Here is a 280,947-nt window from a genome sequence, read left to right as displayed (position 1 = left end):
CTTCCGTAAGTGCAGGATTTATTCTCATGACGCTAGTCTGTATTGGCGCAGGGTTATACATGTTGAATGAGGTAATGTTTGTTTTAAAAGAAGATTACATTTTAAAGGTTTTAAGAGTTTTTTTTTGTTCTATTGCATATCAGGTTCTTGCCATTTTGAAGTGTTTATGAGCAAACAAAAGAAGGTGCTGATTGGTGCATTTTTTGTGTGTAAAATGGCTGTGTTGTGTCTAATCAAATTTATGATTGGTATGGTTAAAGCTGTGTTCACACTGTGTTAGGGTACAAACACACACGGCTTATACGCTGCGTCTTTACATTTCGGTGTACTGTTGCTATATATATGTTGCGCTATATATATATATATATATATATATATATATATATATGTCAAACAAAAATGTAGTGTATGCGCAGCGGTGAGATTGGTGCTAGCTGGTAATGCTAGGGACAGTGAATTGCGTGGCCTTGCGGCACAATCACTGTATAGGTCAGGCTGCCATTAACGCCCATTGTTATCGGCCACATGTCTTTTGTTTACAAAGGAGCTGTGCTGTCCACAACCATAAATTTTACTCTGGATCAAATGATCCAATTGGCTGACAAGCTGGCTTTTTTTTCCTGCTCCTTGACTGATAATTGGCACTGTTACACGGCCGGATGAGCATTTCTAGGAATGCTTGATGCCCATAATCGACCTTGTATAAAAAGACCTTCAGGCTAGATTCACACTGCATTTTTGTTTCAATTTAAAGGAGTTTTTCAGTGCTACAAAAACATGGTCACTTTCTTCCAGAGACAGCATGACTCTTTTTCTCCAGTTCAGGTATGGTTTGCAATTAAGCTCCATTCACTTCAATGGAATAGAGTTATGCTGCCTTTACAACGATTTATCATGCGAATTTGCGCAATAACGATCGAATTCGAACAATAATTGTACGTGTAAACGCGGCGAACGATCAAACGACGAACGAGAAATCGTTCATTTTGATCTTTCAACATGTTATCAAATCGTTGTTCGCAAAAAAAAAAAAACCGCTGATCGTTCCGTGTGAATAGTCGTGGCGCGATAGTCCGCCCGCCGCTCTGATTGCCCCCCACTCTGATTGGGCTGCGAGCGGGGGGCCGCGAACGCAAAACTATTTTTCCGTACGATATATCGTACCGTCTAAACGCTGATTGTTATGAGAAAAAATCGTTACTCCCGACATCGTTAATCGTACAATTGGGCCAATTATCGTTTCGTGTAAACGCAGCATTACAAAGCCTCACCCAAACTGGAGACAAGAGGGGCTGTCTTTGGAAGAAAGTGGCCATTTTTGTGTAGCTCTGGATAACCCCTTTAATATATGTTAAAGTGACTGTACCACCAGGCCCAGGCTGAAGCACTGGAGCCGGGCCGACCCACCCTTAGTGGGAAGAAACTCCAGCCCCTCCATGACGTGACTCCATTAGAATCAATGGAACCCTATGATAGAGGGGCAGGGGTTTCCTCCCACTAAGGGTGGGTCGGCCCGCCTCCAGTGCTTAAGCCTGGGCCTGGTGGTACAGTCACTTTAAAAAGGTGTGGGGTTTGGGGGTATAATGTAAAACTGCTACTGTTGCATACCATACTGCAGAAACTTGAATGGATCCTTTCTTTTACGTTAAAAATTAAATGTAGTGAAATCTGTAAAAAACAGGCTTAAGGCTAAAAGAAATTACATCTTTTTCCATTGAATTCAAAATATATTTTTAAGGCATGACATAATGTTTTTTTTTTTTTTTTCCCATATAGCTGTTGAATACATACATGTGGTAAATGCTACCTTCATTAACACTGGGGATGGGTTACCTCGGCCCTCCAGCTGTTGTAAAACTACAATTTCAATTCATGCGGGGCGGGGGAAAATGGTCCCTATCCTTAAATAAAGCCTATAAATCTGCTGGATCATACACTTCTGTATGTTGTGTTTATTTTTTTTTTTTGTTTGTTTTTTTTCTCTGTATTGCCAACAGATACCTGAAATGTGATTTGAGTCCAGCCTGCCTAAAGCAGATACTTTACACCTCAGAGTATACTCAACAGAAATACATGTGTGAACATAGCCTAAATCAGTATTGAACAATGAACGATGAGAAGAGGAGAACAATACAGTGAATGCTAAAGTGAGTTAAGTAAATGTAAAATAAATACAGGGTGAGTCTCAGAAAAACACTTTGTTTCAGAAACAAAAGAGGAAATGACTACCTGAATTCCCGCTATGTGAATACCCCAGCAGGTAATGTCTGAGAGGGGGGAGGTTCATTAAAGCTAACTGAAATATGGCTGCAATCTCTGATCAAGGGCAAGTTTTTCCAATAAGAAGGTGGCCATGTAGCATATCCAAGAAGACCACAATTGTCTCATATCAATTGCAGCAATCAGATTTGCAATATCTTTTATAGCAAGTGATACCAGTAAGTGAAGATGGAACTGACGAGAGAAAATAGGCTGGAGGTGATTCTGATGTTCAGAGAATGCAACTGTTATAGCTGCAGGTTTTAACAACTGATACTCATAAAGGCCACTGATTTCATACAGCACCGTTACATCCTTCATAGCCAAATTTTGAGAAAATTGGGATGGTGTTTGATAAGCCATGTAGTGGTCATCTGAAAGCCATTACTGGCTAAGAAACCTCAACAATGATATTGGCAGCTCTAAAGTATAGAGCTCGGGTGCACGGACATTATACACTGTTGATTTGTACAAAGCAGCATGCTGAGCTTTAGAATCCTGATGTCTGAATGCTCTGTGGAGAAGATGGGAGACAGCCAGAGAATCGCCTGTAAAACATGGATACAGTCTATGGCAGGTGATAGCCAGGTGATCCTTAGGCTGTCTCCACCTCCATGGAGCGCCCAGACATCGCAATTCAAAAGCAGAGCATGGTGCTTTGCGTAAATGTTAACCAAGCACGCTTCACTCATCTCCAGTTTCTATACCGAGGTCAAGAGTTTTGAAGTGAATGAAGAGAAGACATACACTACTGTAGTTTATCTGCATTGCTGTAGCTATAAAGTAGCTTAAGCAGCACATGTAACATGTTTTGAAGCTGCACCAGTATGAACACTGTTGCAGTGTCATAATATTCTGACTCAAATAGCTGCAATAAAACTTTTGCCTCAGCATTCTGACACGTGTCATTTTTCTCTGTGTATGTGTGTTGTTAAGATTATGGGGGAGATTTATCAAACTGGTGTAAAGTAGAATTGTCTTAGTTGCCCCTAGCAACCAATCAGAGTCCACCTTTCATTCCTCACAGATTCTTTGCAAAATGAAAGGTGGAATCTGATTGGTTGCTAGGGGCAACTAAGACAATTCTACTTTACACCAGTTTGATAAATCTCCCATATTGTGTTACACCTGTTTATTGGTAGGTTGGACAGATTGTAAGTAGTGTTGACAGACCTGCTAAACTGTTAAGTTCGACAATGTTTTCTGATCCTGAACGTTGGCATTTGCCTTATGACAGCTGGAGGAGTTAGATGCTGCCTTAGGGAGTCCTGGAAATCTGATCCCTAGGGCAGAATCCAGCTTCTACAGCCACAGAGTGTCAAAGGCTGAGAGGTTGGGATTGGAGAACATTTTCGAACCTGAACTGTTCGGCAAGTACGTGTGATACTAGTGGTAAGTAAGTGGTCCTTTTATGTGGACCAGAGGGAAAATTATGACAAATTTTGCTCCTCATTTAAAGGGGTTATGCAGAGTTAGAAAAACATGGTCACATTCCTCCAGAGATGGCCCGACTATTGTCTCCAGTTTGGGTGGGGTTGTGTAACTGTTCCATAGAAGTGAATGGAGCTTAATTACAAACCACACCTGAACTGGAGAGAAGAAAGATGTTGTCTGAAAGAAAGTGGCCATGTTTTTCTAATGCTGGATAACCCCTTTAATGAGGCTTCACGTGGCTCAAACATAATTGATGGATGGTTTGTGCATCCATTTAACTTCATTGTCATCTCCATATTGACATGTCCGGGTGAGGATGATAATTCAAATAGCCTCACAGAATGTGCGATCCACTGATGAATGAGCGTTTTCTTGTAGAAAAATCGTTGTACATTTGCTGCACATATTGTGTAAAAAAGAATAATTCTGCTAAAGGAGCTGCTTGATTCAGCAAGCCTTATGAAGGATGTAAAAGAGCGCCGATCACCTATGGCTCTTGCCAGAACTAAAGACTGGATAGAATTGTATTGCGTATTAAAATTTCTTTAGGTCATTGGTTCAGGGGTGATTGCGGCTTGCTTCAACTCACAGGAGGTGTGGTGTGATCCTCTCACTTACCTCTGCAGAATGCTATATGCACTGTTTTTATTGTCAGTCTGTCCTGTAACTGAGCCACTGTGGCTCGTAGTACATCAGTGTTGAAGTCTGGAAAAATTCAGATCTATTATTTCCATTACGCTCTTTTAGCAGATGAAAGTGGGGAAAAAAAGCAATAGCAGGTAATTATTAACCATGGATGGAAAATAATACTTATATGCACAACTGAACCTCTGCAATGATTTAGTGTATTGACAAGGTTTTGAAGCATTCTCAACAACTAGGTACTATCGCCTTCATCGTTGTGCTTGTAATGAATAAAAATAAAGCACGTATAGCAGTATACTTGAGAGACCTTAGCCAACATGGATGCAGTTCTAAGGCTGCCTGGAAAACAAGGATACAGTCTCGGGCTGCATCCAACTTCCTCAACCACCAGTAATCAAAGGCTGCACACTGGAGTTCGGACAAGCCAGAATATCTCTACTTATAACGAGGGTGTGATAGGTCTAATCTCAAAATACCACTTCAATTGGTTAACATACTTTGAAACCACTCACGTTACATAATGGGCTAATTGCCATCATAAGCACAAACTTATTCTAACAAAGCTGGTAACATATTTTTAGCAAGTCTTTTAATTTTGCAGGTGGCCATTCTTATAACCAAGAAGTTTATATAAGGTTATGATATGCCTTTGTCGCCATCTTATTGTTACTAGGGATGTCACGATACCAGAATTTTAAGTTCGATACCGATACCCGCTTTCTTATTTCGATACTCGATACTATTTCGATACTAAATAAAGTTTGAAAAAAAAAATGTAAAAATACTAATATACTGTAATTTCCCCCCGCCCAGACTGCGAATATGATGCCCCTATGTACAACATTTTTATTTATCTGACTTTTTGATCACTTTGATACATTTTATCGTTCTGACAATTATGCATGCAATGGTTGCCAAATACATGTATGTTCCTTTTTTTTTTTACTTATTTTGAAAAAAAAGGGAAAAGGGGGGATTATTGGAACCTTTATTATGATTTTTTTTTATTTTTAAAAACTTTTTATTTTCCCTCTACCTCGCAGCATACCTCCCTATGCACTACAATTCCCAGCATACCTTCTTGTGGGGAGTTGTGCACAAGAAGGTAAGCTGGGAGTTGTAGTGCACAAGGAGGTATGCTGGGTGTTGTAGTGCATTGGGAGGTATGCTGGGAGTTGTAGTGCACAAGGAGGTTTGTGCACTACAACTCCCAACCTACCTCCTTGTGCACTACAACTCCCCACAAAAGGTATGCTGGGGGTTGTAGTTGTGCATTAGCAACCTCCTGACACAACAACTCCCAGCATACCTTCGTATGCACTAAAACCCCCACATACCTTCTTGTGTACTGCAACTCCCCACAAGAAGGTATGCTGTGAGTTGTAGTGGACACTGAGGTATGCTGGAACATGTAGTGCACAAGGAGGCTGCTAATGCACAACTGCAACACCCAGCATACCTTCTTGTGGGGAGTTGTTGTGCACAAGGAGGTAGGTTGGGAGTTGTAGTGCACAAAGAGGTATGCTGGGAGTTGCAGTTGTGCATTAGCAACCTCCTGACACAACAACTCCCAGCATACCTTCGTATGCACTAAAACCCCCACATACCTCCTTGTGTATTGCAACTCCCCACAAGAAGGTATGCTGGGAGTTGTAGTGGACACTGAGGTATGCTGAAACTTGTAGTGTGCAAGGAGGCTGCTAATGCACAACTGCAACACCCAGCATACCTTCTTGTGGGGAGTTGTGCACAAGGAGGTATGGTGGGAGTTTCAGTTGTGCAGCAGCAACCTCCTGGCACAACTCCCAGCAGCATACCACCTTGTGCACTACAACTCCCAGCATACTTCCTTGTGCACAAAGAGGTATGCTGTGGGTTGTACTAGTGCACAACGAGGTATGCTGCTGGGAGTTGTAGTGCAGCAGCAGCCTCCTGACACAACTCCCAGCGTACCTCCTTGTGCACAACTCCCCACAAAAAGATATGCTGGGAGTTGTTCCACTATGCCAGTGGGCCCTGGGGGGATGGCGACAGGATTGTGGAGGGACCCCACTGCAGCGGCAGGTCCTGGTGGGAGAGATAAAGGGTGCAGGGAACCCCGCTGTATTAGTGGGTCCTGGAGTGTGCGGGGGACCCCCGCTGCACCGGTGGCTCCTGGAAGGTAGAGAACTGGAGGGTGCGGGGGACGCCGCTGCACCAGCCGGTCCCGGGGTGGGGAGACTGATAATGGCTAAATGACTGCCGCCCGAGGGATCGCGGGCTGCAGTCATTAGCAGTGGTGGCCACTCCATATGCAGCAGACCTCTGCTGCATACGGAGCGGCTTGGGAGTGATTAAATGCCGCTGTCAGTTGTTAACAGCGGCATGTACAAATAGCCGACACTAGCGATCGATATGTGCCGGCTATTTGAAATCTGCGCCGTTGGGAGCTGAGAGCGCGCGGGCGGAGGAGGGGACGGCAGGGGGCAGTACCCAGAGAACATAGCCGGCGCTCAGTTAGCCGCCGGCCATGTTCTCTGAACTATACTTATGTTAAGTTGCGCTATTACGCAACTTAACAAAGTTTCGATACCAGGAAATCCTGGTACCGAACCGTTTTTCTGCCCGAAATATCAATAGTAGTATCGATATTTCGGTGCATCGTGCATCACTAATTGTTACACACTTTGGCTGGGTTCACACTACGTATCAGTCAGTATTGTGGTCCTCATATTGCAACCAAAACCAGGAGTGGATTGAAAACATAGAAAGGATCTGTTCACACAATGTTGGAATTGAGTGGATGGCCGCCATTTAATGGCAAATATTTGCTGTTATTTTAAAACAATGGCTGTTATATTGAAATATTGGCCGTTATTTACTGTTATATGGCGGCCATCCACTCAATTTCAACATTGTGTGAACAGATCCTTTCTGTGTTTTTAATCCACTTCCGGTTTTGGTTGCAATATGAGGACCACAATACTGACTAAAATATACGTAGTGTGAACCCAGCCTCATGCTGCGTTTACACAGGCAGATTTATCTGACCAATTTTGGAAGCCAAAGTCAGGAATGGACTTGAAAAGATAGGGAATCTCAGTCTTTCCTTTATGACCTGCACCCTGTTTATAGTCTGTTCCTGGCTTTGGCTTAAAAAATCTGTCAGATAAATCTCTGTGTAAACGCACCATTAGAAATTCACAGTCAAAATGACAGCTGTTTTTCAATTGAACTGCAGTCATTTATCGTAAGATAATGGCTGTTATTTGCTGTTAAATGTCAGCCATTTAATAAAAATGGCCATTTTGACAGTGTGTGAACATGGCCAAATAGTGTAAACGTTATACAATACAAAAAATGCACCATTAATCTATAAAGTTCATAATTATGAAGATTTCATTCACGCCATCAAGATCAATAATAGATCTGGCAGAGCACTGTTGTATGATGTAGAAGTCATGACACAGATGTGAACGGACACTCATTCACAATTGCTTAACGGTGTGGTGGTTAATACACATAAATTTCCTTATGCAATGTGATGAAGAATTTTTCATGTCAGAAAATGTGCTGAAAGGTAAATACAGCCATTATGAATCCCTGGAAGAGCACAGGAAAGCTGTCTTAGACCTTTTAAGGCTACATTCACACATCCGCAATTTTGCAGACTTTACAGAAAGGGAAGGCAAGTAATGGATTGTTTCCCCGTCCGGCATGATGTGCTGAGCAGCTCTATCATTACAGTGCTACGGATATTCAACCGGTTTCCCTGCTGCCGGGCTGGGAAACAATCAATTATTTACCTTCCCTGTCCAAAGGTAAGTACAGTAGGTCCGCAAAATTGTGAACGTGTGAATACAGCCTAAGGGTAGCTTCACACGTACGAAATCCGCTGCATGTCCTGGTAGTGTGAAGTTCTATGAGGTTACATATCCGCATCAGAATTTTCATTTTGCTGCGGATTTGTAACCCGGGCCCTTTAACCCCACGCTGCCCCCGGCCTGGAGCATACATTACCTGCTCAGCGCTGCAGCTGAGAGAACGATCAGCCGATGATCGTGTCATCGGCTGATCATTCATTTAGGGCCAGACCTAAAGTCATTGTTCCCCCACCGCGCATCGCTACAGTGGAATAGCGGTGCGCGGCGGGCAACCGACGATTTGAGAAGCGCAGCATTCATTACCTGCAGTACTTCTCCTCCACTCTGTCTTCCTCCTCGGGTCCCGCGCGCTCTAGCTTCAGAATGGCCTGTCAGCTGACGGAGCGCTTAGCCAATCACAGGCCGGGACCGCCGTGGCCTGTGATTAGGTGAGTGGCCTGTCAGCTGACAGGCCATTCTGTAGCTAGAGCGCGAGGGACCCGGGGAGGAAGACAGAGCGGAGGAGAAGACCTGACAGGTAATATATGCTGCAAGGACATCGGTAACAATGTCCCTGCAGCGCTCGCTCAACGATCATTAGGCCATGGACTAGGCCCAGTAAACGAGCGGCAATCTAGCTGATCGGCGCTCGTTGATATCATTGATTGGGCCCTGCTCGGCCCGTGGAATAGGGCCCTTAGGGCTTTATCCAACTTCAGTAGCCACCGCTAATCAAATGCTGAATGGTTCGGATGGACTCTAGCATGCTCGAGGTTCGCTCATCTCTAATTGACAACTTACCCACTTGTCCACGTTGTTGCTAGCACCAGATTCAAACTTTTTATAAATGATCCCAGTTTTACAGCATGGCATCTGCTTGTGGAATTACATCTCCCGGAATGCATTGCACCTCAGAGCCAAATGCCGGGTACCTGCCACTGTCTTGTAGTATCTGCCCACCACTGAATATGATCTGCTTCTCCTTTGCACAGTATCTATGTATTAATCTACATAGATTAGAGAGAGAAAAGGTGCATTTACACAAAACGATAATTGGCCTGATTGTACGATTAACAATGTCGGAGTAACGATTTTTTTTTTTTTTTCCATAACGATCAGCGTTTAGATGGTACATTTTGTCGTACGGAAAATCGTTTTGCGATCGCTTAACCCTTTAAAGACTGGGCCAATTTTCGTTTTTGCCTTTTCGTTTTTTCCTCCTTGTGTTTAAAAGGCCATAGCACTTGCATTTTTCCACCTAGAAACCCACATGAGCCCTTATTTTTGGCGTCACTAATTGTACTTTGCAATGACAGGCTGAACTTTTGCATAAAGTACACTGCAAAACTACAAAAAAAATTCATAGTGTGGTGAAATTGAAAAAAAAACAAACGCATTTCTTTTATTTGGGGGGTATTTGTTTTTACGCCATTCGCCCTGGGGTACAACTGACTTGTTGTGCATGTTCCTCAAGTCGTTACGATTAAAACGATATATAACATGTTTAACTTTTCTTTTATCTGATGGCTTGTATAAAATTCACACCATTGTTAACAAATATACGTTCCTTAAAATCGCTCCATTCCCATGTTTATAATCTTTTATCCTTTGGTCTATGGGGCTGTGTGAGGTGTCATTTTTTGCGCCATTATGTTTACTTTCTATCAGTACCTTGATTGCGCATATACGACTTTTTGATCGCTTTTTATTACATTTTTTTTCTGGATTTGATGCGAGCAAAAATGCGCAATTTTGCACTTTGGGATTTTTTTGCACTGACGCCGTTTACCGAGCGAGATCAGTAATGTGATTAATTAATAGTGCGGGCGATTACACACGCGGCGATAGCAAACATGTTTTTTTTATTTATTTACTTTTATTTAAAACATTGGAAAAGGGGGGTGATTCTGACTTTTATTAGGGGAGGGTTTTTTTTTTTTTTTTTTTTACACACATACTAGAAGCCCCCCTGGGGGACTTCTAGTATATACACTTTGATCTCTCATTGAGATCTTTGCTGTATACTTATACAGCATAGATCAATGAGATCGGCACTCGTTTGCTTTCTGCTGCTGCAGCCGAAAACAAACTAGTGCCGAGCCGGGGTCGGCGCCATCTTGGAGCGGACCCCGGCTGGCACCACACGCAGAGATCGCTCCTCCGGGACAACTTTGATAGCTGCCTCCGATTACCTTATTAATGGGCACGGTGATTGGACTGAGCCCGCTAATAGCCGCGGTTCCGAGCTACACGCGGCACCCGCTCTGAACACCACCTGGGGATATATGACGTACGGATACGTCATATGTCCTTAAGAGATTAAGCCTATCTCACACATTGGTTAAATCGGCAAACGACTGTTTACACGGAACGATCTGCAAATTTTTTGTGAACGACCATTTGAGAACATGTTGAAAGATCAAAATAACGATTTCTCGTTCGTCGTTTGATCGTTCGCTGCGTTTACACGTACGATTATCGTTCAAATTCGATCTTTATCGCGCAAATTCACACGATAATCGTTATGTGTAAACGCACCGAGAGAGAGAGAGATGTAACAACAGTACCTCCCTTCCCCTAGACTATTCAGGAGAGGCCATTTCTCTATACTTGCCCAGGTGATCACTGTGTGATGTTTAATGGAAGGTGGGGTTAAAGATGAGGCGTTACAGCTTCCCTGGCAACAGATCATGTGACTTCTGTCTCAGAAGGGAGGAAAAAGACAGGAGTGGAGACAAGAAAGTGCAAATTTTCAGCAGTTTCATGGTGTGAGTCTCTGCTACAGACAAACAAGCTTAGATTATGGATGGAGAGCGAACAGGGTTAAATCTTAACCAGAGTTCCCCTTCAAACCTAGATATATGCATTACAGGACGTGAGAAATATTCCCTAATCCACACAATCATGACAACACCATAATTTTTGCATGCACGTGCAACGTGTAGAGGAAATATCTGCTGACAATTTTATATAAAATAATTTTTGAATTACCTAATCGACAATAATACTACCATTTGTTGTCTTTGTCTTGTCTATTTAGGGTATGTTAATACCCAGAGTTATTGCAGTAATGCTATGAAGGAAGGCTGGACAGCAGTTAAGTTATAATTACTGCATTGAAATAATGCAGTAATCAATGAAAATGCATGTGTGAACAAAGCCTCAGGCAGTTGTTACAATTATTGTCACTTGTAAATGAATATTTGTAAGTCATAAATGGGTGTACAGCTGTTGGCAATTCAACTGTAAATCAGATTTTGCTATCAGGGGCATTACTATCTCCAGACTGATGATGCAATCTACTGTAGGCTTGCTGGAAATTGCATCATGTGTTATTGTAAACAGCAGGATAGAGGTAAAAATATTTCAATATTTTTACCTTATTCTTCCATACTCACTATAAGGGTATAAACCCACACACCGTATACGCAGCGTATTTGTTGCGTATCTGCTGCGTATACGGTGTGTGGGTTTGTACCCTAAAGGGATATCTACAGAGCAGTATCTAAAGGTGTGGAGTAATTGCAGCACCCTATATTAGTTTTAAGATAAATCTATTGAATTACAAGACAGGTTGATCAAGAGGGGCTATCCACAAAAAGTTCTTAAGCTAGCGTATGTCAGAGCTATGAATGGCGATAGACAATCCCTAATGACACCCAAAATAAGGAGAGTGAGGAAGTGACTAGGATCATAAGGAACTATGAAAAGTCAGAAGAATTAAAAAATATCATAACAAAATATTGGGGCATACAAAAAGCAGGTAAGGAAATTCTACCCTATGTTCCTAAACGACCAACAATTACATTTAGAAAACGTAAGTATCTAAAGGTACATGGTTACAGGCACAAAAGGCGAGAATGTATAGATCTGGGTATTGTACAATGTGTGCTTATGTGAATCAGGGTAAGTCTCTTATACGCATCAGCAATAGATGCATCTACAATATCAGAGACTTTGCCAATTGCTCTGCTGGAGGAGTGATATATGTGGTGACCTGCCCAATGAATTATGTTGGAAAAGCTAAAAGTACCTGGTGAAACACAGTATGAACAGCATGAACACAGTAGGGGAATTACAAATTGTAGAAACAATCTGATAGCAAACCATGTAAGGGACAAACAGAGGAGAATCCAGATGTCTTTCATTTCAGGCAACTTAGGTAGTAAGAAAAACTTGAAGGTGGAGACTGGGATTAGTTTCTACACAGCAGAGAGGACTCTTAGGTTGGACACTGTGAGACCAAATGGTCTTAAAGGGGTATTCTCACCCAGCTGATTCAACTTGGCACCACCACATCCCATACTTCCTAGTTTGGCAGTGGGAGCGAGGACGGGTCGCAGCAATGCAGAGCTAAATCCAGTTCTGCCCTTTATACTGTTGGTGGGAATTCTCTGCCCAGGACCCAGACCAAATAGGCTTGGGTGCCTATTTGCATGTGAGTGGACCTGGCCTCTATACAGTCTGTTTCTGAGTTTGAGGCAAAGGTTGTACAAGTTCCCTTGGACATTTCTACAAACTGTTTTAGTTGGCTTCTGTCACAGCTTAGATAACCTATTCAGAAAGCTCCCCAGCTTAAACAGTGGAAAATGCTCAAGCCCCAATTGGGAAAAAACCTTATTACAGCCCTCAGCGTCCAACTTGTAGTGACACAGTTTGGTTTAAGGCAACCATATTTCCCTTTACGTCCTCAGCAGCAGCACAAATGGGGAAGATCCTATCTTCCTGCAATGGTAGGACAGATGGTACTAATAAAAGATTGATTAGGAGCCCTATAAGAAGGCCATACAGACCCCTCCTCCTTGTGTTTTTTTCTGTCCTCCTGTGGGACAGGTGGTAGGAGAGGGAAGCAGGCTCAGGCCTATGTTTGTGTCTGACTTTCCTTTCCAAAGATTCTTCCTTTCCACATGGTCGTGTGGAGAGGGGAAATTTATAAAAATGTTGTTTTTCCTGCTCTGCTGTATCAGAGAGGAGATTATTTACTTTTTAGTAGAGTTATCACTCAGCTTCTCTGCTGTATGGAGCCGCTGTGTGAGGAAAGCCAGGAAGCTGCTGCAGTAAGTATCATGGTGCTGCCAGACCTGTGTCCTCACCTGGGCGGCTGCTAATTTTCTTGATACTTCAGCAAGGTAAGATATGCTGCTTTTTCTTTTGAGCTGGAAGCCTGGCCTGTGTGTCAGGAGGATTATTTGATATATATGTTGTATTCGGCTTTTACGCCTCAAATGTTTTGTTTCAATGTCTTTCACTTTTTTTTAACATTGGTTGTGCAAGTCCTGTTAGACTGCTTCACTATATGAGTGACCTATGTGACTATAGTGTGTATACATGAACACAGCTTTAAAGCTGCTAGTTGGGTATTTAGTACACCTGCTGTCTCATTATTTTCTCCAGTACTGCTACAATGAAACTATGAAACTGTGTATGTGTGTGAACACAGCCCTAGAGCAGCTAATTGTGTACACCTGTTGCCTCATTACTTTCTATAGTGCTGCCATCAGATGATGCAGTGAAGCTATAAAACTGTGTGTGTGCACACAACCCTAGAGCTGCTAGTTGTGCAGTGTGCACACCTGCAGCCTGATTACTTTCTATAGTACTGCTACCAGATGATGCAGTGAAGCTCTGAAACTGTATGTGAACACAGCCCTAGAGATGCTAATTGTGTACACCTGTTGCCTCATTACTTTCCATAGTACTGCCATCGGATGATGTGGTGAGGCTATAAAACTGTGTGTTTGTGTGTGCACACAACCCTAGAGCTGCTATTTGTGCATTGTGAACACCTGCTGCCTAATTACTTTCTATAGTACTGCTACCACATGATGCAGTGAAATTGTGTGTGTGAACACAGCCTTAGAATTGTAGTTGTGTAATGTGTATACCTGCGGTCTGATTACTTTCCAGTATTTCTATCAGATGATACAATGAAGCTATAAAACTGTGTATGAACACAGCCTTAGAGTTATTGTGTAGTGGTAGATACACCTCCTGTGTAATAACTTTCACTAATACTGCTAACAGATGACGCAGTCACCCTATGGAGCGTCTGTGTGCTACTCCAGTGCTGCCATTTAAGAATGCAGTGAAGCTACTGTGTGTGAACACGGCCTTAGAATTGTTAGTTGTATACTATACACCTGCTGTCTATTTACTTTCACTATACTGCTATCAGATGATACAGTGATCATGTGGACCTTCTGTGTGCTAACATTTAAGAATGCAGTGAAGCTACTGTGTGTGAACACTGCCTTAGAATTTAGTTGTGTACTATGTACACCTGCTGGTTAATTACCTTCGCTAATACTGCTATCAGATGATGGTTATCATGTGGACCTTCTGTGTGCTGCTATTTAAGAATGCAGTGAAGTTATGAAGCCACTATGTGTGAACATTGCCTTAGAATTGTAGTGTACTGTGTAACACCTGCTGTCTGATTTCTTTCACTATACTGCTATCAGATGATGCAGTGCCCTGTGAAGCTGCTGTGTGTGAACACAGCCTTAGAGATGCTAGTTGTGTACTGGATACATCTATCTAATTACTTCCCTAATACTGCTATCAGATTATATAGTGACCGTATGGAGCTATGTGTGTGAGCAGATGCTAGAGCTGCTGGATGTGTACTGGATACACCTGCTATCTGATTACTTTCCATAATACAGCCATCAGATGATGCAGTGATTCTATGGAGTTTTTTTGCGCTGCTCCAGTGCTGCTATTTAAGAATGCAGTAAAGCTACTGTGTGTGAACATGGCCTTAGGATTGTAGACATGTACATCTGTGTACTATCTGATTAGTACTGTTATCAGATAATGCAGTGACCTATGAAGCTACATGCTTAGAGATGCTGGATGTGTACTGTGTATACCTGTAGTCTAATTACTCTGTAATACTGTGTACACCTGCTGTCTAGTTACACTCTGTAATACTGATATCAGATGATGCAGTGACCCTATGGAGCTTCTGTGTACTGAAGGATGCAGTAAAGCTATGAAGCTGCTATGTGTGAACACCGCCTTAGGATTGTTGGTTGCATATTCAGTGCACCTGTGTGTCTGATTCCAGGCACTCTGCACTAGTCTGTTAGTCGGCCGGTCAGTCTGGCACAACTTCCATCCTTGGATGTAGCAGGATTCTGGTAACAGAACTTCTGGAGGCGTACAGATCCTGCAAGATTCCACTTTCAGGTGGCAGGGAATTCATTTGTAGATTGCAACTTTTTCTCAGAGACAATGACTGCTTAAGATTTTACATCTGAATGATAATCTACAGGCTGAACTGGATGGAGTCCGAGGTCATGGCTCCTTCAGACGCACAAAGACCTTGTTCAGATAATAATAATAATAATAATAATAATAATTACTATAGCTGAGCAGTATACTTGGCTGCCCGATCCCCACGGTTTGGGGACTGGTCCTTTGTTGTAAGGGGGCAGATGTTCACTCCAATATAAAGAGAGTTGGATCTGTATTGGACATTCTCATGAAAGTTCTTTTTTTCTTATGATCAGGTCCATTATCTGCCCCAGTCTAATAAGAAGAGAAGGAACTTCTATTTTTGTTCCCCATTCCGTAGGAATTCTAGTACGGAAGGTAAAGGAAAGAATCCTGCACAAGAAGGACCAGATGTCTCGGAGGCCTTGGGGATGGGAACAAGAACTTGTGACTACGTCTTTTCTGATAATTTATTTCCATAATGAGAGAGGTCTGTACCAGTGTTATATGATAGGAAAGGCTACCATATTGAATTTTGATCTGTGGGTCCCTCCTAGAGCGATGTTATCTGACCGTGTATACCTGTATGCGGCCTCCTCTGAGGAAGGTGCTGTATGTAGGATCTATGATCTGTGAGTCCCTCCTAGAGGGATGTTATCTGACCGTGTATACCTGTATGCAGCCTCCTCTGAGGAAGGTGCTGTATGTGGGATCTATGATCTGTAGGTCCCTCCTAGAAGAAGGATGTTATGTGACCAGGTATACCTGCATGTACCTGTATACAGCCTTCTCTGAGGAGGCGGTTGTATGGAGGATTTATGCTCTAGTTCCCTCCTAGAAGAAGGACGTTATCTGGCCATGTATACCCACATGTACCTGTCTACAGACAAAAGCTGCATATTCCTTTACATCAAGACCCTTTGTACAAGGCAATTGGAATTCTTTTCAATTTACAGCCCTTCTGTCTGGAATCATCTTGGCTCCATCTACAGTCACCAAGGTGATGTCTATTGTACTTTGACTGTCTGAGAAAATTGAAGCTCATCATTGTTTCTGGCATGGAACAATTCCTAGGGAGGAGAATAGATCCCCAGTCTGTGACTCTCTCTTCCTCCAGAGAGATTACAGAAGTTGACACAAGTCTGGGTTCTCGGCACTCCCCAGTTGCTGTCACTTCATCTGATACCCTTGGGTCTTATGTCTACACTGGAAATAACACCCAGAGACAAGGATAGCTTTCCCTGCTCAATGGCAACAGTCTCCCAATAAAGTGGGTAGAGAAAACCATTGATGTATCAAGCACACAGTGGGGCGCTTGTATGCAGGAGCAACGAGCAAAGGAGCCTTAATCCCCATTAGAGATGTTGCTGGCATCCAACATATGAAGGGAATACTAGTCCACTCCAGCACATCAATCTATGGTAAGCTATCACTATAAGATCAAAACCGCATCTAGGATGGCGCATATCGATCTTTTTAGGGGCACTAAATCAGTAGCATTACCACTGGAGGCAGGGGCATTTTGTCTGCTGGCAATCTATGCTGCGATGTAATCCTGTCGGAAGAACGGTCTCTGGACCAGAAGCTTTCTGGTAAATCGCATGGAGAATAGACCTATTCCTATTGAAGGTTCAAATTGGAAAACCTTTTTTCCTCACTCCTATAAAGCCCAGAGTCTTGAAGAATCTCAGACAAGGTTGGGCCTTGGTCAGCCTCATTTGCCCCTATTGACCCAAGAGGGCATGGTTCACAATGGTGAGCCCCCTGCCTAAGAATCTTCTGGGAACTCTCCCAGTCTCCCCAGCTACTGACACAGAGTAGCAGAGATTACCCCCAGCGTCCCTGCCAGGTGTGGGCAGAGTCTAAAAATCTTGCAAGTAGCAAGTCTCGGGTTTCATGATGGCCTCTTATGGCGCTAATTCCATAGGAATAATCTGGAGGCTTCTGTATACCCTCAGTTAATAACTCAAGAGGGCAGGCTTGTCTGAAGCTTGACTGCCGTCAACAAGGTGGGAATTGATATGCTGTCAAAGTGGTGACCAATCTTCTGCAGTCCAGAGCCACAACTGCCTACAGAACCTACCTGAAGGTAAAGAAGATGTTTGAAGCCTGGTGGGGTGAGTCTCTTCCACATCTCCATTGTTACAATCCATTACTCCTGCCAACACGGGAGAGAAGGAGCTTCATCCCTTAGATGTGGGAAGGGCTTGGAGCATGTATATTGAACGGGCAAACTCCTTCAGGAAATCTAACCACTTATTTTTATCCTTTGCAGGGAAAAACAAAGGATGCGAGTCATCCAAAGCTTCTCTGTCCAGATGGATAAGGGAAGTCATCTCCATATGCTACCAAGAAGCTGGATTACAGGTACCTGGTGCAATCAAGGCATATTCAACGAGGGCAATATCATCCACATGGGCTGAAAAAAGATCTGTACCCTTGGAACAAATATGCAGGACTGCCTCATGGTCGTCCGTCATTACCTTTGTCAAGCACTATAGACTAGATATTCACGAGTCAACCAGTTTTTGGCTCAGCCATTCTGTCTTCTGTAATGTAATGGCCCTCCCTAGTCTGTTTTCATAGCTTGCTATATCCCCATTTGTGCTGCTGCTGAGGACGTAAAGGGAAAGGATAATTTTTTACTCACCGTAAATTTTCTTTCCTGTAGTCCGAAGCAGCAGCACAGACTTCCCGCCCTGATTTAAACAAACTATTTATGCAGCGTACCTTGATTGTTTTAATGCCTTATTAACTAAGATTTTATTATGAATTTTAAATTTTTTTGTCGTTAGAATTGACACAAGGAGGAGGGGTCTGTATGGCCTTCTTATAGGGCTCCTAATCAATCTTTTATTAGTACCATCTGTCCTACCATTGCAGGAAGATAGGATCTTCCCCATTTGTGCTGCTGCTTCGGACTACAGGAAAGAAAATTTACGGTGAGTAAAAAATTATCCTATATTCTCCACACAAGAACAGTAACCCATTCTAGGCCGCCAGCACTAAGAACTGCATATAACTGGACCATACAAGTGCCTTTGAGTGTCAGCTACTTCTCAGGAAATCTTCCCCTCCTTGTCTTCCTGGTATCTAGTTCATCGGCACCTCATGATCATTAGGGGTGTTTGCCATCTTACTAGACAGCGGTATCAAGGAATCCATGCCATCGACCACCAAAGACATTGGTGCAGCCTCCCAAAATCCTCTAAAGGGGCCTCAGAGGAGAGAAATGAAAAAGAAGCCATGACAAGTTAGTAAGAGGCTGCAACACACTACAGTACAAAGCCCAGCCAGCCTGTCGGAAATTATGCTGCTCTTACTCTGCAGCTCATGTATAATATAAATATATGAATATAAACTAAAATATAGGAATATAAACTAATGCTCAAATTTAAAACTTTGCAACATGGTCTCAATATCCATGCCAGCTTCATGTCGGCCTACTTGTGACCTGTTCTGTCTATGAAGACCATTAATTGCTATCAGGCCATTAATCTGACAACAATCAGATAGCAACAAGAGCTTACCATCCTCTTGTCACGCCTCACGAGCTTTATTGACCGGTTGTAAATAGCAGACTCTGTGTAGATTGCATTTTGTTATTTTTAAAGTTTCCAAAATCCTTTGATGAGATCTGTCTAGTGTGTATATAAGTCTGTGATTTTTTCAGTTTTGTATAACATCATGTCTGACGAAGGGAGCTAGACTCTCCAAAGCTTACAATCATATATACTCAGTTAGCCTCCAAAAGGTATCGCCTGATTTCTCCTCTATTCTGCACCTCATAAGCATTCCCTCATTCCAGAGCTACACACAGGACAGATAGGCCTAGCCACCTACAGCCTTCACTACTATGTTTATTTCTGCATGTGTCTGCAATAGTTTTAATTATTGTTTGAAAATGACTAAATGGCAGCAAACCTACACCCCCCTCCCTCTTCCTCTACAGACATTTGTATTTTTGTAAACTTTGATTCTTGATAGATTGTGATTAGAGAACCGGGTTCGGGTTCGAGTCGATCCGAACCCAAAGGTTCGGCATTTGATTAGCGGGGGCTGCTGAACTTGGATAAAGCTCTAAGGTTGTCTGAAAGACATGGATACAGCTAATGACTATATCCATGTTCTCCACATAACCTTAGGGCTTTATCCAAGTTCAGCAGCCACCGCTAATCAAATGCCGAATGTTCGGGTTCGGATCGACTCGAGCATGCTCGAGGTTCGCTCATCTCTAATTGTGATGGCTTGGGCTTATCCTTGACAGTAGTATATACTCCATGATCTTATTGGTGTGCCTTTCCATTGTCATTGTCTGTACTGTATTTGAAAAATCCTGATATCAAAGTATTTTAGGAGTGATACCTTTATTGGCCAACAAAAAATTGTTAGAGCTGTGAGCTCTAACAATTTTTTGTTGGCCAATAAAGGTATTACTCCTAAAATACTTTGATTTCAAGTAATTACCACGATATGGATTTTTTTGGCTAACACGGTACCATACTATACATTTAAAAAAAAAATCCTAATACAAATGTAAAAAAAAAAAATGTTTATGACAACAGATAGATGTTCATGAATGACAGTGTGAGTCATTTTGTTATTGCAGGTATACAGATATGTGCAATGTACCATGGGATACCTCATTAGACATTAATGCGCATTGAATGGTAATCAGTACATGTCCATTAACCCCTTCAGAACCGGGCTAATTTTCAGTTTTGCATTCATTTTTTCCACTCCATGTTTAAAAAGCCATATCGCTTGCATTTTTCCACCTACAGACCCATATGAGCCCTTTTTTTTTGCAACACTAATTGTACTTTGGAATGGCAGACTTAATTTTTCCATAAAGTATGCCATGAAACCAGAAAAAAATTATTTGCACAGTGAAAAAAAAAATTGTTTTCATTTTGGCGGGTTTCGTGTTTACGCCATTCGTCCTATATTAAAACTGACATGTTATCTATGTTCCTCAAGTCAGTATGATTACAACAATATGTTATTTATATAACTTTTATTTTATCTGACTGCTTTTAAAAACAAGATATGTTTATTATTGCGCTATTCTGATCATTATAATGCTTTTATCCTTTGGTCTATGGGGCTGTGTGGTGTAATTTCTTGCGCTATGATCTGTTCTTTTTATCGGTACCTTGCTTGCATATATGCGACTTTGATAAAAAAAATTTATTACAATTTTTCTGGATTTGATGTGTCAACAAAATCCTGAATTTTTAACTTTATGCTTATCATGTGAGATCAGGAATGTGATAATTTAATAGTTAGGGCAATTACGCATGCAGCGATACCAAATACGTTTGTTTTTTTATTCATAAAATTAAACTTTTATTAGGGGAGGGGATTTTTTTATTAATTAAAAAACTTTATTTTTAAGTCTTAAAGCGACTCTGTACCCACAATCTGTACCCCCCCCAAACCACTTGTACCTTCGGATAGCTGCTTTTAATCCAAGATCTGTCCTGCGGTCCGTTCGGCAGGTGATGCAGTTATTGTCCTAAAAAACAACTTTTAAACTTGAAGCCCGTGCCAAACGGGAGTATCTGTGCCCTAACTTTGCACCACCCCTCCGTCCCTCCTGCCCACCCTCCTCATCATTAGGAATGCTCCAGGCAGATTGCCTCCTATTCCTCACCTGTGGCAGCCCGGCTTGTTAAGGACCTGTGCAGTGTTCAGCATGGAGAAATTGTTTCAGTGGCATTCCTAATGTAATCACACTCTTAGTATACATTACTGGCATATCCCATGCAGCCCTAGCAGCATAGCTAATTATGCCTTTTTTCCTGAACAGCCCTTTTAAAGAGAACCAATCGCAACAAAAATTGCTATAACACTAAGGAAATGTGCTGGTACATGACCCAGCACACACATTTCTGAAGTCTGCATCCCTGCCCAGTGTTTTGAGGAAGCTTAGATTAATAAAGTCCCATGCTGTATTTAAATTACCCCCTAGTAGTCATCTGGGCGTCTGCTCACCATTAACTAGTCATGGTCTCCGGGGCGTTCCAGCGCTGTAATCACTCCCCTCTAGGCGTGATTGAAAGCAATGTCCTCTCCTTCCATCACAGAGGTGGGCCCAGGGGACCGTGATTAGTTGTTGAACAAACACCCAGATGACTACTTGGGGGTAATTTACATACAGCGCAGGACTTTATTATGTAAGTTTTCTCAAAACACCGGGCAGGGATGCAGGCTTCATATACACCATATGCCCAACCGCTCACCTGATTAGGGGGATACTCCTGGCAGCAGTGCGGGCTAGCTATATCTGCCGTACTTCATTTCCTTCATATATATATATATATATATACTGTATGTGTAGAGAGTGTGCTGGAACATGATTTTTGTTATGATTGGTTCCCTGTGTGAATGTGGGCTAAGACTGTAGATACAGCAATTTGTTGGAAAAGAAAAAAAAATAGCTTTCTTCTGGATCCACTCTGGCTTTGGCTCAAAAATTGCAGTGGTACCAGTTAATTGTTATGGTGCCTTTACACAGAGAGATTTATCTGACAGATTTGTGAAGCCAAAGCCAGGAATGGATTTGAGAAGAGGAGAAATCTCAGTCTTTCCTTTATGACCTGTTCTCTGTTTAGTCTGAGCCTCGCTTTGGCTTAAAAAATCTGTAAGATAAATCTCTCTGTGTGAAGGAACCCTTAGGTGTCTTATTTATTTGAAAGATTTTTGAATCCAAAGCCTGGAATAGATTTGAAAAGAGGAGAAATCTCTGTTTTTCCTTTTATTACTTGTTTTATAGTCTGTTCCTGGCTTTGGCTTCCAAAATCTGTCAGATAAATCTGTCTGTGTAAAGGCACCACTAGATGTGCACACTTAAGGCCCTATTAAGCGGAGCGATAATTTGCCCAATCAGGCCAATCATTGTCTTTCAACATATTAAAAAATCAGCCACCAAGCGTGAATTGCTACGTGTAATAGCGACTGGCAGCCGACAGCTGATGTGAATGTGTAAAAAAAAAATAATAAACTTTACACATAACTGTCCACGCTCCATGCTGTTCTCCTAGCTTCTGACCTCTTCCCACTCCGACACTGGCCTTGGCACTGTCCCGTCTCAGCCATTGATTGGCTGAGCAGCAGTAGCGTAATTTGGTGGGGGCAAAAGCTATTGTTTTTCAGGCAGCCTTAACAAATGTCTATTGACTGGCCAGAACCCAGTAAGGCTGCATTCACACTTACCGGGAAGTTGTCCGTGCTCACGGACAATTTTACAGCCCATTGCTTTCTATTGGGCTATTCAGATGTTCCGTGATTTCACGGATCCGTGATCCGTTCTGTTAAAAAATAGGGCATGTCATTACTCGGAACGGATGCACGGTAAGGATTCCCCATAGAAATCAATGAGATCCGTGTTTTTCACGGATGTGACATCCGTGTTCATCCGTGAAAAACACGGATGTGATGTAATCAATGTAATTTAAAATGCTTTAACACAGATCCATGAAAAAAACGGACACGGATACAAAACGGATGAAAAACAGACTGTTTTGCACGGATCACGGAGGTAGCTGCCGGACCACAATCACGGACCGGGAAAAACACTGAACGTGTGAATGCAGCCTAAGTGTAGGCCCCATGTACCTGGGGGGCCCACTCGGCTGCTGGGTGCTGGGCCCCACACTTGCTCCTGAGGAGCACATACAATTAAGGGAGGCAGGCTAATTGACAAAGCAACAAGAGCATTGACTCTTCCCGCTGCCAATCTCTGGGAGGCCCACTCCCTCCCTTAGGGCTGCTGCACACAAGTGACATCCGCTGTGCGCTCGCAGAGCAGGTAGAGAGGTGATTCCAGAAGACTTCAGTGTTGCAGCCGTGCAGGGACAATGCTGCCCTGCAAAAGATTACTGCTAGGGGAGGAGGGTGTCTGCTAGGGGGGATGCCTGCATGGGGAGTACATACTGGGGGGGGGGGGGGAATACCTACATTGGAGATGGTGCTGGACGGCGATGCCTAAATGGAGGATACTACCTTCTGGGGGTGGGGGAATTACCTGCTCAGAGAGGTCTAAATACTATATAGATGTACAGGGGCCACTAACTTTTATATGGGGGAACAGAGCGTCCTACTACATGGAAAAAGAGGGACATAATTATTATATTGTGGTACAGAAGGCCTAACTACTATATAGATGCACAGAGGGGACTGACTACTATATGGGGGGCACAGGGGGTCTATCTTCTGTATGGAGGGGGGGGCGCCAATCTACTATATGAGGGTAGATGGTGGCCTTTTTACTATATGGCAGACAAAATTAAAAAGAATTGGTACTCACAAGGTAGCGCTGTCTCAAAGTCAAAAATAGACCAAAAGATTAGATCAGGAAAAAGATTTATTGTAAAAGCACAAGGTTTACACGTTTCAGGAGGTTAACACATTCTCCCTTCATCAGAACAGTGCAACAGATCCTGTTCTGTTGGTACCTGTGGCTTGCAGTCCTCCAACCGGTCCTGACCTATTTGAACTACCCCATTGGGGTGATACGCATACAGCCCAAGGGGCTTAAAGGTGAGTGCAATTACCTCACTCACATACTTCTGGTTCCATCACGGTGAAACACAAGGCGCTGGCGCCCTTGTTTTTTCTTTTCCTTATCTAGTTTTTACTATATGAGGGCATAGGGGGAGCTTGCGTAATAAGACTAGGTCTAAATACTGCATGGGGGCCTAAAGTGGGCAACAGGAGCAATACATAGAGATGGTGCTTTAGCAAGGAGCCTAAAATATTTGTCTGTCAGAGTCGAGGCATCTTCAGGAGAAGTCTTCACGATGGCAGACAGCAGAAAAAAGAAAAGTAAACAACTTGGCAAAAATGTCAACGTCATATAGAGAAGACGCCCCCTTTGAGTCACTGGAAGTAACTGCACTATAATCACTTATAGGATATGCAGAACCTGTATACAGTTGGCTCTACCTCTATATGGTCACTGATTAGGAAAAATATTGGTCTTTATATAGTGGATTTTATTCAGTTACTGTATGGTGAGGGTAGTGGTCATGTATATATGGTATTATTAGTAATATTTTGTTTATATAGTGGACTTTATTCAATGGCTGTATAGAGCACAGGTGTTAAACTGCAGCCCTCCATCCTAGCTGTTGCAAAACTACAGTTACCTTCATGCCTAGACAGCTAAAGCTTTGTCTGTTCAGGCTTGATGGGAATTGTAGTTTTGAAACAGCTGGAGCTGGGAGTGTGACACCCCTGGTATAGTGGTATTAGTCATTATGTTGTGATGATGGTAGTAGTCATAGTGTTGAAGTATTGTTTGTATAATTGTATTTTGTTAACATTTTATATATATGAGTATTATTATACATCCTAAAATTTGCTGTAGCATTTAGCTAGTGTATGTGCCCCATGGTAGGCCCATCAGATAGGGTGTAGTCCTCATGCTGTCCGACAGATAGATATGTGATAAAGAGATTTCCAAGCAGTGGTCTGAAACATGTCTGATGGGTAAATAAATTCACTACTTTCACAAGTACATTCTGGAGTGTTGCAGCTTTTTGTTTTGTTTTCTAGGCATTTACGGATAACCTCTTTAATTTTTACACAGTTATATATGTGAACTGTAGAAAGTCTTTTACACCCTTCTCAATCCCTATTCATTATAAGTAAAATAGCAGAATATACCCTTTATAATTATTCAAAAAGCATTGTTGTCTGCTGCGGTTCCCAATAGGTAACAATTGGTTGGGGGCCTACTAAGACTCGCTTGCCCCCCTTAGGCTGAACTCCTAGCTACACCCCTGCTGAGCGGCCTGTTACTTCAGAGACCAGCTCAGAAGTTCCAGCTACTGGGAGTGTGATGTAATACGTCACTTAGTCATAGAAAGCACCAGATTTATCAAAGTGTTTTAGGATGATTGATAAATATGGCATATGTGAAGAATGTTTAAAGCTGTCCATACCCTTTTCATAACTGACAGCACAATGATTGTTCAGCTATCAGTTGCCTTTTCTGAGCAGCTCCTGTCCTCACACAGAAATGTTCAGCACAGCTCAGCTTTCCTGTATTCTCTATGTGGAGTAGTAAGCCGCAGTGAGAGAGCTCTGGTTGTGGCTTATTGCTCCAAAAGCAAAGGGGTCAGGCAGTGATTTTCCATTATGTCTGACCTCTATTGTCAGGATCAGTGGATGTGAGCCCACTGTGCCATTTGACCCTCCATCCCTAAGGGCATTGTCTAAGCATGCCCTCTGTTCTTTACTAGATACTCCTGATGGTGGAGGTATGCTTTCCTGGAGCACACACTAGGTCGCTACTCCTTGAAACAAACAGAACATGTGGCAGCTGGTCCGAGCAGACCATGTAGCAAAGTTGGTATCCACCAGAGTTGCTGTGATGCAAGAGACAGGCACAGATAGGTATGGGAATTACCTCAAGACAGGAACAGACTGACAGGCGGGATCCAGGAATCAACCAGGAGTGCAGGACCAGACAGCAGGAACACCAGGGAATGGGTACAGCACAGTGGGATATGGGGTACACAAAGAATGAATACACATGCTGCTCCATGCAGCTAGGCAGAAAGGCCTGAAGCACCCAGGCCACAGTGAAGAGCAGGTGACACAGTGCGCAGCAGATTGGAGAAGATGGCCATGGTGGTAAGAGAATGGTAACCGTGTTACACCTATCTCCACTAACATCATCTGTCTGTGGATGGTCGGGAGATCCCCATATGCCATTTATCGACAACCAAACTCTTAAAGTCCTTACTCTATGTGCAGTTCTTTGCACCATTTACATGCTTAAATGCTGCACATTTGATTTATATGAGGGGGTGCTGATAAGTCTTGGCTTTCCCCAGAAAGAAACAAGATAGGAAGATAGGAAGATGAAACTTTACATTTATTCCATATACTCTTCACTGATGTCAACACACTTCTTACATCGGTATTCCAAGTTCTTTAAGCCTTGCAAAAAAGGATTTGGGTTGCCCCAAACCAGTCATCAGCCATGGTATCAGAAATGGTCTGAAATTTTGTTCTCTTGAGATGTTTCTCAGGTTTGGAAACAGATGATAGTCGGAGGGAGCTAGATCTGGTGAATAAAGTGGGTGGTCAACCAGCTGGAAGCCTAGCTTCACCAGTTTTTCTGTGGTTGCTTGTACAGTGTGAGCGGAGGCGTTGACTTGCAGGAACAACATTCCTTCGTGCAGCTTGCAGTGTCTTTTGGCCTTCAGAGCTGCCTTCAATTGGTCCAAAAGTTCAATGTTATACCTTGCATTGATGATGGAACCATTTTGAGGGTAGTCCGCTAGCAGCACACCCTCCTTATCCCAGAACACAAACGCCATCACCTTAGTGGCTGATTTTTGCACCCTGAACTTATTTTGATCAGGAGAACCACTGTGCCTCTACTCTTCTTGACTGCTCCTTGGTTTCAGGATTATACAAGTAAATCCAGGTCTCATCCATAGTGACCAGTTGATCCAGGAAGTTCTTATCAGTCCAGAAACACTGACTAATTGCCCGGGAAGTTTTCACTCGCATGCTTTTCTGATCTGTTGTCAAACATTTAGGGACCCACTTTGCAGATAGCTTCTTCATCTTCAAATGTTCATGGATAATGACACAAACACATTAAGAAGAAACCCCCATGATGTCTGCCATTCTTTTAGCTGAAATTTGCTGATTCTCTAGTATGAGGTTGTGCACAGCATCGACTATCTCCGGGACAACAACCACTCTCTGTCATCCAGGACATTCCTCATCATTGGTGCTGAAGCAGCCCGTTTTAAATTTGGCAACCCAGTTCTTGGCTGTAAAAAATAAAGGGCATTGATCCCCCTATGTCTGCCACATTTATCACCATGATCATACTTCGTGGACTTTCCTTGCAGACGCAAGAATTTTATCACACCTTTGCTGTGAATATCGCCTTAGACTCCGCCATTTTGTTTTTCTGTGCTCCTAGATCACTGTTGCCATAAGCTACAAACACAATTTGGAAAACATATATTAGACACACAAGGCTTTAATGTGATGTAACATTTGTTACCATAGAAACAAAAAAAAAATTACAAAGCCAAAGACTTATCAGCAGCCCCTTGTACCTGTATAAAACTTGGTAGACGGTGTCAACTGGGTGGGGCTTTATGGCAGTTGGGCTCTCTTCCCAGCCAAGAGATGGAGCCCAATTACTGTGAAGCCCCGCCTAGGTGACACTGTTAACTGATTAAATGAAGCGAGAGAATCACTTAAAGGATACCTGTCACCCCCCGTGCCGGGTTGACAGGCTCCCGACCCCCGTTACAGCCCCCTATACTTACCTAATTGCGCCAGGTCCCGCTTCCTGATGTGGTCGGGTCACTGAGATATCAGCTCCTGAAGCCCGGCGTGCGCGCTCACAGGAGAGTCCGATGCCCATAGAGAATGATGGAGCATCGGACTCCCCATTCATTCTCTATGAGCGTAGGACTCTGCTGTGTGCGCGCGCGCGCGCGCGCCGGGCTTCAGGAGCTGATATCTCCGTGACCCGACCGCATCAGGATGCAGGACCCCGCGCGATTAGGTGAGTATAGGGGGATCTACCAGGGGGTCAGGAGCCTGTCACCCCGGCGCGGGGGGTGACAGGTCCTCTTTATAGCTCAGTCCAATTATTATTTGGCTTACTTGTAACCTCTTAGTGACTGGTCTATTTTAATGACCAAGCCCTTTTCATACCTTTTTCATTGCCGCCTGCCAAGAGTGGCACCGTTGTTATATTTTTGCCCACATAGCCATAATGGGTCTTTTTATTGTTACTTTTTATTGCCACCATTTTCAAATTCCTAAATCCTATTGATTAATTTTTGTTAACCCTTTATTGGAGGGATAATAGAAAAATGTCATTTATTTAGCGTTTGGTAAAAAATAACATAATAAATGTGTTCTGTGGCTCAGTACGGTTACGATGACCAAATTTGTATAGTGTTTTTTTTTAACTATTACCACTTAGAAACCTATCTTCCTGAAAAACCATCAAAAACTGTTGCCTTATTGAAAGATCCAAAGCGTTCTTATCTTTCACGTGACAGAGCTGGTTTTAGACTAATTTTTTGCAGGAAGGTGTGTAGTTTTTAATCAATACCAAGTTTTACGTATATATGACTTTTTGATCTCTTTTATGACGTATTTTCTAAAAAGGATTGATAAAATACAGCGATTCTTGTGCTTTAAAAAAATAAATAAAATGTTTACAGCATGTGTCGTGCAATATAATGGATGATATAGTTTTATAGATTGGGTCAATACAGACGTGGCAATACCAAACAAGTATAGGTTTTGTGTTTTACATAAGAGTTAATTTTATGTGGGGAATACAATGCATTTTGTTATTGAGAGAGGGTGGGGGGGATTTTTAATTTTTTTTTTTGTAATGTTTTATTTTACTTTTTTTTTTTTTTTTTTTTTTTTTACTTTTAACCCCTTAAAGTCAAAGCCAATTTTCGTTTTTGCGCTTTTGCTTTTTCCATTTTATGTTTAAAAGTCCATAGCGCTTGCATTTTTTCACCGAGAGACTTATATGAGCGCTTATTTTTTGCGAAACCAATTGTACTTTGCAATGACCGGCATTATTTTTCCATAAAATATGCTGTGAAACCGGAAAAAAATAATTTGTGCTGTCAAATTGAAAACAAAAACGAATTTGTTTTGATTTCGGAGAGTTTTGCATTTACGCCGTTCGCCCTATGGTAAAACTGACTTGTTATGCATGTTCCTCAAGTCGTTACGATTACAACGATATATAACATGTATAACTTTTATTGTATCTGATGGCTTTTAAAAAAATCAAAACATTGTTAACAAATACACGTTCCTTAAAATCGCTCCATATCCAGGCTTATAGCGCTTTTATCCTTTGGTCTATGGGGCTGTGTCAGGTGTCATTTTTTGCGCCATGATGTGTTCTTTCTATTGATACCTTGATTGCGCATATACGACTTTTTGATCACTTTTTATTAAATTTTTTCTGGATTTGATGCGACCAAAAATGCGCAATTTTGCACTTTGGAATTTTTTTGCGCTGACGCCGTTTACCGTGCGAGATCAGGAATGTGATTAATTAATAAAAAAACCTATATAGAAACAACTGAACCTCCAAAACTTGTAAACATATCAAAGAATACTTTGTTAGATAAAAAGCACATACATTTAAAATTCGTACAACACAGTGAACTGCGACTGAGAAAATACGTTAAAAACCAACAGAGAAAACATACAAATGAGGGGTGCTACCGTCAGGCAATGTTTGGAGACTTGATCAGGAACCCAGTACAATTCATAGGTATATTACCATAAATTCACCCTGAATCAACTCTATCAACACAAAAAAAATTATACAAAAATGAGTTGTCTTACCCAAATGGATATGATGTACCAGCCGGACAGTTGCCCCCACCCCAACGCACGTTTCGGTGAACAACCTTTATCAAGGGGTGACCCCTTGATAAAGGTTGTTCACCGAAACGTGCGTTGGGGTGGGGGCAACTGTCCGGCTGGTACATCATATCCATTTGGGTAAGACAACTCATTTTTGTATAATTTTTTTTGTGTTGATAGAGTTGATTCAGGGTGAATTTATGGTAATATACCTATGAATTGTACTGGGTTCCTGATCAAGTCTCCAAACATTGCCTGACGGTAGCACCCCTCATTTGTATGTTTTCTCTGTTGGTTTTTAACGTATTTTCTCAGTCGCAGTTCACTGTGTTGTACGAATTTTAAATGTATGTGCTTTTTATCTAATAAAGTATTCTTTGATATGTTTACAAGTTTTGGAGGTTCAGTTGTTTCTATATAGGTTTTGTGTTCGTAACTAGAACCCAGTATTATTACATTAACACCACATCCCCTTCTCAGTTCTTATAACACATATAGACTGCAGTGTAGGGGAGATCTGCTATATCTTTCTATATGTATGTGATTAATTAATAGTTCGGGCGATTACGTGTGCGGCGATACTAAATATGTTTATTTATTAATTTATATTTATAAAATGGGAAAAGGGGGGTGATTTGGACTTTTATTAGGGGAGGGGATTTTTTATTAATAAAAACACTTTTTTACTTTTTTTTTTACATGGACTAGAAGCCCCCCTGGGGGGCTTGTATATACATAGCACTGATCTCTCATAGAGATCAATGCTGTGTATATACACAGCAAAGATCGATTAGATCGGTCATAGATTGCTGTGGCCTGCTGCAGGCCATAGCAATCTATTGCCGAGCCGGGATCAGCGTCATTCCGACGCTGAGGCCCGGCACGGGCAGAAGAACGGATCTCCCCCCGCGCGATCGCATCGCGGGGGGGAGATCCGACCCGCTAGACACCAGGGATAGTGTGTATAAAGCACTTCAATGCAGCTGTCAGGTTTGACAGCTGCATTGAAGTGCTTAATTAGCCGGCGCGGCAACGGGACCCGCGCCGGCTAACAGAGGCACTGCCCGGCTGCACGTGTCAGCCGGGATCAGCGCCGTTCAGAGCGGGGTCCCGGCGGGACCCCGCTCTGAACACCCCCCGCGGCACCATGACGTATCAGATACGTCATGGGTCGCTAAGGGGTTAAACTAGTGTATACTAATCAGTGATCTGCTGATCACTGATACAATACACTGTACTACTACTGCAACAAGCTGACAGGCAATCTACACAGCCATGCCCTTGACATATACCTGGTAATCCCGGGGTTACCATGGAGACGATTGGAAGCCGGGACCTTGCCGCAGGATCTCACAATCACGTGTGTGTACGGACGCAGCCATCGGAACCCATTACATGTCGCTGTCATGATTTTACAACTACATTTAACAGGTTAAACTCCACTCCAGGTAGTTACATGGAGAGATCAGCTGTCAGAGCCTTCCAATACATACGCTGTAAAAAGGTGTATGTATCGGGAAAAACCGGCATTAGTGACCGCTGTGAAAAGCATATTGTCGTTACAGGTTAAACCAGATTCACGCACTAAAATGTTTGCACATATAGACAATGCCCCTTTTATTAAACTCAGGCCCCTTGTCAGACATGGAATACATTTTTCATGAGGAAAATTTCCTCTTCTTGAGTTGGTGTGGAAATCCACGTCTATTCCGCACAGAATGTGGTCGTAATGTGGGAGGAGATGTAGACAATGTCACAAAAGAAATTCATTAAGAATTTCCGTGCATATTCTGTGGTATACAGACACAGTGGAAATTCAAACCTCCATTGACTTGTATGGGATTTCTCTAGCGGAATCTGACCAAAGAATTCCACCGTGTGGATTTCACAGGAAATTCCTCGCCTATTGCTAAATGTGAACATATATTTTACGGCAAAATTCACACTGATTTTAAAGCAGAATCCATCTCTGTCTTTGTACAAGTAAATGGGACAAGCTGCAGTAGTAAACAAAGCAGAATATACGCATGGGCCACTTTGAACAAGGATGTGGCACTTACAGACCTCACTATTTTCAATATAATAATGCACTCCATTGAAGTCAATGGGAAATTGGCCGGCAGTGCACACACTGTGTAGGAAAACAGCTGTAATTGATTACGACCGTCCAAATAATGAATATGCTTTTTATTTACCACATGCTTTTGCAAAATATGGCCATTTTTTTAAATCTCTTTACACATTGTTTTATTATGACTCAAGATCGCAGTCGTATTTAACTTTTATTTTAGTGTGTGAGCCTAGCCTTATTATCTGCAGAGAAATAAACTTAAAAAAATTATTTAATCTTTTTTCTGCCTACTCTAGTCTCTTGTCTGCAATTTGAAAGAAAACAAGAACACTCTAAAAAAATGACCTGACAATGCTGGTGTGTAAAAAAAATGGCTTAATAATCAAAAAGTATTCAAATCTTTATTAGTAATATATATTGTTCATTAAAATCATCTAAAACCACGGGATGACAACAAAAATGAATAAACCAGAGGAGGTAATAAGATAGAAACTGATGCGGTTTAGTAAATAATATAATTAATTTAATAGCAAGAACAAATTGGTCTTATTTACAAAATAGATCAATATTGATGCAGTGAACAATACTAAAGAGAACCACAGCACCACCTAGTGGTCACAGTTGTATATGGCAGTAATGGTATTATTAACACTGGGTGGGAAATATGGTACAATAAATAAGTAACTAAAACACCACTATTAGTAACAGTGGTGCCTAAAGCAGTGTTCAAATATTTTCAGGAACCAGCTTAAAGCGCCCAATCACAGAGAAACTGACCCTATTATATAGATATGTAAACAGCCATATACATGCAGGTATACAGTGATCGCACAAAAAGACCCCACCGGTATCTTACCCTTCTCTGGACAGACGCAGCCCGATGCACGTTTCGCTCACTTCATCATCATATATTTATTCTTAACCTCATAATTTGATAAATTGATTACAGTGGTGTGTTGATACAGCATGGAGGGTGTGCATGCGTTACAACTAGGTGTACAACCTAATCCTATATAATATGAATATAATATATATATATAGTGAATTGTGTACATAAGTACTAAATAATGTGTCAGTCCATATGAGTGGCTAATGTATAGAGTGTATAGTAGATAGTGGTCAAGTCACATCTTCTCAAAATACTTCTGAAACTCCATGCACCTATATTATACAACCAATCATAGGTTACTATATGACAGATATTATGTGCTAAAGAACTATACACCACCTGTATATTTAATTATATATTTAATTTATATATTAAAATCTCTTCACACTTTGTTTTATTTTGACTCACGATCATATTTAACTTTTAATTCTACTGTGTGTGAACCTAGCCTTATTATCTGCAGAGAAATAAATTTAAAAAAAATTATATAATCTTTTTTTATGCCTATTTTAGTCTCTTGTCTGCAGTTTTAGTTTATAATATGCACAGGTTATAAAGGAGAAATCCCATAAAATTAAAATAAAAAAAGGGCAGGAAGATTACTTACTTATGTGCCCCGTAGCGTTGCTCCAGGCCCCGGAGACAGCTACCGGCCTCCTGCAGCTCTTCCAGCTGTAATATCACGTACCTGCATGATCAATGGCTCGCTCAGTCAATCAGTTACTGCAGCAATCAACCAGCCACCAGTCACTGGCAATCAACCAGCCAGGCTGTGACATTGCAGTTGGAGGATATGGGTACGTAATCTACCCAGATGCTGGCCAAAAATGCCGGCCAGTGGCTACCAGTGAGACTCTGGAGTGGCACTACAGAGGCACAAGGATTAGAAAGTATACTTTGTTTATTAAGCTTCCTGCCTGCCTTTTTTATTTCATGGGGCTTCTCTTTTAACTATGTTGCAATGTATCCTTTAAGTGCATTTTAATAATGTTCCACCAGATGGCGGTACGTCACCACTCATACAGTAATTGCTTTAATTTACTTGTCTCCTAGCAACTAGTCATGTTGTTTATTCAGACTTTACAGGGAATCAATCAGTAGGTTTATGATGTCTTGCTCTAAGGGTATGTGCACACTGAGCAATTCTCGCGGAATTCCGCCCGGATTCCATCACAAAATACACACTGAATTCCGACAGTTTAAATGCAACATTGCTCCTTTTTATAGAACAAAAAGGGAATTACTATTTTCTGTGCACACTGAGGAAACTTCCGTCCGGAATCAGCGTTCTGCCCGAAGAATGAACAGGTTCATTCTTCAGGCGGATTCTGCTAGAGAAATCCTATAGAAGTCAATGAGGCTTAAATTCTGCTCGAATTCCGCTTGCATTCTGCATAAATTCTGCTCCTATTCTGCCTGAGCTGTATAGACGAAGAATTTTAAGCAGAAAACTTTCCTCTTCAATTCCTCGAGAATTGCTCAGTGTGCACATACCCTATGGGAATCCATTATGAGGTTTATGCTGCCCTATCTAAGGATGGCATAAACCCCCTGCATATAGTGGTGTCACTTACTAGTCAGTAGGTGGTAGTTTTCATAAACATCATAGTTTGCTAAGTGCAGTCTAGGAGTTTATGACTCACACCCAGCAGCTGATTGACAGCTAAGAGACAGAAAGCTGTCAATCAGCAATGAGATGATAGGCAACAAATGTAGGAAAGCTAAAGCAGTATAGAGAAAAAAAAGTTTATAAATCAATAGATGTCAAAATGTTTAAAGCTTTGTAAATTTTATTTTAGATTCTCCAGCCTTCCAGTAATGCCTGGACTGGCCATAGGGCGGTTCTGGCAAATGCCAGAGGGGCCTCCCCCCTCCTTGGGTCGGTCCGGGCCCCCTCCATACCCGACTACTTCCTCCCCCAACTCCTGTAAACTCCTGATGCTGCCCAGCCAATCACACGGCCCTGCAGCATCAGGAGGTTACAGGCTGTCTTATTACTCACAGTGCAGTGCGACCTCCTCTTCTTCCTGTCCCGGGAAGCCCCGCCCCTGCCCGCCCTGTCACTGACATGCAGAATGAACAGGCATCGGCCGGGCCTGCTCATTTACATGTAAGTTCTGGGTCCTGCAGAGATCACATGACCTCCCCTGCAGAGATCACATGACCTCCCTCACTGAAGGCCCAGAGCCAGGGGCAGCGCCAGTGTGTGACTCTCCTCCTCCCTGTCAGCAGCAGTAGTCGGGACAGGGGAGGAATCCTCATCAGCAGCAGCAGAGTGTGTGAGTAATGGAGGCACTGGGGGAGGTATTATGTATGGGTTCTGACTAAATCACTACTGCACCCACAGACCACTACTACACCCACCATTATGCCCCCAGACCACTTCTGCACCCACCATTATGCCCCAGACCACTACTACACCCATCATTATGCCCCCAGGCCACTACTACACCCATCATTATGCCCCCAGACCACTACTACACCCGTCATTATGCTCCTTAGACCACTACTGCACCCACCATTATGCCCCCAGACCACTACTACACCCACCATTATGCCCCCAGACCACTACTACATCCATCATTATGCCCCCAGACCACTACTACACCCACCATTATGCCCCCAGACCACTACTACATCCATCATTATGCCCCCAGACCACTACTACACCCACCATTATGCCCCCAGACCACTACTACATCCATCATTATACTCCTTAGACCACTACTACACCCATCATTATGCCCCCAGACCACTACTACATTCATCATTATGCCCCCTACTACACCCATCATTATGCCCCCAGACCACTACTACATTCATCATTATGCCCCCTACTACACCCATCATTATGCCCCCAGACCACTACTACATTCATCATTATGCCCCCAGACCACTACTACATTCATCATTATGCCCCCAGACCACTACTACACCCACCATTATGCCCCAGACCACTACTATACCCACCATTATACTCCTTAGACCACTACTACACCCACCATTATGCCCCCAGACCACTACTAGCCCCACCATTATGCTCCTTAGACCACTACTACATAGCTCCCAACTGTCCCGGATTCCGCGGGACAGTCACGTTTTCGGGGTGCTGTCCCGCGGTCACGGAACGGCACCCAGTGTCCTGCATTATACGTGGCCCCACAGAAAAAAACAATAAACCAGTAACTCACCTGTCCGCTGGTCCCAGCAGCTCCTCTCCCGGCATAGCACGCATTCCCGTCATCCTCCGGGGTGGGCAGCGGGGTATACAGACACTGACTGTGCCGGAAGTGACCTGCAGCCTCTGTCATGAATTACTTCCGCCACAGTCAGTGTCTGTATACCCCGCTGCCAGCCCCGGAGGATGACGGGAGTGCGTGCTATGCCGGGAGAGGAGCTGCTGGGACTGGCGGACAGGTGAGTTACTGGTTTATTGTTTTTCTGGTCGGGCCACACAAAGGGGAGGATTGGCTACTATGTGGGGCGCTATATAGCGGATTGGCTACTATGTGGGCACTATATTAGGGTTTGGATACTATGTGGGGCGCTATATGGGGGCATTGGCTACTATGTGGGGCATATATGGGGGCATTGGCTACTATGTGGGGCATATATGGGGGCATTGGCTACTATGTGGGGCACTATATAGGGGCATTGGCTACTATGTGGGGCACTATATGGGGGATTGGATACTATGTGGGGCACTATTTGGGGGCATTGGCTACTATGTGGGGCACTATATGGGGGATTGGATACTATGTGTGGCAGTATATGGGGGCATTGAATACTATGTGGGGCACTATATGGGGCATTGGATACTATGTGGGGCACTATATGCGGGCATTGGATACTATGTGGGGCACTATATGCGGGCATTGGATACTATGTGGGGCACTATATGCCGGCATTGGATACTATGCGGGCACTATACGGGGGGATTGGCTACTATGTGGGGCACTATATGGGGGATTGGATACTATGTGGGGCACTATATGAGGGATTGGATACTATTTGTGGCACTATTGGGGGGATTGGATACTATGTGGGGCACTATAATGGGGGATTGGATACTATATAGGGCATTTTTTTGGGATTGGATACTGTATAGGGCACTATAATTAGGATTGGATACTATATGGGGCACAATTCAGTCAGCAGCATGTGGTGACTGTAGGGGCGTGGCTATGGAGGGTTTCTATGGAGGGTTGCTATGGGGCGTGGCTATGGAGGGTCGCTATGGGGGCATGGCTATGGGGACCGCGGCGCACATGTTCCTCTTTGTTTTTTGCAAAAGTTGGGAGGTATGCTACTACACCCATCATTATGCTCCTTAGACCACTACTACACCCATCATTTTGCTCCTTAGATCACTACTACACCCACCATTATGCCCTCAGACCACTACTACACCCACTATTATGCCCAATAAAACATTACCTGGAAGTGGCACAATTGCGCAGACAGAAGAAACCCCGTGGCAGCCGTGTAGCCGTGATATATGTTGTATATTGCTGAGTACAGAGCTGTGTGCGATGTATATGTCTGTATTTGTATATTTCTGTATATTTCATATACTATGTATTTTTGTGCTCTAGTATAGTTCCTATCAATACCATTATGGGGTAGAGAAGGTTTTCTGATCCCTTTTTATTTGATGTTTTGTATATGAGGGTCACAGGTGGCCTTTCTATTATATGAGGACATAGAGGGAACCTGGCTCTAAATACTACAAGAGGCATAAAGTGGGCACTGTAACAGCGTGGAACAATATAGATGGGGAGTTTGTATAGAGGTGATGATGGTGCTGGAGCTAAGAGCCTATAATGTTTGTCTGGTAGACTCTGCATAGATGATGCATAGACGACTCCGTACGGTAAGTGGGCATGTGTGCTTTGAAATGCCAGGGCCGATTTTCAGTCCCAGTTCGGCCCTGCTTCCAGTACTTACCAGCTGCGGTTTGCCCTACATGAAGTAGTGTATTCTTTTTAGTCTAACACAGTGTTTTATTCTGCCACCTCTGTCTGTGACAGGAACTGTCCAGAGTAGTAGCAAATCCCCATAGAAAACCTCACTGCTCTGGACAGTTCCTGACAGAGACAGAGTTTGAAGGGAATCTCTCAGCTCCCAGCCCAACCTGAGGCGCTGACTATGTGATGTAGTTGGCAGTCCCTAGTGAGCATGTTGCCTTTTAGTAATTTGTTCGTGCAGGGGATTATGCACAATCTCAGATCTCCTACTGTAATGAAGAGTCAAAGAGGAGTTGTGGCTCAGCGTTTGTGCCACACTCTAGCACTTCTCACCACTCCTTCCTTTTCTCTTCTTCATGAATAATTAATGCTTCCTGGCCTCCTGCTTGTTTAGCTGTTAGGATCTATCAACAGAGGACTGATCTTCAATGAGATATAGTTGAACCTTCTAGCTTGTGTAGGAGCTGTGGTCTAGGGGTAAATCACCTGTCTAGAGTTTTCTTTCGAATCCCTTGATGGAAATGAAATTTAGCTATTTATTTTTCTTTTTTTAATCACTATTGTATAATTTTTAAAAGTGCAAATAATTCCAAATCAGATCTAAATTAGTTTAGATTTTTAATACAATGATGAGAAAAATAAAAAAAATCAATAACACTATTTTGTTTCCATCAGGGGATTTGAACCAAAGAAAACAAACTGGTGCCGGTCTCTAGACAGGTGAGTTAAGCCCCTATTCCACGGGTCGTATAAAGGAGCAATATCGTTCGTATTCGGCCGATATCGGCCGCTACGAACGATATTCGTTCCGTGGAATAGAGTGCAACGATCAGCCGACATCGTTCATGTCGGCTGATCGTTGCAGTCGCTTGTTTTTCAACATGTTGAAAAACAAGCGACTGATATAGCAGCGATCTGCTGCCGTCGCTCCGTTGAATAGGAGCGTCGGCAGCAGATGCTGCTATATCCTATGGGCTGCCCGGACGATCAGCGATCCTCCGAGCAGCCCCTCCCGCACTCACCCGCTCGCTGCAGCCGCGTTGAATAGCGGCGGCAGCGAGCGGGGAACGAGGAGCAAACGAGCGCTAATAGCGCTCGTTTGCTCCTCCAAACGACTCGTGCAATAGGGGCATTACTCGTATACCACAGCTTCTACACAGATTAGAAGTTTTAACTATATCTGATTGCAGATCAGTCCTCTGTTGGCATATACTAACAACTGAGTGAGCAGGAGGAAGGGCAGCATTGATTATTAATGAAAAAGAGAGAGGGGGAAGGAGTGGTGAGGAGTGCTAGAGTGTGGCACAAACACTGAGCCACAAATCCTCTTTGACTCTTTATTACAGTAGGAGAGGTGACATGGTACATTATCCACTCCACGGACAAACTGCCAAAAGGCAACGTGCTCACTAAGGGCCAGCCAGCTACAGCACACTGTCAGCACCTCAGGTAGGGCTCATGTACTGACAGATTCTTTTTAAAGTAGAAGTAATTTACTTTCTCCCTTTAGTTAAATTCACATGGATCAGAACTGATGTAACGTTTGCCTGTAGCCACATTTGCAGCCACAGTATGCCAATTATGTTGTGGATTTGTGATCGGTTTCACTATTTGCTGTGTTTAGGGGTGAGATCCATAATGAATCTGCAAAAAAAGTGATGTATTTGTGTGCAAAAATGTCTGATGCTTTTATATCCCCCCTAATCGGGTATATTCAGTCGGAGTGCTCAGGGACAGCAAAAGCTGTAAATTGAGCCCTGGCAACATGTCTGATACCACCATACAAACTCCTCCTTTCCACTGTTATGTGCAGATGTACTATGTTAGATAAGCAAGTTAACAAGTTAATAGTGTTTATAACATAAACAATCCCTTTAATAAAGTGTCCATGTCATTTGAAAAAAATTACTTCTGACTGCCATAGAGACACATGGTCACATGCCATACTACTGGCATCACTACACAAGTGATTTACCCACTGACATGTAAATGAAGACAGTCTCTGCTCTTGGACCACTACTTTAACACCTGAATGGTAACAATGGAATAAATGCTACAGTTCATAGGGGGAACTTAGGTGAGCCAGAATTCAAATCCTTACATACGCCAAGTGGGCTTTATCTCCTAATTTGCATAAACGTTCTAAAGTTTATGTCTCAGCGCTGGAGTGAAGAATTAAAATAAGAGTTATATCTTCTAATTCAGGGTATATATCGTCACTCACAGACAATCAGAGGTCCCTAACCTAAGGTACACAATGTCCCAGTGGTCAATATTAGAACAAAATCACTGACTCTTTAGACCACAGTAGGTAAAAAAAATATTAAAAGTTAAACTTTATTAATTACCTCTAAAAATTGGTGATCCACAAGACAAGTAAACAAAAAGAAATGTAACCCAAATACACATAACCATCTGAGTGCACATTCCAGGTACCCCAATAGGGAATCAATTCCTGGGCCTTCTCAAGGAGGGGTATGTACGGTGTGATAAAAACATACCGCAGTGCATCCTTTAGTCCCTGCTACGGGTATTCTCAAACTGGATACTTAGGATATAATTCAGCCAAAATATCAAAAGGTGGTGTTGTGAAGATATAACCACCCCCCACAAATGCAGCACCCACTAATTCAGGGAAAGAAGCCCTGTTGTCCAATGCCTTTACTTTAGGCCTGGGAACTTAAGGGGCCAAGGATGATCCAATTTTCTGTGTTTGGTTTTAGACTGTGTTCACACACTTTGGAGTGTCATTACAGTACTGTTGCGGTACTGCAGCGTCTTCACAGAAATTATGCAGGTACTGCAATGAAACTGCAATGTGTAAATCCAGCCTTACAAATAGCAGGAGGTTTAGGAAGTCACAGGGGGACATTTACGAAGCGTCCGCTCAAGGTGTACGCCAGAGAGAAGGTGCAGATTTGCCCCTTCTCCTTGGCGTACGCTCCGCTTGCCCGATGGGCGGGCTAGGGGGGGCTTGGAAGGGTGTGACGAGGCAGGGAGGAGGCGTGGCCTCCTCCCGTGCCACATTTATGAAGATTTACGCCTGCGAGCAGCCGTAAATCATGGTCCAAATCTACACCTGCTGGAAGGACGTGTAGATTTAGGCTATGTTCACACTACGTATCTTTCCGGCCGTAGTGCGAACTGCGAATATACGCATGTAGTTTTGAGGTTGATGCGGTCACTTGAAAGTATACGATATACGGCCGCACAATGCACACTACGTATGAGCTTACGGCCGGATCGTATACGGCGCTGTGAAAAATGAACAAGACCATTGTTTGAGGACGGAAATGTTCCAACTCACGGTCGTCGATTTCCATGCGGTCCCGTACGGAGTACTTATTTTGGCCAAATTGAACGTGATTTTTAGATCCAAAAGGTTCTGTGTGGGCTGGGCAAAGATTTCCAAGTAAATGACCTGTTTCAGATCGCTTTGAAACAAGCTAGGGAAGCATAACTCTACTACGGGCGTATGTTCGTGGTTCGCCCGCATGTTCGCAATCCGGCCGCATGTCTATTTTTTCCCACGGTCTTACTTTCAGCCGCACATGTACGGCTGCGTACGAACTACGGCCGGACTCATACATAGTGTGAACATAGCCTTAGTATGCGAGGTGCAGGTTCGGGCGCCTGGCCTTTCTTTGCTTTGGTTGTTTTTTTTTAGCCATTTATACCTCAAAATGAGACTCAAAACGTAGTATGTGAACATAGCCTAAAACTTCAAAAAGTCTGTTTCCTCCCCTGTCTTCTCATCTCCCAACACCTCACTTTCACAACCCTCTTTCCCTCTTCATCCCCTTACTTTAACTCCTGGCCACTCTTATATGCACCTGTAGAAATCTGTTTCACTGGTATATTAGTTTACTGTCAAACTTCGTAGTACATTTCTGGATTTTTATTCAACCTGTAAAGAACAGTTGGTACAATGCAGGCAGAAGTTTGACAAAGTGAAATGTACCATAAAACATATGGTAATTCCTTTGTGTAAATGTTGGGGTTAGAATTTCTGCCTCTGATGACAAATATTTATTACAAGGAATTCCACCTGGTGACCCAATTTTATCATCACACTTTTTTTTTTTCATAATAGTGAAGATAGATTAGAACATTCTGTTCGACCAGTCCTTACCTTTCCTATGTTTATATTCTTACGCCAACAAGTAGAAACGCCCTTCCTTACTTTGCCTCTGCTTTTCCTTTAGAAATCCATTTACTTTCTAATCTTTGATTATTTGAAAGTGTAACCCCGTCAGTGCTGCTGAAGCCTATGGAACACTGCCAAAATTATTCCTCAGTTAGCAGTGTTGTTAATAACTAGTGGTACTCCAGAAATCTAAATATATAGATGAGTCATTCCAGAAATCTACTCAGTGCCAGAGACTCTACAAGTATTTTAAAGAAATCTCAAAATAAACAAGAAAGGACCAGAGCTACAGAAACCATAACATATATGCACTACAAAGATAAACACACAAAAGTAGGTGCTATTGAAAGGATCAGTTCATGACAGCACACAAGGTCCACCTGAAAAGTGCTGTTGTAGATCGAAAATGATGTAATGGAGAAGTATTTTCTTTATAGTCAATCTTTTACAGGTGCAAAATCCACATCACAAAGCTGCCACGTCTGATAAGTGGGTGTCCAGCGCTAAGACGCCCACCAATCACTAGAGCAAAGGGGCAGAAGCGCTGTCCACAGCAATGTATTCTTTATTTCTGCTTGGCTTTCCTTGAGTATGGACTGAGTGAAACCTTCACAGACTTTCACTGTCTGACATGTCAGAAGATTTATGAAAATTTAGGTAAACTTTGACATATTGGTCAATAATTATAACCAATTCAGCTATAAATGTTATTTTAATAAAAATGAAGAGAGTCTTTTCTAGTACTACATTTTGCTAGTGTTGTTGTCACTACTAGTAGTATTAGGAAGTACCTGCACTGCAGGTGGTCCAGCTCTTCCAGGATAGCATATCCATATGTGCTATCACAAGACGTTTACTGTGTCTCCCCCCCACAATCTCAAGAGCTGAGACCAGGATATGGCCTGTTACATAAACAGCAAGGCACAGACATAGAAGGGAATCAACCCAGCAACAGGACTATTATCTGCTCCCTTATGTACATAAGGGCCCTATGTCCTCTAGAGGGATTTGTGCTCACAGCCCAACATTGTGGAGCTCAACTGACATTTGCCAGAGAACACCAGAAATGGCAGTCCCATTGATGACATCATCCAGCATGACCAGACTGGTGGTGGGTTAGTAATGGTCTAGGGAAGCATGTTTTTGAATCAGCACAAAATCTTCGTGTCATAGTCAACTGTAGAGATGAGCATAACTCGAGCATGCTTATGTCCAAATGTTCAGCATTTGAATACAGGTGGCAGCAAAAATTGAAAGCAGCCCTAGGGTGTCCTGAAAAACATGGATACTGCCATAGGCTACATCCATGTTTTCACGGACTCCCTAGGGCCGCATCTAACTTCTTCAGCCACCAATATTTAAATGCTGAAGGTTGGAGTCAAAAGTACCCTCACTGCTGTTTGCCTCTAAGGATTTCATCCCAGGTCCTTTTATCAGATCTTGTAACTCTGTTACAGTTGGTACCGTGTTCATCTTGGCGTAGAACGATTTTCTGGTCTTTTTGCCAGAGGGTATGTAGCTGCCAAAGAGAAGAAAACTGCATTCGGCTTTGTTTGGCAGCTCCGTAGAGAATAAATTGGACGTTGGAGCCTCCGTAATGACTTATTTATTCCCTATCCTGTGCATAATAAAGTTTGGGCATAACTACTCCAGAATGGGAATACTCCTTTATATGCCAAAATCAGTATTGATTGTGGCATTTAAGTGGTTAAAATACTGGGAATAGTCTAAAGTCAAATCCTGGCCATTGCAGGTGAATGTCAGCAGTAAATTATAGCAAATATGGAGTGAGCTTAGCTAATGGGCCTGTTCCATATGCAGTGATTACCCAGCTGCCATTTAAAAGTGTATGGGCAGCCACTAAAGGGGAGACCAGTGGTAGTTGTAAGGGACCAGCGGTAGGTAAGCATAGGTTTGTCATGAACTTATCTTATAGCTAGTGGTTTGTCAGTGGTAATGTTCCATAAAGTCAGATGTTTAAATGACCTGCAACCCCACAATATTCATGTGACATAATTGATATAATACTATAAACTTCGGCCTAACATGAACACTAACTTGCAATATTATGAATCAATTGTTTTCTGGGAATAGGCTCAATGGCGGCAAATACATTTCAGCGCTACATTTCTTTTTTTGAGAATGCACCCCATAGCCTGTCTCCAGATCCCTGGCTCTTCAGTACTGTTCTGTGAAACCACAAGAGATGATTTACCAGTTGAATGTGATTTATTTTAGCTTCCAGAGTAACTTGAGGCCATTATGCAATATTTATATATGTATATATAACTTAAGAAAAATATACAGGACGCTGCGGTGGCCACATCTCTTTCAGACATTGGGTATTCTTTATGAACACATTTCTTCAACACATATTGTAAAGCTCAGCAAACCACAAATTATTCAACATATTAAAAACTATAAATAAATGTAAAAAAAAAAAATACAATATTGTTGATTGATGTGTGTTCCCAGTAACCAGCGGAATAATAATTTGTGTTTATCTGTTCTGTAGACGGCAGGGTCCATGGTGCCGGTAGCAGCAAATTTGTGAGTAGCTTGTGGTTCAACACTAACCATCAAACACTATTGCTTGCATTGTCCGGTGCCAGTACCCCAGCCAGGTAAAGGCACTTTGGTATCCAGACTTTCAAGAACAATTTGCCATAACCACAACCAGCACATCATTTCTCATAATAAACCATTTGTAAAATTGAAAACATATTAAATAACACATAATGGGCCTTGTTTACTAACAATGTGTCAATCTTAAGTCATTATGCTGTCATTTGTGTCTGTTTTTTTTCACGCCAAATTCATTGTTTAGTTTTTCACAGGAAAAAATTAAAGCCAGACCATCCCACCACACTAGAATGACAGTTTCCTTAGTAAATCTGTCGGTGTTAGCGGATTTTAAAGGACACACCCAAGACACTCTCACTTTGCAAGTTTGGGGACCAAAATGACGGGTTTGTCTGTTTTTTGGACAAATTGTGTCGCACACCTTTAGTAAATGTTGGTCCTCTAAAAGTGGCCAAAAAAAAATGGACAAAAACCCAACAATTTGCTTCTGGTAACACTTTAGTAAATCAGGCCCAATGTTTTTTTATGATTTTAAAGCCGTGAAGTAGTTCATGGCCTCTTCTGTATAGAAACCAACTTCAATAAAGTGAAAAAACATTTTCCACTTTGACAAATGGGCTACACATGAGCCAGCCCCGAGTCTGTTGGGATTTGTCTGAACCCCAACTCCCGGCATTTTATTACCAGTGGCTGAATCCATGTTTTCCAGGACTCCCTAGGGTTGCAACCAACTTCTTCAGTCACCAGTAATCAAATGCAGAGAGTTTGGGTTTCAACAAACCCAACCATGCTAGAGGTTTGCTCATGTCTAATATGGACAGATCATGGTCCAGCAAGTATATTTAAAGGGGTTATTTAGAATTGATGGCCTATTTCTATGCTGTCACATTCATAGCAGTTGTGCATGTATACACATAGTATAACATTAAATTTAATAGAGAATGTAATGCCATACACAGCTGCTATGAATGTAACTAGGTTATGCAGTATGACGCAGTTTAAACAATGATAGGGCATCAATTTTAAAAATAGGTTACTTTACATAATTAATAGGTTATCCTCAGGCTACATCATCAGTAGGAAATCATCAGGGATCAGACTCCAGGTAACTCCACCGATCAGCATCGCAACCCCTTTAAACTGATAGCAGTTGCCCTCAAGTGATCTGATATTGATGGCTTATCGCAAGGAATGCCCATACCTTCTGTAGAGCTAGATAACCTCTTTAAAGCCTGCTTCCAATTTTAACCTGAGCTATTAATTTTAGGTATTGCTGGCCATATAATAGTACAAGCATTGAAAAAATTATGGAATTGTGAAAATCACTTTTTTTTGTACTTTGCAGAAATACTAAATCACAAAGAATAGTCTTTGTTTAGTAGCTGATCAGTTTGGCTTCATGAAATGAACCTCAAAAAAATAAAAGGAAATTATTCTAATCAGTGGCATATGTTTTTCCACTTCAAGTAGAGCGTTTTTCTGACTTCATTAATGGTAAACAATATTCTACATCAAGATGATTTCAACTTCCAATTCCCTTTCAACTCTGGATTGTTTGAATGCCATGGGGGAAATGTATCATGTGCAGCTTTTTTTGTGCAGGTGGTAACTTTTATGGGTTGTGCAAAATCTTACAGTTGTTGCACAAAAATGATCATTAAGCACGAGTGCCTTGATAATTTTTGCCTAAAACAGTTTAGCGCTAGGCTAGCAGTGGAATACTGCTGCATGTTTTTAGTGAAAAAAGAAAAAAAAACGCATGATAAATCACACGAAAATGAAGCTAATCCTTTACCACGTCCATTCTTAACTGAAAAATGTCCAATGTGGCTTAAACTGGGGAAATCTAGCTTATTTGCTTTGATAAATTATGTGCTAAAAATACATCATATAGTCATATATAATATGACTTCATTAACACCTAACCTATTTTCTATCAATAAGGCATCTAAAATGTCTGTCCACCTGTTTGCTGACTATTAATTTCCATCTCCCTTACCTGACATGCATCCCCTGTATCATAAATCTTACTTTCCTCCAGATACTCCATGATCGCTTCTCCTGATCCGTGTTTTCTGTCCTGATGCTTTGATATCTTTCTTGGTCTACCTGTAGGCTTTCCTTTTTAGAAAATTCACATTTTATTATACTTACACCAAATTTCACATATAGCCGACTGGGAACAATCAACGACTGAACCCACAGCTTGGCAAGGTCTGTGAATAGTGTTGAGCGGACTTATCAAACTGTTCTAAGGGTGGTATTACACGGGCCGATGGGGGGGCCTGATAATACCTGTAAACGAGCAGCGATCTGGTAGATCGTTGCTTGTTTACTGGACCTACTACTCGGCCCGATAATCGTTAAACAAGGGCTGCAGGGACATAGTTACCGATGTCCTTGCAGCCCTTCCTTAACTATATACATTACCTATCCACATTCCAGGGCTGCTGCTGCGGTCTTCTTCTCCACGGGTCCCGCGCGCTCTAACTTCAGAGTGGCCTGTCAGCTGACAGGCCACTCAGCCAATCACAGGCCGGGACCGCCGTGGCCTGTGATTGGCCGAGCGGCCTGTCAGCTGACAGGCCACTCTGAAGCTAGAGCGCATAGGACCCAGGGAGAAGAAGACCTCAGGAGCAGCCCTGGAACGTGGATAGGTAATGTATATCGTCAGTCGCCGGCCACGCATCGCTATTACACGTAGCGGTGCGCAGTCGGCGCCCGACGAAAATAGGTCCAAACCTATATCAACGATCAGCCGATTTATTTACTACATGGATTATTTATTACATGGATCGATAATTGGCCGAATCGGGACGATTATTGTTCCGTGTAATAGTACCCTAATTTGGCAACATTGTCAGAACCCAAACACTTGTTATTTGATTCCCGGCATCTAAAGAAGTTGTATGCCACCCTAGGGAGTCCTAGAAAACCTACAGCTTGGGGCCACGTTTACACTGCGTATATTTTCAATAAAAAAACGGGTGTTGCAGATTGCAACAAACGCCAATTTATTGACAGTGTGGCTTAACATTAGATTCTATGGAACAACGTCTGTACTGTATACACACAGTACACACTAGGGCTGGTGTTCTATGCGGTCGCACAAAAAACTGATATGTCTATTTTGTGCAGCCGCTATTCAGTGAACAGGGGCCACACAAAATAGGCTTTGCACACAATGTAAAGTACAGCTCCCCAACGTACTTTACATTGTGTTCTATGGCTAATTGGAGTGCGGGCTGTGGCTTTTCTGTGACAGGGCTGTGTCACACAACTGTCGCTGTTTGTGCCATGTGTGAACATGGCCTATAGCTGTATCCATGTTTTCCTGGCAGCCTTAGGGTGGCATCCAACTTCTTCAGACGGCGGAAGTCAAATACCAAGCGTTCGGAGAACGTTGCTGAACCTGATTAGTTTGACAAGTCCGTTCAACACTGTCTGTAAGCACTTTCCCATTGACCTGCACACTAACGGTTTCAAGAAATGTGTCAACATTTTTTTTTACTAATCCAAATTACAAAGTGACTTCATATACCATCAATATTCAGCATATCAATCAGCGTATCAATTGGCCTGAAACCAAAACTGTCTGGTTTTGCCTATAGCAACCAATTACAGCTCAGCTAATGTAATGTTTTGGTTTTGGGCAGATTAATCAATCGGGGCCATTGTTATATGATTTTTGTTTGCGTGAACTCTTGGAAATACTAATACACAATGTTTTGTCTAGTACAAAACCTAATGGATGGAGGATAACAGCTCCTCAGCTCCTACCTTAACATCCCTTTTACATGGGCCAAGGGAGGTATGAAATGAGCGCTGATCGTCACTCATATGCTGAGGCTCAATCAATCATGCAGCCTATGGCTATGCTCCCATACAGTATTTTTGCTCAGTATTTTGCAACCAAAAACAGGAGTGGATTGAAAACACAGAAAGGCTAAGTACATACACAGTTGAAATTGAGTGGATGGCTGCCATTTAATGACAAATAACACCTATTATTTAAAAATAACAGCAACTATTTACCATTAAATGACGGCTATCCACTAAATTTCAACAGTGTGTGAACATGGCCTATCAAATTTCTGACTGCTGGATCACAGTAAGAATCTGATAACTCTGCAAATACTGGAATATTCCAAACATATAATATTATGGCATACGGCTAGTGTATGACATAACACTATGATGGGTGGAAGTATAATCTCTATGACCCTGCTAATCCTAAAAACGAATGGGTAGAAGACTCTATTCAAATGAACCGGGCAGATCCTGACAGTGGGTTAAATGGTAGTGCCGCTGTAAAGGTATTCTCATTGTGAGAATAAGTGGTGGACCAGCTGGCAGATTCCCATTGGTGAACAAATGATAGCCTATCCCAGTGACATTCTATCATATGTATAGGTAAACTTTGACTCCCATTAAGTCAGTGAACATATCATACTTTAGGTCCAATCACGATTTTCCTTAATTGAAACTCAGAATTGAGGCTTGTATTAAGACACAGTGTTAATTTGTAGAAAAAAATAGTAACATTTTTTTTTTCTTTTTACAGTAAACATATATTTTTGTATATGATACACATATAGACAGTAGTTTAAGAGACTCTTCTTGACAGCATGCCGGTGGAACTTTCTAGATAGATATAAACTATCAAAACGCACAGCTGATATAGAAGATGGGGGTAGGCGCAGGCCCAGCTCGCAGTTAAAGCTGGTTGCTACAGTACTGTTGTCCATGAATACTACAAGTCTTGGTGGTGCCTTCTGCAAGAATCTTATAAAAGTGCTTCTCCAACTGCTCCATACATGGAATGCAAATACTGTACAGGTAACAAGCAGGTAAACTCCAGGTTTTGTCAAACATCACTCTCGACCTGCTTGCTGTGTATGCTACAGTCCGTCTGTTCCATCTGTTCACAGTCCATGCTGACCTCACTTGTGTCCATACTGCAATCTGAGATACTATCTGAGTGGTCCATTTGTTCAAATCTTGTGGCCTGCTGAGGATCACTGCTTCCCTCTGCAGGTATTAACAAATGTCCTTCTGAAGGCAGCAGGTTGTCTCCCCCAGAACACAGGGCCGACCCTTTGGCCTGCCGGATACAATTCAGCCACTGTTGCTTGTTGAAAGTGTCATTTGCTTGAAAAGAATGAGACTGGGCTTGGGGACCATTCTTGTATCCTACTCTGAAAAAGTTTTTAACTGCAAAAAGGAACATAAAAGGGAAAATGATAAATATACGGTTTAACTATATTATATTTGTAGTCATGCATATGAATGAACGGAAAAGGAATCCTGGCTTCAGATAAAGGTGTTCTGTACAAGTAGTGATTGACAGCAGAGGCATATCCCAGTGGTCTGACCCACACCATTCAATGCTCTCAACTTTTAACAGATGCTTTATGCAGTGTGTTTGCAATTGCAGCCGCTGCAATATGAGACACAGCACACATGGACAAAGGCGGTTCTGTGTCTGGCAAAATCCAAAGAGTTTCCAATGCTACAAATGCTGCAAACCCTTTGTTCTTGCAATCAATGGAGGCCCCCGGTGGTTGAACCCACACTGATCACATACCGGCAGCATATCCCAAGTGATACAGAACACCTTAAAAGCTTGGCCATTTAAAACAACCTACTAGCAAAATGTTTTATAGTATTTCAATCATGTATCTTCTGACTGATTATTCTAAATACGAAATTCACCTTTATAAACTCCAGCTGGATGAAGTCCAACATTGAATTCTAGAAGGTTATGTCAATAACAGCAAAAGTGATTACAGGTCACACTTACTTCTCTCATTGTTGGTGAAGGCACCACGTAACGACCCAGCCACACGGACCTCCCCATCTTGTAAGTCTTCCACTACTAGATCCTTTACAGGAATCGGTTGCCGATAAAGCTGATAGTAAAGTTTGTCGTTCTGTGTTACAGTTCTTGTAATAACCAGGACTTCTTGGAAGAGGAACACATGAAATTTCTGTAACAGAAACAATAGTTGTGGTAAGTAACATCCTCATACTTGACTTTATTTTATTTGTTGGTAAAATAAGAACCATATTTTATGATACTACACAGTCAGCATCTGTGAAACTACTGGGAACTAGAATCCCCATGGTACAGCAATTCTACAAGTTCTGGCAAATTTGCTCAGCAGACAGCCTCCTCTCCTAGCTCTCCCCCATACACATGCATACTCAACCTGACTGAGTGTGCATGTGATTTCAATTAAGAGGGACTTAAACTGCAGCCAGAAACCTCTAGATGTTTCTTATCTCAACTGAGAACAAGTTCAACTAGCAGAAACTTTTCTCTCCTGGCAGATAAACACCATAAAAATTACATGGTCAGAAATCAGCCGCTTCAGGTTACAAAATGTCCAGCTTTAGAATCATCTGTTCAGTGTACACCAGCGATGTGGAACCTTCAGCTCCTTCAGTTGTTGCAAAACTACAATTCCCATCATGCCTGGGCAGCCAAAGCTTTAGCTTTGGCTGCCCAGGCATGATGGGAATTGTAGTTTTTCAGCAGCTGGAGGGCCGAAAATTCCCCATCCCTGGTCTAGGCTATAGCTATATAAATAGTATGGACAAGGTGTTTATTCTGTACATTGTCTGCTAATAAGGTAAGTACTAGCTGAGACATATTCAAACTATAAAGAAGAAAGTGTTTTCTATTGGAACCTGCCAGATATTTCATACGAGTATTTATGTACACTGAACTATGAGATTCAGCAGGAGTATGTCTGCAGCAGGAGATCCTTTCAATATCAAGTATACATCATCATGAGTGAAATTGGATCCTACAAGATGCATAGAGCTCTTTCATCTATGAATGACACATGGCACTGAAAATAATGGAAGGGTTACATAAAACAATGGCAGCTGGGGTGAAGGGAAAAGATGTAAGAACCTCACTCGCCAATAATCATGTAATCAGTACAAATAACAAAATGATCACATTTGAAGAGCTGCAGCTCCGAAGATCAAAGTGCTTCAGTTCTGGCTGATGTCAAATCCTTCACCGTTGTTGAAAGACTAAGAGGAGGGGACAGGGTGGGGGGTTATGAGGAGCTTAATGTGTGCCATGGAAGAACAGAAAGGATTTCACTTTACACCACTTGATCTGAGAGTCTCACATTAAAGTGTTAAAGAGTTAAAAAGAGCCCCATGACCTTCATCTGTCAATAATCTGTGAACTTGTTACAGCATATAATGTGATCATAAACCATCACAAGATAAAAAAAAAGGTTTACAATGGCACCCTCTTTCATGAAAAAAAGTAAAAGTTCTAACAACATTTAGGTTATGGATGATTTAGGTTCTTTTTACAAATTCATTCAAGGTCAACATTACTCTTTACAGTATAAAGGTATTCTTGCTGTCAAATATTATAACTCTACAGAAAAGTCTATAAGGTCCTTTACGATTTGCCATATTAGCTATAGTGGTCATGGCTAGTGTTGAACCGATTTGTCCGAACTCTTTGGGCTGGCAACGTTCTCCAAACCTCATGCTTAGTATTTGACTCCTGGTGGCTGGAGAAGTTGGATGCCGTCCTAGGGCTGCCAGGAAAACATGGATATAGCCGGGAGTCAAAGTCCGACCATTTACGTTGCCGATCCCGAAGACTTCGACAAGTCCACTCAACACTACTCATGGCTCCTTTAGCTATGTCAAATTGTTGTGTTTTTTTTTTAAACAATTTCTGACAAACCATACAGAGTTAAAATGGAGTCCTTTAGGTTTTCACTGGGGTTCCAGCATTTCTGATGGCAAAAGTAGCATTGCAGACCGGAATATGGTTGTCAGCATTAAGGCTGGGTTCATACTACGTATATTTCAGTCAGTATTGTGGTCCTCATATTGCAACCAAAACCAGGAGTGGATTAAAAACACAGAAAGGCTCTGTTCACACAATGTTGAAATTGAGTGGATGGCCGCCATTTAATGGCAAATATTTGCTGTTATTTTAAAACAACGGCTGTTATATTGAAATAATGGCAGTTATTTACTGTTATATGGCGGCCATCCACTCAATTTCAACATTGTGTGAACAGATCCTTTCTGTGTTTTTAATCCACTCCTGGTTTTGGTTGCAATATGAGGACCACAATACTGACTTAAATATACGTAGTGTGAACCTAGCCTAATACTGGAAACTGAAAACCTAGAAATACAAGTGTGAACAAAGCTGTACAGAATAATATAGGTACAGATTGTGTAGATAATGTCATACTGACTGAAATACTTACAGCTCCTCTGTTATTCTTCAGCTCCCCGTGACAGCACAGAGCCCTAGAGTTATCAATCAATGGATCCCTCTGACAATCTTCAAGATAAATCAGCCTCTCCTTGTAATAGTGACATTCAGACTCTCCTGTCTTCATGTTAATTTCCGCTACGATCCCCTGTACTATATTAATCTGTCAGGGATAAAGGGACAGCATTAGAATCGGGACTATCTCCCCCAGATTCTGCACATATAAAATTCATAGAAATCGTATGAACAATTACAGTGGTGTCATCTCAGTGTGAAATAACCATTGAAACTTTCCAAAAATAGTTAAGAACGAGCCATGGGTTGCTGAATTATTTAACCGCTCATTTATTTTCTCTGTATAATATTAAACTTTCCATGACAGTCCTACAAGATAAGTCATCAACAATCCTGACAGCAAAGGGTATGCAGAAATGGGCATGTGAGGCCTTTCTGGATGACTTCAGCTTTTTATATTAGGAGAACACACATTTAATACTGCTGATGGTGACATACTTGGCAAAGATTCTTTGCAGGTATAAATACACCCGGCGTGTTTAATAAACTCCTGTCCAGATACAACTTAGCAGTTTATTTATCTTAGCAGATTGTGCAGAGAGACGTCAAGACCTTATGCCATGCAGTGTTTCACATGAAGGGCACAAGATGACGGCCTGTATTTCTTGAGAACTGGTACGATCAGTTATGCTGCTTCTATTTTTATAATATATCTTCATTCTTTTAGGCATATGGGTAATATTTAAAGGGGACTTTGCTTAAATGGAGAAGTAAAATACAAACTTTATGGGCATCTCTGTAAGTCCTAAATTGGGGCTATGAGAATATGTGCATCATAAAGAGGTCCCATTATAGTATAATTAGTGCAATTACTTCATTTGAATGGGTGTGCTGTAATATTATGTGCCCCACAAGAGCGTCAATCAGCTGACTGCATGGGAAGATTTCTTTACATCAGTGCTTCTCAATTCATGTCCTCATGGCCCATCAACAGGTCAAGTCTCCTTAGTATCTCACATGTGATATAATACTCAATGCATCAGGGATTATCACAGGTGTTCTTTATATGGCATATATAAAAACATGACCTGTTGGTGGGCCATGAGGACTGGGATCAAAGGCACTGCTTTAGATAATGGGTTGTCCAGATGAGACAAATCCTTTAGCTATAAGGGGTACTCCGGCCTATGTGTATTTACAGTGTACGGCCGGGGAGGGGCCTTCCTGGTTCCAGCGCCCGGTCCCGGATTGCGCCGCCCTATTCTCCCGTCCGGATGCCGCTTCCTGGTCTGAGCTGCGGCTTGAGACATAAGGTCTCAGGGCAGCTCAGCCATTCAGCGTTCATAGCAGAGTCCCGCCTCGGCCGCTGAATGGCTGAGCTGCCTTGAGACCTCACGTCTCAAGCCGCAGCTCAGACCAGGAAACAGCAGCCGGACGGGACAATGGGGCGGCGCGATCCGGACCCGTCGCTGAAACCGGGGAGGTAAGTGACCGGCGGCTTCTATGTCCACCCCCTCCCCGGCCGTACACTGAAAATGCACATAGCCTGGAGTACCTCTTAAAGTAGGCTGTCAGTTATCTCTCCCGTGTTCCTCATACACCTGAATGTTCGGCATGGCCAACCATTCCTGTGTTCTCTATGGGGAGGGGTAATCTGCAGCCAAACAGACTTGGCGGCGGTTCACGTCTCTGAGAACAAAGAGGTTAGGCATTGAAATTCCATCACACCCAACCAACATCATCTGTCAGTGGAGTCTCGGGAGACCCCCCCCCCCCCCCATACACTTTATACTGACGGTCATTTCAGCCAACATAAGTATAAAGTGTATGGGGACTTTCCTAAACTATGTATACAACTGTACAACCAGATAACTTCATTAGAACAAAAACTGGACCTCTGTCCCTAGTGACGTATTTTCTGACTTTTTGCTGGACATCTACCCAATAAAAAAAACATGTTCACTTACAGCTTCTTCCAAATGCTGCTGGTCTGGATGATCATTTGGAGTGTGTCGGAGTATTTCCTTCAGCAGCAAGTGATATTTCACCAGCCGACTCCTGGGGATGTCTAAGAAATTCCATAAGTCTAATTTTCGGCTAAATGGTGACTCTAGACAGCGCTGTAGGAAGTCCTGCACTCGATGGTCCTGTTTCTTGTGGTCCAGGAGGGCTTTGGCTGCCACTTGATTACTGCAGTAGCTGTCATAGGAGTTTAGGCAGGGCAACTGCAAAGTGAGAAAAAATGTCCTCATGAGTAATTTAATATGCAGTAATGGGATTCATTATGAAGATGAATAATGGCTGGTCTGATAGAAATGTAAGTAAATAAACTATTGATCCTGAGTATTGGTTTGGGATAAACTCTACAGCTAAATTAAGAAAACGTGCTGCCGTCTGTAAGTGAGATAAGGTGTCCGGTGCTCTGGATGGGATTGACTTGTTATTAGCAGCTAACTTACCTCGGAAAATAAAGTGAATGAAAATAGTTAACTCGCACTAAGCACTTAAATACTCATAACCGCTTCCCATAAAGAACGTAGGATCTCATTTATAAACTTCAAGAAACCCTTTTAGATGTGATGAGGGTCATGAAGATCAAAGGGAAACTCTACCAGAGAGTCCTTCAAGAATAAGGTTAATGGTAATTTTCAGACTCTTTTGTCTTCCTTCCATCCAGATGATAATACCCCTGACATGTTTCATCAGTGACAGACTGTAAACACAATGTCAGAGCAACCGAATCAAAGGGTAGTCAGTCCCTCCCATCCTTTCAGAAACGCCACTAACGGGAGCCTAACAAAGCCGGCCTGACAGCCTATTGAGTCCTAACAAATGAGCTAAAATAACTCCTGGTAAGTCAGACACAGTTTTGTGCACACATTCATTGCAACACGCAGAATGTTGATAATCCTTTCTTAGAGGTCAACCTCGAGGTGTCTGTATGCGGGTTACTGATGCTTGGCTGAGGCTGCATCTAGCATAGTTTGTCAATTTTGGTCCCTGTTACCATTAGGGTTCACAATCTTAAATTTGCCTATATGTAGTTTCTGGGTTTGGGAAGAAACCGGAGTACCTGGTGGGAACTATCAGTTGGTGTCTTAGGCTGGGTTCACACTACGTATATTTCAGTCAGTATTGTGGTCCTCATATTGCCAACCAAAACCAGGAGTGGATTAAAAACACAGAAAGGCTCTGTCCACACAATGTTGAAATTGAGTGGATGGCCGCCATATAACAGTAAATAACGGCCATTATTTCAATATAACAGCCGTTGTTTTAAAATAACAGCAAATATTTGCCATTAAATGGCGGCCATCCACTCAATTTCAGCATTGTGTGAACAGAGCCTTTCTGTGTTTTTAATCCACTCCTGGTTTTGGTTGCAATATGAGGACCACAATACTGACTGACATATACGTAGTGTGAACCCAGCCTTAAACTGTAACAGCACTCACTCATAAATTATTATGTAGTGGGGTATAATTTCCTACACTGGGCTTCTTTGTTTATGGGAATATCCCAATCTACACCAAAAACAATAATTTGCTTAAGAATAGTTAAAATCAGATAAAGAACTGCACCTGCAATTCAGGTTGCCCATTGAAATGTTGATTTTAGTTGCCTTGAGGGATGATGAATAAATAAGACTTCCTGAGACCCGTAATAGCTACTACTCATTATAGAAGAACAAAAGATTGTCATGTAATGTAGAGATCCCGGTCTAGGAAAACCCTAACCTATGATTCTCCGCTTCACAGCTTTATCCTGCAACCTAGGGTGATAATGAAGTTCTCCCACGCAGGAGGCCGGGCAGGGTGTGTGGATTTCCTGATAAGCTGAATTACATTCTAGGGAATACAATGCATTCTCACCTCACTGAGCAAATTAAACCACCCTACACATGCAAAGCTGAGACGCAAATGACAACCATTTCCCTGTGCTACAATGGGAGGCCCAAGCATCAGCAACTAGGTTATAAAGGGTAGTATTACCTGAAATCACTATCATTAGCTGACAGGTAGTTTTGGAATATATTTTATGCATTCGTTTCCTCTGGATAAAATTTTCTTATTGTAAATCACTGAGTCAATGTCTATACATACAGGTTCGATAACAAATACGGCCATGTAAACTATGTATGGTTAGATTAAAAGCACACAAACCTATCAAAAACTTACAACTCTCAGAATGCTGGGAATGATAACTTCATTACTGGTGGACAGCCAAAGGTTGGAGACTAGCATGGGTTTGGATGGACAACCTGAGTCTACGGCACTCAATTACCAGAGGCTGAAGAAGTTGGATCCAGTTGTAGGGAGTCCTGAAACATGGATACAGCCTATGGCCTATAGCTGCATCCATGTTTTCTAGGCAACCTTAGGGCTGCATCCAACCTCTTTAGCCACCGGTAATCAAATTCCGCATAATAGGGTTTGGACAAACTTGAGCATGCTCAAGATTATCTCATCTCTATTGGTCTTCAGCACTGAATTAGTAGATTTTGTTTTCTGATACCCTCACTGCCTGTTCCTCTCTTTACATTTAACTCCCAATTATTAATGTTATTTTATTAATTTAAATAGTGCTAACATATTTATTGTTATTACAGACAGCAGCCTGATACTACAAGCAGTGCTTCAATAAAGCAACACATGAAGATGTCAATAAAAAATAGAAACAAATGTGGGTGTAATATGTATAGGAATGCTATAGATACAGACTCTCCTTATACAACCATGTGACAAACACGTGCGAATCCCTTTATGTTTCCATTACGTTATTTTAAGGATTACAAAAGTGTAATACAATCAATAGTTTTCTTAGTTCCGCATTTTACTATGTGAAGAAAATAAATAGTCAATTTTCACTTCCTAATGCATTTGTAGAAATTCCGTCTCCAAAGATTCCACTTCTATTAAGTATCGTTTTCTAGTAATAGTCTGTTGGTCTTTTTCTATTCTAAACATGCTGGAAATCACCCAGGAACCACGAGAATATATATCATGTTTCTTTCATGAGGCAGAAAGTTTAAGATTTTTTTTAAAGAAAATGAACTGTGATATTTACCTTCGGTAACTCAATAGAAAGTGTGAAACGGTGATCATCGCAATGAATGATTATTAACAGGGACTTGGTCACAATGGAGGTTACCATTCCTCCTGTCTACTTCTAAGAAACTAAGAAATTCCCTGACATGCAGCTGCTTTATTTCCATAGAATCAAATATAATTACAGCAGCTCCAAAGCAGCAGCTTCCTCAGTCACTGGTAAATTGAATAATAATGGCAGCCAACCACCGCTAAAATGAAAGCTCATTGACTAAAACTCATCTACAAAAGAGTCACGTCTTACCCAGCCTACTAAGATGTGGCCGACATGTTCTGTGGATCCATCTGGTTTTCTGACATCACGCAAGCGTCTGAGGAGATCTTTAGAAATTAAAGAAATATTATTAATATAAAAAAAACCCTTTTCATATATTATAAATGGTCAAGCATGGATCGCTGTGCAACATGTTTTACCTTCATGCAGCGGAATTAGAGAATCAAGTGTTCCAAAAATTTGCATTAATTCTTCTTCTGTCATTATAGATAGCTTCAACATTGGGTCATGATACGCCTGAATAAAAAGAACACGGATTAAACATAACTAAATAATTGTCGTGTTCTACTATAGAAACTGCACCACTCAACCCATGGACTGCTTCTTAGCCCCTTACAGTATTATGGCCATGTTAACACGATGTAAGACACTGGCCGTTCTGTGACCTGGCCGTGTCACAGAACGGCCGGTGTCAGTTAAGATCATCCCTGCAAGGACCAACCAAGCCTAGGAATGTCTCAAATTAGGGAAACCACCTAAGCAAGGTATCCATCCACAGACAGCTGTTTTGGGGTTTTTGCCTCTCATCAGTGTGGAGTAGGTTTCTGGCTAGTGGGAGCAATGACTAGTAAGTGCATGCAAAAGGACACTGGTTGACTTCAGGGAGATCAACCAAAACACCGCAGAGACACCATCACGTGTCTCAACTTCAGTGTATCCTAGAACATTGCCCCCAGGGAAATCAAATATGCAAAAGAACACTGCAGAGACACCATCACATGTCTAAACGTCAGTGAACTAGCCAGACCTTCCTCTGGGAAGGAACAACCAAGCCAAGGAATGTCTCCAATTAAAGAAACCACCTAAGCAAGGTATCCATCCATAGACAGCTGTTTCGGGGTTTTTGCCCCTCATCCACACTGATGGAAAACCCCAGAAACAGCTGTCTGTGGATGATACCTTGCTTAGGTGGTTTCCTTAATTGGAGACATTCCTTGGCTTGGTTGTTCCTTCCCGGAGGAAGGTCTGGCTAGTTCACTGACGTTGAGACACGTGATGGTGTTTCTGCAGTGTTCTTTTGCATATTTGATTTCCCAGGGGGCAATGTTCTAGAATACACTGACGTTGAGACACGTGATGGTGTCTCTGCGGTGTTTTGGTTGATCTCCCTGAGGTCAACCAGTGTCCTTTTGCTGTTAAGATCATCCCGGCTGGTACTGCATTGCTCTTTATTTCTGTTGAATTGTGATGCGGGCGCACCCGTGTGCGCCTGCATCCCAATTAACTGTTGCACACAATGGAGTGTGTGGACGGAGCCGCATGCTCCATTGGGTGAACTGACATGTCTGTGCAGCCGCTATTCAATGAATAGTGGCCACACAAAACTGCCATGTCAGTTTTTCGTGCAGCTGGATGGAATCCCAGCCGGAGCATATACTATGTGTATACGCTCTGGCCGGGATTCCATTCATTCACATACAACGTATCTTCTACATAAATCACGGCTGTTGTTGCAAATTGCAACAACGGCCGTGATTTATGCAAAAGATACATTGTGTGAACATGGCCTATACATGCATTTGCCAATGTCTGTTTACCTTTTTTGCCAACTTCAAGTCTTCTATTAGATCTTCCTCTCCTTGGGATAACTCAAAAATAGCCTGTGGAAATTGTACATACAAATATGTTTAATACATTGTATTTATCAGATAGATAGATGATTTAGGTTTCTGAACAGTAAAAGTGGTTGTTGCAGTCGCTATGCCACACTCACAAGGACTTGGATGTTGTGTAACTTAAACTCATCGATTTTTATTTTAGGTTTATAATCCAAACAAAGGAATCATCTCCTGACTTTTCCTCATAAACTGCCTCAGTTCCCCTTGTAAATGCCATGTTAAGAATGATCAAAAGTAAAGCACATCTTTAAAAGTGCAGAGCATGAAGATCAAAGTTGTGAGAAGAGCGAGACCTCTCACCTGCTCCCGGCAAATGCCAAACCCATTTCACATATAAAGTATTTCACACGTGTGGTGAGAACAGAGCCACTATTGGAAAGGAGGGAAAATGGTCACTTTCCTTGCCCCATCATGTCACTGTGCTCTATGGGGGGTGCCCTGCCAGTACGTAATTACTCAATAATGTCTATATTATCCCTCTGAAAGCTATGTGATCCCTCAACAATGGCCATGGTGCTTCAAACACACACCATGCTGGGATATAATGATGTTCATAATGATCACTAAACAGCTGCTGCATGGTATGTATCGCTACTTAGCAGAGGAAGGACACGTCCTGGACTGAATGGCAGAAGGCTATGAAAGTACCAATATTAAAATAAAAGGCTTGTCGGCCACTCTTATCTAAGGACTGCATCCTATACAGAACTGTGCCTTATTTATTTAAAGGCTATGTTCATACAACGTCAAAAATATTGAAAAGGCGGGCGATTTTCATATTTAAAAAAACGTCAGTTTTTGCCGAGATTTAACTGACTGCAATGGCAATTCATTGAAGTCAATGGGAAGACAGACGTCCAATGCACACATTGTATTGAATACTGGACGTTTTTGCCGTGGGCGTCAAAATAATGAACATGATGATTATTTTTAGACATCTTTTGCAAACAGCGGACGTTTTTTATTAGTTGTTCACACACAGTTTTTTGTTTGTCACCGTTCTTTCTCCATTTTTACTATTAAATTCAATGGACTTCTCAATTAAGGCACACCCAAAGGCCAATTAGCAACCCAAACTAAGGGCCCATTTACACAGAAAAATTATCTGACAAAGATTTGAAGCCAAAGCCAGGAACAGACTATAAACAGAGATCAGGTCATAAAGGAAAGCCTGAGATTTCTCCCCTTTTAAAATCCACTCCTGGCTTTGGCTTCAAATCTTTGGCAGATAATCTGTCAGATAATCTTTCTGTGTAAATGGACCCTTAAATAATGTGCAAACACCAGAGGAGGCCAGGCTGCTAAATGACGTCCGTTATTTTAGACTCAAAATAACAGACGTCATTTTAAACGGAGCTGAAAAAATATTGTGTGAACATGGCCAAATAGAGACAAGTTGTAATACCAGACACAGCACATGGACAAAAGTGTCACTCTTCAGTAAGAATATAAACAGTATAAGCTGTTATAGTTTTGTGGCAGTACAGACCTCTTGACGCTTGATCTCTTTGGATGTCAGCACTTGACTGACACAAACATCGAAGGTCTCGCTCCAGAGCTTGCTGTCCCTTCTTTTTGTGATGGGAGGTGGGGCATTTCTTGACCACGGTCTTGGGGTAAACAGATCTGGACGACTGTCACCTCGGAAACTAATAGAACGCTGGAACAAAGTAAATTAAAAATAAATTGAATCTTAAAGTTATATACACAGCAGTGTTGTGGTTAAGTGACCTACATTCAGAAAAAGCAGATGCTGAACATGTATGGCACGAGTGACATGAGGTCAGCCAGGTGGACAACCCAACATTCACAGGAAGTCATAAAGACTAATGTTAGACGCTAACATAAGACAACAGACGAGGGTCTACACTATTAGGGACTTTTAGTAATTTGGCGATGATTTCTATAAAGTCATATCAATATTAATGTTAACTGCAACTACAAATGGCAATTAGACTCAATACAAATACAAAGTAGATGAATATAGAAACATAACCAAAATAAGTAAAGAGATGTGATAATGCAAGTGAAGAAGATCAATCTGAAACTGTGCAGTAATTACAATGGATGATAAAAGATAAATACATAAGCAGCTTGTATAACTTAACTATAAGTATCATGGGCTCTGGATTTAAGAGACTTACTAAAGTCTGACCTGGGCTATCTGAATGTTATCAGGTTGTTTTAAGATTATAAAATCAAATGGAAAATTGCCAGTCAGTGCTATGCTACCCAAATATTACTTCAAACCTTCATATCTATACATATATGAACACATACTATACATATACATGGGTCACTACAAGGTGATTTGGCTGTTTTGCAGGATGATAAATTGTATATATGGCATAGAAACAACACACACAAAATCTTCTGAATGGGTAATCTCTCAAGAAATGAACTGTCCATATCTCAAATGAGCACAGAAGATAAATAAGTAACCATTGCTTTGTCACGAGTATAGTGTTGGACTATGCACATTATTGGCAACTTTCCAGATATTAATTTTGCTCTCTGTCTTATTTCTTTTACCATCTAGGCTTGAAGGTTTCAGCACTCCTTGGTCTACTCGCCCCTGTGCATTTAATGTAAATATATCCGCCAATATATTCTACATGATATCTATCTACACCCGTAACAAACAAGAGTGTGTGTAAGACGGAGGCCTTCCAGCAGGTCAAGTACAACTGCATACATTCATGGTGTGTGAAGGTGAGAACAGCTTTCCCCAAGGAGCTTTAAAGGGCAAGGATAATATTTTCTGAACACCACACAGCCACAGATGTCTCTGGCTATCCCAGTTATTTTATCTTTTAGCTCCCATGTTAAGGGGTTATCCAGGCTTAGAAAAACATGGGTGCTTTCTTTAAACAGCATGACTCTTGTCTCTAATTGGGTGTGGTTTTGCAATAAAGCTCCATTCACTCCAATGGAACTGAGTTGCCAAACCACACCAATAACTGGAGACAAGAGTGGTGCTGTTTTTGGAAAAAACAGCGGCCATGTCTTTCTAAGCCTGGACAACCCCTTTAACATATCAAAGTCCCTAAAGTCCTTCAGCTTCTAAAACTTTTCTGATAAACGAAAAATGCTCCTCAAACCAAATGGGATTCCGTGCACAATCCAAGGTCAAAATTTATTTAGTAACTATCCTATTTTCAGTAATGTTAAGTTATACATGACGAGTCCAAGTAAGTATTAGTGTAGTATTAATGGTCAAATAGCTGGGCTAGATCCACCAGAGAGGGTCCTATCCATTACGTTCATGTGACCTTACAGGGGTCTTCATAGGAAGCCAACACTGTGGTTTGTAAAGTTTTTTTAGGTCTTCTGGACCTCAGACAAGCCACCATCCCAGCCCAGGGAAATACTTTTTTTTTTCCTTTAGAAAATGCAGGCTAAAACATAAAATGGAATTAATGGACACCTGGAGCTCATTCTTGGATTGTCAGCATAAACTCTAGAAGCGAGATTTCATAAATTTTTCCACTATATTATTTATGATTCTCTTTATGAGTCTGGCTTTGTCGCTATTTGTTGGCTGCGGTCTTGTTTAGGTTAATGTATGTCTCTGTTACTTCTACCCCCTCCCCCCCTTACTCTAAAGGTCTCTGTCCTCAAATAACAGTGTCCTATGGATTACTCTGTTTTGATAATTCTTAATTCTGTGAACGTGTAGGAAGGGGGGTATTAAAAAAAAAAATCAAACAGATCGAGGGTAAAACAGTGGAAGCATTTACAGAAGGGAAACAGCTGTTTAAGCCACAAAAGTAAAGCTTTGGCCTCTGAGAAAAGTTTAGCCAAAACATAATTTACTTTCCACATTGGTGCTCACAACTGTAACTAATAAAGCCTTTCTTTCAGACCTAAGACATATTTTCCTTGACCTCTTCAGCACCGGCAAGCTTCTGCAAAGTATTAAACGTCTGTCCCCCGATGTTATACAAGGAGGCAGTAGGCTGCCAAGGTGGGATATTTCCAGACCAGTGACTGTACACTATTTTCTCTTCCAGTCACGCTATATGCTGCTCTCTGGATGAGATGCCGAAGCGACTTCAGTAGCTGTCTATAAATGCCGCCATTGTATGTAGCCCACAACCATATGGAAGACAGAAGGGTCCCTGTATGTACACAGCCCATAGTCTGTCACAGCTGAACTATACTGCAGAAAGCTATGGTCTCCTAATCTGCATTCATGCTTATGCTGATGTCTCACTTCTAAAACTGGTTGGAACTTGATGCAAAGTTTTAATCCCAAAATAATAGAGACACAATTTTTACATTTACAGCTTTTACTAAACGGCTTATACTCATTTATTCTTTTAAGTCTTCACACGATACCATTATTACACTTTTATAAGGGTGTTGTACCAGCCCAGTACTCAGTCACATATCTCCGTGCACTTTATAGAAAACTCCACTACAGATACTTTTCATTAAATCGATGTATGCTACATGTACAATTACAGTATATATAGAAACTTTACTGAATTTCAGGAGGATCAGCCAGGACACGGCACCCCCTGAAGTACCATCTAGTTGATGTTATGATATAGAAGAAAATTATACTTTAAACTGATGCGTCAATGGGCTAATACACGTAAGATAAGCAAAACCCACAGATTTCGGTAGGATCAGCTCACTATTTACTGTACTAGGGGCACCAGACTCTCTTTTTACGACAGATGTTGGGAGAACAAAAGGATAGGGCATCCAGGACATCAACATAACCGATTCTTTGTTCCTGCAGGTTAAAGCTTTCACGTACGGTGTCTCTCCTGGATGAGAGTGCATATTTACAAAAGTTGGTGGGAAAAGCCAGAGACTAAAAGCCCTATTCCACGGGTCGTCAGACCGGTCGTCAGAGGAGCAAACGAGCGCTCTCAGCGCTTGTTTGCTCCTCGTTCCCCGCTCGCTGCCGCCGCTATTCATCTTGGCTGCAGCGAGCGGGTGAGTGCGGGAGGGGCGGCGGGGAGGGCTGCTCGGAGGATCGCTGATCGTCCGGCCAGCCCATAGGATACAGCAGCGTCTGCTGCCGATGATCCTATTCAACGGAGCGACGGCAGCAGATCGTTGCTATATCAGTCGCTTGTTTTTCAACATGTTGAAAAACAAGCGACTGCAACGATCAGCTGACATGAACGATGTCGGCTGATCGTTGCACTCTATTCCACGGGACGATTATCGTCGGTAGCGGCCGATATCGGCCGAATACGGACGATAATCGTTCCGTGGAATAGGGCCTTAAGCTGACAGCCATCTATGATGTATGGGGAGACTAACACTCTGTAGGATTACATTACATGCAGTACTGTTCAACACTCCATAAAGCAGAAGACATAGAGCAACAAATCTCACTTACCTGTAGTGACTGGCTGAATCGCTTTAAGGGAGTTGCCCGCACTGGGGGAATGAGATTTGCAAGTGATGTGACCCTTGAAAGTGGTTTGACCCGTTTGGTACTTGGCTCCTATGAAGGCGGAGAAAGCCACATATTACTAACCATATTCGATGTGAACAAAATGTCATGGACAACATAGACAAATAATACAGTGCTGCAGGGTACGCCGCATTAACAAGGATGTGCATGTAGGTTTTTTTTTCATTAACTGTAATGGCTTTTGTTATTTTAAAGGGGGAGAAGGAAAGGACAAGGTGGAGGGGTAAAAGGCATGAAACAAGGAGAGAAAAGCAGTGAAGTGGAGAGGTAAGAAATGGGTTTATTATTTTTTGTGTTTAACTTAATTGTACAATACTCAGCCCTCCCACGCCAAATGAATCCTGATGCTAACAAACAGCAATAACAGCACATTGTAGAGTGTTTACCTATGCGTCTGGGTAGCTGTAAACAAATCTGACAGACCAAATCTCTAGTATACAGAGTCAACATAGGGCAGCCATTAAACTCAAGTCTATGGTCCCTACAGTGTACCTTGGACTTTAAACAGAGGCACACAATAGTTTTTTTCAGCCATTATACATTAACTGTTTTTAGCGTTCCATTGGAAAAAATTATATTTTGCAAGGTATTTGGACACGAGTATCAATATTTACATATTGCAAAGACTTTTGTTAGACTATTGTTCTGTTGCCATCACATCTGTTACGGAAGGCTACACCGATTTTCCATTGTTTAGCTGCATTGCAAATTATAAATTGTGTGATAAAAAAAAAAAAAAAAAAAAAAAAAAGGTAGAGCAATATACCATTGAAGAGTAATAAACCAATATACTGTAGAATGTACAGCAACAGGCAATATCTGCAATAATTCCAGATTAGTGTCTGGTATGACAATGATCTTCAAGGACATGTTCCCCTACTGGAAGATAACAATGGACTGGGAATGTGCAAATAAGGAAATGCACTTAAAAAAAAGTTGTTTTATATTCAAAACACAAACAAAACATTGTTTGATTTTCGGTTCGTTAGACAGGAAGTTCCTGAATCTCATCCAGACTCCATATATTGACCATTGCCTGAATCTTTAGAAGAATGTAGCCCCATGTCTCAGACTCTATTGTATCCATCAATTGCAGACGGTATTTTATCTTCAAAGGAACATGGTTTGTTCTGATATTTCCTCTGTTAAAAAGACTTAGGTTGCCCTCGCCAATGCCATAACAATGGTACATGAGTCACGTCAGAGCCCTCTCTGTCTTCTGTCAACTCATACCCAATACTAATTATGTACTCTACGGGGATGGGTCATTGTCCTGGAGCTTCCACAGTCTACAGGGACCTTACAAGACAGGAATAATTCAGGACACAACCCTAACTATGTATAGAGACTCCTATCTTCCTTCCATGTATTCTGTCCAGCGACTACAAGTCTGTTGAATTGTCACATAGATGCTACACCCATACCAGTGGTAATAAATCCCTTACGGGTGTAAACTGGACATGAGTGTCCTAATGATGAATAATTTCCTTGAAATTATCATTTTTACTTTAACATTAAATTTGAAATGTAAAAAGGGACATTTTTCCATGGGTGCTAAAAAAAATATGCCCAACTAGTAAAAAGCCTAAAATTATAAAATGCCCAGTTGTAATGAACTGAATGGGCATTTAATGTGCAAGCAATTTTTCAGGCCAAAAGGTAAAATGTATCAGAAGAGGCAAGAGGGTTCAGAAAATTCAGACTTGTTTGTTGCTTCCCTTGGGCTCCTATAGCAAACCAGGATGGTTCTTAAAGAAGTGATTTTGGCTATTTAAACAGACCATGCACTACAGAGGGCAGTATATTGGTCGTAGATATATCCATTAAGTAGACATTATGGGGGACAATTATTATCACTGCGCCCCTGCAGGGCTGGCCATCTTTACCAAGAGGTTTGCACCTCTTAGTAAATCTGGGGGTGGTCTTCGTAAATCCCCCCCTATGAGTCTACATGAGCGCAACTTGAGCATGCTCCAGTCAGTCAGATTGTTCAGCATTTGAATACTGATGGCTGAGATAGTTGGATGAAACCCTAGGGAGTCTGGGAAAACATGGATACAGCCTATGGCCATGGCAAGCTCCATTGCCCGCCCTGAAGGATCTACGGCACCAAATGGCAGCAAAAAATCTTAGTAAATGGAGCACCTGCATTATTAGCAAACAATTGTTCATTAATAGTGTTGAGCACAGAGGCCAAACTGTTCGGGGTCCAGCAGCAATCTCCGAAACCTGAACGCTCTGCATTTAACTCCCCACGGAAGTTGGATGCAGTTCAGCATTATTTTTTAACTGGAAAGGGATTTGTGAGTGTTTTATTCTTAGAGGGTTGTGGTGAGGACATGGCGGCCTACAGCTGTCAACCTGTTAGCCGCGACATGACGGTGGATTGTTGTGGATGCCGGTTTATTTGACGAACTGTTTACAAATAGGATGTCAAACTGAAGAACTTGTCAGAGTTACAAGGAAGGAAATTAGCTCAGTAAATAATCAAGATTAGGTACAAAGCGGCTGTTAATGTATGGCAGACACCTGAACCGGTATCACCAAAGCTAGGGTAGTCTTTAGACAAGTTAAGATTTGTATTCTGTGAGCACTGCATGCATTGTGTTCCCATGTGTATACAAACAGCAAGACAAAGGACCATCATACTGTGCAAACTCCACAGAGGTAATCACATCTGGAGGAGATTTAGCTTCTAAAGTACTAGAGGGTTTGGCAGGTGATAAAATATATTTAAAGAGGAAGGCATTTAGCTTCAGTTATTGCCAGGGAATAAGGATAAATAACATAATGGGGGTGTTGTGTAGTATTCTGAGTCGTGGGCACTTCTGTAGACCACTGAATAACAACAACTCTGGCATGTTAATGATTATATAGACCTAGTTTTGTAGTTTATTACAAAACATTCTGGACTCTTGTACCTAGTAAGACAAAACTCATACAGAACATTACCTGGCACCCATGTGCCCACTGAATAGATTTTTTTCAATGAGACATAGGATTGTCTTTCAAAATCAACTATAAACAAGACCTTACCAGTAGTGACCACCAATCTGCGGCCACCGTTGCTACACCTCTGTGACCTAAAGGCAACCACAGAAGTTAATAGATGACCGACTTAGACCATTTCCTGCCGTCAGCACCTCTTCTTGAAATAAACAAGTATGACAGAAGCCACCCAGTGGTGGAAAACTGTCAAAAAATCTCTTGCTGAATTTTTTGGCCCATTTTTTGGCCAAAACCATGGTAGAGAGGCCGTTTATCGTTGTAACTCATAGTTAGGTCATCCAAGATGACAACCTTCATAGAAAACACCATCTGACATCCCTAATGCATTGCCAGACAAGAAAATATATATGCTTTTCTTCCTGCTTTTGTGTTTTAGCTTCATACCGAACATATTTAGGTAAATTCACTTTGTATAAAACCAGAAAATAAGACCTATACCCCACTGTGCATTCTCTTAGCACTGTATATAGGTGCTATGGCAATATCATACAAAGCAAGGAGATTCTGACCGTACTACAACACTTAAAGCACTGGTTTGCAACCTGTGACTCTCCATCCCATTGGAGATCCACAGGTTGGAGATTACCGCCATAAGGACTGGAATGTGAAACCTACAGATCTCCAGCTGTTCTAGTATACCAATTTCAGCATGCTGGGTTTGTAGTTTCACAAGGCTAATAAAGCCACTGGTATCAGTTGTGTCTTCTTTTTTTTTTTTTTTTTAACCTTGGTTTGAATGAAAACATTAAGGATTAGGACATGCGTCTGCAGATCTGCTTCCAGCCGAGAAGAAGATCTGTCTATGAAGACAATGATCAGAGTAAACACATCTGTTGCTGCTGTAAGCCAGGATGTTCAACAGATGTAGCACGAGAAATAATATTCTTCGTGCCTTTTCTCGGGACAATGTCTTCTTCTAATTTCCTTGATTTTGATGTTGTTTTTGAATCGTCATTGACTTCCAGCCAGATTAGATATGATTAGAGGTTATATATCTTGACTGCAGATAATGACTGGACTTAAAGTGAAAACATGAACTCGGAAGAAAAGGTGGAAACTCTTATCAGATCCAATGTTTCTCTGAATCAAAGGGTGTTTGGCAAATACTTTGCTTATCAAGAAAAAGTAAAGCCAGACTTCCATACGTGACTTGATTATCTCTTAGCATGAATTCTATCACTGATTTAAGACTAGACGTCACTAGGAATTTTTAATTTTATTAACCATAGGTTGTTCACCACTCTTATTTTCTATCTGTGTGCAACTACACCCCCTAGTGTGCCTGTAGTTCTCAAGGTATGCTTGGACTCTCCCAAAAGATAGGCAGTCACAGGTTGCAAACTCCGTACATTGTACATGATCATTGATCTAGCAATATAAAACAGCCCATAAGACTTGCCATGTGGTTGCAGAATGTAAAAGAGCCACAAGCTGGATGCAACAAAACTTCCTTTACTTCAGAAGCAGTGCCACTCTTGTTCAGTGGCTGTGTCTGGTATTGCAATTCACTCCTATTCAAGTGAACAGCACAGCAACATACAAAACCATTGACCATTGTCTATTTACATTAGTGGAACAGTTTGGGTGGGGGAGCTGCTTTTTTTTTTTTTTTTTTTTTCTAAACCCGGACAATCCAATGCTCCTTTTCTATGTGTCTAAAGCATCTAAGTATACATCACTTCTATACACATATAAGAGCAGACAACATTCCTTCACTCTTTCATTACTGCAGTAGTGTTAGATCCGTAGGTCCTAATGGATTTGAATAAAAGGAATATTCCGGGCTGTCAGGTCATGTTAAATTGTTTTCTCACAGTATTGATTAGCGTTCTATTCAGTTCTTGGTGGCGGACCACCCACAGACCACCCGCAAACCTCTAATTACCACTCACTGCTGGAGAGCACACTCCACTGAAAGTCAAGTTTGATTTGGCTTTCTAAAGAAAGACAAGCTACACTCAAACCCACATCTATTGTACCCAGAATACAAGACCCAGTGACCTGGATAACATTACCAAGGAATCACTGTCTTGCTCCAGGTGCGATACAATAGTCCAGCTTTCTACTATATACTGTGTGCTCCACCAGCTGTCAAAATGGCAGAACAATTCATCGGCAGAGGTCAGAAGCTCATTTCTATTCCTAGAGAAAAAAGATCATTAAGAAATATCAAGGTCACCTCTTACTGCAGAGAAAAAGATGACGCAGGGTTTATTGAGCGCAGTCACTGCACAAAATGAATGTCAATGCACAAAGCATCTAGAACAAAGCTAAAGAACTGGACTCAACCTGTCCTATAATGAGGATTGAAGATTACCATGGTAGGGTAGCACAACCAGGTTGAACAAGAATCAAGGTAAAATAAAAATATGACTGTTCCCTATAAAGTTGAATTATGGATGCAATTTGTGCGATAATCACACGGTAGCTCATTCGCCAACCACAATTACATGTCACTGTGCTAGCCAGCTGTGTGCCAGCTCAGGCAGATCTTCTTAAAGGGATTTTGAGAGTTTAACAAAAATTGTGTTTAGGTGGGAAAATAGTGGGAAAAAAACCCTGATCCCTCCTGGTCCAGTGTTGCTACTGCTCTGAAGTCCCCGGAAGTGGCCTAGTGACCTCAGCTTACATTGTGCATGGGACACTACAGCGAAAGACTGGCTCAGCGGTCGCATGCAATTCCTGCCCCCCAGCAGTTTTTTTTAAGCCCAGAAAACCCATGTCAGGATCTCATAGCTGTAATATCTTTAGCTATAGTGCATGTATCATACTGCTAGACTAATGTCACTCTAAGGACAGGTGAGTTGTGACTGCCTTTACATAAACTTCTTTCTACCAACAGATCTAACTACAGAGAGTCCCCAAACTGTTGCAGTGTCTAATCTTCTAAAAGCTACCCTCAAGTCCCAGAAATAAGAACAGTGCAAGCTTTGAAGTGGGTTTAAGCGGTTGGTGAGTCAGTGTCTGTATGGAGAAGAAAGTCTTTATGCTCCTCGCCTGGGGCCACAGTCAGACTCTGACTTATGGGGGCAGTGATTAACTGTGTAGATATTTATAAGTGAGGATGATGATAGAACATATGGTACCCATAATGCATCCTTAGGAGAACTGACTGAAGACCTCTGATTCACATATTAGGAATAGCAATCCCTTTCTCAATGCGGTAAAGAGCACAGACAGCCATTCTACCCAAAAATACAATAGGCACCCGTGTAGGCTCCATGAATCTTCACTACTTCACAACCCAATATTTAGAGAGATTTCCTGGAGAAAACTAAGCCCATTAAAATGATATAGCTCAGTAATGTAGACCTTATCATGCCAACCAATGGATCATAAATCGAACAAAAAAATTGGATCATAAAATACTGCCCTACCCAACAGGGGTTGTATGATATTGCCACTCTTGTTTACAGATTTTGCACAGTATAGCTCAGTAACACTCTCTCTTGACTAGGCCTTGGACAAAAGTGCTGCTGTTTTTGGAAGACGGCAGCCATGTTTTTCTAATTTCAAACAATCTCTTTGTTTCCCCGTATTCACTACTAAACAACTCATAGCTTGGTGGTATTTGTGGATTTTGGAACGTATAACAGTTGCAGCAGGAACGTAGAAACTTCACACAAAGTGGGGGAAAACATGGCCCGATGCATTACATTTAAGCAAATTCTATATGTTTTTTTTTTTTTTTTCCAATCCTCAAGAACATTTGACTGGAATCTGAACTTCCTGCTGCCAGAAAACATACATTACCCATAATCTGACAAAACTATTACCCCCGAATCACACGAGGGTCAAAGAAATCAAACGGAACATTATTATTCACAGATGTTACATCTCGCCAGCATATTAGTTGGAGTCTAACCTACAAGATATCAAACGTATTCAGCATTCGGAGAGGTAAGTCAACATTTTCTATGGCTTCCTGCCAAAGGCCCTTTACTTTATTAGTCTGCTACTGGCAAAACTGGCCCCGAATCCACAGAATTCTAAGAGTGTAGTCTCATAACTTGTCAGAAATCCAAAACCACACAAAACAGCAAGAACAGGAGATAGCATCAATCAGAGTAGGGGTTATGAAACCCATCCATGTTACATATATATAACACAAGGTTGTTTAGATCAGGGATGGGGAACTTTTTTGGCCCTCCAGCTGTTGCAAAACTTCAATTCCCATCATGCCTGGACAGCCAAAGCTATCAAGCTATGGCTTTGGCTACCCAGGCATGATGGGAATTGTAGTTTTGCAACAGCTGGTGGGCCAAAGGTTCCCCATCCCTGGTATAGATGTATCTGAACTTAAAGTTGAGATATCTGTGGTTAATTCCTCATGGATCACATAAGGTAGGAGGAAGGTTTATCTTGTGTAAATGTGCAAGACAATGAATCGACCTTTGGAGTTTGATAAAAAGAATGCTAAGGTTTCCACGTAAACAGTTAGGTGTATTTAGCTGTATGGAAACAAGGACTGAAAGAGTGGGAAAGGGCCATCATGAAAAGCTTTTCCTATGTCTGCACCTGGTACATGGTGCAAGACCTGTACTGTGTAATGATGGGAATGACACAGCAATATATTCACCAAGACATTATAAGAGGGTGAAAAAGAATTATAACCTTTTATATGATGGCAATAAGTCTAATAAGCTATACATTAGCGTAACATCTAATCAAGTGCATATGTACCTAAGAAACAGCCTATGCAGTTGTTATGGGGCCTATGAGATAAGGGGCCCCCAGCTCTTACTTGATCCATCCACTTTTTCTTTCCTCCATGGCTAGGGAAAATTGGCCTATGGTTTATACTGTTCTTTTCACTTTTTATATAGCTTTAATGTATTCCACATCACTGACATATTTTTCATACAGATATTAGGAGATGCATGAAGTGTGGACATATAGGCTAGTATCGAGCAGGCTGCCCCATTTACATTTCACTATTGTAATGTTCCTGCATTATTATAAATGTGAGGTGCTGAATGTATACTCAAGACAAGAGGTGACTTACATATGTTCTCTATGTGCACACGCCTAATAGATACTATACTCAATTATAATTGCTCAATATACATTCTGTGTCTTGAAGTCACGCCGCTAAAGTACAGAATAGACAATGGCCCTAAGGCATAAGGAAAGGTTAGGGCGTGTAGGTGCATTATCTTCTAGATCTGGAGGCACAGCATGGGAACCATGCCCTCAGTATCAGGTCAACAATTCACTGGCCACAACAGAACTTACGCCACATCATCATGGTTTTCCACATCCTTGTCTAGTGATTTATGTGGATTAAACAAATAGATTGTTATGGCTCGATCTGCACAGTGTTCATACACCTACACATATGTGTGTGACATGGTGATGATGACATATACTACCATATATTATGTATATCCAAAACTTTTCCAGTGACCTACAGTCAACAGATTAAAAGCCTAGGGTGCTACACATATACAGTATAATGGCATTGTGCAATTAATGCTGGATGTACCATATACAGACTCTTTATTCAAGCACTGAATGTGGAAATGATGCATCTGTCTACATAAATTGGCTTTTAAAGCTTTTTTTCTCCAACTGAAATGATGAAGAACCTAATTTACTCCGAACGTAAGTAGCCTGCTATCCCGAGAGGCAATGCTGTCACATGTCAGGTGCTTGGGAATCCAGTGGATTTCCTAAGTATGTTTTCATATTGCAGAAGAAGCTCCGCACACCATGATTATTTATACAGTACCAGCATACTCTATTTCAACATGCAGGTAAGATAACATAACACGCACAAATAACACAATAAAGGAGCCGGCCCTTTAATGAGGGTAGGTATTGATACGTATTAAAGATTAGTCTCACAAAGTAAACAGAAGACGGATTAAGGCCTGACCTAACATCCAGTAGTTCCTGACCTATGGCTCTCCAATTACAAATCCCAGTGTACCCTAACAGATTGGGCTGCCAGGGAATCCTTGGTTTTGCAGCCTTGGAAAAGATAAAGAATGGACACTTCAGTAACCACAGGTCTATACTATGAAATAATATTTTAGCCTATAACCAACACAACATCATCTAATTTGTATTAAATCAGGACCGACGGTCATAAACAGATACAGAGCGTAAAACAGCTTACAAAACTGTCCAAATACTGGTGAAGTCTCACCCTTCATTGGTTTTATTAATTGTACAATCAGTGGTCCAGCTCCTAAAGGAAATCTGTGTTCCTCAGCAATGACACGGTTTGTTTCAATCCAATTAACATGGTTGAGATGACTGTTCTTTCGGGGTGGCCACTGTCCTCCTAGGGAGGTTACAGGGTTCATTTGGAGGGGCTGGGGCTTTATCAGCTGGACAGCCAGTTCTAGATGCTTTGCTGGTTCAAAAGCCGCTCTGCTCATCCGTAACCAGAAAGTCATTAGAAGAAAGTTGTTTGAAGTCTCAAGCAAATTAGGTCAGTCTTAATCAATTTGCCAAAGGACTCTGACCCCGGTCTCAACCATGTAGAGAAATTACAGGTTTACAATGTTCACCTGAAGCAGTCGACCATAAGTATGAAGATACTAATCATACATTATAGGTTACCGTGTGAGAAACTGACCAGTGTCAATATCCGCAAGTTGTAAATAGACGTGCACACCAATTTTATTTAATGCCTCAAGCACGTGGTAGAACTGTATGGCAGTACATGTAGGCCTTCTGCATAAGGGTACAATATACATCCCTAGACGTCTATGGATACTATATAATGGCTCCATACAGAATGTGCATGAGGCCCAAGGCTGTGTAAACGGGCAGACAAGTTACTGTAGGCTTTAGAAGCCAGTTAGACCACTCCAGGAACCAGTTTGATACTTTTACTAAGCTAAAAATAAAATAAAAAAATCAGTGCATCAGCAAATTTCTAGGCACTTGGTCTGCTCAGATCTCGGGATTTGTTCAGGCCTGGAGTAAACACATAAGGGGAATTCACCAGCCCAAGAAACATGCCACATACAGTAACACATAGACAGCAGATAAAAACCTCTGTGGGAAAAGCATCAAACGAAGGTATGGAAATCTCCATAGGATAACATCACTTTGGTATTACTGATCCATACTAGATGGAGCTGTAATACAGCCATGTTCTTGAGGTTTTAGTGCCAAGGCACAGCCTGACTATCTCCCCAACCACTGCACAGGCAAAAATTGAAGCCTGGGATATTACTACAAAGAATTTTTATATTGTTCTCGGCCATTAAAGCTTTGACAGCCATATGCAGGAATGAAATGAAGCATCCCTGACAAGTATCCATTATGTAGATGAATGGCCTAGGATCTGACGTCCAAGCATAGACAGCTGCTGGAGCGTCATCTCAAGAATAGGACATAATGTGTAAGTAATAATTATTAAGACATAAAAGAAGAACCCCCGAGGTAAGGAATGATGTGTTGTGTAACACCAGAGAGGCCTGTGATATGAGTAACACCAGCGAGCGCTTATGGCTCTATCATTACACTATTAATAGTATGGAGACTATGTAAGAGAAAATGCTAATCCTGACCTTTCTTTACTTTCTGTTCGGAGAAAAAAAGTTGAATGACACATCCTGAGTGTACATAGAAAAGCTTCATGGACAGTTTTGTGCTGGACACATGGAGGGAGGCCTTGAAAGATGCACAATATCTCTTATATTTAGCTCTTATCACACTGGAGTCCGAGAAATATTACAGCCAAGGTTGTTACGTTTGCCAATAGAGTTGTAATAAGCAGATAGAGACACTAGTAATAAATCCTGAAAGGAGACCTCTTGGAGGGGAAAGACAGTGCAAGATATATGCTACAACCCCAGCCTAAGCTATAATATTGCCCAGTTATAAAAGGAAGACATATCTCCTGTAAATGCTGGTTGGGAAGGTAGGGGGTAAGCATGTCATTCTCCTAATGCGGCCATTTAAGTTTGTTTTCTTTGTTTTAAACTACCTGTTCTATAGGAGATGCCAACAAATATAAGAGTAGAGTATGCAGCAGCATGTTCCTACAGGGATCCCCCTGCCTATGACCACAAGCCACTGTGATGAACCCTGCTGCCCTGGACCTGGAATGCTGCCTCTTTGGCTGTAAATGTCTCTTCAAAGATTAAGGAAACCTGTTGATCCCATAGAGATTCTGGCAGCTGCTGCATGTCTAGAAGTGCCTGAGAAAACAAAGGTCAGAGTTTTTCAAGACTCGTTTATCTGAGAAAACCCTCCCTCTCCTTCGGAAACTGCACATACAATCTGCATTGAAGCCAAATTCATAACAAACCATTGTTCCCGGCACAATGTACGCGGTGGACAAACATAACAACAAGGTGGAATGCTGGTTAAGACAACAAGTGACAAAATAAGCCAAAAAGAAGGCAAGCGAAAGAGAGCGAAGCCGTGTTTACTAACAGTCCACGATAAATATTTACACATTCGTGACTAAACAGGCCTTCTTTTTACATAGAGCCCAGACGGTACTGCCCGTGGCCCACCATTAGAGATGAGCGAACTGAACCGAATGTTCGGCAATGACTATATCCATGTTTTCCACATAGCCTTAGGGCTTTATCCAACTTCAGCAGCCACCGCTAATCAAATGCCGAACGTTCGGGTTCGGATGGACTCGAGCATGCTCGAGGTTCATTCATCTCTACCCACAATAGATGGCACACTTCATAAAAAATGGCTGAATCTGTCAACAGACACTAAAATCATATGATTTAGCGTAAAAACATTCAATATTTGTCTGACAGCAACTAATCCTCCTGATTCCCACATAGACGTGGATAAGCGTACATGTTTTTTTCAATAGGGACAGAATAGTAGACACCTCTGATGGTGGCTTTTCTCGATAGGCAAGAAACCAATCGCCAATGAAATTCACGTTCATGAATATGGTTCTATGTAATGGATGATGAAATTGCCAATATATCAGTGTTTCCACCATGGAGACAGTTTTGTCAATTGCAGATCTAGTAGATACTGAGCTGTCCTCAAGACCAGATTAGTAGGACAGTTTTTAACAGGTTTATGCAATCTCCATGCTGATGGCAATAAGTACTATTCTTCCGAGTCAGATAGTCCTATTCAGTTGAATGCATAAAGAAATCATCCAGATCCCATAAGGCTTACAATAGTTGGAGCATTTGCAAGTGATACAGGCAGTATAACCTGATTAAAGCTCACTATGGGCTTGTTCACATAAATGAGGCTGGGGATCGGTTCCCTCTGCCTTTAAACAACACCTGCTGGTTGGGTACAACAGACCCCTATGTGATGACTATCAGAGGAGATATTAAAAACAATAGTCACTGCCACATACAGTACAATAGTGTACAAAGAAGTCAATCATTAATGACGGCCATTTTTGTGGTAACAAAAGGCAAAGCGGATTCTAGCCTAAAACAATAAGGTTAAATACAATATCAGGTTCCCCATGACTTTTTTTGTGGAGAGACAGAAGGGACTGAGCTTTAGATATGTGAACGAGTCCTAAGAGGCTGTTTAGATTTAGACGAGCACAGATCCTGGATGGTATCATGTGCAGTTCTGTACAAGTCAGTGCCTGGTGGTGTCTCCAGCGCCGCTCCGTAAGGTGCCTGTATGAGCCATCCCCCAATGCATCGCCCAGACTGTAAAAATGCTGCACTGGGACCTGAATTCTCATCAAGATTTCCTAAGATCTTCTGCCCCTGAAGCTGATTTCCTGCCATGTTATCATATCAGTTGTTGCTTCCAGAAAACATAAATTACGGATAAGATCTTATCGTCTCACTTCAGATAAAACATGATACACATCTGAATGGAGTTTGCAGAAAACCAGACAAATGGTGCAGAAAAAAAGCCCATTCGGAGCTATGGAACAAAGCTACTGTATGTGACTATACTCTAACCTACAGTCAATGAAGGCACACAATGAGTTATTACTGAACCCAATATTCTTCACATTCCCACGTCAACAGTCAACATTTTCCTATCGATTCGGTTTGTTCACATTGATCGTTGTGCTACCAGGTCAGGATTATCATTACTAGTCACGTCATACAAAAGTGGAAAGTCGCCATTGTCATATCACATTTCTAATGTATATGGATGCACACATATATATGATTGAGGGGATAAGGAGGAGTAATGATTATTATACCCTACGTTAAGATTCCAGTCTCTAACTAGAAGATTACAGGATGAATTATACTAGGTTTGGCTCCGTGGCTCTGGGAGCCGACAGAGGTGGGAATTCTCTCTGTCTTGACAGGTAAAGCTTCATAACAGATGTGTCCAGACAGGTCTGATAGAAATTGTTCTGTTTTGCTGTCTCGCATGAGTGACACTTTACTGGTGTCCATTACCTTTCTTGCTAGTTTAACACTTTCACCGCTGAAAATGTGCACACATAGCCAACCCCTGTAGACTTTACGCAAGTTACCCATTTACTAGTTGTTATAGTTTGTTGATACTAAGCAGTTGTGGATTACTTTGTATCCATTGTAAAAACTTATTCACAGTAGACTAGGCAGACACAAACCAAGCGTGGCACGGGACAGACCGTGCACATCTGCACACCTAAGTGACTGCTACAAACCCTAACTTTGCCTTTGTCTGTAGCAAAGCAGCCTCAACACTGAAGTGACAGACAGTGGAGACCCCAGACACAGACTTACAACCCACAAAAGGAATCTGAATCTAAATACTAAAGAACATAAGCAGACAGGCTGGACAGCATCCAACATAGTATGGAGTGTGTAAGTCTCATTCATTTCCCTTCTCCAGGGGGAACTTTGCCTGGGTCATATTCTTAATATATGACTTCACGAGAACACAAAGACAAAGCACCAGAGTAGACCCTCATCATTCACCCATCCCATGTTACCTCAATGCTCTTGGTGGTTGCGCTCTTGACTTCCAGAGTTAAATTGACCCTTTTGACGGTGAGATAGAATGGATAATCCTTCGCCACCATTGTGGCTTCGGGGTCAGACGTTTGGGTGGTCACAGTGGATCCTGAGCGTAGAACTGATTTGTAAAAGTGCAGCCTCTTAGCTCCAGAGTGCAGCCGGTAGAGAGTGCAAAATCCACTTGTGATCTTTGGTTGAGTGCATTACACTGGCTGACTGACTGCTCTGCCTGACTAACACAGGGGAGGGAGAGAAAGCTTATGGTGTCAGCGCTGGAAACTCTACACCACAGTCATTACAGAGATCCCTCCTCTCTGCTGTACTGGGGGAGGAAGTGGCTGCACACATCAGAGGGAAGCAGCACATTACCAGAACCTGCCACACTGCCTGCTGCTGCTGACTAGTCTACAGGAAATCTTACAGGGGCACCCACAGACTGATCACTGATAGCCCCCATTTCCTCTCACGCTTCTCTGCACCTTTACTGCCACTTCATCCGCTCCCAAACAATGATTCCCTCTTTGCTGTATATGTTATATTCTTCTATCGCCTCTCCCTCTTTCCATTCCTCTGTTCTTCTGTCTTATCACTCTATATACTTTTTTCTCCCGTTTTACTTTCTCTCTGCGTCTTTCATTGCTTTCTATACACTGTCTCTACCCCATCTCATTGGTCTATACTTCTGTCTCATGACTCTATATACTTTGTTCTCCCACTATGTTTTCTCTCTACGTCTCTCATTGCTTTCTATACACTGTCTCTACCCCCATCTCATTGCTCTATACTTCTGTCTCATAACTCTATATACTTTTCTCTCCACCTTTTGTTATCCGTCCCTCCCCATTCATTTCTCTCTATACAGCTATCTGTCTGCCAGTGCCACTCCTTATTGTGCTCTATGTCCTGACTGTCTCCCCCCCTCTCTTTGCATTCAGTACCACCCTATTTGTCTCTCATTACTTTCATTATACCTGTCTCTTTCACGCTCTCCCTTCTTTATCATCTTTTGTTCTCCGTCCCTCCCTAAGTCATTTTCTCCCATTGCTCTCTAAATACCTGTCTGTCTCTACCTCTCTCTCATTGCATCTCTCTACACTTCCCTCTCTGCCCCTCTCAGGGTTTCTCCTCACTCTCTATATACCTCAGTTTCTCTCTCAGTCTCTTCCTCTCTCATCACTGCTGCTCTCTATATACTTCTCTACCTCTCCCTTTTTTTCCTGTGGACTCCTCTCTCATCTCTCTCCCACTTTCTATCTCATCCTATTTACCTGTCTCTTCTTGCCTTTCTTAATTTTCACTACTTTCCTCTCTCTACACCTCTCTCCCTCTCTTCTAATGTGTTTCCCTGTTTCCCCCTCTTATTTCTCTTCTTTTCATACATATGAATGCAGCCATTATTTCTCACTATACAGCAATTCTATCCAACATTAAAGGTAATACAGAACTACAATGCCATTAGCTGAGAGCGTCAATGAAACATTTCCTAGCTGGGCAGGTTTTCCACTTCCCCTTTTGATTCCCACATGGAAAATGGGTGACACTTACAGGGAAAACCCACGCAGTTCCACCACTATATGTTTCTATGTAACATTAAGAGATTGTCAAACTCAGAGGATCATGAGTCACAGGCAGCACTTAAGAGTGTGTGCCCTACATGTATTCAGTTTAACCCTTTATCGGAAGTGCCATTGTTTCAAGCTCTGTGTCTGGTCTGATCAGTTTCACATGTACTACATAACTACAAGGTTATGTTCACAGTGTACAGATTTTGCACTTAATTCTAGACACACACACACACACATATATATATATATATATATATATATATATATATATATATATATATATATACAGTGGTACCTTGGTTTAAGAGTAACTTGGTTTAAGAGCGTTTTGGTTTAAGAGCTCACAGTTTTTCAAAATTGTGACTTGGTTTAAGAGCATTGTTTTTGTTTAAGAGCTCCCTGCACTGGGCGGGAGGGCGAGTGGGTGAGGGGCTTGGCATGCATAATGGGGTCTACAGCCCTGTACTCTGACCCAGGAAGTCTCCCTCACCTTCCAAATCATAGCAGACCCACTTCAGGCTGGGGCTTCCATCAGGGGACAGGACTGTGGAGGTGATCTCTTCATAGCTGTAACCCCTCTCTCCCCGGACAGAGAGCGCTGCATGTATGTGCCCACATCTGCCCTGCTCATTCCTTCATGCTCCCTGCAGTCTCTGTCAGCTCTGATTGGTCCATGCTGAAAATACCCCCTTTCCCATTGCTGTCATGTAACCACACAGACCTCTGACAGCAGCCCTGCTTCTCTATTGGAGCCTGTTGTACTACGCTCCTGCATTATGGGCATCTGCAGTTCCATTCTGTGCGGCCGTTTTTCAGGTTTCTGCACTTACTCTATAATATATTATACACCACATGCTGATTTCCATACTGTACAGTAACTTATAATGGGACATATTCAGCTGTTTTTAAATGTTTGTTTCATTTGTTTTACATGTTATTCAGAATATAAATTCACTATTTTTGGGGTGTGGAACCAATTGCCTGCATTTCAGTAATTTCTTATGGGAAAACTTGCTTTGGTTTAAGAGTAGATTTGGATTACAAGCACAGTCCCGGAACGAATTATGCTCGTAATCCAAGGCACCACTACATACACAGTATATATCACATATAAAATGTGTGCAGAACAATATGTAATTTCTTATTTACAGCCTAATTCTTTATTCTAAACATGATACATTAACATAGAAAGTAGGTGAATAATTTTACATACATCTTTTTGGTACAGAATAAACACATTTTAAAGTCGCAGTTTAGAGTGTTACAGTCGCAACTCTCGCACCTTCCTTGGTTCCAATGAACAGAACTTACTTCACCATAGATCCTTACAAGTCTCCTCCCTTTGAGGGATGATTTGTGCCCAATTACAAAAGTATTCCTAGACCTGATTATGGGAAACCATGATAGTTTACTGCATATTGCTGGGTTCACACTACGTATATTTCAGTCAGTATTGTTGTCCTCATATTGCAACCAAAACCAGGAGTGGATTGAAAACACAGAAAGGCTCTGTCCACACAATGTTGAAATTGAGTGGATGGCCGCCATTTAATGGCAAATATTTGCTGTTATTTTAAAACAACGGCTGTTATATTTAAATAATGGCAGTTATTTACCGTTATATGGCGGCCATCCACTCAATTTCAACATTGTGTGAACAGAGCCTTTCTGTGTTTTTAATCCACCCCTGGTTTTGGTTGCAATATGAAGACCACACGACTGACCACTGACTGAAATATACGTAGTGTGAACCCAGCCTATAAATGTGTTGTTCAGCCACTGAAGTTTAATGGGAAAATTCAATATTGTAAGCAACATATTCATATAGCACTGTAAAACCCATAGAACAGCTAATATGCTGATAAGCTCTAATGGTGCAAAAATAAACAATCATTTTCTCCCATTGCCTCACAGATAAAAAATGTTGCTTACTTTTGCTTCTACAGCCTCTATAGTGTCTTGCATGAGCTCTATTTTCTCTCTCTACTACCTTTTATGTTCTTTCCTCTATCTACAGCTTTTGAGAGCTGTCCTTTTAAATTCCTCTTCCCCTTGTCCACTATCTAAGTTTGTGTGTAACCTCCTCCCCTTTCCCTGCGGCTATCTCAAATAATACAAAAATAGAAAGTCCATCTGATGGATTTATCATTCTCTGGGTCGCAGCTAAATGGTAGGAAATTATTAATAAGGATAATGTAAAAAAGTGCTACTCTTTGCAGTTAGCAATTTAAAAAGAATATCCATAGCCTTATTTTAGTAGTGTATTGTAAAACTAGAGTACTCTTTTAATATAATGCATGTGTTTATTATCAATGAAATCAAGCATCTTGCTTAAGCCACTTGCATTTCAGTGTCTGTTTGGCTGAACATTCGGGAACGTGTGATCTAATCACTTTTTTGTGCCCTACCTGTGTAAATATACCGGTATACACAAGAGAAAACACATACAGGACTTAGTCATGTTAATGAGATAAGGGACTGATCCTGCAATGGGGGTCGCACTGACATTATACCATTAACTGGTGTCACAAATCCACAATGTCCCCTCAGCTAGAGACCAATAGATATGCAAATAACACCCAGGCCTGATCACTGGGAAGGAGGTTCCATAGTAATTGGAGTTTTTTGTAATACACAGACTCCATTAACAAAGCTTTTAAGGCTATGGATCTGAGCGTTGGGCATAACAAATCTGTATTTTGGAAATATCTGTAATTCGCAGGGACTTTACTGATGATGTGTTTACTCTTGAGATGTTGGATTCCCAGTAGTGCTCCAGGGGCCTAAGTTCTTCTACAGAGAGGGGCTTTTAGCATATTTGAAAAACAGACCAACTCTTTCTGAAGAATGTGCCTTTTTATTGCCATTTTTTGGCCTTTTTTTAATTTCCTCTATGCTACAGAATATGGAGTCTAAATAACTGATAAATTATATCATCGTAAATGAAGAGCTTAGTTTTAGAGGTGCAGTACCGGCACTACTCACTAGGCACGGTTTCTATATGTATGCAGACCAGCGGTGTAGCATCCGGGGTGCTCCCCGGGAAAACCAAACATTCTTGCAACAAATCCACTTATGTAGAAAAAAGAAGTTTGGGGGCACTCACCGTTAGTGATGTGTTGTCTTTATTTCATGTGCACAATAAAATACAGCAGGTACATCTGTAGCGGGCAAGATGCCAAACACTCTAACCACGAGCTATGACAGCCGTTTCACACGCATGCGCGATGTACCTGCTGTGTTTTATTGTGCACATAAAATAAAGACGACGCATCACTAACGGTGAGTGCCCCCGAACTTCTTTTTTCTACATAAGTTGATAAATTATATCACTAACTGGTCTAAGGGCCCTATTACATGGAGCGATAATAGTCCGATTCAGATGACTATCACTCAGTGTAACAGAGACAACAATCAGCCGATTAAACTATCATCGGCTGATCGTTGCTTTAGGTTCAAACCTAAAATCATTGTTTGCCGACAGTGCATTGCTACGTGTAACAGCAATGCGCGGACGGCAGCTGACTATTCTGCAAACAGTAGACATTACTTATCCACTCTCCAGGGCTCCTCCTGCGGTCTGCTTCTTCCCATGCTCCGTGCGCTGCAGCCCTGGAGCATGGATAGGTAATGTACACTGTTTAAGCAAGGGCTGCAAGGACATTAGTAACGATGTCCATGCAGCCCTTGCTAAACGATTATCGAGCCATGTAATAGGCCCAGTAAATGAGCGCCGATCTACCAGATTGGTGCTCGTTTACAGTATTCATTGGGCCCCCATTGACCCATGTAATAGCACCCGAAGACTCAGTTTAAACAGCAGACTCTTGCCAAATACTAGCACCAATCTAGCAGATCTGCGCTCCTTTAGGCTCGGTTCACACTACGTATATTTGAGGCTGTATTTTTGAGGCTGTATAGCAACTAAAACAAGGAGTGGATTGAAAACACAGAAAGGCTATGTTCACATAATGTTGAAATTGAGTGGATGGCCATCATTTAATGGCAAATATTTGCTGTTATTTTAAAACAACGGCTGTTGTATTGAAATAATGGAAGTTATTTACCGTTATATGGCGGCCATCCACTCAATTACAACATTATGTGAACAGATCCTTTCTGTGTTTTCAATCCACTCCTGGTTTTGGTTGCTATGAGGACCTGACATGAGGACCAAATACAGCCTCAAATATACATAGTGTGAACCCAGCCTTAAGGAGCCTTGAAAGTGTGTTCACAAGTTCTGTTTTTAATTGCAATTGTCATAAATGGAGGACATGTATAAAAGGAATACTGAGACGTCTCTTTTTAGATCCATTCCTGGCTTTGTTATCATTAATTGCAATTAAAAAGCATGTGACCACACCCTAACACTGCTGAATTATTGTGCAATCACTGGATCACTCACTTATCTGTCAGACATACATCCCTTGTTTGCACGGGTAAATGTGTGGCCAATGATTTTTAGGCCTGTAAAACTATGCAGTCACATAGAGAACAGGCATTTTCTTGTTCTTTGGCTTGCTGCTGGGTATATTACGCAATATTGTCCAATCTCTTGTAATCGGACCCTAAATGTATTTACCCTAGAGAGGACATAATGGCCCGGATTTACTAACGTGTTGCTCTTGTCAAATTGCCTGTTTTACTTATTTTTTTCCCTGTTGGTTTCTTGTTTCACCATAACGTTGTGCATACCTAAAGACAACAAATCCATCATTCTGTGCTTTTAAACCGAAAAAAGGGTGTGCTAGGGGTGTGTCCCTATAAAACCCGCCATAACCGACAAATTTATTAGCCCTAGCATTTATTACTCCTAGTCTGGCGGGATGGTGGGGTTTTAGTTTTGCTATGTGAAAAATCCACTAGATTTATTAAGGGGGGTAAAATAAATCTGTTTGGGAGCGTAGGGTTCATGAAAAACAGACAGACAATCTTAGTAAATTAGGGCCAATATCTTTATATAAATAAAAACATAAATGGACACCAAATATGTGACAAATTATTATTTTAACATATCCAGCAGAAAATATGTGGTCATTGCATACAGGTAAAAGAACGTTCAGTCCAATCAAAAAAGTTGAACAGTGTAGTTATGGAACATGCTGCCACGGGAATTGGAAAATAAAGGTAGCCATATACCTTCCGTATGGAACTCTCTCAACCGTCCACCGACAGAAGATATTGGTAGAGAAGGGAGTCGATTGTGATGGAAAATCTCACCTGATCCCTTTGTGAGAAATCTGACTGTGGCCTACCCCCCAAAGGGGAGAACACAGGGTCTCTCGGCCATGTCAAAAGTTCCTGTGTATGGGGAGAGGACAGGATATGGGGAGAGGACAAGGATAACAGACTGCCGAACGGGTGTTGTTATTGAAGGTGTGCGGCTACCTTTAAGGAGGTGTAACACATATTCATGAACATGGCTACTGGTATCAATGAAGAATCTTTATCCAGGGAGCTCTCCAATTTTCAGCAGAGGCCAGGAGGGAAATGGTGAATTGGTTCTGCCATTTAAGAAACAATTTTTTCCTTCTGGATCAACTGGAGTTTGTAAGGGTAAAAACACTACAGCTGTATTGCACTTTCGTTTCTTCCATTTCTATTCTATTCCTTACAATTGGAAATTGACGTTTTTCAGTTACAAACCGCGACGCAACTGTAATGCAACCTGATAATGTGCTTTCACCCAAAGTATGAAAAAAGAGAAACTAGATGGGCTCACACATTATTTGGTCCGTATTTTGATCATTTTAGTTAAAGTGGCATCGACATAGAGAAAAACTATAATGGAGAGATTTACACCTTTTTCTGGGTTTTGGACGTTCTCCTGGTTCTAGCTAAAAAAAAAAACTAACATATTACTATAAGTAAACCCAGCTTAACTATGTTAAAGTTTCCCAGTATTTTGGGGCTGTTCTTTACCACCTTCTATTCCCTTAACCCACTTCATAACACTGACACGTGACTGTATTTATACAGTGTCAGGTTACGTTGCTATATGGCATCAACATGTACTCACTCACATCAGTCATCGCATTAAAACAAGCCATTTGTGTGAATTTTGGATAGTGACTGACATACAACTTGCTATTACAGCAAAAGTCAACATTGCATTTGCAAGTGTAAGTATAAGCACTGTAGCCAAAGTTTTACCAGTACAAATTGGCACACATACTTGTGATAAGCAAACACAGCAGCAATTAATGGCACAGAGGTCAGCAACTCCACAGCTCAGGGTGTCTTGCTACAAAAAGTGACCTACTTAAACTAGTCGCACACTTTCGACTATTACTAACAAATAATCTCCCCCCATACACACGCATGCTGTGCAGAGCGTGCATGTGTGTGCACCACCAGACAGCTCTGCTAAAGGTTTATCTCCAATCAGAACAAAAGGATCATGCATGCTAAATATCACTATGCCCACTCCTTAGGGCCCTAATAAACGGACAGAATATAATGCGGAAAATCGTTTGAATTTAAGCGATGATCTTTCAGTGTGTATGCAGGCAATGATCAAACAACTGACAAAAATTTGTATGTCGTTGATCACATCTTTTTAGCTGACCATAAAATCATTGTTAATCGTTTGTAAATCTTTCCGTGTATGTACACATCGTTCGTTCATAATTATGATTGTTCGCATACTAGAGTATACAAGCGATCGCTTTTGCGATCATAACTAACGACTATCTTTCTGTGTATTATGGTGAATGTATATGACAACCTTTACACTAGTTGAGCAGGCTGCATTTCCCTCCATACTTACCCAGAATACCTTGCTGTAGTGTAATCATTTCATTTAAAGGGGTACTCCAGTAAAAAGCTTTTTCACAGTAATTGAAAGACATTAAAAAGGTATATAACTGTAATATACTTCAATCATTTGCCCCCCTTCCCTACCTTTCCCTCAATCCCCCACCAGAAAGTGAATTAAACTCTTCTTACCTAATGACTGTTGACCCCAGGAAGCCATTTTGTGACAATGACATCATCAAGAGGGAGGCGGGTCTAAGCCCTGTTAAGCCAGCCTCCCTTTGTCAGATGACACAGGTTGCTCAGCTCTGATTGGCTGAACAAGATGTAAGCCATCTAACAGTTTTACAGAGTCAGTTAGACATCGCAGGAGACAAAGTGCATAATGGGAAAGCCCAAACCAGGAAGTGAAGAAAAAATGAAGACATAAACTGGAGGGTCAGGGACCTGCAAACAGCGGGAAATTCAAATGGAGATAGACTCAGGAGGGATGGTAAATGTAAAAACTATGATTGATTGATTGTTTTTTTTTTATCAGCACTGGAGTACTCCTTTAACTTTAACTACGAGTTTATCTATGTTCATTAATATGGGAATACCCATTTAGAGACATACCGCATTTCCCCAAAAATAAGACGTTGTCTTATATAAATTTTTGCTCCCAAAGAGACACTAGGGAGGAGATTTATCAAACTGATGTAAAGTAGAACTGGCTCAGTTGCCCCTAGCAACCAATCAGATTTCACTTTTCATTCATCACAGCTTCTTTGGAAACTGATCTCTATGGAAGAGCGCGCGCTCCTCTGCTCAAAGAAGTAACATGGCACTTCTTTGAGAGGAGAGCGGCGGCAGCGGAGGAGCGTGCTCTCTCCCATAGAGATGAGGAATTCCACTTATTTTACTCCCCCATTGATAAGTCTCCCCCATCGTCCTATTTTTGGGGAGGTCTTACTTCTCCCTCCCCTTATTTTCGGGGAAACACAGTAAATGTATGAAGAAAGCAGCTGCAGAAAGCAACATTTGCTTCTAGAGAACTCAACACCTATCTGAATTAAACAGGTAGCTTACTGATTTCAATAAGAACCATGCAATGCCTTATTTCTCTAGTCATGGCACAACAAGGAAACTGAACCCAGTGCCTATACTGCTTCAATAACTGTCTGCCAAATGATCGCTCAGCCGACGGTTATCTCTCCCGTCCTTCCCATACTACCGAACATGCCGCAGCCAGACTGTTCTCTCCACTAACATCACCTGTCGGCCAAACTCATCACCAGTGGCAGATTTCTGACGACTTTACGAGCAGTGATTTTCTGCCTTTTCTGCCAATTATAACCGATTACTCGGGGTCACAGCAGTAGCAATTAGCTTATCAGGTGACCCTTCTAAAAAATTTTCAAAGTGGAAAACCCCTTTAATTTGAATCTACTGCCAGAATCTGTCAGTTTATGAACAGGATTTGGTTGGCCTGGCTCTGTTTATAGCAGCCTACATTTTGTCTATGGTGCAGCACACACAAGCAGGGCTGTGGAGTCGGTAAGCCGCAGCTCCGACTCCAACTCCTGAATTTTATTAGAACCGACTCAGACTCCCGACTCCTGCTCCTTCATAAATGGCCGGTCATATACCAGGGGAGTTATTTATCACACTGGCTCAGCAGCTTCTCCCTAATGTCCTACATGATCCTGGGGCGACTTCTGAGGGAATAAGGAAACATATAAAGCAGCTTCTCCTGTGTGTGCAATGGATGCAGTCAGTCTCCAGCCTCCATGTCCTGAACAACTCAGAACTAGACTAGATGGAGCAGGTGATCTTTTCCTGCTGACAATCTTCTATGTTTCTAACTAAATATTTACCATACTTAAAGAAACACTGCTAACACTGCCAGATCCCTGTGATATAGAGGTCAGCCATAGTGATATAGAGAGGGGTCACACATAGTGATATAGAGAGGGGTCATACATAGTGATATAGAGGTCACACAGTGATATAGAAGGTCACTGTGGGGCACGCAATAGCACACACACACACACACACACAGCCTGATGCAGCCATAGCATACACACCCACCCACACAGCCTGCTGCAGCCATAGCACACACACAGCTTGCTGCAGCCATAGCACACACACACACACACAGCTTGCTGCAGCCATAGCGCACACCTCACACACACACACCCTGCTGTGGCCATAGCATACATACACACAGCCTGATGCAGCCATAGTGTGCACACACACACACAGCCTGCTGCAGCCATAGCACACATACACACAGCCTGCTGCAGCCATAGCACACACAGCCTGCTGTAGTCATAGCGCACACACAGCCTACTGCAGCCATAGCGCGCGCACACACAACACAGCCTGCTGCAGCCATAGCATACACACACACACACACACACACACAGCCTGCTGCAGCCATAGCACACACACACAGCTTGCTGCAGCCATAGCGCACACCTCACACACACACACAGCCTGCTGCAGCCATAGTGTGCACACACACAGCCTGCTGCAGCCATAGCACACATACACACAGCCTGCTGCAGCCATAGCACACACAGCCTGCTGTAGTCATAGCACACACACAGCCTACTGCAGCCATAGCGCGCGTACACATGCACACACACACAGTTGCAGCCATTGAACACTGAAGAAAAACACACAATCTTCTCCCAGAGAGAAAACACCACACTGAGGATGGAGGTTACAGCTACACTACTTATGTCTTCTCCTCCTCCTCCTCCTCCTCTATATTACACAGGGTATCTTCATATTACACTGCTGCTCATATACAGTCATCCAGCATCCAGGAAGAGAACAGCACAGATCTCCCCCCACACAATGGACTCTTCCATGGCTCAGAAACAAATGTCAAATAGTGACTGACAACTTTTCCCCGACCACTTTTATCTAATAGGGCGAGTGTCCTATTATTACTGATATATTCCCTTATCTAATAGGGCCAGTGTCCAATACTGATATATATTCATGAGCAAAACTTGTAAAATTCATATCAAAATTCAATTCTACATTTCTTAAAGATTTTTTTAAAGCTGGAGTCGGAGTCGGTACATTTTTTTCCGACTCCAACTCAGACTCCAGCCAAAGCTAGCTCTGACTCCGACTCCAGCCAAAACTACCTCCAACTCAGACTCCGACTCCACGACTCAGACTCCACAGCCCTGGACACAAGCTGTCATAAAACATCATATGCCTAATGAAAACATTTTCCATAGGCTTCCTTGCTCTATTATGAAAATCGCTACTGGTCATAATGCCACTAGACAAGTAATTACTGTAAATGCAATTCTCTAAAATAATAGCTATACTATAGAGCTATACTATAGAGCGACCACAATTCCAGGGACTCTTACTATAGTTACCTGAAGATCAGTAGTTGTATAGGTTTCTCTTTTTAGGAAACACTGCAAAAATAACTTAGTTTTACAATGAACTTGATCTGGATGATCCAGAACAGAATGTTTTTCCACCATGCGATGCTAAACTGTACATAATAAGGATTTACTGAAATGTGATTTGCAAGATCTGGGACAGTCATTTGTTTACTGCTCTTCCATTGCCAATGGTAGCATTCATTAATTAAATTGAATTATTTTTTTCATTGCAGCAGATCTGCTCCAGGCAGAGACTTTTCATGTGATGCCTCATAGAATACATCATAATAGCTCAACACTGAAAGTATTGATCAACTAAACCAATGCTGCTAGCATCTATATGGAATGGTAAATGAGATGTTGTCCTGCATATGTATAACCACTGATACTTACAATAAAGCAAACATGTCAGGTGATTTTTGCTGCCCTATTGGAAACTCGATGGGGAAAATTTATTAAAAAGCTAACATGACTTTTTTAGGCGGAGATGGGCCGATCGGCGTAAACATTATTCGCAAATGGTCTATTTGCAAATATTTTATTCGCATCTGGCATATCTGCGCCTCCTGTGCCAGTGGGGTGGAGAGGGGGCATTACGGGGGTGCGGTTGCATGCAGAGGGGGCGTGGCATTTAGCATTTTTTCTGGGGGAAAAATTATAGTGAAACCTACGCCAGCTCAGAGCTGGCGAAGGTTTCAATTTATTTGCACGGACAAGCTTAGTGCGCACGGGATTTATGTAGAGGTGCACGGCCTCTCAGCTCCGGAGCTGGAGGGGGGGGGGGCATCTGTAAGCCCAGTGTAAAAAACGCCGGACCTAATAAATGTTCCCCAATATGTTGGTAGAATTAATTTGGAGCAGGATTTCATAGCATTTTCATTAGCATATGTAGGGTAAAGGCCCTATTACAAGGGCCGACCAGGAGGAGCAAGCGAGTGCAGACCTTTCAGGCCAGTGCTTGCTTGCTCCACATTCCCTGCTTGCTGCCGGCGCTATTTCACGCAAGAGGGTAAGAGTGAGGGGAGGGGCGTGGGGAGCGGCGGGGGCGGCTCTCCTTTAGATCGTCCAGGGAGCCCATTCCAGCGGTCTACTGCCACCACTCCTATTACATGGAGCGACAGCAGCAGATCCTTGCTATACTAATTGTCTAAACACAACAATCAGCCGACATTGTGCATTTCGGCTGATCGTCGCCTTTTATAATATGAAGCGATTATTGCCTGTTAAGGTCGTTAATCGGCCAAATCCGGCCGATAATCACTTTGTGTAATAAGGCTTTAAGCCAGACTCTCCAGGCCCAAGATACATTGTAAATGGGAACTGATCTAGATCGGCGCTCATTTACATGGAAAAATAATCACGCAGCCAACACAAGATTATTTGTGCGACCCATTGCTTTAAATCAGCCATCTGCCACATATTTCCTATTACACGGGGAGATGTGTGGCCAAGAGATTACTTTTTGACATGTCGACAGAGTGATCAGCTGACGAGTGAGCGTTTACTTTTCTGACGGCTGATCACTGGCTCTATTACACGTGATGATAGCTGTCTGATTTGAAAAACAATCATCCTGCGTAATAGGGCCTTCACTCGCTCTCATTTTGATAACCGTTTTCAGAGATGAACAAATCTTAAAGATTAAGGTTATCCCAACATTAAAAGTTATCCTCTTCAATTATCATTATCATCAGAGAACACAAAAAATTGCTTTGTCTAATAGGACCCTAACTGATTGGTGGGAGCCTCAGTGGTTGGCTGTCTGCGCCATTCATTCAGAGGAGACAGGTGCTGACTATTCTCAAGGCTGGGTTCTCCCAGTAAATAAATATTTGTGAGACCACCCCTTTAAATGACACCTTGTTTAGTCAATGCCAGCCTTAGGGCTTCGATTTTTAACGATTAATGATCGCAAACGAGAGCTACTTAAAATTGTTCACCATATTACACAGAACAATGGTCGTTAGTTACTATCGTTATTACGATTGTTTACTCCATCTGAAAAAGAGTGAATGGTGAAATTACACTGAACGATTAGCAAACGAGTAACTATGATTTTGATGTAAGTCAACGATCAACGACACATAAATGATTTCTTGTTGGTCATTTGATTGTTGTCTGCATTTACACAAAACGATTATCATATTTTACGCACAATAATTGTCCTATGCAATAGGTCTCTTAGGGGCCTATTCCACTGAGCGATTATCAACCGAATCGGCCCGATTCGGCTGATTATTGCTCTGTGGAATAGAGAGAACGATCAGTTGATGATCGTTGTCATCGGCTGATCGTTCATTTAGGTTCAAACCTAAAATCACTGGTCACCACCCGTGCATTGCCACGGTGAATAGCGGTGTGCGGCGGGCGACTGACCATTTGAAAATATCATACTTTACCCTACCAGGCTGCGGCAGCATCAGCTTCGGAGTGGCCTGTCTGAGCTGACAGACCACTCAGCCAATCACTGTCCGGGACCGGCGAGGCCAGTGATTGGCTGAGCGGTCTGTCAGTTCAGACAGGCCGCTCCGAAGCTGTTGTAGCGCGGGACACGGGGAGAAGGAGAAGACCTGCAGCCTGGTGAGGTAAAGTATGAAACAAGGGCTGCAAGGACATCGGTAACGATGTCCCTGCAGCCCTCGCTAAACGATTGTCGGGCCGTGGAATAGGCCCAGTAAACAAGCACCGAAGTAGCAGTTCGGCGCTCGTTAACATCGTTTATTGGGCCCCCATTGGCCCGTGGAATACCACCCTTACATTCTAGTTCCCGAAATAGCCTAGGCCTTGAATATGCTAATGCTTACAGATGTGCAGCGTCAGGCTTTGTTGGCTGTAGGTTCTCCTTATCTCCCTTATGGTTACTGGCCTGTTTATTTACCTCTATGATAAGCACCACTGCATTAAGCAGCAACCAGTTAACAACTTATAATTTGCTATGTAAACACAGAGCGAGCTATAAACCATAAACATTATGGAGCGATCCCTGGGATTTAGAACTGGCACGCACAATAGGAGGAAAATCCTTTCAGTTATGAAAGCAATGAAAATTCCAGAGGAAAGTATGGACTTTAAAGCAGAAATGAATTTTGCCTCTGGGGAAAGCAGTAGAAAGCAGAGGTTCACTTATACAGCTTCACTTTTCTTTATAAGTTGTCAGCCAAGACATTTTACATTGGCCCTGGGCAATAATAAAGAACCTGCGATTTAACTGAAACATTTTCAGACGTGATTAAAACTCCAGGTCAGAAAACGGGTAAAGCTTAGATCATGGTGGAATAAAGATGTAAACGTTTTCCGAACCAGTCTCTATGATGTTAAATGTTCCATTCCAGCTCCTGCACTTCTGAGTTTAACATACAAAGCGTATTTGGCGCCAGAACTTTTTATTTTTTACATAAAAGTGCAAGTGCAGGGAAGTGGATAGATTCAGAAGGTTAAACGTCCTCCTTAAAGGAACACTGCTTGTAAAGTGGATCTACCATTGTGGGTAAAACGGATCCACTGTGTTATGCTTAGTGCAGGGAGGGCCTGAAGGGGCAGGGCATGACTTCTGGTTGGTGTTCTTTGCATTCCTGTGTCATCCATTGTCCCCTCAGGCCCTGCACTAGGCATAGCACAGTGGATCAGATTGCCTGGTATGTTCCTTTAAGGAGGACTTTTCACATTGATGAGTCGTTCTTAAAACAACTGTCCTAGGACAGCCCCCAGCTCCATTTCCGAGACATTGATATCTAATAGCACAATCTAAGTGCTTTCAGCTAGATGCTTATGATAAGGACTATATATATATATATATATATATATATATATATATATATTTATTTTTAGCTTGCTTATGTTATTTTTAGGCCTGAAACCTGCAAATACACTAAGTATTCCTATATGTATGTGTAATACTGGACCTTAAAGCCACACCTCTGGGACCACGTGGAAACACCCTAAAAACACCTAAGAACACATCCAGTTCCCTTTTTATGGGAAGGATTTGCATAAACCCTGCACTAATTGATGTCCAACGAAAGTTGGAACTGTTGGCAAGTCTATTCATGTGCTGGGGATCGGTTTAGAGCAAGGATGACCTACATAGGGAAAGTGCACTTAAGAAAGACCTCTGTGTAGGACATTAGAGATGAGTGAACTTGCCGAAAGTCTGGGTTCTCACGAACCTGAACGATCAACCCTTGTATCCCGCTGCCTAAAGGAGGTGGATGCAGCCCGAGAAAAGCCTATGGTCAAACCTTGTAATAGGCTCATTAAATGAGTGCCAATCTACAAGAGTCCATATACAGTCCATGTAATAGGGCTCTTAGGGCCCTTACGGTCCCACATTGAATCAACTGCATGTGGATGAAACCACATGTGATAGCAAATGGCTGCAGGATTTTGCTGTTAAAACACCTATATTCCTATGTGGCCTTCGGCCACTACATGTACCTGTCAGTTTGTCCACATGCATTAGCTACCACCCGGGACCCTGTCCTCAAAACATTCTGAATATCCTTTATAATGAAGGTCTTCTAGTTGTAGAAGGACATGAGCACTAGCACTAGGAAAATTAAAACTAATTTTGCCTGCTATAGGTTGCTGGTAGTAAACAATGTAATCACTTTAACAACATATAATCAGGCACCACACATGGAATAAAGCAATGATTATCACCTCCTAGAGACCACACATGCTGATATATGAGATGCTGGTTTCTAATATTATCACAGCTTTTGCAGTGTCTGCCTGAGTTGCAAAACCCAGTGGTGCTGTCTCTGGAAGAAAGTGGCCATCTTTCTCTAACACTGGGTAACCCCTTTAAGGAGAGTCCGTTATAAAGACGTGTGGAGACTTACAGGCCATTCCTGCTCCACTTGAAACTCTGGGAAAAAAGGATATGCAAAATAGTCCTCACACCACTTGGGCAAAGAGATGTCCCCTTAACTCTCTTCTCATCCTATCAAGGAGTCTTCGAACATCGACTGGGGATTTTATGCCACGCCAAACAATCTCTTTAAAAGGAAAGAGTTCCTATCTGCAGAAAGCAAGAGGTGTGAGAGCTATTTTGCATATCCTTTCTTCTCAGCATTCCCAGTGGAGCAGGAATGGCCTGTAAGTCTCCACATGTCTTCATAACGGACTCTCCTTAAGGACAATTAGTATCCCTTAAACTAACATATGAAATGACAGGGAATGAAAGAAATCCTCCTCTTTGCTGATACCATATTACTGTATACCCTTACTGCACTCCCAATTGATTCCACACTCCCTTTGTTTTCTTTTAGTTCCATCATAACGTTATAAATATATTGATAATCTACTGTACCTACAATATATGTTGGTATGCCTTATGTTAGTACGATAAACCTATAGAGTTCAGTGGTAATGTGCTTAAGACTAAGGTAAAGGCTGTATATAGTCATGGTGCATTATTGCATTTTTTTTTTTGGAAAGGAAATGTCCCAAAGGTGGAGATTTCCTTTAAATATAAACAGAAAATCATATCTTGGCCTTCACTTCTGTTCTGCTTCAGGCAGTAAGCACTGAAGAAATCAGTGCCACCGCCACTGCCTCTCCCATGTACACACCCTAGTAGTCCTCTATGTCATGCTAATTACTGACTATGGTGGTCTTGTCTTGGTGTGTCATTATGGCGTACACACCCTGATTACAGCTCAGGATGGCTTAAGAAGTTTTAAGTACTACAAACAGTCAGGATTTTATTAGCTGCAGGATATATTCATGTATTAAAAGATGTACTACAATATACTGTATAATATGTCTAAAGCACAATGCCTGCAGTAATCTCCATCTGTCATACTTTACCTTATATTTAACTATAAACTATCCAGAACTAAACATATGTGCCCCCCCCCCCAAAAAAAAAAACACTACAAAAGAGTCCTCCATAGAGCCAGATGAAACAAATGTGTCTGTATATAGTAGCAAAGAAATTTTAAAGTTGTGTTGTCTATTTGGGACAAATAAAACAGAAAGCTACTGTGCCTACATTGTTACCTGTAGGGGCCAAAGTTGGATTGGTAAAGTGTAACTATAAAGTTAGTTGATAAATGATTATAGTGCAGCACTGTGCACAATAATCATTTCTCTAAATTACTTATGTCCAATTCGGCTTGTAAATACTTGACCACAGCAGCTGTTGTCTGGACACTTATAACTATACATTAGGAGATGGATTCACCTAATCGGTGTCCATAGCCAGCACGAGAACCAGCATTATAGGATTGATGATCAGCCATGTCTAAAATTTTTGCATGATAGTTGCTAGTCCTTGACTGTGTATGGTGGAGTTGGCTTTTACATGAACAATGCTTTTACAAAGCTTGTACTTACCAGTCTCCAGTCCCCATGCCCCCATCTATACTTACCAATCCTCATGTCCCTGCAGCGCATCATCACCAGCTCACTGACCACCACTGTCCTCTTGCAGTTCCTGCTCCTGCCCCGTCATATCTCGGCTGTGAAATGCTCACTCAGCCAGTCAGTGACTGGGACAGGAGCTGGTACTTGCCACTGGGGCCTGGTGTTGATCAGTGAGCTGGCGACACTACACTGCGGGAGCATGGAGACAGGTAAGTATAGATTCTTTATTATGTTCCCCCCTGGATTTTTAGATTTGTCCAGAGTTCCCCTTTAGAGATGATTCATTATTTGCCCACTGTTATAGTCAGCTTCGTCAACTTTACGACATAAATATGTATGGCTAGGTCTAAAATACAAGCGTTCCCCTGAAGATGGTTCATTTAACAGTTGTTCATCACCCTACTTCCATCTAATCCGTTTGCCCATCTTTAGGAAGTTAAAGGAGAAGTCTGGTGAAACTTTTTATTAAAGTATTGTATTGCCCCCCAAAAACTATACAAATTACCATTATACACTTATTACGGGAAATGCACATAAAGTGCATCCATCGCACAGCTCTGGGAGTCGGGTCGTGACATCACCATGTTATCCAGGACGTGACATCACCATGTTATCCAGAAAGTGAAGCCTCGATGCAATAGTAAGTGCAGGGAAAAAAGCACTTTATGGGCATTTCCCGTAATAAGTGTATATTGGTGATTTGTATAACTTTTGGGTGACAATACAATACAATACTTTAATACCATGCCATTCTGTTTAGTGCAATTGTATTAATAAACATGCCCCTTTGAATGGAGATGCCCCCATGGGGTTAGTGGGTGTGATGTACGGCTGTAGAAGCCTCAGGGATCTGTAGACTGTGGCAATATCGCACCTTCCAATTCTGCAGGAGCAATATACTTCAAGGCAAAGCTGAATGTTGCAGTAGCCTGTCTGGTTGTTTTGATAGTACAACTGTTTAGAAGAGCGCACTAGTTCACACTATAACTAAAAGAATATTATAGAGCCAATATAACACGATTCAATCTATACAGACAAAGCAGAACAGTTTAACTGGGCTTCCCTGACACCCCTGCATTTTGTCCTTACTAGTTTGTGTGTCCTCATCGGTAAAACACCATTTAGACAAGATAAACAAAGAGTCCTGTTTTCGAGGACCTCTCCATGTGAGAATACATCTAGAGAATCCAAATCCATCTTTATACATCTTTATAGTCTTAAACTGACCTGAAAAGGTCACTTTAATCCCCCAGTGCAGAATGTATATAATAAAAATCATATCATAATCCAAGCTGCCATTTACTATCTCTTCCAAGGGGAATTTACAGTAAACCTTTAAATACCAAATCAAGCAAATAAACCATGGCAGACACTTTTATCTGCCACTTTCATTAATACCCGGTTTACTCTGACTTATGTCTCTGTTACATTACATAAACTGGCGCCAAGTGAATTATCACAAAATCTGCCTATATATTCCAGGCTGTTTGCATACATCCAGCAGAAGCGCAAGTGGTTGGTACACAGCTATACAGAATAATAGATAGAGCCAATAATACATCAGCTTAGTGGGAGCCACTCATAAAGAGTCGGGTGCTTCACTCCCTCCATATTTGTAAATGGAATAAAGGTCACATGTACGGCAGGCAGACTTACAGCTACTTAACATTCTAATACTGCTTATCACCTGGGGATTTCAACTAAGCTGCAATCCCACTTAACCAAGAAAAAAGTCAAATTTACACCCATAACATAATAAAGCAAAATAGAAAACACTGATAGGGAGCTAGCCAAATCCAAACATTTCAGTCTAGTGTCCCTTTAAGTATGGTGAGCCAGTTGTTATCTTTATGTAAAAATACTTTGCAGGTATGGCGCTCTAATTTCAAATTCATGAGATGGCTACAGAGCTAACAACCTATAGGTGATGGGACAATCCCGCTGGCTGTCCTGTAGATCTGATAGAGGCTGCTGTCCTTTCGCCGATGGATGCCAGTTTATTCGCCGTCATAAGTGGGCCTGGATAACAATGGGAGATTTTACCACTCTATAAATACATTATAATTTAGTATCATTTATATTATCATTTATAAATTATCATTTATAATTTAAGTTTTATTCTGAGATGAAGAATCAATGACACCCCCTCCTATACACCCCCCTATATACATAATAAAAAGTGGAGTATTGAAAATAGAGATGAGCACAACTTAAGCATGCTCGAATCCGATCGTTCGGCATTTGAATACTGGTGGCTGAAGAAGTTGGATGCAGCCCTAAGGCTGTCTGGAAAACATGGACAAAGCCATAAGCCAAAGGCTGTATACATGTTTTACCGGACTCCTGAACATTCAGACTCAAGCATACAAAACAACTGAACTTGAGCATGCTTAAGAGTCCTATCCCACGGGCCGACGGGGGCCCGATCAATAATGTAAACGAGCGCTGATCTGTTAGATCGGCGCTTGTTTACTGAGCCTATTACACCGCCCAAAAATCGTTTAGAGAGAGCTGCAGGGACATCGTTAATGGTGTCCTTGCAGCCCTTGCCATACTTTACCTAAACATGTTGCAGGTCTTCTCCTGCGCTCCTTCTTTTTCCCGGTCCAGCGCGCAGCAGCTTCGGTGCGACCTGTCTGAGCTGACAGACCGCTCGCCCAATCACTGGCCGTGGTGGTCCTGGCCAGTGATTGGCTGAGTGGTCTGCCAGCTAAGACAGGCCGCATCGAAGCTGCTGCTGCGCGTGGAACCGGGAGGAAGAAGGAGCGCAGGAGAAGACCTGCAACATGTTTAGGTAAAGTATTGTGCTTGTTGTATTGTGGTTGCCTGCAGCGCATCGCTATTCCACGCAGCGATGCGCGGTCGGTGCCCGATGATTTTAGGTTGAACCTCTATATATACGATCAGCCGATGACACAATCATCGGCTGATCGTTGTCTATTCAATGGAGTGATAATCGGCCAAGTCGGGCTGATTCGGCCTATTATCGCTCCGTGGAATAGGCCCCTAAGGCTACAACACCATCTGCGTAACAAATACTGTATATCATGTGCTCTTGATGCATCCGGGAAACACATGGCATAACAGGCTATAGCTGATTGGTGACACTGTATGGCATCTGTCGCAGACATCCATCACCCAAAGTCTATAATGGCATCCAATTATTAGATACATCATGAAACACTCGTGTTGTTTACATCTAATGGATACCTGGGACATATGCCAGTGGCGTACATTACACAAGGCCTACTTTGCTATCTAGTGTACAAGCTAAATAGATTTTTTTTTTAAATGGGATGTAATTGGGGTAAGTGCTGTTTTTTAGAACTATCAAAAAAAAATATGAAAAATTTGAAAAGAAATGGTAGCAGTAGTCAGCATGCTCCCAAAAAGTCCATCAGACAGATAGCTTGAAGAAAACGGTAAAAATTATTGTAGAACTAGTCAGTTAAGACGCATGTCGGTTTCTGCCTGTAAATGAGTGCAATCTAGTCAATTATCGTGAAGAAGCATTCATGAACGCTCCCCTGATAATCGGCTACATTCAGGTTTTAATTATTGTATGTAATTACTAAGAACAAAGAAAAAAAATTGTCTTTCATTTAGACCGGTCCTCCATGAATAATGTGTTCCTTGTAGGGATGGTCCGAACCTGCTTCGGTTCGGGTTCGTACGAACCCAAACTCTCGGAAATGATTCCCGCTGTCTGCCCGCTCCGTGGAGAGGGTGGATACAGCGGGAGGACCGCCTGGAAAACTGGGATACAGCCATAGCCATAGGCTGTATCCCAGTTTTACAGGCGGCCCTCCCGCTGTATCCACCCGCTGCACGGGGCGGGCAGACAGCGGGAATCTGATGCCGAGCGTTTGGGTTCGTACGAACCCGAACCTCGGTAGTTTCGGACCATCCCTAGTTCCTTGCTTTGACTTCAATAATTGTAATTTAAAACTTTATAGTGTGAAGACAACCTCACAGGGCCTTTACATTGTTTCCTTCACACGTACCACATTTGCGGCAGATTTCATGCTGCCAGTTTCGCAGTAAAATCTGTTGAGATACTTGGTACAGTTACAGTTTATGTCCTGCATTCTCACAATGGATTTTTATTTCACTGCAAGAATGTAGTGAAAGCCAGATTTAACTTATTACTTCCAGGCTGGTAAAAATAATAAACAGCAAAGGCTTACCTGTCCACACTCCTGCTTCAGTCTTCTGGTCTCAGCTCACTGACGGCCGTTTCTGGAAGAAATCCACCATGTTTTTCTAAGCCTAGACAGACCCTTTAAACATTTAATCATTTAAGGTTATTTAGCAGCTAATTGCTGGTTAGTTCCTTAGTTCCCTTAGATTTTTCTTCTGTAGACAATGAGTCTTGAGTGAGCCAAGTTGCTATGCTGCCCCATGCCTCGGAGCGGTAAATTTTTTTGGGTGTGTTGAATTACCATATATTTTACTAAACAATCTAGAAGCAGAATCCCAGCATCTATAAGCCCTTCATTGCTGGCACTCCAATGAGTACAATCCTGGCTCCGCTCTCCGAAATGTCAATGTCCTGACTGACCTTTGTGTACAGACCAAGCTCTGTACCAGGGAGGAAAACCCTGCCCAGATATCAAGGTGGAATTATACAGTCAGGAAACCAGAGGAAAATGAGGTGGCAAGAGTGATGAATAAGCCATTAGAGTGGCCAAGAACAATGGTAGGAGGGTAACCAAATCTGCTGAATGGTAAAAATAATAGGGAAATGTATACACAGCAATGTTCTGTTTTATCTTCTTCCATATGTAAGTACATGCGTAGCTGTAGCAGGATGTAGTGGTGTAAGGACAGGGAAGAGGCCACCACCTCAACACTGCCCCGACCACTACACAGAGCGGCAACATGCGATTTCATTATGGGGCAATGTAATGATAAAAACCTAGTTGTGACACCTGTGCAATCTATGCTGTAAATATGATGACCTGATATGCCATCTGACGTTCTTATATCTTCTGAAATATGGGGAATGAACATCCCCTATTGTTGACAGCTCGTTGTCTAGGGTACCAGTCACTGCTCTGCTCTAAAAGCAGTGGTCTGGCTGGTATATACAGAGCTATGGCAAACATATTTACATATATATATATATATATATATATATATATATATACACACACACTATATATCTATATCTCTTCACTATAATAATATGTATCTCAGCCACTGCTTTTACAGCAGAGTAGTATTTGGTAACCTAAACAACTAGCTGTCAACAGTAGGAGGGAAAGAATGGGCATAGCAGGAGAAGTTTGCTAACTTAAAGGGGCACTCCAGTTAAAAAAAATGTTTTCAAATCAACAGGTGTCAGAAAGTTATACATAATTGTAAATTCCTTCTATTAAAAATCTCAAGCCTTCCAGTACTTATCAGCTGCTGTATGCCCTGTAGGAAGGTGTTTTATTTCCAGTCTGACACTGTGCTCTCTGCTGCCATCTCTGTCCGTGACAGGAACTGTCCAGAGCAGGTTTTCTATGGGGATTTTGCTACTGCTCTGGAAAGTCCCTGTGGCAGATGTCAGACTAGAAAACACCACTTCCTGCAGAACAAACAGCAGCTGATAAGTACTAGAAGGCTTGAAGTAATTTACAATTCTGGATAACTTTGTGACACTTTAATGTATTTTCTAAATTGTTTAACTTGACGAGCCCTATATGTTTAACTTAGTGGAGATTGGAATACCCCTTTTAATTGCATAGGAACCATTATTAAATTACTTTGCCTCATCATAAAGTCATATCATGGTGCCTCTCCATCATTACTTTGTTCTCTATGTGGAGGGGTTCTCTCTCCATCATGCCCAACCCCTATCTCCATCTGACATCTGTTGTCGGAGACTCGGGAGGCCCCCATACACTTTATAATCACGGCCGAACCCGCTACCAGTGGCGAGTTTGGTCGACATCAGTATAAAGTGTATGGGGGGGGCTGTCGGACTATCGTTTGTTCAACCAGCAGCCTACTTTTATAGTAATCCATATGAACAGTGAAGAAAAAGGGCAGAAGGGCATCATGATCCTTGGATATGTGGCTGAACTTTTATGCAATTTATCTAGTCTATTTAATCCTATTACACGTGGTCTTGAACAGTAATAACAAATAAAATTTCTATTTTAGAAAATGATCCGATCGTGAGTCATAGGGTCGTACATTAAACAATGGGGAAACCAAACCCCACTGTATTTGACAAGTCACTTGAATTGAAATGACAGGAAATAAGGATGAGGAGAACATCCTATGCGCTTTTCAATTATTGTGGACATAAAAAACTCACTGTTGTTCTCGGTGATGAGACATTTGTTTCCTAAAATAGCACTATTCATATATTTCATGAATATTTGGAATACTGGTTACTTTCAAAAAGCATAAAACAAAGAACCAATTTGACTCTAAATTCTATCATCTCATTTTTTTTTCCGTAAAAAGTTACACATTTAAAAGTTCATCTATAAATATCTTCTGATATGTCACTGAGATATGTCAGGAAATGTCACTGGTCAGTCATTACAATGAAAGGGCCACTGCCCTCCTCTAAGGGCCCTATTCCACAGGCCGAGCAGGGTCCGATCAACAATGTAAACGAGCGCCGATCTGCTAGATCTCCGCTCGTTTACTGGGCCTATTTCACGGCCTGATGATCGTTAAGCGAGGTCTGCAGGGACATCATTACTGATGTCCTTGCAGCCCTTGCAGCATACATTACCTGTCAGGTCTTCTCCTCCACTCTGTCTTCCTCCCCGAGGCCACTCAGCCAATCACAGGCCACGGCGGTCCCGGCCTGTGATTGGCCTGTCAGCTGTCGGAGCGCTCAGCCATTCTGAAGCTAGAGCGCGCGGGACTCGGGGAGGAAGACAGAGCGGAGGAGAAGACCTGACAGGTAATGTATGCTGTGCTTCTCAAATCGTCGGTCGCCTGCCTGGGGGAACGATGATTTTAGGTCTGGACCTAAATGAACGATCAGCCGATGACACTATCATCGGCTGATCGTTCTCTCTATTCCACCAGCGATAATCGGCCGAGTGGGGCCATGTGGAATAGGGCCCTAAGTCTTGTAAGTCTATAGTCAGAATAGTTCACTCATTGCAATAGTATTGAGAGCACATGAAACCTACTGATGTTCTAGTGATCAGTCAGGTTCAGAGGACACAGATCCCCACCAATCTTCTGATATGTCTCGTAACTTGTAAGAATATTTTTAGGCTATGTTCACACAGTGTATTCTTTTTTTTACAAGAAAGGCAGTCGTTGGCAATTATAACAAAGGCCGTTCTTTTAAAAAAAAAAATAATAATTGTGTTGAATCCTATGGTGAACAGCCGCCACTGTGCACACAATGTATTGCACAACTTGCCAATTATTTCTGTCCGGCAGACTGTGAACAGCGGCTGTTGTTCACAGTCTCTTCTCACAATGTATGGCCATATATTGTATTGAGGCCAATGGTTATTTGAATTGCAGACACACCCATAGGTGCCTGAAATTCAAATAACAATTCAGTAATATTCCTGGGGCCGATATAGCAGTATCAGCCGCAGGAACATGTAAAAATGCGTCCGGTGCTGCGCTGTAATACAACAGCCGTTGTATTACAGTACGTGATCATAGCCATAAAAGGTGAACTTCTGTGACATTTGAGGCTATGTTCACACAACGATTTTCAATGGCCGTTATTTGATACTCAAAAAAACGACCATTATTTTGAGTACCAAACAACGGCTGTGGTTTAGCATGTTCCAACGGCTGTTGTGTGGCAAAAATCCTATTCTTCTGCATATTAGGAGAACAGCTGAACATAATGATGTAAGTAATACACCGATCTGTTCAGCATTTCTGTCACTAGTTTATGCTGCCGTCACTTAATGTGGAATAAACCTAGTGACAGATTATCTTTAAACTTTATTGGGCAGATGGGTAAAAACATGCATGTGAGTTGTTCTGTGTTCACTTGTGACAGAGACCACACTTTTACCACGTTAAATAATTCAATTAGTATATTATCTATAGATCCTGCTTTGCAATAGAAAAACACTCACCTAAAACCCCTGATACACGCGTAACATCAATAAATAGATAGAAGGGTTAACATAGCTGCAATGAAATAAAACATCCCTCAGATGTCTACCACCTCTCCAGCCCCCGCATTAAAAATATGTGTCTGAGAGGAGAAAGAGACAAAGCATCTATCATCAAAGAGCACCATGGGCTCTCCCACCAAATCTTTTGTCTATTTTAGAGTCAGGTACTTTCTAATATCTTGTGGTTTAATTTTGGAACTGGACATGATCCCAGAAAATCAGCTACTGCATTCCGAGACGGCATTTTTCACATTATTGTATCTTCCTCCCAGATTGTACAGGAGCCTGAAAAAGAGCATGAAATACCAGGAGACCACCTTACATAGCAGCTAGTATTGTAATCTATTGCTACCACTACTGGATAGTCTCATAGGCCTTATATAGTTTATTCAAGTGTTGCAGTCATGGTGAACATGTTCCATATTAAATATGAATCTGGAATTAAGCGAGAACAAAGTGCGGTATAGTCCTTTTGAAACTGCATTTCTACAGGCTGAATCAACATACAATGAATGAATATCTAAGGATTAAAAAAAATATGAGGAGAAAAAAAATATTTGCCTTTTGGCCACCCAGCAGCCCACGTGAGGAATTATATAGCAACTGACCTTTCAACAAACATTGGATAAACCAAGTACTGTGTTACCCCAAAAATAAGACAGTGTCTTTGCTGCCGAAGATGCACTTGGTCTTATTTTTCCATGAAGAAGAATTTACACATCACATGCACATCAGTAACAGAGCATACAGTATTGCAGGTTCTGGCCACCAGGGGGAGCTTACCAGAGCAAACTAGTACAGCACAGCAGGGACCGCATGGCGGCAGACGACGGGATAACTGTGCACATTTCTACATCTGGTGGTAGGGGACAATGGGGATGGCGTCAGGCAACTGGCCCCTTGATACCTTGCAAGAGATGGCTGCAGAAGGGAACATTCGGGTTGGCGACAGGTGGTGGTCTTCATGTCCTGCATGCTGCATGCCCTGGTGTTCTGTTCAGTGGGCATGCTTCTAAACAATAACTTTGCTAGGTCTTACTTTCAGGGGAGGCCTTATATTTAGCAATTCAATAAACCTTTACTAGGTACTATTTTCAGTCTTATTTTCGAGTGAACATCTTTATAACTTTATAATGTATCCTAATTGAAGAAAATCTTATCAGGCTCTGTTCTCCCCTTTTTCTTTCTAAACTCATTCACTCTGAAAAACTAAAATTCATCCTGCTGAGGTATCAGTTTACATGCTGCCCATAGAAGTCTATGGACAAGAGAGGAAGAGGGAGTTGAAAAATGAGACAGAGACCAAAAGAGATAACTGATTCTAGTTTTTTTTTTTCACAGTTCATACTACTGAGGACTGCTCAAGAATGTCCTCTGCTGTCTCTGATGGTGTTCTATAGTGATATAGGGGAGCAGGGTCTCCTCTTTAGCGAGTGTGCTTTGTACAGGGCATATAGACATCACAGCAGTTAGTCTCTACCTGCTAGCTCAGAGACCACCTAAAACTGGAGATTGCAGACGTACTGTATAAACTATAAAAAAATTTGAAGTAAAATTTATATAATGAGCAGAATACTATTCGACATGTACACACACAACCGCTTACTCTGAAAAGTTACCCAAAACAACAGGTAGGCTTTATAACTAATCATTTAAACAGTATGTAAGATTTGTAGACATGTAGAAACACTTAAATTCCCCCTAAAATAGCACAGTTCAAAAAGATAAAAATGATAAATCAGCACTGAATGGGTGGCTACCAGGGGATAATGATATGTGGATAATCATACATAATAAAGACTGGAATATATCGAGTCACATGAAAACTTTTAAGATGAACTTTTTTATCCCTACAATGAATCCCTGGTATGACCTAACTGCTGTAACATGGGACTATGCTGACAGCTCATCATCCATCCCCAGTCATCGCTTGCACTAATGGGGAGAAAGTGTCATCTATCCACAGCTCGGAGCTACACGCAGGGGCTGACATGCTGCAGCATTACTAAGGTCATTTGAGCCCTTGTTGGAGACAGGAAAGACTTCCACATCCAGGAAATGTTCTGTTTGATTAGCAAGTAAATAAATGGTTTCACAAAAGCAAGAAAAAAAAAACACAGAGCCACCCAGTGACGGGCAACAAGTCTTTACATCTATATACTGGTAGCTCTAACATGTACAATTTTAGGTATGTGTTTTTGCTATCATGTTACATAATTTTTAACTAGACTTCACAGTGACAGCACAATGGTTGGGTCCTGGGTTTAATTCTGCATGGGTTTGTATGTTCTTCCATTGGATTTTTTTTTTTCAAGTTTCATCCTGACTCTAAGCACATACCACCAGAAATAGCTTCCTCTGACATGTGTCTGATAGAAAGAACAACTTAGTAATTTGAGATTTAGAAAATGTAGAATTAAAGGGGTTATCCAGCACTACAAAAACATGGCCACTTTTCCCCCTCTCTTGTCTCCAGTTCAGGTGTGGTTTGCAATTAAGCTCCATTTACTTCAATGGAACTGAGTTTGAAACTCCACCCAATCTGGAGACAAGACAGGGGGAAAAGTGGCCATGTTTTTGTAGCACTGAATAACCCCTTTAAAAGGGGCATTTACCATATCAATAGCATATTAACGCTATTCCACTGCTGAACCCCCTAGTGATCCTGAGAATAATGGGGGTACAGTGCTGGTTTATGGCTGCAGTCTTCTCAGTCTTTCCCTGCACAGCAGCGCTCCTCACTAGGATCTACAACAAAGCCCTATTGTAGTGAATGAGGCTATGCTGCAGCTCAGCACTTACAGCCAATAACTGTGCTGGGAAGAACTCTAAAGTGGCTACATTCTCAGGATAGCGGGGGTCCCAGGACAGTCAGACCCCACTAAACAGAACATGATGGCATATTACATCTTTTAAAGAGACACATAAGTTTACATAATAGTCCTATCCATTTTCCCTTTAACTGCGAGGTTAACGCTAGTTCACGGATATTGGCCACAGCAGGAAGATCAAGTTCAGCCATCAGTCTTTGGTATATTTACACTTCTGTACCTGTCAGATTTATGTAAGAGACAAATCAATCTCTTGGCTAGAAATTACAACTGTAAAACTGGTGCCAGCTGATTTTAGTCTATGGTCTGTGTAACCTATCTAATATAGCTGAACAGCTCCAGCAGCTGCAATGCTAAGCCCTGTGCAAATCTATCTGTTCCTATGAAACCAGATCACATCAGTAACTCTACTGACACATATGGAAACTATATGATTAGTCAACTTGAAATCCCTCTGTCTTACGGTTTCTTGTCATCTGAGAACTGCGCATTTTCTGATTTTGTGTTTCTAAAGAATATAATCTGATTAGTGAGCATTAATTATATATATATATATATATATATATATATATATATATATATACATTTTTAATAGATACAGTTTAAAGTGAACTTGATATGATCAAACACTGTAATATACTCAATTCTGATCATTAGGGCTATATGGGTAAGTATATATACACTTATTCAAAAGGAAAGGCCTGACCCCCGGGATAAGCGAGTGCCGATCTAGCCTATTGCTCCGCTTGATAATAATGCGGACAGGGCTGCACATAGAAACATCACTAGTAGAGATGAGCGAACCTCGAACCTTAGTTTTGCTCAGTGGGAACGGGGCCTTAGAGCTTTATCCAAGTTCAGCAGCCCCCGCTAATCAAATACCGAACGTTTGGGTTCGGATAGACTCGAACCTGAACCCGGTTCGCTCATCTCTAATCACTAGTGATGGTCTCACAGCCATTGCTTACCCCAGCCATCAGCCATGCATCTCCTATTACTCCTATTATTGGCCATTGGAGGACTATTTATTTCACATTAAAAAAGACTGTGATCAGCCGGCGAGGGACTGTTTGCCATTTCGTTCATACCTAATGGAAAGAAAAATTATGAATTCTTCCTGTCCAAGCAAAGATACCATGACCAAACTCAATGGACCCTATTATAAGTGGATTGAGCCAATCAGGTGCAGTGAATGTCCATTGAAAGGTGGAGATGACAGCACTATGTGACTTTTATGTTAGTAGTTTTGAGCCCTCAGAACTGCTGACAGTGGCATATACAGCAGGAAGAAGAGATAAATCATAACTAAAGGTCTGGACATATAGGACACATATATGGTTGGAAAAAAGCAAACAAACATCTTATAGTGTTTCACCACTATGGTGTGTTCTTTTATGAGACATGCCCAGGTATTCAGCACTTCCTTGGCCCTTCCTCTCAGCTCTGAGTGACAACTCTACGATATCCTGCAGCGATCTTCAAAGCTCCGCAAATTTAGCATGAACCCTCCCCCTCCTAGGCATATCCAACTGTGAGGTCTATTTCTACATAGAATTTTATTTTTTAATTATGCAACCTACATGACCGGTACTTAGGTATTTAACTCCTTTTATTCCCTGGTGCAGCAAGTAAATTAGGCTTTTCCAAGCTTCTGAAAAGCTGCAAGCTGGAATGCCTCCTGCTTGATTGACACCTGGAAGCTGAGTCCCAAGCAGGGTCAGGTATGGGAGGGGGAGAGAGGAGACACTCCATCTTGCTGCACTTCAGGAGCTCAGGACTCTCTGTACTGGAAAAGAAAAGCATTTTTCTATGTTCTGGAAGCACAGACTGACATATGAAAGATACCGTGTGTCTTCTTGACCTAACAGCTATCTAACAGTGTCAGCAGTTTGGAACGTAAATTGCAGCAGATTCTCTGTTGTATGTGTTACAAAGTTCATTAAAAAAGTAAGAGTACTTAGAATGTTCTATTTGTTTCTCTATATTTAATAAGTAGTATAGAACCCTTAAAGAGTACCTGTTATTAAAAATTACTTTTGACATGTCATTGTGCATGTCAAAAGTTATTGATCACAGCGGATCTCACTGCGGTGACCCACTGCGATCAAGAGATATAGCCGGGGAAAGAGCACTGCGGCCGTGCCACTCACTCCCCGGCCATTCGCTAATTCGGACAGTTTAGCCTCATAGACTATAATCAATGGCTGTGATTAATCCCTTTTGACATGCCTAATGTCATGTTATTTTTATTGACTGACTTTTTAAGCACATCTATTACACATACATAGGCGTCTTTTTGTAGGTTAGTATGTGTTTGTATACTTTCTTTTTTATACATGTGGATGGCTTCACAAGATAATGAGGTGTTACCGAGAATCAACATTAAAATGAGTCTCTTGCTGTGCTTGGTGTAAACTAAACCACAGGGCAGATAGTCAGGAAGGAAGTGGGAGCTACTGAAGAGCTCAGGAAGGAACCAAACACTTCAGGTACTCTACAATTAAAACAAGACAATATTCTTTTGTAGCCAAGGTCAATCCGTAGGTTCTTCTCATTAAGATTATTATGTGTTATCTGTACAAAAGAAAGTAACATGACAATGTTGGCTCGGCTACAGCTGTAACTCAGAAAGGGCTTGACTGAAGGTCCTTGTACATGAGGCTGATATGGGGCCATGCATCAGTGAGATCAGCGCTCATTAGCAGTACCTTTGGAAGGCAGGATTAATCTTATGGCTATTTAAATGTATCGCTATTGGCAGTCCATCCGTTTGCACAGGGAGATGTGCGGCAGATAGATATACATTTTACCACCCACACAAAAGATGCCATCAGCCGAGGAGCATTTTCCCACTCCTCAGCTGATCGCTGACACAAACCGATTATCGTATCTAGCAACACTTCTTGCTGATAATGAGCCTGTGTAAAAGGGCCTTAAAGGGGTTATCCAGTGAAAATCTTTTTCTTTCAAATCAACTGATATCAGAAAGTTATATAGATTTGTAATTTACTTCTATTAACAAATCTCAAGTCTTCCCATACTTATTAGCTGCTGTTTGTCCTGCAGGAAGTGTTGTTTTATTTTCATTCAGACACAGTGCTCTCTGCTGACATCTCTGGCCGAGACAGGAACTGTCCAGAGCAGGAGAGGTTTTCTATGGGGATTCATAAAAAAACAAGACAGAGTTCTTGTCTCGGCCAGAGATGTCAGCAGAGAGCACTGTGTCTGAATGAAAATAAAACAACACTTCCTGCAGGACATACAACAGCCGTTATTGCTGACAGCTAAATGACTCATTTTAGCTTCAAAATAATGGACGTCATTTTAGCTGGCATTAAGAAAACGTTGTGTAAAATTTTGATTGAAGAAACCCTTAAAGTTGTCTTATCAAATGAGTTTGATGAGAATTGAGCAAGTAGTAAAATACTTGAGTCTTCGTTATATGAGTCGGGCATTTTTCAATGCTTGAATAGTGGACTCAAGTATTGAGCCCCATTGAAATCAATGGGAGACTCAATTATTTTACCAGGTGCCTGCTACTCGAGAGCAAAGAGTGGCGGGACGAACCAGCACTCGGAGTTAAATCTTCCTTTTTTTTTTTTGGGTTCTCATTTTTGTATATTTTGTTGGTCTTCCCCCTCTCAGTTGTAATGTTTTTGGCGTAAAATATTACTTTTTTTCATCTATATATTTTTAAATCTATCTGTATATTTATTCAAACATCCCCCAAAGTAACGAAATATGCGAAAATGAGAGCCATGAAAGGAAATAGTTTTGTCAAGAACTATAACTGGTGGCCAATTGATCGTTCATCTGTCAGTTATTCGAGCTCAACACTAATGCTGACACATCGATCAGCTATTTGATGCTGCTTTAGGCTATATTTCCTGGTTTCGCAGTATATTTTATACAAAAATTAAGTGGGCCATTGCAAAGTACAATTAGTGACACAAAAAATAAGGGCTTATGTGGGTTTCTAGGTGAAAAAAGGCAAGTGCTTTGGCCTTTTAACCCTTATAGGACCGGGCCAATTTCAATTTTTGCATTTTCGTTTTTTCCTCCTTGTGTTTAAAAGACCATAGCACTTGCATTGCATTCCACCTAGAAACCCACATGAGCCCTTATTTTTTGCGTCACTAATTGTACTTTGCAATGACAGGCTGAATTTTTGCATAAAGTACACTGCGAAACCAGAAAAAAATTCAAAGTGTGGTGAAATAAAAAACAAAAAAAAGGGAATTCTTTTATTTGGGGGAAATGTGTTTTTACGCCATTCGCCCTGGGGTAAAACTGACTTCTTATATATGTTCTTGAAGTCATTATGATTAAAATGATATATAACATGTATAACTTGCGCTTACGCCATTTACCATGCGAGATCAGGAATGTGATTGATTAATAGTTCGGGCGATTACGGACGCGGCGATAGCAAACATGTTTATTTAATTATTCGTTTATTTTTATTTATAACCTTGGAAAAGGGAGGTGATTCTGACTTTTATTAGGGGAGGGGGCTTTTTACTTATAACAATACTTTTTTTTTTACTTTTACACTTATACTAGAAGCCCCCCTGGGGGACTTCTAGTATATACACTTTGATCTCTCATTGAGATCTTTGCTGTATACTTATACAGCAAAGATCAATGAGTTCGGCACTCGTTTGCTTTCGGCTGCTGCAGCCGAAAACAAACGAGTGCCGAGCCGAGGACGGCGCCATCTTGGAGCGGTCCCCGGCCGGCAGCAGGTACAGAGATCGTTGTCCCGGAGGAGCGATCTCCCCACTATACCACCACCGATCATCTGCAGCCAGTAATTGGAGGCAGCTGTCATCTTTGACAGCTGCCTCCGATTACCTGATTAGCGGGCACGGCGATCACACCATGCCCACTAATAGCCGCGATCCCGGGCTACATGCGGCACACGGGATCGCGGCGGTTCACGGTGCACGGCCCCGCTCTGAACACGGGGAGGCGTGCACCTAAGGGTTAAACAGAAGGAGGAAAAAACGAAAACACAATAAACAAAAATTGGCTCCATCCTTAAGAGGTTAAAAAAAAAATAACGGAAGTCATGACTATACTGGCTGGGAATTGTAGTTTTGCAACAGCTGTAAGGCCGAAGGTTCCCCAACCCTGCTTTACATAGACCCACAGCTCACAATCACAGTCAATCCCGCTGATGTATGTCCATGGTGGAAAAATATGATTATGACAATTTATAAATTGCGGTTTCCATTAGATATCAGGGTAATGTATACAACATTTCCTGTGTTACAAGATGTATGACCACAAAAAGCTTCTTTTAAAACAAATGAGATGAATTGTTGCATTCATCCCGATGTGTGTAATGAGACATTGGGACCGGCCTGTTGTGTCTAATAGTGACCTCAAAGATAGAGCATGTGGTAAAGTCTCTCTCCCAATTACGGAACAAGGTTAAGAGTTCAGTCCTACAAAGGATGAGGTAATATCGACTCCGGAACCGGTGGAAAGCAGCTGGATGCTGGATGGTGGAGTCGGATTGACTTTGAAATCAAATTCACATTTCGGTGAGTTATAGAAGTCTTGAAGTACAGAGAATTGCTGTGATGAGACGGTGAGTAATATTACAGCAGTAGGCAGACCATTTCATAACCATGTGATGTTACTCGTCCAGTTATACCATGTTTTATATAGACACATACCAGGCGCTAAACCCTATAATCCGACTGCTGGATTGCGTAAAATTTAGGAATATAAGGCAGAGCGCATGCCAGAATCCCAATGATTAAGTCTTCCCATTATGGAGATACAGACACATGGCCGTCTGTCTCTTAGTCTAGGTATGCAAGGAGAGACTTTTCCATCTAATACATTAATAGATGAGTTATTTGGCTGTATGCCAAATAAGCTCAAATCCTTATATACATCCAGCAATCTGCTTATTATTAATGATTAGCCATTATACGAGCTTCCTGGTAGACAAATGTGAAACTGGATCTGCACAGTTACCGTGCCGGTATGTTGGTAGTGAATGAATCACTTCCTATGCTGATGGCATTTTACAACATAATGGGTCAAATTCATTTATTTCTATTATCATAGGTAAATAGTGTTGAGCGAAATTGTCAAACTGTTTGCCTTATGCTGGGTTCACACTACGTTTTTTTATCCGTTTTTGCAAAAAAAAGATGCATTTGTGCACATCCATTTTGATCCAGTTATCCATTGACTTCAATTATAAAAAAAAAAGGATCAAAAGGCATCCGTTTTTTTTTATGTACACAAAAACGTGTCTGACCAGGTTTTTGTGTACGTTAAAAAAAACGGATACGTTTTGGAAGTCAATGGGAAAATGGATCAAAATGGACGCATCTGTTTTTCAATCCGTTTTTTGCATAAACGGATGAAAAAAAACGGATTGCATAAATGTAGTGTGAACCCAACCTTAGACAACCTTTTCTGAACCCGAACACTCAGCATTAGATTCCTGGAGAATCCTGGAAAACATGGAAACAGCCATAGGTTGTATCCATGTTTTCCTAGCAGCCTTAGGGCTGCATGTAACTTCTGCAGATGCGGGGAATCAAATGCTGAGCATTTGGGTTGGAAGAAAATTGCCTAATGGTGTGTTTACACAGAGAGATTTATCGGACAGATTTTTGAAGCCAAAGCCAGGAACAGACTATAAACAGAGAACAGGTCAAAGCCATTCCTGGCTTTGGCTTCAATAATCTGTCAGATAAATCCCTCTGTGTAAACACACCAGAACGTGAACAGAGATTCGCTCAAAACTATAGGTAAACCATTGTTATTTGCAAATTAAAACAAACTATTTCCTGATGTGTTTGGGCATCTGAATTTTGTGCTTTTCTGGCACACATTGTTCCCCCTCAGCTGCTGATTGGCTGGTGGACATGTCATGTGCTCACCACTAACCAGGAAGTGCAGCATGGAGCTCTGTTACACAGACTTGGTGGGCAGCTGGGCTCAGGTACAGGAGCAAGGCAGGGGAGCAAGGAAGGTAAGTATGACTCCCCACTTGCCTGACCACCATGTTTAAAACTAGTTTACAAGGTGGAAAACTATCTTAAGGCTCTGTTCACATAGCATAGTGGCTTCTGTTCATTATGAAGCCAGGAGAGTTGTGTTGGATGAGTTTTCAAGCAGATAACGCCAATCCTCGACAGACCTCATTGACTTTAATGGGGTTCTGTCAGAGTTCGTATATTTTTGAAAGCAAGAATGGCAATGCAAGCTGCACTGTTTTTGCCATGAAAAATACTGGCAAGGTCGTTTCCAATGTATCTCTGATCAGTGCCTAAGGGGATTTATTCTGTGGGAAAAGGCAAGCTGTTAGCAGAACAAATAGCAATAGAAGAGAGATAGGCCAGAACAAATAAAACTGTTCTCCCATCTACCCAACTCTATGAGTTAATGTATTAATGTAAAAAGATTAATAAAATATTTCATATACGGTAGTAGCTCCTTTGATCTTCAGTTGTTAGCTTAGTATTGAGCTGTGGTGCGTGATGTGTGCTTGTCTTTGACTGTTTTGTTGATTGACAGTCTTGGAGGATAGTTATAGTCAATTCTTTAAAGTGACTCTGTACCCACAATCTGTCCCCCCCAAACCACTTGTACCTTCGGATAGCTGCTTTTAATCCAAGATCTGTCCTGTGGTCCGTTCGGCAGGGGATGCGGTTATTGTCCTAAAAACAACTTTTAATCCTGCAGCGCTGTGTCTAATGTCCGGGGCTTACATTTGTATATGCATTAGGCTGGCACCACCTCTCCGTCCTTCCTCCCCACCCTCCTCATCATTAGGAATGATCCAGGAACATTTACTGCTGTTTGAGCTTTGCACAGGTGTATTAACGATCCAGCCCATGTGCCGGGCTTCCACAGGTGGGGAATAGGAAGCAATCTGCCTGGAGCATACCTAATGATGAGGAGGGTGGGGTGGAGGGAAGGAGAGGGTGTGCCAGCCTAATGCATATACAAATGTAAGCCCCGGCACAGCACTGCCGGATTAAAAGTTGTTTTTATGGCAATAACTGTATCCCCTGCTGAACGGACCCCAGGACAGATCTTGGATTAAAAGCAGCTATCTGAAGGTACAAGTGGTTTGGGGGGGGGGGAAGGGTCAGATTGTGGGTACAGAGTCGCTCTAAGTGAAGAGCGGCGGCAGCGGAAGCGCGCACGGTCTCCCATAGACAGGCTATGCAACACTGAGGCAGGCGGGATTCTGCGGCGGAGAGTTCCACCATGGAATTCTGCCTGATTTACTCAGTGTGAACATACCCAAACATGGAAAATGTTAGTCTACCAAGTATTTTCATATTTTGTGTGGGTTTTGGTGTTTTTCATGGTAAGAATAGTGGTGTCCACAGCACTAGTCGGGTTGTCAAAAACTTACAAAACCCAAAAGAAACCAGATGAATCTTATAAAAAGTCTAAAGCAATTTGGTGAGATTGTAGGAGTACCTTGAAAATAAATCTGTCATTCCTTCCATTATTCCATAGGACTAACTAGCTGTGGTGGTCTGACCACTGGGACCCCTACTGACCATAAGAAGGAGTGAAAGGAGCAACAGCATTTATGCTCAGCCACTACTCCATCACTCTCTATGGGAATTCGGAACACTTCCAAGTGCTCAGCAATGTTCGAAAATCCCAGAGACAGTGAATAGAGAAGTGGCTGGGCATGCATGTTACCACTCTATTCACACGAGGGATCTTGTAATTGGTGGGAGTCTAAGTGGTTGGACCTCCTCTGATCATCTAGTTATCCCCTATCCTGCAGATAGTGAATAACTTTTAATTGTACTATAAGCCCTTTTAGTAACAGAATCTAAGAACACAGTGGTCCAGAGTCATCAATCTGAAGACTTAAAAGGAAAACTCTGGGCCACAACTGAAAATCCACTGCAGGCGGGGAGAACATAACAGACAATGTTTAGTTACCAGTAGCACCACATCAATGCTCCTGGACCCCCTGCCAGCCTCCTTTGGCTCCTGCTCCTGCAACATCACAACCCAGGTCCAGAATGCTTGCTCAGCCAGTCAGATACTGAGGCGGGACACCACTGCAGTCACTGATTGGCTGGGTGATTACTTTTCCCCAGGCCGTGACATACCAGGAAGCCAGTAGAAAATTAGTTCTGGCAGCTGTCAGACAGATTGTGATGCAGAACTACAGGGACACAGGGTCAGGTAAGTATACATTCTTTATTATGTTCCCGCACCCCCCTGATTTTTAATTGTGTCTGGACTTCTACTTTAACAGTATTTACATCTATATACTTAGAGGGAAAGATGTTAAAGGCTAGGAGACATTTCCATATGGCAAACTATCTTTGGAATAAATCAATACCTGACCCGAAAACATGACAAATCGTTTAGGGTTAATTCATTCTATAAAGGTTCTTCATACACCATCATAAAATAACACTACATTCATACACGCTTGCTTGTGTTCACACTCATCTTCAATCATTACCAGAAGTTTTAAGTCAGACACAAACTTTATTTATTCTTTCAGTTTTTATTTTGTCAGTCCCAAAACCTTTGGCCACTACTGCATTATTATTTCTGGATGCAATTGATTTAGAGTTTTTGTTTTCCTGAAACAATGACTCCTTTGGAACAACTAGCGGTTTTTGAAGTTGTTTGGCCATCTATATTTTGTCTAGAGAAGGAGGCAGCAGCTCATCCTGACCTAAACTCTGGCTGGAATTCGGGAAGGATCGCTGTCTTAAATACAAAACACTTCATTAAGTTGAGTATGACAAACAAACACCAACAGCAGCGGCAATATTTTTGGGATAAAACCATTGTTCTAGGCCAGTCCTATGTCCATTATCCGTAATGTCTGTAACAGCGTGTGTGGTATTAATCAGTCCCAGAGCCGGCAAAGATAACTTAATCTCAGAGTGTGGGAATTTATTATATTTTTAACAAAACCCAGAGCATTCAGGAAGTCAGACAAAGAGCATGGAATCCTGACGGCAGGGAACGAAAACACCTATTTGATGAATACTCCAAGGAGGTCCTGTGGTGAGTTATAGGTATAGGTTCATCAGATAGCTATTCTTGCTGCTAGTCATACAGTCACTGTCTAGAGGGAGATTTAGTTGTAAAAGCTTGTATAAACCTGGGAAAACCTGGGAATAAAACAGGAACAGCATTTCAATAAGGAAACACACAGATGTCGGCCTCCATATCCATGTGGATCCAGGGTTTTCAAAGATATAATAAAACAGATACAAAGGGAGTTTTTCTGTGATCCACAATTTAATAACCATCTTCTAATGTAAGTAATACAGGACTTCTGTTTTGTATACAGTCGGATAAGTGGGGCCTTAAGGCTATGTTCAGATGTAGCAGATGTGTTGCAGAATAAAACCCATCCATGCGTAACAGGGATGCATGGATTTCAAGACATGCTGAATGCAAAGATAAAATTTGCTGCAAAATCTGCAAAAATGGATTTTATGCAATATCTGCACTAAAACAAAAACTTTACTCAGTTTGAAGGCCTGATAAAGAGATATCCTCCTGAATAGCAAGCACTCTGAGCAACATACACAAGTCCTCTCCAGTATGTGCATGTGCTTAGTAGTCCTCCATATCTATGAGCACCAGCTGCTGATTTGAAGTTGTCTATCTATACCAGTGCTTCTCAAGTCCACTCCTCAGGCCTCACCAACAGGTCATGTTTTGAGGATATCCCATACAGAGGACACCTGTGGTGATACCTGATGCACTGACTATAATTATATCACCTGTGAAATGCTAAGGAAATCCTCAAAACATGACCTGTTGGTGAGGCCTGAGGACTGGAATTGAGAAGCACTGATCTATACTGTGTATATACTGTGTATAGGTAGACCGCTGTCAATCAGCCGGAGGGAGTGGTGCAACATAAAACCCATTCTCCTGCATATCAGGAGAATGGTTAAACACAATGATGTAGGTAATACATCGTTCTGTTCAGCATTTTGGTCACTAGTTTATGACAGCATAAACCTAATAACCTAGATTCCCTTTAAAGTGGCTTTTCATCCTTGCATGGAAAAACACTTGGGTCTTACAAGATTTACATAGAAAAAGTTCAAACAAGATAGATCCCCATGCTATCTTCATACCAGGGCAATTAAGCTTGTTGATCCTCTCCAACATTTCTTGAAGAACAAAAGTGACTCGTGGCACCTGTGCTGATTTCCTATTCTATGGTTGTGACCCTTGGCTTCTTTCCTCTTTTCCTTATTTGCTAATATTGAGGAACCTGTGGAGAGGCAGCTTTGTGCAGTTCACACTAATATTAATGTGGGCTACTTAAAGGGCCCCAGAGCAGCTTCTTTGTATGCTCCTATGGTATGTAAATCCTTGTTTATACACCGATCAGCCATAACACACACCAGGGAAATCCCTTGCTAATCCCTTGTGGTCCCCGCCAGCGATGACATTGCCTGCATACCCATGTGACCCTTGCAGCTGATCATTGGCCATAGATCTATCAATCAAGGTCACTGGGGCAGGAGAATCCTTTAGGTCCACTCCAATGATTCAGAGTCCCATTCCCAGCCTGTGATATAAGTATGATTCCACTGAATCAGCACAGCATTTCCGAATGTATTATACATCACTGTTATGAGTAAGCCTATCCTCATTTCCTGCTGCCCGTGGTTCGGACAGCATGAAACTAATGACAAGTTCCTTTTAGCTGTATATATCTAGATATATATTTAGTAATCTATATATTTATGTAATCTATTTTTTTTTTATAAGGCCCTGTTGGTTTAAGAGCGGAAAATGTCCGGACAGGTTGCCTTTGAGTAGTACTATTTCCAGTGGCACCAGGCAGAATTTCACTTACATTTACAATGTATGCCATAGAAGCAAAACACATTTCTTTCAAAAATAAAATATCAAATAGCATGGGTCTCCAGATCCCTCACATACAAGTAATGAGAATTGTAAACTAACAAGGTATCAAGCCGTCCCGTGAGAGCTCGCACCATGTCATCCAGCATTAGTTTGATGGTCTGTAATCATTTCATAATTTTCTAATTTTACCAGTGTTTTGCTGCCTGGTGTTCTGGACATAATGTGAAAAACTTGCTTAGACTCAGCCAAGATTTCCCCCCTTATTTATAATGTAAGTCTATCTTCTACGTTTTCTGCAAACAGAGATAAGAAATGTTGACTTTCTGCTGAGCTTATCTATTACTACCTAAAAGTACATTTACATCCTTTTAATTCTCAATTTATGGTAAGACGGTTGGTTTCACAATACTATTCTGCATGATATATAAAAGTATTTGCCCCTCACCTGATCTTTATTTTTGATTACTTTTTACATGTGAATGATTTTGATTGTCCAAACGATAGAATAAAAATAGAAAACTAAATATGCAGTTTTTAAATTGTCATTTAACTTTTTTTTAAAGGAGAGCTCTGGTGTAAATGCAGCAGTGGGGTGTAGGAATATAATAAAAAAAAGTTATACCTACCTGTCGCTGTGCCTCTGCAGTGCCGCATAACCATCTCGCTCTTATCCACTCCCAGGTTCCTGGGAAGTGCCCATTCAGCCAGTCACTGACTGCAGAGGTGTCCCTAGAGAAGACTCTAACCTGCTGTTATGTTTCCATTGCACACAGAGCTCAAGGTAATTTTATTACTACCCCCCAGGTGCACCAATCACCCGCTGTTCCGCTCATGAATATTGAGGCGGTGCTCTGTAGTGACATCATTCTGACACTCATGACTGCATAGAGGCAGGTAGGTGGGGCTGATCAATGCACTACAGCTGTAGTCCCGCCCCCAGTACATCAATAAGCCTAATTTACATATTGATCAACAGTAACCAATCACTACAAATTTGCCCCCACAGCCATAAATATGTGCTCATATGGTCTCAAGCACTGTTTCCAGCCATATAAGTTTTCACTATGAGCAATATTTATATGGCCCATAAACTTACTTCTAAGTCTTACCTATGAAGGCATGGGTAGGTGCTTAGCTGCTAACTAGTTGTGGCTGGTGGGAAACCTTTTAGTTAATCATGCCTGCTTGGGAGTGTCGACATATAGGGCTGTCCCTGAGCGCCGATGTTCCCAAGGAGCCGGGATTAACAAAGGATTTTCCTGTCAGCAATGAGTTAGCAGCTTAGGTACACCCCATGCCTACATAGGTAAGGCTTACAAAGGAAGTTTTTGGACAATATAAATAATGCTGACAGCGATTACTTATATGGCGGAAAACAGTTCTCGGGGCCATATTATCACACATTTATAGCTGTGGGAGGGGGGGGGGGGAGTTTTGTAGTAATTAGTTCCCTTTAGAGTAAAGATTTGAAAAAATGGGCTGAGGATGAGTGTAAGAATATTACCTTCACTCTCAGTATTTTGTGTGCTATGGGAACATAACGGCAGGTGGAAGCCTTCTAACCTGCTGTTTGTTTCCCTTTAACTGTATTAGTCGATTAGTCGTCAATGGTGAAATTTGGGTAAGGCAGCCATGGCAGTGAATAGTAAGCAATGTTTTTTCCACTTATGCATAATGACTTTTACTGTGTCTCACGGCCATCAAAGAAACTTAAAGGGGTTATCCAGTGCTACAAAAACATGGCCTCATTCTTTCAGAGACAACACGACTCTTGTCTCCAGTTCAGGTGCGGTTTATAATTAAAGCGTAACTGTCATGTTTTTTTTTATTGCATAAGTCAGTAGTATAAGCGATTGTAAGAAACTCTGTAATAGGTTTCATCAGCCAAAAAAGCCTCCTTCTGTACTCAAGAAGCAATCTCCCAGCCTCCCCCCCCCCCCTGACTTCTTATCTGTTCATTATCAGGCAAACACGTCTTCATTACAGAGAAGCCAGTGAAGACGGGTTCTGCTCTCTCCATTGTAAGCCTATGAAGGGGGGAGGGGCCGAGGGAGATGGAAGAGGTGACATTAAGGTCAGCTGTTTGTAGACTCTCTGGGCACCTAAAACGCAGGATTCAGGTGTCAGAAAGGTCAGTGCTTATCTATGAACTTACTGAGAGAAGATTGCAGGGTGTTGTGCTTTGCAGAAATCCTCCGTGCTCAGTCACTCCTAACAGCCCCTCCCCTCTCCATAGCCACATAATGGAGACAGAAATCCTGCTTCATCTGATGTGAGGGGGGAGGCTGGGAGATTGTTTTTTCAGTACAGAAGGAAACTCTTTTAGTACATAAAACCTATTACAGAGTTTCTTAAAATCGCTTGTACTGTTGATATTTAATGTTTTCAGAAAAATGACCCTGAAATGACAGTTACGCTTTAAGCTCCATTCACTTCAATGGAACTGAGCAGCAAAACCCCGTCCAAGCTGGAGACAAGAGTGGGATAACCCCTTTAACACTGTCCTTACTAGATAGGTAGATTGCAAGTATTTTAGTCTTTTTGGAACATCATGGGTCATGTGCTTAATTTTAAAACCTTCTAGCTGCTTCACGCTGCTAGATGCCAAGGTCCCAAATAAATAAATGATAAAAACAATCCATTTATGTGGGGGACTTATCAAGATCGGCATACTCGTAAGCCTGTCTGAAAATAGGCTCCGTTTCCTTTCCCCTGGCCAAATTCACTAAGAGGTGCACACCTCTGCTTCCAGCAGGTGTAGATTTGGATCATGATTTACACCTGTGATAAATGAGGCGCCTATTGGGCGAGCGGGGGATGCGGTGAGCGTACGCCAGGGAGAAGTGTTGAATCTTCTCCTTCTCCCTGGTGTATGCCCCTGACGCACCCTTCATAAATGTCCCCCATAGTGGTTCAAAACAAATAAATAACAATAATAGACCACAATTTATATTATTTTGTGAAAAATAATATTTTAAATTATAGGAATTTATTTTGAAAAGTCAATATATCAAGATCAACATGGCAAAAGACGTTCAGGCTTGTCCTGGCATCTGGGAGAGAGCTGTTCTGTTAGGCACATAACGGTTATTATAGGGTACTTTTTATTCTTACATGGAAAATCTCTCTTCTGGTCCCTTTATGCAATACTGGAAAAAATCTGAACTATAATAAAAATAATTCAAAATAACCTCAAGGCATACATGGCAATAACTAACGTATATACAAGGATCAGTCATAATCAGTGAAGTGAATAACAGTGATTATCTTATAATGGTGCCTATCAAGTGGTGGGATATGTTAGACAGCAACAGTCAGTTCCTTAAGTTGATGTGTTGCAAATCAGACGAGGGCCAAAACTTCTGCCAAAGTTCTGTGGTTGGACATTTTGTGGAGTCCATGTCTTGACAGGTTAGGGCCCAATTTGCGGCCCAATACTGGGCAGTTGGTTTTAATATTATGGCTGATCGGTGTATAAATAGAACCGTAATCTTCGGCCACACAAGAACAGTAAATAGTCCTGCAGCCTAAAGAAATGATCTGCTTCTTATCTCAGACTGAATTATAAAGGATGAATACAGTTGTTCTTTCCTTCTTTCCAAAGCTAAACATCATAAGCTTTCATATCAGTCGGAGTTGGGCTGTGTCACTTGCCTCCAGCGTCTGCAGAAGAAAAATGTGTGTGCAGAGGGCCTGCAACTCTCACGCAACCCAGAGCCACTCATCCAATATGACAGGAAAACAAATTATTGCAAGAAATGAGCAAGTTCGGGTTTAACCTTGTGGATATGGCTGTCTGTAATAGCGGATTCTCTGCAGACCAGTTACTAAGAATTTTCTCCCTATGAATCATCATGACTGCCAAGATTTACAAAGCACCACATATAGAACCTATATATCAAATATCAATTTATTTCCACTTCCGAGTTTAGAAAAGCAGACATAACGTTAAATAGTAGTCGTGAACTTCTCTACGACCCCCAGAGTCAAGTATGTTGAAATATGCAAGTCATAAAAACATACTATGTCCCCCTAGCTATACAAGATTACTACTTTATTAAGATTTTACGAGAAATAAGAAATGTTTTTGATAAATATTCACTGAAACATTATACACCTTTTATTCTATGTGACATCCCCCTGCTGTCCACATTCAAATAACTTAGGGTGCATTCACACTACGATAGTGCCTTTTGAGAACAGATCCTGTCAGTATCCTGTCAAAATCATGCACGGTCTGGGATGGACCCCATTAATATCTATGGCCTGGACATAGTAGGCTAGTGACTATGTTTGGGTCATTTCCTAAACATATTCCAGCAAATCACACTTTTGAGTCAGAGTAAAAACTTATATGTGTGGGAAATTACCTGAACGTAGTCGCTAGACGACTACGTTTGAGCCATAGAAGTGAATTGGGGTCATGCACAAGTAACTCGGCATCCAAAGTAGGCAGGGTGCGTATCTGTGCCTAAAAGAAAAGCAATGGTATAATGATCCCTGTCTTAGCACCATGGGAGGTATAGCTGTACATCAGTCTTACATAAATCCCCGTCCCCATGCCAAATTTACTAAGAGATGCATGCCTCATAGTAAATCTGGCGGATCTGTGGCTGCTGCATGGCAGGAGAAAAAAATCTACATTTGCTCTGGAGCAGACATAGATTTCTGCCATGATTTCTGCCTGCCAGCAGGCCATGCCCCTGCTCCACCATTATGTGAGCCAGGCATACACCAGTGAAAATGTACACCTCTTCTCTGGCGTACACCAGGCATATTTTGATAAATCCCCCCATATACCTATTTTGTCACTCCTCCCATTGCTTTTGGTTTACAAGCTCTTATAGGCAGAAACATTTCTCCTCTCTTCATACCATTTGCTACTTAGTTTTACCTGTCATTTTAGTTATTGTATGAGCATACATTAATTTTTCGTGCATATCGATTATAAAGTTATAATGGCCAAAAAGAAACCATATTACTACCCTAAATACTACTACCAATGGTTAATAAGCGGTTTACATTGCATGGGATGTAAAAGGCATGAACATCTGTATAAGATATAAATAGTTTTTGCTATGAGATTCGGATCTCTGTGCGTGGAGGCCATATGTGTAGATTTTACATCAATATAAAAGTCAATGAGAGATAAAAATACAACACGTGGCTTTAACACCACCAGCTGAGAAACTTTTGATCGGTCCGGGTCCGAGTGTTCAGACGATGAGCGATCATGAGAACGAGACGGGCGAAATCTGTACTTTGGAATCATAATAAATGTCTATGAGGCCGTCCTTCTCATTGACACAGAGTGGGGAGCGGACCGCACAGCAGCTCGTTTTCATGATCGGTCAGGGTCTAAACACTCAGACCAGGATCGATCGATGTCTCTAAAGTTTTTGGAAAACGACAGTGACACTTTAATTTTGCCCATCTTGCCGTGTCCTTTTTTAGAACTTTACATGTTTACACCTAACATACATAAAAATTATATTATTGGGTCACTGCCATGATGCCGCCCCACATACTCCCTCACAGCTTGGAGTGGGGAGATGCAGTTCACGCCGGGGAATCAGGTTACCGAGGCAACCATCCCACGTCCGGTGAGCATGATGCAGGAGGTTTAATGCGTTTTATTTATTAGGGCCTGCGCACGTAAGTCACTGAGCGTGGGATGGTTGCCTAGGTAACCTGTTCCTCGTAGTGAGCTGCATCTCTTTATGCTGAACTGTGGGGAACCCGTGGGATGGCATCATGGCAGTCACCCTCTAATACATTTGTGTATGTTAAAGGGGTATTCCCATTTCAGTCAATGTAGTTATACTTGTAATTGTTAAATATTTTTGCTAATACATTCATTTAGAAAATGTGTCGCCTTCTCCTGGTATGCTGCTCTTTCCTTCCTTTTGTTGGCAGATCATTGTCTACACCAACCTGCCCTAGAAGTAGTGGCCTGGGGTATTTATAACAATCTGGGGTACTGTACATCATAAGGCCATGTTCACACTATGCATATTTTCGTTAAACTATGGCCGTTGTTGCCAATTGCCCCAATGGCCGTGATTAATACGAAAATATACATTGCATTGCTGTCTATGGAATCCCGGCCGAAGTGTATACACATGGTATACACTCTGGCTGGGATCCCTAGCAGCACCACGAGAAACTGACATGTCAGTTTTGTGCGGCCGCTATTCAACAAATAGCGGCTGCAGAAAACCCTGTCAGTGCACACTATGGAGCGAGCGGCTTTGGCTGCTCGCTCCATAGTGTGCAGTGGAGAGTTCTGATGCGGGCGCACAAGATCACAGCGGCGCAAAAGATCATCCGGCCGGTACTGCAGTACTGGCCAGGATGATCTTTTCTGAGACCGGCCGTTCCGTGACCCGGCCAGGTCATGGAACGGCCGGTCTCTTATGAGGTCTGAACATGGCCTAATATTGTAGACACAGGTAAACAGAGGATATAGTATTTTAAGAGCTCAGCAGTTTGGTCAGGGAGGTGTCGGTGACGGGATGTCAGCTGATACCAAAAGCAACTAGTCGAAATCTGAATGAAGCTCTGGGCTATAAGTCATGTTGTAACTCAAGATCAGTACAGAATAAAGGAAAATATCTGAGAACTGTAAAATGATTTTTAAAGTGTCACGGTCGTTTTCTTTTTTTTTTTTTTTTTTTTGCAGAAGTCAATAGTACAGGCGATTTTAAGAAACTTTGTAATTGAGTTTATTAGGCAAATATGCCATTATCTGCATTCAAAAAGCTTTTCCCCAGGTCCCCCCTTCCCTCCTCTCTCTTATTCACTGCTCATTATCAGGAAATCTCAACTCTTTTACATCAGTGGAGCCCTGTGTAACCTATGGAGATGGGAGGGGGAGGAGGGAGATTAGTCGCCAGCAGAGAACAAAGCATTACACTACGGGACCTGTGTGAAAGCCAGTAATTCAGAGGTCAGAGAGGTGAGTGCTGACTTCAGAGGAGATAGCCCGGTGATGTAGCTGTAAATTAACTCTTTGTTGTACTGTTTTGGCGCATGTAACGCCTGGAGTAGTGGATCCACTGGACCGTCACTAGCGATGGCACTAACCTCACCAGGGAGTGGAGTCTAAGGGGCCGCTGGTTTTCACCAGAGCCCGCCGCAAGGCGGGATGGACTTGCTGCGGCAGGCGACCCCCAGGTCGCTACCCCTGGCTTGGTTGCTAGTGACGGCAGGCGAGGCGTGGCAGGAGCAGTAGGCAGGAGATGGTGCTGGCAGAGGTCTGTAGGTGTAACCGCAGGTGACAGGCTGAACACAGGAGCAATAGTGTAACAGAGGAGCAGGAACCAGGAACGAGGACTAGGGACCAGGTAGCGGACAGGAACCAGGAACAAGGACTAGGGACCAGGTAGCGGACAGGAATTAGGAACAAGGACTAGGGACCAGGTAGCGGACAGGAATCAGGAACAACAGGGAACTGGGCCAAACGCTATGGGAAGCAAGTAGGGGCTCCAACACCTATAGTGGGGCAGGGCTGGAATTTATAGGAAGTGATTAGTGCACCTTCCAATAAGGGGCGGACTGGCCCTTTAAATCTGAGACAGCCGGCGCGCGCGCGCCCTAGGAGGCGGGGACGCGCGCGCCGGCCGCCACAGCGGGTGACAGGAGCGGGGCGAGGTAAGGCGCCCCCCCGGGGCCGAACTAGTAGCAGCGCCGGGTCCCTGTACATGGACCCCGGCAGCTGCATGGAGAGGTCGCGGCGGCGGTCCGGAGCACGGGACGCCGCCGCGGCCGTGACAGCGCATCATCTACTTCAACCCCTCCCCTCTTCATAAGAGAACCATGGAGAAAGGGGGAGAGCTTCAAACTGCTTTTTGATAATAAGAATGCATTTTTCGGGTTTCTTAAAATCGTCTGTACTTTAAAGTGCATTTTTCACTGGCTGGACCAAGCACTAAGAAATCTATTATAACGTAAGGTATGCAGAATTTAGGATCTACAGCTGTGTAGAGAAGTCCTCATACAGAAAGGGGTTGATAGTATCTGTTTAAGGATGCTTTTTTCACACGGGTCAATAAAAAAAAATTGCAACATGCAAAACATTTCAGGCTCTGGGTATAGGAGGTTGCTTACAAATATAGTCCATGGGGGCTCTTTCTGTACCTTTCAGCAGTTGTAACTGACCTTTAACCTTGGTGATCGATCCCTGTTCAGATATTACCAGCTGACATATACCCTCAGAGCACTGTTTGAAGGCTTGTTTTTTTTCTCTCAACTTGTCACTTTAAGAAGGTCTAGCTTAAATGCTGGTCTGGTGAAATCTCTCTCTAGATATCTGATGAAATGTTGCCCCTTTAGAAGAAAAATCCCTTCAATAATAATTAAAAAAAAAATTACATCACCTTGTGGGATAGGCTTAGCAATCAGACGATAAATAAACAAGCACTCGTTCGTCGACTGATCGCTTCTATTTGACAGGTTACAAAATGATGAATCTTTGGCTGCACAGCTCCACATGTAATATGGGATATAGCTGACAAATAATAGAAGCAAAAGGCTATATGACCAATCCAGCGATCGGCATTGCGTCCCTTCCCACCAGATAACGGAGCTGTATAATAAGATAATTGAGGTCCGATCTAAAAGATCAGCGCTTGTATCGGGCAGGGGTCAGGCTGTTTAATATAGCCCTTAGATTCTAATGACCTCTTTCATAGCACTGGCCCCCCTTTTGTCTTTACCCAAGGAATACAAATTAATACAGGTCAAATGCCTACACAGGATTTATTACAAGTAGGGATGAACGTATTTACAGTACTAGCAAAGAGAAGTGCTTCGCTAGGCTCGGTGGTCAGCTTTTCAGCTGAAGTCCACTCCGAATGCCTGGAAAAGCTGCATACAGTCCTGGGAAACTTCTGAGTACTCCATTGGTTTTTTTTGTCACTGATCTCTTTGAGCTCAGCGATTGCTGTGTTTTGTTGGTCTATTTTTCATTGCCCCTGGTAGCCAGAATCCTGCTCCACACTGATGAGGGGCAAATACCCCGAAACAGCTGTCTGTGGATGGATGCCTAGCCTTTGTACCCTTGTCATGTCACAATACTCGCACCTTGAGTTAGACTTTGACGCAAAAGGGGCCACCCTGGTATTTCCCTATTTATGTTCCAATACTCGCAACCGAGTGGGACTTAAGGGGCTATGTATCAGGGTGGTTTGGTGAACTCCCAACTGGGAGGCACCCCCTTGGCAATAGGCTTTCCTTCTCTGGAGAGAGGGATATCTGGCTATTCCCGTGTTTTGAGACTCGTAACTAAGGCTCCACGGACCCTTTTTAGCATATTTAAATTTATAGGGGGCAATGTATCAGTGGAGACTCTTGAGTAAGTACTCCATTGTTTTTTTTTTGTCACTGATCTCCTTGAGCTTAGTGATTGCTGTGTTTTGTTGAAACTTCTCCCAGGACTGCATCCAGCTTTTCCAGGCACCCGGGGCAGCACGGAGCAGAGTTCAAAGGCAGTGGGCTGACAAGCTGACTGCCGAGCCTAGTGAAGCACTTCTCTTTCCTAGTGCTGTAATTTCACTCATTCCTAATTACAACACTTCAAGACTTAATAGTAATAACCTTAGCAAAATGCCAAAGATCTCTTTTAGAGTCTATATGAATTCTACACATGTTCTGGGAAAGCAGAGTTCCCCAGGCCTATTGTCCTGAAAGCTGGAGGTTAAGGAGTGTCATCTGGGCACACGGAGAGTTAGGTACCCTAAGATTTAGACTTCTGTATGATCTACCTATGAGTGTTAGTATTTATAACCTATATACATGATTATTCTTTTATGGTGAATCTACATAATTGTATGCACCCTGAAAAAATCATGCATGCAGCATAGATCCATAACATTTATAATGTACTACCCATGTGCAAACTCACATACATGGCTCATGGTTCCTTAAAATCTGGAGACAATGAATAAATAGTCCTACTATGGTTTCAGGGACACTATCAGATACCACAGGTATTAAGCCTAAGCCTTTTTTTTTTTAAATATCACTCGTGTTAGAAATGTTCTTCCCTTGGGATTGTATGCAATCCAAAGCAACATAGTGCTCTCTGCTGATACCTCTGTGTCAGGAATTGTCCAAAGCAGGAGAAGTTTTGCTACTGTTCTGGACAGTTCTTGATATGGACAGAGGTGGCAGCAGAGAGCACTGTGTTAGGCTGGAAAGAATACACCACCTCCTGCAGGGCATATGGCAGCTGATAAGTACTGGAATACTTGAGATTTAAAAATATGTATAATTTTCTGGTACCAGTTGATTTGTTAAGGGATAACAGTTCTGGTATCCCTTTAAATAATTTGACAATGGTAATAATTTTGGTTTTAGTCAATAACCTAAGCTGACATATAGAGGGAGCAACAGATAGATAGACAGACTGATCTATTACACACAATGCAGCTCTGTTTGCTACTGTATTACAGTAAGCAGTCCTCGTCAGCATTTGCCGTACTAACCACCCATGTCGATGCTGACCCAGTAGGATAAGGACAAGGTGAAGGATTGCAGGGAAACACATGTGGGATTGGAAGCCATCCCTCTGATCACTTAACAGACACACGCAGCGACTGGGACATGTTAGAAGGGCTGACGTTCACAAGTCAGAAGATTAAATGTTGACTTTGTAGAGTCCACTGAGAGGATCCAGCTGACAGGCAGTCGCATTACGACCCCAGATAGAAAACCACAAGTACTTCCAGGCAGAAGTGTAAAGAAAATGACTTCACCAGCTGATGGCTCATGGTGTGAAAATATATTTCTTGTAACTGGAAATTAAAGGATTTTACTCTGTCATCTAACCCCTAGAAGTGCTTTCTACATTCTCAGCCTGGCCCTATCACCAAAGCGAGACCAGACAGACCGGAACTGACCTGATATGGAGATAAATATATTCGATCAATAACTTTCAATGACATGTCCGAAATAACCAACCCATAGGAGGACTGCGGCCAGGCACATTGCTCTTAATAGAAGTCAACATCATGTGCAGAACATCACGTACCCTATAGTCAATATGAGATTTAAGAATGTGTTTATGTGTGGAGTCTGTATGTGTAATATATACTGCATGGTCACTTAGGGACACCTGTCCTTTTGCAATTGGAGCTTTCCTATTTGGAAATTAGTTATATGACCCCAGAATGCAGAAAAAAGTGAGTTTTCGACGGGTAAGATTCAGTGTAAATTTACATTACAATGTGAAAATTGAGTAAGATGAGTGACAAGGTCTGGTTATTGGTGCTAGGGGAGCAGAAAGGTATTACCATGCCACTTCTTCTTGGCTCTTGTTTCTGAAGTATACCTACCTGCTAAGACAAGAGGGGGTGGGTACCAAATCAAATGCAGAGGATAACTGCAGTATAGGGTCCTATTATACAGAGCATTTTTTAACGATTAACGACTAACGATAAACGATCGCAAACGAGATTGTTCATCGTTAACCTGAAATTGTTCACCATATTACACAGAACGATAGTCGTTAGTTACGATCGTTATTGCGATCGTTACTATGATCGTTTATTCCTTCTGATCTCAGGAAAACAACGGGCAATGTGCTATTACACTGAACGATTAGTATAAAAATGCGGAACTTGAGCGAACGAACGTGGAATTACAGCGAACGATTAGAGAACGAATAGCGAACAATTAACGATAATTTTAGGTTCAGATCAAAATCTACGATCAACGACACACGAACGATTTTTCGGTCGTTGCCCGTAATTACACAAAACGATTATCGTTTAAATTCAAACGATATAACAATTTTTTGCATGATAATCGTCCCGTGTAATAGAGCCCTTAGACAGCCGGACCCACAGGGTAAGAGAACACTGATCTGCTAGATCACCATCCACTTGGCAAACCTGTTACACTGCTTGATAATCATGCAACCAGGGCACTAGTGATGTCTGCACAGCACCCGTCGGTCATGCATCTCTTATAACAGAGAGGGATGCGCGGCAGATTATTTTTTAACAGGATAAAAGAAACAGATCAGTCGACTCACTCATCTGCTGATCCCTGGCTGTATTACACAGTGAGATATCCGCCTGATTTGGCCTGATAAATCTCTCTATGTAATAGGGCCTTAACAGTCACCAAATGCTGCCAATGGGTCATCCCCTTTAAGGACTTTTCATGTTGTTGAGAGTATGTAAGGAATGGTGTGATCTAGGTAAAACATCCAGCTAATGGATGTTAACAATTTGTCAACTTAAAGTATTCTTAGAAGGATGTCAAGAATCCCTCTGATGAATGGACAGTGCAGGGGCAAGACAGTATTCCAACTATTGTGTTCTACTGTTTGTCCCTGAGTATGGATTGGCTATAGCAGTAGGCAACCAGCTTAAAGCATTTGTTGGGATACTTCTGAGACACGCTAAGGACGGAAGTAAAGCCCTGAAGGCAGAACAGATAATACCTACAGTATTCTGTTCCCTGTATAACCCCTTTAATATACAGTGACTGACTGTAAGCAATGCGGTGCAAGGTGAAGCGGTCTTAAAGCCCCTTAACTCTCAAGACCTGTGAGGGTCTTAGCAGTCAGCCCCTTACAAATTAGAAAGTATTGAAAATATATAACCCTTATAGGAATTTAACAAAAAAAAGATCCCTATATACACACCCTACAGATACAGTATAATGACTCCAACTACTAAACCTTTCTACGTGACTGGCCAGAAATGCCATTAACATGTAAGGTGGAGAAGCCCTGCATTTTCTCTGCTCCTACATCTGGAATCTGTACGTGTTTGCTCTTGTCCCAATGAATAGCCTGACTGAGAAAAAAAATAATCTGGATGTCATGATCCCATGCTGTATTCGATGTGACAGCTCTGGCAAGATAATTTAACAACCAGTAGTGAGGCGGGGAGGAGTCGGCCGGGGTTTAATTGCTTTATTGCAGTAAACAGGGCGAGCTGTCAGGATATATTAGTCTGTCTGGTCAGTGAAGACGAGATGTCACATTTAAGTTCATGGACATTGGGGTTTCTTAACCTTTTTTGGCCTGGAATCCAGTGTAAGAGCTGAAGCCTGCTTGGGGACCAATGGGTCAGTATGGCATCTCATATAGTTTATAGGATAGTCATCTGTTCTTGACTTTTAGTCAGTCCCTGCCGGGATGTCACTCCAAACACAAGTACTGCTTCAGGGTCTGATGTATATGTGCAGGGATGATATGTCAGCTTTCCACAACACAGCGTATATATATCTGCCATATGGTTTTTACATTACACATACAGATCCTAACAAACAATATAGAGTGGTTCTTCCCTATATGTGCTGTTTGGATAAACTCATTGTTTTATATTAATGCTAGGTGAAGAATACTCATTGTAACAGTACCCTCGGAACATAACCGGTCCTGCAAACATTTTCTGCATCTGCATAATATTCAAAACTGCATGTACTTCTGTATATGTAGATATAGTTTTTGTGCTAAACCGATGCTCTAGGTTTGTTTCAGACTGTTAAGTTCCTACATTGCACCCATATTACAGAGGGAGGGTTAACTATATCCACCCTTAAACTCCCTTAAAGAGGTATCCCAACATTAAAGGTTATCCCATATGATAGGTCCTAACTTTAGCCATGTGTGACTAGTCTCCTATCTTGCCTATTGGATGCTTAACCCTGTACTTGGAGTTCTACCCTTGCTCCTGACTCCTGCCAGGCAGATTCAATTCAGAGCTCCAGTTTAGAACAAACATTATTGGGCCCTTATGAGTTACTGCGTATTGGGATCAATGTATAAATAGTATGCAGTCAGCTCCTAAGCTCCCCCTAGTGGTGACTACAAGCAGACAGCAATTTTTCATATTTATGCTCTGGATTGGCAGATGCAATTTCAAGTATATTATGAGATACATCTGTACAGAATTTTGAACCTTAAACAACATGGAGTTAAGATGGGAATAAACTTTGATTCACTTTAACATTATGCCTCATATGAATATAGCTAAAAAAAAAATCCAGTAAGTTGAATCTGCAACATTTATTTTTTGGAAACTGATGAAAAAAAAGAATTGTGTTGTGAATTGGCTGCATCCAACAATCCAGAGGTTGGAAAAGAAACAGCTTACAATTGATAACTCTTAGCACCTTTTGTGGAAATATTAATGCTGAGCAGCACGTGCCAAGAGAGGTCACAGCAAGAAGGGCAAATCATAGGAAAAGACAGGGATTTCAGCCCGCTATGGAAGCTCTCCCCCGGGCGGCCTGCTGCCGCTCTGCTCATCACCCACCCAGTTCTCTCTCTCTCTCTTTTAGGTGAGGCTGTGCTATTTTTACCAAGGGAGTTAACCCAGAAGGAAGGTCCTGTAACTCCACGTAGATGTCTGTACATTTCTCTTTTATAGAGGAGACCAGATGTAGAACATTTGTAGCCAGTAATGTGGATAATCTTTAAAAACTTGAGCGGAGGACGCCAGTGTTGACTAAGGGAAAACATACTCTGAGAACAAGTATTAGCTTGTCTTCTCTGTAAACCCACATCTAAAGTCACCCTACTCAGATCTCTAAGGAGAAGAGGAGGCAGAACTGGTAGCCAAAAAGTTTTATCGAATGGCCAAGTAGAGTTCTGGCCCAATAGCCTAAACCTCTTGTCTGTTTTTTTTTTAGATGATCCAATCTTAAAGGAACATTAAACTTAAAGTGTAACTGTCGTTATAACTTTTAAAATCTAAATCAGCAGTAGATGTGATATAAAGCAAGTCTGTAATTTACATTCATTATTTATTTTTTTTGTTATCATGGAAAACACAGCATTTCCTATTTTCTGACTCTTTTTTTTTCTCAAAAAACAGAAAAACAGGAAGTCCTGTGTATCCCAGGCCTTCTGAGCACTTACAGGGAGAAGGTAGTCATGTGATTGATGGACATATTGGGGCGGGACTCTCTGTACTGGCCGGAATTCCTGGGTTTACCACCACAAGTCAGAAAATCTGCCTTCAGGAGACTGGACCTGGATTTCTGGTAAGTACAGCTTTGTTTTACAGCATTATAAGTAAGTCCTTCATTCATATATCATACCTTTTTGCAACATATAAATGATACTTATATGTAATATAAAGAAATCTTTGATATTTTCTCAATGATTTTAGACATCAGTCTTCTTACAGTCCTGTATCTAACCAGAAGAAAATTCACTGCAGCAGGATCCTCCCACCACTGCTCAGTCTGAAGAAAAAAGTAGGAGAAGAACATTAGTGGAGACGATGGATGAAGGAAAGTGGACAGAGGTAACAATAGTCAAGACTTTTATACTTCTACATATACTGTCAGGTTAAATGTAACAAGGTGGTCACCACCAAGCCCCTTGTGTCATCCCCAACAACTGTGAAAGTCATCATCACCCCTTACACAGATGGGTTTACTATAAGACCACCACTCACATCGGACATCGAGGTTGCAAAGAAATAACCACCAAGCGGAGTATCTGTCTTCTAAAAGGCTTCATGGGTAGTATAAAGATCTATAAAAACACCAACAGATCCATAGTGCAATGGGGTTATGGTATTCTATGTATGATACAATTAGAAAGCAATAGCACAGCAGCCATATAACTTGTTGGCAATGATGTAAATGCTCTTTATCACATCCTTGTTTTATTAATAAATTTTTAATAGCTATTAATACATTGGCCCCAATCTTAGTACTCAATGACATCATCAGATTCTTGTTGGGTCATGATGGGCGCACACCCCTGGGTCACACATAATTCTCCATGTGCAGTGACAGTGTGTTAGTCTAAACACAAGCAGTGACATCAGTAGTCTGTCTGAGCCGCCAATGTTTTCAGCAAACCAGTGACTAAATAATGCGGAATTTAAATCTGTTTTAGCCTTTAATCTGTGAATAATGCGTAGTGTAAGAGCCACATGCCATCGGGAGGCTTGTTCTCCGCTGTGACCCTTGTGGAGACAGTAAGACATGATGTAGAAGGAGCGAGTACATACCAGTTGACAAATAGTTGTATATACTGGTATTTCTGTTACAATAGTCACTCAGCTTTAAATCCACTTACATGGTTCCTGCTGCTTTGTGTTTCCAGGTCACAGGTAAGGTGCTAAACCCGCACCTGGATGCACAGGCTGTGCAAACAGCATTGCTGATCTCAGCTTCCAGGATCACTACTAGCTGACTAGGTGGGAGAATTTCTATAATAGATTAAAGGCTGAAATAATCATATTACGCCATAGATGAAGTATCCAAAAATAAAAAAAAACTCCTTACGTGATTGTTCTTCTGTTGGGAAGTACTGAGAAAGTAATGTATTGCTCATAATCCTTGAAGACTTGCAAATTACAAATATGCTTAGTTAGAGGGAAACTAACAGCAGGTTAGAGGACTTTAACCTGCTATTATGTATCCATAGCGCGGCACGGGACGCTAAGAATGAAGGTAGTTTTCTTACCCTTATCCTCAGAGTCCTTTTCCTTAAAGACTCACTGTCATATAAATGTCACTTTTCAGAAATCAATAACTATCAATAGTACAAGCGATTTTAAGAAACTCTGTAATGGGTTTTTATTAAAGCGACTCTGTACCCACAGTCTGACTCCCCCCCCCCCAAACAGCTTGTACATTTGGTTAGCTGCTTTTAATCCAAGATCTGTCCTGGGGTCCCTACGGCAGGTGATGCCTATAGTCCTACAAACCAACTTTTAAACTTGCAGCCCTGTGTCAAATTGGTGTGGCCTAGAGTACCCATGCCCTAGGATTGCGACACCTCCTCCATCCCTCCTCTTCGCCCTCCTCATCATTAGGAATGCCCCTGGAACATTTTTCCTATTTATCACCTGTAGGATTACTGCACATGAGCTGGATCTTTAAGGCACCTGTGCAGTGTTCTGACAGGGGATGAATAGGAAAAATGGTGAAGAGGGCGGGGTGGAGAGACGGATGGGTTTTGCAATCCTAGGGCATGGGTACTCTAGGCCATGCCAATTTGACACAGGGCCGCAAGTTTAAAAGTTGTTTTTTAGGACAATAACTGCATCACCTGCCAAACAAAACACAGGACAGATCTTGGATTAAAGGACAAGTGCCATGAAAAACTTTTTCCCGGTAATTGAAGCGCATTACAAAGTTATATAACTCTGTAATGTGCTTCAATCACCTATCTGCCTCCCTTCCCTGCCTTTTCCCCCCTCCACCCCCCACCAGGAAGTGTCCTAACTCACACAGACCTAATTACTGTCGTCACCGTCACCAAGCTCTTCTCTCAGCTCCTTCTCCTGTTACAGCAACCCCCCCTCCCCTGCCTTGTCAGGTGACTCAGCTTGCTCAGCTCCCATTGGCTGAACAACTGCAAGCCATCACTTGGACTGGGGAGGGGGGGCTGGTGTAACAGGACCTAGAGCAGCCCTCCTGCTGATGACTCATCCTCACAAGAAGGAGCTGCCTGGTGATGGTGACCGCAGTAATCAGGTCTGTGTGAGTCAGGACACTTCCTGGTGGGGGGTGGAGGGGGGAAAAGACAGGGAAGGGAGGCAGATAGGTGATTGAAGCATATTATAGAGTTATATAACTTTGTAATGTGCTTCAATTACTGGGAAAACGTTTTTCATGGCACTTGTCCTTTAAAAGCATCTATCCAACGGTACAAGCAGTTTGGGGGGTCAGATTGTGAGTACAGAGTCGCTTAAAGCAAAAGAGTTTCCTTCTGTAGTCAAAAAGCCGTTTTGCAGCCTCCCCCTCACTTCATAAGAAGCAGGATTTCTGTGTCCATTATAGTCTATGTAGAGGTGAGGGGTCGATGGGGATAAGTGAGCACAGAGAGGAGAAAAGGCAGCCCTGCAAAGCACATCATCCTGCAATCTAATATCACCAAGCTCCCAAACTAGCACTGACATTTCTGACATGTGAATTCAGACACCATTTCCTGCAGGACATACAGCAACTGATAAGTATGGGAAAATGAGATTCCCATATTTTCCCACTTTAAAACCTTACAGCTTGTTCCCTCTTCCTCTTCACCATCTTTTTGTTCTCTGTGCAGATTGCACAACAAAGTCAGAACAGACATAAAGTCATGGATACCTGTAGAGAAGCGTGACTGTCCCTTAGAGGGGACATCATGTAGCAGAATAATATTTTTCAAGCTGGGTCTTATATTACATTCACTTTATAATGATTGATGAGGTGTATTATAGCTGGATCTGTCTTCCGACTAATTCATCTTGCTTCATCCGGCTCTTTCCATTTCTATAGGTCAAAAGACCAGAGTAGTAAAAGAAGAAGAAAAATCCATTTCTCAGCATGTTGGTCCCCTTTGTCCTCTGTAAGATAAGTACTTTGGCAGTGGACTTAAAAAATATATATTTCAAAGTGCACCTGACATTGCAATAAAAATTTCATATCTGAAGGTTAGGAATATGAATAATGATATTTACACTCGAAGTGAGGCCCAACGTGTGTCTGACTACTGAGACGTGTCAGAAGACAGCAGGAGCAAGGGAAATGAAGGAGTTGTAGAGCAGTTTACAGAACTTTGCCTTCTGCTCATACCCTTATAGCTTTCTACATGCCTGAGCCATGCAATGGCGGCTTCATGGATCTGTAATGTGCATTATGGCTCTACTAGAACTACCATCAGCATCATAGTACCTCTTCTGTTCTAGTGGCCGGTAGGTAATCTTGCTCATAGTCTTCCACCAATGACGTTTTTGGACATGTCCCACTGACGACATTGCTAACCGGAGGGGCAGCTTTTAAACTAAGTGTATTTTTCAGACAGAACCAGGTAGAGTGGTAGAGTGCAGCTTAATGTCACTGTCTCCGGTACTGACCAGCTTAAAGGGGAACACCAGAAGAAAAAAAAAATTATATATATTTGTAAAATCTTTACAGGAAAGAAGTTGCATATTCTTTCCAGTCTGGCACAGTGCTCTTTGCTGCCACCTCTGTTTGTGCCAGGAACTGTCCAGAACAGGAAAGGTTTTCTGGTTCAATGTTTTTATTAGGTTTTTTAAAGAACATATTACAAAAGAGAAAATCTATAAGCACTGACTTTAGTGCCAACAGTAAAGTTAACATGTTTGTACAACAAGGTAACATTTGGGTTAACAAAGAATATATAAACAACAGTAATAACATTCGGTATATTACAAGTAAGACATTTTTTGCAAAAGCTGAGACCTTTAGGAATAAGGGCGGAGAAAACAGTATTTTTATTCTTATTTTCTAACAAAAAAGGCCTGCGTGCTATATATGAGCAACTAAATAACCTGACGTCCTTTACAAAAATGAAGCCCTTGTGTACTTGGGAGCGTGCGCTGGGTCAGCAAATTTAGTGACAAAGACAGGAAAGGTTTTCTATGGGGATTTGCTACTGCTCTTCACAGTTTCTGATATTGACAGAGGTGGCAGCAGAGAGCACTGTGTCAGACTGGAAAGAATACACCACTTCCTGCAGGGCATACAGCAGCTGTTAAGTACTGGAAAACTTGAGATTTTTAAAATAGAAGTAATTTAAAAATCTGTATAATTTTCTGACACCAGTTGATTTATCCCCCCTCCCCCCCTTTTTCCCAGCGTAGTAATCATAATGGATATATTATGCTGGTCTTAATCTAAAGTATCTCAATCCTGGGCATATGAGCGATTTTTTTCTTAACATAGGTATTTTTTTTAACATCTTATAATATATTATCCACACTAAAGCAAACTCTCATTAGAATACTGGGAAATCTAATGGCTGACATGCAGTACAGAGCAGAGATGTATAAGCTCATAAAATAATAGCCATAGAAGTGTATATTCAATGCCCTGCTTGTTTAGTTAATGTCATTGGCAGAGTAATCCGCGATGAGCACACTTCCTCTGTTTTACTTTGCAAGTTGACTTGAGTCTCCGGAAATAGACAAAATGAAATAGTGAATCATGCCAAGTTGTTATGCTTACCTCTGTTCTCTATTGTTTTATACTTCTCCATATAGGACCCATTATATCAATATATCCTGCTTGGCAGGAAGTGCGGATAATGTAAGCCGAATCCAAAAAAAGCATGCGAACCATATAAAGTCATTGGCGTGGCTGCTTAAAGAGGATGTACCACCAGGTACATCCTCTTTAACCTGAACCCACTGATCGAACGGCGCCGGCACGGCATTTTTCGGACCGAGGCCCGGTTCCCGCGCACAGCGCTGTTCTATGCTCCGGAACCGGCCGGTGCTCAAGCCGGGCGGCCCCCAGTGGGTGGGAATTCCCTCCCCTGTACGACGCGGCGTCCCGGCGCCGTTCGATCCGTGGCTTCAGGTTAAAGAGGATGTACCTGGTGGTACATCCTCTTTAATCTAAACATTATATCATTAGATCAATTACCTTTGTAAATGGAGTCCTAGATGGTTATACTATGAGATTTAAGGTAAGTGAATAATCGGTTCTGAATCTGGCCATACACATTAGATTAAATTTCGCCAAATTGCCCAATTTTTAGTGGAACCAACCATCTAATTTGTATGATGGCCTCCCAACTCTTGTCAATGGACTGAGTGACAAACTGAATGAAAGACTGAGTGACAGGTCAGGGGTGGAGGTTCATTGCAAGTAGGGATGGCATTGCTTGAAGGGAATCTGTCACTAGGTTTATTCAGGCTTAAATGTTGGCAGCATAAACTACTGACAGAAATGCTGAACAGATCGGTGTATTACTTACATCATTCTGTTCAGCCGTTCTCCTATTATACAGGAGAATAGGATTCTTGCCACACCCCTTCAGCTGCTGATTGACAGTTGCTGACTATACACAGCATGGATAGATAACTGCCAATCAGCAGCTGGTGGGCGGAGTTTTCTGCTTCTCATGAATATCCAGGACTACTGGGCTCATGCACATAATGGAAAGGACTACTTATTGCCTATGTTATTCAGGAGGATATCTCCGTATCAACTGCACAGAACAATGTAAGTGAAACATTATTCTGTTCAGCTTCTCTGTCACTACTTTATTCTACCCTTAGATAGGACAGCATAAACCTGCTGAAAGAGTCAGTTTAAGGGGGTTGTCTGTTCATTACTGATAATTTAACATGCTTCTAGGGCAACAGGGAACAAAACAAACATGAATCTGTTGATGTTATCTATGTTGTTTTGTCTGCACAACAAGTCAGTGGAGATGATTAAGAAGAGGAGGACGGCAGCAGACACCAGGCAGTATGAAAACTGGCAGCGGCAGGGTGGGTAAGTATACAGCCCTAGCAGCATGATAAACTAGCAATTACGACTGGACAACTTTTCTACCCTAGTAATGTGGTTTGGGAAACCCATTTGGAATGGCTTGATGGGGATTCTGAGTTATTTGAAGTGAAACCTTCATACAAAGAGCAGCTTTTGCTCCTGTGGACGTGACATGTCCACAGACAGCTCAATGACAGGGGCACATGTAATTCCTAATTTACCCTGTGGTGGTGCTGCAGGGAAAATGAACACTTATTACAGTGATCACTATATTTCATATAATTATATGTCAGTAGAATATGATGGCCATTGTATGTAATCTAACAGGAGTTAAGGTGTTTTCTGGTAGACAGACATGTAGGGGAGAGATGTTGTGATGCCTCAGTGAGGTGATGGACTGTGATTTCCACTGCTATACATTTCTAGGTCTCCTCCTTCATGAGTAGACACCTAGCTATGCCCTAAGCAGAGCGCAGACACTGGCTCTTATATTTCGTCGTAGCGAATTTCACATTTTCAAGACCAGACATTCAATAATTGTAATTGGAACGAGTTACTTAGAAACTGTAATGCGTTATATAAGAGCGACTGAGTCAGTCTCCAAAGACAGATGTTCTCTAGAACGTCTAAAGAGTAAGACGGCCATAAAAAGGCCACATAAAAGCAGATGTGGAGCATGCCGCAGCGTGCCGCTCCGAAGACATCTAAAGCCAAGGCCCGCATTTCAAAACAAGGTGCTAATTTATTTAATTCTCATAGATTTGTCCTTTACTGCCAGTAATTGGGGGCCTGAATGCGATACAGTCACTTGTAATGCTGTATATAAACGCCCTAATAGGCTTTTCTTTTAAGACATACGTGTACAGCTGCAAACAAAGGCAAATTTCAGCACTCGCCTCTAATTCCCTGCACACCTGCATGGGGCGTACAGTATGAGGAACAGGGAATGGGAAACACAGGTAACAGACACAAGTTACTGATAAACCCTGTAAGACAAGGGAGGCTGGAAAATCCAGAACAAACAGCAAAGACCATCAAAGCTGGATTACAGGGAAGCGAAAAGAGGAATTACCCTGAGCCCTCCACCCATTAGACGTGCCAACCATGTGGTCTACTGCCGCCGCTTCTATTGCCCGGAGTGACAGCAGAAGATCATTGCTATACTAATCGTTTGTGTTTCAACACATTGAAAGACAATGATCAGCCGACATTGTGCGTGTCGGCTGATCATTGCCTTTTATTGCAGAAAGTGATCAGCCGTAATGGTCGTTAAATGGCCAAATATGGCCGATAATCGCTCTGTGTAATAGGGCCTTCAGAGGTCATTGGTTTGCCTAGAGGCCTCCACAGACCTTGATCGGCCAAATGTTTTTGGTATCAGATCTACTTTTTATGGAGCCTGAATTGAGGTGGCCATACACATTAAATGAATGTCAGCCAAACCTTCTGATTTCAGTGGGACAGTATGACTAATGTGTATAGGGGTGATAACAGATGGTGGGGGAAAAAAGAATAGGACAACTGGATTTCAATAACAATCTTTTAGTTATAAGGTAAGATAAACCATCAGTGGTGTCTGGCAGTGGCTTGGAGGAGAAAGGGATGACAGCTATCTCACATGTATGGATAGTCTTGGGTTACAAGGGGTATAGGGACTTTTACCATAAAAAGGTCTATAAGCAGTCACTTCTTTATCGAAACTTGTGGGTTTAACCAAGACAACATACTGGTGGCCTAAAATCTAGATTTACTGATCTATTTGGTCGAAACTGCTTTAGAACATGCCTATAAACTATGGGGGAGATTTATCAAACATGGTGTAAAGTGAAACTGGCTCAGTTGCCCCCAGCAACCAATCAGATTCCATCTTTCATCCCTCACAGACTCTTTGGAAAATGAAAGGTGGAATCTGATTGGTTGCTAGAGGCAACTGGGCCAGTTTCACTTTACACCATGCGTGATAAATTTCCCCCTATATGTATTAATATTATACTCAGTCCTGGGCACTGCATATAACAATGTGGTAAAGGAAAATGACTCTTTCCTGGGAGACCAAACCAGTTCTTTTGTTTTTTTATTCTGTTCACAAGACACATAGTGGACACATCTAATTTAATGTAAAGATCGACAAATCTGTGCAGTTGTCTGAACAAAAGCTATTGTGGTTGCAAAGGTGTTAAGCGTATTCTTTTTTCCTTGTTAAACGTTGTGTGGTTAGAGGTGTTAGTGGTCAAGACACAGACCGTGATTTATGATAAAACTGACATAAAACATGTCCATGCTGCCGGAAGGTGCCTTCATTGTCCTATGAATCATACACAAACTTGCGTCACATCCAAAGGTGAAGGTGAATGTTAAGAACAAATTTCCCGTTGCTCTTGAAATTTTAAGACAGATCGGTAAAGTAGACAAGTTCTTTACAGTAACATTCATCATGTACAGTCTGGAACTCCCAGTTATCCAGCATTCATAAAATTTAGTCAAAAAAGTGTCTTGAGGCTACTACATTCACACACCGTCAAATGAGGGCTGTTTTTATTGGATGGACGGCAATTAATGGCAAATAATGGCTCTTAGTACATGAATGACGGCCGTTGTTTTAAAATAACAGCTATTATTTGCTGTTAAATGATGACCATCCAATAAAAAATAGATGTAATTTTGACAGTGTGTGAACATAGCCCAAGTCTGAAGGTTGTAAAGGTCCAATTGTATGACATGGATAACTTCAACATTCTATCAATAAACTTAAACCAGTTATCCCAAGAATATAATGTATCTTCCACCCACAGGATAGGTGGAAAGTATCTGATTGTAGGGGTCTGACTGCTGGGACCCCCACTATCATGAGTGGAGTGATGGTTATGCATGCACGTTGTTGCTCCATTCACTCACTATGGCACTGCCAAGGTAAGTACAGAGCTTGACTATCTTCAACAGTGAGTGACTGAATGGAGTTGCCTCACACATGACACACTGCTGCTTTACCTAAAACAGTGGGGCCTTTGTAAAACCCCTTTAATACTAAAACAGTATGCAATAAGCCCCCTATAGTGGTGGTTGCGGGCATGCAGAATGTTAACATATAAAGGGGTTTTCCAGTGACAATTTTATTTTTCATACATAAATCTGTGTGTTTTAAAAATAAATAAACCATACTCACCTGCTCTGATCCCCCACTGCAGATATTCTGACAGTGCTTGGATCCCGGTCCTTTTCTCTTCTTTCTGCTTCCTATGACATCACATTTGTGCCAGAACTGCCCACTCAGCTGATCACTGGTTGCACTGGTCACCAGCCTTAGCCAGTGATACGCTGCATGAATAGCATGTCATAGGAAGCAAGAGGAAGCAAACAGCACCAAGGTTAAGGGAGTATGAGTATGAGTATGTTTTATTGTTGGAGGTGAGTATGGTTTATTGTTTTACTTTTGCAGCACCAGAATTCATTTATAAAAACTAAAAAATAGCCCTTGAAAAAAATGCTGGAGATTTACATCTCTGTACCAGAACAACAAAGCTTTTCGCCTTAAAAATGGGTGTAAAAAGGTGGACATTCCCTTTCAGCTGTTCTGTTCCATTAAGGGTCCACCTCCAGAGCGGATTTCTATTGTGGCTTATAGAGGGGGTTCTGAGAGGGTCCCCCTCTATTACATGAATACGCTCTAATGGCATATTAATGGGGGTTGTTGTTAGAAGACAAACCCTTTAAAGGTCATCATGTTAACTATGCCCTGACATGCGCCTGCAAGCTACATATAAGTGTGTATATACAGTGGTGCCCTGGATTACGAGCATAATTCTTTCCGGGACTGTGCTTGTAATCCAAATCCTTTCCTAAACCAAAGCAAATTTTCCCATAAGATATCATTGAAATGCAGCTAATTGGTTCCACACCCCAAAAATAATGATTTATTATTCTGAATAACATGCAAAACAGATGAAACAAACATTCAGAAACAGCAGAATATGTGATATTATAAGTTACTGTACAGTAATGGAGAGGATGGGAAACACAAGGGCTGACAGAGACTGCAGGGAGCATGAAGGAATGAGCAGGACAGATGGGGGCACATACATGCAGCACTCTCTGTCTGGGGAGAGAGGGGTTACATCTATGGAGAGATTACCACCACAGTCCTGTCCCCTGATGTAAGCCCCAGCCTGAAGTGGATCTGCTATGATTTGGAAGGTGAGGGAGACTTCCTGGGTCAGAGTACAGTGTTGTATACCCCGCTTTGCAGACCATACCCCTCACCCTCTCCCACTCCCACCCAGTACAGGGAGCTCTTAAACCAAAACAATGCTCTTAAACCAAGTCACAATTTTGAAAACCTGTGAGCTCTTAAACCAAAAAGCTCTTAAACCAAGTTACTCTTAAACCAAGGTACCATTGTACTGTATATATCATATTTGCACAAATTCAAATGCAGCTTGGCTTAATGCAAGAGCTGCAATTTAGGTTTTAATGTATCTTGGAATGAAGTTCTAAAAAAAAATTTTTTTATAGGGTTTCCCATAAGAAACTAAGCTTGTTTCACGCTTCAGTTCATCTTAGCACTTCCACAATACCCTACAACATGACTTATTTCCAGTTATTCTAAAGTACTTGTCAAAAAGCAGATTTCTGTGAGGATGGGGATTGTCTCTGACACCTCTTCACATGTGACATAGAAGGGCCTTTAAACAAAGAAGGAGGAAGTATGCTTATTAACACCCTGACCTCAGGTTGGGTGGAGCCCCTATGGTGGAGATTACACATAACAACATTTAGCACCTTATTAATGAAGTGTGACTGGGGCTTATGTCGCCGCTTGTCTGATTTGCATGCTGCACACATAGAGATATACAAGCGTTATTCACACCATGGGGGATGTAGACAGCATAGGGACCCCATGCAAGGAATGTTTATGGGGAGAGGCGTTCATTGTAGAGCTGTCCAGAAAGTACATCAATGTCATGCCAGCTTCTGGGGTGGGTGGGAACGCACCGGTAATTATAAGCCTTGGCAAACCGTCCTTTATATGTAATTGTAGACAGTAGGAAGCCCTGTTGTTTGCTTAATAAGATAACGATAGGCCCCTCTGCCTACAGAACCCCTATAGACTTGGATGTCCACTGCTGAATCACACACAGTCAATCACAATGATAGAGGGGAGCTGCGTTGAGACCCCCAAGGAAAAATATGGGGGCAAATATCAATACTACTGAATGGGGAACTAAAATTACAAAATAGCTCAGATCCACATAGGACTTGAATTAACATACATGCTCATTTCTAAGGAAGAGGTAGTGACTGTTAGACCCCAATTATGTTGGGACAGAAAGTCCTTCATTGAGAGTACCCCCTCTCCATTACATACATACAAATTAGATTGAGAATCTGCTCATGCTGTTTAATGCAATTGGATGCAGCGCTATGGAGTCCTGGATAAAGCCATAGGGTGTATGCAGGTTTTCCACTACTTCCTAGGGCTGCATCCAACTTCTTCAGCCACTGGTATTCAAATGTTGAATGATCAGACTCAAGCATGCTATAATCTCTAACAGTGGATAATATTAATATAATATAAAAAATCTAGCTGAGAAATTAGAAATTAGACATCTACTGCACAGCCCCATTACATTCATAGTGGCTGTGCTCAGTATTGCAGCCTCTTCCTTCCAATCATTTGAGTAGGGGGTTAAAGGATGACGTCATGTGAAGCAGCTGGGTAACAAGGCTACCTCATTCACGTAACAAAGTAGAACAAAGAGGTTTTAGAAACACACAGTATATTGAGAGAGAAGGCATGACAACAGACAAAGCAGACCCGCTCACTGATAAGGTGACGCATAGTAGATGGACGGGAGCTGGTACTAAGTTTATCTAATGGACATTGTTTCATCCAAGCTGTCCTGTTTCCCACAAAACACAAGACAGATTACAATAGATGTATGGACAGAGAAATGTACACATTAACATCTGAAGATTACAAAGATTACTGATACAGTAGTTCTATTATTAAATGCACTAAATATTAAAGGGATTGTCCAGGCTGACATGAAAAAGGCTATAATCGTCACCTATAACCGGCCACCATCAATACGGTCAGTGAGTCTATAGCAGGAAGTGCTGACCGGGAACCATTGGGCAGGAAAGAGGTCAGACAGAGGTCAGCCTGAGCCCAGGTAGAAACATTGTGGTTTTAGACAAGCCATCTAGAGTAAAATTGATTCTCATTTTTCACATATATTAAAGGGGTACTACAAAGGGAAAAGCATTTTTGTTAAATCAAGTAGAGTCAGAAAGTTATACAGATTTGTAGATTACTTCTATTTAAAAATTTCAAGTCTTCCAGTACTTATCAGCAGCTGTATGTCCTGAAGAAAGTGGTGTATTCTTTCCTGTCTTACACAATGCTCTCTGCTGCCACCTCTGTCCATGACAGGAACTCTCCAGGGCAGTAGCAAACCCCTATTTAAACCTCTCCTGCTCTGGACAGTTCCCGTCACAGATAGAGGTGGCAGCAGAGAACAGTGTGTCAGAAGGAAAAGAATATAGCACTTCCTGCAGGACATACAGCAGCTGATAAGTCTTGGAAAAGTTAAGATTTTTTTTTTTTTAAAGTTATTTACAAATCTGGATAACTTTCTGACACCAGGTGATTTGTAAGAATAACATTTCTTACCCTAACAGACTGCTCTGCTAATTAGAAAATAAAGGCATATGCAGTGTTATTATTTTTTGCAATGGCTTTTTAGTGGCATTGATTTTTTCAAAGAAAAAGACGAACTCAGACGCCCTCACTTACATAGAAGATGTTTTATCTAAATGTCCCCACACACTTGGCCAAATCCTTCCCATATATGAAGTGTATGGGGGTCTCACGTGGCTCCAACACTACTCGACCCCTTTGTTCTCAAACAGATAGGCTGCCGCCAGAGCAGGCTCGCTGCGACTTACCCCTCCCCAAAGAAAACACGAGAACGTTCTGCTGTGCTGAATGTTCATGTGTATGGGCAAGACAGGAAAGATAACTGCCAGCTGAAAGACTGGCTGACAGTTATTAAAGGTGTTATCCAGTGCTACAAAAACATGGCCACTTTTGCCCCACTCTTGTCTCCAGTTCAGGTGTGGTTTGCAGTTAAGCTCCATTTACTTCAATGGAACTGAGTTTCAACCCCCACCCTATCTGTAGACAAGAGCGGGGCAAAAGTGGCCATGTTTTTGTAGCACTGGATAATCCCTTTAAGGCTATGTTCACACAACGTAAGGGACCGGCCGTTCCGTGACCCTGGCCGGGTCACAGAACGGCCGGTCTCTGCCCGGATTATCCCGGCCGGTACTTAGGTACCGACAGGATGATCTTTCCGGCCGCAGAGCTCTGATGTGGGCGCATCAGCGCGCGCCCACCTCAGAGCTTCCCATAGCCCACATAGCTCCGGAGCCGCTCGCTTCACTGTGTGAACTGACAGGGTTTCCTACGGCCGCAATTCATTGAATTGCGGCCGCAGAAAACTGACATGTCAGTTATTTGCAGCGCTGCACGGATCCCGGCCGGAGAGTGTACGATGTGTATACACCCCGGCTGGGATCCAATTGAAAATAACGCATTGTTCCACCCCGCAAAAAGTACGTCCATTGTTGCCGATGTTACGCAGTGTGAACATAGCCTAAAGGTGTATGCCTCCATAAGACCTGAAGTCTGAAGAAGCACGCAAGCACGAACCAGCTGTTACCCATTTTCTACTAAGTGCTTGGCGTACCGTGGAAAAGCCCAACTATGTCCTGTAACTTTTAACAAGTGTTGCACAAAATAAAGAAGATCACACTATAGGGTGAGTGCCCTGTCTGCTTTTTCTTACATTGTGGATCTCCAATAAGTTCAATACGTAAGTCAGTGTTGTCCAAGCTGTGGTCCTCCAGCTGTTTCAAAACTACAACTCCCATCATTCCAGAAAGACAAAGACTTGCCCACGTATGTAGTTAGATATTTTGTTAAGAGCCGTGTCTAATGACAGATACTATTTAATGAGCCTTCATACCATGTATTCTTGAAAGAACAACAGCTCGATATGAACATACCGACCCGAGCAGGCAGTCGTTTCCATCTTGTCTGTGAGTACTCAGTCTGTGATAGAACCAATCACAGATCATTCTGAGAAATAAAAAAAAAAAAGAAATGTGCGATCGGGTGCTATCTGTCCGAGAGAAAAATCAGACGTGCACATTGAGAAATCTGGGCCAATATTTTTAAGTAATTAACATTATTTCAGCATTACTGTTCCTACAAAGTCCCCGTAGGTCGGCAGTCATTGCCCCTACTCCTTTATGAGATCAGCAATACCTGAGATGCCAGTGTGTAGTATATAAGTATATAGACGCTATTGGTGTGTTCATTCTTACCCTGGCTTAGTTTATGTGTGTAAATAGTCCCATCTGTGTGCGCACCACCCCAGCAGACAGACATGTTAGATCACGCTAACACATGTACGGGGAGAAATTCCGTCTGACAGAACAGATGGTTCCTAATTGATTCTCATGAGAAATATGTTGTCTAGGTGTTAGCATACCATAGATCGCCATTATAGGAAGAAAAAAGCCATTCAAGCCTATGTGTGCAGCTAAGCACAGAAATCAGTGCTCAATATTTTGTATGAAACCAGGTGGGGAACTACTGCATCTTAAGGTGTGTATATTAGGCTGCATTCACATTAGTGAAGCTTCCATCACAGCCCATGCCATAAAACCTAGCAATCTGGCATAGCTACCTCTCCAGAGGGGTTGTGGCAGAACAAAAAAAAATAATGTGCTTCTTCTGTATGATCACATAGGATGACACCTATGACAGACCATATCCTATACCTCCATAGTCTAGCCCTGGGTAGCATTTCAGCCTATGTTGCATCCAGCATTAGAGATAGCTCTGGATCATCAGACATATGTGAACATGGCTTTAGGGGACTGATTTCTTAGTGCTACACCTGACTCTTGTTAACAAAAGTTATGTAGAACAGTGTTAACTGGTGGTGCGAACATATGCTTAGTTTTCAAGGCATCAATATCCTGGAAAATGCTACAATACACTTTAAAGAGACTCTGCCAGCAGGTTTATGCAGTCCTATCTAAGGGTAGTATAAACCAGTGACTGAGAAGCTGAACAGAATGATGTATCACTTTCATTGTTCTGTGCAGCTGATCCAGAGATATCCCCCTGAATAACAATGACTCTAAACGCCACACACTAGTTCTCTCCATTATGTGCATGTGCTCAGTAGTCCTGGATATTCATGAGCACCAGCACACTCAGCCCACCAGCTGCTGATTGGCAGCTGTCAATCTATACAGTATATAGGCAGGCAGCTGGAGGGCAGAGGGAGTGGCACAGCACAGAGCTTATTCACATTTATATCAGGTGTAGAACGGGTGTAGAGAATGGTGTAAGTAATACACTGATATGTTCAGCATTTCTTTCACTAGTTTATGCTGCCCTCATTTAAGGCAACATAAACCTAGTGACAAATTCCCTTTAAAGAGGTTGCTTCATGAAGACAACCCTGTTCATATATATTGATTTTAGGGGAAGGTCCATACATTTTGGTTACTCTGGTAGATTAGGCTGTGTCAATTGTTACACAGCTGTGCGATCACTTGGATGGGCAATAAGACTACTTTTCTATCACTTAGGTTTAATTTTCACTGTTAAGAGGCAGATTGTGAAACATCTGGTCTGTGCTGCATTTTTAACAGCATATATACAGATTTGCTTTACAGCAAGCTCGATGGACAAATGCTCAATACACTGGAGCTGAACCTATTTCACTTCTATGGGGGAGTTTTCTCTACATGCTCTGTGACCTTTGCAGAGGTCATTGTGCAGGGAGGCTAAGCTCTAACCATCACCTAGTGTTGTAAGTGGCCTTATCCTGTCTTAGCTACAATATTGGTGTCACATTTCACTATAATCCGGTCTGTGATGAAAAGAAGTAAACTGCCGAAAATTGATCTTTACAGAACAGGAAGTGTCATCTTATTGTTAGGCTTAGTGGCCAGAATGAAAACTTTAAAATAAAAAGATTTTCTCTCTCTTGCTCTGTATATCTATCTATCTATCTATCTATCTATCTATCTGGAAAATCCAAAATCGCAGGCCCATAGCCATCAGTTGGTGGTTTGGTCACCTGTATTTATTAGACCAACTCACATTATATAAATGATTACATTTTGCACACATATTAATATGTCCTTAGTCAACAAGGAAATCTGTGTTCTTCCAGCTTCTGTAATGATTTTGCACCCTTTGGTCACATGGTTCCAACATCCACTTGCTCCAACATAAACAACAAGAACAGTTTGATCACAGTGTTTTAGTCAAAGGTCCCTTTAAATCAAATCGGATCAGTGTGTAATTCGCTTGTCAAAATATACGTCCTTGTAAGGAAAAACAACATCAATAGCTTTGTACGAGAAAGTGATTTCTATCAAGGTTTTAGACCTTGAATTGAGGCCAAACAGGAATATTCCACTCAGCTTCCAAACACATAAAGAATGTACTGAAAATGTAGAAATAATGTGATATCCAAGAAGATAGATAAATGAATGGTTAAGTACATGGGTGAAAGATGGATGGGAGAGAAGATAGAAAAAGGGACAACGTATCGTAATTTTTGGTGGATTTGTGATTGTCTGCATTGAACAACTCATTAATATAATATAATAGTATAATTTTCTCTTTAGAGTATAGAAGCCACCTGAACTAAATTATCCAAACTGCTAAAGCTGGGTTCACACTGCGTTTTTCCTATGCGTTCACAACGTATCCGTTTTTAATTGGTTACTTTTAACGGACAATAAAACATAGTCAACAGTATTATTGTGTCTGTTAAAAAAAATGGATCCTTTTCGATCATTTTTTTTTTTTATAATGGAAGTCAATGGAAAAACGGATCCAAACAGATGGAGCACAATTGCATCCATTTTTCCCATAAAACATATATGTTAAATGGATAGGAAAAACGCAGTGTGAAACAGCCTAAGTAATAGATTAGTGCCAGGACTATTAATTTATATTATATATATATATATATATATATATATATATATAATAAAAATTTTGGTGTTTTATAATATAATAATGGTGAATGGCATCCTCAAACTCTGCCTACGCCCAATTCTGGCCCTGGTTTCTTCCATGTAGTTCCCGCTTTATGTATGAAGCTTTCTGACTGTCCTTTAAACCATGCCCATTCAAAGTTCCAGTAATTTCAAAGATCAAACATCTTTGCTGATCCTGAAAAAAGAAAAAAAAGACACACGGGTCTAAAAATTCCCATTGATCATCAGATTCTCCAAACAAAAGGCGCACTTCAAACCGTTTCACATACAAATATTTGAGACACGGATATAAAAAGAGCTTTGCGGTCACCCGAACTGACAGATCCGCGTTTCCGATATTACTGAAATAAAACTGATGAAGAAACACAGATGGTTGAGAAGGAATGTGCTCGGTCATTTATTTTAGCCTTCTCTGTTAAGTCTATTTATCGGGGAGGAATTAGGGGAAAAAAATGCATACAATGAAATATAACCAAGAATGCGGAGTCACTATAAATACCTTTCCTGGTTTTGTTCTTTTTCATTTCCAAAGGTTTGAGCCAAATCACAAGATCAACTGCTTTCAGCACCAGTCAGTTATGTGTTCCCCTGTGTATTCTCATTATATTGTTCTATTATCACCTGCCAAGTTTTTACTGAATATACGCGCCGCTCTGTAAACACAATAGCGGAATATAAATTGATACGATCTCTTTTCTGATAGATAAGGGCCGAGCTCTTAAACTCTGCACTTTAATAGGGCTAATGTTCCAACTCTTAGCAGTAACCTTTCCTTTAACCAAGCCAACAGCGATTTAAAGCGACCCTGTACTCACAATCTGCCCCCCCCCCCCCCCCAAACCGCTTGTACCGTCGGATGGCTGCTTTTAATCCAAGACCTGTCCTTGCATCAGCCCGGCAGGGGTGCAGTTATTGTCCTAGAAAACAACTTTTAAACTTGCAGCCCTGTGTTAAATTGGCGTGGCCTAGAGTGTCTGTGCCCTTGGCTTGCACCGCCTCTCCGTCCCTCCTCCCCGCCCTCTTCATCATTAGGAATGCCCCTGGGCAGGATTTCTCCTATTCATCACTTGTCTGAACACTGCACATGGGCCTTAATGATCCAGCACATGTGCAATGTTCAGACAAGTGATGATTAGAAGAAATCCTGCCCAGGGGCATTCCTAATGGTGAGAAGGGCAGGAAGAATGGGCGGAAGGGTGGTGCAGGCTGAGGCACGGGGACTCCAGGTCACCCCAATTTGACACAGGGCTGCAAGTTTAAATGTATTTAGGACAATAACTGCATCACCTGTCGAACAGACCCCAGGACAGATCTTGGATTAAAAGTAGCTATCTGATGGTACAAGAAGTTTAAGTGGGCAGATTGTGGGTACAGAGTAAAGGTGGCATAAACAGACACCCTTATTGTAGCCATACATTACTTTCTTTGGTGCATGCAGCCAGCGCCTTAATACCAGTGTTTCTTCATACACAGTAAACCAAGCACATTGCCACTACCCCACCCTCCCGCTGTTGATAGTGGTCTGCCCATACACAGTATAGGCAGAATATAGCGGGAGGAGTGGCTGCTCATGAAAATTACCAATGCAATACATTGTCACACAGTATTTTGGGTATGTATAGGGTATTTTGGGCCTAATTTCGGCAGTATTTTTATCAAAACCAGGAGTGGGTCAAAAATTATGGAGCAAACCTACTGACCAAATTAAGGCACAAAATACTGTGTCTAAATCCAGCCTAAGGCTATGTTCATAGCCTTTCTGTGTTTTCAATCCACTCCTGGTTTAGGTTGCAAAATACTGACCAAAATACGGAGCAAAAATACTGTGTGGGAACATAGCATTAGGCTATGTTTACACTCTGTTTAAATGACAGACGTTGTTTTACAATAATGGCCCTTGTTTGCTGTTAAATGACGGCCGTCCAATAAAAGCAGCTGTTGGTGCATGTTGACGGCGTGAGCATAGCCTCAGAATGACAGAATAATCACATTTCCTGAGTGAACTGCTTGTTCAGTGTCTGCACAGAGCTTGCTTTGGCGATTTGCATTCTGGGAAATCTTTCTTTACAGCAGGCACTTTACATTAACTGGATGCCTCGCGGCATAATAGAAGTTCAGCTAAGCTGTTAGAGAGGTCTATCGACAGGCTTGCTGACCGTTCCTAATAAGAACTGACAGAACTATAACTCCAATGCTTGAACATTATAAAGTACAACTTAAAATCCATACTGTATAAATAATTTGTTCCGTTTTTAAATTTATACTGTCTATATATGAGCTGTAAAATATTGGTTAAACGTGGTATTGCCCTTTAGGTTATGCATATAAGTACTGATGTCTACAATGCTTTACTATGATATCATTCATGGAAGATGCATTGTATATGACATGCTATGTTATTTTCTATGATTCTATAGACATGCTGACCACATACTTCCTTTTTTTCATTGTTTGAAACTGAAAATGCTTAATAAAATTTAAGTTAGTCCTAATATCTTACAGCAAATGACTCTAACCAGCAATGAGCAATACATCCCACCACTGATCTCTTCCACCAGATGGTAAAAAAAATTGCCTGCCATGGTACCAATCACCTTTCTGAAGGAATGAGGTTTCCAGATCCCTCCTTTCTGATCTTTCTGTAACCTAGTACCATGTATAGTCTCCCAAAATTGGTGTGTGTGTGTGTGTGGGGGGGGGGGGAGACCACAATCTAACCATAAGTTAGCACATGAATACCCAAAAAGTTTTTTTTTTTTTTTTGTCTGTAGCTCCTATGCACACTATGTATCTCTATGGCAATCCACTAACAGCAAACCTTATATCGTCTGATTGTAAAGGTGGTCATACACCTTTAATATCTGTTGGCTAAATCTCCTGTCCTCCCCATACACATTAACGTTTGTCAAGGCCAAATGTTCCTGCATTCCCTGTGACTACGGGTAAGTCACCATCAGGCTTCTCTCTCTGAGAACAAAGAGGTCAGCCAGTGAAATTCCATCATACCTAACCCTTATCTGCACCAACATCATCTGTGTCAAGAGACTCCCATAGACATATACTCATGGCCAAAACCACGGCTTAAGTGTATGGGGATGTTAAGGTCTCACTCTCTTTTATTAGCCCCTTGTTTCTTTTTATCCTACCTGATGTACATTAGTGACAAGTAGTGGAAGGATAATACGGATCCTAATAACAGAGTCTGACTACAAAGGATTTGTTTGTAGTCTGTTTCTTTTATATATAAAAAAATGTAACTTTTTGTTTCAGGCATTGGGACAATTGAAAAACAAAATTCTTGTGATGATGGACATAGCGGTTACCTACTACACTGATAACTTACAGTACTAAGTAAGTGTAAATGTGTAGACAGTATCCCACGGGTTTCAATTACGTCTGTGGATAGTTACTGAAATCGTCTCTCACATAACAGAGACACACTATAGGTGTGAATGTATTGTTCTCAATGTCACACACATCTCTGGGCTATACGGCCGCTGTGTCGTGTAGCAAGTGACTCAGACAACAAGAATGTAAAAGAACTATTTGGCAGAAATCACTTTCTTTTATTGTTACTTTTAAAGTGATTTCTGCCCACGATGAATGAAGTAAGTATACCACAACCGTAATAGTAACATTGTGTTGTATCAACTTCTGTAGGTCACACGACTAGGAACATTCTTGGCGCTAACCCTGGAGATGTACGAGTGATGTATGCCTATATTTACACTAAAAGGAAAAAAAAAAACACCTGAAGCCTTCGAAGGCGGAAAGGCCGAGACACAAAACACTAGATATGGATCTATTATCCTGAGCTGGTAGAAAGTACTTTGGAGAATGTTTGTAGGTGTGCTTAAGAGTAGCTGACAAGAATGTGAAGAATGAAGAAAGCATTGCCATCCTGACCCCCGGGCGATGAGCGCTGGAAGATGCTATGTTCGAGATCTTATAGACACACCTCATGAGGAACTTAGGTTAATGTTGCCCAAAGCTGACCAAATAGAGGACGATCTTAAGGCAGGCAAATCATTGTCTGTAATTGTACATGTTATATAGTGCCTCCAACCCCCACCACCACCATAGACAGGAATCAGAGCATGCATGTTTATAGCCATAGGGAAACAATGGTAAGCGACGGCTGCTGATGTCATGTCTATGGTGATCTCCGAGGTGCTTTCACATGTCGATGGTGTGAAAATGTGAGAATTGCATATTCAGTTACATAAACTATTTGTTTCAGTCGAATTTCTCATAGCAATACTGCTTCATGTGAATACACCTGGTAGTAGTAATACTGAAAGCAGTATTATTTATACAGTAATGCAAAAGTATGCAGGCAACTTTTTGTTTATTGGGGTTAACCCACAAAAACAAAAGATTACCTATCCATAGAATGATCATAGAGGGCCCCCAACACTGGGGGCTCAACTATTCACTAAAATGGGGTTCCCAGCTCTTCTGTTCTAAAGGAGTATGAATAGAGTAGGGTTACATATGCAGCCCTATTTCATGTATATGGGACTGGTATTTAATGTATATGGGACTGATGTAGACGGATGCTATACTACTTTATTCAGTATCCTCTGGAAGAGGGAGTTTTAAATTCCCTACTTCTAGTATTCTTAGGGGGCTGCAGGTGAGGGATCTAGAGTCACAATCTTATGGATGGATGATAAATGTTTTTTTATATTCCTCATTCAGTTTATTGCCTTTGTTTGATACTTATCCAAAGGGATATTTTTGACCAATTTCATATTGTACTATAGATGAGATAAGGTACATAGATAGACAGGCCAATTGTGTTTATATGTTCAGTTCACAATACTATCTATATCTACGTCTCGTAAGAACAGGGCTGCCAAGTTTGCAGCGGATGCTTCTCCATCCAAGGATTGACTGACAACCTGACAAACTCGCTTTGCAAAAATTCTGTAAACGGATTTACAGATTCTTGCGAAAAAGGCCAATGCAGTGACAGCAACTGCCCTAACCAGCCTAACCCGCCACCCACAACACCCTAAAGCCTCTATCCTCTTCATGACAAAACTAATTTTACTGAATGTCTCTGCATATAGCTCCATGTAATATGTCATTATATTAAGGACCAACTCATTGTCCTGACTATTTGGTCATCATCCACTTATAGAGGCCAAGAGCCAAATCCTCCTATTCTCCAACTTCATCTGTTGGTGAAAAGATGGCACACTTCTTTACACATCAAATAGTTAGGTGGTTCTTTCAAAATTGTCAGGCTCAGCCAACCTTGTTGTCGTCTATGCCTGGCAAGTTTGGGTCCCCAGGTAAACACTCCAATCGCTATTTCCCTGACTAACGTATCTTGGCAGCGCCAACCCAATCATCCAATCACTGACCACAGAGCTGTCCTGCTTCAGTCAGTGACTGGTAGAGCAGGCTGTCACTGTTGAGATGACTCGAAAGTAGCGGTGGTCTGAGCTTTCAGCCAGTGGCCCAGAGATGTCACAGGAGGACCCCAGGGGAGCGTTGTTAGGTAAGAATAGGATGTCTATTATTTTCTATGCAGCCCCAGCACTATAGCAAAAATGTTAAGTGGCCAGAGTGCCCCTTTATGCTGTATATATCTGTCATGTGACAGATGTTGTACATATCTCCCATTGTTATGAATAGGAATATCACATGGTGGAGTCCAACCATAATTGTAGTCTCAGAAACATTAGAGTCTTTCCCAGACATTTATGGCATATCCATAGGAGTCTGCACCCAGGTGATGAATGGAGAAGACTGATGTCCTCTTCATATAGGTACAGATCCCACGGGTCACATCCTGTGGATATACCAAATATGTTGGAAATATCCCCTTTAAGTCATACAAAATGCAATAATACTTGGAAAGCTTCTTTCAAGAAACAAAAATGGTTATAGAGAATTTTTTTCCATTTCCATTTTTCTGTTTTAGCGGTGCTCGTTCATAGATACTGGAATGATTGATGTGCAATGAAATAAAAGGTTTTGATCAGGGAATGCACACAAAGAACAGACTCTAAAGCCTTACATAAGCGCAGACTGTGCTTTCTTGGGTTTACGGAATAGTTATAACCATAACCATAACCAAAAATAACACACTTTAAGAGAACAGCGCCTCTACTGGTCTGGTGGGCATAATACAGGTTTACAATTTTTTTTTTTAAAAACTGTCAGTCATTGGAATGAGGAACTTTTCTTCCACCAACCATTATCTGGGTCAACTGTTGACGCTAAGGGGGGCATTTATTAAGTCCGGCGTTTTTTACGCCGGACTTATAAATGCCCCCGCAGCTCCGGCGCTACGGAGATTTATGTAGAGGCGGACTGCCTCTACATAAATCCCGTGCGCCCCGGTGCGCACCGCCGAAAACCTACGCCAGCTGAGGACTGGAGTAGGTTTTCGGCGTACATTTGGGCGGAACGGATGGTAAATCGCGCGGACTCTGATTCCGCGCCCTCCGTTCCGCCCACTACACACCCCCTTTCCGCCCCCCTGGCGTACTCGGCGAAAAGTGCCGATTTGCGAATATTTTATTCGCAAATCGGCCATTTGCGAATAAAAAAATACGCAAATCGGCACTTTCCGCCGAAAATCATCCGTTCGCCGGATGATACATGTGGCCCTAAGTCTATAGTCCTTATTGACTAGTTAAGAACCCAAGGTTATTTCCTTTACATGGTATATCACCAAGTACCTTGATGTGGACATGTTGTGTATGTGCTCAGTAATGATACCCTTCATTAAATATGTCCTGATACGTTTATTCACTAACCAATCTGTACTAATAAATTTTTATGGCATATTCGCTGCAGATTTTGACTACCTCACTTAAAGAGCTTTCCAGGTATGACTCATCTGTTGTGTTATGCCAGTGTGAGGCAGTAGTCAATGCCACATAGTTCAGAGAGGAAACCAGGAAGTGAACAGTATGGGGGAGAAGAACTGTGCAGTGGTGTAAGTTATTTTACCTAAAAAAGGTACATTTGCACACATGACATCAACACTGCTGCTATTGTAATGTGCGGTGGACTTTCCTTATGCAAATTCACTGCTGACAATCTGCCATGTATACACCCCATGTGACCATGCTCTAACTATCATTTATACAATCCAGCTAAAACAGCGAAACAGTGAAATCTACCTTCATAAGGCTATTTTCACACACCATATAATTTCGTAAAACCACGTCCGTTGTACAACGGCCGTGATTTTAACGAAAGTATACGTGTCATTACTACCTAGGAATCCCGGCCGGAGTGTATGCACATATTATAGGCTCCGGCCGGGATCTCTCACGGCGCTGCAAACAACTGACATGTCGGTTTTTTGCGGCCGCTATTCATTGAATTGTGGTCGCAGAAAACCATGTCAGTGCACACTGTGGAGCGAACGGCCGCGTCACGGAATGGCCGGTCTAATATGCTATGTGAACACAGCCTAATGTAGATACCTTTTATTGAATATACATACATGAACTTCATCCAGTAGAGGGGGAAAATGGCAATAACAAAACTTAAAATACCAGGTGTCATCAACTATAGAACTGATCGTCTCCCCGCAACTGTCCACCTCCCTACTATCACAATCTGCCTCCCAAATTATTCCACATCTGTCAGTAATCTTCTGGTAACCAGAGTTCTTGTAATCTGTTCCTTTCTTTCCCCTTCTATAAGAGGGACAGTGATACTTCCTCTCCATTAACCTGCCCTCTAGTCACTTCCTGTAAGACACTTCACCTATTTTTCCGAACATTTCCCCAGTATATACTTGGTGGGAGTACCAGGAGTTGGACCACCACTGATCTGGCATTGATGGCCTATCATAAGCATAGGTAATGAGTAGAGATGAACACAACTAGAGTATGCTCGAATTCGATCGTTCGGCATTTAAATACTGGTGGCTAAAGAAAATTGTACAGCCATGGCTGTATCCATGTTTTCCAGGACTCCCTAGGGCTGCATTCAGCTTTTTCAGCCACCGATATTAAAATGCAGAACAATTGGACTTGAGTGGTGGCGAGCGAACATGGTCGTAAATGTTCGTATGAACATGGAGCTAATTGTTTGTGTTCGCCGACCACGAACAATTTGTTTGATGATTGGAATGGTTATAACAATCATTTACGAACACATTCGAACTTGTGAACGTATGCCACTGCGTAATTCACGCTTTGCGCCTGATAATCTGTATAGACTGTATATAATCCGCATAGACCGAAACGTATGCTTCTACTGTACGTTCGTTGTTTGATCAAGAATGTTTGGCAACCGATCGCAATATTATTATTTTTTTATGTTCGTGTTTGGGATCCAAGCCGAACATCGGGATGTTCACTCATCACTGTACACGAGCATGCTCAGCTGCACTTATCTAGTAGTTGGTGTTCCAATCTAGGGAAACCCCTTTAATCCACATTTCTATTAATATGTATATACATGTAACTTAGCTGTAGGCCAGTAGGTGCCTTCTTTGGCCCTGTCAAGTTGTAAGACCTTAACCTTGCACAATTCAACTTTTCCTACCTCAAGTCACACTTTAAAAGAAGTGAATGAAAAAAAAATAAGGTGCCAAATTGCCATGAATACTTTAGCCAATGGAACAGAGTGACAATCAGGTCTCCTGGATACAATAGTCAACTGAAGCAAAACAAGAACTCACATCATTCCTGCCGAGGCTGCACACGCTGATAGCGTCATCCTGGTCCTGGGAACTCTGCTTCCTTTTCCTCTGCAAATAAAACACACAGAAATTAAGTTCCAAATTCCTTTGGTCGCACTCAGAATTAGTTGCATAAGAAACACGCTGAAGACATAGTGCAGCAGTAACCCAGATGGCAGTATTGGCCCATGTTGGGTAGGATTTGCTGCAGGCTGCTAGACATAGAGTTCCCATCAGATAAGTGGACGCATCTGGAATAATCCTAATGTTATCCGTCTACGGATAATTTATTTACATACTGTATGTCCTAGACTCTTATGGGGGGGGGGGGATATGTTTCTAGGGGGTACCTGCACTACGTATAGGTGCAGTGCAGTGTATGATAATAGTCTTAGGCGTACTGTGATATGATTTACTTTGACTGGAGGCATTAAAAAAGAAGCTGATAAATATCATTGTATTGTAATATGCTGCAGGCTTGGGAAAGTCAATGGCTGACAGGTTTCGATACGCATAGGGAAATCTAGTTGGCATTTAGAGATGAATGAACGTGAGAAAAGTTCGGACTGCAGGAAGTATCAATGGACATTAAAAGGGTACTCCCGCAAAAAAAAAAAAAATCAAATTAACGGGTGTATGGCACAGTGCTCTCTGCTGCCACCTCTGTCCTAGACAGAAACTGTCTGCAACAGTGCCTGCTCTGGACAGTTCCTGACACGGACAGAGATGGCAGCAGAGAGCACTGTGTTATGGTGCTCTTACACGGAACGATTATCGTTCGAATTTTCGCAATAACGATCACATTTGAGCGATAATCGGCTCATGTAAACACAGCAAACGATCAAATGACGAGCGAGAAACCGTTCATTTTGATCTTTCAACAAGTTCTCAAATCGTCGTTGGTCGTTTGCAAAAAAAATTGCAGATCGCTTCGTGTAAACAGTCTTTCAACGATTTACCCTATGTGTGAGATGGGCTTAAGTGATCTTAAAACGATCGCAATAACAATTTTTTCAAACGATCTATCGTTCTGTCTAAATGCTGATCGTTATAAAAAACACATTGTTACTTTAAAATCGTTAAACGATCGATTGGGCGAATTATCGCTCCATGTAAAAGGATCATTAGACTGGAAAGCATACATCACTTCCTGCAGGACATACAACAGCTGATAAGTACTTGAAGGATTGAGATTTTTTTTTTAAATAGATGTAATTTACAAATTTGTATAACCTTCTGATCATTGATATGAAAATATATTTTTTCTTGCTGCAGTACTCCTTTAGTATGCAATATACAACTGGCAACTCAATGGAGACATCAGGTTGGTGCCACATGCGGCTTTTTTGCATTTTTCACAATGCACTATATGCAAAACTTAGGGATCAATTGGTGGGGGTTGCAATGGTCCGATCCACATTGATCAGGCATTCATCACCTATCCTGCAGACAGTTCCTGATGTCCTTCATGGGAAAACGCGATAATTGGTTTTAATACTTACATTCTATTAATATTATAGTTTCCTATGTTACTAAATTAAAAAAAGTGTTAGTATTTACTGCTGTGGTTGGTGTCCATGTGTCCTCAAAGACCAATATACCATCAGACTCCTAACTTTTCATCCTAATTCTTGTTTGGTTAGAATATCCTGCGTCCATGCAACAAACATGTCCCCCTTTGTAGTTACAGGAAATAGGGAAGGAAGAGCCTTGTACACAAATGTGACCGGTGTGGGAAGTGGCTGTGTCTGTGGGAGTATGGACCTGTCAATTCATGTGATTTTTCTGCCCAGGAACCTGCTGAGCGCTACCATGAAAGCCTCTCCTGGCCTCCCTATGAACGCTCTTATGCCTTCCGATGATGAGAAAATCAATTTAGCACAGTCCATTTAGTTGTCACTCTGGGGACCTGGAGGGACTGGTTAGGTGATCTGTGTTTTTGCAGCTGTCATGATGGCTTCTGCCGATGAGCCAGGTACCTCTGGACAGAGCCCTGGAATCGTCGTTTTCCATTTGGAAAAAATATCAATATAAATCTTTACGACGGGTCAGAGTATCCAGTTACTTCATAGGAAATCATAGACTTTTAAATGAAAGAAAGCATATGAAATATGTATTAGGAAGGCTACCACATGTCATGCTCAGCTGAGCCCTCCTGATATCACACCGAACAACAAAGCCTTCATGCCGGCCAAGAAGCTGTCACACTAGCCGATACAGACATATACATTTCTTTGGAAAATTGCCCTAGCGTAATAAGTCAAATAGGAACAGTTGTAATAATACTCTAAACATTCACCAGATCTTCTCAGTGGATACAATATATTATTGCATTGGCATCTAAGTGACTGAAGGAACGGAGAACATTCCCAAGTTCTATCCAAGGGAGCTGCTACTGCAACGGGGAAATCCTTTTATTACATCGTATCAATAAGGAGGCTCTATTGAGGGGATATGCTGTTACATCAATAGATGGAAAGGTCCATTAACATACATTCAGGGATCCAGAGCAACAAGATATGGAAATACTTTATGCAAAAGCTGGATGCATTGCACCTGGCACCCCCTACAATGCTTTCTAGGCTGACATACGGCACAGTGCCGGGCCTATAGCACCTGTCAATTTGCTGGAATGAAAAAATGATGTGAGCAACATTCTCTGATCCATCACAACAGAAGAAAGTTAGGTCAGAATGCTGGACCTATGTGAAACCACTCTAATAGTGGTGCCCATATTCTTTACATTAAAGTCATCTGTACCCATCTAAGAAGATAACAAAGATAGAGGAATGTAAGAGGTACTAGAGGGAGATTGAATGTACAATATAAGGCTATGTTCACACAATGTATGTTTTACATAAATCACGTCCGTTTTTGCAATTTGCAACAATGGCTGTGATTTATGCAAAATATACATTGCATTTGAATTAATGGAATTCCATCCGACCGCATGAAAAACTGACATGTCAGTTTTCTGTGGCCACTATTCATTGAATAGCGGCCGCACAAAACATGTCAGCTCAGACAATGGAGTGTGCGGCTTCGGCCGCACGCTCTATTGTGTGCAGCGGTGAATTATGATGCGGGTGCACACTGATGAGCCTGCGTCAGATTTCAGCAGAAATTAAAATCATCCGGCCGGTACTGCAGTACTGGCCGGGATGATCTTCAGTTACACAGAACGCCGTCACAGAATGGGTGGTGTTATACGTATTGTGAACCTAGCCTAAGATCTCAAAGTATGGAGGACGGGATTTTTTTGGAGTGCCCTGATGACCTGCATAATATATGGGGTGTAGGGGTAACCAGGAATTTTAAAATGGTAAGGGCATAGCTGGCAGGAAGGAAGGATCCTGAAGGGGAGGGAGGATCCTAAAGCGAACAATAAACCCTAAAGAGAATTGGAATAAAAAGAAAAGGTTAAAAATAGAATGTTAAAGAAAGAAGATAGAGTAAAAATCTCCAGTGGCTAGGGGTGAATGAGTAGAATGAAGATGAATGAACGGAAGCTATCTTCTATCCCCTTTGGGGACTGCAATGTATAAAGAAGAGAGGGGGTGGGAAGAGAGAAAAGAGTATAGTAGAATCAAAAAGATCAAAATGAAAAAATCTGAGATGACGGGAGGGGGACATCCCAAGGAATAGATTAGATAGGTAGGAGATGTGGACCAGAGGGAAATTATAGGAATTAAGAAAGACCTGGCGGTGGTCACCCGGGACACCCTCTCAAATAAGGAAGGAAGTGGCTGTAATTAGTTAATATGCTTGGTTGAAAGTCAGGCAAAGCGAGAGATTCAAACTGTGTTTTGATAAGTGCAATGCATATGGATGTTTTTAGTTTGACATGAATTAATAAAGTAAGTATATATATATATATATATATATATATATATATATATACAGTATATATATTTAAAAAATTAATCCGTACCCGCTGCTTCAGCAGCTTTAGCCAATAGTAGAAGGTGTAAGGGGGTCTCTCAACTCTCCACCAAGCCATTTAGAATCACATCTTATATATCAGCCTTTAGGCTGAGATTTATGAAAATAAAGTGTTTATAGGGATCTTAAAGGGGGTGTCCATGGAATTGATTTTAGACATATTGGGGGACAATTATGAACATTACGCCAGAGGCATACGCCAGGGAGAAGGTGCAGATTCGGCCCTTCTTCCTGTCGTACGCCATCTGTACGCCCGGCTCGCCCGATGGGCTGGCTGGCGGAGCTTTGGGGGGCATGAGCTCGGGGTGGGGGGGGGAACTTATCATGATTTACGCCTGTGCGCCTCTTAGCGAATCCTGCCATGAAAAAGGGGGCGGGGCTTATATAAGACCGGCATACTTGTACGCCGGTCTTCATAAATCTCCCCCCCCCCCCTTCCCCCGTTGTTTGCAGGCTGGGGTAAAAGCAAATAGGATATGAGCTCACCTTCCCCAATCCCCTGCTGCCATACTGACAACACCCAATCCTGCTGGACATCACTTCATTATGTCAAAACAAAGACCAGGAAGTTTCTGCTCAGCCAATCACTGACCACAGCCTAGACCTGCCTTAGCCACTAGCTGAGCGGGCACTTCCTTGTGTCTGACACCAGGATGTGCTTTGCAAGTTGAATGGACACTGCTAGGACAATGGCAGCAGGGAATGAGGACAGGTGAGTATACATTATGTATTGTTTTTATCCCAAACTTCACACATTTTACAGTAAACTAAAGGCAAACAAACCTGCTGATATATACTTGTAGCTAATAAATAATGAAGTATAAGAATATGTAGGTTTTCTTCTATAACTGTATAGATCACTGAATTGTAGAAACCTTTAAAATATTGATATTTATTACACTTTAATTAAAAATAAAAAACTTTTAACACACATGACTCACCACTTTTTCTTATTCTACATCGGCCACCATCCTATTACTATACGTCTTAGCCTTTATGTACAATTATCGCATCATGTAAACAGTGTTGTATATATTGCCACAGTTTTTCAATAGCTCTTGATTGCACAATTATCGCATCATGTAAACAGTATTGTATGTATTGCCACAGTTTTTCAACTCTTGATTGCACTATCCCGCCTGTCCTTTTTTATTTAGTCCTATGGGGCAGACGTGCTTTGTAAACAAGACTCTGTGCAATTCAATATAAATAATAGTAAAGTTTTTACTTTCCGTTCAGTAGATATAGTCTTTCTTTTAAGGACCCAGCATCATTGTTTCAGACTCTTGCTGTACATGTGTAAGATCAATATTTTTAAGGTTTCTACAATTCAGTGATCTACAGTGATCTATATCCTTGTAGCTCCCTACCTCCTCTTTCCAGCACCGGTCTTGTTATTTTTTTTTATCCCACAATTTTTGAATAATTTAATCCGAAGGAAATATGTAAATGAGGTTCTTTGGTGCACTGGGGTTATTCCTCGGCCACCCAGGGGACCATTCGGCCTGTGCACTTATGGTCTCCTATGGTCTACCGTACTTATGCATATTCAAGTATGCATAAGCAGGCTAACATTTTCAGTAACAGTGGGCTACCTGCAGGAATACACTATGAACAGCGCATGTGCAGGAACAGTAGCTTGTCTCCCTACAGTCACTGTCAAAGACCAGCCTGCTTATACATACTTGAATATGCATAAGTAAGTGTGACCGTAGGAGGTGGCGGGCAGGCCAAATGGTGCACTGGGGGGCAGAGGAAGGCTCCCAGTGCACCAAAAAGGCTCATTTACATATTTCCTTCAGATTAAATTACTTGAAAATTGAGGAACTTCCAAAGATAACAAGACAAGTGCCCGAAAGAAGAGACAGGGAGCTACAGGGACATTATCAGCAGGTCAATGCAAACGAACCTGCTAATGTTTCCCTTTACTGTAAAAAGAATTCCCTGGAAAACCCCTTTAGATCTGTTCTTTGACAATATCCTATAATCTGACACTGCAGACCCTTAATGAGTTTTAAATATCCTGAAATTGTAGGAAAAATTGAAAAATTCACTTTAATACCTGCTGCTAGTAAGGGTATGTTGAAGGGGAAGTCCATCCAGACCCATTTTTTAAGCAAGTGCTGGGGAGGGGGAGGATAAAAGAAATAATATGCTCTTACCTCCCCCATTCCAGCACTGGGGGCCATATACCGCCGCTCCGGTCCCCGGCCGCTTCCTGGTCTGAGCGAGGACACAGGTCGTGTTATTTGAGGTCCACCTAGCCAGTCAGCAGCTGAGACGGGACCCCACTACGGCCGCTGACTGGACCTAACATGTCACGACCTGGGGCTTCACCTGGCCCGACTTCACCTTTAATACTCCAAAACTGTTCACCATATGCAATGATAAATATTCTGGTATATAAGGTAACTGTACCATAGACCCCCAATATCTGACATGACCAAATAAAATTGATTATTCACCACATCAAAACCTCTGAGCTAACCGGCCCCTTCGCACTTAAAGGGCACCCTGGTCACACATCCCATTACTAAGAGCTGTAGTGAGTTGAGTCATCCAGAATTACTGTGGCACCCATTTATTTGAATGTCCGCCATGTTAAACCACATTTTCAGTACAATGGGTGTTGCAATAGACGTGAACAACAAATAGAAACTTCTCGTAGCCTGACTCTTACCGATTCCTACAGCAGCTTGTTGCACTATTCTAGGCACGGGTATTTTTTCCCATAAACTTCAATGAAGAAAGAACTAACTAGGATAAACATGTGAAACCCACATGTGCTACTACACATGCACTGCTAGAATATGGGATATTTTGATTGCTCCTTCTTGTAAATCCTCCTGAAGATTACATTGACCTCGCTGTTTGATGGTTACAGCGTGCCATATTTTTGCTGTAAAGCTTCATCATTATTTTGCTCTTATGGGTATTATAAAAGAAAAAGAACAATATCATAAAATCAAACATTATAGACTAGCTGTAATGTGAAAATAACTATAAAAGCAAGGGATTCTGGGATAGAACATCCAGCAGAGGCTCTGCAGAGGCATGTTGTAATGTATCCTGAATTCAAGGCGCCTCCGGACACACCACCAGCAAAGACTTTTCACTGACGTCTTCATCTTTGTATTGTCAGTGCTGAAATACCTCACTAGTGACCCCTCTTTGCCAGTACAGAGAACAGATGTCTCCTTTTAATATGACACTGCTTTACCATGCTGACGTGTGAGATTTCTTAACTCTACCTGCTCTAGTTCTCCATGTGTTGGTCCATATTGTGTAAGGAGTCTGACAGGCGATACTCCTTGAGAAAATATGCAAATTAGTTTACACTTTTCCCAGGTATTACTGTCTTTAAAGGGATACTCCAGCAAAAAAAATATTCTTTTCAACTCAACTGGTAGCAGAAAGTAAAATAGATTTGTAAATTACTTTAAAAAATGTTAAAATCTTAAGTCCACCAGTACTTATCAGCTGCTGTATGTCCTGCAGGAAGTGGTGTATTCTTTCCAGTCTGACACTGTGCTTTCTGCTGCCACCTCTGTCCATGACGTGAACTGTACAGAACCTTATAGGTTTTCTATGGGGACTTGCTACTGGACTGGACAGTTCATGTTACGAACAGAGGTGGCAGAAGAAGGCACTGTGTCAGACTGGAAGGAATACACCACTTTCTGCAGGACACACAGCAGCTGATAGGTACTGGAAGACTGCAGATTTTTAAATAGAAGTTATATACAAATCTGTATAACTTTCTAGTACCAGGTGATTTAAAAAAAAAAAAATACAATGGAGTTCCCCTTTAAGACTCACAATACCAACTGGATCTCCATAGTAAATTTTATGTACAAACCAAATGCATAATATTTTATTCATTTCCTTCTCACACAAAATAATCACCCCCTCTTTCCCCTCAACCTGGAATCTGTATGGCCCCTCTATGTTTTTATGCTTAAAAGATTAAGCGGTGGAAACTTTTAGGTCTGCCAAATAAATCCCCCTCCCACCTAAAGCAGAGTAAAGTCATTACTGGCCATAATTCTACAAGTCATGTCTGAAGTTTTATTGGGTAGTGGGCCTGGAACGTTACACACTGGAAAATACAAGATGTATTAATAGAAGTAATTACATTTTACAAAAAAAAAAAAGAAGGTAGATTTATTGTTTTCTTAGGCAGGAAGCCCTGTAATGGGGAAATAAAAGGAGAGAGACTCATCTGGGATCAGTTTTCAGGAGATTAATCTATATTATTAGTTGGGAAAAACAGGTGAAACCTATATCCACAGCTACCGTGCCGATAAAAGTCAAGGGGTTTTATAAAGTTATATAAAGAAGTCAAACCCTCTGCTTGCTTTCAGTGAATGGCTTTCAGACGCTGTAAGACGGGCCGGTCTCGGAAAAGATTATTCTGGATGATCTTTAGCGCCGCTGAGTTCTGATGTGTGTCCGTGTGTGCCCACATCAGAACTCCCCCACTGCACACAAAAGAGCATGCGGCCAGAGTCGCACACTCCACTGTGTGAACTGACAAGGTTTTCTGCAGCCACTATTCATTGAATAGCGGCCGCAGAAAACTGACATGTCAGTTTCTTGTGGCGCCGCTAGGGATTCCGGCCCGAGTGTATACACTCCAGCCGGGATTCACTCGGCCTGCAGCACAACGTAAGTTCCGTACTAATCATGGCCGTTGCAACAACGGCTGTGATTAATGCAGAATTTACGTTGTGTAAATATGTCCAGAAGCTGCAAACTGGTCCTGATCAGGTCCTTGTAGGGAACCATCTGCCGACATCTGTCTGGTTTTGAGCCTCTGGGCATAAATAAGAATGCATCCAATTACACAGCACAAGCAAGGATCTCGATATATCTAGCTGAACCAAAGTTATAGAATGTTTTATTATCGAGGTGTAATCTCTCCTATGTACTGCAATGTGAGATAATACATGAAGTCTTTCCCTCCGGTGGCTTTCTTACATATATAGCGGAATGAAAAGGGGGATTCCCACGCAGAATAAGGCTGGGTTCACACTACGTATATTTCAGTCAGTATTGTGGTCCTCATATTGCAACCAAAACCAGGAGTGGATTAAAAACACAGAAAGGCTCTGTCCACACAATGTTGAAATTGAGTGGATGGCCGCCATATAACAGTAAATAACGGCCATTATTTCAATATAACAGCCGTTGTTTTAAAATAACAGCAAATATTTGCCATTAAATGTCGGCCATCCACTCAATTTCAACATTGTGTGGACAGAGCCTTTCTGTGTTTTTAATCCACTCCTGGTTTTGGTTGCAATATGAGGACCACAATACTGACTGAAATATACGTAGTGTGAACCCAGCCCTACTCTTCGTATTTTGCTGAGGTTGTTGTAAAATTAAATAATAAAAAAATAAAAGTCATACTTACCAACCCCAGTCCCCTGCCACTCCCATTCCAGGGACTTTGGATCCCCTGTTGCTCATCTCTTCCAAGATGAAGATCTGGAGCAGGACCTGTCATTTACTAGTCGCAGTGATGCCAGGCCTCAGTCAGTCATTTGCCAAGTGGACACGTCCTGCTCCGATATCTCAATTCGAAACCAGAGATGAACAACGGTGGACCAGAAGTCCCTGGAACAGAAGCTGCAGGGAACAGGGTAGATCTGTAGAAATTTTAATTTTACAAAAGCAAAATATTTTTTTAAATTGTGCTGGAGTATCCTTTTAAATAGCTCTGTCGGGTTTTGCAGCTCAGCCTTTCTAAAGCTGACCATAGGATCCAGCGTTATCAAAACATGGCCACTTTCTTCAAGAGATAGCACCACTCTTGTCTCCAGTTCAGGTGTGGTTTGCAATTAAGCTCCATCCACTTTAATGGAACCAAGTTGCAAAACATAAACCCATACTAGAGCTTTGCTGTCTCTGGAAGGAAGAGGCCATGTTTTTCTAAGGCCCTGTTCACACTGAGCAAAACAAAAACGGCTCAGTCAATTCTTTGAGTGGAGAGGGGAGGAAGCGGAGGCGCACGCCCTCCCATTCAGACACTGCAGGACACTGAATGCAGCGGAATTCCGCGGTGGAGAGCTCCGTGACTGAATTTTGCCATTTTTGCTCAGTGTAAACTGGGCCTAAGGGTATGTTCACACTGAGGAATATGCGAGTATTCAGCGAGGAATTCAAGAGGAAAGTTTCTGTTTGAAATTCCTCATCTATTCATCTCTGGCAGAATAGGAGCAGAATTTAAGCGGACTTCGAATGGAATGCTATTAAGTCCTATTAACTTCTATAGGATTCCTCTAGCGGAATCCGCCCAAAGAATTGACATGTCAATTATTCAGGTGGAAAGCGCATCCACAGCGAAATTTTCAGTGCAGAAATTCCGCCGTTTTAAAGAAGTAGCGGAAAGTCCATTAAAGCCAATGTACATTCACAATGTTAGTTTTTTACGGGCGGAATTTCGGGTGGATTCCGCATGCATTTTGATGCGGAATCCACCTCCAATTCAGCGCGTATTCCTCGAGTGTAAACATACCCTAATGCTGGATAACCCCTTTAAGATGGCCATACATCGTCAATAGCTGTCAGTGGAATGCTCACTGGGCTGATGTCTCTCTCTCTCTTGTTCTAATCATACACAAGAATGCTCTTGGCCAAGCATTCATGTGTTCTAAATAGAGAAAGTGGGGATAGACATTACCAGACACAACTGGTGGCAGCTTATCTCTCTGAGAACCAAAGGATTGCACCTTTGAGATCCAACAATCACGATCATATGTGTAGGGAAGGAGTCAGGAGACCTCCATACACATTAGACATTCGACTAATCCTGCTGAAATAAGCAGGTTTGACCAAAGCTCTGATGTGTATGGAGGCCTTAAGATAACCGCTACTGGATAACCGCTATTTCTCTCTCAACATGGACACTTTGCTTAATGTATTTTCTTAAAGCGAATATACCACTAGTTACATTGCTTTGTTTTTTGTTACATGAACCAACTGGCGCCGCTGCAGGGATACAGAGGGTGCAGTCCTTTTTTAGAACCGTCGTCCGGTTCCTACGCACGGCGCCAGTCTGGAGGCGCAGCGGAGCACTGGGGTCCAGTAGGTTGGTCCCCAGTTTGGGGAAGCCCCCTCCCCTCTGTGACACTACTCTATTAGAATCAATGGAGCTGGGTCACAGAAGGGAGGGGAGATTGTCAAACTGGGGGCCGGCGGACCTGCCCCCAGTGCTCCAGGCCAGGCCGGTGCCCTGACAGGCGCTATGCGCAGGAACTGGACAGTGGTTTAAAAAAAGGACTGCACCACTGGCATCCCTGCGGTGGCGCACGGTCTGTTCATGTTAAAAGCCCAAAGTGATGTACCTAGTGGTATATTCCATTTAAGGGTAGCTTCACACATACCTGATCCGCAGCAGATTACACGCTGCGAGTTTGCTGTGAAATCATTTTCATTTTCATTCCACTGCGGATATGTCAGCCGGCCCCTTTAACCCCCCCACTGCCCCCAGCCAGGAGCATACATTACCTGCTCGGCGCCGTGGCTGTGTATGAGGCTCCCCACCAGTCAATCAGTGATGCCATGCACTGATTGGCGGATGGAGAGCGAGGGGAGCCTCACAAACAGCCGCGGCGCCAAGCAGGTAATGTAGGCTCCGGGCTAGGGGCAGCGGGGGGGGGTTAAAGGGGCCGGGTCACATACTAGCAGCGGAATGAAAATTCCGCTGTGGGTAAGTGACCCATTCAACTTCACACTACCAGGATCTGCAGCGGATTCATATAAAATCAAAACAGAGTTCCTGTCTCGGCCAGAGATGTCAGCAGAGAGCACTGTTTCAGACTGGAAAAAAATAACATTTCCTGCATGACATATAGTAGCTGATAAGTATGGGAAGACTTGAGATTTTTTAATAGAAGTAAATTACAAATCTATATAACTTTCTGACATCCGTTCATTTGAATGAAAAAGATTTTCGCTGGACAACCCCTTTAAAGACTGAAACCATCAGCAAACCATCTTTGCTCTTCTGTGATTGAAATACATTAGCAGTAAAGTTCACTGTTTCCACTGGTGGCTAAAACTGTCAGTGTCCCTTTAATAACAGATCTAACCTTTGAGTGCTACATAATAATAAGGATACAAGCAACAAATGAAAGGCCGATATGGTCACATATTCAAGGGCAGAGATAAGACCTGACACATTTAAGACTCAAAACCACAGCTGACTACCCAGCACTTAATCTGAGAAGCCGAGATAATATTTCATCAGTGAAAAGAGAACAATTTCAAAGAAACCCAACACAAAGTGTGAAGTTGTGGGAGTATACAGTTGAAGTTTATGGTAAACCACAGATCAAAGCCTTAATTCAGGGTAAGTACACCGGCTGCGGCATTCCTCTTAAAGGAATGGGGGCTCAGATGTGTCCCTGTCAACGCTAAAGAATATCTGGCGTACGTTGGCCTTAGACCTCCGCTTTGTTACAACACTGCCATAGAGCTCATAACTGTGCTCAGACACTCCATCTATGACACTGATGGCAAATGGACCAGAGAGCAGGAATGGCATGTCCAGTTACACAAAGTCAAGTCCAAACTGGAAGATGAAGGTAACACTGCTGCAGGTAGCGTGTACTGGCCACCCTGCAGCCCTGCCCTGTCTAAATGTCTGTAGCAAGGTCAAGGAGAGTCTCTAACATCATACAACACATGGAGCCAGAGTGAGAAATTACTTACTGATGAAAGGTTTGTGTTGAAAAGCAAAAGCTGAATGCAAAAGTTATCGGCTAGAAAGTACAAGAGATTCTTAAAGCCGAGAGCCGTGATGGCTGCAGCTGGGAGGAAATTATCCACTGGAGTCTCTATACCCCTTGGTGACATTTGCTGTACATGTATGGCCAAGAGCATGATGGTGCGGTCGCTCAGATGAGTCTACTCCAAGTGTGTTATATGGTTTATACCAGCCTGCTGCTGCTGCTGGGAACATCCATAACCAATTTATGGTCAAGAGCATTAAAATTTTTGCAGAAGTGCCCATAAGCTACTCCTCTCACAAATTAAAGGGGTACTCAAACATTTTGATCGTCCGGGCAGCCCATGGGGTATAGCTGCTGCCGCTGCTCCTGTTTTTTGGAGTGACGGCAGCAGATTGTTGCTATATAAGTCGTGTTCAAAGACAAACGACTTCAAACATCAGCTGACATGAACGATGTCGGCTCATCGTTGCCTCCTATTCCACGGGACGATTATCGGCCGTAACGGCCAATAATCATTCCGTGGAATAGGGCCTTTAAGTCCCGGCCAGTACAGATGGTCACGGATCAATGTGTCCATAAATCACATGCCTGCCTTCTCTGTGAGTGCAGATGACCAGGGCTACCTGTATTCAGTCACTTTTTTTCATCCAGCTGCCTTCAGGAGATTGGACCTGGATTTCAAGTAATTATAGCTTTGTATTACTAAGTATATTAAAAAAAGGAAATAAAAATTATACCACCGGTAAGTGCTGTCGCTGGAGCGGCAATCCCGGCAGCAATATACCCTCCCCTTTTCATAATCAAGTCTGGCTGTGTCACAGAGGGGAGGGGATATCGGTACACCGGGGGCGCCAGGCCCACCTCTAGTGCATAAAGCAGCCTTATTTGCATATGAATAAGCCAGTGCAGATGGCAGAAATTGGGCAACTATTTGTAAAATTGATCGGTCAACTGGAGTCTCCGCACCGGCACTGACCAGGTGATATTTAAAAAAATTTAATATCATTATTGGTACATTCACTTTAAAGCACGATAACAAAAAAAAAAATAATAATGTAAATTGCAAACATGCTTTATAACACATCTCCTGCTGATTTAGATTTTGAAAGTTACGGCTGTGACTTTTTAATTATTAATTAAGTCATGGTCAATGTTGGAGCGTGATAGAAAAGGAAATGGAAAAGTAAAAACAGAATGGGGGAGATTTATTAAACATGGTGTAAAGTGACACTGGCTCAGTTACCCCTAGCAACCAATCAGATTCCACCTTTCATTCCTCACAGACTCTTTGGAAAATGAAAGGTGAAATCTGATTGGTTGCTAGGGGCAACTGAGCCAGTTTCACTTTACACCATGTTTGATAAATCTCCCCCAAACTCTTTAACCTTTATTATATTTGTGTCGTCAAAATAACATTTCTGAGCCAAATACTCCACATATACAGTAATATGTTTTTGGAGCAAAACCATATTGGAAAAGACAGCAGCAAAAGGTTATCATTATTAGTGCTTTAAAAAGAAATAGCTTGGCCTATATTCTTGCTTTAATGACATGTCAGAGGTTTTGACTGATGGGGTCCAAGACCCTACTGATCAACAATACTGTGTGCCTCATTGTGTCTGCTACAGACTGCTCAGAACACAAAGTATATGATGTATGGATTTATAGAAAGCGTATAGGCCTTTCTATGAATCCATATAGCTCTCACTTGTCTCTACCAGGAGCAGAGGGGACCTCAACACCCAGACCCTCTTCGATCAAAATCTCTGATGTGTCATTATGGCCAAAAAAATGGAGCATGCGGAAGCTGACCTGAGGACCCCCTAATAACTCAGAATTTCCTGAGTGTACAATCCCTTTAAAACAGGAAAGTTCTGCAGCTTTCCTGCCAGATTAAGTGGTTGCCCTAATAGCAGCAGAGGTGTCCGCACATGATCTCCTTTAATGCAGTGTGAGTGATGGTGCCACCAATACACCCACAAATGCACTGTGCCAAATGATGGCCGCCAGTCTTCAGCAGGAGTTCAAGGAACATAAAGTAAAACACATTAGAAATTGGGGACCAATCGGAAAACAGAGGAATCAACTTGATGATCTATCGTCTTAACCCAATTAATAAATTGAGTGGATCAATTAATCAATTGACTCAATTATTACTTATATATTGTTCTGCTTCACAGGAGATCTACTGAGTTGGAGAGTCTCGTCTCCCTCAATCTGTAAAGTTCAATGCAGGTAGCAAGACTTTATATTATTCCAGACGTGAAAGTCTCCCAAGGTTAGAGGGAAGTGTATCTGGTTACTCTGTCCAATGTCAAATTACTGTATAACACGGAAAGTATATTAACCCTGTTAACCCTGCCATTTCTGAAGTGGTCTACAAACCAAAGTTCTACCATTTGTTTGACAGGGTTAATGTCAAGTCTTTACAAACACTCTATCCAATGTCGGATACAATATCCTGATATAAACACTGGGATATTGATAAGTTAATGAGTGGAAAGAGAAAAGAGGAAAAAAAATGTTAAATCTAAAAATCTTGATTTTGTAGCATGCCATATCCAATGTCAGTACAGAATATTCTAATCCAGGTAAGCTGGAAGCCATAAGACAAGGCTCTGTCAACCCAGGAGGTAATGGACACACAACAGGCAAGGGCCACACACAAGGGCCACACAACAGCCCAACCTAATGGGTGAGTGAACTCATGTTGGTTAAGGTTTTTGGCCGACCGGAGCTCAAAGTTCACTCAGCTCTACGAGCAATGTCTTAGACAAAGGTTACCAAAGTCTAGGAGTTGCTAACTACTATTATGGTAGTTAGCAAGAGAATAATATGACTTTATTGGACTCAAAACAGGACAACCAATTTTCAAAGGTAGAAAGATTAACAGAACTGGTGTTGCTTTCCCTTCCTCACTGATCTGGCAACGAAAACTTTCCGAAGCATCAACTAAAAACAACTCATAAAAGTTAGACATATGGGCATCATGGGATATGTTCTGCCCTGGAATACACAATAAGGAAATGAGAAAGTATTTGACATTTGGCTTTACCATGCCCGTCATTTGTAGAAAAAGTTACACTAGAAACTAAACTTGCCACAATGGGAAAGTAGTGTAAAACTCATTGTACACATCAGATAAAAATAATCCAAACCACACAATCACAACAAATATGTGCACTGGTTGAATGTACATTTCTGAAGATATAGGTGTTCATTAACATATTAATTGTGCTAAGCCACATTGTTCCTATGAGACCAATAAGAATGTATATAGTTGGCACCTAGTGGTGATTGACTGTATTCTAATAAATTTGAAGATAGTCTGTCAGTGGTTTTGAACCTTCAGGTTGAATGGCCAATAAAACTTAGTTCTAATGCCCCAGGCACAATGACTGCAAGTGTCCAGGAGGCGGGCCTTTCTTGTTAAGTGGTCAGAGATTTCTGTGGGAATGTTTTTCCAGGCCCTCCTCTCTACTCTATCAAGTCAAAACTGCTGACAGACCTTATAAAAAGGTTTTCCCTTGTATCAAAAGGATGGAAGCCAAAAACAGCCAAGTAGCAGTCTTATGCAGTTATCAAAATTCCCATTGACAGTTACATAAACATCATAGAGTTACATAAACAGCATAGCTCCCAATGCTACGCCATTTGTGTACCTTTTATTAATACCAATGGGAGTTACACAAATTGCATAAGACATCTAACTTGGTATTATGGGCTCCACAACCCTCTTTGGCAGCTGCAAACAGGCTGGAGATGGCTTTGAAGCCATTTTTTTTAAACATAAGAAAACCATGTTACAGCTTGCTCTACTCGGAGCAATACACAAGTAACTTGTATGTCATAATGGAGTTAGTTAAGAAAGTTATATACAACACTTTGTAATGTTTAATAGGACAGTGATTCAGCCCAATAGACAAAATTCCAAATGTTTGCTGTATGGTAACTATTTAAGCAAGTTCTAATGTACTTACAAAAGGCCAATATTTTTTCAGTTCTGACATTTTGTCAGGACCAGACAATCATATAATGTGTATACAGGCCTCCCGACAGCTATCGTATGTGTACTGCCAGCTTTAGACAAACTAACGCTTGGTCGGAACCACAAAGATGAACAAAGTAAGGTTAAGCTGAGTCTAAGGAATGTACAGAGGAGTTGGGACCAATAAATTCTAGTGGGCTATATCTGGCCTATAGGACATCAGCAGCAGACTTGCTCTACACTGCTTCTCCCAAATATTCCATGCAATGAAACACTTTGTACGTTTGTTAGTTGACCATAATGCACCCAATATGCTTACTGGATACAACATCACTGGATACAGTATACATATATAGTAAAAATAAAAAATATGTGACAGCTAAACATCATGGAAAAAAACAAACAAAAAAACAATCACCCCATAGTTATAAATCTTAAAATTTCAAGCTATATATGTCAGAAGCTTCTTCAGTTGAGCCGTGATACACCGAGATGACAGCTTATCAGAGGACACGCCTATAATGCCCATTCTGCCATGATGCATTCTATACACATGTACTTACATACATCCTTTTACATAGCAATGTTAGAACTAGGTGTTCTAATAAAAAGCATAAACAACACCACCATCATATAAAATGTACAAAAGCACTAAAATCTACATACAAATGACGGGAAAAAAAATTCTTTAGATCACGGGACAAAATAAAGATCTTGTAAATTTGGATGTATGTGCACGCAGCAGATAAGCTAAACTAATAAAAGTAAAGCTATGAGATGGATGATTGGGGGGATTTGCATTGTAAGTGATAGAGAGGAGTGGACTCACCTGATGATGCACAAAACAGCAGCACCACACCATGAGGCTGCATGAGATGGAATTCCTACCAGATCTTTATTCTGCTCAGTGTCTGAGTGCACAGGACGGGGAGCAGGAGGCTGCAGAGTATGCAATACTGCTTCATGATTTCCTTCCAGCTGCCTTGGTAACCCCTCCCAGTGAATAGCCTAAAGTGCAAGGCAGGAAGCGACTATCTGTTGCTATCAGAAAATGTATAATTCAAACGTTTCACCCCTATGTGTGGTTTGTTAAAAGCACTTATTGGGGAAGGCACACTCCACCTCATGCTGCTCGGAGACAAGGACCTGATGCTGATCCTTCATGCTGAGAGCTGTCCTGTCTCCATCTCCAGGGCTGTGGTTTGTGTCTGAGATAAGAGGATCAGTCATCAGGGTGTACTACATCTGGGCTGGCTGATGCCCTTTGATGCTCCAGGGTGGTGGGCTCAGATAGATGTGCAGCACGCTTTCTGAGAGATAAGGCTAGTATACCACCATGGGCCAACGTCTATGGCCGACCATGGTTGTAGGCACAAAACCACTTCCCATAAAATATACTGTATATGAATATATAAATATAAAGTACTTTGATCATGGTGCAAAGTCATAAGGACATTTTTATTATCAGTTTATTCAGTGAAGATTTTGCAGAAGACGGGTAAGAGGGTTTTAGCCTTTGTCCATAAAGACAGGGATGGAGAACAGTCAGCCCTCCAGCTGTTGCAAAACCACAATTTGCCTGGACAGTTATAGGTTTAGCTTCGGCTCTCCGGGCATGATGGGAATTGTAGTTTTGCAGCAGTTGAGGGGCCAAAGGTTCCCCATCTCTGATAAAGACGATGCATCTTTGATGCTGAGGTCTACATGTACACAGGTTCTACTCAATACTGGGCAGCACTTAGTGGCTATTCTGTCATTTTCCATGACAGGTGATGTTTTGATACTTTGGTGGTACTGCCCGCTCAGCCAATGCCTGGCAGGTCACCACCACGGCCAATCATTGCCTAAGCGGACATGTCTTGCATGTTGAAACATCACCAGAAAGTGAAGAACAGCAGGGACCTGGGAACAGTCAGCAGAAAAGGGAATGTATCAGCAGACATGGGCAGATAGATAATAAGGACATAAAAAAAAATTATCCCTATCTTAGCTGATTATTGTTTGCAAAGTTCTAAAATCACATTTCCTTTCCTCCCTGCCTGGCTTCCAGCACTGAGCCCTGAACATCAATCATTCAGGGCTTGGAGTGGTGGGGGAGGAGGCATGCATGCTACAGCTTGGCCAAACCTCCATGACACCAAATCTCTGAGCATGATATAGAGCTGACAGATTCCCTTTGACACCTATCTGCAGTATTTGGCTTTTTTTCATCGCTCCTATAGAGAGGAATGCACTTGGGCCCTCAAGCACCCCCTGTGCTTTGTATTAATGGACACCCCGGTGACAGGGTTTTCAATGATTATCCATGTATCATTTATCCTGTTGTGGAAACACCTCTTTAACCAGAATTGCAGACAGTTGACTTGGCCCAGTCATTATGTTTGTAATCGTCATCATTTTACAATCCACATTAAATGTTGCCTTCTGAGTTTAGAGACATGATTCATTTTGGGTGTTTAAGCTGCCAGTGAATTTAGGCCAAGTTGTCGAGACAGAATGAAAACGAAGGCTGGCAATCCAGTAACCGGTCTGGGCCCAAACATTGAATGAAGTATTGCTGCTTGTTTCAGTCAAGGCAAGAAATGTATAGAAGCAGCAGAAGGGACTTACAACCAGCCAAACAACCACAAGATAGCAACTGCCCAAACAGCCATAGCAGCCATTCATTATAGGAATTATACAGAAATTCCTATATGTTTACAACGGAGGAAACTTCCTCAGACTTCCTATCACTTCCTGTATCACACAAACCCTGACAATTCTCTACAGAGAAGGGAAGTTGTGTTTATTGACAGGGAGTGTGGCTTCCCCTCTTCAATCGAAAAAAGCATTAATGGTGGGAAGTATGTATGGTATAAATAATTGCATCATGGTGAACGACTGCCCATGTATCCTATTGGAGTCTTATTTCCTTGCTTTTTACTGGGGGGGTAAGCGTCCTACGACTCGATCATTTTTGTAAATGTTAACTGGACCTATTAGACGGCCCAATGATCAAGCCGTAAGGGCTGCATGGACATAGTTATCGTTGTCCATGCAGCCCTTGCCCAAATACCTGATATCTTACCTCTCTTCGCTCCCGCTCTTCTCTCCTGTGCTCCGCAGTTTTCCAGTCCCGGGGGCAGCAGCGTCTGAGCGGCCTGTCAGCTGACAGGCCGCTCAGCCAATCACATCCTGGGACCACCGCAGCCTGTGATTGGCTGAGCCGCCTGTCAGCTGACAGGCCGCTCAGACGCTGCTGCCGCCGGGACTGGGAAGCTACAGAGCACAGAAGAGAAGACCGGGAGCGGGGAGAGGTAAGATATCAGACGTTTAGGCAATCGTCAGCCGTGCATTGCTATTACACATAGCGATGCACAATTGGCGCCCTACAATTTTAGGTCCAAACCTAAACCAATGATCAGCCGATGATCATTGTCATCAGCTGATCGTTGTCTCTGCTACACATAAGAAACAGTACCAGAACTACCTTTTTGGCAAGGCTTATGCTACAGCGCAAGATAAGGTTGCATATAAAAAAACCGCTGAACGGAGTGCTCCTCATAAATGAAAGATCATTCATCAATAATAATACTAAGTGAAGAAGAAAACTGGAGGGCACTCGCCGTATTTTCATTCCAGCAGGTACATAGGTAACGTGCTCGGACACCAACCACTCATCAGCATTATTAGGAGCACTGCCGCCCCCATCGTGCCAAGCTTGCCCGCTACTTCTTATGATAATCGATGGAGCGGGCAGGCGCCGAGGAGGAAGGAATGGGACATACCTTCCTTTTTAGCGTCCCATGTGCATTAGGCACCTATAAGCAGGTTAGATTAGTGGTTGTCTAGCATAGAAAATTGTATCCAATGTCCTTATCTTTTAGGACCCAGCACATACATACATTACACAAACTGTCTAATAATTAAAATGGAATCCATGTAATGCTTAATTTCCCCTGCAGAGGCGCTACAGAAAAACTGAATGCATGCAAAAAGGTTCAGAAGGACACTCTTTGATCAGGTAATCTCAAAGGACCCTTCTAAATCCTTCTAAAAAGGATTGTCCAATACAGTACCTTTAACTGAAATTCATACATCAGAGGACTGAGTGCTATAGTAAAATAATAAAAGACCTGGGAAAATGGCATCAGCAGTTATAGCAAAGGCAAAGAGATAAATGAACACTATTGTGAAGAATGCTTGACCCTCAAGTCATTCCCAGCCAAGATTCTGCATCTTAACTGTGTGATGAGACATTTGTATAGACATGAAAGACAATATCAGGAACATGGGAGCTGTACATGCTTCGTAAACGTGAACATTCAAAAGCTTGGCGAGTTGCCACCTCTATAGCCAGCTGCAAATGGCTTAAAAGACTGTTTCCTTTAACGCACAAAATCTACTGAAACAATGAAAATGTTGATGATGGAGGGTATACTGCCCTGGAACGGGTTGTCCATTCGGGAAATGGAGATCGGCAGGACAAAAGCGGCCACCTGGCTCCGTATCACAGACTCTGCAAAAGCTGTTTACTCAGCGAATTATAGAATATTAACAAGCAGTAAATTGGTGAGTGGTTGCACATAAAACTGATATATATTGTTTATCACTGTCTAGATCTTCAAAGTCTGCGGAGGGGAACACCAGACCATGCCCATTCCTACTCTTCCAATCGGTACAAGATGAAAGTAGGAAACAGATCACACAAGTAATGAAATCCTGATGCGCTGTTTATGGATTATGTGTAATCAAAGGTACAAATTGCAAAGCCCACCCACCGTGTGTAATGATGCCGTGATTTGTGCAGAGGGGACTCCTAAACATTGGAACAATTTAGGTCTAAAGAGTCATTTTCTTTTTGATGATACGTACAAAGCTACATTCTACTATGGGATATCACATACAACTGCCTCAAGATGACCTTTGGGTGGTTTGGGGTTGTGGACGGAAAACTTTTTTGAGCTGTTAAACTTTGCCTTATACGACACCACAGTTTCTAGCACAAATAGCAAACTAATAGCTTCTGGAAGAGGTTTTAATACAGTAATATGAGAAAAAACAGGACTCTTAAATTGAATAAAGTCTGAGTTCATTGTATCTTTCATTGGCACCTTATTTGGTCTCATATTTCCACTGTCGAAAAAGTGCTCTATAAAGCCCTAAGCCCTCCAACATCTGAATGAATATAAGCCAATATGAGCAAATAAGTGATGGCCACACTGGTACTGGAGCCTCAAATGGTACATGGATTAAAGTGTACCCATCACATAAAAAAAAAAAAAACCTTTTGGGAGGTTGACGTTTGATGACGCCAATGACATGCAATAAACCACACAGTGCATACAGACATGCCTGGACACTTCACTTAGGGCCCAATTCCAAGGGACGATTATCGGTCGCATAATCATTAATGATAAACGATCCAAACGACCGCTATTGCGAAAGACCTGAAATCGTTCACCCATTTACATGGAACGATAATCGTGACTTACGATCGTTCTTGCGGTAGTCTTGTCGTCGCTATTGCGTTCGTCACTACTGCAAACGACCTAACGACGTCTTATTCAATGTGCACGATTTGCGAATGAGCAACGATAAAAATATCTCTAGGTCTTATTAAACGATCAACGATTTCTCGTTCGGTCGTTAGTCGTTAACTGCTATTGAATTGAACGATTATCGTTTAGATTCGAACGATTTAACGATAATCTGAACAATAATAGTCCCGTGGAATAGGGCCCTTAGTGAGTAAATATCCTTGCTTGGACTGCTATGACTAGTACCCATTTATATCACGTTTTCAGATTTTACTGGTTCACTACATTTGGTCTACAGCAAATATTATAATACCTTTTTGCTGTATACTGGAAATGTAGCCAAAAAAAAAGGTTATATAAATACCAACAATAAGTTGGTCCTATTTAGTTTCCCATACACTAATAATACTGTTTACCACATGTTTCTTTGGCCGCCAGTTATTTCTTCTGTTCACTCTCTTCATCTCGAATATGTTGTGAATGGATAAAGGAAAAGTCATCAGCTGCCAAACAGCTCAGGCACACACTTATCTCCCAGAAAACTAAAGGGCCAAAACGATGAAATTTCCCATGCTTGATCCTTCTTTCCTGCCCCCAACAACCCCCTTACCCCACCCCCGTTTGATCGGGGAAAAGTTGGGAGATTAGAGTTTGTTAGCCATAATAAACTTGCGGAGGTTGCCTGACTTTTCATACAAGGGTATGGTGGTTACCAACAGCCAACTATAATATAAATCCTTTTAAGTGTTTAAAATTCTCTGCAGTGTCCAAATTCCCAAAGGGGAACTAAGATATGGCACAGTTCACATTGAAACCAGTGGGCTGTTCATACACAGATGTGCTGTGTCTTTTAGGGCTACAGATGCTCTTTGTAACAACTTTGCATTCTGTCTTCAAGATTGGCGGCCTGAAGAGGGGTCTGATTATTGGGCAAAGGAGCACTCCTAGGAACACTCCTTCTCGATAGTCTCCAGGTGTAAAAAGGATCTTTTGTGCGGCCATTTAAATTATTGATGAAGGGTTGCACAGATGATATGGCAATCGTTCTTGCTGCCCGGCCATATGATTGATCGAGCATTGTGAAGGCTCAACTAACAGACACCGATCTTGGTGATCAGAGCTCATTACCTGGACCCTGTGTAAAAGAGCCTTTAGAATTCTACAATACTATATTTATTTATTTTTACCAGACAACCCCTTTAAGTTGTATAAAACCTTTGAACTATGGACACCTCACATATAAAGTCCAAAACCAAATACAGTGGTGCCTTGGATTACGGGCATAATTCGTTCCGGGACCGTGCTTGTAATCCAAATCCAGCCTTAAACCAAAGCAAATTTTCCCATATTCTGAATAACATGTAAAACAGATGAAACAAACATTTAGAAACAGCTGGATATGTCATATTATAAGTTACTGTACAGTAATGGAGAGGATGGGAAACACAAGGGCTTACAGACACTGCAGGGGGCATAAAGGAATGAGCAGGGCAGACGTGGGCACATACATGCAGCACTCTCTGTCCGGGAGAGAGGGGTTACAGATATGCAGAGATTACCTCCACAGTCCTGTCCCCTGATGGAAGCCCCAGCCTGAAGTGGATCCGCTATGATTTGGAAGGTTAGGGAGACTTCCTGGGTCAGAGTACAGGGCTGTAGACAACCCTATGCAGACCATACCCCTCCTTCACTTGTGCTCCCACCCAGTACAGGGAGCTCTTAAACCAAAGCAATGCTCTTAAACCAAGTCACAATTTTGAAAAACTGTGAGCTCTTCTTGCAAAACGCTCTCAATCCAAGTTACTCTTAAACCAAGGTACCACTGTATCTGTTCACAATTGTAGTCCCAATGTGTTATAACAATCACCTACAGAGACGGCCACACAATTGTTGTGTTCACAGGGTTGGAACTAGAAGAGAGGAAAGTGTCCTGCGTCCCTTTTTCCTGGAAACGCTTTAAGATTTCCGCATACACCATATATCCTGGATTCTAAAGACAAAGCCTTTCATAGTGTACACAGGTCTTAAATAACAGAAACGTACACAACACGAAAGGAGGCGAGGCGGGGACAGAACTCCTCTCTGATACACATGGAACTTAGGAATTCATGCTACAAATTTAGTTATTCTCCACTTAGTAACAAACTGAAGTTTTCCTCAAAATAGTATATGGACAGGTTGCCAACTGGAAGCATATTTCTCATGAGAACTGTGTACAAGATATGGGTTTAAGAAGTAAAACAGCATATTTTCCATTTTGAAAGGGAAAAAAATACAGCTATTATCCTAGAGTCTTTTAATAGTGAATCCTGGCTATTTATATTACCCCTAATGTTATACAAAGACGAGTAAGAGCATTATACGCTGCAGGAAATGGAGAAGGGTATATAAGACATCATTTAGTGTCCTAGCCGCCAGACACACGGCTACTTACTGTATATGCTTCTTATACAAGACAGCTAGATGTCTGAATGCCATATATCAATAAAAAGCAAAAGATTTATTCTAAAAAGCATATTACATACAAATGTATGTGTGTTTCTGTGTGTGTGTGTGTGTGTGTGTGTGTGTATATGTACATATACATATATATATATACACACACACACATGCTTGACAAATAATAGTGAATTAGTGATGCATCCAGACAGAAAAATGGTGGTGTAAAAACTGGGCATGCACTTATGTCTCAGGCAGATATGTTAATGATTACAGGGGTGGTCTGATGAGACATTGAGTATTGTCCAGGGTGGGTTCAGACTACAGAATTCCCGCAGGTAAAATCCGTCGGATTCCGTTGCCTGTACGCGCTCACGGCCGCGCCTCTCCGCCAATGCCATAGACACTATTCTAGGCACGGGCAGATTCCGCATTCAGCCGAAAAAATTAACGCGTCAATTCTTTCGTCGGATAGCCGAATCAGCCGGCCCATAGAATGGTGTCTATGGAGCCGGCGGAAAGGCGCGTGGCCATGAGCACGTTCTAGCGAAGGAATTCGGCAGATTTTATCAGCGCGAATTCCGTAGTCTGAACCCGCCCAAAAAGGAGGTAAAAGTGCTTCCCCCACTGCCCTATTAAAATGATCTTAGAGGCTACTTTTGGGTAGTGACCTTGGTTAAAGACATGCTTCTACTATGCACTTAAAGCCATTCTGCCCAGTTGACTCTGAGAGGGAGTGTACCGTTGGACTGAGAGAAGCAGGATGGTCATTTCTACAAACTGTCCACCATCTAAGTCGTTCTGACCAAGCTGTCAGGTGTTAGGAGCAGCGGTTCCATGAATGAATGAATACAGGACAGTGAGACCCCAGTAGAGAGGATTTTATGATGCGCCCATAAGCAGTTTGCACGTTTCCTTTTCCACTATTCACACCGAGGTGGTGCATTCATCACACACCCTGATCATTGCCTGGACCATTTGCAGGGCTTGGCAAATTTGGTGTTATGTGCCCATTACGTGCCACTGTTGCTTTCGCTTACAGTGATGTCATGAATAAGAAACCTGGACCGCTTTGATTTGAAACCGTATTATCTTTAGTGACAAATACAGGTTCTGCCTGGGATTCCATGACAGTAAGTTTGAGTATGGAGGCCTTGTGGTGAGCTCTTCAATCTTGTCACTGTTCAATCTTGATGCGATGGTCCAGGGAGCCATCACATATGACAGTCGGTCACCCCTAGTAGTGATATGGGGGACAGTAACAGCTCAGCGATATGTGCAGGACATCCTGAGGCCACATGTGTTTCCTCTCATGACAGGACTTCCAGCTGGCAATTTTCAGTAAGAAGATGTTCACCCATACACATGAAGGGTTTTCCAGGAACGTCTCTGCCAGAATGCAACACTTCCTTTCAGGTCGCCAAATTTGTCCCCAGTGAAGCATTTATGGTGGGCAACCTATGAGTGTGCAGGATCTACAGGTTTAGCTGTAACATCTGTGGGCAAATGTGCCCAAGGATGCCTTATGGAACCTGTATTCTTCTAAGCAAAACTAGATCTCATCTTGTAATTAGGCTAGAGGTGCCTGACAGGGTATTGGCGTTTCTGTTCAATTGTACAGTGTGCACCAATACACCTATCCTTTAACTGTAAGGCTGGGTTCACACAAGTTGTTTTTTTAATAATTTTTCTTTTCATCCATTTTTACAAAAAAAGATGACGGATGGAAAAACGGATGCATTTGTGTGCATCTGTTTTGATCCGTTTTTTTCCACTGACTTCCATAATAAAAACAATAGATCAAAATGCATACTTTTTTAATGTACAGAAAAGTAGATTTTTATTGTTTTTTTTTATAATGAAAAAACGGATCAAAATGGATGCACACAAATGCATTTTGTTTTTCCATCCGTAGCGTGAACCCAGCCTTAGGCTAAGTTCACACAACGTAAATTTTCAATAAATAACGGCCGTTGCAACACCGGAGGCTATTTATTGCAAATTAAAATAACATTGTGTCCTATGGAATCCCGAACGGAGTGTATACACTCTGTATACACTCCGGCCAGGATTCCATGCTGCCGCATAGAAAACTGACAGTGCAGACAATGTAAAGTGCGGCTCCAGCCTCACTTTACATTGTCTGCTATAGGGATTTGGAATGCGGGCACACCCGAATGCACCCACATTGCAGATCAAAAGAAGTGAAGTTCATCCAACAGTACCGGCCGGCATGAACTTCAATGACAGTGGTCGTTGTGACACAGCCGTGTCACAGAAGGCCGCTGTCATACTAAGTGTAAACCCAGCCTTAGGCCATGTTCACACTACGTAAGTACTGAAGTAATCACGGTCGTTGAAACAACGGCTGTGATTTCTACGGTACTGACGTAGTACTGCACCTGAGGGAACTCAGGACGGAGCGCACACACATAGTACACACTCCGGCCGGGATCCCTAGTAGCGCTGCAAGAAACTGACAGAAAACCCTGTCAGATCACACAATGGAAAAGACCCTTGAGAAAGTCTCGTGACAGAGACGGAACGCGTGGGATTTCTTGGACCCCGACATGGACTCCCCCCCTGGTGATATTTGATTTACTTATTAGGCTCTCATATTTTTCTTTATTCTTTTGTTATTATCCTTTGTTTTGTGTCCATAGAGTTTAGTTATTCATACAGACATTATTGTTTATACTCTGACATTATTACATTATTTTTTTGTTGTGATTCAATACCATTTAGCTATAGGGGGGATTCACTATATCTATACATGTCGGTATGTCCTGGTTCCATGTTTATTCAACATGGGCCTTTTGTATGTTGTGGTTTTAATTGATTTTATCATGTATGTCTTGCACTTTGTAGTTTTTGTGTACTAATAAAGTCTGTATCATTTTTTCATTTTCACATACAGTTTATTTCATCATTTTCTTTGGGGATGTGCCACCCCTGTATGTGTGACATGGCTTTTCCTTTGTTTGTTGATCTATATGGTTTTCTTCATGTCATATTGGGTTAAGCACCCCACTCTACTGATATAGTAGTGCCTTGTCCTCCATTTTTGTTTTTTACAATGGAAAATGCGACTCCGGGGGTACACTCCATTGCATGCAGCGGGCAATTCGGACGCAGGCGCACACGGATGTGCCCGCATTTGAATTCAGTGGCAGTAAAGATCATTGGGATGATCTTTTCTGACACCGGCCGCTCCGTTACCTGGCCGGGTCACGGGGCAGCCGGTGTCATACAAAGTGGGAATATGGCCTCAGGGCCGGGACAAAGAGTAGGCAGGGGTAGGCGATGGCCTAGGGCGCCAAACAGCAGGGGCCGCCACCAGGCCGAACCCGGAAGCAGTATACAGGAGCTGATTACATCAGCCCCATGTCGGGAGATTCACAGCCTGTGAGTCTTCAGCTGCTGCTGTACATAGGAGGGAAGAGGGGCGGCCTCCTGCTGAGGACACTGCTGTGACTGAGCTCCCACTCCCAGGAGGCGTCTGACTTGGTGCAGGATGGCAGCATGGGGGAATGTGCAGCATTACTCATCCCCTGCTGCACATCCGCCTGCCTGTGGGAGCTGCTCAGCTGTCGGGCCAGAGAGGAGGAGGTGAAGAATGGCAGCATGCAGAGACAGCACATGGTGACCAGGAAGTGTCTGCAGCTCTGTCTGTCCTGGGCCTCTCATCTGCATTGTTGTCTTCATCACCAGCAGACCCCTCCATGACAGTCCCAGAATGGAAAGAAGGTGCAAGCGCCACACACCTAGATGGGAGGTAGCTGTTGTGTGTGTGTGTGTGTGTGTATATATAAATATATATTGTACATAAATGTGTGTATCTGTGTGTGTGTGTGTGTGTGTGCGTGTGTATACATGTATATATACTGCCTGTCTGTATACATATATGTGTGCCTGTGTGTGTATATATACTGTACCTAAAAGTGTATGTATATGCATAAATGTATTCGCATACATAAGTGTGTATACATAAATGTGTGTCTGTGTGTATATACATAAACATGTCTGTATACAGTATGTAGTTTTTTGTCTATGTATATTACTGGAAGGTATGTATAAGCTCAGGTTCACACTGCATTTTGTGTTCATGTTTCACAGTTTGAATAGAAAAGCGTAGGTGACTATGCTATTGTATATACAGTAATATAGGTGACTATGCTATTGTATATACAGTAATATAGGTGACTATGCTATTGTATATACAGAAATATAGGTGACTGCTATTGTATATACAGTAATATAGGTGACTATGCTAGTGTATATACAGTAGCATAGGTGACTATGCTATTGTATATACACTTTATATACAATAGCATAGTCACCTATATTACTGTATATACCAGGGGTACTCAACAACTTTTAGTGAAGGTCGGCTTACCGGGGTCTATTGTCAGGTGAAGGTCCGAGCTGAACATCAGTAGGAAACGTGTTTTGTTACTTTTCACAAACGTTCAACTATTTACGTACAGAATTGCTGCTTATTAGTGGGGAAAACTGGCATTTTTTCTCTCTCACCAGCCCTTTGATATTAGGTACAAAGGGGGTGACTGCTCTGGTAGTATATAGCCCCCCTGTTGCTCCCCCAATAGTGTATAGTCCCCCTGTTGCTCCCCCAGTAGTGTATAGCCCCCCTGTGCGCGCTCCCCCAGTAGTGTATAGCCCCCCTGTGCGCTCTCCCCCAGTAGTATATAGCCCCCCTGTGCGCTCTCCCCCAATAGTATATAGCCCCCCTGTGCGCTCACCCCCTGTAGTATATAGCCCCCTGTGCGCTGTCCCCCAGTAGTATATAGCCCCCTGCGAGCTCCCCCCAGTAGTATATATCCCCCTGTGAGCTCCCCCCAGTAGTATATAGCCCCCCTGTGAGCTCTCCCCCAGTAGTATATAGCCCCCCTATGTGCTCCCCCCAGTAGTATATAGCCCCCTGTGCTCTCCCCCTGTAGTATATAGCCCCCCATGTGCTCTACCCCTGTAGTATATAGTCCCCTGTGAGCTTCCCCCAGTAGTATATAGTCCCCTGTGAGCTCCCCCCAGTAGTATATAGCCCCCCTGTGAGCTCCCATCAGTAATATATAGCCCCCCTGTGCTCTCCCCCTGTAGTATATAGCCCCCATGTGAGCTCCCCCCGGTAGTATATAGCCCCCCTGTGCTCTCCCCCTGTAGTATATAGCCCCCTGTGAGCTCCCCCCAGTAGTATATAGCCCCCTGTGCTCTCCTTTTTTAGTATATAGCCACCCCGTGCGCTCTCCCCCCGTAGAATATAGCCCCCTGTGAGCTCCCCCCAGTAGTATGTAGCCCCCCTGTAGTGTATATAGCCCTCTGTGAGCTCCGGCCAGTAGTATATAGCCCCTGTGCTCTCCCCCTGTAGTATATAGCTCCCTGTGAGGTCCCCACAGTAGTATATAGCCCCCCTGTGCTCTCCCCCTGTAGTATATAGCCCCCTGTGAGCTCCCCCCAGTAGTATATAGCCCCTGTGAGCTCCCCCCAGTAGTATATTGCCCCCCTGTGAGCTCCCCCCAGTAGTATATAGCCCCCTGTGAAGTCCCCCCTGTAGTATATAGCCCCCCTGTGCGCTCTCCCCTTATAGATGGCCCCCAGTCAAAAAAAACAAACCAACCACAACTCACCTATCACCTCGCTCCCCCGCCGCGCCTGTCTTCTTCTCCTCTCCTGGTCCGGCCCCCGGCTGATACGCGCTCTCTAGGGTTGTGCCGGGGATTCCCCAGCAGAGCGCGCACCAGTCACCTCAGTGTACGCTGCCGACCTGTACTTCCGGGAAGTTCAGGCCGGCAGCGTACACTGAGGTCTGTGGTGCGCGCTCTGCTAGGGAATCCCCGCGACGTCCCCAGAGAGCGCATATCAGCCGGGGGCCGGACCGACACTGCCCCCAGCCCCACCGGCGTACTGACATCTAAGGACAGTACGCCTATGGGGCGGGAGGCAGTGCGGTGGGGAGCGGGACCTCCTAACTTCCCCGGGACGGACCGGATCCAGGGCGGTTAGGAGGTCTGACCAGGGGTCTGGTTAGCTGTCCGCCAGTTGAGGACCCCTGGTATATACAATAGCAGTCACGTATATTACTGTATATACACTAGCATAGTCACCTATATTACTGTATATACAATAGCATAGTCACTTATTACTGTAGATACAATAGTAGCACAGTCACCTATATTACTGTATATACAATAGCATAGTGACCTATATTACTGTATATACATATAATATAGGTGACTGCTACTATTGTATATACAGTAATAAGTGACTATGCTATTGTATATACAGTAATATAGGTGACTGTTATTGTATATACAGTAATATAGGTGACTATGCTATTGTATATAGAGTAACACCTAGGTATTCGAAACACATTTCCCTCTGAAGTTTTGTTCGGTACTGGAACATTGCTTTCAGAAAATCGGGGGGAGAACTGTCAGGTTGTATTAAGGTGTTCAGACACCAAGGTTACAGGTTTTGGATACCCACTGCAAATACTACTGTGTGTATTGGGGCTCATAATATAGTGTGGGGGCACTTTCAGGGCACTATACTGTCTGTGGCGCACCAATTCTGATAACACTGGGATGGGGGGGGGGGGGGGGGGGGCGCCATTTGCCTTCTCTGCCTAGGGCACCAAAACTTCTTGTCCCGGCCCTGCATGGCCTTATACTGTTTTGACTTACATACATCATCATTACATACGTAAAGTAATTACATACATAGAAAGTTTTACTCTTTTCCAACAATTCCTTCTTGGCGGTACGGTAGGACCCCAAAGAAGTCAATTCAGCAATATTATGGAGCTGTACAACTACACTGCACAAGACCTTAAAGAGAGATGAAAAGCCCTGGAGAATCTCAAATTGCCCATTTATAAAGAGAACATGTTTGGCTGTCAGGTGCGGCCTAGAAGAGACATGAATGAGGGCTCTTCATGATGCACCACTGAGCTCATAAGCAGGTATATGAATGACCCTATAGAGCTGCATGCTGACACTGAGCAGAATCACTGAACAATCTCCACTTTAATGAATCACCGTACACATGGCAGCTGACCGTGTGTTAGTAAAGGTTGTAAAAACGTCTGCCTCACAAAGCAATCTATACAAGCCTGTAAGACCTAAGAACCATGCCCTTGTAGTGGACTATTTAGAAGTACTATAAGTGAGTCCATCAGTCACTGAAAACATCCAGATCGAGGGCAAACGATGCCGTTACCTAACATGAGTTGGTTATTTTTTAATGGTTTGTAAAGTCTATGTGCAAGCTGCAAAACAAATATGGTAATAAGTAAGGTTACCATAAGGTAGAGGTCATTGTGAGGTGCTCACCAGCTAAGGCCCGCTTCATAGGAGACAACCAGACTGAAATATAATTTTATGATTAGAGATGAGCGAACTGGGTTCGGGTTCAAGTCGATCCAAACCCGAACTTTCGGCATTTGATTAGCAGCGGCTGCAGAACTTTGATAAAGCTTTAAGGTTGTCTGGAAAACATGGGTACAGCCTATGACTATATCCATGTTTTCCACATAGCCTTAGGGCTTTATCCAACTTCAGCAGGCACCGCTAATCAAATGCCGAAAGTTCGGGTTCGGATCGACTTGAGCATGCTCCAGGTTCGCTCATCTCTATTTATGATACAAGTTTGTAATTTTTTTTTTTGCAATTTAGTGTATTTAATTACATGAACTAGGCCAAATAAAAAAATATACATAAAACAAAAAAGCACATGTCCAATAACACCTTGTCGATATTTCATGCCGCTGTCAGGTCACCAGGGAAGTCTAACTGCCAACAATAATGTTGTTGATGGGAATATGGATAAGCTTGACAAAGAAGCCGATAAATCCCATGATTGCAAATCCAATTGGGTGGCCATTGCAATCTTCTGAAATTCTTTTCTGTCTGGTTTGGTGCATCTTTTGACAAGTCTGATGGAATCTTTCACAAACTGACGGCTGGGCTCAACCAACTGCATTACCTGATCCATGATGCCGGCTGATTCCTCTGGCCCGTAGCTCTTCTTCGACCAACTGCCGCTAACTTAGACACGTCGCACTGGACGGAGAGCTACTTCCGACTAATTTGTAATTTATTGATTGATATCCCTGTGCATTCTTTGTTAGGTGCCCAGTGGGTGGTCCTATTTAGGGATTGTAAGTCATCTCTGCATGCACGCTCATACAACAAAGAGCAGGACCAGACTCCTAAGCCAATAATGAGCAATGGTTTAAAAAAAAAAGTTTCCATAAAACTATAAACCTGCACAGTTCCTTTTGTTTTGTTTATCACGATAGACAAATCCAGATCTAATCTTGGGTATAATCACCTGAACTAACTGCATCATAGATGGTTATAATGTCACTAGTTGGAGCAAATAGGCCTGAGATGGCGATACATTGCTAATATCTCTCTATGGTAATCCCTGTGTCATACACAACCCTCTTATGCCCTGCACTAGACATAACCTAGTATGATTTTGCCCGCATCCTTAAAGGGGTATTTCACTCAAACATACATACCCTTTAAAATGTTGCTGCCCATGGAGAGACTAACAATTAATTCCATGCTTATTATTAATTATGCAGTCTCCTTCTCACAGTTCTGCTTTCAACTGAAGACACAAAAACTGTGCCTTCAGACTGTGTGAACTTTTCTCTCTGTCTCTCCCTCCTCCACCCTCACTTCCAAAAGGGCTTATGTAAACAATTCCCTGGTAGGCTTTATCTGCAACTTTGTAGATTCTTTGTGAGGCTGCGAGGGTTAATCTGTGGTCAAGTTGCTGATGAACTTACTGTGATTAATCTTCCTGACATTACAACATTGCTACAAAGTTGCAGATAGAGACTTGTTTACATCAGCCGCCTCAGAAGGGAGGGGGAGACAGAGAGAGCAGCTCACACACAGATTTTTGTGTCTTCAGCAGAAAGCAGCAGCTCAGAACTGGGAGAAGGAGACTGAATAGATAATAACAAACATGGAAGGAATTGTTAGTTTTACTAAAGGAAACAACATATGAAAAGGTATGTGTAAGCAGAATACCCCATGCATCTGCCAAATGCTTGTTCTGCTGACAGTCGTCTCACTCTTCCTCCCTGTACACATAAATGTTCGGCAAGGATGAACATTCATTTGTTCCCTATGGAGAGGGGTAAACTGCAACCAGACAGCTCTGGTGGTGGCTTATCAGTCCTAGAACAAAAGATGGTAGAAATCCTACACATCTAAGCATTCTCTTTACAGACACCATCTATTGGGAAAGAATGGGGAGGTCACCATACATCTTAGACCAGGGATGGGGAACCTACGACCCTCCAGCTGTTGCAAAAGCTTTGCTTTAGCTGTCCAGGCATGATGGGAATTGTAGTTTTGCAACAGCTGGAGGGCCGAAGGTTCCCCCCATCCCTGCCTTAGACAAATCAATTCAGCCAACTTTAGTAAAAGGGGTATGGGCATTTTGGTAGGTACTCCAGAGACTATGGGGGACATTTATTAAACATGGTGTAAAGTGAAACTGGCTCAGTTGCCCCTAGCAACCAATCAGATTCCAACTTTCATTTTCCAAAGAGTTTGTGAGGAATGAAAAGTGGAATCTGATTGGTTGCTAGGGGCAACTGAGCCAGTTTCACTTTACACCATGTTTGATAAATCTCCCCCATTGTTCTTTCCACTGCTGATGGGATTCCCCAAACTGGAACACCTATCAGTATACTATACTATACTATAGTGTACCCATCCTATTTGTCGAGCTACCGCGGTAACATGGCCCCCTTACTGTAGACTCCCCCATTTCATTTCTGCATTCTCTTGACTTTTTCTCGGCGTTATAAACAATGGTGATTATCTGCTGTTCCTAAGAGGATAAATCATAAATATTACAAATGAAAGAGCTTTTTGTACATTTTCATTGCTTTTCTTGGCGTGTGTCAGGCTCGGACCAGGTGTGTGCTGTCCACAGTGGAAGCCAGGAGCTGTCAGTGCCATGTACCAAGGGAAAGAATCAATTCTCTACACTTCTGTGGAGAACAAGACAGAACAAACCAAAAATGGTATCCAGTGCCCTCTGGATTTACCCACCCTTCTCCGCAGAACACACCCATGACCCCAGCATGCAGAAAAAGATTTTTTTCTTTTTTTGCTTCATTCTTCCAAATGGAAATAAATGCATTTGCCAAAGTAAGTAACATCTCTTATTATTTAGCAATCTCCATAACAGTTCAGACCATAATGTAAGGTAACCGAGCTGACACTCACCCAGAATCTAGTAGAAGTGTGCGTGTGTTTGGGAGGGGGGCTGGGGTCACCTATAAGTCTGTCTAGACCTGAGCACTACTTCCATCTCTGTGTGGATTCCTGGCAGTCATCCTTTCTATATGATTCACATACAGTGTTTTCATACATTGCCAGCAATGAGTCACTGACTAAATCCTGCAGGTGCTCTTGAAATTTATGGAAGTGGGCAGCCTGTGTCTTTAAAATATTCCTATGTGCTCATGTAGCTGTAAACACTCACATTCTTCTGCCTCCATCCTACATGACTACAAGTCAGACTCCAAACAGACGTTTATGTGCAAGCTTTAGACACGTCTAGTCCTCATTCCTTATGCAGGAGGTCCTATAGTAGTGGCATATATGATGTCCCTGCGGCTCGGCACTATGAAGCTATAAGGACTTTATGGAGAGACACATGGTGCTAGCTATGGCGCCATATTACAGTGTTATGCCCCGCTTAGAAAAATGCAGTTGTATTGGAAAATGTATTTGGTACAGAGAGAGATGTGGGATCGTCACGTCTAAGACTATGGGTTATAAGTCAGGCGATATACCTGGCATATACAGGACATTGAAAGTACGCCGAGTGTGACTTAAGCTTTCCTCGATGAATACAAAAGCCTCGCACAGGTTCACCTAGAAGTCAGGGTATGTTTAAAGGGTATTCCATTCAAACATAACTTTTCATATGTTGCTGCCCATGATAAGTCTAACAATTACTTCCATACTTGTTATTAACTATTCAGTCTCCTTTCCCCAGTTCTGAACTGCTGCTTTCTGCAGAGACACAAAAATCTGTGTGTGAGCTTTTCTCTCTGTCTTCCTCCTCACTAGGGATGGTCCCACTGGCGGAACTACCGCCGTAGCAGCCGCTATGTCTGCTACGGGGCCCCGCCGCATCAGAGGGGCCCGTGACGCGGGTCCCGTGCTCCTCCTGACCCGGCGACTCCTTTCCCCAACCATAGGGAAAAGGAGCCACTGGGCCAGGAGGAGCACGGGACCGACCGACAGCGCTCCTGTCAGTCCCCCGTCTGATGCGCGGCTGCCGGGGGTGTCGTGTCCTATCCCCGGCAGCGCGCGTATCATAGAGCTCTCTGTGTGCCGGAAGTCGCGGGCGCAGCACAGGCCCACAGAGAGCTCTATGATACGCGCGCTGTCGGGGATAGGACGCGACACCCCCGGCAGCCGCGCATCAGACGGGGGACTGACAGGAAAAAGGCTCGACGGGGGAGCGCGTTGTAAGGTGAGTTTGTTTGTTTTTTTTAAACCTGCTTTCCGGGGGGGGGGGGGGGGGGGGGGAGAGAAGGGGGCATCTATGAGGGGGGTGGGGAGAAGAGGGCATCTATAAGGAAGGGGGGGGAGAGGGGGACATCTATAAGGAAGGGGGGAGAGGAGGGCATCTATAAGGAAGGGGGGGATAGGAGGGCATCTATAAGGAAGGGGGGGGGGAGGGAGACATCTATAAGGAAGGGGGGAGAGGGGGACATCTATAAGGAAGGGGAGAGAGGGGGACATCTATAAGGGAGGAAGAAGGGAACATCTATAAGGGAGGGGGGGATAGGAGGGCATCTATAAGGAAGGGGGGAGAGGGACATCTATAAGGAAGGGGGGGAGAGGGACATCTATAAGGGGGGGGGCAACATAGGGGGCCATCTATAAGGGGACAACATAGGGGAGAGGAGCACAACATAGGGGAGAGGGATATTATAAAGGGACAACATTGGGAGAGAGGGGAACATCTATAAAGGGACAATATAGGGGGAGAGGGGGCCATCTATAAGAGGACAACATAGGAGGGGCCATCTATAGGGGGGGCAACATAGGGGACCATCTATTAGGGGACAACATGGGGGGCATCTATAAGGGGACAGCATGGGGGGCTTCTATAAGGGGGGCAACATAAGGGGGCTATTTATAAGGAGGGGCGACAGAGAGGAGGGCCATATAATAAAATGGGATCACATAGAGTCAGCCTTCCCACTAAATGAGGGTGTAAAGGGGCCAATGCAGATGTGCAGTAGAGAGATGAGGATGATGTCAGTGTGAGGAGACTAATATGTTTTTCTGGCAGATTCTGTGGATTTGTGGCTCGGAGAAGGAGATGGAGAAGAAAATGAAAAGGGAAGAACTCCGATCAGAGAAGACGTCCCCTGTAAGTCACCTGATATAACTGTACTGTAATTTATATGGTGTACAGGACCTGTGTAGAGCTGAGTGTGTTGATGGCGTAGTGGTCGATCGAGAGGGGGCGGGCGGGGGGGGCCCCAATCAAAAGTTTGCTATGGGGCCCAGCCATTTCTAGTTACGCCCCTGGATGGTCCGAACCCGCCAAGGTTCGGGTTTGGCTGAACCCGAACGCTCGGCATCGGATTACCACTGTCTGCCCGCTCCGTGCAGCGGGCGGATACAGCGGGAGGACCGCCTGGAAAACTGGGATACAGCCTATGGCTATGGCTGTATCCCAGTTTCCCAGGCGTTCCTCCCGCTGGATCTGCCCGCTCCGTGCGGTAATCATTGCGGATGGTTCGGGTTTGTACGAACTCGGTTCGGACCATCCCTACTCCTCACCCTTCTGAGACGGCTGGTGTAAACAACTCGCTGAAGGATTTGTCTGCAACATTGTAGCCTCTTTGTAATGTTAGGAGGAATAATCACAGCTAGTTTATTAGCAACTTGAACTCAGATTAACCCTCCTAGCATTACGAAGAAGCTACAATGTTGCAAATAAAGCCAGTCAGGGAATTGTTTACATCAGCTGTCTCAGAAGGGAGGGGGGAGGAGGAGGAGACAAAGAGAAAGGCTCACATACAGATTGTTGTGTCTTCGGCAGCAGCTTAAAATCAATGGGAGTTTCTAGGCTGTGTCCCTCCCCCTTCCCCCAGGCTGATGGCGGCTCAGAGAAAGCCATGGCACAGTGCTCCACATGGGTGCAGGTTTTTCCCATGTGAACATACCCTCAGAGTGCTTTCACACGGTTCTACTGGAAGCAATATACCAATACCTGCAAGCTGCACTTAGACATAGGCTGTAAGGGCACCTTAATGGTATATTTTTATTATTACATTGCTCATAAAATCCCTAATTAAAACAAGAACTGGATACAGATAGGAGGTTAATGTTGAGAGAACATATTATGCTGGAATACCTGTTAGTATATCTTTAGGGGCCCATGTGCTATTGAACTGGCCCTTCTTATACTTCTATTTTAGGTCTTTAAAATCACATGATTGACCGTGTAATATTTTTTACAATTTAGGTGGAGAAGATATGTGTTGAGCTTCCTCCCAGCTGACAGGATATGAAACCCAGTTAAATAAGTGCTCAAAAATAGACATAGAATCAACAAAGGACAAGAAAAAGCTAAATAATACAACAACGGAAGCTCAGCCATAGTAAATCATGGGCTGTGACAGAGGCCTCACCACCAATCTGAAAGAAAGATAATTGTTTAGAGCTGCAGAGCTCCTGACACTTCCTGGATGGTGAAGCCTCCTGGGGAATCTTTCAAATATAGGCAAAGAATAACCTTTAAAAAAATTACATATATTATATATATATATATATATATATATATATATATATATATATATATATATATATATATATATACACACACATACATACACACAAATACTTACTGCCTACACTGTCACAAGTCTATATGCCAAACCTCTCCTTTGTAACTTCTAGACAATTTTTTTTTCTATATAACTGCACTCCGGGCGCAATTAAATAGAAAAAAAAAAAAAAACTATACTTACCTTCCTCAATCCCCACAGCTGCCACTGTGTTTGACACCCACTCCAAGCACTTCATTGTGTCTGCACAAGGACTTTCCAGCTCAGCCAAACAGTGGTTTAGGTGGAATACTGCTGTGGACACTGACTGAGCAGAAAAGACTTTGTGCCAACACAGAAACAAGGAAGTGATTGCAGTAGGGGGACAAACAGAGACAGGGGCAGTGGTGGGTTGGGCGAGGAGGGTAAGTATAGGTTTTTTTGTTTTTCAATTTAACTGAACCCCAGCACATATAGATAGTAAAGAAATTCAAGGCCAACATCAGTACTGTACCTGACCTCACAAATACTCTTTTGCTTGTGGAATGCCTTCAGATTGTTGCATTTAAATGTCAGATGTCCACATAGTGTATAATAATGTTTTAAGTTTAAAGGGGTACTCCAGAGAAAGAAATGTTTTGAAGGAGAAGTCCGGCCATTTAAAAGAAAAAGAAAAATTGTCAGTCGGCAGGGGGAACAGAAACAATCATTACTCACCTCTCCTCGTGCCAGTGAGCGCTGCCGGAAGGCATTCCCCCCCCCCCCCCCCCCCCCCCCGAGTTCAGATGATGTCACGACTCGGAGGAAAATGCTCAGCCCCGCTGATGGATTGCCCTCTCAGCCAATCAATGACTGCAGCGATGTTGCTGACTAGCTGAGCAGGCAGTCCATCAATTGGGTTATAACCTCTGCTGTGAAGAAGGAGATCCAGGAGCCTGTGAAGATCCCAGAGCGTCAATCCAGTGCTGCAAAGGCATGGGAAGAGGTGAATAATGATTATTTATTATGTTCCCCCCTGCCAGGTGATAATGTTTTAAAATCACCTGAATCCTCCTCTAAATCAACTTGCTTCAGAAAGTTATACAGATTTGTAAATTACTTCTATTTTAAAATCTCAAGTCTTCCACTACTTATCAGCTGCTGTATGCTCTGCCGGAAGTGATGTATTATTTCCAGTCTAAAATAGTGTTCTCTGCTGCCATCTCTGTCCATATCAGAGACTGTCCAGAGCTGTAGCAAGTCCCCATAGAAAATCTTTCCTGCTCTGCACAGTCCCTGTCACGGACAGAGGTGGCAGCAGAGAGCACAGTATCAGACAAAAACATACACCACTTCCTGCAGGACATACTGCAGCTGATAAATACTAGAATATTGGAGATTTTTAAATATAAGTTATTTACAAATCTGTATAACTTTCTGACACCAATTTGATCCCCCCCCCAGAGTACCCCTTTAAGTACATGTAGAGATAAGAACAACTCAAGCATGCTCGAGTCCAATTGTTCATCATTTGAATACCGGTGGCTAAAAAATAAAGTTGGATGCAGCCCTAGAGAGTTAGCCTATAGCTGTATCCATGTTTCCCAGGTAGCCTTAGGGCTGCATCCAACTTCTTCAGTCGAATCAAGCATGCTGGAGCTGCTCTCATCTATAACATTTAAGGTTAGAGCTTCCCCTGAAGATGAATAGAATTCTTATCCTTTAAATGATGAACGTTTGAAAACGAAATGTTCTAATGCAGAAATCACGTGAAATGAAAGAAGCAATGTCAAAAGAGTAAGACGGGTTTTTGAACTTTTTTAGTATATGAAAGCCATTTTAGATGAATGAATTTGTTGTCATGACAACTTTTTCGCACAACAAGGACATCGTGGATATTCTATAAAAGATGTTTAATCTGAGTAATATTTTGGCAGCTGTGCCTGGGCTTAGTTCATTTCGGCTGGACAATAAATGTCATTTGGTCCACAATAAAGCTCATTTATGATGATGTAGAAATAAGTGGAATAATGGTCGAGTGTCCTTCTCTCGCTGTCTTGCTGACCTGTAGCTGAATATGATTATTTAGCCACAGTTCTCTACAGTTGTAATGTAGTCAAAGAAAAATCTAAAGTTTACATCACAATATTGATTTACAGTCAAAAATTGCAAAAAAACGATATTACTGATAAAAGGGACATGAGCTGTATCCATGTTTTCCAGGACTTCCTAGGGCTGCATCCATCAAATGCCAAGTAAACTTACTATAAAGTCGCTCATCTCTTATTAATACCACCGACCAGTCCAGGGAATAACATTGATTGTCTAGAGCGGCTTGCAGGAGGCGACAGGTTTTGTAGTGTGTTCCTGGTAGAAAGTGGAAGAACAAATGTAGTTCTGTCTAGAGGAGCTGCTGGTGCACAAATGGAGGGAAGGCTAGCTATGGTGGAAAGGTACAAAATACAGTAAGTGATAGGAAACAGATTGATGGAACATACTCTGATTGGGTAACAGTTACTAGTGGGGTACCACAGGGGTCCAATTCTTTTTAATAAGTTTATTAATGATCTTGTAGAGGGGCTACAGAGGAGAATATCCATTTTTGCAAATGACACTAAACTGGTTATAGTAATCACCACAGAGGATGATAATATCATATTACAGAGGGATTTGGGGAAGCTGGAGGCTTGGGCAGATAAATGGCAAATGATGTTTAATGTGAATAAATGTAAGGTTATGCATTTTGGCCGTACAAATAATAATTACAGGTATGTGCTAAATAATAAAACCCCTTGGTAAAACAGCTTCTGAAAAGGACCTGGGGGTATTGGTGGACAGCAAACTCAACTTTAGTGATCAGTGCCAGGCAGCAGCTGCCAAGGCTAATAAAATAATGGGATGCATCAAAAGATGAGAACATAGTTTTGCCTCTTTATAAAAAAGTCGGGATGGAATTTTCTTCTTATGATGGGGCAATTGGCATCTACATCACAGGGGGTTTTGCCTTTAATGAACACTGCAGAGTTTCTCTAGGTTGAACCTGATGGACTCTTGTCTTCTTTCAACCTTATTAACTATGTTACTATGTTACATATACATTGCAGCTTGCAAGCCATGGGGCTGCATATGCACAGACTGGTCAGAGTACCCATGCTGACCGGTGTCCACTGCTAAAAGCATCTACCATGGACATATAAGCATCACAACTGGGTGCGTGTGTTGCTTACCTGATAAAGAGATGGCAATAGGATTCAATATAGAAAATTGTAAGGTGGCCGAGGCAGTGTAAAGCTCTGGGCAATGTTCTTCTGGGTCTAGGCATTCATGTAGATGTTACCGTGACACATACCACCTAAACATTGTACAGACCAAGTCCACCCCTTCATGGAAATGGTATTCCCTAATGGCGACAACCTGCTTTTCTGGGATATTGGGCCCTGAAACACTGCAAGCAATGTTCAGGAATAGCATGCGGGGGGCACAATATTTGGTGGGTTGATAATGGTACAGACCACTTTAGCGATAAGGGTGCAAACAAAGAGGTCTAGTGATAACAGTGTCATGACCAGGCATGTAAAACTAGATGCCTGTACAGCTGCATAGTTCTGTTACAGGGACTTACACAGAAGCAAGGGTGGGACTATAGAAAAAATTTAAATGTGCCACCTCCTGTTCCATGTGCAAATGATCATAGTTTAATATCCTTTACTTGGAAACAAGAAGGGCAGCGGGATCCTGGCTCTGTGTGGTCTCACGCTGCTTGTGGCCTCGGTCACTGTCTGCATAGCACCTGCCCTGGCCGCCTATGAGTACATGAGCTCTTGGCAGTAACCTGTTTTGAGGAATACACTTTTCTGTCGGATACGTGCACCCTTATTGTGTATCGTAATCCATTTTATACAGCTGTACTGACAAAGTGACTAGGTTTATAGGGACAGTCTTATCATTTCATACATTTACATACCTGAAATATGCAGGTCCCAGCCCTGACACTCATACCTATCTCCAGAACAAAGGTCCCCTGCCTGCTGCAGCAGCCGCTGTGAATGAAGAGGTGGCTGTGCTAGCACATCTCTTTCTATTCACTTCTAAGAAAGTTCTGAAAATAGCTGCGGACATGTGGGACTCAAATTTCTTACTCAGGAGTAGGCGCTACTAAAAGCTTGAAAAGCATCTTTTCCCCACATTCCCTCCATATGCTATTTGTTTGTCCACTGCTGCTGGATGTATTATTAATGGATTATGAATAAAGTTGTCGTTTTTATGTGCCTATTCTATGTTGTTCTCTATTTGTATTGATGAGGTTGGGCCCTTGCGCCTGGTTGTAAGCTACCCGATTCAAACTACGACTCTGTCTATTTGATCTGCTACAAGGGCAGGCTATGGAAATAGAGACATCTGATACAACTTCCATCAAACCTCAGTAACAATTAAACTCAATGGGTAACGTTGCACATACGCTACACTTCTGCATTGATCTCCTCAATTCAGCTTGACCATAGTGCTAATGGTCAGTGTTGTAGTCAAATGCAACTCCTTTATCAACTTTATCAAATCCTATTCCGGGCCTAAAAATTGATATTGTGCTGGGCCCCTTACAAAACGGAAAAAAAATAATAATACTTACCTAGCCCTGGTCCCCTGCTGCTTTCCTCCCATTAATTTCCATCCGGTCCTCCGATCTTCTCTCTTCTTCCTGTTTCCCAGTCAATCACTAGCTGAGACAGGACACCACTGAGACAGGTCCTTCTTCTGATTTCGCAAGGGGCCTGACACAGTATTAATTTTTAACCTGGGGCTGGAATACCCAACAAATTGTACAAGTACACATGCTATAGTAGTGTGCACTTAGATAACCACCATGTATAAGTTCCTTAAAATACTTTAAGTGTCACTGTTGCTTCTTTTTTTTGCAGAAATCAATAGTGCAGGCAATTTTAAGAAACTTTGTAACTGGGTTTATTATACAAATATGCCATTATCTGCATTCAATAGGACTTTCCCCAGGTCCCCACTCCCTCCTCTCTCTCATTCACTGTTCATTATCAGGAAATCTCAACACTTTTACACAGTGACATAGATATAGGGGTCGCAGCGGTCGCTATGGCGACCAGGCCCCTACACTAGGGGGGCCCGCACGGCCCCCCCTTGCCACTTGTCTCTTTGAGCATCACGAGAAGCTGCAGCCGCGCAGCTTCTCAGCATGCACAAATCGCTTTGATGTTCCGCCCGCACAGTGAGCGGGCGGAACATTAAAGCGAGCAGGATGCAGGAGTAGGACCTGTCAGCGTCCTGCATTCCCTCCCATTGGCTGCCGTCACTTCATACAAGCAGCCTATGGGACGCCGGGACGTGACCTCTCCGGCAGGCGTGATGATGTGACGTCATCACGTCTGCCGGAAGTCCCGTCCCTGCGGCTCGCAAGATGGAGCCAGAAGAGGAGGAAGAGCGGATCCCTGCAGCCACAGCGCGGATTAGGTGAGTAGGATGTTTGGTTTTTTTAGGGGCACCTCTGGGAGCATTATTAGTTCATAGGGGCCACCTCTGGGGGCATTATTAGTTCATGGGGGCACCTCTGGGGGCAATATTAGTTCATAGGGGGCACCTCTGGGGGCATTATTAGCTCATAGGGGCACCTCTGGGGGCATTATTAGTTCATAGGGGCCACCTCTGGGGGCATTATTAGTTCATGGGGGCACCTCTGGGGGCAATATTAGTTCATAGGGGGCACCTCTGGGGGCATTATTAGCTCATGGGGGCACCTCTGGGGGCATTATTAGTTCATGGGGGCACAGCAGGGGGCATTATTAGCTCATGGGGGCACCTCTGGGGGCATTATTAGCTCATGGGGGCACCTCTGGGGGCATTTTTAGTTCATGGGGGCATCTCTGGGGGCATTATTAGCTCTTGGGGGCACCTCTTGGGGCATTATTAGCTCATGGGGGCACCTCTGGGGGGCATTATTAGCTCATGGGGGCACCTCTGGGGGCATTATTAGCTCATGGAGGCACCTCTGGGGCATTATTAGCTCATGAGGGCACCTCTGGGGGCATTACTAGTTCATAGGGGGCACCTCTGGGGGCATTATTAGCTCATAGGGGCACCTCTGGGGGCATTATTAGTTCATAGGGGCCACCTCTGGGGGCATTATTAGTTCATGGGGGCACCTCTGGGGGCAATATTAGTTCATAGGGGGCACCTCTGGGGGCATTATTAGCTCATGGGGGCACCTCTGGGGGCATTATTAGTTCATGGGGGCACAGCAGGGGGCATTATTAGCTCATGGGGGCACCTCTGGGGGCATTATTAGCTCATGGGGGCACCTCTGGGGGCATTTTTAGTTCATGGGGGCATCTCTGGGGGCATTATTAGCTCTTGGGGGCACCTCTTGGGGCATTATTAGCTCATGGGGGCACCTCTGGGGGGCATTATTAGCTCATGGGGGCACCTCTGGGGGCATTATTAGCTCATGGAGGCACCTCTGGGGCATTATTAGCTCATGAGGGCACCTCTGGGGGCATTACTAGTTCATAGGGGGCACCTCTGGGGGCATTTTTAGCTCATGGGGGCACCTCTGGGGGCATTATTAGCTCATGGGGGCACCTCTGGGGACATTATTAGCTCATGGGGGCACCTCTGGGGGCAATATTAGTTCATGGGGGCACCTCTGGGGGCATTATTAGCTCATGGGGGCACCTCCGGGGGCATTATTAGCTCATGGGGGCACAGCAGGGAATCCTACATACAGGGGGCACAGCAGGGGATCCTACATACAGGGGGCATCCCACATTCCTACTCGCTTTACTGCACATAACACCAAACAGCGCAGTTACTAAGGGAGCCTAGAGGAGGGAGAAAGGATAGGAAGTTGCTAGAAATGTGCGGAGCCTAAATTGTTTGTCTCGCAGGTTCTGAAAAGATGAAACATATCTGGAAGGAATCATCATGGAGGACTAGACTGGATGGAGAGGAAAAGGGAAAGTGACGTCTCCGATCAAAGAAGACGTCCCCTGTGAGTCACTGTATGACACTTTCCTTATTTTGTAGAACATTATTACAGAGTTTCTTAAAATTGTCTGTACTATTGATTTCTGCAAAAAAATAAATAAATAAACAATGGTGAAGTACTCTTCTTTATACTATGCTAAGAGAACATGGCATACTACTGCTGGAGGATGCTACTGTGCAAATTATAATGTAGCTTTCTGCTGGTTTTATCTCTGGACAAGCTGCATCTATCTAACTTCCCTGGAGCATCTGAAAATCTTATTTTAGCACTTTGGCCATATGGGGAGCAAATGCCGGGATGGGATATAATCTGCTGAGAGTAATAGAAAATAGCTGATGTTATTTCCATATTTCTTAGACACGTTTCTATAACATATAAACATATCTCACCTTTATTCAGTAGCTCACACCAGCACTTTACTGCCCCACAGTGGGCTCAAACTTCTGAAGCCAGTGGATATACAGTAAAATGCATATCTATAGAATTGCATGGATATCATATAATTCTAGAAGTATGATTTTATATATATATATATATATATATATATATATATATATATATATATATATACATATATATTTATTACAATAGTATAAGCTGAAACATAGGAAAGTTTCCTGTAACTGACATCAGCAATTCCTCAAGTGAATAAGTCAGAGGGTCAGAGCCTCCTAGTGGATGAGAATGATAAAATGATCCAAGGACAGTGATTCACACACAGAATATGTCATCGTTTAGCCCACAACCCTCTGATTTGTTCATAAAAGAATCTTATTCTGATATTGTCACTGCTGATAGGAATGCAACAGAGTGTGTAAGGACATGTCCCATTGACAGGGGAAGCTCTAACAACCTGATGTCTATGTATTCAGACACCTCGAGGCGGAGGCACAGCACAATCCACTGTTATAAGAAACACCCCCTTTTCCTTATTTAAAACAATAATCCCAAAAATTCCAGTTGAAGTTACAACCTTACACCCTCCTGTTAAAACGACATTTTGTTATTTCGTGGAAACAAAAAAATTTGAACTAAAACTTTTCCACCCTTAGGCTGGGTTCACACTACATATATTTCAGTCGGTATTGTGGTCCTCATATTTCAACCAAAACCAGGAGTGGATTGAATACACAGAAAGGCTCTGTTCACACAATGTTGAAATTGAGTGGATGGCCGTCATTTAATGGCAAATATTTGCTGTTATTTTAAAACAACGGCTGTTATATTGAAATAATGGCAGTTATTTACTGTTATATGGCGGCCATCCACTCAATTTCACCATTGTGTGAACAGATCCTTTCTGTGTTTTTAATCCACTCCTGGTTTTGGTTGCAATATGAGGACCACAATACTGACTGAAATATACGTAGTGTGAACCCAGCCTAAGGGTATGTTCCCACATTAGTAACATTAGAGCTAAATGTCACAGAAACAATAGTTTCAGCCAATGGACTGGTGTCATCTGGATAGACATTGTCTGTAATTGAAATTTTTGGCCGATGGGTCTTTGGGGCAGAATATTGTCAGAACGTTCTCATATCCTTCCCAGAATGATTGTTGGCACCTCACCCAGTGTCATAGATAATGTAAGGGTACAACTGTAATGGCCAATATGACTAAAAAGTGTATGGCTACGTCATCAATCGTCTATTAGACAATCAGTTGTTCAATGATTATTGAACCATCAACCTACTGATTTCTTATGTGTACAGCTTCCTTAGAAGAGTGCAGAAGGGGCTGGTTAGGCTGGTTTCACACCAGTTTAATACAGCTCCATAACCGAATAACTATATAGGGTCCCACATATGGACATATTATGGCTGCAAGTCCCAGCCTGACCACCCACTCTAATTATCCAGATTGACAACTGTTAGACTGGGTCATGAAACCTGCATCAGACCGGGACTTAGGGGCCCTTTCCACGGAGCGATAATCTGCCGAATCGAAGCGATAATCAGCCGAATCGGCCCAATTCGGCCAATTATGGCTCCGTGGAATAGAGAGAACGATCAGCCGATCATCGTTCCCCACCAGCGCATCGCTACGGTGACCGACCATTTCAGCAGCACCATACATTACCTGTCCGGTCTGCAGGTCTTCTCCTTCTCCCGGGGTCTTGCACGCAGCAGCTTCGGAGCGGGGCCAGTGATTGGCTCAGCGGTCTGTCAGTTCAGACAGCCCAGCTCCGAAGCTGCTGCAGGCGGGACCCCGGCAGAAGGGGAAAACCTGCAGCCCGGACAGGTAATGTATAGTGCAAGGGCTGCAAGGACATCGGTAACGATGTCCCTGCAGCCCTCGCTTAACAATCATCGGGGCCGTGGAATAGGCCCAGTAAACGAGCGCCGATTTAGCAGATCTGCGCTTGTTTACATTGGCCATTGGCCCGTGGAATAGGACCCTTACATCAAAATTTGGTTGCAATAATGGGGCTGTAATACGCTTATACACTTATAGCTATGAGATTCTGGAGGGTCACTGATTTAGAGATTTAATCACATTTTTATTCCAGATTTGGATCCCCCCCACCACCTCCATAAGGAGAAAATTTGCTTTCTATGTTATGGGTTATATTTGCCTTCTTATGGATACAGGCCCCAGGATAACAGGCTGAACTGAACAAATTTTTTACCCTACGAACTATATTACTATGTGAGGCTATGTTCACACTGTATAAACAACAGCCATTCCGCGTGAACAGACGTTGTTTAACGCTACCTACTTATTTATGATCATGATCAATTGGGTAGGTAGCATTAAGCAACAGCCATTCATGCGAAACAGCCATTGTTTATACAGCGTGTGAACACAGCCTACGGTCATGTTAACACAGCGTATGAGACCGTCCATTCTGTGACCCGGCCGGGTCACAGGAAGGTCGGTGTCAGTACAGATAATCCTGGCCGGTACTGCAGTACCGGATGATGTTAATTTCTGATGAATAGGGATGCAAGCGCATCCGTGTGTGCCCACATCCCAATTCACAGTTGCTTGTGTGAACTCACATGTCTGTGTGGCCACTATTCAATGAATAGCAGCCGCACAAAACTGACATGTCAGTTGTTCGTGCGGCTCATTGGAATCCCGTCCAGAGCATATACTATGGTGTATACGCTCCGCCTGGGATTCCATTCATCCACATACAACGTATCTTCTGCATAAATCACAGCGATTATTGCTAATTGCAACGGCCGTGATTTATGCAAAAGATACGTTGTGTGAACATGGCCTAATAGTAAAAAGGTTTATAGATATAACACAATGGGGGAGATTTATCAAAGGGTGTAAAATTTAGACTGGTGCAAACTACCCACAGCAACCAATCACAGCTCAGCTTTCAGCTCTGGTGAAAGAAAAGAGGAGCTGTGATTGGTTGCTATGGGCAGTTTGCACCAGTCTAAATTTTATACCATTTGATTAATCTCCCCCAGTGTATATTACACAACTGTACATATAAAAGTTAACGGGGAAAAAAAAAAACTTACCCCTTTAAAATTCCAGGTTTTAGGAGAAGAAAACAACGAGAAAGAATTTGCGGGCTGCCATGTTGTCCTGTAAGTAGAGAGATGAGAAAATAAGCATTGTTTACTATATGTACCCGGCCGGTATAACTCACAGTCACTCACTCAGCCCAGCTGCACATTTGTAAGTAACAATCTCTATTTCCTGACACTTTATATCAGTTGTAGAGTTTTGTAAACAGGTGCAGTAAATAAGTGCATGGATAATGGTGGCCAGAAGACACCCAATACCCGGGCAGCATCACACAAGCTGCAATGGTAACAGAGAACATGAATAAAAGGACACTTCACATAAGAAGATAAACTAGGGATTGTCTCATCACCTTAAGGCTCATTTACTAAGCTCTAACAGGAGCCTTGGCCTAAGTCAACCATTAAAGAAAACACCACGGAGGATTGGTTTTATGTTGGAAAGTTTTGGGATTTAGGGTGTTTAATGTATATATTCTTCTGTAGGGTTACCACTATTGTTTTCTTTCAAGGCTATGGAAGTTATAATGGATGACAGGGAAATCTTTGTGATACAAAATCTTACATTTTAAATAGTCTAAATTCTGGCTGAGCATTCACCCCAGGATACCAGCACTAAGCCGTACCTACGATGCTGTAATAAGGCATAGTGACAGGATAGTCACTAATGCATTCAAATGGATCTGTCAGCATACTATGCCTCGCTTTAAGTGCCCCAGAGTACTCAAAATAAAACTTTTGACCTGTACAGACAACAGAAGCTGAAAAGAGGGGAGAAGCACCAGCAGAGCTATGCTTCTCCCACTCTGTGGGTGCTAGAGAAGATGTCTCATGCCCTTTCAGTAGCAATCCATCAGGGAGACACAAACAGAACTGGGAGCAAATGTGCTTTGCGCACCTTTTTAGTGATCGTGGGGGTTTCAGCACTGAGACCATAATTGATCAAAACTTCTAACAAGACTCTACATCATGTCAAAAGTGATTTTCTTTCTTAAAGTGTCATTGGCAATTTAAGGACAATAAGGAAAATGTTCCGCTCTCCTACTGGATAGTGCAGCATAACAAAATATTGCACCATTTGGCAAACAACAAGTATCAAAGAATACGGCCATTGGGGGGGGGGGGGGGGGGGCTCCCACTGCCTCTCCCCACTCATGAGTGACCAATCTACAGTATATGTATATAAGCTGGCATCAATCACTGGTGATAGAGGTGATGGAAGTGCTCCCCTCATGAATACAGGAGACTCCTTACCTTGAGTCTTCTACATTCTTTAATATTGTCCCTGTTTAATGCTGGACTAAATAATACTGGCAATGTAGTATGCTGACAGATCTGCTGTACATAAATGGTTCTCTGGTTCACCAGTTCGCTTCTACAACCAAGATTTTTGTAGTTATTCCAATATATCCAAAATGCAAAAAAAGCAACAATATCATCAGTTTTCTTTGAAAATCACTTTTTGTCTAAAGCTCTTATGCAGACCTATGAGTCTCCATGGTAACAGACTACAAACAAGTGTCAGAACATCAGAAGTAACCCTTGTCTTGCATCCTTACATACCATTTAAAAAATGGAAGCCATGACCTTACTACTGGGGTTGTATAGGATCAAGAAAATGTTTTTTATTGGGTTTACTTTTCATAAAACTATAGTTCTGGGTCTTAATTAAAAATAATAAAAAATTGTAATAATTCAATTATAATTATAATCCATTTATTTGGCAGTCTAGATTAAACAATGCAGATTATGGCTTCTTTAGAGAATAACACTTCCAAAAAAAAAAATAATAATAACACAAACCCATCACAGGTAAGGAAGCTGTTGAGGTGATTGATGCTGCTTGACCCTGGTCAGTGACATAGAGAAGAATCCAGCTCTCAGTGAGTGAGTATATGATGTCAGTGACATGCTGTGGTGAAATAGGCCACTTTCCAGAGAATGAGTCTCCATCAGATCAGGCAGTCAGCAACGAGATTAATGAGACCACCTGGATAGTCACTGACCGAATCCAGATGTTTATATCTTGGACTATATCCTGCTGTCTGTGTGTTTATACTTTTATTTCATTCATTAAACGTTTCTGTGTCTCAAAAAATAAGGCAGAACTTGTAAAACTAGTTTATGTGGTTTTTTTTAGTTGGACTGCTAGAGTTAGATGAAGAAAAGGGGATGAGCCATCTCCTACCATAGTCCTAATGAAAGGACAAGGATCGACTGTATCCACTGAAAAACTGAACACTTTTACTGTGAATTTGCTTCATTTCCCTATTTATTTCTATGGTATAAACAGGAAAGAGATCTGTGTAAAGCTGCAATCACTTTATTTACATGGGATAACACAATGAGGTTTTCCGTAAAAGCTGTTCTAGAAACAGTCCCTTTAAAGAGAACTTGTTTGCAGTTTCATGCTGCCCGACAGATGGGCCAAATAAAACACAGACAAGGTGCATGATCCTGACACACTATAATTTACTCTGAATAGGCATCATTATAAAAGGCCAATGGGAACTTAGTAAGTAGTCACAGGGGTCGGCCCACAGCTACTCTTCACCCTGCTGTCCATGAGTGACATGTCTCTCCTTATACAAACATACAGACAGAACTGTCACTCATGGGCAGGGGGCGGGGAGAAGCTGCTGGGGACCTCCCCAATCCCCAAAAACTACTTACACTGTTCCTGGTGGCTTGTAAAAACTAAATCATGTCCTTCTGAATTGTAGGTGTATTGATAAATCATAAGTAAATCATAGTGTTTTAGGATCACACCCATGTCTGTTGTTCTGGCACTAGGCATATGGATTTCTGCAGGGCCCTTTCAGATAAATCAACCAGTTGCAGAAGTTTCTGCAACAATGCTACTGAATATAATTTGAAGCCTAATGCCCATAGCAATTTTACATAATCTAAATAGATCAAAAATTATTTACAGAGAATATAGGTGCTTTATAATAAAATTCCATCTCCCTGCAGCAGCCTCTAGAGGGAGCTCACTGCAAAGGAATATACACTTATCTTATTGAACTCAAATTACAGTAATATGCAGAGCTGCCCCACTTTTATTGGCCGTAGTGGTGTATGGGGCTCCCCTAACCAACCACCAAAAGATAATGTTGGTGGACATATGGGTCGGGCATGATGAAAAGTCACCTCAAAACCCTTTTGTCTTGGGAGAGATAAGCCACAGCCAGAGGTCTATGTTTGCAGAGTTTGGGTTTGAACCAACCTGGGTGTGCTTGAGGTTCGCTTATCTCTATTAACTGTGTCCCTCTTTGCTCTTCTGCACAAGCCATTTTGCATGGAATTAAGCCATTCTTTAGCTTCAGAGCACAGATTTTAACTCTCTTTACAGCCCGGTAAATAACTCAGCACTGACAAAAGTTATTATATACTGTATATACTATAGACATAGTAATATAAGACAAGACAAAAAAAACTTTCCAATATGTCTGATTTGTACCCTATTTCTAAGGTTCATACTTCACTTCACCTCCCCATCAGTAACACAGCATGAATCATACATGAGTTGTAGCCATCACTATACGTCTGGTACAAAGCCCGGCTGACAGGCAGATCCTCAGTTTTCAAAGAAGAAAATAACTTTTGAAGTTCAAAGCCGCGTCGTTCATTTGGTCGCTGAACAACTGGTGGGGTCTCTAATTATGTAACCCTGAAATTGTGGTCTGGGAAATCTGATCGGGGTTTTCCCACATAAACTGCACCTCTCCCTCTTCTTTCATCAGCACTGCTCCAGCTAAAAATCACAAAATATTTTGCAAGTGTCTCATTTGACCTGAAGACTATAAAACTTATTGATGTGTCCTGTAAAACTGTGCCCTGTGCAATAACTATCTCAGGACTAAGTGAGTAAAATTCTTCCAGTGACAGGTCAATGACTGTCTTCTCTACTTCAGCTAAAAAAAGAAATAAAAAGCTGTGTGGTCCTGCTGATCTGTGGACGACATTTGGAAAACTGCATCTGAATTAGCAATTTGATGATGTCATTTGTGAACGCGGCAGTAGTACCAATTACTACAAACCAAAGGCCTGAGGACGCTGTGCCTTACAAATCGGTGACGCATATGCCATAATATAGCCGTACCTGTATACGCATCTGGGTTTTATATGGGACCAAAAGAGGGAATGTTTTTCCTTAAAGTGTACCTGTCATGACAACAAACTTCTGACATGTTATAGTCACATGTCAGAAGTTCGTATCATGGGGTCCAGGCGCCGAGACCCCTGCCGATCACTAGAACGAAGGGGAAGAAGCGCTGAACGATCTTGCCCCTTCATCCTCGCTCTCATTGCTAATGTAGCAGTGAATGGAATTATAATGGAGCTTATGGAATTTCTAGTAGACGTGATTTTCGGAAGTTCCATTGGCTCCATTCTAATTTTGTCCACTGCTACATTAGCAATGAGAGCGGAGATGAAGGGGAAGAAGGCACACTGCAAAATGCTTCTGTCCATTCCTACTAGCGATCTGCGGGGGTCTCGGCACTTGGACCCCCACTGATACAAACCTCTGACATGTGGCTATAACATTTCAGAGGTTTGTTAAAAATGACACACACACACTTTAAAGAGAGGGAAAGCTACCTCGAAAAGGTGGCGTCAAAGAGCTGCTTTGCATATCCTTCTCAGAATTATTAGTGGAGCATCAATAGCCTATAAGTCCCCATATGTCTTCATAAACAACATTATAAAAGACGACAATAAGCCTCATTGCAGCCAGTCAGCATCCTGTTCTGCACTGACAAGAGGCAATAACCACAAAACAGCTTTCTCCAAAAAGTTAATGCCTTCTTCCAGAGAGTTTTCTGGCTTGGCTTAAATCTCCAGTCTTCTCTTGAGCCTTCTTACTAAAGTCAAACATTGACTTAAAGGGGTATTCTGGCGCTGATAAAAAAAAAAAAAAAAAAAAAAAAAAAAGGTCCATGAAGCTCCAGTTGGTGTCTTCATTTTTTCTTCACTTCCTGGTTTGGGCTTTCCCATGATGCACTGTTGTCTTCTGTGATGTCTAACTGACACTGTAAAACTGTTAGATGGCTTACAGCTTGCTCATCCTATCAGATCTGAACAACCTGTGTCATTTGACAAAGAGAGGCTGGCCTACCAGGGCTTAGAACTGCCTCCCTCTTGATGATGTCATTGTCACAAAATGGCTGCCACAGAGCAGCCTGGGGTCAACACTCATTAGGTAAGAAGGAGTTTACTTCACTTCCTGGTGGGGGATTGAGGGGAGAAAAGATAGGGAAGGGGGGCAGATAGGTGATTGAAGCATATTACAAAGTTATAAAACTTTGTAATGTGTTTCAATTAGAGGTAAAAAGCTTTTTGCTGGAGTACCCCTTTGAAGAGAACGCTACCTCAAAAACACAGCGACAGTCCCCTCCGCAGCCAGCCAACACCTTGTCTGTACTGATGAGGCAATAACTGCAAAACAGCTGTCCACAAATGTTAAAGGGAACCTGTCAGCTGTGATGCTGTGGCGGAGCCTGCCAGACCCCCCAGTGGAGCACGGCCTACGTAACCCTTCCTAGGAGTCCCACTGCTGGATCCGGTGCGTGGGTGGAGAAATCACGGCCCAAAGCTGAGAGCTCGCATTATGCAAAGCAGCAGAGAAGAGTTAACATCCAAAGAAAACTGCTCCAGTCATTTTCTATCGACGTCGGATTCATCTCTACTGCTTTGCATAACGCGCACGCTCAGCTTCGGGCTGTGACTTCTCTGCCCAGGGACCGGATCCAGCAGCGGGACTCATAGGGAGGGTTACGTATGCCGGGCTCCACCGGGGGGTCGGGCCGGCTCCGCCACAGCATCCCGGCTGACAGGTCCTCTTTAATGTCTCCTTCTGAAGAGTTTTCTGGCTTGGCTTAACTCCCCAGTCATGTTTTAAAGGTAAACTATCAGCAGATTAGCAGAATCTAATCTGCTGATATGTCCCTATTGGCACTGAGGACAAATGTAAGTTTTAACCTTCATTCTCACCACCCTTTTCGTGGTATCAGGAGTTTACTCTTTATGCTAATTAGGCAATTTGGTGCACTAGGGGTCAGGGGTGGATGGGTGCACTGGGAGGAGTAGCCCCGCCCCCTGTACACCGAAATGTCTAATTAGCATAGTGTTTAAACTCCAAATAGCATGGAAACGGCTGAGGATAAGGGAAACGGCTGAGGAGGAAGGAAAGAAACATTATTTTTGTCCTCAGCATCTCATGAACCATAGGGACATATGAGCAAGTTAGATTCTTCTAATCTGCTGATAGTTTCCCTTTAGAGACTCTTACTGGAGTCAAACACTGATTTGAAAGTAAAGCCATCTCCAAAAGTTGAGGCCTTTCCCTCTTCTCTGTTTTTTTTTTTTTTTTTTTTTTTTTTTACTGTAGGCCCCTATATGTAAATCTGGTTGAAGCAAAGCCTCCATTTCATACAGCCCAGATGCGTAGCTAGGATTCACGGGGCCCCACAGCAAAAATCTGTAAGGGGCCCCCTTCTTCTACACATAACACAAAACACTGTGCATAGATAGATAGATAGATAGATAGATAGATAGATAGATAGATAGATAGAGATATATGCTTTACTGCTGGTGCACTGATAACCCCTGACCTCTGCATGGAGCTCTGCACATTTTCCTTTCCTACTTGGTTGCAGCTGGAGAACAGAGATCAGAGGTTATCAGAGCAGTGCAGCAGAGATCGCTGTCTTCTGCTTATTAACCCTTTTTGTGTTGCAGCACTTACACACTGCAGTATATAAGGGGTAGCAGAAGGACACACAGTCTTACCTTCTCCCCTAGGTCCCCCTCCTGCACGGGCCCCATAGCAACTGCCTACCCTGCCTCTATGGTAGCTATGCCACTGATACGGCCATACTTTTTCACTTACTTTACTAGGTAAAATCTAGAATTCCACTTCTTTTTTTTTAATCCTCTGCACACCACTGAAGTGCACAGTCCAATGAGTCTGTGTAATGCTGTTTAACATTGTCGATTATACTTTGAAAAGTGGACATGTGAAAGTCTGTATTAGGGTTTAGAGCAAAAGTCATCTTACATCAAACAGAGAAAAAGATGAAAGATGAATGCTCTGCGGACAGACCGCTGCCCCGCACTACAACACAAACACAAATAAACGGATCTGTGATTTTGCTGGGGCCGAAGCCAGCCCCCAGATTATGTTCAGCTTTAGACATACATTCCGAGCAAGTGCTCAGACGTATAATGTGCTTTGATACTCTGCCAGGCCTCTATTATCTGTTCTCAAGGTTTTATATTCAAATTCTGCAGATTTTCTTTGCAGCGTGTCTTTGTGCCAAGTAAATAAAAAAGTCATGAGGTTATTTTTTCCACTTTGAAAGGTAGAAATGAAGAAAGAATTCAGCGGAGCTGTCAGGTATACAGAGGCAGATCCCAAAATCTGGCTCTAAAGCAGTGGTTCCTCAACCTACCATAAGCCATTTATGTTGCTGATGTGTCTTCTTAACCCTTAGAGGACGGGGCCAATTTCAATTTTTGCATTTACGTTTTTCCCTCCTTGTGCTTAAAAGGCCATAGCACTTGTATTTTTTCACCTAGAAACCCACATGAGCCCTTATTTGTTGCGCGACTAATTGTACTTTGCAATGACAGGCTGAATTTTTTTATAAAGTGCACTGCGAAACCAGAAAAAAATTCAAAGTGTGGTGAAATTGAAAAAAAAACCCAAACACATTTCTTTTATTTGGGGGGTATTCGTTTTTACGCCGTTCGCCCTGGGGTAAAACTGACTTGTTATATATGTTACTCAAGTCGTTACGATTACAATGATATGTAACATGTATAATTTTTATATTATCTGATGGCCTGTAAAAAATTCAAACCATTGTTAACAAATATATGTTCCTAAAAATCGCTCCATTCCCAGGCTTATAGCGCTTTTATCCTTTGGTCTATGGGGCTGTGTGAGGTGTCTTTTTGAGCCATGATGTGTTCTTTATATCGGTACCTTGATTGCGCATATGCGACTTTTTGATCGCTTTTTATTACAATTTTTCTGGATTTGATGCGACCAAAAATGCGCAATTTTGCACTTCAGGATTTTTTTGCGCTGACGCCATTTACCGTGCGAGATCAGTAATGTGATTAATTATTAGTTCAGGCGATTACGCACACGGCAATAGCAAACATGTTTATTTATTTATTTGTTTATTTTCAACATGGGAAAAGGGGGGCGATTCTGACTTTTATTAGGGGAGGGGGCTTTTTACTTATAATAACACTTTAATGTTAACTTTTACACTTAAACTAGAAGACCCCCTGGGGGACTTCTAGTATAAGTGCACTGATCTCTCATTCAGATCTGTGCTGCATAGATATGCAGCACAGATCGATGAAATAGGCACAACGATTGCTTCCGGCTGCTGCAGCCGGAAGCAATCGAGTGCCGAGCCGGGATCAGCGCCATCACGGCGCTGACCCCGGAAGGGGCAAGATGTGTGGATCGCTCCTCCGGGACAACGTCCCAGAGGAGCGATACTCCCCACTAGACACCAGGTAACAGCTGCATTCGGTAATCGGGTGCAGCTGTCAACTTTTTCAGCTGCATCCGATTACTGTAATAGTGGGCACGGCGATCGGACCGTGCCCGCTAATACCCACGGTCCCGGGCTACACGTGGCACCTGGAACCGCGGCCCCGCTCTGAACGCCGTGACGTCCAGGGTCGCCTAAGGGTTTAATCAGGGATTGGGAACCTGTGGCCCCCAGCTGTTGCAAAACTACAATTTCCATCATGGCAGGACTGCCAAAGCTTTAGCTATGGATGGGCAGGCATGATGGGAATTATAGTTTTGCAACAGCTGGAGGGCCACAAGTTCTCCATCCCTTTCTTGGATAGATCCTTGGGTCCAACTGGTACCAAGGTCAAGGTGCGATTGCTCCATTTCAATCCCCTATATCTATACAACCGTACTTTCACAGGAGCAATAAGGGAAGAAGTTGGTGTAATTTGTTTGGTGGAAATACCCCTTCTGGAACGGTCCCCTGCATTTGATCTGAATGAAAAGAACTCCCGGCATTGGTGTAGATCCAAATTCAGGCTTTTATTCACATCTCAGTCTTTCCTTTATGACCTGTTCTCTGTAAATAGTCTGTTCCCGGCTTTGGCTTCAATGATCTGTCGGATAAATCTGTGTATGTAATAGGGCCCTAAGTGATTTTTAACAATTACCGATTAGTGATAAACAATCATAAACAAGAGCTTTTGGGAAGAACCTGAAATCGTTCAACGTAACACACAGTATGATAGTCATTACGATCGTAAGTATGATTGTTACTACGATCATTTACTTCTTCTGAACCCAGAAAAACAATGAACAATGTGTACAAATATGAATATTCATCGAACATACAGCGAAAGATAGCGAACGATTACCGATGATTTTATGGTCAGCTTAAAAGATCAAAAGAGATCAAAGAGGCTGTACTAGGGGCTTTAGCCTAAGGGGAAGCCGACATGACAGGGTTTGGAGGGACCAGCAGCTTGTACAGAGGGGTCAGGAAAAGGGCAGCAAGGGCAGACAGGGCACATGGAAGGGGAGCTGAGCTGGGATTGGTTGAGGGGTCTGAGGAGCTTGGGGGAGGAGGAAAAGTGATATAAGGGGCTACAAGGAGGGAGGGGACAGCCACTTTTCGGTGAACTAGAAAAGTACTGGAGTGGAATCTCCCACCTTCCCTCCCTATGTTGGTGGTTGTGACTGGTGCCGGGTCCGGGTGAGGGACAGGTTGGTTTTGGGTTGGCTATTGTGGTTTGTCGCAGCGGCTGAGGTGGGTTGGCGGAAGGGTCCTCGAGGTTGGAGTACATTACATGGGGATAGGGGTGGTGGTGGGGGGACCAAGTCATGATTATCCATTGTAAACCAATCTACCCATCGTAGGTCTGTCTTTCTTCAGACAGCAGAGGATACCTGGCCATCCATAGACAGCAGGTCCTAGCTCAGGACATGGGGACCTACCTGCTGTCCTATCAGTCTGGCAATATGTGACCTGATGCTATGGAGCACTAATTTGCTAAATGTGTCCCGCTGTCCTTCATGACGCTGTGTGATGCAGTTCAGTGGAGTGAGCGGAGCTGGAGCTGAAGCTTGTAGCTTGTTCACATTATGGCCCAATGAACTTCTGCTCAACACAAACTGTCTTAGATAGTAGAGGTCTGCCGGCTAATCCATCTGGTTTTGGCAGGAACAGGCAGACAAGCTAGGATGACTGATCATGAAGGAAATATTGGTCGACTATATTGGATTTATTCTTCAGCTGATCTGTGCCAAAAGCTGCTTGGATTCACTCCGCCTTCTCATTTAGAGGGCATTTATTATCCGGGCTGTTCTCTTATTTGCAGCAGCCGCCAGATGTTACACTGCAGATTTTCAAAGGATATTCCATCTTAACACATGTATGTAAGAACCAAAGATGGAGGCCCCAGGGGAGGAGGGTTCTCCTGACTCCTGTCTGGCACACTATGTTCACTGTTTCCATAGCTCCCATAGACTTTACAGCAATGGCCACCTCTACAATTCATTGTACTTCTTATACAGTGGATCCCCCCCCCCGACCTACGATTGATTCAACTAACAATGGCCATCATAAGCTGAATACAACATTGGTTCAGCAGAAGATTGTTAGGCCATGATGGGAGTTGTAGATTCACATCAGCTGAACAGCCGCAGTTTGGGGAACACTACTTCAGGGGATATGGATCTAAAGTCAAAAGGTGCTTTTGATCCTTTGGAGCCAAGAACATTACTGACAATTTTTTGCTCTAATAAAGTTGTGATGTTCTTATTAAGGCTTAAAGGGGTTTTCATGGACTAAATAAATGATCCTAGGCTAGGCTATCAATGTCTGATCACTGCAGGTCAAACTCCTAGGATCCCTAGTGACAAATTCAGCCCAGTCCTACCTATGTGAATGGAGGTGATGGCTCTGCCAGGCACCACCAGTTATAAAAGACACCCTGTGCCTGGACTATGAAAGGACGGCGGTACCTTCAATCTCATGATCGGCATAGGGTTGCAGGGCTGAGACTACTACCGATCAAACAATGCCTTTGTTATGGATAGGAAATCAATGTTTATTCCCAGAAAACCCCTTTAAATTAGCTGGACAGGAGAGAGAGAGAAAATAGTGGATTTCCCTCTAATTTTCCTTGACTTGAATACTGACTATTTTAGCAACATTCTATATTTCCACATCCACAGGAGACATTGTCGCAGACACAGCGGAGTCTAACAATACCGTCTATTATCATTTTAATAATATTTTAATATCACAGTCTTGTTTGTGCAAAATGTTTTGGGAGTTGGGTGTATTCCCCAGCCGGATTCCTGTGGGAACGGTTCCGAAAGATAAGTCTTAATAAAGCGATCATCACTATTTGTTCATGGGGAGAACTAGTGCTCTCATATTATCCATAGCTGGCACGCTCTTGTTCCTGTTATCAGGTCTGAATCTCAGAGGGATTCTAAAAGAAAATGTTACATCATGTATTTCATAACTCTTATTATCGCCATGTGGGAAACAGCTAAAAATGGATGTATTAATCAGAGATGCCTTAATACATGTAGTTTCAGATAAATTCTAGATGTTTTTATGGTATCTATTAACCCATTAGATAAGACTTTCCAGAGAAAAGAGCAAATCAGTTTTGACAACCACAGAAAAAAACATTGATTATTTACTTAAAAAGGAAAAAAATGCCAGTCGAGGAGCAGACCAACAACTATGTACAGACATGTCAGATGATCAGCTCTGTGGAGGTTTTTCCGCCGGAATCTTATTTGCTAGTTAGGTCAACATAGAATCAAGTTCACACAATCATGTTTGTAGTCGAAAGAAAAAAAATAAAAAGATAAAAAAACAACCACCTGTTTTTCCCCCACCATTGTGCCCCCTCAGCCCAAGCAGTCACAATAGTGTTCTGCCACCACTCCAGAAGTCACGGCAGGTCCCCTATTTTCTCTAGAGTGACTATAGACAAGAGCCCTTTGCCACTATACTCCAATTGCAGTGTCTCCCTTGTCACATTTAAAGCGACTCTGTACCCACAATCTCCCCCAAACTGCTTGTACCTTCGGATAGCTGCTTTTGATCCAAGATCTGTCCTGGGGTCTGGTCAGCAGGTGATGCAGTTATTGTCCTAAAAACAACTTTTAAACTTGCAGCCCTGTGCCCAACAGCCGTGACCTAGATTGTGTATGCATTAGGCTGGCCCACCCTCTCTGTCCCTCCTCCCCGCCCTCCTCATCATTAGGAATGCTCCAGGCAGATTGTCTCCTATACCTCAGTTCTGTGAATAGTGAACATGGGCTGGATCGTTAAGGCACCTGTGTAATGTTCAGACAGGAGAAAATGTTTCAGTGGCATTCCTAATGATGAAGAGGGTGGGGAGGAGGGACGGAGGGGTGATGCAAGGTTAGGGCACAGATACTACAAGCCACGGCTGTTTGACTCAGGGCTGCAAGTTTAAAAGTTGTTTTTTTAGGACAATAACTGCATCACCTGCCGAACGGACCCCAGGACAGATCTTGGATTGAAAGCAGCTATTTGAAGGTACAAGTGGTTTGGGGGGGTCAGATTTTGGTCAGATAAGAAACACATAGCCGCTTTCTTCCAGAAACAACAATTCTTGGAGACGAAAGTCCTGCTGTTTCTGGAAGAAAGCAGCCATGTTTAGCTAAGCCTAGATAACCCCTTTAATGCAAGCCATCAGAGAAGCTCAACTTAAAGGGGCTGTCCGGAACTTACAGGAAGTGGGGCAACATAAAATAATGTCATGTGTGCTGCCCAATGGTGGCCTCTTTGGTCACATGCCATCCATATAAGAAGAGACCACTGAGGCCTAGCAGTCTAAAAATCCCAGCTAACCCCTTTAAACAGAATGTGGCACCCTTTTTTTTTTTTTTTTTTTTACTGATTAGAATCAGATACTAAAACATGTAGCAATTTCACTTTTTGTGCATTGTTATGGGGGCTCCCATCTTGCCTGAGTTATTTTTAACAACACTTAGGGAGGCATTTATTAAGTCCGGCGTTTTTTACGCCGGACTTAAAAATGCCCCCGCAGCTCCGGCGGTACGGGGATTTATGTAGAGGCGGACTGCCTGTACATAAATCCTGTGCGCGCCGGTGCGCACCACCGAAAACCTACGCCAGCTGAGGACTGGAGTAGGTTTTCGGCGTACATTTGGGCGGAACGGATGATAAATCACGCGGACTCTGAGTCCGCGCCCTCCGTTCCGCCCACTTCCCGCCTACTTTCCGCCCCCTGGCGTACTCGGCGGAAAGTGCCGATTTGCGATTATTTTATTCGCAAATCGGCCATTTGCGTATAAAATAATACGCAAATCGGCACTTTCCGCCAAAAATCATCCGTCCGCCGGATGATAAATGTGGCCCTTAGTGTTATGCTTTACAGAAAGCCTCATTATTTAAACAATAAGTCATTTTCTGATAAGTCACATTCCCTTTTAAATGGTCGCAGCAAGGCAACCATTTCTAACAGCAACCAAGGAGCAATGCATCTACTTCTGCTTGTCCTGTAGTCACAGCACTTTACCACTTAAATAGTCACTGTCATTTCACTGTCATTTCAAACAGCTTCTCTCCATGTGGTTCTTAAAATATTTATAAATTGCCTCATTTACCAAAAATGACTCCTTACCTCTAGGTATCGGTCCCTCTGATGTCCATTGTCTGTTGTTAGAGAAATTTTGTCTCTAGTAACAGTTTTATCAGGACAGAACACAGGAGTGGGGATGGAGCTTAGTGTGTGTTTCTTGCAGTGGGGAGCCAGAGAGCCTGAGAAAGCATTGGCTTTGTGCCTGTTGAAGATATATTGCTGTATGTTTACTGTGTTGCAGCATCATCTCCCCCTTACCCCTCCTATAGCCTATATCATCATCACTATAATTGCCAGTAGCTCGGTGGTTAGTGTAACTATTTCCTTGCACTGTTGTTGCAGTTTCTTTAATTTCTGCTCACATAGCACATTACAAAGCCAGTGCATCATTGACCCCTTCTGACTCCACATGCCTACATCTATAGAACTGTACTGTATAAATCATCAGTACACCAGCACCAACCTGTACAGTTGACATTTACCAACTCTGTCATTGCATAGCAAAAAGAAGTATGTGCTCTGCTGTGATTGGCCAGAGAGGTAACGGACAGGAAGACCTGAGTGTGTACTTATGGCAAACAGCCCAGCACTGGTCTTGTCTCCTACAATGGAGGGAATGAGAAATAGCTGTACACCATAAAAAGCGCTGTCTGGGGCTCAATAACAGCAGTGAGAGCACTAGAATCATCATGCCGCTACCCTGATGGGTAAAACCATGCAGGTGATTTTGATGCCCTGTGTATTTTAGTATATACTCAGGATTCCCTGATAGTTAACTTTTGTACCAACCGTGGCACTACCAGTGATGGCTACCACACCCAAACTTTGATTGCAGATGGCACCTGGACTCGCAGCTTTAGGCTATGTTCACACGGCATGTGAGATCGGCCGTTCCGTAGCCTTGAAACAGTGGCAAGCCCAGGTACAGCCCACAATTATCGGCCAGTAGCACCGCCAGATGGTAGGGGGAACAATCCTCAACTTTTCAGTACTACAGGAAACCATTAGGATTCCACTAGATTCTTAAAATCTCCTACGTTACAGTATTTATACTGCCAGATGTCAGACCAAACAATGTCTGTAATGTCCAAGAACGGCCCAACTGATAATGCCGTCATATCTATTTCTATATAACAAGTGTTACAATAGCAGTGCTGTTATCTAGACATAAACATGTGACATATGTATATATAAACTGGGATAGCGTTATGTAACAGACCAAGGAACGCTTGGAATGACATAATTCCTAATAAACCAGATAAGAGCTCATACCGCAGGGAAGGTTTTGTTCCACAAGGGGCCGAGGAACAGTTCCATCTTCTGGATAATCTCAATGGAAAGTTATTTTCGGTAAAGACAATCAGTGAGGTTAAGGTAGGTTACCATATAGTCTAACCATAAACCTATGTCATCATGTAGGTGCTGATTTGTGTTTAAACTGCATGTTGGTGCTACAAAGTAAAAAAAAAAAAATATATATATATATATATATATATATATATATATATATATATATATATAATTTTAATCAGGTTTTGTATTTCTTTGTGTTTCTGCTCACAATTTTATTTTAATCTGACACTAGGGCAGACACAATAGGCCATTTTCTGCAGCTTGTCACACACACATTATATATATATATATATATATATATATATATATATATATATATATATATATATAGTCCCATGTAAAAGGTAACGAATGCTTATTTCTTGAATGATCACTGGGGTTTTATATATATATATATATATTTATATATATATATATATATATATATATATATATATATATATATATATGAGAGAGAGAGAGAGAGAGAGAGAGAGAGAGAGAGAGAGAGAAATGAAGTCTCAGCTTGTGGCTGACTTGTAGCAAAATGTAGATGGATTCTTCTTGTCCAATCTGACTGGTTAGCAAAGAGATGAGGCGTTTTTCTCCTTGTTTTACTAAAACAAACTTCCAATAGTCTTCCAGTACTTATCAGCTGCTGTCTGACCTGCAGGAAGTCTTGTAGTTCGTTCAAATCTGACATGGTGCTTTCTGTTGGCACCTTTGTCCATGTCAGGGACTGTCCAGAGCTACAGAGCTATTCAAGTTTTCTATGGGGACTTGTTACTGCTCTGGACAGTTCCTGACATAGACAGAGGTGGCAGCAGAGAGCACTGTGTCAGACTGGACAGAGTACAACACTTCCAGCAGGACATACAGCAGCTAATAAGTACTGAAAGTAAATATAGAAGTAATTTTCCAATGTGTATAACTTTCTGGTACCAGCTGATTTAAAAACACTTTTTTTTTTCTCTACGGAGTGCCCCTTAAATGGAACAATTCAAGACTGCCAGGTATTATATGCAATAACCCTTCAAACTATCTAAAGCATCAATGTTTATGCGTAACAATACAATCCAGCAAACAGTACACTCTGCACCATATTATGACTGATTTTTTTTCCCTGAATCATACGTAACTCTATGTATCTCTGCTACCAAATAAAAGATCAAGGGAAAAGATTAATTAAAAAACCCTCTCAGAAGTCTACACCCTGGCAGATACAATGTCTCCTTCATGCCAGCTCCAATGTTCATCAGCATGAAATGACGGAAGAGTCAGTCTGTTAAATGGGCTTAATCAGATTAGAAGGCAATATGAGTCCACAGTTAATAGGGAGATGTGACATGTCTGGGCTACGGCATGAAGAACAAACATAAAAGTCTCAGGTATACGTATGGTAATAGATCATCTGTAAATACGCTGTTTGACATATAGGAATCCATATAAAGCCATGACATATTTATTTGATCTCCCTCAACTCAATCTATTCACCTCCCTTTATCACTCATTGGTAACACACGTGAAACACCAAGTTTGGGGTGCTGTTCCGAGCAAATGCTAACCTTTTGTGATGTGTTACATCATTTATCAAGAATCTATCAATTATGGCAAACATGTGCAAAACCAATGCCCACATAGACCTATAGGATGCCCAAGTCAGCAACGTACAGCCCACATCCCACCCCTGGGTCCAATGCATCATATCAGCACTGGCTCTGTCCCTTACATCGTATACTGCCGTAATGACTTAATCAATATAAATAAACACCAACCGCATTGCAAATGGTTTACCAATGATTTATTGTGATCCCAAAATAACATGGCTTCCCATGTGCATCAGATTCCAGTACTAGTGCTCACAACGTAAAATATCAATAGACCCAGTGCTAATTATATGTGGTGACTGAATCGTGTGTGTGGTCCCATCTTCTGGCTCATCCAAATTAAAAAATTTAAAAAAAAAATCTAAAAAAAGCCGATAATCGACCCATGTAAAAGTGGCAGCGATCAGCCGAAGACGATTATCAGCTGATCGCATCTCGTGCCTGCTGAAAAATGTATCTTTATCAACTGTATATCTCCCTGTGCAAACAGGGGTTTGTGCAGCCGAGAAAGATAAAGAGAAACTGACAAGATATGTATATAGGATATGTATATATCCGTGCTGTCAGATTCCAGATCACAAGCAGCTATGTATACTTACCAGCCATGCTGCTTGTGATCCGCCATCTGTCTCTCCAGACCTCTCGCCAGCTGTATCTTCAGGCCCAGTCTCTGTAGTGTCCCAGTACAGGTGTGTCACTACGTCTTGTCTATCATCTGTCTAAAGGTAACTCAGGTGTCACACTGTGGGATGATGGGTGCCTTTCCGCACTGTCCCCACTTGGTGTCTCACTCTCCCTCGTTTGTCCTATGCACAAGGGTTGACTGTTGTCTATTCACTGTTCTGTTCCAACCAATCACTGGTGCAGATACCACACACACTTCTGACCTATTATACTTCTTTCTCCTCTTTCTGGTATGTTCATCACCAAAAGAAGGTTATTCAGGAGGTTATGCGGTCTTCTTTTTCTGTTTGCTTCTCTCAACCGTAAGTACAAGGATTTCTTCTGCAACACTAAGTCACTCTTTACACTATCCCGATAGAGTACTGGACTAATTAGTTCCCCCAAGGCGGTCCCTGTGCAGCCTGGCCGATAGGCATAGACTGCTGCTTGTGATCTGGAATCGGACAGTACGGATATATACATATCCTATATACTTATCTGTGCTGTCAGTTTCCAGGTCTGAATGGGCGATACAAGGATCATTCATGCAGCTCATGTACTCGATTTCTCGTGCCGTGTAATGGCTCCTAACTTCTAGGTCCAGTATCCCTCTATAGGCCCCTACCATTCAATATAAACAAAAAATGTAGAAGACAATAAAAACATGAACTTAGGATGAGCCTAAACCATTGCAGGGCAAGTCAGGTGAGCGGCGGCTGTCTGCACGCCATTTAATCTCAATGAAGCAGAGAGGATACATCCCGCTCCACATGAACTGTTACCAGAGAACTGCAGATGGCACCTCCAGACACCGAAAACAGCCGATAAAGCTGTTCTAACCCTGGGAGGTGATGACAGTGACCTGAAGACCACACAGCCGCATACGGCTTTCTATAAAAAGACACATACCACTAAAACTAAACTTTAAAACGCATATCTTGGTTTATATCCTTGAGTTTCCTCTTCTGTTCAGACTCTATTTTGCCGTTACTTGGTCACTTGATAAATATTGAATACTGAAGGGATTGCTGCAGACTGGAAAACACTACAGCACCTTCATTTTGCGCACCACAGCTCCATTCATTCTCTATGGGGCCATGAAAGAGAACCAGAAGCTCCATTCGGCTCTCTTTGGAATCTCCATAGATGATATAGGTGGAGAGAAGGGTCAGATGTGTTGGATTTTCACCGTCCGACCCTTATGTTCTAGAGGACATAAGCTGGTGACAGACCTGCCTGGCTGCAGCTCACACCTTCTCTCCCCATAAAGAGAACTTTTAGAGCGACGCGCAGCAGACCATTGCTGCACCTTCAGATAACAGAAGGCTGCTAATTAGAGATGAGGGTTCAGGTTCGAGTCCATCCGACTGGGGCTGCTGAACTTGGATAAAGCTCTAAGGTTGTTTGGAAAACATGGATACAGCCAATGACTATATCCATGATTCCCAGATAGCCTTAGGGCTTTATCCAACTTCAGCAGCCACCGCTAATCAAATGCCGATCATTCGGGTTCGGCAGGACTCGAACCCGAACCCGGTTCGCTCATCTCTACTGCTAATACATTAGATACAGGAAAAGCTCTAGGGGGAATAAGTAAAACTTTTCCTGGTACTTCTTGCTGGGTTTTACAAAACCTTGCATCAAAAGAAAAAAAAGTAGAACCCAAACATTGCTCTTGAATAGATTTTGGGATTTAAATAGTAAAAAAAAGTTTTCCTGTGAAAAGAGCTCCACCTACTGGTGCTTTAACAGTACTGCATAGAAAAGTAATTATTGTGTATAGAATAGAGAATGATCTCTTATCACAACCTACTTTACCTACTTAACAACTGCAGGAATTGGTTGAGAATGAACTGTAGCATATATAAATAACTGTGGAAAAAAAGCTGGGAACTATGAACGGGTTACTGTATAAAGTAATAAATCCATTTTGATCCCTATAGTTTGGCAAGTTGGTAAGCCAAACTCCAACAATCGAACTCCAGTCTCGACTGCCAGCTCATGGCTCACATAGTAAAATGGTAACATGAGGACTTTTACCACCAATGACAGTAAATATTCAGGAAGCTAGGTAACTACTTATTCAATATTTAATAATATATTAATTATATTACATTAAATGGCTGGATCCCCCAATCCCCTGAGTGATTCACTATCTCTAATCAGCCAGAAGCAGCTGCTGCGACTTAACTGATTGTGCAGAAGTGTGCAATGAAATTAGGGCTGTGTTCACACATGTTGGAGTTTCATTGCAGTACTACAGCGTATTCACAAAAATGATGCAGTAACACAACTAAATAATGCTAAGCGGCAGAGAGGATCAGAGCCGGAACTGCCAATCCCACCTGGAGAAAAAAACAAGGCACGAACAGTATATCCAGTGTAAGATAATAACGGATAAAGTCCTTATTGTGGGACTCACTTCACAGATAAAAGATGCTTGATCATAATATGTGCGTGGAGATTAAAAGAAAAAAAAAATTATTAAATTAAAAAAGTTCTTTACTTTATTTCAATATCGGCGTTACAGGTAGAGAAAACAGTGCTGTGTGGTGTTACAGGTAGAGAATACAGCGTGGTGTGTGGTGTTACAGGTAGAGAATACAGCGTGCTGTGTGGTGTTACAGGTAGAGAATACAGTGCTGTGTGGTGTTACAGGTAGAGAATACAGCGTGCTGTGTGGTGTTACAGTACAGTGCTGTGTGGTGTTACAGGTAGAGAATACAGTGTGCTGTGTGGTGTTACAGGTAGAGAATACAGTGTGCTGTGTGGTGTTACAGGTAGAGAATACAGTGTGCTGTGTGGTGTTACAGGTAGAGAATACAGTGTGCTGTGTGGTGTTACAGGTAGAGAATACAGCGTGCTGTGTGGTGTTACAGGTAGAGAATACAGTGTGCTGTGTGGTGTTACAGGTAGAGAATACAGTGTGCTGTGTGGTGTTACAGGTAGAGAATACAGCGTGCTGTGTGGTGTTACAGGTAGAGAATACAGCGTGCTGTGTGGTGTTATGGGTAGAGAATACAGCGTGCTGTGTGGTGTTACAGGTAGAGAATACAGCGTGCTGTGTGGTGTTATGGGTAGAGAATACAGTGTGCTGTGTGGTGTTACAGGTAGAGAATACAGCGTGCTGTGTGGTGTTACAGGTAGAGAATACAGCGTGCTGTGTGCTGTTACAGGTAGAGAATTAAGTGTGCTGTGTGGGTGGGAACACAATGAAATTATAAAGTACTGCAAATAATTCAGTAACACAATAAAACTGCAATGTGTGGACACAGCCTAGATATTCTGCAACAGCTATGGGCGGGGAATGGGCAGGGTGGAGGACTGTGATGAACAGCTGAGGAAAAGCATTGCATTCTGGAACCTGTAGTACTGTGTACAACTGCTCAACCAGGAAGTGCAGAAACACAATATAGAACAAAAAATAAATAAATAAATTAATAAAACTGGGATAGACAGGTAAGTAATGCTAAATGCTTCTGCAGTAGGTTCATTTTTTTACCTCTACCTGGAGTTCCCCTTTAACTGAATTCAATCAGTATAAGGCTAGGTTCACATACAGTAAATAAACATCAAAATATGCCCATCATTTTGACTGAAAATAAAATAGTGCTTAAACAGGTTTAAAAAAAAAAAAAAAAAAAAAAACTATTTTGCAAAAGCAGGTCATAAAATAATGAGCATGTTTATTATTTGGATGGTCATACGTAACCAATTACGGCCGTTATACTATACAGTGCATGCACTGTGTGCAATTTCCCATTGACTTTAATGGAGCGCATTATCATATTACATATCCTGTCCTGCACGGCAAATGCACACAGCTGTCTTGTGCAATACAGGAGAAACACTTTTTTTAAAAAATCTTCAAAAATTATAGATACTTCTAAAATTTGTTGTGGCATTGGCTAAACTGGTGGTTAATAGGGATTGGGTTATATCCAGAGACCATAGAGAAATCATATACATCAGCAGGAGTGATAGATGTCCTGGGTATAATAAATTCCAGAATCTTAGGAGTTAAAAGTTAACAGCAGCCACAATATTTTCATGTGATGCTCATTACTCTTTCTAGGGAAAAAAAATAATAAAAAAAAACTAAAACACCCACTATAAACAATGAAGATGTTGTAATCCATATTCCACAGCATTAGTGAGTGACATTGTTGGGACAGCCACCACCCCTTCCTCATCGCACATGACAATTTACTAACATATGGCGGTTACTAAGGAGGCTTGGGCTTTATTTTCCCTATGACCTCAGCCTGTCCTCACTACGGCCGGATATCGGTGATGGAGCAGCTGCCGGCACATATCACTGGAGCTGGATCAGGTCAATGGGGCTGATGCATCTGCTCAGTCACCACCATGGAGCACAAAGCTCATGTGTTCTCACTGCCACAGGAAACAAATGCAGGACTCATGATCCATATCACTACTTATAATTGAGTTATTGTACTGTTTAGATTGTTTTTCTGTGTGATGTAAAAAAAAAAACATTTGGGTAAATAAATTACGTTAAATTATTTAAAGTGAATGTATCATCAGGTACAATAGCTTTTTTATTTTTTACCTTAGCAGATTGTTGCCGGCATAGAGATCCTGATGTTCATGTTTTTTCAAACGCTGCCCGGTTCCCCTGTTTGGCGCCAGTGTTTTCCCAGCCCTCTCAGAGCACTAGGTACAGGCCCCCCCATGTGACATGGCCCCTTTAGAATCAATGGAGCCGTGTCACAGAGGGGAGGGTGTATTGTCACAATGGGGGTGGCAGGCCTGCCCCCGATGCTCCAAGCTGGGCCGCAGCTCAGGAAAAGACCTGCACAGAGCGTGGAAACGGAGCGGTGTTTCAAAAAAAAAAAAAAAAAAAGGAGCATGACACCGGGATCTCTAAAAAAAAAAAAAAAACGATGTACCTGATGATACAGCTTAAAATTTTCTGCTTTGACATAAACAAGTGTAAGCAGTAACCTGTATTCAATTCCCTGCAGCACCCCTACAGGGGAGTTTAAAGGGAATCTGTCACTATGTTTATTCCACCTTAAATAAGGGCACCATAAACTAGTGAGAAAAATGCTGAACAGATCGGTGTATTATTTACATCATTCTAAGCAACCGTTCACCTAATATGCAGGAGAATAAGATTCTTGACACACCCCTCCCCCCAGCTGCTGATTGATAGCTGACTGCCTATAAACAGCATGGATAGATAACGGCCAATCAGCAGCTGGTGGGTGGAGTTTTCTGTTTCTCATGAATATCCAGGACTACTGGGCTCATGCACATAATAGAGAGGACTACTTATTGTCCATGTTATTCAGGAGGAGATCTTTGCATCAGCTGCACAGAACAATGTTAATGATACATCATTCTGTTCAGCTTCTCTGTCCCTAGTTTATGCTACCCTGAGCTAGGACGGCATAAACCTGCTAACAGAATCTCTTTAAGTATTACCCAATTCTCATTGTAAAATCAATAAGTTGACTGTAAATGTGTCGAGTCCTCCAGAGAGAAAGACACCTTTGTAGCTTCTCTGGCTGACGGAAGCCAATGCAGAATAGGGGACTGAGATCAGAACATACATGTGGCACGATGCAAGTTTAAGCTATCCTTGCTAACCCTAGGACCCATCTGACCAGCAGAAACAGGAGGATGGAGTGAGGGGGCGATCCGGGAACTAACACAGGTATTTAAAGGCGTATCTCCATTAAATATTTCCATTAGGCTGTTGTGCCCCTATAATATAAAGCATATGCAGCTGCGGAGACTCTTTGAAGTGGACGGCTTAATAGTCTGACTCCTGGCACCAAGAACAAAATGAGGTGATTTTCCAGCACATTTGGAGGGAACACCTTAGCCGCAGACTCAGACGACTGGCATCAGGTCCAAATCTATAAAGTCATTTCAGAAATATCTTACTGCGACCGTTCCCGCGGCAGATGCCAACACTACCTCCTGTCTGCAGTCAATTCTAATGTAAAGAAGAAGAAAAATCACCCGGAGACATTAATTAGAGCAAATCTGACAATATTCTGGCACAAACTCCACCTAACCAATAGGAAAGCCACATGGCACGCCGAATCCTGCCAGCTCCAGACGTGGTTACAAAAATCCCCATCTGAACTTCTTCCAAGTCTATATCACTTGGCACAGATTAAAGGATCATTCCTACCAGACACTCTGGACAGGTGAGTATGTTAGTTTTTTTTCTTAGTTTGTTTAGTTCATTTTGCATAACAACACCTTTAAATCTTGCATATGCCGTGTATCAGTTGCACCTTTACTGTACACCCCCCTACTTTAGGGACTCTCCCCTACCTTGTACCACTATTTGTGCCCAGTTTACTTGCCTGGAAGTCTTTGACACTTAGGCCACTATACATCCTACAACCCACACAGACTTTTTAGAGTCCCTTAGGCTCAATCTATCGGAGGACTTTCCTTTGCAGACAAAACATGATCTTCTTTCCCTAACAGGTCACAGCAGGCTCCTCCACAGCATTCTCCACCCTCCTGGAGTCTGAACACTGTACTGAAGGGTCTTTATCTAGTCCACAACTGCTAGCAGTTCAGGGTGGCGCTCCAACACTGTGACTCCTATACCTAAGTCAGGGTCAGCACTCCTATACCTAAGTCAGGGTCAGCACTCCTATACTATCACTCCTATAGCTAAGTCAGGGTCAGCACTCCTATACTATGACTGCTATAGCTCTGCCTTATTATAGAGCTGAAACGCGTTGCTTATAATAATTCTTTACTGTAATATACCGCCTATGGTTATATACTAAGCGGCATATGCTACCACTGTGCATGTCACCTGCGCCGGACTCATCCAAGGTCTTCCTGTCCCAGACGGCTACTGCTGGGAAACCTCTACATTATCCTGCATCTCCTGGTTTTACCTCGAGACACCTAGAGCTGGCAGCGGTGAGCTTCTCTAAGCCTACAATAGAGTTGTGCCTATGCTTAGCACAACTCGCCCAGGGGAGCATATTTCTGTTCACCTTTTGTGGCCTCTACTAACCTGTGCTTGGATACTACATTAGAAAGCGCCTCAATCTCTCCTTTTGTTTTGCAAAGTGTATAGAACACACTAATAACACAGTATATACATTACAGCATATACACATGGGCATACTGCCCTTAGAAGAAAACACTCTTCAACAGCTATGCCAAAGGGGACAGTTGTGGGAGAATAACATTTACTCCACTTAAAAGGGGGTTACATGGTCCACCATTAGCAGGAGAACAGACAGACGGCAAAGCAGGCCCCGTGCTTACCTGGGAGTTAGCAGGGAAGAACCTCTCAGATCATCAGTTCAGTTATATATCTACACTAAGGCTGGGTTCACACTACGTATATTTCAGTCAGTTTTGTGGTCCTCATATTGCAACCAAAACCAGGAGTGGATTAAAAACACAGAAAGGATCTGTTCACACAATGTTGAAATTGAGTGGATGGCCACCATTTAATGGCAAATATTTGCTGTTATTTTAAAATAACGGCTGTTATATTGAAATAATGGCCGTTATTTACTGTTTTATGGCGGCCATCCACTCAATTTCAACATTGTGTGAACAGATCCTTTCTGTGTTTTTAATCCACTCCTGGTTTTGGTTGCAATATGAGGACCACAATACTGACTGAAATATACGTAGTGTGAACCCAGCCTTACATGGCAATAAGGCAACGTCCAACAATAACCGTGCAAAAAAGTTTCTCCTGTTACAATATATGTACATGTTACTGGAAGAGTGAATTGATGAGAAATCAGTCTCTCATTCTGGCAGCAAAACATTCATTCTGGCAGCAAAACATTCTTTTTGACAAGCAGGTTATCTCCTGAAGACTACTGTACAATACATTCCACATAATTGCTGGACTCTGCTGCCCTCTGGTGGCACTATTGAACAGTACAGTTAAAGCAGAATCTCTTAATACCCATATGTGTCCTGTTGCTACAAAATATAAAATGCAGCATCAAGTACAACATAAAATATGAATTGGTTGTGGAGGACCATTGTACATTGGAAATATTGTATTTTCACCCCAAATTCCCAAAGATTATTAGCTGACAGAAAATAAATAAAGCAAGTCCTTACATAAAAAAAAAGTCAGACATAGCTGCTGGAAGTTGTAAATCACTTTCTATGTAGAGGACAGGAGCTTGTTAAATATACAGTGTACTAGAAAAATATTATGGAGCCATTCTTACCTAGTTGTCAAAGTAGCTGCTCATCCTGGAGCAGGCAAAGGGCAGTAAATTGTAAAGAGGTGCTATGAGACAGCCAAACAATTCACATACTTCATAAGTACAGGGGTGCAATGCCCATAGAGATTGGCCAGATGTTCCAGTTATTACATATAGTGCATACTGGCAGCTTAGGTGGCATTGTGCTGCACTAATAGCTGTGTCCCACTCCATCAGAGAAGAGGTTTGTCTGCTCTGTCTCCAGCCCTGATCTATTCTGCCCTGATTGATATTCTAAGCTCATTTATAACCAGAGCCAGGTAAACCTTGATGTTGTCATATAATAGCTTAAAATATCATTCAGGAGAGGAAAGAACAGGACTGGAGACAGAGCAATGAATGTCACAGCAAAGAGGCTATAGAAAGGAAACTAGGCAAAATTCTTAATAAAAACCTAGGGCAAAACAAGTACAAAGAAATAATTTTTTAAAAAAATTATATTCCATAGCTTTTAACAAAGCTACTTTAAAAAGAGTTTCTTCTTTATTATAAATTTGTTAAAACATGATGAGAACAGCAACACAGACAAAAAAAAGTTGCAGGCTCAGCTTCTAATATCATATAGGAACGGACTACATAGACATATAAGGAACCTAGCAGCATGTGTTCAATTTCCCTGCAGCACCACCACAGGGGAAATAAAGTATTACACAGTACAAATCAATGGGCTGCGTGTGTAATGCAGGACAGGACAGGTCCTCCAGGCAGAGAGACGCTCTTTGTAACCGCTCTTCATTCTGACCATAAGATGATCCAGAATCGGGGCGCTCCTCTATAAACTCAGAATTCCCTAAAATGGTATGCGAGTATGGATTTCTAAACTAAACAACTACTTTCAGTATATAGAATATAAATTCCGGTAAAAGCAAAGTAGAACAAGCTACACAGCCCCACCTCCACAATGACAATATTCTCGATTCGCTCCCCAGGAGGTAAATATTCATTACACTGACTCTTGGTTTCAGGCAAACGCTCGGATTACAATATGTGTAAACCACAGACATCATTGCATATTCTGATATAATCCGGGTATCAGTAACTCAATCATGGATGACATTTTATTCCTTGTGAAATCTAAGACATATAGCATAAGATGATCCTCCTATCTAGCACCTGTCCTCTACACATTTACACGACTCTTAATATAGTACAGAATAGAGGAGATCAGGGGATGGGGAATTTACATGAAATATTATCCATAGGTTTATTAGGAGAAATGTATAGATGACGACATCAGGCAGATAGTCCCCATACAAAACTGATTATTGGGGACAGTAAAAGCCGTTAAAGGTAACGTATCCTGAGTGCTCTTATAGAAGCTGGGCGGTACACGACAGATTAAAGGGAACCCATTATTATGAAAATGCTACCCAAGCTATCGGCATCATGTTATAGAGCAGGAGGAGCTGAGCGGATTGATATATATCTGTATGGGAAAAGATTCAGTACCTTGTAATTTATTGATTAAAATCTCTGATGTTTCCATGCTAAAGAGTCCAGTCCATTGAGTGACACCGCCCACTGGACTCCTTAACATGCAGTGATCAACAAGTTATACTGAATTTTTTCCCACAAAGATATATATCAATCTGCTCAGTTCTTCCGGCTTGATAACATGTTGATGATAGATTAGATAGCATTGTCTTGGTGACAGGTTCCCTTTAAGGGCACGCTCACATGTCGCAGATATGCTGCAGCAGATTTGGAGTTAATTTTGAATACATTGACTTGATTTGGTGCAGAACTGCACTGCATATTTTCTGCAGCGTGTGAGCATACCCGAAAGGGATAAACAAGCATGTGAACATATCCCAAAGTGTATTCCCAGGATAAACAGTTACGGAATATCCCCAGGAGTCACAACTAGTTGCTTAGTTCTATCTGTAACATTCATTGACCTCTACAGAGAGGGACGGACATACATAATCCGGTCTGAATGAGCAAAAAATGGTTATAGCACACTCTATCCTTCTGATAGGTGATGAGACCCGCCCCTATCAGTAATTTATGGCATATCCTGTATATAAACTATACATTTTTATAAACTTTTATACCTTTCCAATTACTTTAGGAAGGGGCCTTCGCCCAGTTAGGGGCCACTGTTTAGGGCTGATGGGTGAGTAGGCAGGGATAGCAGGAGGGTTAAGTTTTAGGGTTGCTCTGACTCTTTACTCCCCTCCTGATGTGACAAGTATATTCACACAGGTCAGATTTAGCAGAGATTTTTCTGCAGAAATGCTGCAAAATCTGGAGCACAGGAGAGGTTTTCTGTGGGATCTGCTACTGCTCTGGACAGTTTCTGGCATGGACAGAGGTGGCAGCACAGTGTCAGACTGGAAAGAATACACCACTTCCTGCAGGACATGCGGCAGCTGTTAAGAACTGGAAGACTGGAGAATTTTCAGTAGAAGTAAATTACAAATCTCTGGCACTTTCTGACCAGTTTTTTTTTTTTTGGGGGGGGGGGGGGGGGTTTCGGGAAGACACGGATCCAGCCATAGGCTCATCTATAGTCCCAAGACTACATAGGAAAAGCTGACCTTCTATAAACTTTCTGTTGCTATATATTCTGTAACTCAGTAAAAACTTTTTCCAGTTCATTGGAAAGGGACGGTTATCATTTTGCCCCTCCTCTGACTGCATATAAAATAAAAACACAAGTTTCCATGGTGGCTAGGCTCTTAATCTGTATGAGATTATCTATTAACTTGCCTGGCTATTCACCCAACATGAAATGAAGCTTGGGGAATGACTGGAACCTGTAATTAGATCAGACTTGGCATCAAAGCAGGAACGGGCATGTGAGAGGGCTCAGCCGGGGACGGAGCGGAGATGCTCGACCCTCCTGCAGCATGTCTAACGTCTAATCGGACAGAAGTAATTTACAGAGCTGGAGCATACACCGATTCACCAAGTACAAAACAACAGCATGATACTATGCAGCTCCATGCCACCGACCTGTGGTTATGTGTATATAGGGAAATATTTCTGCTGCACCATATACAGTAGATGACAGTGGATTCTTTACTCAGCGATGTAGGCAGAACCCTAAGGCACCATCATTTGGTTAATATATGTATTCTCAGAGTATAAAGCTCTGTTCACATTAGTTGCACTGGAGTTTGTTGTTATTCTTGCCATCAACGACACCGAAACTCTGGTAGCATGGAATATGTAATGCAGGTACTTAGTACATGGTACATAGAGCAGCACAGGTGGAGTAGTATAGTATACTTTAGGGAGTATTTCAGCCCTAGTATAAAAAAAAATTATGGTTCTGGGGTGTGGAGGAGATAGGAAAAAAAAAAACATACTTACCTAGCCCCAGTCCCCAACTTCTCCTCCCTCTGAAGCAGGCATTTGGAGGCGGGGCCTGTCAGTTTAACCAATCACTGGCCACAGCACGGTCCTACCTTGGCCAGTGATTGGTAGTGCTTCAGAACATTTATCTCAGATGTAGGAACAAGACAGAAGATTGAGGGACTGGACAGAGGCAAACTGGAGCTGCAGGGGAGCGGGGCTAAGTTAGTCTGTTTTTTTTTTCTTTCACACACACAAACACACACTTCAGCAGGATATTCATTTTAATGAGGAGGGGGAAAAAAAAGTGTCTGTGGTTGCTGTCGAGTGGGTCACTCCTTCCTCGGGCGCGGTTGTTGTGGGATAGTGGTCACCACGTTGCACTACGCCGCTTAGGTTATGGACAAACACGAACCAGGAACTGTGAAGTGGTGTGTGGGCTTGTACAGAGTCTGACACAGTGCTCTCTGCTGCCACCTCTGGCCATGACAGGAATTGCCCAGAGCAGTAGCAAATCCCCATAGAAATTCTCTTCTGCTCTGGACAGTTCTGTCACAGACAGAGGGGGCAGCAGAGAGCACTGTGTCAGACTGAAAAGAATACACCACTACCTGCAGGACATACAATAGCTGATACGTACTGGAAGACTTGAGACTTTTTAATAATAGAAGTAATTAATAAATCTGCACAACTTTCTGGCACCAGTTTATTATTTAAAACTTGCAAAGGTAGATAGCAGTACAGTGCACACAGCTAGGGGGTGGAGCTTAGAAAAGGGGGTGGAGTTTCCTATTGTCAGTCTCCTATCACAGACAGATCAGAGGGGGAGGCTGATTCTGCAGCCAGTTGCCTGATCTATTGGCTAAATATAACCCTTACCAAAAAAGAACAATTCAATTATTTATAAGCCAATGATTTATTTGAGTCAATAATAAAAGTGCATATTTTAAATGGAGATTTCCTAACATTAGTATAGTGGGTTTGCATTGAGTATTTTTTATGTTCAGACTTCAGCCTGTACAGAAACTTCTTCGTTTTCCCAATGTTTTGCAGCTGGAGCTATGTGCTGCCAGAATACGGAGTAGGAAATATCTCACAAGTAACAACTCCACCGGGATTTACGTGTATTCCACATCGAAAAATCATAAAAGAAAACCAACTGACTAGAAAACAATGACTCACGTTTGGAATGGGGGCAGTGGGAGTTTTGGGATAGTATTCGCACACTAATAGGCAGATTTTTATGAGTCACGCGGAATTGAACACAGACCTGTTGTACAACCGGTTCCTACAGGAGGCAGAACACATTGTGATAACGTGGCAGGTAGGGATTATAATAGAATGTAAATAAATAAAGTAAAATACGATTGAGTTCCGCAAAGTTCAATAGAAGCGACAGTAGTGATGTTAGAGGATATGGACTTGAAAGAGACAGCCAGTGATTATTTACATTTGGCAGCAGGCAGGGGCAGGGGGAACATAATAAACAAGTGTTACTTACCTCTCCCCGTATCCCCGGAGTGCTCCAAGGCTCCAAGATCCTAACTAGAACTCATTTTCCCCCTAATTTCCGATGTCATCACGACTCGTGGAAAATGCCCAACCTGGATGATGGACTGTCCCATTAGCCAATCAGTGACTGCAGCAGTGTCCCACCCCAATTACTGATTGGCTGAGGGGACAATTTATCAGCCGGGTCATGACTTCACTGGAGCCGGGGATCCCGGAGCCCGGCGGGGTTCCCAGAGCTATGAGAAAGCACAGGTTAAGCTTGTTTATTATGTTCCTCTCTGTCCCTGCCTCATGTAAATCTTTAAATATTGCCGGACTTCTCTTTTATGCTGCGTTTACACGTAAAGATTATCGTGCGAATTTGCGCGATAACGATCAAATTCGAACGATAATCGTACGTGTAAACGCAGCAAACGAGAAATTGTTAATTTTGATCTTTCAACATGTTATCAAATTGTCGTTCGTAAAAAATTAGCCGATCGTTCCGTGTAAACAGTCGTCACGCGATAGTCCGGCCGCCCGCCCCCCTCGCAGCCCGGCCCCCCGCTCATCTGCAGCCCCCTGCGCCGGCTCGATAGCCACCCCCGCCCTGATCGCCACCCCGTTCGCCACCCCCGCTCCGATCGCCCCCCGCCGCCGCCGCTCCGATCGCCCCCGCCGCCCTGCCCGCGAGCATACGTTACCTGCTCCGTGTAGCAGGTCTTCGAAATCCCCGACTCCCCTCTTCAGTGCATTGGATTGGCTGAAGAGGGGAGCCGGGAATTTCAAACGTCTCTTCTTCAGCCAATCAGTGCTCCTCTTCAGCACTGATTGGCTGAAGAGGAGCCGTTTGAAATTCCCGACTCCACTCTTCAGCCAATCAAAGCACGGCAGCACTGATTGGCTGAAGAGGAGCCGTTTGAAATTCCCGGCTCCCCTCTTCAGCCAATCAATGCACTGAAGAGGGGAGCCGGGGATTTCGAAGACCTGCTACGCGGAGCAGGTAATGTATGCTCGCGGACGGGGCGGCGGGGGGTGGGGTGGCGATCGGTGTGGTGGTGGCGGCGATCAGAGCAGCGGCGGGGGTGGCGATCAGAGCGGCGGCACAGGGGGCTGCGGTTGACCGCTGGGTCGGGCTGCGGATGAGCAGGGGGGCGCGCTGCAGGCGCGCGATCGCAAAACAATTTTTCCGTACGATATATCATGTCTAAACGATGATCGTTATGAAAAAAAAATCGTTACTCCGACATCGTTAATCGTACAATCGGGCCAATTATAGTTTTGTGTAAACGCACCATTACAATGCAAAGTGTAAGGGGCCTTTTAAAGGGGCTGATAAAACACCTGATCCACGGCTTATCACACCTTTTGAGCGGCTGAAAAATATACTGATATCGGCGGAATGTCTCCCTGTGTAAACTGAGGATGTGCAGCTGATTATTTATCAGCAATATATTTAACTGGCTGAATGAATGATGCAGAGAACATTCGTGCAGCCTGGCCCCTCGATTAATCGTGCCTTGTAAAGGCACTGCAAATGGGAGCTGATCTTGCTGATCGGTGCTCATTTGCAGAGGCAGACCCACAGTGCAATTGCAGTGTGTAAACCCTGTCTTAGGGTCCTTTTACACTGCCTGATATGGGGCCATGAAAGGAAACCAGTGTGCATCAATCATTGAGTTCGGCACTCATTTACAGGGTCTCTGGAAGGCATAAGTAAGCGAGCAGCCGAGCCACATGAATGATCATTGCATCAGTCGTGCTCCCATTTAAATATACTGGCATCATCCGCACATTGCGTTTACCTATGTGATCAGCCAAAGATCAGGCATTTTCTTGGTCCTTGGTTGTTTGCTGTCACTTTTAGGGTAGAAACAAACACACACAATCTGCAGCGGATTTAACGCTGTGAATTCGCAGTAAAATCCGCTGCAGATCCTTTGCCAGTCATTTTGAATGAGAATACATACTCACAGCTGGATAGACATCCCGCTACAAGTATGTAAGTGACAGCCCCCTTAACCTCCCACCGGCCAGAGCATACTGTACCTGCTCCACACTCCGGCTTGCTTAGGGGATCCCCTGCATCTGGACGTCCTGCTCAGCCAATCAGTGGTTGCGGCGGGGCTGTGCACTAATTGGCTGAGTGGGACGTCCAGCCAGGAACCACCGAAGAAAGCCGGAGTGTGGAGCAGGTACAGTATGCTCCGACCAGCAGGGGGTTAGGGGGGCCTGTCACTTACATACTTGCAGGGGGATGTCAATCCTGATGTGAGTATGTATTCTCTGCAAAATAACCGGCAAGGGATCCGAAGCGGATTTCGCTGCAAATTCACAACTGCGGATGCAGTGTGTGTGTGTGTTTCTGGCTGATTATTGACCAAAGGAGTGTTTCTAACAACACTCCTTGACGATAATTGGCCGATAAAGTGGTCTTAACACCATTAAGACACTAAGGCCCAGATTTATCAAGGGGTATACATATATACATTGCGAAAACTGCCCACAGCAACCAATTACAGCTCATCTTTCAGCTCTGGTAAAATGTAAGAGGAACTGTGATAGGTTGCTGTGGGCAGTTTACACCAATGTATGTTTAACACCCTTTGATAAATCTGCCCCTAAAGCCCCTATTACACGGGCGACTGGAGGAGCTGTCAGCAGTAGCGAGCGGGTGAGAGCCGGAGGAGACCACAGAGAGCTGGGGGGGGGGGGTGCCCGGGTGATCGCTTGATCGCCCCGGCAGCCCATAACATATAGCAGCGGTCTGCTGCTGCCGCTCCTATATCGCGGAGCAACGGCAGCAGATTGTTGCTATACGAGTAGTTTGTCTTTCAACATGTTGAAAGACAAGCGATTACAACGATCAGCCCACATCATTCATGTCAGCTGATCGTTGTGTTCTATTACACAGCGCGATTATCGATCGTAACAGCCGATAATCGTTCCGTGTAATAGGGCCTTTAGTCTGCATGGTAGGTCAGAGGTATGCATCCGAAGGATTTACTGCTGTATACCTCCAACAAATGCCGCTGTTTAGGAATCTGTCACCCATTCGCTAGTAATATTATAGTAATAATAATGATAACAACAACAATAAAAGGAAAAAAATATATACTGCACAGAACATTTAGAACTTTTGTTTTTACTGCTTTAGTGTGGAATAACGCAGCTATTCCACTTTGAGATTTAAAAAAACAAACACTGATTAAGGGTCCTATTATGCTGCGTTTACACGGCATGATTATCGTGCGAATATGCAAGATAACGATCTAATTCAAACGAAAGTCGTACGTGTAAACGCAGGGAGTGATCGAACGATCGAATGTTCATTTTAATCTTTAAACATGTTCTTAAATCGTCGTACGCAAAAAATTCGCAGATCGATCCGTGTAAACAGTCGTTGACCGATTTTACCTATGTGCGAGATAGGCTTAAGCGATTGCAAAACGAATTTTACGTACGATATATCATTCCGTCTAAACGCTGATCGTTATAAAACAAAAAATCGGTACTTCGAAATTGTTAATCGTACGATCGGGCGAATTATCGTTCCGTGTAAACGCAGCATTAAACAAAGCAATTTTTAAAAATTAACGATAAAGGTTTGCAAATGAGATCTACCTGACATCATTCACCATATTACTCAGAATGAAAGTCGTTAGTTACAATTGTTACTACAATCGTTTACTCCATCTGATCCCAGTAAACGAAAGAACAATGTGGAATTATGGTGCGTTTACACATAGACATTTATCTGACAGATTTTTTTAAGCCAAAGCCAGGAATGAATTTAAAAAGAGGAGAGATTCCAGTCTTTCCTTTATGACCTGTTCCCTGTTTATAGTCAGTTCCTGTCTTTGGCTTCAAAGATCTGTCAGGTAAATCTCTCTGTGTAAACGCACCATTACAGACTTTTAACAATGATTTTGGTGTCAACACCAAACGAACAATGAATGAATTCTCGTTGGTTGCTGGATCATTGTCTGCATTTACACGAAAGGATTATTGTTTAGATTTAAACAATATAACAATAATCCACAAAATAATCAACATATGTAACAGGGCCCTAAGGCTATGTTCCCACTTCAAGAAGATATTGGGCATACTGTAGGTGGGAATTGCGTTATCTTTATAACCACTGATAATGATCATGATCTTTATTATTTATTAGCGGCCTTAGTCACCTCTGCCCTCTATGTTCCCAAAGTGGGAGCATAGCCCTTGTCTGCAGCAATAAATGGTGGGGGCAAAGAAGAAACCGTCCCCATTTCATGCATAGCTATTCCACATGAGTAAGACCCATAATGCATCAGGTTTGAAACACGTAGGATTATTTGCTTTGGACTCACCAGCTATGTTTTAATATGTTTGTACATCTTTATAAACTTGATTTTAATGGATTACAAATAAAGCCTATAGGATTTTAAAGATTTGGAAATGACATTCTCAGCGCAATGTTCTGCTGGATGCATTGGGCCCTACCATTCACGTAGATGTCGGTCTTTAATAATGTTTAGGACGGTGGACATCAAACTAAGTCCACCCCCTATGTAGCGACAGTATACTGTAAAACCAATGGCCACACTTAGGAGGTTCATGCCCCATGTTCAGGATTGAGGAACATGACAAAAAGTTCAATGTGTTGACTTGGCCTCTAACTTCCCCATATCTCAGTCTATTCAACTGCAACAGGGACAACAGACATAGAAGAAGACGCCTGATATAAAGGCCTCATTCTGTTTCATACAGAGGCATGTATTAGCAGATACCATATGTAACTCAATACAGGCAACAGTTGCATCAGTCGCCCAAGGGAAATAACAGAGCATTGAATATTTACCCATGGAATTACATCTATAGTGTGAATGTCACTAAATAAAGCCATTCCCTAGACAAATATTCTACACAGGGATATCCAGAGACTTGTCTGTAACATTAGAACTTCTATTGGCAGCATAGAGGCTTTCCTGCTGCAAGGCCTGAGCAAAATCAGATGATTTCCATGATGATTTCCTCTCGCTTCCCCGGGCTTGGCATTACCATATTCCTCGACAGGGTGTGTGGAACGTGGACTATGGTTCCCAGTGTATTTATGGAAAAGCCTTGCAATTCCTTGCAACGTGAAAGTTACAATGGGAAGAATTTATTAAGGGGTTTTTTTGTGTGTCATTTTGGTGCAACGCCACTTTTGAAATGTATCTGAAGGATAAGATATCTTTCCTCGGATGCTGCAGATGAAGACAAATCTATGAATTGGGACAATTTGATGTGCGCTCTGCTGCCACCTCTGTCCGTAACAGGAACTGTCTAGAGCAGGGGAGGTTTTCTATGGGGATTTTCTACTGCTCTGGACAGTTCCTGACATGGACAGAGGTGGCAGCAGAGAGCACTGTGTCAGACTGGAAAGAATACACCATTTCCCCCAGTACATACAGCAGCTGATAAGTACTGGAAGACTTAAGATTTGTAAATAGAAGTAATTTACAAATCTGACTTTCTGGCAAGTGTTATCCTTCTCTACAAGCATAAATAACTGAGCACCATATGGCGACACACGTACAAAGCTGTAGAGGCTCTTTGTGCTCCACAGAACCTCCACATGACACCTGCAGCATGACGCTGTTACAGCGCTCTCTACATTTCTAAATATCAAGCTTATTAACTGGCATTATACAAATTAGTCATCTAATAAGGGATTGTCCCATTTGTGAATATTGCACATGAATACCTCTCCAAACTCACATACTACTTGTTCCTGCATGAAATCACTCTCTGCAACAAAGGCCGACATGTAATTAAATCATTTCACAATCCAGAGAAAAACGATTTCAGGAAAAAATTTTGTATTCACGTTTTATTACAGCATAGGGAACCAAGAGGACTACGCCAAAGGACTGTGCCAGAGGACCACATTAGAGGACTGTGCCAAAGGACTGTAACAGGGGACTGAGCCAAAGGACTGTAAATGATGACTGTGCCAAAGGACTGTAAATGATGACTGTGCCAAAGGACTGTACCAAAGGACTACACTAGAGGACTGTGCCGAAGGACTGCATCAGATGACTACACTAGAGGACTATGCGAAAAGACTGCACCAGAGGACTATGCCAAAGGATGCACCAGAGGACTAGACTAGAGGACGGTGCCAAAGGACTACACTAGAGGACTGTGCCAAAGGACTGCATCAGATGACTACACTAGAGGACTATGCGAAAAGACTGCACCAGAGGACTACACTAGAGGACGGTGCCAAAGGACTACACTAGAGGACTGTGCCAAAGGACTGCATCAGAGGACTACACTAGAGGTCTATGCGAAAAGACTGCACCAGAGGACTATGCCAAAGGATGCACCAGAGGACTACACTAGAGGACTGTGCCAAAGGACTGCACCAGAGGACTACACTAAAGGAATGTGCAAAAAGACTGCACAAGAGGACTACAATAGAAGACTGTGCCAAAGAACTGCACCAGAGGACCACACTAGAGGACTGTGCCAAAGGACTGCACCAGAGGACTACACTAGAGGACTGTGCCAAAGAACTGCACCAGAGGACCACACTAGTGGACTGTGCCAAAGGACTGTACCAGAGGACTACACTAGAGGACTGGTGAACTATGCAAATGCCATGAAAAAAACATTTTGTACCTTTATATTGTTTAAAAAAAATTATTATACATACAATTACCTAAAGGGGTAATCTTTTCAAACTTGAAAACCATTCAAGTTTTAAAAATTTGTTAGATTGTAGGCACAATGCAGGGAGTTTTTTTTACATAAATAATTAGGCTCAGACTGGGGTAAGAAAGAATAAAAACCTAACTTAATGTCCCCACTCCGCCGCCACCGTTCTGATGCAGCCCCATCCTGCTCCACAGCTCTTCCTGATGTCAGAGTCAGCACAAGAAATTGTCCACACAGCCAATAAAAGCCCACAGCGGTGCCCCCTTTAACCAGTGATTGGTTGTGCAGACAATTCCTTGTGCTGATCCCAACACCAAGGAGTGCTTCTAAGTGGCTCCATCAGAACGGTGGCAGGGGAAAGGGTAAGGTGAGTAAAGATTTTTTTTTATTTTTATCACCCATTTAGGCCGGGTTTACATATGTCCGGCGGTGCGGCGGCGTTTCCCTCCGGCGCAGGAGAAAAGCGCCGGAGGGAAACGCATCTTTGAACTGATCCCATTGTTTTCAATGGGATCGTTCAAAATGTGCGGCGGTGAAGTAGTGGCCGCCGCATCGCCGCACCAATTCAATGGAATAGAGCGCCGGATGCCTCGCCGGGCAGGACGCATGCCGTTCGGCTCTGGCATCCGGCGTTCAGTCAAATAGTAGCACAAAATAAACATATATCTCCCCCTGTGTGCTCTCCCCCTCCCCTATAGTCCCCCCTTGGTCCCCCAGTAGTATATCACCCCCCTGTTTCTCCTCCAGTAGTATATAGCCCCCCTGTTGCCCCCCTAGTAATATTTAGCTTCCCTGTGTGCTCTCCCCCAATTAGTATACAGCATTGCTGTGCGCTCTCCCCCAATAGTATATAGCCCCCCATGTGCGCTCTCCCCCTCCCATATAGCCCCCCTGTGCGCTCCCCCAATTTAGTATATAGCCCCCGTGCACTCCCCCGCAAATCCCATTGAAAATGACAGGAAAACATACTGGGGAAAAAAAATGTCAACTGATGAGCGCAACTTGTGACAACTGATGACAACTGATGGAAACTGATGGAAACTGATGGTTTTTAATGAAAAGACGGATAGAAAAACTGATCACAACTGATGGATTTTTGGCATCAGTTGTGACATCAGTTGTGGTCAGTTTTTAGGCAAAAAACGCAACTGATGCCAACTTATATATGTAAACCCAGCCTTAAACATATTTAAAACAAAAAATAACCCCCAGAATACCCCTTTAAAGAATTTTTACATCTGTTTCTCCATATTGGAGATGACGCTGATGGGTGATAAATGTCACACTAATAATCACAATGTGGGAGGACCAGACTTACAACCTTGTGTTGATTATTATCTTGCATACTTTAATAACAGAATGTCCCAGCTCATCTATCACCATCTCATCCACTTATCAATACATCTTCTGATTCCAAGTGAAACCTCACCACAAAGCTGCCTTCATGGATTATATGGCTGGTCTCCAGTCTACCTACATCCTCTAATAATATAGTATGCATTTGCCTTACTTCCAACTAGGCATGGTATCTAATGTACACATCTATCAGTCTATAGTACAGAACCCTCCTACCAATCTGACATTCCATCCCGTGGATAAGGGTTGGGTAATTTAACTTGGAATACACCTTAAGATACATTAAGAGTAAAACTATCTGATTTACTGGTATCATATAGTAGTTATCGGACATTGATACATTGGATGGATACGTCTCTATCCGTATAGCAAATAAACCCTGATGTCTAGAATCAATCAGAATCCAAAGTGACACTCTTGTCTTCCATTTGGTAATGGGGATCATTTATTGTTAAAGACTCACTAAAAACCCCAAATTTGGTGCATGGTGCTTATTTGGCCAGATATTAGCTGAGGGTCAACATGGAAAAATGAAACGCAATACCCACAGGACGTTTTTTGCTCTGACTTTCTTTCAGGACAGATTGATATTTTTCAGTGCACTTGCAGTTGTTTTTTTTTTTTTTTTTTTTTTAAATCACAGCATTTTTGCACAGAAACATTTTTTTCCCCCATAGAGTTTGTTTTGCATGTTTTATGACGTTTTGTCAGCTCAAAAGAACATGTGCAAAAGCTGTGTCTGAGGGAAGCCTCATGGCGAGAGATCTGGAGGTGCAGGTGGTGAGCAGACAGTGAGAAAATAATCTCTTTCCATCGTTTTTCATATATTTAGTTCTATTCTAAAAAAAAAAAAGTTACAAAAAACAACCTACATAAAACCATTGTATTTAGTGGAGCATCATGAGTGACGTGTCCAAGTCCAATGTTACAGCAAGGACTGTAGGACCGTGCAATGAGCAGATATAAACGCTAAAATCTCATCTAAATCCAAGGTTATATTTTCAGTAAAGAACCATATTGCGGAGTTGGAATTCCAAGTGATTTCTGAATAACTAATAATTAAGGTCTTCAGTCTGGAGCTTTGATGTTGAGAAGAAAAAGCTTCTAGCCCTGTTAGATTGGGTTTGTGTTCTGCCAGCTGCAAGAATAATGTCAAATAAGAACAAAGCAAATAAAAGGAAATAAAATATTTAATTGTTCAAAATGTACCAGAACCATGAATTTCAGGACGGACTTCTCACAGAATACTGTAATGCAGTAAATGCTTCATGTAATTCTGTTAACAACAGAACATTATGACTTGACCTGAGCTGCTAAAGAGCAGAAAACTTGGGAGAAGGATGCTGACAGGCGCTGTTGTATAAATCTAGCAGGAAATAAGTTCCAGACCTCATGCCCCATCCTAAAATGTGATTTGGTAGGAAGGCCTGAACCCTCTATATAAGGGACCATATCTCTCACAATAAAATATCATCACTGTTCACAGAAATGCATTGAGAGGAAGGCCAAATTGCTGTATTCAAGCTAGTCACTAGCAGCTTTTTTTTTATTTGCTACATGTAGGCTGGTATGTATATATATATTTTTTTTTTCCTTTTCTTTTCTTCACAGAGGAACTATCATGGCACTTGTTCTCAGCTTTCCGATTAAAGACCATCTGAAACGAAGGGACAAATCACTCCCTAAAATACTTATGCCCTTTCATTTTAATTATTGTGGGGGTCTTAGCAGCCAGACCCCAACCGATCACAGTTTTAGGCTGGGTTCACACTACGTAAATTTCAGTCAGTATTGTGGTCCTCATATTGCAACCAAAACCAGGAGTGGATTAAAAACACAGAAAGGCTCCGTCCACACAATGTTGAAATTGAGTGGATGGCCGCCATATAACAGTAAATAACGGCCATTATTTCAATATAACAGCCGTTGTTTTAAAATAACAGCAAATATTTGCCATTAAATGGCGGCCATCCACTTAATTTCAGCATTGTGTGAACAGAGCCTTTCTTTGTTTTCAATCCACTCCTGGTTTTGGTTGCAATATGAGGACCACAATACTGACTGAAATATACGTAGTGTGAACCCAGCCTTAGACATTCCAGAAGTTGCATAAAAGTTTAAGGTACCCTTTAAGATTACCAGGTAATTTAAAAGGGATCTGACTTCTGGGACACACACCAAAACTGAAAATGAAGAGCTTCAGCACTCGTGTGGAACTGGTGTGGACGCAGGACTTCAGCCATCTATAACTGCAGTTTCCTGCACAGCACATGGTTAAGGCGCTGCTGTGCAGGGAAAATGGTGGAAGGTGTTCTCCTACAGCACACTCCACTTAAAGGGCCAGTTCACACTGAGCAAAAAAAGGCAGAAATCCTGCTCAGTGCCCTGCAGTGCCTGAATGGATGGGCGTGCACGCCTCTGCTCCCGCCGTTCTCCACTTAAAGAATTGACATGTTAATTGAGAGGTAGTGGAGGCGCGTGCCCTCCCATTCAGACACTGCAGGACGTTGAGCACAGCAGCATTCCACAACAGAGAGCTCCGCTGCGGAATTCCGCCATTTTTGCTCAATGTGAGCAATGTATGCCTCCTCTCTCCTCCACCCCTTCTTGCCTTGATTTATTGACATACAGAGCTAATATTTTAGCACTGAACTATAAGTTTCAAACAGTCAAAGCAGGGAGGGGGGGGGCAGGAAGCATGCATCCTGAGGCTCAGCAAAGCCTCCTTGACCCTTCAGCTCTAAACATGATCTAAAGTTGACAGAGGAATTTTAAATTATAGGCCCAAGCAGAAAACTAGGCTACTATATGTAGAATGTTTGCACTAGTTAAATAGAGGTTAAAAAAAAAAAAAATCTCCACTGAATTTCTTTTATATTATGGAAAGTCCATTTTATTTAGGATCCATTAAGATATTTGGAGAGAGAGAAAAAATCTCCACTATATCAGTCATGGCTCCAATCTGAACAGCAGCCAAGATGCTATTATGAGCACAGTGATCTGAGGCCATACCACCTGCAGTGCTCTTATTCCTACAGTAAGTGACAAGTCATTTAGGACTGAACTTTCTTTGGTTTTAGCCGACTTTTTATTTATAAATTGGGGTGTGTCGGGCGTGGATAGCGGGTCACCCTAATACATCATATATTAACCTAGAATAGTACAAGCAATGCTTCTTTGATTAGATTGGCAGGAAGCTTGCAATGAGTGATGCTGTGCCAGGGCAGGGATCAGGTGCCGCCTAAATCACAGAATAGCAAGTACTTAACTAATGCTAATGAATTCAGTCAGCAGAACAGGGGAGAGCTATTCCAGGAGGTGCACTCATAAGCAGTTACACACAGCTGAGATTTATGCATCTACGGCCATTTTCTATACAGACATATGTTTCCTTGTGAGATCAGATTACAATGAAAGGAATTGGGGGAAATTTATCAAACATGGTGTAAAGTAGATTTGTCTTAGTTGCCCCAGCAACCAATCAGAGTCCACCTTTCATTTTCCAAAGAATCTGTAAGGAATGAAAAGTGGAATTTGATCGGTTGCTAGGGGCAACTGTAACAATTCTACTTTACACCAGTTTGATGAACCTCCCCCATGTTCCCACAAGGGCACTTTAGCTCGAAATGACATCTATCGATAATGACGGCCACAAATATTGAGCATGATCATAAATTGGGGCCATCATTATCAATAGGGCTAAAGTCCCGTACACTAAATTCTGTATGTAACAAATTCAGCATAATGTTGTTATTACAGTTTGGAAATCCGATCGTTCGGCATTTGAATACCAGTGACTGAAGAAGTTGGATGCAACCCCAGGGATTCCTGGAAGCCATAGCCTGTATCCATTTCCTGGACTCTCTAGGGCTGCATCCAACGGTATTCAAATGCCGAACGATTGGGATTGGACTTGAATATGCTCGCTCATCTCTAATAGCTACTCATCCCACTGAAGTGAATGGGACCAGCTGCAGTATGGAGCTGTGCCTGCTAGGAAGTGAAAAGGCTATAGGACTGGCATAAACACAGCAGCTCCTTGAATCAGATGATTTAGGGGTGCTGGAAACAGAACCCCAACTGATTGGATATGAATGACTACACCATGAAAAAAAAAATTCCTGAAAAAATCCGTGGGGTAGTTTAAAGAAAAAAAATGCTGTTTGGTTACAATGTTTTTGTTAAATGGAAAATGAGAAAAGAATGAATTTTTTTTTTTTTTTTTTTTTTTAAAAAGCTATTCTGATGCAATTTTTGCTAGGGATGCATCAAATGTATAGGAAAAGTAGATTCTTTCCTGTATACTTTCTGTTATTCGGTCTTAATTAAAAAAACATAGTTTTAGCATAGGGCTCACTCTCCGTAGGGCGAGAGCACCCATTTTAGGGTATCTCTAAACCAAGAAGAGTTCTATGTTTGTTTGTTTTTTAAATAATAATAATAGAATATAATAAAATATTATTGTAGTATGTAAAGTGGTACAATGATGGTTTAACATGCTGGCTAACAGACTGCGGCTTTTCTTAGCGATATTTCTTAGCGATCTCGCATGATCACGGCCATCTTCTATAAAGAGCAGGGTGAATATAAAATCAAGTTTACATGTTCACCAAAAAAAGAAAAGAAAAACGCACGCTGGCCTTTGTTGCTATCTAAATACCAACTATGTCATACTGTCATCTAACATCATTGCAAAGAGCATTTACCATACATTAAAAAAAAAAATTCTCAATCTACGACCGCCTAAAGAAAACTTTCCAGGTTTACAATAATATTTACAGAGGAAATCCCGGGACAAGAAAGAGTCCAGGAGCGAATGAGCACCATGCAGTGTTATTGCCTCCATAGCCTGACAGTACCCAGCGACAGCTCATAAATCCAAAGTCCTGTGTCTATGAGCAGCTGGCCTTATATAGCAAGTGTAATGTATAATCACACTGCCATTGCTTTACCTCATGTATAAAATATGTAAGGGAGAACGATTTAAAGAGAATTTACGGCTAAAATATCTACAATAAATAAAAATAATAATAATAATAATTAATAAACAAATAAATGGTAGTCCTTGAATTCACTACATCTGTCAAGTTGCTAAAATTTCATCTAGCGGCTATGTTCACACACAGTGTTATGCAAATGACGGCCTTTCAAAAAAACAGCCACCAAATTGCCAAAAAAAAAAAAAAAGGCATTCTGTGAACACAGCAGTCCTGGAAACACCAGCATGGGAGACCCCAGTGATGAAAAGGTTAACAAGACATAAAAGTAATTGTGACTTTTACATTGCTATTTCCAAAAACAATTGCTCAAAACTCACTTTACTAGTTTAACCTGATTGCCCTTATTCACCACATACACAGATAAGCTGTCACAATAAAATCCCTGACAATGGGTGGGATATACTAGGTGCAAGAAAACAGTCAGGCCTTGAAGTTGATGTATTGGAAGACGTAAAAATGGACAATGAAAGGATCTGAGCAACTGTGACAGCAGACAATTTGTGATAGCCAGACGATTGGGTCGGAGTTCCTCCATAATTACAGGTCTGGTGGTGGTGGTCCCTGTATGCAGTGGTTAGTATGGTCCAAGGACAACCAGTTAATGTATGGTTTTTACCTCAAACTCATACAGTCAAGACACTTGGTAATCAGCAGCACTTGGAGCCATAGGGCCAGAACTGGCTTCCCCGTAGATGCAGATTTCACCCAGGCCGCGGATCCCCATTGGCCCAAACGTATCAGATTAAAAAGGTAACTTTTATTCCTCTATTAAAACAACGCAGTGACGTTTTGACTCTTTTGGGTTTGAAAAGACTTGAAACATTGAGTTGAAATGTTACTGCATTGTTTTAACGGAGGAATAAAAGTTACGTTTTTACCTACACCAAACACTGTCATCCACTGCAATCGACAATAACGGTCGGACTTTTCACGAATAGATACGTTGCCTTGTGCTCTATGGGATCCCGGCCGGAGTGTATGGTATACTCGCGGCGCCGTAGAAAAATGACATGTCCTGTCAGTTCCCACAATAGAGCGAGCGGCTCCAGTCGTACGCTCTAATTCGTGTTGTGGGAAACTCTGCGGCCTGAAAGATCATCTGGCCGGTACTGCAGTACTGGCTGGGATGATCTCTTCAGAGACCGGCTGTTCCGTGACCCGGCCGGGTCACGGAACGGCCGTTCTCTTACAGCATGTGGACATGGCCTTATGGTCTTACTGCTGCCCATGTGCTCTGTATCTGTTTGTCGGCCTGTCTTTTTGTTTAGTACTTGGGATTGGAAAGTGAATTATTTTCTATCGGAAAGTTTCCCAGGTGGAGTTATGGGTATTGATTTCCCGGGTCCTGGTGTTCTCTGCTTGTTTTCCTTTACATAGACTTGTCCTGTTTCTTTTCTACCCTCCATCTGTTTGTACTCATTTAAGCCATCCAGTCATGTATTCAAGCCATCCAGCTTACTACTAGCAAGTTTTGTAGTGTTGCTTCTGAAGTTGATACTTGTTGTACTGTATGATCTACTGCTGCCTGGTCCCTTTATTCTGCCATAACATAAGTCCTGGGTGCATCAGAGTACTGGGGGCAGTTGTTAGGGCCCAGGAAAGATGACTGCTAAAGGGGAAGCCTGAATCTGCAGCTAGCAACCCATCAGTGTTCTTACATGGTCCTCAATATTAAGCTGTGACCTGACTGACTGACTGACTGACTGACTGAGCAAGTGAGAGAATAGTTTGACTGGTCTCCAGCTAAGGCTATTGTCACACTGCTGTTCATGGCTCCTTTTTTGCCTCTGTTGGCACTTTAAATACATTTAAATGGAAGACTAATACAGCTTCCAGTGCAATAGGACCAAAACCTGACAAACCCCACTGGAAGTCAATGGCACCAATTGGGCACAAGTTGAATGATTAATTGAGATTAATGCAATGATAAAGAGCAAGTTGTTAAAGATGTGAACAGAGCTTAAAGGGGAACTCAAGCCAAATAAACTTTCTTTCAAATCAATTGGTGTCAGAAAGTTATCCAGATTTGTAAAGTACTTCTATTAAAAAAAACGCCAGTCTTCTAGTACTTATCAGCTGCTGTTGATCCTGCAGGAAGTGGTATATTTCCAGTCTTACAGAGTGTTCTCTGCTGCCACCTCTGTCCATGTCAGGAACTGTCCAGAGTAGTAGCAAATTCCAATAGAAAACTTCTTCTGCTCTGGACAATTCCTGTCATGGACAGAGGTGGCAGCAGAGAGCACTGTGTCAGACTGGAAAGAGTACACAACTTTCTGCAGGACATACAGCAGCTGATAAGTTTTTCTGATATCCTTATGTCCTATGAGGGCATACTGACAGGGGATGACCAAAAAGAACAAAACCTTTAAGAAATGCCCTCTTCACTTTATTTATTCTGCTAAGAAAAGAATCCAGCTGTCCTCCAAAACCCAAAATCGCTATTGCTTGTGTTATATAAGCCCGGCAGCAAAACATGATAGCCATAAACATACCCTGTCCTTGTTTAACAAGGAACCACAAAGCAAAAAAAATCTGCATTTCTCAAATGACCAGAGAGCCGCATTCTTCAAGAGAAACCTTCATTAAAGTCGCTCAGTGGTTTATCCCAAAGTAATAAATTGAGCTGGAAGAAGAATCTTCTGCCGCTGCAGTAATAGGATACTATCTTATTTCAATCAGAACGATCACAGAAGGATTTAAATACCTCCTTCATGGGGACGGAGCCAGATTCAACATAGTCTTAGGATTAACCAGAGAACACGTCTGATTAGCTCTGATACATAGATACATTTGTGGAGGCCGGAACCGGACATGGCTATATATATATATATATATATATATATATATATATATATATATATATATATATATATATATATATATATATATATATATATATAGGCACCTCATTACTACTGCTGTGTATCCTAACTATATACTCGGTTTCCCCAACTTGTAGCGCTGCAGCAGTTGCAAACCTATAACTAGGGATAGTCCAAACCGAGTTCGGTTCGGGTTCATACGAACCCGAACCCTCGGTAATGATTCCTGCTGTCTGCCCGCGGGAGGACCGCCTGGAAAACTGGGATACAGCCATAGCCATAGGCTGTATCCCAGTTTTCCAGGCGTTCCTCCCGCTGTATCCGCCCGCTCCACAGAGCGGGCAGATAGCGGGAATCTGCTGCCGAGCGTTCGGATTCATACGAACCCGAACCTCGCCAGGTTCGGACCATCCCTACCTATAACCTCTCCTCAAGGTCTGACGGACGCAGGATGTAGTTCCCTGTGAAAACAAACACCTAGGGGGGAGATTTATCAAACTGGTGTAAAGTGAAACTGGCTCAGTTGCCCCTAGCAACCAATCAGATTCCACCTTTCATTTTCCAAAGCGTCTGTGAGAAATAAAGAGTGGAATCTGATTGGTTGCTAGGGGCAACTGAGCCAGTTTCACTTTACACCATATTTAATTAATCTCCCCACTATTGTCGAAGTATAAATTGTATAAAAATTTTAAATTTAGGGAGTTTTTTTTGGCAAACAAAAATGTTTAAATTGGGCACTGTCATTTCCAAAAATGTTGTCATAGGGACATATGAAATGTTTTGATCATTCAGGATCTGAGTGTTCAGACCTCAACTGATCAGGAGAATTCTCCCACCACTGTACTGACTCTTTGCTCTGACCAGTGGGGGGCACATATGAAAAAGTTAAACTATTTACTTAAAGGGGAACTATTAGCAGGTTAGAGGAATCTAACAATGTGCACAGGGTGCCTATGAGGAAGTATGTGGATTCAACTACTAACTGCACGGGAAAGGCAAAGACATGCCTTCCTCCTGGGCACCCCATGCGCATTGGGGGGCTATCAGCAGTTAGATTAGTCTAACCTACTAATACCCATCCCCTTAAAGGGGAACTATTATAAGTGAGTTTTATGTGTTTGTTCCTTCTGTAATCACTCCTGTAACTGGGTAGAACAATGTAGCAAACCATTCTGCCCACCTGGGTCAATAGAGACCCTAATGTAACTATCCTAGGGCCCCCTATTCTGTTCACATCTCCTCTGTATCTGGAGTTTAGTCCTTGTTATAAAATAGCATTTGCCTCTCCCATCACAGCTGATTCCTGCACTGAGCCAGCTGGCAGGAACATGCCCAGCTTCACCGCCTTACCCAGCAACCACATCAAGACACGCAATGCTTCCCTGCAAGTGTGCTCTTAAATTATAATGTCACTTGACACCATCAAAATCTGTACCCATCATTCTGTCGTGTCATCAGGAACCAGACTGTACATTACAGAACATTATGTAATCGTAGATTATCATCAACAAATATTTCTGGATGACAAAACTAAACTTGTATCCTTTGAAATCCTTACACGTGTAATACCATACACGTGTATCACCTACCCAGAGTGTAAGTGATAAATGTTAGATAGTGGGAATCTGGCTGCTCTGCTGTCAGATCCCATCAACCTAATACTTGTCACTGATGGTTAAAGGGGTGCTGTCCATAAGATGGCCGACATGGAGAAGCATGTGACCATGCCCTGCCCCCCAGTGTGCATCACTGAGCCTATATATGCCTACGAAGGAGACTGGGGGATGGGGCATGGTCACATGCTGCTCCATGTCGGCCATCTTATAGACAGACTCACCACAGAGCAGGGCAGCACAGCCTGGAGGAGGGGAGTCTGATTTAAAGTGTCCATGTCGTTATAACTTTCAAAATCTAAATCAATATCAGTAAATGTGAAATAAAGCAAGTTTGCAATATAAATTTTTTTGTTGTTGTTGTTCTGCTGTAAAACAAAGTTATACTTACCAGAAATCCAGGTCCAGTCAACTGAAGGCAGATTTTCTGACTTGTGCTGGTTGAAAAAAAAAAACAGACTAAACACAGGAATTCCGGCCAGTGCAGAGAGTCACGGCTCAATATGTCCATCAGTCACATGACTGTCTACTCTCTGTGAGCGCTCAGATGGCCTGGGATAAACAGGACTTACTGTTTTCTGACTGTTTCCTGTTTTTCGAGAAAAAAATAAAAAAAGAGTCAGAAAACAGGTGCCGTTGTTTTCCATAACTAAAAAAATATATAAAAAATATGAATGTAAATTGCAAACTTGCTTTATGTCACATCTACTGTTGATTTAGATTTTGAAAGTTATAATGACAGGGACACTTTAAGCTCTATAAGGTACACAGGGAGATGCTGTCAGTAAGTGCAGTGAGTACACTTACTAAGGCCATGTTCACACAATGTATGTTTTGTATAAATCACGGCCGTTGTTGCAAATTGCAACAACGGGCGTGATTTATACAAAACATACCTTGTATATGAATGAATGGAATCCCGTCCGGAGCATACACACATAGTATACATTCCGGCCAGGATTCCACTCTGGCTGCACGCTCTATTGTGTGCTGCGGTGAATTGGGATGCGGGCGCACACGGATGCGGCAAAATCCAAATTCACCAGAAATGAAGATCATCCAGTACCCGCCAGGATGATCTTTAGTAACACCAGCACCAGTGAAATCACTTTCACTTTGTGGCAATATTTATAAGAAAACGCATTAAGGCTATGTTCACACTGCGTATGAGTCCGGCTGCATTTCGTACGCTGCCGTACATGTGCGGCTGAAACTATGGGCGTGGGAAAAATCGGCATGCGGCCGGATGCGTACGCACCGCGAACATACGCCCGTAGTACAGTTGTGCTTCCCTAGCTTGTTTCGAAGCAATCTGAAACAGGTCATTTACTTGGAAATCTTCGCCCAGCCCCGTAAACCACACAGAACCTTTTGGATCGAAAAATCAAGTTAAATTTGGCTGAAATAAGTACTTCGTACGGGACCGCATGGAAATCCACGGCCGTGAGTTTCAACATTTCCGTCCTCAAACAATGGTCTTGTTCATTTTTCATGGCGCCGTATACGATCCGGCCGTAAGCTCATACGTAGTGTGCATTGTGTGGCCGGATATCGTATACTTTCAAGCGAACGCATCAACCTCAAAACTACGTGCGTATATTTGCGATTCGCACTACGGCAGGACTCATACGCAGTGTGAACATAGCCTGAAACTGCATGTGATGTCAACTAATACAAACCCACTTATGAGTCTAAGCACTTTACCAGGTGGACAGTAAGCTGATTAAGTGTATGTTCACACGTACTGGATCCTCAGCTTATTTTATTCTGCGGATCCGCAGCGGATCTGCAGCAGATTTCATCTAAATAACTGAACACAGCATCAAATCTGCAACATCAAATCTGCTGCGAATCTTGTATGTGTGAACGGACCCTAAGTGAACTGCACTAATAACACAGGGGTAATGTAGGGAACATTAGAAATCTATATCAGTAATAAAATAGGAATCATGATGGCTGAAAATCCACGTCTGTCACATCAGCTAAACAGGTATACACAAGAACATCTAAATTTTTCTTTATTAATAGCCTATTCTGCACTATATACACAGTAAAGCAGCTGAACAGCTCACCACTAATTCCAACATGAAGCCACCTGTATACGGATAGGCTGGGGCAGGCAGCACAAGTAGACCATATACAATTCCGGATATCCAGCAGCCCATGTATTTGGTTAAAAATTATCTTTTCTTAGCAAATCCTTATAAAAGTGAATGTCCAACATTGGGAAACCAGACAACTGAAATGTTTCACGTTACTACCCATGATTAAGGGTAACAACCTGGAAATGACCATTCACCTGGCCTTCTAACATATGATGTAAGTATACAGTATATGAAGATTTACCAATAAATGTTACGCTTTAAATGAAGACACCCCTTTCTTCCAACCTTTTTTGCCTCCGTGCCCCTAGACATCCTTTGTGGCTGCTTTTCTCATGTTTACTCCATGTTGACATCACATCCGGCTCGCAGGGGTCAGCCGCGCTTTGAAATCACAGTCAGCGTTTTAAATCCCGTGGTACATAGAGCCCATCCCCTACAAATGTATGTCTGTAGGCAGGGCTGGCCTTAGGGTTGATGGCGCCCTGTACGGAATTCCATCCCAAACACAGAATCTCAGAATAAACAGGACATGAGACCAGAATGTATACAGGGAGTGCGCACATATACTGTGAAGGGATGGCACCGCAAATCATTTTTATTACGCATATAAACCCATTTAAGGACACACTCTAAAGTTTCCCCATGCAGTATAATGCCTCCTTTAGTGCTTCAATTACAGTATTATGCCCATAAAGTGCCCCCACACAGTATAAACTGCCCCAATACATATATAATTACTTTATAACATTGTTGCCAATAAATATTACCACCATACAGTGATTACATATTGCCTCCATACTGGTACTGAACAGAAAGATATTACCAATTATACCACTACATAATGCTATCACACCATGACCCCCCCCCCCCCCCCCCACACACACACACACACATCTTAGTAAGGTATCCAATGTGCCCTATGTAGTAACAAGGTCACTATATAGTAGAGGCCCCTCTGGGCAGTCCCCATATGGCATCAGGCTTTTCTGAGCACCCTCTCTGCAGTCCCCCCCCCTCTCATGCAGCCCCTATATATTATCAGGTTCCTCCCTTTGCAGCTCTCATACAGTACCAGGCTCCCCCTTGTAATCCCCCATATGGTGTTCAGTTCCCCCATGCAGCCCCATATAGTATCAGATCCCTCTGCAGCCACCATTTAGTAATAGCCTCCTCCTGCAGCCCCCATTTAATATCCATCCCCCTGCAGACCCATATAGTATCACTCCCACCCTGAAGCCCCCATATGTTAGCAGTCCACCCCATGCCCATTTAATCAGTTCCTCCCCAAGACCCTATTTAATCAGTGCCAACCCCCTGCAGCCACCATTCTCACCCTCCTCAAGCCCCTATACAGTATCAGTCCCCCAATGCATCCCCCATTTAATATCGGTCCCCTTCGGCCTGCAGCCCCATATAGTATCAGCAGCCTCTTGTGCCTGCAGCCTTAAGAGCGACTGACAGCACAAGGAGCCAATGGCTTCTCGTGCTGTCAATCAGAGCACCCTGTCAAACAGTTTTTGCAAAAAAAAAAGTAGTACGCTTTTTCTAATCGTGGATAACCGTAAAGTGAACGTGACAAATTACAGAAAATCAAGAAATCACAGACGGGGCAGTAATGTCACCCATGCCGAGAACACAAGCTAAAAATAGTCACAGACAACAGACAACAAAAAAAAAACAAAAAACCTAAAAGTATAGACTGAGGACACAACATGGCTGCTTGCTGAGCGTACTGTTTTAACTCAATAGTCAGTCAGCACTTTCTCAACCATGGACACATCTTAAACCGTTTTCATACCATATTTCTCACACATGCGGCCCAGCCAAGCAAAGTCTCCAGTTTAAGGACGAAAAAAACGTATTTCTGTTTGGTAGGCGGAAGCCATGTATTCATGCGGTGGTGCAGCCAGACATGTGTTTCTAATCCAGGTTATTATTGAAGCAGGACACATGCCCAGTCATGCAAATGCACTGAATGGCGAGTATGTCTCATCGCTGTAGGAACGACACGGTTCTCACAAGTCCTGGGCTGCTGGGTAACTAGGAAATGGAAATGTTTATTTTTCTTACAGTTAATCTCTTAACCGTAGTGGCACGAATGGAGCGACATGACCCCAGGAGGAAAAGGGTATTATACATGCATGTCAGGACATTAAAGAGATTTCCGGCTAATGCACCTTTACGGCACGTCAGTCAGGCAGAGCTGAAAACTTTGATCAGTCAGGGGGATTGTACATTTGCCTTTTCCTGCTTGCCCCAATAATTTTAATAAAAAATGACTGCTGAAAACACAGCCCCCCCCTCCCATCTGCCATTTCTGCAGTGATGTCATGTCCTCCAGTGGTGATGGGCTGTGGTCGCGGCATCACTATGGACAACATGGAGCGACACATATTTCCAAACAAAATCACTTTTAAAGGAGCGGGTGAGTTTAGAAAACCCAATTCCAAATTAAAAGAGAGGGTCCTCCGTTTAGTATCATCATCTCTTGGTGGGTACACAGAGGGTCTCTCATTACGCAACTTGTTAATGTGCATAGGCATGTGCAATGCTTCATTTTTCCTGCAGTAGCACAGCAAGCAACAGGATCCAGGACAGACCACCTCCCTGAAACATTAAAGGAGAAGTCCGGCGAAAATATTTATTAAAGTATTGTATTCCCCCCAAAAGTTATACAAATCACCAATATACACTTATTAGGGGAAATACATATAACGTGCTTTTTTCCCTGCACTTACTACTGCATCAAGGCTTCACTTCCTGGATAAAATGGTGATGTTACTTCCTGGATAACATGGTGATGTCACGACCCGACTCCCAGAGCTGTGCGGGCTGTGGCTGCTGGAGAGGATGATGGCAGGGGGACAGGGCACTGGAGGGACACTGAGCATCCCTCTGCCATCATCCTCTCCAGCAGCCACAGCCCGCACAGCTCTGGAAGTCGGTCGTGACATCACCATTTTATCCAGGAAGTGAAGCCTTGATGCTTTATTAAGTGCAGGGAAAAAAGCACTTTATAAGAACGTCCTGTAATAAGTGTATATTGGCGATTTGTATAACTTTTGAAGGGAATACAATACATTAATAAATAATTTAGCTGGACTTCTCCTTTAATGTGCAGAGGCATGTGTAATTCTTTATTTTTTCTGCGATGGCACAGCAATCCACAGGATCCGGAACAGACCATCTCCCTGACACATTAAACACTGTGTTTTTCTGTGGGTAAGACTGGTGATCACATGACCCAGTTACAGTAATAACCGGCATGGATGGCATGGACGCCATAGGACTACAGTATGAGTAAGTCTGATATGGTAACACCAGGCACCAAACAGAGCAGTGTTATGGTACTTGATCACAGCATCAGTCCTATTTGCAAGGTTTAGTCGTACTGCACAACTGCAGAGGGAAAAAATATCACATGCATTTAAATGAAGCTTTTGCAGCAAGTGTAAATATGCCTTTTAATTCTTCTTACTGCTCTGCTCTCGTAAATGGTGTAGCGCTATGGTAGTGGTCACCAACCTGCTGCTCTCCATGTGTTGTAAAACTACAACTCTTATCATGACCAGACAGCCAGGTATTGAATTGCTCAGCATCAGGACTCATACTACCTGTGTTCTGCATGAAGCTGTAATCAGCCCTCTATAGATGTGCATGAACCCTATACTGTACCCTGTGTTATTCATATGACATATGTAAGCGTAAATCGTTTAACAAAAAAAAATAAAATAAACAATGGCATGCTTCATCCAAATTCATATGTACACACGGAGTAGGACGGCGCTTGTTACAGCGTCATACTAAAACGGTCATTCAGGTTCTACTGTGTGCATAAGCCCTGAAGTCTATTGAACTGGAAGTCACATGAATATATTAGATTTATCCATGATAAGAATACATTCCATTGACACTAGACTTACAGCTGACTTGTTAGGCCAAAGGCCTGCACCATATGACTGTATCAGCCACAGAAGTTTCCTTCGGCCTCCCTGCCCCCAGGCTTGTGCTTCTATGTATATAACAGGTACAAGCAGTCATGGAGCTCCAGCCATCGGCAGAGACATCTCGAGATATGGTTACAGTAGACTACTTACAACTTCTGTAAGAACTTTGTAATTACAGGGTTAGAAAGAGCAGCAATAGTCCGGAGAGACTGGGCCAAATACCCAGATCATCTGTCTATGGCTAAAAGAAAGTGGCCATACATGCTCCTCACTGCCTGACACCAGCTGTCACCCCTGACCCCTATCTGACACAATCACCTACTGTATGAGGACGGATTCACACAGGAACAGATACATTATGTGATTAGCAAACAAAACTTGTTACATTTTATGCTTTGCTTTTTATACAGTTACTTTACACAGCTCAGCCATATCATGGCCAGAAACGCATGCTGCAGGTGTTGTCCAGAAAATGAATGAAAGTCAGTAATTTAACCCAAATATAAGAAGAAACATTTAGCTTCTGCACAAAATAAGTCAACTGTGTAAAACTGGTTGCAGAATGATATTTAATGATATGGTAATAATATGTAACTGGAGACAGGGCTTCTGCAACCCTGCAGTTCCAGACATGGCCATTGATGGCAGCAGAAGGGCCACGTCACTCCTTCCTGCTGCCACTCAATATAACAAATATATATATCATAAATCTAGTCACTAAAATAGCCCTTTAATTTTATCTCAGAAAATCCACAGCAAATCTATCTAGTGTGCATGTATCCTTAGGCTATGTACACACATAGTATTTCCATCAGTCTTTTGGTCACACTTTTTCCAACCAAAATCAGGAAGGGAACTGACAGGGAAAAATAATAATGGAAATATTTGCATAGTTTCTGTGTTTTTAACCCATTCCTGGGTTTCTTTAAAAAAAAGGCTGATCAAAAGATTGATGGAAATACTGCGTGTGAACATAGCCTTAAAGCGCACCTATAACTTTAAGGCTATGTAGCCACTAGGTAAAAATAAGGGCAAACTTATTTTAATTTAGCGGGAACGTAACCTTAGGGTTCACACTGCATCTTTGCAATCCATTTTTTGCATAAAAACGGATGAAAATAACACATGCATTGGTTTTTTTAACGTACACAAAAACGCAGTTGACCTAATTTTTGTGTCCGTTAAAAAAATTAATTTTGATCCCTTTTCTTTTTTTATAAAGGAAGTCAATAGAAAAACTGATCAAAATGAATGCACACAAATGCATCCGGGTTTTTTTTGTTTCCTCCTTTTATTTTTGAAAAAAAAAAAAAAAAGATGAAAACAAATGGATTGCAAAAACGCAGTGTGAACCCAGCCTTAGTGAGATGTCAGAAGTTTTTATCAGTGGTGGTCTAGGTGCTGAGACTCCCACTTGCAGAAGCGCTCGGCTAAGCACTGGGCCCTGTCTGCTGTTCAGCTTTCTTTGGAAACCTAAACCTGTGGTGTAAAGAAAGTTTATGCATTCACTTTCATAAAAAAAAATTCTGTGGAAGAATATTTGCATAATGTGGCATATGCCTGCACATGCCATATACCGCCAGAGGAACATGGAAGTAAATATATGGGCCAAGAGCACCCTCCTATACTGACAGATTATATAAAACATAGCTGCATGAGTTTGTGTGTGGTATTGCAGCTCAGGTCCATTGAAGTGAACAGAGCCAAGTTGCATGACCAAACATAACCTGCAGAAAGGGGTGGCGCTGTTCTTCTAATATCCCCTTTAATGAGAAGACCCAATTATACCTGAACAAAGTGAAAACGGGAGTAAAATAGACAGCTGGTCCCATCACAGTAATCCATAAGAAGATGTTCTGGACAATCACTAGTCATAGGGATCTAGAGTTCAGTGTCAATAAATAATATTAAGATCCTCTATAGATGTATTAATAAATACACAGATATTTTGACAACAGACCAGATCCAAGTGACGGCTCAGGTACATCACACCCCATGCACACACAGCAGGATACAGACATCGTTCTCAGCATCCCTGTAGTCACACAGGAGCGGTGCTGATGCAATGTGTCCCCTGCTCTTCCTGATCACACAGTACAGCTGGATCCTATGAATAGCTCAGGCCCCTTGGTGCCTGATCTTCCCTGGTGTGTATAATATATAAATATAGTTTAGGAAATGACTGTAATTTAACATTCAACCTAACAATGTAATGATTGGTAGAATCGACTTAAAGGGGGGTTCCCAGCCCCTTGGGAATGATCTCCTATCTAGTAGACAGACACAGGTTCAACACTCGACACCCCACTAGTAAGGTGTTTAAAGGGGCTGCAGCATTTCCTTGATTGTTTATCAGTCACAGCGCCGTACCTTTAGTAGTGGTTATGCCTGGTATTACAATTTGCTAAAGCCTTGTCACATTCAAGTGTACATGGGACTGAGATGTAACGCCAGATACATCCACCACTACTACAGGTATAAATCTCTGATATGTGTAAACAATGAAGAGAAAGCAGTGTTCATGGATGACACATCCCCTTCAAGCAGCTGATCAAATCCCCATTATTTTTGGCCTATTTTAAGGCCAAACCATCAATTTTAAATAACTTTCTAAACAAGGGGTAGGGAACCTTGGCCCTCCAGCTGTTGCAAAACTACAACTCCCATCATTACTGGACAGCCAAAGCTTTAGCTTTGGCTGTCCAGGCATGATGGGAGTTGTAGTTTTGCAACAGGTGGAGAGCCAGGCTTACCTACCCCCGTTATAACCCTTTTAAATGTTCTTACTCCTTTTTTTATGCGTTATTACTATCAAATTGATAACCAAGTACATGAACCACTAGGGTCCTTGGGACACTGAATTCTCTTTGGATAGAGAGGATCAAGTGGCGGAACAGAGGCAGCAGCTGTCACGTGCACATAGCTCACCATAGTCCAGTTGTTCGGCGTGTGGCACACTTATATTCATGTTACACCGCTCTACAACATATAGGGTTATGCCCTTTTGCCCCCGGAGCTCACTATAGGACACATGCCTTAAAGTATGACAAGTGTTCTGTTCCCCATGGGTGGAATTTATTCTAGTACATGTGGATGGAGTTTTTTGAATGACTATAAGGTGTTGCAGATGCAGAATCCGCACCAGCCGCTGTATGTCCTGCAGGAAGTGTTGTTTTTTTTTCAGTCTGACATCTCTGGCTGAGACAGTCTCCGTTTGCTATGAATCCCCATAGAAAACCTCTCCTGCTCTGGCCAGAGATGTCAGCAGAGAGCACTGTGTCAGACTGAAAATAAAACAACACATCCTGCAGGACATCCAGCAGCTAATAAGTATGGGAAGATTTGAGATTTTTTAATAGAAGTAAATTACAAATGTATAGAACTTTCTGACACAAGTTGAATTGAAAGAAAAAGATTTTCGCTGGACAACCCCTTTAACAGTTATAAAGTAGCCATGGCCGCTGACTGGCTGAGCGGAGCGCACGTGTCATGACCCCGGTCCGGCCCAGACCAGGAATGGGCTGGGGAGGGACGGTCCCCTCATCCTGGTAACTGTTCAGGGTCCTGACTCACAGATCTCCAACAATGAAAACTTATGACAGCTACTACACCTCCCATCATACCCTGACAGCTGATGATGGGAGTCGTAGTTCTGAAACAGCTGGAGAGCTAGACTGATGATGATGATGGGTCTCCACATCTGGGGGTCACTGTCACTTGTTCCCCAATCACATGATACAGAAGATGCCGCACACTATGATGGCACCTGATGTGTACACTGGAGAGGTAAAAGATGGCATCATGCCCTGGTAAATACCCTGCATTATGTATGATCAGACCATTAACTATTCATAAAGAATGTGGCACAAATTCTTCCTAAGTAAATGTTACAGCACATGATGTATGTGGCAGCAGGTACACTATATATATATATATATATATATATATATATATATATATACACACACACAGCTGGCCAGACAACCTGTAGCTGCTGAGACTACAACCCCCATCATGCAGTTCGGGCAGGTTAGGGCACCGCTGGCAGGTTACACGGTGACCTCCTCCTCACCTCTCCGCTGGACCGTTCAGGTTTCCCCCGTGATGCATGAGAGCAGTGCCGGTGTCCGGCTCGTGAGGCGGCTCCTCCGTGGTGCCAGGCTGGGGGGCGGCCGGGGTCAGTGTCCGGGATATCACACAGCTCAGCGCGGAGATGGAGCGGCCGGAACGCACCGAGAGCCCAAACTCTGCCCACAGTTTGAACGGTAAACCCCGCCCCCTCCCTCCTCCAGCCGGAGCTGTCACTGAGGCCACGCCCACACTCAGCGGCGTAGATAGAGGGATAGAGGGACTCAGGGATAGAGCAGACACGGCCATAGATAGCGGTCCATATACTAGTCACAGTGGTGAGAGAACTGCACATCTCCATCCATGGCCTATGCATCTGCCGTCCGGATATGTGCTCCGGGCGCTTAAAGAAGAAGGTAGATAGGTCCCCGTAAGTAAGTATGCCATTCACCCCTATTAGGTAGATGGGAACCCCTGGTAGGTACACAGGTATTATAGTAGGTAGGTAAGTGCTCTCCATAAGTAGTTCCCCCAGTAAGTAGGCGCTTCCAATAGGCAGTTGTCTAGGTGACTGCTCTACAGAACATAGGTGCCCACAGGACATCTGTCACTAGTATAGCCAGGTACCCCCTAGACAGGGCTGTATTTACCACTAGGCACCCGCGGTCCAGTGCCTGGGGCAGCACCTTGCAGGGGGGCAGCACCAGGGAGCAGGGGGGAAAAAACTGCTTTTTTTCCCACCCAGACTTGCCAGTAAATCTGGTATATTTTTTTTTCCTTTTTTGTTTTTGGAGGGGGGTGGGGTGGCGGATGGTGGTATTGTTCAGGTCTGGTGTGGCGGTGTTATCTAGTCACAGTATGGCAGTATTGGTCAGGTCTGGTATGACGGTGTTATCCAGTCACAGTATGGCGGTATTGGTCAGGTCTGGTATGGCAGTGTTATCCAGTCACAGTATGGTGGTATTGGTCAGGTCTGGTATGACGGTGTTATCAGGACCATTTCTGCCATGAGGCGCAGGCGGCAGACAGGCGACAGACGACAGAAGCCCTGCAGCCGCTCACCTGTCCTGCCGCAGCTGTCCCGTCGCCAACGCTCATCGCTGTTTTCTTGGCCCTGCAGCGGCTCACCTGTCCTGGCACAGCTGTCCCGTCGCCAAGCTTTGGCGGCGGGACGGGACAGCTGCGGCAGGACAGGTGAGCGGCTGCAGGGTCGGGAAGACAGCGGTGAGCGTTGGCGGCCATGACAGCTGCTGACTGACGGCGCGGGACAGCGGTGAGCGTTGGCGGCGGGACCGGACGGCTGCTGCAGGACAGGTTAGTGGCTGCAGGGCCGACCAGCCGGGGGGGGGGGGTTGTGCAGGCGCGGGTGATTCGGTTATGGCGGGGGCGGGTGCAGGCGTGGGTGATTCGGTTACGGCGGGGGGGGTTGTGCAGGCGCGGGTGATTCAGTTACGGCGGGGGGGGGGGGGGGGGGTTGCTAGTGAGGGACCCCAGAATCGGCCCTGGGTGTTATCCAGTCACAGTATGGTGGTATTGGTCAGGTCTGGTATGGCAGTGTTATCCAGTCACAGTGTGGTGATATTGGTCAGGTCTGGTATGGCTGTGTTATCCAGTCACAATATGGCGGTATTGGTCAGGTCTGGTATGGCGGTGTTATCCAGTCACAGTATGGTGGTATTGGTCAGGTCTGGTATGGCAGTGTTATCCAGTCACAGCATGGTGGTATTGGTCAGGTCTGGTATGGCGGTGTTATCCAGTCACAGTATGGTGGTATTGGTCAGGTCTGGTATGGCGGTGTTATCCAGTCACAGTATGGTGGTATTGGTCAGGTCTGGTATGGCAGTGTTATCCAGTCACAGTTAGGTGGTATTGGTCAGGTCTGGTATGGCGGTGTTATCCAGTCACAGTATGGTGGTATTGGTCAGGTCTGGTATGACGGTGTTATCCAGTCACAGTATGGAGGTATAGGCCCCACTTTGTAGCCCCTCCATATAGTATAGGTCTCCTCTGTTAAGCTCCTTGTATATAATAGGCCCCCATCTGTGCAGCCCCCCTATAGTATGGGTTCTCTCTGTGAACCTTTCATATAGTACAGGCCTCCTCTGTGCAGCCCCCTATATATTATAGGCCCCCTCTGTGCAGGCCACCCCCATATGGTATAGCCCCCTCTCTGCAGTTCCCCATATATTATACACCCCATCTGTGCAGGCCACCCCCATATGGTATAGCCCCCTCTCTGAAGTCCCCATATATTATACACCCCATCTGTGCAGGCCACCCCTATATGTTATAGGCCCCCTCTGTGCAGCCTTAACGGAATGTTATGATTTGAACTGTCTGGTGAAGCTGGTGACTAACTGCCACACTGCCGCAGATGTAAACAAGTGTTGGGGCGGCTTGTTGTTTCTGAGGGGCAATTTTCCTGCCATTTTTTTCTTTTAGGGTGCCTTCACGCATACTGGATCGGCAGTGGATTTCATGCAGCGTACTGATTGGCTGAGTGGGATGTGCAGACGTCGGGACCCGACCTGTGGGGGGTTAACTTACATACTCACAGCGGGATGTCAATCACACTGCGAGTATGTATTCTCATAGAAAATACAAGGCAATGGACCTGCAGTAGATTTCGCTGCGAATTCGCAGCGTGAAATTCGCAGCGGATCCGGTATGTGTAAAGGCACCCTTAGAGAGACGCCTGATGGATGGCACAGATCTCCTCTCTCCTGTACATCATCCTAGAACATCTACTGTGCACACAGGACAGTGGTGGGTTTTTCGTACTATTTTGTTGGTTTTGCTGTACAGCTCAGCCAAAAGTGGTATTGTCGTGACGCCAGTGCTAGTCCAGCACACAGGTGTGATGTTGGTACCTGCTTTGTGTTGTGGCTGGCTGTACTCCCCAGAAAATGGCCTGCTGGGTTGTGATGGGTCCCTTGAGCTCTTGTCACGGTAGTCCTGAGTGGCAATTGACCCACCCAGACTATTGGTACCGCCACCCACAATAAGGGGAAAATAACCCAAGGTGTGCGGCTAGTGTGTATGGGTGCTGGTGCCAATAAAATATGACGGAGTCCCAGTGATATAAAAATAAAACAGCTTTACTGTGCAGTCTTTCAGTAGTACGCAGCAATAGATAAAACTTTGCATAAACTTTAGTGCTTCATTTGGTTGTGCTTGATGAGGTGCTCGAAGTAGAAGAGAAGAGAGGGAGTTGTAGGGGTGCTTGAAGAGCTAAAAGTAGAGTAAAGTAGAAGAGAAGAATTTGTAGAGGAAGTCCTAACCCAATGCAGCACCGCACTCTACCGGAACTTTGAAGAGATACTGTTGAGTGAGAAGTTACTTGTACCCAGTGTCGGACTGAGGTACCTGGAGCCCACCAGAGGAAATGATCCTTGGGACCCACCAATATAGAACCAGTGAGACACGACAGGCTGACCCGCTCCTTTCCTGGATTCATCTGTATCTGTGACAAATCCCTTGTGAATAACATTTTCAGTTGAACTAAAACTCTTAGAACTCCCTACATTTATACAGCTGTCAGGGTATGCTGGGAGTTGTAGTCTCTGAGAGGACAACCCTTTAATAAATCACTGTGTGCAGAGGCTCCTGGTGGCTGCAATCTGTGGGTGACAACCATCAGCCCTGAAGGTCCAGCCACACATCTGTCTACAGCGCCAGCTGTTATCAGAGGATTGTACTACTTTACTACAACTCCCAGCATATACTGAGGGCTGCAGACTGTCAGTACATGCTGGGAGTTGTAGTGCCTGCAGCTGCTGTAGTTGGGTCCTAGGTGCATTATACACTGGATGCTTTGTAGCATATAAGAATACATAGATCTGTGGGGGTCAGTGTAGGGAAGTGACCCCAGAACAACACTAATAGGGGATCGGGGGAGATGTTTTTGTTCTATCCCCTATTAGTGATGTTTTGGGGTCACTTCCCTGCACTGAGCCCCCACAGATCTATAATGCATAATGCACCTAGGGCCAAACTACAACAGCTGCAGGCACTACAACTCCCAGCATTTACTGACAGTCTGCAGCCCTGGCTTGGACCTGGGAGCTCTTAGGCAGTTTAAAAGTTTTTTACTAATGTACTGTAGTGACCGTGGGGCTGTGTCAGTACACTACCACACACCATACACTGACCCATTGGTACCCAGGCTCTGCACACTATAGAAGTGTTTACAGTGCAGTTACTAATGACTCACAGGTGAGGTCTTGTCCAATTCTTGCTCACTTTTTGCTTTGTCTCTATCTGGTGCAGTCATCATGAAGACTTCTCCGACCACAACTCATATGCAGCTGGGGGGACAGAGAGAGCAGCGGGGGTGATTGGGGAAGGGAGGCAGCTGGGGGGGGGGGGAGACGCTGAGGGTGACTGGGGAAGGGAGGCAGCTAGGGGTGGCAAGGGGAGCAGCTGGGGGTGACTGGGGAAGGGAGGCAGCTGGGGGGGCAGGGAGGCAGTTGGGGGGCAGGGGGAGCAGCTGGGGGTGGCAGGGGGAACAGCTGGGGTGATGGGAGCAGCTGAAGTGACAGGGAGAGAAGATGGGGGGCAGGGGGAGCAGCTAGGGTGACAGGGAAAGAAGATGGGGTGATGGGGAGAGAATATGGGGGGCAGGGGGAGCAGCTGGGGTCAGCTTGGGTGACTGGCAGGGAGAGTAGCTGGGGTAAAGGGGTCAGGGGGAGAAGATAGAGCAGGGGGAACAGCTGGTGAGGCAGGGGGAGCAACTGAGGTGACAGGGACAGCAGCTGGGGTGACAAGGGGAGCAGCTGGGGGGGGCCGGTGGAGCAGCTGGGGGGCAGGTGGAGCATCTGGGGGCAGAGGCAGCAGCTGGGGGGCAGGGGGAGCAGATGGAGGGCAGGGGGAGCAGATGGGGCAGCTGGGGTTGCAGGGGCAGGGAGAGCAGCAGGGGTGGCAGAGGGAGAAGACGAGGGGGGGGGGCATTGGGAGCAGGGGAGCAGCCTGGGGGCCCCGAGGGAGCAGACAGGCGCCCGAGGGAGCAGACGGAGAGACAGGGGTAGAGGCAGGCTTGGCATTGCAGTTATGGGGCCGGGGTGAGCTTCCGACACAGGCCGGAAGCTCACAGCTGCAGCCCTGCGATGCCTGAACTTCTCTCATGCTCGGCGGCGCACATGATGTGACATCACCGGCACCACCGAGCATGAGAGAAGTCTGGGCACTGCGGGGCTGCAGCTTTGAGCTTCCGGCCTGTGTCGAAAGCTCACCCCTGCCTCTTAACTGCTGGGGGGATGGGGGGGGGGTTCGGCCTACCCAGCTCACCCCTGGCCGGTGGCAGCCTCCAGCAGCAGCGCTGTGTCCGACGCTGGGGCCCATCACTGTCTGGGGGCCCCAGCTGCCGGACGGTTTGTATGTGGAGGGAGGGGCCCACCAGAGGATCTTCCGGTGGCCCAGTCCGACACTGCTTGTACCTGTGTATAGACTGTTGTCTGACCACCTTGTGCCCTACAGTGTCGAGTGTCCTGTCCTAATAGGGTGATACAAGCCCCAGTCGTGGTTATCTGGGTGAAGCTAAGTTTCCGAGGGTGTCCCAGTTACCTGCACTGCGAGATAGTATACGTAGACCCTCCTCCGTAGCTTTGTCCTAGCCAGGCTTGTTCCTCTTGTTTCTCAGGATACTGCCCTGCACTTTTTAGATGTGTTCTCGGTGTGGGCTAGGATGTTCCTAGACTCTTCTCCCTTGTAGTGTTTAGCACTGCATAGTAAATATAGCAAAAGTGGTAGAAGAACTGGTTGTCTCTAACCCTATCTGTACATACTTGTGTCTAGACTCTGTGTGTGCTTCTCCAACGAGAACTAACTTCCTACAGGGGCTAAGTAATCTACCCTATGAATGTTGAAAAGGAGTGTGTGCAAGGGAAAGAAGAAAGATGATAGGCTGAGAGTGGAGCTCTTTCTATTGGATGACAAGAACACATGTTACAACAGAAAACTATAACCCATTAGAACCTTCAGCTGTGCTATAGAAAAACATAATACTGACATCTAATGGTGAAACTTTAAAAATACCTTCATCACCACTTAACCTAGAGTGAGAAGCTTTTTGAGGGGTGCACATGAGAGAGAAAGAACTCTTGTGGTAGGTAACCATATATGTAACTAGCTGATGTTCATAAGACTGACCTGTACAGGACACAGATTACAGTTATGGCGGCCATAAATATCTGTAAGAAAAAAGTGTTATCTCCAAGACACAGCAGCCAGTAACCTGTAGCGTTATATGGCCGCAGTCAGATGATACATAGCTCTCTAATCTGGCCCATAAAGTAATGTGGGGTTGTCTGCAACCTCCTCAATGCCAGATTGTGCTGCTCTATACAGACTGGATATTAAAACATATAGGGGGAGATTTATCAAGCAGTCTTCCAGTAGCAATGGCCTTTGTTGCCATTGCTGTTGTTGTGGCGGGAGGGTACACGTTAGGGGGCTGGGAAGGGCGGCGACAGGGTCCGGGTTAGGGGGCTGGGGCCGCCTGGACTGGGAAGGGCGCCAGGAGGGTCCATGTTAGGAATTGGGTCCGGCCTGGGATGGAAAGGGCGATGGGAGGGTCCGCGTTAAGGGGCTGGGGTGGGCCTGAGCTGTGAAGGGCACTGGGAGGGTCAATGTTAGGGGGTTGGGAAGGGCACAGGGAGGGTATGGGTTAGGGGGGTGGGAAGGGCGACAAGAGGGTCTGCGTTAGGGGGCTGGGGCAGGTCTGGACTGGGAATGGCGCCAAAAGGGTCCATGTTAGGGGGCTGGGGCGAGCATGGGCTGGGTGCAGGGAGGGTCCGTGTTAGGGGGCTGGGACAGGCCTGGGCCAGGATGGTCCGCCTTAGGGGGCTAGGAAGGGGGCCGGGAGGGTACGCATTAGGAGGATGGGGAGGGCCTGGGCTGGCAAGGACACCGGGAGGGTCTGCGTTAGGGGGCTAGGGCAGGCCTGCGCTGGGAAGAGCACCAGGAGGGCCCGCCTTAGGGGGCTGGGGCAGGCCTAGATTTGAAAGGTAAAGGGACAGGTAAATTAAGGGTTGGGATGGGTAATCAGGTTAGGGTGGAGGAGCTCCCTCACAGTGCCTTCACCTTTACATGGTGAGCTTGCATGCCTTGGTGATCTAATGAGCTAAGCTGGCGGAAGTAATACTCCTGGCCAGTTACCAGTGCCAGACAGGTCAATTGGGAGAGGCCAGACTAAGCAAGGCACCCAAAATAAAGGGCTGGTATTCTAGAAATTTTTAAAAATCTAAAATGTAATGCACAAATACGATCAACAATACATCTAGCATTCTCACTACACATATCCGTCAGCAGGACACACCACACATATTGCTAGTCTCATCTGTTTTTGTTGTTGTTGGCCCTTGGGTTTTTAATTAAATTTCGGTTACGGCAGGGGTCCCGTGGCTGGTCCCTTTGCTCACCACAGGCACGTGGAGAGGTAAGTTAGTACTTGTAATCAATATCCCCCCGCCCCAGCCGGCTGCAGGATTTTATAAGCCGCCGGACTTCTCCTTTAGGATGGGGTAAAAGAGAACAAAGCCCCACAAGATGTGATGCTGAGGCTGTAAGCTACACAACGTGCCAAGATGTACCAATACTGTGCAAAAGAATTGCCTGCTCTTGGGACTGCAGAATATACAGTAAGTGAGCATGTGAAGAACGGCAGCCGAATTGCAGTAACCAGGTCTGTCCACTACACAGTGTACGGAGCCAACTCTTTCCAGCCCCATTCACTGTGTACTGTGGACAGGGCTGGCGTCAGCACCAGGCATACTCGAGCAAGGGGCCCACAGTGCCTCAAGGGGCCCCCCGGCACTTGCCCACACCATTTTTTCCCCTCTCCCTCCTCTCTCACTGCGCGCACACACACTGACACAGATGGCACTGCGTGCAGGTGGTGCTGTGCTGTGAGCGCACACATAATTACAGGAGGCCGTGGGGGTAGGGGGGAGATGAGGCGGGCACAGGGATGAGGGAGAGGCTGGTGAGCCACCGAAGTGTTATTGTGGCTCCTCCAGACCTACTCCTTCAGCGTCGGACCAGAGGAGAGGGGGGCGGGGCTTACTGCACGGCAGCCTGTAGAGGCCGTGTGTGTGTGTGTGTGTGTGTGTCTGTGTGTGCTGGGAGTAGGAAGGTTTTAGGGTCACCTGTGGCATATCTGCTGCAGTGGATTTATTGCAGATTTTCCCCTTTACTTTCCATGGGGGAGTCACAACATGCAATAAATCCACTGTGTTGTATTACAATTTTTTCTGTTAAAATGTTTTGCAGGACTTTGTAGGGCAGCATCCAACTTCTGTACCCACATATCTATCTCTCCATTCTGTGTAGGTATACAGCAGTGTATTATATACTTATTATCCTCCTCCTGTATGAGTGTGTATATAATACACTGCTGATCACCTAGAGAGATATATAAACACTCATACAGGAGGGGGATAATAAGTATATAATACACTGCTGATCACCTACAGAGAATAGAAAGATATATACACACTCATACAAGAGGAGGATATCAAGTATATAATACACTGCTGTATACCTGCACAGAATGGAGCAATATATACACACACTCATACAGGAGGATAATAATTATATATCTCTTCATTCTGTGTAGGTATACAGCAGTGTATTATATACCTATTATCCTCCTGTATGAGTGTGTATATATCTCTCCATTTTGTGTAGGTGATCAGCAGTGTATTATATACTTATTATCCCCCTGTATGAGTGTGTATATAATACACTGCTGTATACCTACACAGCATGGAGAGATATATACACACTCATACAGGAGGATAATAAGTATATAATACACTGCTGTATACCTACACAGCATGGAGAGATATATACACACTCATACAGGAGGATAATAAGTATATAATACACTGCTGTATACCTACACAGCATGGAGAGATATATACACACTCATACAGGCAGTGTCGGACTGGAGTGCCTTGGCCCACCAGGGGAAATCATTCTTGGGGCCCACCCTTCTGCCACCGCACTTATCTATGGTAACATTAACACGGCGTGATATGGGGCAGCATAGGGCTGCAAATGATTGCTAATCAGCAGGGCAGGTGATGTGCAGCCGACAGCAATGATCTTAGCCACACAAAAGATCAAATCAGTCGACTATGGGACATTTGCTTGCATGTCAGCAGATCTCTGGCACTTTTACATGGGCCGATCATCGGCTGAATAGACTTCCTAGGAGCGCTTGTTACCGATTATTGGCCGGTGTAATTAGGCTATAAGAATTTTTTTGTATGATAACGCTGTATACTTAGATACAAGTCATACAGCTACCAATAACACCAGTATACAAAGAGCAAATATCCCCACACATATTACCGCTATATAGTAACTGACCAAATCCTGTCTATCAAGACCGATATTACCAATAAACCAGTATACAGGAGGGAAATAGTATCACCATACATATTACCGCTATACTGTTACTGACCAAATCCTGTATTCTATGACCAATAATACCAGTATACAAGGGGGAAATATTACCGCAACACCACAACCATTGCTACCATATTGTTACTGACCAAATCTGGTATACTAAGACCAATGAACACCACACCAGATTACAAGTAACAAATAATACCCCCACATACTGACCAACACCACCACATACTGACTAACACCACCAAATACTGACTAACACCACCGCTGCTACTGAATAAAATCCTCTGAACAAAAGATCAATATCCCCTCATACAGTCATATAGAGGTAGCCCCAGCTCTACACTATATACGTTACAGTGCACATAGATTTAGTGACTCACAGGGGACGTCTTCTCTGATCGGAGTTCTTCCCTTTTCATCTTCTTCTCCATCTGTCCTGGGCCCTTATGAGAACTTCTCCGAGCCACGAATCCACAGAATCTGCCAGAGAAATATATTAGGCTCCTCACTCTGTCACCATCCTCATCTCTCTACACACTGCACATCTGTACTGGCCCCTTTACACCTTCTCTCAGTGATTAGCCCTGACTATTTGTAGCGTGTGTATGTGTGTGTGTGTGTGTATATATATATATATATATATATATATATATATATATTAGTGTACACACCTTTTAGATGGCCCCTTGTTCAGTTCTCCATATAGATGGCCCTGTGTGCCTCTACTATAGTAGAGATCCCCCTCTGTGTAATCCCCTTACAGTAGATGACAACCTCTGTGCATTCCCTATATCAGGGGTAGGGAACTTCTCCAGCTGTTGCAAAACTACAACTCCCATCATACCTGGACAGCCACAGCTAAAGGTGTAGTTTTGCAACAGCTGGAGAGCCAAGGTTCCCTATTCCTGCCCTATAGTATATAGCCCCCTCTGTGTAGTCCACTAAAGTAGATGCCCCTCTCTGTGCATGCCCTATTGTATACACACCGCACCCAGTATAGTTACCCTTATACATTGTTGTCCCCCTCTGTGTAGTGCCCTTTATAGATGCCTCCTCAGTGTTGTCCTCCTTATAAATTGCCCCCAACCAGTGTCCCTTATAGATGGCTCCCTGTGTTATCCCCCTTATAACTGGCCCGCTTGTGTTATCCATCCCCCCATATAGATAGCCCCCTTATGTTGGCCATCCCTACCCCCCATATAGCCCCTTATGTTGTCTATTCCCCCGTATAGCCACCTTATGTTGTCCTTGCCCCATATAGCCCCCTTATGTTTTCCTTCCCCTGTATATAGCCCCTTATGTTGTCCTTCCCCTGTATATAGCCCCCTTTATGTTGTCCTTTCCTGTATACAGCCCCCCTTATATTGTCCTTTCCTGTATATAGCCCCTTATGTTGTCCTTCCCCTGTATATAGCCCCCTTATGTTGTCCTTCCCCTGTATATAGCCCCCCTTATGTTGTCCTTCCCCTGTATACAGCCCCCCTTATGTTGTCCTCCCCCTGTATATAGCCCCCCTTCTGTTGTCCTCCCCCTGTATACAGACCCCCTTCTGTTGTCCTCCCCCTGTATATAGCCCCCCTTATGTTGTCCTCCCCCTGTATACAGCCCCCCCTTATGTTGTCCTCCCCCTGTATACAGCCCCCCCTTATGTTGCCCTCCCCCTGTATACAGACCCCCTTATGTTGTCCTCCCCCTGTATATAGCCCCCCTTATGTTGTCCTCCCCCTGTATACAGCCCCCCCTAATGTTGTCCCCCCCCTGTATATAGCCCCCCTTATGTTGTCCTCCCCTGTATACAGCCCCCTTATGTTGTCCTCCCCCTGTATATAGCCCCCCTTATGTTGTCCTCCCCCTTGTATACAGCCCCCCTTATGTTGTCCTCCCCCTGTATATAGCCCCCCTATATTGTCCTCCCCCTGTATATAGCCCCCCTATATTGTCCTCCCCCTGTATATAGCCCCCCTATATTGTCCTCCCCCTGTATACAGCCCCCCTTATGTTGTCCTACCCTGTATACAGCCTCCCTTATGTTGTCCTCCACCCTGTATACAGCCCCCCTTATGTTGTCCTCCCCTGTATATAGCCCCCCTTATGTTGTCCTCCCCCTGTATACAGCCCCCCTTATGTTGTCCTCCCCTGTATACAGCCCCCCTTATGTTGTCCTCCCCTGTATACAGCCCCCCTTATGTTGTCCTCCCCTGTATACAGCCCCCCTTATGTTATCCTCCCCCTGTATACAGCCCCCCTTATGTTGTCCTCCACCCTGTATACAGCCCCCCTTATGTTGTCCTCCCCTGTATACAGCCCCCCTTATGTTGTCCTCCACCCTGTATACAGCCCCCCTTATGTTGTTCTCCCCCTGTATATACCCCCCTATGTTATCCTCCCCCTGTATACAGCCCCCCTTATGTTGTTCTCCCCCTGTATACAGCCCCCCTAATGTTGTCCTCCCCCTGTATATACCCCCCTTATGTTGTCCTCCCCCTGTATATAGCCCCCCTTATGTTGTCCTCCCCCTGTATATACCCCCTATGTTGTCCTCCCCCTGTATACAGCCCCCCCCCCCCTTATCTTACCCCCTCTGATAAAAAAAAAAAAAAAAAAAAAAAACACAAGACTACTCACCTAACCACACGATCCCCCGTCGGTCGCCGGCCTCCTCTTCTCTCTTCTCCTGACAGGTGAGCAGCTCCGTTGCGAAGTGCCGCCAGCGCCATCACTGACCTCAGTGTGCGCCGCGGTGGCTGGGACTTCCGGTATTCGCTCCATGAACCGGAAGTCCTAGCCGCCGCGGCGCACACTGAGGTCAGTGATGACGCTGCCGGGACTTCGCAACGGAGCTTGCGACACTCTTGTGATCGCAAGCAAATCTCTGCTTGCGGTCACAAGAGTGATTGACAGGGCGGGAAGCCTACGGCTTCCCGCTTTGTCAATCAGAACACTTCCTTACATTTAACTGGAAGCGATTGTTGCGATCGCTTCCAGTTAAAAAGGGAGGTGCGGCCCCCGGCCCCCCTAGGAGCGGGGGGGGCCCACTCCAGCTCGGGGCCCACCGGGGGTTTCCCCGGCCCCCCGGTGGCCCAGTCCGAGCCTGCATACAGGAGGATAATAAGTATATAATACACTGCTGTATACCTACACAGAATGGAGAAATAGAGACCCTCATGTGATGCCACATGATTTGCTATACAGAGGGGCCCGCTGAGGCTCTGTCGCCCAAGGGCCCTACAAAACCTGGAGCCGGCCCTGACTGTGGATAGCTTATAAGTCTGTATTACCTGGAAGACATACAAGTATGTAATATACCAGCCATGTCAGAAGTGGCGACAGCTTGAGTCTTTGATAGCACCCCTGTACCAAGATAACCTTCCTCTCCTTCCCATACACGCCTATATGAAACTTTCTAATATCATTGGCAAACATTAACGGTTGAGATTCCTGTAAACTTGTGGAAGGCTCAGAAGTATCTGGATCATTGTGGTGAAATGTCCTGCGAACAGCTGTCTGCTTGCCCACATTCTGCATAACCATCTCCTGCAGGGTTAGGCTATTTCTATCATCATTACCACAATAAATGTCAATGTGTCACTGCATTACAGAAACGTAGGAAGGGGAGAAACTAGAGGATGCAGCAACCTACTCACTGAAACTGCAGCATACACAGAATGCGTGCCAAGTGCTCTAATAATGCCAGGTTTTAATAGGAAAAACCCACCCAAAATC

The 280,947-nt window shown here is 42.8% G+C and overlaps 1 protein-coding gene and 1 pseudogene across 3 annotated transcripts; both read right to left on the bottom strand.

Moving 5' to 3' along the window:
- Positions 1 to 47,896: 47,896 nt before the first annotated feature.
- ARHGEF3 (Rho guanine nucleotide exchange factor 3) lies at positions 47,897 to 268,005 on the bottom strand. Of its 3 annotated transcripts, XM_069967001.1 has the most exons (12): positions 267,812 to 268,005; positions 209,903 to 209,969; positions 160,958 to 161,026; positions 65,109 to 65,216; positions 61,236 to 61,406; positions 59,666 to 59,728; positions 58,268 to 58,364; positions 58,098 to 58,174; positions 54,713 to 54,970; positions 52,723 to 52,893; positions 50,262 to 50,448; positions 47,897 to 49,672 (listed from the first exon to the last, which is right to left on the bottom strand). In XM_069967001.1, exons 1-12 carry the CDS (start codon positions 267,847 to 267,849, stop codon positions 49,326 to 49,328), a joined length of 1,653 nt encoding a protein of 550 aa, XP_069823102.1. In that variant the 5' UTR covers positions 267,850 to 268,005; the 3' UTR covers positions 47,897 to 49,325. The 3 variants fall into 3 exon arrangements, with proteins under 3 accessions (XP_069823102.1, XP_069823103.1, XP_069823104.1); XM_069967002.1 differs by lacking the exons at positions 209,903 to 209,969; positions 267,812 to 268,005 and adding an exon at positions 178,458 to 178,538; XM_069967003.1 differs by lacking the exons at positions 160,958 to 161,026; positions 209,903 to 209,969; positions 267,812 to 268,005 and adding an exon at positions 79,057 to 79,325 and having other exon boundaries at positions 47,898 to 49,672.
- On the bottom strand, positions 193,302 to 193,674 carry LOC138789937 (protein transport protein Sec61 subunit gamma-like; annotated as a pseudogene).
- Positions 268,006 to 280,947: the final 12,942 nt, after the last annotated feature.

Source organism: Dendropsophus ebraccatus, chromosome 4 (genome assembly GCF_027789765.1).
Source record: "Dendropsophus ebraccatus isolate aDenEbr1 chromosome 4, aDenEbr1.pat, whole genome shotgun sequence".
NCBI classification, from domain to species: Eukaryota; Metazoa; Chordata; class Amphibia; order Anura; family Hylidae; genus Dendropsophus; species Dendropsophus ebraccatus.
This window is presented reverse-complemented; position numbering and strand designations above follow the sequence as displayed.

What these genes read in the sequence shown, in the direction of transcription:
- ARHGEF3 (XM_069967001.1), bottom strand. Translation starts at nt 267,849, where the DNA reads ATGCATCACGGGGGAAACCTGAACGGTCCAGCGGAGAG. An exon ending in GATTCAGCCAGTCACTACAG is followed by an intron (nt 61,407 to 65,108) that starts GTAAGTGAGATT and finishes ACTTTGTTCCAG; the next exon opens with CGTTCTATTAGTTTCCGAGG. An exon ending in GCCACATCTTAGTAGGCTGG is followed by an intron (nt 54,971 to 58,097) that starts GTAAGACGTGAC and finishes CTCACTTTGCAG; the next exon opens with TTGCCCTGCCTAAACTCCTA.